Here is a 227,500-nt window from a genome sequence, read left to right as displayed (position 1 = left end):
ACCAATTCCACATGATCCCGTAAGTTGTCCAATACCAATAGCACCTACAGAATATACAGTTGATGATCAAGAAACGCAAGAAGAAAGTTCTCCTTCATCTTCCAGTAACGTATCCGACCCTGACTATCAAACCGTAGAAGGTATTCATTTAATGACCAATGATGATCTTTCTGACCTCGAACGGGACCTGGCCCTAACAAAAGATCAAGCTGAATTGCTCGGTTCATGCCTTAAGGAATTTAATTTGCTTGCACCGGGTACAACGACTTCACATTTTCGCCACAGACACAAGGAACTTGTGAAATTCTTTGCAACGAGTGACACTATTTGCTACTTGTTCGGACGTTAGGTCTCATGTCAAGCCTTGAGGTGGAACACAACATTGAAGAATGACGATTGTTCATCGACTTACCTAAAACAAGTTTGAAAGCAGGATTACTACACAATGGAGACAAATATGCATCAGTCCCTGTTGGATATTCTATCCACCTTAAAGAAACATATGAAACTATGTGGCTGCTTCTTGAAAAAATACGCTATCACAAGTATAAATGGTGTATCTGCGGTGATTTAAAAGTTATCACCATTCTCATGGGAAGGCAGACAGGGTACACCAAGTACTGCTGTTTTACCTGAAAGTGGGACAGTAGAGATAGAAAGCAACATTACATAAAAAAGAGTTGGCCAATTAGAAACATAATGCATACATACATACATATACCAAGACTTTTTCCCCCTTTCAAGGGAGGTAGCCAAAAAGGGAAAGGCATAAAAACACTCCCACCCATTTCATCCCTAAATACACTCCACACCCCTCCCACCCTCCCTCTCATCTGAGCACCTCCTGGATGACGGGTCATCCCTGTACCTTGCCCACCGCCCTGGGTCAGAAGCAGTGTCGCAAGACACAGCACATCCACAGCAAGGCCGCTTCATTTAATCGGCGACCCCCCCTCTCCGTCCCCCCTTGCATATAAGGAGAGGACGGGGAGAAATCCCTTCGGGCTGCGTCAAAATTTACTCACACATACTACCCCACCCCCCCGCCCATTCCTCCTCATGCAATCACAACATCATCCATATACAACCATTCTCCACTCACCTCTGTCTTCCGTCCTCTCCCTTCCTTCCTCAACAGACATTCCCCTCTTCCCCAAAGCCCCCTTCACCCCATCCATCCACCTCATCCTAGGACGTCCCCTCATGTTCACTCCCTCCACATCTGCCTTCCATACCTCTTTTACTAGTCTTTCTTCACTCATTCTTTCCATGTGTCCAAACCATCCTAATATTCTTTCATGAAAGAAACATAATGCAGTCAGGAACTAAAAATGTCCTTCGTGTGCCGTTGGTTGACCGTGATAAAGTTCTCATGCCACCGCTTCACATCAAGCTGGGGCTCATGAAGAATTTCATGAAGGCACTAAACAACGACTCACATGCTTTTCGTTACCTGTGCAACTAGTTTTCAGTTGAGCTATGCGAAAGTGAAAGGTGTGTTCATAGGTCCACAACTAAGGAAGGTAATTGCTGACGCACACTTCCAAGACTTACTGAATGATACTGAAAGAAATGCATGGGTGGCATTCAAATCAGTTGTAGCCACTTTCCTTGGCAATTATAAATCTGCTGACCACGTTAATGTTGTGAAGAACTGCATCAGTGCGCACAAACAGTTGGGTGTCAACATGTCCCTCAAAATTCATCTCCTTGACTCACATCTTGACTTCTTCCCTGAACACCTAGGTTCAGTCAGTGACGAACACGGTGAACGTTTTCACCAGGACATCTCGGTGATGGAGTCACGGTATCAAGGTCGATGAAGTGCAGCAATGTTGGCTGACTACTGCTGTACACTTCAGCGTGACATACCAAATGTTCAGCACAAACGCAAGTCTACGGCCAAGAAATGAAACCAAACACCTTAGAATGCTTAGATTAAGGAAGAAATTTCAATGTGTATGGATTTCATGTGTGTATTATATGTTGAACTAGATATTACTATATATTTGCCATGTACCTCAATTTCACTATTTTCTTAGCTAATGCCATGTTCATTATTACTCATGTAACAATAAATTGGTCAAATGTCACAACTTTGGGTTGTGACACACGGCCTACTATTTCTTCTCATTTTCTTACGTCTGCTCTCAAACCACAGTTACCAAATACTTTCGCTCAAGGGCCTTGCCGACGCAAGCTCCACAGTTTTTCGTCTCCTTCAGCCCTTTTCGACTATCAATTCCCTCTACTCCTTGGAATCACCGGAACTCTTAAGGCCTCTAGCAACTACTTCTTGATATTTTTCCTTCTCCTTATCCTCATTAACTATTGTGCCAATTTGGCAATCAATTACAGTGCCTTAACGAATTTGAGAGAGACTTCTAATTGCTCAGGAAAACCCTCCCCCCTCCCTTTAGTTCCAGGTGTCTACATATGCCTGCGAGCAAAAACACGAATGTTTAATATTAAGTGTGGGATTCCACAACCTCTCAAGTTTACTGTTCCTTCTTGCAGTTGTAAGTTGCTACTTTATGAATGGAATTAGTGTATTACATTCAAGAGTTACCGTTCGAATTAGTTCTAACGGTTTCACCCCCCCCCCTGCGCGCTTGCCATTTATTATTTAGGCTAGTTTTAATTAGACTAGTTAGGATCATATCTTCCACTCTCGTGAGTAGTGACTACCCTCAAGGAACAATTAGAACTGTTTCAACTTCCACATAAACATTGCACGTCGCCCCCTACGGAACTATTGAGTTGACATTGCGAAAAACGGTAACGGTGTATGCCATGCAGTATGGGAGGCAGTTGACCGGTCAGTGGTTGACCGGCAGTGCGGCTTGGGTTCACACAGAGTGAGGTGGGACACACGTGTCCTCGGAAGGTCCAAATGTGCATCATTCTCTCGTAGAGTGGTCACTGCGAATTCCACTCATTTAATACGAACTGTTTAATCACCGCCATTCATACACGGCTGATTAATTATAAGTGACTAGTGCCCTGAGAACTCGTGAATATCAGTGCCACGACATTCAGCGCCACCGTGACCAGGAACATGTCGGCGAAGAGTGTCGCCTTCAGTGATAGCCCAACCTAATCGTTCTGCCGTATCGCCACAAGAGGGTGCAGAAACGTCCCCTTTCGGGACATCCTGCCCGGAAAGGAACTGGCATAATTACGGAGAGACGCCTGCGCAACCGATCCTAACTCCCGCCGTGAAGTGCTACCTCACGAGGTCAGTCAGTTCCCGCCGAGCTCAACCACAAAGGCATCCGCACCCCAGACGCATCCTGCCGGAACGAGGGACCCGCGCCTATTGGAAGACATCCCCGCAAACAGCAGAAGACGCTAAGAGAAGTAAAGAAAATGTCGACCTAGTGGTAAAGTAGTAGTTAGATGTCATAGGCTTAGCGCAGGGGATTAGTTAGGATACATAAGTGAAATTAGGTTATCTGTTAAAATATCCTACTAAGTATTGGTGTATGGTTACTGTGTTTGATTGTAGAAATAATCTTAATAATTAAATTTCACAATAGGATGATCTGTTTGATTAGCCTAGGACGGTCTACTTAATGAGTTGTCCCACCCCCCTTTTGAGTTATATACACGCGCGCCGAGAAGAGAGTGCGCGTGGTCCCGGTCGGTGACTCAAATCTCCTGGACTTCGGCTTCCCACTGCGGCTATCCTTCCCCCTTCATCCCTCACTCAAGGTAGGTATTTCCCACGCCCCCACAACCACCACCTTCTCCTTCCACTGTCCAAGGATTTGTGACATCTAGTGAAATATAAATGGTTGAAGGCGTATACCAAATAAACGGTGGGTGACATAGACAAATGGTTTTCATATCCTGAATCAGCATGTTTCACTTGTCTTAGAACAAGTGTTGGATACCAAGATATCAGCAACTTTTTAAAATTTGCTTATCAGTGTATATATAATAGGTCAGTTATAATGAAATTATACCTTGCGTTAGATAACTCCATCTAGATGATACGATAACATTTTGGTGCCCATATTGTAAGACAGACATTGAAACTTTCGAGATAATGTAGAGATGACAAAATAACTCATTATATTTTCCTCAAGTTATGAGGAAATATTAGATAGGCTCAACATGACAAGACAAGCTGATTCGATTAGCTATTATAGCTCAGCCATTAATGTGGATGATAGAATATTTGTACTGTTTCATGTTGTAAACGATGACAGAGAAATAAACAATGTTTTTTTATTTGAATAAATATACTTTTAGGAGAAATTGGTAAAAATAAGTTTGAAAATACAAATGCAGATATTAAAGAGTAGGAGTCCCTATTAATGTGAATATGCCAGAAATATTTAACAACATGATGGAGAGGTACATAACAAACAAGGGATGATTATTTATTGCGACAAATAAATGGACCTCGAGGGTGAGCGGAGCTGACATGGATGCGTCAATAGCCGTTTTACATTCTCTTGTTTTCTTGTATTATCTTGTGTGTTAGATACGAAGTTATCTGATATTGATTAGATGCCATTGTAACTTGACATATTTTCTCGTTGACATTTACGTAGTACAGTAAGAGCCACAAGGCATGGGAATATACTCGATTCACTGATCATTTGACATAGAAATATCATAACCGATATAGCATCTAGTTACTACAGCCTAATTAGGTTTAAAAAAAAAAAAAAATCGGGTACCTATAATACCTTGTACATTTCCAAATTGTCGGCATACGAATAGAACATCAGTATAGACCAGTGGTTCTCAAACTGTGTTCCGCGGAACCCCAGAATTCTGTGAAAACCTTTCAAGGGTTCTGTGGAAAAAGAAAGAAAAGAAAAGAAAAGAAAAGAAAAGAAAAGAAAAGAAAAGAAAAGAAAAGAAAAGAAAAGAAAAGAAAAGAAAATATATATATAAATATATATACATATATATATATATATATATATATATATATATATATATAGATATATATATATATACATACATACATATTCATTTAAACAGAAATGAATAAAATGAAATCTGAAAGTGATGAAATACTCGTATTTTGCATTTGAGGAGAGGGGGGAGGGAGTGTACGCCTATATACTGTGTGTATAATGGTGACCGTTATTCTTAAATCTGTTTAAGTCTGTCATAATCTTTTTTCGTTGGGGGTTTCGCCGAGTACCGGCAAATGTGAAAGGGTTCCGTTAGATGGAAAAGTTTGAGAACCACTGATATAGACTATAGAGAGTGGAAGCAAGATGAAATTCAGAATGTAGACAGGCAGTTGGAGTTGCGATAAACCTATCCATAACTGAAAGAGTAAGTGACGTGATCTACAAAAATGAAAGAATAATAGGTGTATCATTAGATTTGGAACCGGAGGAGATCAACTTCATTATGGTAATATGCCCCAATAAGGAAGAAAAGGAAGGAGTTCTATACCGTGCTGCAGGAAACTTATGATAGAGTAAAATTAAGAAATAATGTCATCATTCTAGGAGACTGGAATTGGCACGTGGGAGTGGAAAGAGAAGGGATAGAAAGGGTGCTGAGCACGTTTAGCTGGAAACCAATGCAGAAGGGATGGGGATAATAGATTTCTGTGTAAGAAACATGTTATCGATTATAAACACTTTTTGCATGCATAGACTATGTCATAAATAGACATGGTATAGGTGGAATGAGACAGAGCAACAATACACAGACTTTTCAACGATTAACCTGTTTGTAACGATCAATAAGAATTTGTTAATTGATGTGAAAGCAGTACCATTGGTATCGTTAGACTCAGATCACAGAATGGTTTTTAGCTAAAATCAAGATTTAAAAAAAAGAAAAGAAAAAAAAAGAAAAAAAAAAAAAGAACGAAGATGAAAAGAGTGTCACAACTTTGGTGTTGTGACACACTGTCTAGTGTTTCCTATTTTCTTTCGTCTCTTTTTTCAGCCCCTTCAGCTATTTTCCTTCGCTCTATAGAAGCGCTGAAAGTCTTAAGGCCTCTAGTAACTACTTCTTGGTATTTTCCCTCACCCTTCTCCCCAGCAACTGTTCTGAGAGTTTAGCACTAATTGGTTACATTACCTTATGTCGCGTCTAAGTATCTTCTATTTACTCAGGAATCTTCCCGCCCCCCCTCCCTCGTCTTCCAAAATGTCTTTGTAGGTTCATGATCGAAGTCATCACAGGTGCTATGATGGTAAGTTTGAAATGTCACAACTTCTCAATTTTAACTAATTCACCACTTACATTTTTGTATCCTTGTACTTTGTGATTATGATTAGTACAATTTACCTATGTATTACCATTTTATTTTGTTTCTCATTTGTTTTGGTTGAAGGGTCCGCTGCGTGTCATACCCCCCCCCCCCACTTGTGCGCTTGCCACTTCTCGTCAAGGCTAATTTTAATTAGGCTATTTAGGATCATGTGTCCCTTTCTCGTAACTAGTGACCTCACAATAATATTAGAAATGCCTCAACTTCTGCCCAGACGTTGCGTCACATTCCTCTCGCAATTTAACGATTGGAAAAGTGCCCGCCGAAGAACAGCGTACTGTTCCTCATGCTTGGTGCCGCTAATATCACGCAGTAGGCAGTAGGCACGCGACACACTCCCATAAAACATGTCCTCTGCCATCACCAATCACGTTACAGTGACTCGTTTTTAGAATGTCCTGGAAACTTACAGAAACAAGAAAATGTGTTTCGTGATGTGCCCCGAAATCAGAATCTACAAGTACAGTCGGGGTGCATTGCCAACCCCACTCCAGTGATTCAATGTGTTGAACTTACGTGTTTAGGAAAACAGACTTCTAGAGAGTGTATGAAATACGAAAAGATTGACGAAATCGGGGAAATGAAATCCTTGGACTCGATTCCCCTCCCCCAAACGTGTTTGATGTTATCGACGGAGGACAGGTTGTTCCCGCCGCCCCTATGCGACGCATGGATCCACGAATATCGAGAGTATCCTGTTCAATTGATGGCATCCACTCATTTAAAGACATCACCAGTCAGTGCACTATTAAAGGAGAGGCCGGGGTAATCAGAGGTATTATCTTATTGTGTTAGTGTAGTGTATTCACATTAAAGAAATGTTTAGGTTAATGGCGATATGCGCCTTTTGTTTTTGTTTGTTAAATGTTGAATTCGCGCGCTTCCCAGAGCGCCATGATGTAAACAGTATGAAAATGTACACCGTGCCCAAATCACATGTTTCCATTCTACCTTTCCGTGTGACAATGAAGAGCAGGGAAACTGATTGACACATCAGGAAAAGCCAATACATAACAATGGCGACGAGGATCAAAGTGTTTTTTCTCGTGGTTTAGGCCGGAAAACTGATAAACGGTCAATATGCAGGAAAACTTTCTTCGCCTATGCGCGTCATAACGCCGGGGTAAGCTATGCTAGAGGTAACCACACAGAGTGTAGGTGCCTTTGCTTATATTGCTTCCTGTTACACAGCACCGGACATCACTTGTTTTCTCCTATATGAAAGGAGAAAGGGTTACAATTTCCTAAAGTGTCTGATAGTTTTCTAGCCACGAAGCTAGACCAGGGTGAAAGATGGCATCTTCAAACAAGATTGGGCCGTTTAACCCTGAAGAACTCCCTTTTGATGTCTACTTGGCTTTGTTTGAAGCCCATGTAGCCACACAGGATATAACTGATGCTGGCAAGAAGAAGAATCAGTTATCTGTGCCCATAGGCACCAAAATGTTTGGTATTTTAGCAAATTTGACGGCACCAGATATGCCAACTACAAAGACATATGATGAGCTGATAGAATTAATGAAAAACCATTTCATTACAAAGCCATCCTATCACCGAAGCTTGTGTTCGTTTCAACAACGGTGTAAAGTTGAAAAAGAATATGTGAAAGAGCTGTATGCAGACTTTAAGAGACTGGCAAAGGATTGCAACTTCGGCACCATGTTTGATGCTAGGCTGAGAGACCAATTGTTTATGGCAGTGGACCATGAACCCTATTTCATATATCTACTTGCCGACGACCTGAAACTAGAAGCATTAACATCTTCAACACTCCTAGAACGCATTCTGTTGCTTGAAAAAGCTCACATGGGGGAAGGAGAGACAGGTAATCCCAGTTCATCAGGTACAGTACAAAATGTGCATAGCAAGACTGTCAAAGTGTAAGCATTGTGGTTTCCTGCATCCAAGTTCTGCTTGTAGGTTTAAAGACTCGGAATGCCACTATTGTGGTCATCAGGGTCATTTAGAAAAAAATTGTAGATTTAAGCAAAAGGATGCATACAAGCAAAATAGGTCAAAGTTTTAAGAATAAAAACGTAAAATCAGTTTCTGAACAGGAACCAGTGCATGATGAACACCAGTGTATTGCTAATAATGTTGTTGATAAAAACATGTTGCTGAAAGTTTCCTGTAATTGTCTAAAATCTGTTAAACCAGAAATGTACAATTTTGTGTTAAATGATAAATCTATACCTTTCACTGATAGGTGAAAACATGTTGCTGAAAGTTTCTTGTAATTGTCTAAAATCTGTTAAACCAGAAATGTACAATTTCGTGTTAAATGATAAATCTATACTTTTCACTGATAGGTGAAAATTGGATAAAAGTACTAAATGTTAAAATGACTCTCCCGAAGAATTGACTGCTTATGGAGGTCATCAAATAAAGGTAAAAGGTCAAGTTGATCTTGTAGTAAGGTTTAATAACTATAGTACAAATCATATATTTTTTGTTACCGATTCATACTGTAATGATTTATGTGGAAGAGATTTAATGAACAAAGTAGGCATAAAGATCACTGGTTTAGGTGAAGCTTTGAAAGTGAACTTAGTAAATGACATGGATGTTTCTGATAATCCTAAACAACTTTTGGTTATAAAGTAAATGACAATTTACCTATTAAAGGAGTTGAAGCTAGAACACATGTGAAAAAAGATGCTACTCCTAAATTCATAAAAGCAAGGCTAGTGCCCTTAGCACACAAAGAGTTAGTTGATATTGCTATACAGGAGCTTGTAGAAAATAGTCATAGAACCCGTAGCTTATAGTGATTGGGCTTCACCCATTGTACCCGTCTTGAAAGATTCAGGAAAAATGAGAATTTGTGTTGATTTTAAGCATTTGAATGGTCAAATTAATATTGAGAAATACCCACTACCTAAGCTTGATGAAATGTTGGCTACAGTTGGAGATAATAAGGTGTTCTGTAAGCTTGACTTGTGTAATGCATATTTGCAAATGAAGGTTTCTGAAGGAGACCAGAAATACCTTGTTATCTCAACTGAAAAGGGATTGTTTAAATACAAAAGACTACCTTTTGGACTGGCATCAGCGCCGGGAATTTTTCAAAGGTACATATCACAGTTATTAAGTGATATTGATGGTTTAATTGTTTATTTAGATGACATCCTGATATGCGCCAAGTCGAGAGAAGACCAAAGTAAATAAGTTAAGCTTGTTTTGAATAAATTGGCTGAAGCCAATGTCAAGTTGAATCTGGAAAAATGCGAGTTTAATAAAACTGTCATTGATTTCCTTGGCTATGTAATTTCTGGAGAAGGCTTATCTCCATCACCAAATAAGGTTAAAGCTATTCGGGATGCTCCTGTACCAGAAAACTTGCATGGGCTACAGTCGTTTCTTGGATTAGTCACACACTATAGTAGATTTATCTCTAAGTTTTCTAAAATTTTGTCACCACTCTATGATTTAACAAAAAACAATGTCAAGTTTGTATGGTCAAACCAGTGCCAAGTAGCTTATGATGTCATTAAAGAAGCTTTATGTCAATCTAATGTTTTATCATGCTTTACTGGAAAGTCAAAATTGATTCTAGAATGTGATGCTTCTCCAGTAGGTGTAGGGTGTGTATTGATACAGGTTGAAAATAATGTTGAAAAACCTATTGCATTTGCTAGTAAAAAAAAAACTTACTTCTGCTGAGAAAAATTGCTCACAGACGGACCTGGAAGGGCTAGCATTAGTGTTTGGTGTCACAAAGTTTCAATACTATCAGGTAGGAATTTTGAGTTGAGAACGGATCATAAACCACTGCTTGGATTTGGAAAAAACAAAGCAATTCCAATAAATTCAAATGCAAGATTAATCAGGTGGTCTGTTCTGTTGTCACAATATATGTATGATCTTGTTCATAAAAGTGGTAAAACCAATGTGGTTGCTGATGCTTTGAGTAGGTTACCTATTGATGATTGTATCAATTCAGGTACACCACCAGAATATGTGAAACTTATAGAAAATTTCAATGCTTTTAAGTTTTCTTTTGAAGCTGTGCAGAAAATGACAAAAGCAGACCCTGTACTGAGTAAATTAATTTCTCAGGTAAAATTTGGATGGACTAACAACTCGGATGTTTGTAGAGAATATTCTCATGTTAAAAATGATTTATCAATTCTTAAGGGTGTTGTTCTATTTAAAAATAGAGTTATTGTTCCATCTGCCTTAAGAGCTAAAGTGTTAGAGCTACTGTATTCCAGTCATAATGGAATTGTGGTAATGAAAGCTGAAGCCAGAGAAAACATTTGGTGGCCCAGGCTTTCTGATGATATTGAAGGGCTTGCCAAGAGTTGTAATGAATGTAGTGTTAGAAATAATCAAGTTTCTTCTAGCAAATTGATGTGGAATTTTGTTAGTAAGCCTTGGTTACATTGATTATTGTGGACCAATAGAAAATAAGTATTTTTTTTTTATCTTATTCTAAGTTTATTGATGTTCAATATACTTCAAGCATGACAAGTGCTAATACTATGGAATTGTTAAGAAAAAGCTTTGCTAATTTTGGTATTCCTGATGTCATTGTTTCGGATAATGCTGCTTATTTTGTTTCTGCTGATATCAAAGAGTTTTATGAAAGGAATGGAATAAAACTGATCAATCCAGCTCCTTTTCACCCAGCATCTAATGGATTAGCGGAGAGATATGTTAAAAGTTTTAAACAGGGAATGCTAAAATATCACAGTGGATCAATTAACACAAGAGTTAGTAGGTTTCTGTACAACAATAGGAGAACCATTCATTCAGGTACAAAAGAAAGCCCTGCAGAAATGATGTTTCACAGAAAATTTAAATCTCCTCTGGACATATGTAAAACGACTAAAACAAAGGAGGAAGAGAATGTGCTAGTGAACAAGAAAAATGCTCGTGTAGAAAGCAGATTTGAAGTTGGACAAGCAGTTTTTGCAAAAAACTATTCTAGAGGTGAACCTTGGTTACCAGGCATTATTATTGAGGTTACAGGTGCCATAAATTATGTAGTAAAAGTGTTAACCGAAAGTGGAGATTTAATTTAGCGTAGACACTGTGATCAATTGAAAGTTAGGTATAATACTATTGAAAATCACCAGTTTCTGCATCTTCTCTGTTTAATTATCAAGTTGAAAATTCATTTACTAAACCAACTACTAGCAGTAATGTTGGAAACAAGGAAACTGTAAATGACTGTGTTAGCAGTGATACCATTTTGCAACCTGCAGGTGCCACTGAAGTACTTCCTAATCATAACATTGACAAATCTGTTAATGAACCTTATGTTCCTACTGAGCCTCTATTGGAAGGTCAAATAGGTAAGTGAAACCTAGTAAAAGGTTAGTAGAAACCATGTAACATTTTATTTTGTGTAAACCCATCAAAATTAAGAGGGGAGGAGTATGTAGTGTATTCACATTAAATAAATGTTTAGGTTAATGGCGATATGCGCCTGTTTGTTAAATGTTGAATTCGCGCGCTTCCTGGAGCGCCATAATATAAACACCGTGCCCAAATCACATGTAAACACCGTGCCCAAATCACATGTTTCCATTCTACCCTTCCGTGTGACAATGAAGAGCAGGGAAACCGATTGGCACATCAGGAAAATCCAATACATAACAGTTAGCTAGGTCTTAGAGCGCGCAGGGCTAGCCAGGTAGGAAGTCTCCAACGAAATACGTATGTTGTATCTTGCCCAGTTAGTTGATCAGTGAATTACTGTGAAATAATGTTCATGATACAAATATAAAACTTGAATATAAATTGCATGCCACTGATTGTGGATATCTTGAATCATAATAAAATCAGTGTAGTAAGTTCTGTTTAATTAGCCCTAGGACTGTGGTTTACATGAGTTTGCTCCCCTCCTTTGAGAAACATTGCTCAGGTCCTTCGAATTATACGCATGGCTTGAAGGGAACGTGCGTGGTCCCTGTCGGCGTCCCAAATTTCCTGGACTTTGGTTCCCAACTGCAGCTATCCCCCTTCACCAATTTCCCAGTGCATGAGAATTTTCATGCCCCTCAACCACCCCCTTATATTGCCGCACTACCGACGGAAGTTATCTCCCTCGTCCAGAACATTATCATTACACCACCGGAGGAACGCAAGTGTGATGTCATCAAGGCGGCCTTGAGGAACCACTTCGCAAGATCTGACGAGGAACTTTATAAGGAAACACAGCAAATCCAACTCGGAGATTCGGAGACGACAGGCCATCAGCGCTTTTCGGGAGAATGGCTACACTCAACGTTCGTACAAAGGTGCACCTTCCCAAAGAACTTCTTCGGTCAATACACCTCTCCAAAATCCCGGTTGACCTGCAGTTGAATCTGGACCCCCTAACTGCCGACAAGGACGACGCCTACTGCTCCACCGCCGACAGGGTGTACTAGCGTTATAGGTCTTTGCAAGCGTCGATAAACACAACACTTTCATAAAGGAGCAACACTGCAGTGAATAGCGTGTGCAGTAATATTACAAGTGCTAGTGATTGTGGACCTCCGATAAACACCATGCTCTTAGTAAAGAGCAACAGTACAGTGAACACCGTGTGCAGTGATATTACAGGTGCTAGTGATTACGGGCCTCACAGTTATCACCCCTCGACCAGTTTTCCCCTAGTCAATAGCGCAGTGATCAGGACCATTCATTCGTCAAACAGTGCCGAGAACAAAAGTGTGCAGCAGCTACGGGAGGAAATGACCGAAATAAGGAAATTGCCGAGTCAGTTAACTTACAAAAATCAAATGCCACAAAGCGTTGTGCCACCTACTGGTACCATGCCCGTTTTGGTGAGAAACCACTCAGATGTACCGAGACTTGCAGCTGGTCGGGAAAACGCCAGACACGGGGATCGGTAGGCACCACCACCCCCACCAACCATGCCTCCACCCTCCTCTCTGTGCGTGATGATCATTCTGGACTCTCCTTCCTGGTAGACACGGGCTCAGCCGTCAGCATCATGACTCCTGCAGCAGCCCCGAGACAAGGTAAAGGCCTTCCATCATACGATCTGCTCGCAGCCAACGGTACACCCATCGCCACATATGGCAGCCACTATGTTGTCCTGGATCTCCAGAATATCAAGTTCCCCTGGACCTTTGTTATTGCAGACATCCATCAAAACATCCTAGATTATGACCTACAGCATTACAAAATGTTAGTCAGCACCAGGGATAACTGTCTGTACCATGCAACAAGTCGGATACCAGAAACTTTCACCAACGACACTTCTTTCAGTGTCCTCCCTTTAGCCAGATGACGAATACACACACAAATCCTGCAACACTTCCCTCAGCTGACGTCTCCATACAAGGCCACCACTACCCGCCCCCACAACATAGTGCACCATATCCAAAAAACTGGGCCGCCGGTCTACAGTAAGCCTTGACGTCTTTCCCCAGAGAAGTTGGCAGCTGCCAAGCAAGAATTCCAAGAACTCCTCAACCAAGATATCATCTGCCCCTTTGAGAGTGATTGGGCGTCGCCACGCCATATGGTTCCTAAGATATATCCAACCGCCCAACCAATGGCGGGCCTGTGGTGATTATCGCCAGCTCAACCGCATCACCAAGGCTGACAGCTACCCTACTCCACATTCCCAAGACTTCCACTTTACTTTAATCTCCACGGGTAGCATGTGTTCTCTAAGATCGACCTCGTCAGGGCATTCCACCAGATTCCTGTAGCACCAGAGTGTGTTCAGAAAACAGCCATTATCACTCCCTTCGCCGTTTTTGAGTGGATAATTATGTCGTTTGGCCTCCGCAATGCCGCACAAACGTTCTAGCGGTTTATGGATCACGCCCTCAGAGACTTCAACTTCGTCACCGTCTACATCGATGTCATACAGGTGGCCTCTGATGATCACGACCAGCATTGCCACATATCTCCGCCTCCTCTACCGCCGACAGCAGGATTACGGCCTCAGCATGCACCCATCAAAGTGCCTTCTAGGAGTACCATCACTCGACTTCCTCGGACACCGTATATCAACAGAGGGTCTCTCTCCTCTTCTTTAAAAAGTGGACACCATTATCGACTTCCTGCACCCATCATCCTTAAAAATGCTGCGCCAATTCCTAGGGATCGTCAGTTATTACCACCGATTCATCCCCGATGCGGCCGCCAAAGTCGCACCTCTGAACAACTTCACCAAGAACCGTTCTAAATGGTCTGAATCAACCCAAGCATTTAGGCAGATTAAGGCTGAAATGGCAAACTTCACCCGTCTATCCTACCCGGTGGCTAATGCTCCTACCATCCTCAACACTGACGCCTCCACAACCATTGGCCCAGTACTCCAACAGAGGGTCAACGGACAGCTCCAGCCGATCGCATTTTACTCCAAACGGTTGGGCACTTCCCAAATGCACTACAGTGCCTTTGATAGAGAACTTTTTTCCATGGTTTCGGCCGCCAAACACTTCCTCTACCTTCTAAAAGGACGTTCATTCACCATCCTTACCGACCACAAGGCTCTCCCCAACGCACTGGACAGGGTATCTGACCACCACTAATCGAGAGTCGGCAGCTGTCATTCTTGTCCCAATTTGACACATTAAATACATCAAGGGAGAATATAACCATGTTGCTGATGCCTTGTCCAGGATTACCTGTAGTGTCATTCCTAAGCACCGACACATCGACTATGCACTCATCGCAGCCTCCCAGACTAACGACACAGAACTCCATCACCTCCGCCTGGATAACACATCCTCTCTGCAGCTCCCCAACACTCCCCCACCAGTGTGGTGTGACATCTCCAGAGGCAAACCCCGACCTTATTTCCACCTCCACTCCATCTTACAACACATTCCTGCCACTAGGCCACATAAAGCCAGCCCACTTCTTCATCCCACCACAATTGTTCCCCCAAGCCTCGAACACATTACCCTCCCCCCGGACTCGCTTTCGCCTTCACCTTTACTCCACTCACCTACCCGTCTATCTTCACAGCTCCATGCCCAGCCAGGACCCTCTCAAGACCACGACCACGCTTACAGCCGGCCGCTGCTTTCTTTTCCATCCAGCTTATATTCTCCAGAGATCTCGCTCGACGGAACAATCACCCGCTCCGGCCGTCTGGTCAGAAGGCCTACCCACTACTCCCACTCCACTCGTGCGACTCTTTACCCTTCGCGCTGCTCGCTTCTAAAGAGGGGGGGGGGGAGTGGTGCGGTGGCGTTGGCTCAACCACCGACGCCGGCCGCGCCTAAGACGTCTGCTTTCCTGGCCAACCCAACCCAGACTGATGATGTCACTAACGCAAGGCTCAGAGCTTGCTCACGCAGCCCTTCTGTGAGCCCGCCGCGGGGTTTGAAAGGACGGCCTCTTGCCAACCGAGTTCATAACAGCCTCACCAACTGTCGCATCAACAACTCACCTTCAGCTCCAAGACCTTCTCTCTCCTAGCATCGACAGAGGACTTTCAGATTCAAGCTCGCCAGATACATTATCCGGAGATTGAAATAAAGATTATTGTGTAGTCAGGAGTTTGATTTCTTCCTTGGTTGTCCATATCAGAACACTACAGCCTTACCTGGATCCCACACTTCTGCAGACAGGGAGCGGGAGCTAATGCTGTGTTGGGAAGGCTAAAGCGTCTTAAAACCGCAACACTGTCCACCAAACGTCGATTGTACCTAGCCTTAGTCAGACCGATTCTGTGCCAGTCCCCGGGATTGGGTCAGCTGACATGTCCCACTAATAACTACGACCATCAGAAGGTTCAGAATGCTGTAGTCACGTTCATCATGGGATCGCGATGGAACGACTTCAGAACCGCTGAGTCCCTACACCGAGATGCCACCATCTGTCCACTCAACCAACACTAACTTCACATGATTCACCTAGAAAGACTGCACGCTAAATACAAACACCTGATACGACACATCGCATCAAGACCACACCGTACAGACTATTTGTAATCTGCGCCTCTCCCTTGGCCGGTGTACACGAAAAATCGTGTATATCCGCGCATATTTACAACGTGTTCTTTTACCAGCTTTAGTCGTGACCAGACGTGTCGCGATGTGCTGGGTTCTAAGTACCACGGACATGAGTCCGTCTGTATCCAGTGGCAACCGTGAGGAAAGGTAGCAGATTCTCAGTAGACGTGCTATGGCTGGCGGGGTTCAGCCCTCGCTGGTATTACTTTTATTTGTTGTATACATGTTCATATGCATATTTAATATTCAATCTCAACCAATATATACTATTACCTGTTTTCTTGCCAGCAAAATGGCTCCATTACTTCAGGAAGTTTGTTTTGTCAGCTGGAACCAGGATATGTCTCACCCCTTATTCATCCAGTTGAATGTACATCTGCATGGAGGTAACAACCCTCTATGCGTAGCATACACACATAAACACATCACAAACAAAAACACGACTACACGCACATCTACGTAAGCTTTTTCTCCTATTGAAATTTAATTTCTTTCTCTCCTACTGCATCTTCTCATTTCAGTTAATCTACCACTAAGTGTCCAATTTTTGTCTGTCCCTACGATTAAGCCTCCAACTCCTTTTCTAATTTTGTTGGTTGAGGTTATTGTTGAATAAATATCTCATAAGCAACCTCACAGTTACAGATATTGATTTCAGTTTCCAAATCTAAGTCTCCTGCCCATCCCTCCTGAGCCACAACTTCACACAATAAATGTTCCCTAAGAATCATTCGGTGGCAATAACCCTCTTTCATACACAACTATCTTTTCATTTTCATACACACATCTTTTCCCCTCCTACAACTACCAATGCTGCATGAGTGGTCTTTCTTTTCTAGGTAGGCCATAGTCCAATATATACAAAGATGAGCAACAGCTGATTCAAGCCAACATATTCAGTTATTTGGGAGTTTTACTTGCACAGGATAATCACCAGGAGTAGAATCACGAAAATTATTCTAAGAAATAACATGTCAACATTTTGTATTCACTCTTAAAAGACAAGAATGTACCAATTAAGTGTAAAATGGTTATATACAGTACACTATCATAAGACCAGTAGTAATGTATGGTTCAAAGACATGGAACATGACAAAGAAAATAGAATCTAGGATAGGAGCCGTAGAAATGAAGGTATTGAGAATTATTATGGGAGTCATCGGAAGAGATAGGATCAGAAATGAGGGAATGAGCAAACATCTGGAAGTAGAACCAATTGTAGAAATCAAAGGAAAAATTCTTGAGATGGTATGGGTATGTAAAAAGAAATATATGGAGTGGAAACCAAGAGGAAAGAGGCCAGCAGGAAAATCTAGAAAGAGATGGTTAGATTGTGTAAAGATGAACTTAGAGAGATGAAATTCAACACTAAAAGAAATAAATCAAGAGATTATACAAAGATCGTGACAGCACTGGACTTCTACAGGCTTCACCAGCGCCAACAGTTGAGTTTGTTTCAGTTACAATATTTTTTAAATCTTCAAATATCAAATTATCTTTCCATCACAGAGCAAAGCTGCATGATGAACTAAGAGACTGTCGACCTATACAATGTTAAACATATTGTTGAAACGTTCTTAGACAAATCTAGATTTCTGTAAGCGAAGTCACATTCTAGTTATTCAAATGGAGGTAAGATGTGGGAGGAAAATAGTCCAGTGTGATAACCTCTTATGGAAAGACAGTTCTGATTGGAAACCACTGACAAATCTAAAATACCAAAGATTTCAACAGTTATTGGTTATTATATTGGTTCACTAATGGCAGGGAAACAAATTCAACATTCAAATGAAAGTATGTGATATCTTATCCAATTATTTTATTTCCGTGTTTGTGGATGAAAATCTTCAAAGCACATCTTTAGCTGAATGATATGAAACACTGGTCAGACTTTCTTCTGTAATTATGACCAAAGAAATATCAAAGCTCATAAAGAACCAGGGCCTGACATACAGTATGTATGCATGATCTGGCATCTCTTACACTGGTACCTTGGAATATATGAAATGTGCTGAGAAAGAGTTTAGTTGACAGGAAGCATTTGCTTGACAACAAACATGTGTTATGCTGTGGGTGATAAGTTTTCAATGATGTGGATAACGGTAGCTCAAGGCTTTTAACCTGCTGCTGACAAACAATATCCAAGCCACATGAAATAAATGATTGAATCATGATGGCGGTCTTTGAACTGTATTTGCTCTTTCAAAGCTGGACTCACTGGCAGATTTTTTTCCCCTGGTACTAATGAGAGTTGTCTTCAAAACATCCCAGAAAGACTTTGTAACGATGTACAGACCAACGTCTGACTTATGCTTAGCTTAAGACTGGATATAGTGATTCAGAGGTCAGAAGACCAGGCAGTGGCAAGATCAGTAGTAAGGGTTACACCTACATCTGTAGGGGGGTAGTTGTAGGCATATCTAGCCAATTACAACACACCATTGTAGAGGCTACTCTGGTTGATAAGCATATGATGCTGGTTAGTCTGAAGCACACCTTTCATTCCATAACTTTTAATGCAATATATGCTCCTACTGAGACATATAACCTTGAAGAGATGTTCTATGTCAACCTTGAATCTATACAGTAGACCAGTGCCTGCCATGAGACTTCACTGCGGTTACTGGCACAGACAGATCTAGCTTTGAAGTATATACTGCCTCCCGTGGTTCTGGAACAAGGAACATCAACAGTTCTCTCCTTTTAAATTTCACAAAGTCAAGAAGGATGAGGACTGGCGGTTCTTGGTTCCAGAAACCAGGGCCACACTGATGGATATGATATAGTAATAACAGAGGATTGGCCAAAAAGATTGACAGCATAATTGTTAGCACTCATTGGAAGATCCTACAGAACTGCAGGGTTTATTGAAGTGCTGAATTCCTTGGTGTTGGCTGTAGACTTTTGATTGCAACAGACTGTACATCAAATTCAAGAGAATCCCGAGATGTAACCCACCTGTATTTCATCTGCAAAAACTCAGGGATGATGTGTGTGCCCAGGAGTATGTGGTAGCAATCTCTAATAGGTTTGAAGTACTTGGCTCTCTTGAGGACCTTGACGAATTGTGGGAAACATTTAAACATGAAACCCTAAAAGCTGCTGAGGAGTGCGTTGGAGAGTGCCTAAGCTGCAGCATCGAGGACACTAGATTATAAAGTTAGGCTGTGCTGCCAGAATGGATGGGGACCTGGAGAGGCATGTCAGGGAAATCACTGAGGATGTCGAGGGCCAATTTAATCCAAATGACCTCAGGCTTCCTTACTGAACCCTGTAAAAACTCTGCTCCAAATCTGTGACCCAGAGGAACACAATCCAAACAACTGATGGTGAACTAGTGTTAGGTGTGGAGAGGTGTAGCCCCTTTGATGTGTACTTTGAGCAGTTGCTCATGGGTGACCAACCAAACAGACAGCTTCCCCTCGATGGTGTTCAGGTGGTGGTTCCTGATCCACTGATAGACGAATCTCTGCCATCCCTGACTGAGGTCAAAGAGGCTGTGAATTAAAGGGTGGAAAGGCAGCTAGCATCTGCAACATCAGTGCAGAGTTCCAGAAAGCTGAATGAGGCCATGATCCACGGGTTGCATGCAGAATTATCTGCTGTCTGTCAGCCTGGTACCATTCTCTCTGACTGGAAAAAGGGTATGATCATCTTTGTCTGGAATAGGAAAGGGGACTGGCAGGAATACAACATCTACCACTGGATTATACTGTTCAGTATCCCAGATAAGGCGTTTGCCCATCTATTGCTGACACGAGTTCACTTGCCAAACTACCCAACATATTCTAGTTTTCCAAATAGTTCAAGTTTGTATGGAGGGTGAACACATTGTAATGTCAGGGCATGTTGGTTGTTGACTGTACTGGAGAGGTTATCTGATGAGGTTGTTACTGAAATTGTGTATAAAATGGGGAGTTGTTCAAAAATTTTATGTTCTCTTTGATCTGCTGTATGTATGTTAAGCCAGATTGGATGATATGCATTCAGATCACCTGCCAGTATGCGGTTTATTATTGAATTGAATGGTTGAAGTTGTGGGATGAAACCTTGTGGGGTTGATGTGGGTGATGGTATATACATGTTTGAGTTAGTATTTACCTAGTTGTATTTTGTGGGAAGGGGAGCTACGCTCGTGGTGTCCCACCTTTGTATCTCGCAGTGTCTTGCTCTTAAATTCATGAATAGTTTTTGCGCACACTATTTCATTGTCCAGTTTGTTCTAAGTGTCTACCACTCTATACGGAAAACTGTTTTTTTTCAGACCTCTTCTGTAGCTATGTTTTTTTATTTTCTTTCCATGTCCTCTTGTGTTTCTCTTGTCCCAGTTTAACAAGTCCTCTCTATTGAGTATTTCTGTGCCTTTCATGATTCTGTAGATGGTCAGTAGATCACCTCTCTCTCTTCTTTGCTCCAGAGTCGGTAACTCCAGTTTAGCCAATCTCTCCTCATATGACAAGTTTGCAAGTGCAGGTGCCATTTTTGTTGCTGCTCTCTGGATTCTTTCTATTTTCTTTATATTCTTTTTGGTACTGGATGACCCCAATGTTGCTGCATATTCTAGTCTAGGCCTTATCAGTGTGACCAATATTTTTTTAATATAATTTCTTCGTCCAAATATGTAAATACCACTTTTATTGATCTTAGCAAGTTGTAGGATTCTCCAACAAGTTTGTTTATCTGTTTGTCATAGGACAAGTCGTTTGAGATAATTACACCCAAATATTTTTCGGATCTCTCCTTCTTTACCTCCTTGGTTCCAATTTTATATTGTCCAGATATTCTGTTTTTGCTTTTTCCAAACTACATTATGCTACACTTCTTAATATTGAAGTCCACTTCCCATTTCTGACTCCACTTCCATACCTTATTCAGGTCTTCCTGCAGTGATTCACAATCCTTTTCAGATTTTTACTTTCCTTAAAAGTTTGGTGTCTTCTGCAAAGAAGCTCATGTAACATTTCACATCATCATCCAGGTCATTCACATAAATAGCAATCATCATTGGAGCCAATACAGATCCTTGCAGTACTCCACTCATCACCTCTTTCCAATCTGAATATTTTTCTTTGAGTACTACTCTCATCTTTCTACCAATCAGGAAGTCCTCCATCCTATTCTTGATGATTTTCTCACAAATTTTGGCTGTAGTGCTTGTTAGTGAGACTGGCCTACAGTTAGTTGGTTCTTCCTTGTTTCCTCATCTATATATTGGTACAATGTTAGCATTTTTCCAGTCTTTTGGTATTTTTCCTTTTTTGAGTGAGCTATTTAGTGTAAGTGGTCTTCTTTATTTGTGTTTGGATTGTAATTGTTTCTGTGATGGTGCCTATGATTGTTTGTCTGGTATCTCTTGTTCTGTTGGGGAAGGGTATGCCGTTGTGTACTACAGTTACAAGTCCACTAGTGTCTTGTGTTGTCTTCCCTTATTGTTGTGTAATCTATGAATGACGGTATTGGTATTTCTGGTGTCAGTTTTGCTTCTTGTATTGTTCATGTAAGAAGTGGAGCAGTTATGTGTGTTTATTAGTGAGTCCATTTATGTTTATTTGTAGTGTGTGGCGTGTTCATGCAGTCTGTGGATGTAGATATTGTCATATGTTGGTAAAAGCTCCATCTATTTTTGTGTATTAGTGTTTGCATCTCAGTATGTTGTGCATTTTAGATGGAACAAATAGTGGCATGTGTTGTATTTGATTGATGTGTGTGCACAGTTAATTGGTTTAATGCATGTAGGGCAAGTGTAAGGGTCTGGGTTGGTTTCTACGAGATAGTTGGAAGTTGTGTACAAGTGTAGTGACTCTCTTGCCAAGTCTAGAGACCTGGTGCAGGCCCCTTGGGGCATCTTCCTCTCCTTGCTGTCTTGGTGAACAGTGCAATATTTTTTTAAGTTTACCATGGCTGCTCATGATAACAACAGCACCATCCATCCACCTTATTCTTGTCCTTCACCTAAAATTCACTACCTCAACCTCTGTCTTTCACATTTTGCAAGTATTTTTTTTCTTTTTTGCTGTCTCTATGAACATTGCAATTTCTTGTAAGTTTATCACTGTTACTCTTAACAACAACAGCCCCATCCATCCACCACATTCTTGGCCTCCCCCTAAAGTTCACTACATCAACCTCTGCAATTTTTTTTTTTTTATTCTTTCCACATACCCAATGATAAACAAGTAAATATTCTGACCATGGGAGCTATTCAATATTTAGAATTTTTGTAGCAAGATATGTAATAAGTTTTTGGCAAAAGGTAAGGACATCCTTTGGACTTTTATGGATTTTGGAGAAGGCTTATAACAAGGTTGACAGAAGGGCATTCTAGAATGTGTTGCAAATATATGTAACAGGAAAAAGGCTGTTGAGAATCAACATTTCTTTATAAGAATCATAGAGTTTGTGACAGGATATGGAATAGAATGAGTGGTTTGAGATGATGGTGAGGCTGTGCCAGGGTTGTGTAATGTCACCATAGCTGTTCAATATTTATATGGATGGGGTGGTATGGGAAGTAAATGCCAAGGTGATAGGCATGGTCTTGGAGATGGTATGGAGGGAAGCAGGACATGAGCCACTTGTTATTTGTGACTGACACTGTTAGTGGCTGGGTCAGAGGAGGGTCTGAGGCAGCTAAATGAAAAATTAGATAGGCTATGTGAGAAGAGAAAGCTGAACAGTAAACATGGGGAAAAGTAAAGTGGTGAGATGTTCATGGGAAGAGGGTAGCAGGGAATTGGAGGAAAGTCTTAAAGGAGAGAAGCTGAGTATCTAGGGTCACATGGAACAGGGAATGGAGGAGTGGAAGTAAATTACAGAGTAAGGGAAGCTTGTAAATCAATCTGTTGCCCCTGGTCTCTCTTGCAGAAGACTTGCAGCCTTCAGGCAGGTCCATGTATTATTCAGGGAAGATATATTTCTGTTTAGTGATTGTTAGCATGGGGCATTGGCATATGCATTTTTCTGTCCTCTGAGTGGTGGCTGCATCTGGGACAGTTCAAATCTGTGGCCAAATCTATTCTGTGTTGGTACTATTTCAATGCTCGATAGTGTCCCGAGAGCATCCATGATGGTGTGGTTCTTATTAGAGGTGGGATTTTCTGTGGGATAATAATGGAGTATTGAATTTGGTTTGTCTTAAAGGGCTTATTTAGTGATCTCAGTGTGAATGTGTTTTTGAATGGATATTTTGTGCGATATAGGTGGTAGGTTATAAGTATTTGAGCAGTATGCTGTAGATTTTTGTTGCATTCTTTTGGTGGTTCTTGGGAGATGTAGTGTGATGGGTGTGTGGTTGGGTTCTGGTGAAGAACTGTGTTCCTGTCAATTTCCTATGATTTTCTATAGGAAGGATTTTGTTTTCTGTAAGTTGGTGTCATATAGGGGTGGTCTTGAAGCATCCTGTTATTACATTACTTTGCACTACACTACTAGTGCACTACTTTGCAAAGTTGTGTTCATCTTGCTGACTGTTGGAAACCATGCTGTGGAGACAGTCAAGGGTGGCTCTTATGAATTTGTTGAAAATTATTATTTGTTTCTTTCAGTTGTCCAAAGTCAGTACTTGCACTGGATTTAAGTTTCTTTCTTGTTGATTTTTCCTGTGAAGTCCTTGATGTGGGGGCTGAAAGTCATATATCAAATGAGATCCTTAGAATTTTAAGGTTCTTTTCCAATTGAAGGATTTGGCAATTTAATTTTACTATAGGGTGGATTTTTGATTCACAGTTCTCTGGTATGAGCAATGTCATTAATAATTTCTGGGGTGAGGTTTTCATTCTGTTATTTCTGACCCATTGTTTTAGTATATTCAAATAGGCTTGGGTATTCTTTGCTGCTATTTTGAATTTATTGTGCTGGATAATTATTGTTAGGTCATCTGCATATGAGAGAACATTGGTGTTTAGTTCTGGTTCTAGAGTTGAAAGATCATGTAAACACCTTGGGGGAATAAAATGTGTCAGAAGTTGGTATCTAAGTAAGAACACAAAAAGAAGACTATATGAAGGGGTCACTGTACTAATGGCAGTGTACAGCACAGAAACTTGGAATCTATGGGAGGCAGAAAGCATTCTGTATTTACCTAGTTTTATTATATGGGAAGAGAGCTATGGTTGTAGTGACCTGTCTTTCTTTCAGCATCTAGTTTGTTCTTAAATTCTTGAATAGTTTTTGTACACACTGTTGCCTCATCCAATTTGTTCCACTCTGTTGGAAACTATTCTTTTTCAGATCTCTTCTATAACTATCCTTTTTGAGTTTCTTTTCATGTCCTGTTTTTGTTTTACCTCACTTTAATAAATCTTCTCTGTTGAGGACTTCCATAATTCTGTAAATGGCCAATAGATCTCCTCTTTCTCTTCTTTGTTCCAGGGTTGGTAGTTCCAGTTTGGACAATCTTTGTTCGTATGTCAATTTAGAGAGTGTTGGTGCCATCTTTGTCATTGCTCTTTGGATTCTTTCTAATTTCTTTATATTCTTTTTTGTACTGGGTGTTCATAGTGTCACAGCATACTCCAATCTTGGTCTTATCAGTGTGACTAATATTTTCTTTACCATTTCCTCATCCCAGTGGTCAAAGGCCACTTTCACTGATCTTAGTAAATTGAAGGTTCCTCCGACTATTTTGTTGATATGCTTGTCCAGTGACATGTCTTTGCTGATAATTACTCCTATGTCCCTTCCCGAGCTAACTTCTTTTTACTTCCTTTGTATCAATTTTATATTGCCCTGATATTCTATTTTTATTTTTTCCAAATGCCATTATACTTCCCACTTTTGACTCCATTCCCAGACTTTATCCAGGCCTCTCTATAGTGACTCACAGTCTTCCTCTGTACTTTTAGTAGTTTTAAATCATCTGCAAAGAAGTTCATATAACATTCCACAACTTCATCCATGTCATTTACATATATGGCAAACATTATTGGAGCCAATACAGAACCTTGTGGGCCTCCACTTATAATTTTGTCCCAGGTCGAGTTTTTGTCTCCAAGTACCACCCTAATTTTTTTTCTGTTCAAGAAATCTATCCATTTCAATAACTTTCCTTGTACACCACCTATTATTTAGGTTTTTCCTGGTAGCTTTTTGTGAGGTACTTTATCAAATGCATTTTGTAAATCTAGGAAAGCACTATCAGCCCATCCATCCCTTTCTTGCATTATTTCTATTAACCTTGAGTAAAAGCAAATCAAGTTAGTGGCACATGATCTTCCATGCCTAAAGCAAAATTGTTTTGGATTCAGTATATTATTTTCTTCCAGATGCTTAATCCATCTACTTTTGATAACTTTTTCACATATTTTTGCTATTGTGCTTGTAAAGGAGACCTGTCTATAGTTTGTTGGGTTTTCCTCCCCCCACCCTTTATATATTGGTACAATATTTGCTATTTTCCCAATATTGTGTACCTTTCCTTTGAGTGAGTAATCAATTATCTTAAAGATTTTATCCATTAGTTTAAGAGGTATGGTGGGGGTTACAAGGATGAACTGAATGAGAAATGAGGTGAGGAGAATGGGGGTGGAATGAGAGCTGACAGATGGGGTTGATGAAAGACTATTGGGATGGTTGGGTGTATGGAAAAAATGAGTGAAAACTTGCAAAAACTAAGGAAGGTAGAGGTGGATGAAATGAATTTGAGGGGAAGAACTTGAATGAAATGGATGTATGGGGTAAAGGGGATCTTGGATAAAAGGGGAATGTCAACTGTGCTGGACAAGGACAGGGCAAGTGATAGGAGCGAGTGGAGAGATTGTGAAAGAATGATAAACTGATGAGGGCTGAAAGAATTTCTTTTCTGCTCTCTAAGATTTTTAACTGGATGGGGGAGGAGGGTTGCCATAGGGGTAAACCAGTTTTTTGCTGTCAGGCCCTGCTGTAGAGGTACTGTGTCTTACTGCATTGCTTTTGATCTGATGATCTGAGCTGAGGATGGGGGACAGGGATGACCCTTTATCCACAAGGATATTCAATGAAAGGGATAACAAATTGGTGTTGGATGAGTGTGGGATGGGTGAAGGGTAGGTGTATGCCTTGCCTTGGCCACCCCCCTTATATAGGGAAATAGGCTTTTTGGTATATTTATGTACTAAAACTTGTTATACCAAAACCGTTTATTATGTAATTCCCATAAAAAAATTAATCAGGTAGCCATATGGAATTATGAAGTCATTGCCATTATCAAATACATAAAACTATTCTGTATTCTAAATCAAAAGAAACAAATTGTTTTTATTAACAAGGCATCAAGGTCTCAGTATGAGAAGTCCTTGGTAGTTCAAAATTAAATTGGCATTATGCAATAGTTTTCTGGAGCACTAATCCCACATGTTTATTTTGGGTCAAAAGGGAACTGCAAATATGGTTATTTTAAGAGGAACTGAGAGAAGTCAGAAACATTGGTAACCACTGTTTAATAGAAAATATAAAATGGATACCTTATACTACTGGAAGGTACAATATGATGCAGTTCTCGGCAACCACACAAAGACCAATTAAAGAAGCCTAGAAATTAGCAATTTCATACACTGATAGGAAAACATTCTTATACTGTGTAAATTACCTAACATGATGTTTCATTGTGCTACTCTACGATCAACGGTAACATCTCAATAGAATTTCAAAGTTTTTAATACTTACTATAAAAAATATAAAAATAAAATAAATAAAAAGAAATATATATATATAAAAAATCAAACAAAAACTATAATACTGTAACTTTAAAAACAAAATTGGAAAACATAATGGGAGAATAGAGAATGGGGTCTGACCATAGAAACATAGGAGATGGGGAGGGGGGAGAGGGGAGGGAGGGAGAGAGGAAGAGATTGACTGATTTACTGGCACTTCTTTCCTTGTGGACAACCTCATGCCTCCGTCGTAAATTACCTTATATATTTCACGTACTGTTCTAGTTAGCCGAGTGTTTAGTTTGGTTATATGCTCTGTTCTTTGTACGATGTGTGGAAATGACAGATGTATTGAGGTTTTTCACCCATGAGTCATTGTTTAGGCAAATCACAGAGCAGATAGTTATTGTGGAATTCAACATTCTTATAGTATGTGGGATTGTGAGAGAAGCTTTGCATTGTTAGGTGGGAGAGTTGTTCACTGTCATAAAACCATGGATGTTGTGGGGCTTGTTTTCAGATGGTTTGTCAAGTACTGTTCCCAGTAACTTTGCTGAATGAAGAACTGGTTAACAGTTTATTACTGGTATTGGAGTGGAGGCATCAAAAGGGGTGGATGCCACATTTCAAACTACCTTGTCAGCTTATTCATTGCCAGGAATACCAACATTAGATGGTACCCAGCAGCAGGATACATACTTGAAGCAAGTGAAGATTTAGATGAACCATGAGTGGATTTTGTAGACAAGTGGATGGAAATTGTTTGTAGGGCACTTTGTAAGTCTGATATATTTATATAGGATGTGGGAGGGGGGATGTAGATATTATGTAGAGTCATGAAGATGAAGAGTTCAGCAGTGAACACTGAAGTGATGGGGAGGATGGAGGGATACAAATCTTGTTTCAGTTGGGGACTGCTGCATAACCTACTTCATGGTTTGACTTGAAACCATTGCTATACATATGGACACCTGTTGAACAAGTAGATAGGTGGGAGAGAGATTCTTGTCAAATGACTTCAATTGGAGTTTTTTTGTGAAGGTAGCTAAGGTGAGGGAGGCATATCTGGAGGTACATGTGGAGCTCAGAGGGCAGTGTTGTGGAAAAAAACTTGTCAGCAATTTCAAGTGAACAGCAGGTCTACCATTCTTTCACCATATGGATATATATGAGTATTTGTCAAATTCTTTTTGGGTTGTAGAGGTTTAAATGGTGTGCTCTTCTGGCAGTAGTGTTATTTTAGTGATGTGGAGGTATGGTGGATGTTCAGTGGAGGGATATCCAGTTTCTGTGCAAAAGATTTATAATTATGAAATACACATGTGTTGAGGTGTATACTGAAGGATCTTATACATACTGGTATTTAAAGGTTTGTGGGTATAGCAGAGAAGTAAGTTTGACATCAATAGTCAAGTTTGCTCAGTGTGATGCTGTCCTCCAACTTGTGTGGGGCAGTAACTTTAGATCATAAGATTGGAGGATGAATGCTTTAGATGTTAAAGGTGGGTAGTCCAGGTGAGCATATTGTCAAGAATCAGGTTTATTCCACCAGAGGGTAATATTTCCTATTAGTATTGGAGTAGCTTTGCAGCACTGTCATCTATAGAAGTACATGGTTATTAATTTCGAAGAGGAGAAAGTGAATGTACAGTATGGTCTTCTGCCACTTGGGTTATAGGTTTTGGAGAAGGTAGTTGGTATTAGTAGGATTGGTTCTGACAAAGAACAGGACAAGTCACTCACATGAAGGCTGGCAATTATTGAGTTTCATGTCCCCTTGTTTTTCTTCTATCCCACTTTAATAAGTCTTCTCTGTCAAGGACTTCCATGATTCTGTAGATGGCCAATAGATCTCCTCTTTCTCTTCTTTGTTCCAGGGTTGGTAATTCCAGTTTAGACAATCTTTCCATGTATGTCAATTTTGAAAGTGTTGGGGCCACCTCTATCATTGCTCTTTGGATTCTTTCTATTTGCCTTACATTCTTTTTTTGTACTGGGTGTCCATAGTGTCTTGGTGTACTCCAATCTTTTTTTTTTTTTTTTTTTTTTTTAACACTACCTCATCCAAGTAATTAAAAGCCACCTTTATTGATCTTGGTAAATTGTAGATATCTCTATTTTGTTTATCTGGTTGTCTGGGGACATGTCTTTGATGATAATTACTCCTAGGTCCTTTCCAGAACCAACTTTCTTTACTGATATATATATGTATTTTTTTTTACCTTTTCCAAATTCCATTACACTACATTTCTTAATGTTGAAGTTCACTTCCCACATTTGAGTTAATTCCCAGAGCTTGTCTAGGTCTCTCTGTAGTGATTCAGTCTTTTTCTGTACTTACTTTCTCTAGTAGTTTTGTGTTGTCTGTAAAGAAGTTCATGTAACATACTACACCTTCATCCATGTCATTTACATACATAGCAAACATCAGAGCCAATACTGAACCCTGTGGGACTCCACTTATCATTTCTTCCCAAGTCGAGTTTTTATCTCTGAGTACCACTCTCATTTTTCTCCCATCAATTTCAATAATTTTCCATGTATACCTTCTGTTGTTTTGAGTTTTCTTAATAGTTTTTTGAGTGGTACTTTATCAAATGCCTTTTGCAAGTCCAGGAAACCACAGTCTGCCCACCCATCCCTTTCTTGCATTATATCTATTAACTTTGAATAGAAAGATCAAATTTGTGACACATGATCTTCCCTGTCTAAAAAAGAATTGTTTTGGATTTAGGATATTGTTCTCCTCCAGATGTTTAGTCCATCTACTTTTTATGACTTTTTCACAAATTTTAGCTATTGTACTTGTGAGACCGGTCTATAGTTTGTTGGGTCTTCCTTGTCTCCCCCTTTATATATTGGCATTTTTTCAGTCTTGCGGTACCTTTCTTTGAGTAATTTATCTTACATATTTTGTTTGTTAATTCATCTATACATTCTTTTATTATCCAGTTTGCAATTCTGTCTGGGCTGTGATTTTCTGACATCAAGGTTCATTATTTGTTCCTTATTTCTGTGTCACAATTATTTCTTTCATTGGGGGAATTTTTCTCCCCTTCCTTCATCCCAATTGTGTACCGTATATTTTCTTTTGTGAATACATATTTGAAATGTCTGTTCATAATTTCAGCTATTTCTATATCCTCTGTATATTCTATGTTCCTTTGATGTAGTTTTACTATTTCCTGTTTATTACTAAATTTCCTCCTTTCAGTATTTCATTTAATGTATGCCTTGTGTCTTCCAATATTTAGGAATGGTCACTCTCTTCCCAAGAATTTGTTTTCGGGGGCACATATATCACCAAAAATTTTCTACTTTTAATGTCACTATTTTCAACTTTTATCATAATGAATTCCATTATTATTTCCTGTGATCTTTGTCACATAGCCTTTCTTAGTCAAAATCATGACTTCATCCTGTTTTTCCTATTTTTTATCCAGTGATTATATGAACCTTGTCCAACACTATTTGGTGGTAGTATTTACCTAGTTGTATTATTGTGTGTGTGTATTTACCTAGTTGTATTTTACGGGAAGGGGAGCTATGCTCGTGGGGTCCCGTCTTCATATCTCATTTTATCTAAACTATTTTTAAATTCATGTATTGTTTGTGTGTGTGTGTGTGTGTGTGTGTGTATATATATATATATATATATATATATATATATATATGTACACAAACACTTCTGAGCAGTCAACACCTCTCAACTATAGCTCCGAAGGCTGCCGAATAATACGAAAATTCTCAAAAGTGCAAGGAAAACAAGAGGCCTGGTTTGTATTGAATGGGAGGGGGAGCACTTGTGGTTACCCAAAGTTATTTCTCTGCAGTGTTGAATTTCTGAGAGAAAATGCAAGAAAATAAAAATAATGATTTTCAGCTGAATGTTGACTCAAAAGCAGAGTCCTCTGGAGGCACTATATTGAAATTTAATGTAAACAGAGGCCTCAAGACACCAAGGATGTTTCAACTGTATATTAGACACTTTTTCTGGTTCTGGTAAATACAAAAGAAGAAATTTGAGTCAAATCTTAGACATGGAAAGGGAGATGAGTATTATTAGAAAATTGTGGGAGAACAAATTCATAGAACTAAGGAAAGAGATTGTGAATTTAATGAAAGGTCTTTTCGAAGCTAACAATGAGATATGCGGACTTGAAAAAAAATTCTGAACTAAATAATGAACTAAAGGGATTAAAAAAAGATCTAATGGGGATTAAATGTGAAAAGGAAAAGATGAAAATTAATTATACTAACAATAGTGAGGGAAAAAAAATAAAAAAAATAATAATAATAAATAAATTAGAAAAATATAGGCAATGTCTGAAATAGCTGAAGAAAACTTTGGTGGGGAAAATTTGCAAAATATTAAGAAAAGGAATGAAAACAGAAAAAATGAATGAATTGCTTTTAAAGAATGCAGGAAAGTGCAAAGGACATAATTATTCATGCAATCAAAGAAAAAGTAAATTGGGTCAGAGATACAGTGGATAGGAAAAAGTATATTGCAGTACATGGATTAAAGGAAAAACATGGTCTTGTGAGGTACATGAGAGAAAAAGCAGAAAAAGACATAGCAATAACAATTCTAAAAGAAATAAAAGATGGTGACCAGGAAGTAAAGATATAGAAGTGTAAAGAATGGGACAATATTCTAAAGAAATCGACCTCTAAAGATAAGACTAAGATCACAAATGGCAGTAGAAGACATATTGGCAAAAGCAAGCAAGTTAGCAAAGAGTGAACATTACACCACTATATGAATAAGGAAAAAACCCGAAGAGAATGGAGACCAAGAGCAAGGAGTTCTATTGGAAGGTCATAGATATGAGGCTGAGAAAATGGTACATCAAAGTATGCAAAACAAAAACAGAAAACAGGATGAAGGAAAAAAATGAAAAGAGGCCTATAATAATATAGATGGATTAATCTCTAGATTGAATGAACTAAATTATTACCTGTCAGATGAAAATCCAGACATATTGGGAATTGTGGAGACAAAATTAGGGGTCTACTACCACCTAATAGTGTTGGACACAGGTTATACAATTATTGGATTAAAAACAGAAATGAACAAGGTGGAGGAATCATGTTCTTGGCCAAGAAAAAATTAAATGTGATGAAGGTTACTAAGGGTAAAAACTGTGTGGAAATTATCATAATAAAAGTGGAAGACAGTGACATGAAAAGTAGGAAGTTTGTGATTTATGTGCACCTAAAAATGGGCTCTTGGAAAGAGGGCGAGCATTCAAAAATGTTATATGATACAAGGCATTCATTAAATGAGATACAGAAGGATGGAGGTAACCTGGTACTTATAGGGGATTTCAACTGTAATCTGTTGGGAGATGACAGTGAAATGCAGAGAGGATCTTATGGGGTGTATTACTTGACATGACCATAGAACATAAAATGACACAATGGGTAAATGAAAATCCCAGATACAGAAGTAATGAAGAACTGTTGAGACTGGATTTAATATTTATAAGAGAACCTGAAATTGTTGATAAAACTGAATATAAAACACCATTTGGAAAGTGACCACATACTAACAGAGGCTGAACTAAAGTAAAAAATATATATGGAGAGATATGAAAAACACAGAAACGGAAGATTGATGTACAACAAAACGGACTTTGGGAAACTTAAGAAATTCTTTCAAAATGCAAATTGGGAAAATTTCTACATTCAAGAGACAAAAGTGGAAGAGCAATGGACGATCTTGATGGAAATCTATGAAGTGAATAAATATGTACCAAGACAGAAACAAGAGGTGTACATTAAATGTTGGTTCAATACGAGATGCAGTGAGGCAAAAGATAGAAGAGATAAAGCTTGGAAAAGATGGAGAAAAGATAAAAAGCCTGGAAAACAGGAAATATATATCAACCATAGGAATGAATATGTAAAAGTGCAGAAAAAAAAAAGACATCATAGAAAAATGTAAAGATCAACCGAAACTATTCTATAGATATGTGAATGGTTAACTTAAAAATAAACAGGAAATGGTGAAACTACACCAAAGAAATACATAATACACAGAAGATATAGAAATGGCCTAAGTCAAGAACACTCACTCAAGTCTGTTTTCACTAGAGAAAAAGTACAGCATTGGGACAAAGGAAATGAAGTGCGATCTCCCCTCATGAGGAAAATAACAATGACACAAAAAGAAATAACGGATCAATTAATGAATCTTGATGTTAGGAAATTGCATGGCCCAGATGGAATTGCAAGTGGGATACTAAAAGAATGCAAAGAACTAATGGACAAAATATGCAACATAAGTTGCTCAAAGAAGGAAAAATACCAAAAGACTGGAAAAATGCCAACATTGTACCAATATATAAAGGAGGAAACAAAGAAGAACCAAATAATTACAAAGTGGTCACCCTTACAAGCACTGTAGCCAAAATTTGTGAAAAAATTATCAATAGATGGGTAAAACATATATACATACACATACCAAAGGCTTTTCCCCTCTTACAAGGGAGGTAGCCAAAAAGAAAAAGGCATAAAAACCATTCCATCCCTAATACACTCCACTCCTCCACCCTCCCTCTCATCTTGGTACCTCCTGGATGACGGGTCATCCCTGCATCTTGTCCACTGCCCTGGGTCCAGAGGCAGTGTCGCAAGACAGCACATCCACAGCAAGGCCACTTCATTAAATCGGCAACCCCCCTCTCCGTCCCCTCATGCAGAAAAGGAGAAGACAGGGAGAAATCCCTTCGGGCTGCGTCAAATTTTTCTCACACATACTACCTCACCCCCCCATCTCCCCACCCATTCCACCTCATGCATCACATCATCCATATACAACCATTCTCCATTCACCTGTCTTCTGTCCTCTCCCATCCTTCCTCAACAGACATTCCCCTCTTTCCCAAAGCCCCTTTCACCCCATCCATCCATCTCATCCTAGGTCGCTCCCTCATGTTCACTCCCTCCACATCTGCCTTCCACACCACTTTCACCAGTCTCTCCTCACTCACCCTTTCCATGCATCCAAACCATCCCAACACTCCTTCATCCATCCCATCTCCCAACTCCCCTTCCATCCCTGTTCTCCTCACCTCATTTCTCACTCCATCCATCCACCCCATCATACTTCTCAGACACCTCATCTCAAACACATTCAAACTCTTTCTCTCTTCTCTTATGTTCCATGTTTCTGCCCCATACAGTACTGCTGGCACAACCTCCTTCATACAGTCTCCTCTTAGCCTCCATTCCCAAATGTCTATTCCTCATTACACTTTTTAATCCACCAAAGCATTTACTCGCTTCTCTCAGTCTACATTCTACCTCCACCTCCATTCCACCCTTTCCTGCCACATTTGCACCCAAGTATCTAAAACTATCCACTTCCTTCAATCACTCTCCCTTAATGCTCACTTCCAGTCTGCTGCCACTTTCACCCCTTGTACATCTCATCACCTTACTTTTACCCACATTGATCTTCAACTTTCTTCTTTCATACACTCTCCCAAACTCTGTCACCATTCTCCTCAATCCCTCCTCTGATCCTGCTACAAGCGCAGTGTCATCTGCAAAACAACAGCTGGCTCACCTTCCACTTTTCTCCATTTTATTTAATCATCTCCGATCCCTGACCCACCACCCCATCCATGTATAAGTTGAACAGCCAGGGCGACATAACACATCCCTGACAAAGTCCCACCCTTATCTCAAACCACTCAATCTATTTCCAATCCCGACACATGCACTACTACCCTCGCGAAAACTCTTGACAGCTCCTAGAAGTTTTCCTCCTATCCCGTATATCTGCAAAACCTCCCACTGTGCCTTCCTGTCTAGCCTGTCATAAGCCTTTTCCAGATCCTTAAAAGCCCAAAAAACATCCTTACCTTTTCCTATAGCTTTCTCACATATCTGTCTTACCACAAAAATATGATCTACGCAACCTCTACCTGTCTTAAATCCACACTGTTCCTTGCCAATTACTCCCTCTGTTCCTCTCCTAATCCTCTTAATCAAGATCCTCCCATAAGCCTTCCCAACTATGCTTAACAAGCTAATCCCTCTGAAACTACTACACTCACCCTTGTCCCCTTTTCCCTTGTAAAGTGGAACTATACAGGCACTCCTCCAGTCCTCTACCCCCTCTCCATCAATCATTAAATAACCTCACCAGTCAGTCCACCATCACTGTACCTCCTTTTTTTTTTAAACATTCTGCATGGAATCCATCCATACCAGGTGCCTTACCTGCTCTCATCATCTTGAACTGCCTTCACTTCATCCTTCCCTATTTCTACTCCATTTTCCTCACTCATCACTGTCATTCTCTTAGCACTTCCAACTGCAACTATCTTTCCCTCCCCAACCTCCTTCACATTTAGCAGCTCCCTAAAATACTCTGCCCATCTTCCCCTTACTGCCTTCTCTTCCATTATCATCTCTCCATCTGCACCTTTTACCTTTTCTTCTCTACTTGATTCGCCTCCTCTTCCTCTCTTAATTTCTTTCCAAAACATTTTCATTACTTTAAAAATTTTCTGTCATACTCTTACCCCATTTCACATCTGCTCTCCTCTTTGCTTCCTTTACCTTGTGCTTTCTCTTCTTTTATTTGTACCTCTCATATGACTCCCTTGTCCTATTTTGTATCCAATCTGTGAAAGCTCGTTTCTTCTCTTCTACAACCTTGTTTCCTCATCCCACCATTCACTACCCTTCCTTCTATCTCCTCCCATCCTTCTTGTTCCACACACCATCTTTGCACACTTTGAGACTCCCTCCTTGAACCATCCCCATTCCTCCTCCACTCCCAGCTCTACTCTATCCTTCACTCCCTCCCACTCCTCTCTCAGCTTCTTCTTTACTCCTTCTCCTTTAGAGTTCACTCTAAGCACCTCCCTACCTTTTGTCCTTTTCCTCTTTCTCCATTTATCCTCCACTCTCAACTTACCTTCCACCAAAAAATCACCTGATATTCCCCCACTCTCTCCCCTTAGCACATGTACATCCTTAACTCTTCCTATTATACTCCTATCTACCATTAATGCTTTATCTACCATCCTTCCATCCACCACCCTCTCCCATGTGTACTTATGCTTGACTTTCTTCCTAAACACTGTATTTGCTATCATCAACTCTCTAGACACATCTCCACCATCAAATTTCCACTATGATTCTTTCTTGAAACTCCACTCCGTCAATTGATTCATTTCCTACCCTAGCATTAAGGTCTCACAATACTACTACATTGACGTTTATCCCTAATCCCTCTATGCACTCATTTAAATCTGTCCAAAAAGCCTCCCTTTCTTCTACACTCTTCTCACTACCAGTCCCATATGCACTTACAAAAACCCACATCTCCTTTCCCAGTTTCACCTTCATCCACATTATCCTTGAAGAAACCTCCTTCCACTCCATGTTTACCTATCTCTCCACTTACTAGTATAGCCACCCCTTCTCTCCCTCGCCCTCTCTTCACTCCTAAGAACATCCCAACTACACTCCCAAACTCACACTCGCCCTTCCCTCTCAACTTGGTTTCACTCAAATCCAACACATCCATCTTTCTTCTCACAAACATACCATATCTTCCCTTTAACTCTCATCTGTACCACATCCATGCACATTAAAAGACCCAAACCTTAGGGTGCTGGATGGAAACCTCCTAGACCCTTTTACGCCTTTACTTTTTTTCTAGCAATGTCCCCTGTGGGGCTACAGGAGAGGGATGCCTGGTTCCAATCCCCATCCCATTTTTCTCGCCTCTTACGATCCAAGTGGGAATACAATACTTGGGTAAAGCACCTAGAAGAAAACAATATAATAAACTCAACACAATTTGGATTCAGATAGGGAAGATCATGTACTACAAATTTAACCTGTTTCCACTCAAGACTAATCGATATAATACAAGAAAGGGATGGATGGGCTGATTGTGCTTTCCTAGACTTACAAAAAGCCTTCAACAAAGTACCAATAAGAAAATTATTACAAAAATTAAAAAACATAGGAGGGATACAAGGTAACTTACTAAATTGGATGGAGGATTTCCTGCTTGGTAGAAATATGAGAGTAGTGCTCAGAGAAAAGTGTTCAGGTTGGAAGGTGATTAAAGGAGTTCCATAGGGATCAGTATCGACTCCAATAATGTTTGTATTCATGTGAATGACATGGATGAAGATGTGGAATGTTACACGAGCTTCTTTGCAGATGATGCTAAATTGTTGAGGGAAGTGAAAAATGAAATGGATTGTGAATTACTACAGAGAGGCCCAAAGTTTGGAAATGGAGTCAGAAGTGGGAAGAAGACTTCAACATTAAGAAATGTAACATAATGGAATCTGGGGGGAAAGAGAGAGAGAGAGAGAGAAATAATAATAATCAGGACAATATACAATTAGAACAAAGGAAGTAAAGTAAGTGGGATCTGAAAAAGACCTGGAAGTAGTTATCTAAATTTATTTGTCCCCTGATAAACAAATAAACAAAATTGTTGGAGAATCCTACAACTTGCCAAGATCAATAAAAGTGGCTTTTACCTACTTGGATGAAGAAATGGTTGAAAAAATATTAGTCACACTAATAAGACCTAGACTGGAGTATGCTGTGACACTATGGTCACCCAATACCAAGAAGAATATAAAGAAAACTGAAAGAATCCAGAGAGCAACCATGAAAATGGCCCCAGCATTTGCAAACCTGTTAGACTGGCTAAATTCAAACTGGACAAAACAATAGTGTGTGCAAAAACCATACACGAATTAAAGAACAAACTAGACACTGCGACATACAATGGTGGGACACCACAAGCATGGGTCCCCTTCCTGTAAGATACAACTAGTAAGTACATACTGAAGGGAAGAAGCGTAAACAGCAGATTCAAAGTGGGAGGTTGAATCTGGCGTTTATGCTTCTCCCCTTCAACATGGATCTCAGACTCCAGATCTTCACTCATATTGAACACATACATACACACAACAAACATGTTGTTTGTTGGGAAATGCAGTGCGATGTGTCATTCATGTTTGTACTAGGATGCTCATACAGCAGTGAACACTCCAAACCCAGTTGCCATGAGAACTGAAAACTGGTTTGGGGAAGGTGATGATGGCATCTCTTGAGGTGATTGGGAGGGTACCTTCCATCCATATTCTTTTGAATAGGTGTAATGTAGAGGAAGTTGCAATTGGGTGTAGGTGTTGTGTCATATATTATCTGTACCTGGAGCAGTTGTCTTTAGTTAGAGGTATGGTTTTGTGAATGACCATTTGTAGTTTTAGAGATTGTAGTATAGTCTAGTGAAGCAGTGTTCTGTAATATGAATTTGGCTCAATGTTAAAGATAGTATACCAAGAGCTCACCCCTCCCTCAGGGAAGTAGCCATGTCAAAGTCCACTTGGGGGTGTGAGGAAATGGGATGACCAATGATTTGGGGATAGGGCTTTGGGAGATGGTTGTTGATATATAGGTAAGTCATGAATTTTGATATACTTGGGCCATAACTTATAAGCTCTTGCCATTTTTTTTTTAACAAGTATGAAATTCTTGAGGGTCAAGTGTTTTCAAAGTCAAAGGAAAGCCATCTTTTTTTTTGTTTTTTTTTTACCGGGCTGTGCCACAATTTGGAATCTACAAGGGGACTGTGTTGTCACACAGTGCTTGACATAGGATTGGTCCACCAGGATATGTTTTTTGTGAGGTAAGTCAGTGTTGTATCAATTGTTTATACTGCTATGGTTGTGTATGTTACTTTTTGAAATATTTTTGAGCTAGCTCAGGAAAGGGACCATCTATGCTGTGGTGGTTGTAAGAAAGGGGAAGTGGTCTCTGGTGTAGATATGGTACTACTGACCATTCATAATCAAGGATATCAGGTGTACACAGACATCAATGGATGCATAGGTCATTGTTTGGAGTTGAAATGCTGTAGGTTAGTTTAGGTTCTAGTGACAGGGAGTGGCCTTTTAAGAGGTTATCAGCTGACCTTGTGAGGTGGTCTCCCCCAAGGGGGATTAAAGTCCCCTTGTAGATATCTGGGGTGGGGGTTTTTGGATAAAGTTTGAGTGTTTTTCGAGTAATGTTTTCTGATGGGGATAAAGGACAGATGGTTATTGGACAATGTAGGAAAAAATTAACTGTAGTGACTTGGAAAGGCATAAAATGTGCAATTGGTAGTACAGATTCGCCTAGGCCAGTTGTCAGCAACCTGTATAGCTAGAAGAGCTTTCCCCCCCTCAAGTTTAATAAAAAAAAATTGTGCTGTCAGACAGAGCAAGATAGAAAAAGTTCCGATTAGGAAAGATGTTTCTACAAATAATAATTGAATGCTACAGATCTTTTTGAAGTTGAATATATATATATTTTACCTGGAATGTTTACAAATTTACAGTATATGATGTCTTCATTTTGATGGAATAATTATTTAGTAAAAAGCTTCTGGAGCCACACAAGTGACCCTAAAGAGCTGCATGCTGCCCCTATGCTCCAGGTTGTTGACCACTGGCTTAAGCAGACAAAAATTGCTGTGCTTCATTTGGCTTGCAGAGGGATTGGGGGATTTAGGTGTGTGGTATAGCTTCAGTTTAGGTGGCGTGCATATTCCTAGTTGTTTCTTCTAAACTGATGCAGTCAGGTTTGCACTGGTGGAGAAGGCTGCACAAGTTTTTCCCAATTTGGGACAAGTCCTTGGCAATTCCATTGAGAGTGCATTGTAATTTGGGCTAGTATAATATGGTCAAATTGGGTTATTAATCAGGGCTAGTGTAGGTTTTATTGGTTGCTGCAGTCTGGGGTTTGCTAATATAATGAACGTTATTTGGGAAAGGATTGGGGGTGGATGGAGAAGAGTCTGAACCTGACATATATTCATTCACTCCAACTGGGTATGGATGGGGTACTGGGAGGCCTAAAAGGCTTTTATAGGGTTTGATGATTTGTGTAGTTGGTATTGGGGTAGGATGGATTTCTGTTTATACCACCAGTAATGAGGCTACATGTGCTGTGATGGGTATTGTGGATGGGTGAGATTTACTTTGATTGCTTGGAGGGAGAATGGTTTGTTGGTGCTTTTGAAGTAGGAAAGTTTACTGGTGTGCAGCTGATGTATTCCATTACATCTATAGTTTCTCCTGGAGAGCTAGGTCTTTTTTGGGGTTGGAGTAGTTGAGGGGAAGGGGCGGATAGATTTTTGGGCGAGTGGATGTACAAGAGGTTCTTGTTCTTGACAAGGGGAGAGGGTGAATTTTGGTGTTCTAGTAGCACAGGTGAGAGGGGTGGAAGTTTGTGTAGGACTGCTGTGGTCATTATGGTTGAATTATTGTGAGGGTTCTGGTAGATTATGATACTTCCATGCATGACTACAAATCTGATCATCTTCAGGCTTCTCTGAACCTGATGCATTCCAAGTCTCTGAGACAGAGGGCCTCTTTTTCAAATTGATATACAGTGCAGTGTGATGATGACTCAGGATTATCTTCACTGGAGACTACATTTGACTGGGTTTGAGTATGGAGTACCATGTGCTGCAGCTGAACAATGTATGCATGCCTTCCAAACAGCAACATCGTTGTCTAGTGTATTAAATTCATTGGTAGTTGAGCCAGTGACTTGAGTAGGGACAGTAGCTCACTTTATATCTTAGGTAACCTATAAGCAAATTGAAAGTTGTGATTGACTGAAAGTCACAATTAGTGTTGTAGTATTGATCTTAGTACTGTTTTCTTCAACTGATAATCTTATTACTTGTAACTGTCTTGCTATCCTTTCCATAATTTTTGTGGTAGAATGTGGATGTGCATTGTTTGGATTGGGGTGTCTGCCAGAGTTGTTAAAGTTTTAACTGTCATAATGAGCTCTTGAATTCTACATTTGTCTTCAAAGTCATCAAATACTTCCATGGAGCCTTTGTTCCATATTCATTGTTAATAGATTTTAGCACCAGGAATCTTGGGAAGTTGAAGTCAGGGTTCACTTTCTCTCAGTATGGGTCAAGTTGGTGTTTGGCAGGGTTGGGTAGATTCAGGAATACATCAACTCTCAGTGTGATCAGGGTTGTTGTCACTGATTGTGGTGTTTGGGTCTCTTGGTAATGCTGATGGTGGCAATTATCACCCTTAATGGGGTGGGAGGGTAGTTGCCCTGGTGTTACCACTGTATATGGTTTTCAAGTTTGTGGGCCTCTTTGCCCTGTTCACTGGAAAGTGTTGTCAGGCAGGATGGCAACAGGAGAATCTTGGTTTGGAAAGCATGTTGCTCCCTCTCTGTTGTTTGGTTATTATTCTTGCCATGCCTAGGTGACCTTGCAGGGGGCAACTCCCCAGCCAGGTCACCCAGGCACCTTTTCCAGACCTTTCCTCAAGTGGAGTGAGCAAAGTAGCTCCTGAACAGGGGTGCTCAGTCATGTAGTCTGTTGCCAAGTTTCATTGTTCCCTAAACCCACCACAGGGTAACCACTGGGCTTACAATGCCTGTCATGCAGGCTGTGACTAAGGGCTTCCAGATACCACCTTCTGCCCTCACCATCACCAGAGGACTTTTGATAGTTTGTTGGAAGAAAAAGTTATCATTAGCAAGTGGGAGACAAGTTTCACAGTGACTAATTATAAAATCAGTCTCAGTCACTGCCTCATACGTGGCATCAATTTCTGTATGGGAGTCAACCCGGAGGTGTCAAAAGGTGGTGGTGGTGGTGGTGAGCCAGCAGTTGTTCTTTCTTGAACCTGCTTTCAAGTTTAACTTTGAGATCTTACATCTCTCTTCTTAGGAAGGAGTGGAGATGGAGAGGGCAACTTCAAAACAGAATTCGCAGCGGGAAGGAAAAACCTCACTCCCCACAGAGACAGATACAGAGCAAGAGGCAAAAAAGAAAAGAAAAAAGAAGAGAAAAGAAAAAAGAAAAGAATGGAAAAATATATATAACATAAATAAATAAAATCACACCATGGTACATATTCACGCAACTGTTTGAAAATTAGCTACATCAACATGTACAAGCAGTAACCATTTGTGCACTGCAACATGGTGTGCAATGAAAAATCAAGACAGAAAAAAAAAAAAAAATAAATAAAAAATAAATAAATAGATAAATAAAATAAATAGAATCAAATAGCTCTCAAATGATCCCTTCAGTGAGCTGGGGTAGAGAAGTGTCGAGTTAAGCAGAGGCACAGTGGAAAAAGCTTCAAATTTGATAAACACACAAAGACTGGACTCCATATGGAGCCTTCTTTAGGTTCTTGAAGAAGACTACAGTGGTGCTTCCATCTTTGTGCTCTTCAACATACTTTGGGACTTGTCCGCTGTGTCCAAACTTAATGATCCCTTTCAGTATTGCCAAAGTACTAAACTGGAAATATTCCAGCTGTGTTTCACTTTGGATATACACTTCACAATCCCCTTTAACAGAGATTTCTTTTTCTGTGATTTTGAAGACAACATACATTGAATCAAGGTTGGTCTTTCACTGAAAACAAAAGTCATTCCCATTACTAAGAAACAAAGCAATTCCAATGACCAAGTAACTAGAAGACACAAATCCTCACACTCCATCTCTAACTGTACTGAGAGCTCATATTGCTATACCCTACCCTTGTGCAACTCAAAGTAAGCCCCAAAATATACAAGGGATTGTATCATCCCATTCTTATTATGTACCTAAAGAATGGGCCTACTGCACACAAGGTTCAACAATTTGCCCTTAATGTACATAAAATTTACTTACTCTTCTTGATATACAAGTTTTCCAGTACCTGCTCCAGTTCAAATTTTCTTATTTTGCACACCCATAGAATATTCCAGCTTTAAGTCTCCAACATAAGGCTTCCTCCATCCTTACAATGCACAAAGAATTAGTAACCACGGCTTGAATGATCTTCCTGATCAAACAGGAGCTAAACTCTTGCACCCAGAAATACTATTCCCTGCCACAGACCATCATATGCAATCTTAGGGTGACTTGATACCTAACCCATATCTAGAAGCATCCCAATTTTCAATGCAAGCCCTTCAAGATGAGGTACCCTTCAATTGTATAATCCTCTTTAACTGTTTCATTTCATTATAATCATGGAAGGGGTCGGGTGAAACCTTGATTATTACAGTGGTTATATCTCACATTTCTATTTCTCATCCTGAAATGAGCCGGAAATGTAGACAACATTAACAATGTCCTGACCAACTGGATGGAAAAGTCAAACCTGCTTGCAGCTTTAATGACACAAACATCCTGAGTTGTTGCACCTCTTGTCAGCCTCAGACGACACAGCTTTGAGCATGGAGAGGCAGTCCTCAGTACCTTATGTCATTATAACTACTACTTTTGCAGGTGATACTTTCCAAGAATGTGGAGTTTCTAGCATGAGGAAACAGCACATAAAACAGAGGACAGACAGGTAGCTATTTTGCATGTAGTAGATCTGTTAATTGAGGTCTAGTAACATCTAACAAACAAAATTTTATACTACTAACAATGAAAGCTATTCATTCAACATTGCTATTTTCATGGGCTCTTAAAAATTTACACATTGTAAATTCCTGTCACAGACATCATTTGTAAAAGATATTAATACCGCCTTTGAATAAAAATGAAACAAATTAGGTGAAAAGAAGTGATTACCTCCTATTCATTGTCCCTTAAGGAAAATATATATATTTATGAGAAGTTTGAGGAATTTCACAGACACATACACAGTTTTTTTTGTGTGTAAATGTGTATTTACCTATTTGTATTTACAGCTCCAATCCCTGTATACTACAACTAGGTAAATAGTAGACAAACACAAACATAAACTTGAGGGAGGGAAGTAGAGAGAGTGGGGGAAAAGAAAGGAAATGTGTGTGTGTGTGTGTGCACATGTGTATGTGCATGCATCTGTTTGTGTACAGAGGCAGAGAGAGTAGGCACAATACAAGGATTAAAGGAATGGGGATGAAACAAACAGGAAAACATAATCGGGGAACTAAGACTTCCTGAGAAAGAGATAAAGGGAGTTTGAAAGGACCCTTCCTTATTGAGTATACAGCATAAGAATGAAAATGGGGTGAAAAGTGAAGATAAACTGGGGTAAGAGATGGATGGAAGAGCAAATTAAACTACCATAAAAAATGCATGAAGAAAAACGAGACAATGGGAGATAACTATATGAAACTCTGCACCTTAAGCTCTGTGTAGATTCTTGGCATCCTTTCTTTTCTTTTCTTCTTTCATACAAATTTTAATGGGAACAGGAATATAATCAATGAAGTAATACTTTAATTCAAGAAATTAAACTGACATAATGCAAACTCCATTTGGTCCTTTTATTTGTTGTAAGAAAATAAAAGCAAAATAAAGAATAAAAAACTTCTCTTTTTTTTATTAACTCTTGATAATAGCAAAACTTAATAACAACCACTAAATGATAGGGCTCAGCAAAACAAGCTTTTGAGTACTGTCCACTTTCACAATGCAGTACACATTTACATGTCTCTTCCATTCGCCTCTCATCTAAGCCAGGACTCGACTCCTTGAGGAACACCACACCAGTACAGGACCTTTCACAGTGGACAATAAAAAATGAAGAAAAAAGTCCCAACATTTCAAAGATAAAATTTATATTTGCATTGCAAGTGTATCAATCATCTTATATAGATGGAGCTAGTATTTCTTTATCCCTCCTTAATATAATAAAAGTGGCAAATGAAAGGAGAAATGTATAGATGGAAAGGAATAGTGAGTGAGTAATTGTTGATGGAGTGTGTAGAGATTTTTGGAACAAATCTGAAATACTTTAATTCCCTGCAAGTATGGACTTGGACATCTAGCCCATTTCTTAGATTGCAATTCAGTTCAAAAGAACTGGTACATCCTCTTATCATGTCAACAGCTTGACAAAAGAACTGAAATGAAGATTTAGAAATTCTTACCTATTTTTCCACGGCCTGCGTATTAATAACTACAGTTGAAAGGCATTAATGAGACTGCAAGCCAAGGCTTGAGTTCCCTTTGCGCCAACCCACATCACTGTCCCTCCCTTCCTCACAAGCTACATCAATGCATCAGTGATGTAATGCCCAATTCATTTTTGTACTTCAATATAATCTAAATAAGTCAACTTAATATACTAAGCAGCCTTCAAATAAATGATGGTCCAGAGGTTTCTCAGAATTAGAATAGATTGTTCCAGTACACCTAGTGCTCTCTATATTTTCTTCTAATTTCCTTTGTAATATACACTTTATCTTATTCTATGAAGACCTTTAGGGTTTTACTGTGCTTCATTCCTGGATAGCAGGCTTAACTTCCTTTCACAGTCAGTCCATTATGGCAGGTCCTGCCCAGCTTCCAGATGAGTAGTACGGAATAATAGAATCACAACACTGAGTTTTCATATGCACCAAAGAGCAGGCCTTTCAAGCAAATGTGGTCCTATGCCATAAATTGCTTGTCCTTGGGTCGCTCTACTCCACTTTGGTTCTCTTGCTGGTTGTGTCACATGTATTAAGCTTGTAAAGTTTGCTCGCTTTGCTCAGTATCTGCTTCTGGTCATGTTTTCAACGGGGCACTTTTGTTCTCTGCTTGGGCCTCCTCATACCGGTCTACCTTAATCCACATGGTACACATTGAACGGAAGAGCTGAAAGAAAATGGAAGTTGTTATCATGTGTTTTATACTTTCTTGAACCTGTACCATAAAGTCACAGATAGAACTTATGTTTCTAAGACCAAAAAACAATACCTTATAACGTGAAAACTTAAAGATTTATTTGGCCTACCCAGGATCCAATCTTCATTGTCACACATGCACTGAATCTTCCTTATACATCCATACCTGGTTTATATATATATCAGCAGTCCATCAGTTTTGATAATGACTATGGTGTGAGGGAGTTTATTTTATTTTCTTTTAACCCATGCACTGAATCTTCCTTACACATCTGTACTTGGTTTACTTTACAGTTAACCAATTAGGAGAGCTATTTTGGTACCTGTATTATTTGCTGATAACCCTGCACTTGTGGCAGGGTCAGAGGAGGGATCAAGGGAGTTAGTGACAGACTTTGGGAAGGTATGCAATAGGAGAAAGTTGAATGTATATGTGAGCAAAAATAAGGTGAGGAGATGTATAAGGGGAGAAGATGGCAGTGAGTTAGAAATAAGTCTAAAAGAAGAGAGGTTGGAGGTAGTGGATAGTTTTAAGTATTTGGGGTCACATGTTACAGGAAAGGGAGGAGTGGAGGTAAATTGTAGACCAAGAGAAGCAAGTATATGCCTTGGGGGATTAAAAAGTGTTATGAGAAATAGACATCTGGGAATGGATACAAAGAGGAATTGCATGAAGGGGTGTTTGTGTCAATGGCTTCATACAGGGTAGAGACTTGGAGTTTAAGAAAGGCAGAGATGAAATGTTTAAATGTGTTTGAGATGAGATTTCAGAGAAGCATGGTAGGGGTTACTAGATTGGACAAAATGAGAAATGAGGAGGAGTGGGAGTGGAAAAGGAGATGGCAGATAAGGCTGATGAAAGATTATTGAGTGAAGAGTGACTGTGTATAGATGATAATGTTATGCAGGGAAGGGAGGGAGGGATGGAGGATGGGGTAGGGGATGCTTACATGTGAATGATATTTTGAGGCATGAGGGGATGGAGTGGGGGTTTGCAGATTAAATGAAGTGGCCTTAATATGGATGTGCTGTGTCTTGCTAAATTGCTTCTGACACAGGGCAGTGGGTGGGATACAGGGATGACCCATCATCCACGAGGAGCTAAGATGGGCTGAGGGAAAGGGTGGTAGATGGGGGTAGGTACTTGTCTTTGACTTGGCTACCTCCCTTATAGGGGGGGAAAAAAGCTCTTGGTATACAGATAGGAGTTGCAAAATGTGAAGGAGGATAGAGAGGGAAAGGTAGTTGCAGTGGGAAGCACTAAGAAAATGACCATGATGAGTGAGGAAAATTGAGGAGAAATAAGGAAAGATAAAGTGAAGGCAGTTGTTAAGACGATGAGAGCAGGTTGGATGGATGTCATGAAGAATGTCTGAAAAAAGAAGGTACAGTGATGGTGGACATGGTGAGGTTATTTAATGTTTGTTTAAAAGAGGGTAGAGTGCTGGAGGACTGGAGGAGTGCCTCTATAATTCCACTTTACAAAGGAAAAGGGGACGAGTGTGAGTGTTGTAGTTTCAGAGCTTGTTAAGTGTAGTTGGGAAGGCTTATGGGAGGGTCTTGATTGAGAGGATTAGGAGAGGATGTGTGTGGGTTTAGGACAGGTAGATTGCACAGATCATATTTTTGTGGTAAGACATATGTGAGAAGCTTTAGGAAAAGATAAGGATGTTTTTTGGGTTTCTATGGATTTGGAAATGGCTTATGACAGGGTAGACAGGAAGGCACTGTGGGAGATTTTGCAGATATACGGGACAGGAGGAAAGCTTTTAAGAGCAGTCAAGAGTTTTTATGAGGGTAGTAGAGCTTGTGTTAGGATTAGAAATGGTGAGTAAGTGGTTTGAGGTAAAGGTGGGACTTAGTCTGGGATGAGTTATATTGCCTTGGCTGTTCAATTTATACATGGGTGGTGGGTCAGGGATTGGAGATGGTTAAAGAAAATGGAGAAAAGTGGGAAATAAGCCAGTTGTTGTTTGCTGACAATGCAGGATCTGAGGAGTGATTGAGGAAGTTGGTGACAGTTTGGGAAGGTGTGCAAAAGAAGGAAGTTGAAGATAAATGTAGGTAAAGTAAGGTGATCAGATGTACAAGGGGAGAAAGTGGCAGGAGATTGGAAGTGAGTATTAAGGGTGAGAGATTGGAGGAAGTGGATAGTTTTAGATACTTGGGTGTGAATGTGGCAGGAAAGGGAGTAGAGGTGGAGGTAGAAAGTAGATTTAGAGAAGCAAGTAAATGCCTTGGGGGATTAAAAAGTGTAATGAGAAATAGACATTTGGGAATGGATGCTAAGAGGAGGTTATATGAAGGAGTAATTGTGCCAACAGCACTGTATGGGGCAGAAACATGGAACATAAGAAAGGAATAGAGGAGTTTGAATGTGTTTGAGATGAGGTGCTTGAGAAGTATGATAGGGATTATGAGGGACAGTGTGAGAAATGAGGAGGTGAGGAGGAGAATGGGGTTGGAAAGGGAGTTGGGAGATAGGGTCGATGAAAGAGTATTGGGATGGTTTGGACAAATGGAAAGAATGAGTGAAGAAAGATTAGTAGAGGTGTGGAAGGCAGAGGTGGATGGAGTGAACATGAGGGGTCAACCTAGGATGAGAGGATGGTATAAAAGGGGCAATGAGAAAGAAAGAGGGGAATGTCTGTTGAAGAAGGACAGGAGAGGAAAGAAGATAGGGGTAAATGGAGAATGGCTGTGCATAGATGATGCTGTGATACATGAGGGGGTGTCGGTGGGGGGGGGGGGAGTATGTGTGAAAAATAGTGACACAGCCTGAAGGGATTTCTCCCTGTCTTCTCCCTTTCTGCATGAGGGAATGGAGGGGGTGAGGGTGGGTGGGGTGGGTGGAGTATGATTTAATGAAGCAGCCTTTCTGTGGATGTGCTGTTTTGTGAGACTGCTTCTGACCCAGGGCAGTGGGTGAGATACTGGGATCACCCATCATCTAGGAGGTGCCAAGATAAAAGGGAGGTAAGGGGGTGGATGGGAGTGAAGTATGTTGGAGATGGAATGGGTGGAGTGGTTTTTATGCCTTGTTTTTTTTTTGGCTACCTCTCTTGTAAGGGTGAAAAAGCCTTTGTATGTGCATGTATATAGATATAGAGAATAATTTATGAAACTGGTGACTGGATTGCTCTACAGGTGAAGAAGAGATCCTTTCTGAATGGAGCCAAGCAAATGCATTGAAATATTTCAAATGAAAGAAAAATCAATAGACCTACAGGATACAAATGCAAAAGTGAGTAACTGGCATGCTGATGAAGTGCCAGGCTGTTTTTGTTGTTGTTGTTTTAGAGTTATTCAATTAGGAAATATCTATTTTCTTTCTTACTCCCCCATCAATACAATCTCCCTCTCCAACTCATTTCCTTCCCACTCCATCCAGCCTGGCAACCACCACCACACACCCTCTGGCACACAATTCCCCCACCTTCTTCCCCTCCCATATTCCATGCTTCTGCCCCACACAGTGCTGCCAGCACAACCACTCCCTCACACAATCCCCCCCCCCACCATCCATTGCCAAATGTCTACCTCCCATTACACTTTCCAACCCCCCAAGGCATACCTGCCCCTCCCAATCTACATTTCACTTCCACTCCTCCCATTCCCACCACATTCACATCCAATTATCCACCTCCTCCAGTCCCTTTCCCCCAACAGTCGCTTGCAATTCAGTGACACATTCTCCCCTTGCACATCCCATCACCCCACCCCTACACACACTCATCCCCCCCTGCACATCCTCCCGAACTCTGTCACCAACCTCCCCAATCCCCCTTCCAATCCTGAATCAAGCGCAGCATCACCAGCAAACAACTGGCTCATCCCCCATCCCTCTCCACCCCCTTCAACTACCTACAATCCCAGCCCACCACCCCTATGCCCACCTCTTGCACCACCCCACCCATGCATAAACTGAACAGCCAAGGCAACACAACACATCCTTGGAGAAGTCCCACCTTTACCTCAAACCACTCACTCTCTCCACTTTCAATTCCAACACAGGCTCCACCACTATTGCAAAAACTCCTGACCACTACCAACAGCCCTCCTCCCATCCCACATATCTGCAACACCCCCCACAGTGCCCCCTCCTCCCTGTCCACCCTGTCACAAGCACCCTCCAAATCCACAAAGGCCCAAAAAACATCCCCATCCCCTCCTACACATACGCCCCACCACAAAAATCCAATCCACGCAACCCTCAAATGTCCCATACCAACACTGTTCCTCACCAACCAATCTCTCCACTCATCTCCCAATCCTCCCAAAAGGTCTCCAAACCATACTCAACAAATATGTAATAAAATAAATAAAATAATAATTAAAATATATTTGGATGATAAGTATTTTAGACAAATTATTTGGATGATGAAGAACATAAACACAGGGGAAGGCTCGGAACCCTAAACACTCTAACGTTTCGTTCGCGTAGAACTTCTTCAGAGAGTGTATGTAGAACTGCAATTGAAGTTTATGTACTAAATCTAATTATCTTTTCGGACACTTGGGAAAGGTCGTTTTTCTAGCGTGTTTTAGAATTAAAATACTAGTTTCTTTAGCTAAATTGATAAACCCTCCTCGATGATTTGATGAATTATTAGTAGAAATATATGCTGATTCAACAATTCTTCTAGTGAATTTATCAAAACCTTTATGTAGCACTTCAGCTTCTCTCCAGTTTGGTAAATGATCGAATTTTTCCGCATGAACTACTAAAGAATTAGATATCCTATGTGCTTTTATGTCGTTTTTATGTTCATAAATTCTTTTTTCTAATCCTCTTGACGATTCGCCAAAATAAGCCATTGAGCAACTATTGCACGGGATTTTGTATACGACGCTGTTTTCGGAATTGGTTCTCTTTTCAGAAGTCTTTATTAAATCACCTATCCTCTTGTTAGTTATTTTAGCTATGTTTATACCTGATTTTGTTAAATATTTGTCTATTATTGGTGACGTTTCTGAGCCAGGTACTGATATAAAATTTGTTATTTTTATCATTTCTCTCTTTCTTTCCGCGATTGTAAATATTTATTGCTTTTCTTTTTGTTCTTTTCAACATTCCCTCTGGATATCCAAGTTTGTCAAAGGTTTTCATAATGTAATCAAATTCGCCTTCTAGGTATTCATTACTACAGATTCGTAGTGCCCTGAGAAAAAATCCTATTACTATACCACTCTTTGTCCTATCATCATGTGCGGAGAAGTAATGTACTAAATCCTCTTTGTTTGTTTCCTTTCTGTATACTGAGAAAGTTACAGTTTTTCCCACTCGTCGTATTAACGTATCTAGGAAGGGCAATTGTCCGTTTTGTTCCTCTTCTACGGTGAACTGAATATCGCTGTTGACCGCATTAAGCATTCTCACTTTATTATTTACATTGGTGTTTTATATTTATATATGAATAAATAAACATAATAATCTTACTATTGCATTGAATTGGTTCAAATGGGAGATGAAGAAAAATAAATAAATAAAAATACATATACCACTCACTCTCACCATATCTAATTCTAACACAGGCTTGATTACTCTTGTAAAAACTCTTGACTGCTCTTAACAGCATTCCTCCAATCCCATATATCTGCTATAACCTCCCAGTGCCTTCCTGTCTATCCAATCATAAGCCTTTTCCAATGCCATAAAGGCCCCAAAAAAATCCTTACCTTTTCCTAAAGCTTTCTCATATATCTGTCTTACCACAAAAATCTGATCTATACAACCCCTACCTGTTCTAAACCCACATTGTCCCTTACCAATTACTCCCTCTGTTCCTCTCCTAATCCTCTCAATTAAAATCCACCCATAAGCCTTCCCAACTACACTCAACAAACTGATCCTTTTGAAACTACTACACTCACACTTGTCCACTTTCCCCTTTTCCTCCAGTCCTCCAGCACTCTACCCTCTTTAATACAAGCAAACCTCACCAGCCAGTCCACCATCACTCTACCTCCCTTTTTTAGACACTCTGCATGACACTCATCTAACCCAGGTACTTTACCTACTCTCATCATCTTAACTGCTTTCACTTCATCTTTTCTTATTTCTCCTCCACTTTCCTCATTCATCAGTAATTTTCTTAGTGCTTCCCACTGACTACCTTTCCCTTCCTATCCTTCTTCACATTTTACAATTCCCTAAAATACTAGGACTATCTTCCTCCTAATGCCGTCTCTTTCATTATCATCTCTCCATCTGCACCTTTTACCTTTTCTTCTCTACTTGATGTACCCCCCTTCCTCTCTTAATTTCCTTCCAAAACATCTTTATATTACTTTAAAAAATTGGTCAAACTTTTCCCCCATTTCACATCTGCTCTCATTTTTTGTCTCCTTATCTTATGCTTTACTTCTCTTTTCTTTGTACCCCTCATATAATTCTCTCATCCTATTTTATCAACATATACCACCTAAAATGTCCTACGATTCTCAGTCTACACGAGAAGATAAGGGAGGAGAGTGAAGAAACTGGGATTTCCTACACTGGAGGAGTGAAGAGAGGCAACATTTTATTTAAACTGTATATTTGTACAAGAAGAAAGATTGACAAGAGGTCATAAAAGAAAATGAAAAAGAAGAAATCATTATTATTCATAAAACCAGCTGTGATCTTAAATTTACTTGAAGCACAGTTGTACCAAGTTATTACAAAACCAAAAATAATTGTTGCCTACAATTTCAATTATTGGAAATCTGCAGCCCTATAGTAGCAATATATGATCTTCTGGCACTACCAAAGCTCTTTCTGGCTACTGCTGCATGTGGAGGAAGGATGAGGATGAGGATGAGGAGGAGAAGGAGGAAAAGAAGATGACTCTCCAACATGTCACACAAGACTCGCATGCCGATGCTCAATGCTGCTCTCACCAACAACCTATGCTGGAAAATACTTGACTTCAAACTTGCAATGGTTCTTCAGATGATCCTGAAAATTTCCATGGCATTTAAGTTATACACAAATATCAATACTTTTAATCTCACTATCTAGGATCCACAAACTTACCCCCGTTATCCAGTGGTCGTTTGCCAAGAGATCTCGAAGTATTGTTGTTGTATCTTTGGCAGGATGTGTGACCCGAATATTGGTGACAGTAGACTTGCACTGAGAATAATAATCATATTTTTGGTGGCACACTTTGCTGTACATTTGTGAAACCATTGAGCAGTGTTCACAGGTTTCAAAATTCTGAAAAATGATATTAAGGTAAAAATATACTGTGGTTATAACATATTTTACAACTTGTCAATATTCCTCATATGAAATAATGCCAGTCTTCTTCAAGAGAGCAGAGGCAACAAATCAATACTAATAATAATTTAAATTAAGTCAAACTGTATAGTTCCATCAACTTCCTCAACAGTATAAAGATTCTATTCTGACTAACACCAAATTCTTATTTTAAGAGGAACTTAATCCCTAATACCCACACTTCAATGTCCAGCAGTTCCTCTGAAAGTTCTAACATAAGATTAAGAATCAAAATACTTATGAAGTACGATTTTATAAAGAAGAAAATGGATTTGTCCCACAGACAAAAAAATAAGTGCAAAGGATTATCTAGGTTCAGGTTACCAGACAACTATACCAACCAAGAGAAAGTGGAAAATGGATGAAAGACCCACAATCTTCAATCAAGCCGCTGTACACTCCAGGATGCAAAGCAACACAAGAAACCCACCTCCACATGGTGCAGCCCTTAGAAGACAGAATCTGTCCTCCAGACTGGGCCAAGAAATGTACTCTATTCTCCATATGACTTCTTTCAAACTATCTTACCCTCTTTCTCTTCTTTTCTCCTTACTCTCTTTTCTTCATACAAGGAGGTCATTACCTGATGGTCTGTCCATCTACTCCTCCAGTCACAGACATAAAAACAAACCCAGGCCCATGACTAACATGTACAAAACCAATACTTTTCACACACATCTATCAGATGCAACATGTGTCACACTTGGTTCTACCTTATAAGCACTGATCTCTCAAACACAGACCAATGCACAAAGAACTGAAGCTGCAACCATCACAACACATACTCAAGAAGACATGCATACAACAAAAGGCCCTTTGCACCCTATAAGTGTGTGTGTGTGGGGGGGGGTGGAGCTGCCAAGGCATATACTCAACCTTTTGCCATCCAACACATGTTTGTGGTGGGGGGAAAGAAAACTGCCCCAAAGTCTTCCCACTTGAGTCGTATGAGGCAACAAAATCGGGAAGCGGATTAGGACTAGGCATCCTTCTCCCTGTAGTGGGGACATTCCTAAAAAAGGTAAAGGCATAACAGGGTCTAGAAGTTTTCCAACCAGTACCCTAAGGTTTGGGTCTTTTAATGTGTGTGGATGTGGTACATATGAGAGTAAATGGGAAGAGACAGGCAGTATGTTTGTGAGAAGATGGATGGATGCATTGGCATTGAGTGAAACTTAAGTTGAAAGGGAGGGGTGAGTGAGTTTGGGAGTGTAGTTGGGAGGTTCTCAGGAGTGAAGAGAGGACAAGGGAGAGAAGGGGTGGCTATACTAGTAAGTGGAGAGACAAATAAACATGTAGTGGAGTGGAAGGAGGTTTCTTCAAGGTTAATGTGGATGAAGGTGAAACTGGGAAGGGAGATGTGGGTTTTTGTAAGTGCATATGGGCCTGGTAGTTAGAAGAGTGTAGAGGAAAGAGAGTCTTTTCGTACGGATTTAAATGAGTGCATAGAGGTATTAGGGAGAAATGTCAATGTAGTGGTATTGGGATACCTTAATGCTAGGATAGGAAATGAACCAATAGATGGAGTGGTTTGGAAGTGTGGAGTTCCAGGAAAAAATCAGTGAGAGTTGATGGTGTTGTCTAGAAAGAAAGTTGATAATAGCAAATACAGTATTTAGGAAGAAAGTCAAGCAAAGTAGCATGGATGGAAGGGTGGTAGAAAGAGCATTAATGGACTATATAGTGGTAACCGGGAGTATAGCAGGAAGAGTTAAGGATGTATATGTTCTAAGGGGAGAGGGGGGGGGAATATCAGATCATTTTTTGGAAGACAAGTTGAGAGTGGAGGATAAGGACACAAGGTATGGAGGTGCTTAGAATGAACTATTTAAATGAGAAAATAAAATAGGAAAAATTGTACAAGAAGCTGAGAGAGGAGTGGGAGAAAGTGAAGGAGGAATGGGGGATGGTTCAAGGTGTGCAAAGATGGTGTGTGGAACAAGGAAGATGGGAGGAAATAGAAGGAAGGGTGGCGAGTAGTGGGATGAGGAACCAAAGAAGGTTGTAGAAAAGAAGCAAGCTTTCACACATTGGTTACAATATAGGACAAGGGAATCATATGAGAGGTACAAAGAAAAGAGAAGTAATGCAAAAGATACAGGGGGCAAAGAGGAGAGCAGATGTGAAATGGGCTAAGAGTATGACAGAAAATTTTGAAAGTAATAAAAATAATGTTTGGAAAGAAATTAAGAGAGGAAGAGGAGGTGAATCATGTAGAGAAGAAAAGATAAAAGGTGCAGATGGAGAGATGATAATGGAAGAGAAGGCAGTAAGAGGAAGATGGGCAGAGTATTTTAGGGAGGTAGTGGCTATCATGTTATTGTGGCAAAGTAGCATGTAGTTGATACATTAGGGTCTATATGGGGCACCCCTACAGGCCAGGGCTACACATCATTTTGTCTGTGATAGAGGACTCTGTTCACAGAGAAATGATGAAACTTTTATTATACTGTGACTGTCCCTCTGTTATGATCCCCCAACCCCTTGTTACTGTCCTGTACCATTTCTCTGAATATTCATTTTCTTTTTTCTCCTACCCTGTGGTGGGGGATAGAATGCTGCCACCAAGTATTCCCACTTGAATCGTAAGAGGCAACAAAAACAGGATAGGGATTAGGACTAGGCATCCTTCTCCCTGTAGCCTCACAGCATACATTCCTAAAAAAAGTAAAGGCATAAGAGGGTCTAGGAGTTTTCCAACCAGTACCCTAAGGTTTGGGTCTTTTAATGTGTGTGGATGTGGTACAAATGAGAGTAAAAGGGAAGAGATTGGCAGTATGTTTGTGAGAAGATGGATGGATGTGTTGGCTTTGAGTGAAACTAAGTTGAGAGGGAGGGGTGAGTGTGAGTTTGGGAGTGTAGTTGGGAGGTTCTCAGGAGTGAGGAGAGGACAAGGGAAAGAAGGGATGGCTATACTAGTAAGTGAAGAGATAGCTAAGCATGTAGTGGAGTGGAAGGAGGTTTCTTCAAGGTTAATGTGGATGAAGGTGAAACTGGAAGGGAGATGTGGGTTTTTGTAAGTGCATATGGGCCTGGTAGTGAGAAGAGTGTAGAAAAAAGGGAGGCTTTTTGGATAGATTTAAATGAGTGCATAGAGGGATTAGGGAGACTTTAATGCTAGGGTAGGAAATGAACCAATAAACAGAGTGGTTGGGAAATGTGGAGTTCCAGGAAAGAATCGTTGTGGAGAGTTGATGGTGGACATGTGTCTAGAGAGTTAATGATAGCACATACAGTGTTTAGAAAGTCAAGCATAAGTACACATGGGAGATGGTGGTGGATGGAAGGGTGGTAGATAGAGCATTAATGGACTATGTAGTGGTAGATGGGCGTATAATAGGATGAGTTATGGATATACATGTTCTAAGGGGAGAGAGTGAGGGAATGTCAGATCATTTTCTGGAAGGTAAGTTGAGAGTGGAAGATAGATGGAGAAAGAGGAAAAGGACAAAAGGTAGGGAGGTGCTTAGAGTGAATTGCTTAAATGAGAAAGAAAAGGAGGAGTACAAGAAGAAGCTGAGGAGTGGGAGGGAGTGAAGGATAGAGTAGAGCTAGGAGTAAGGAGGAATGGGGATGATTCAAGGAGGGAATCACATGGTGTGTAAAGATGGTGTGTGGAACAAGGAGGATGGGAGGAAATAGAAGGAGGGGTAGTGAGTGGTGGTGTGAGGAAGCGAAGAAGGTTGTAGAAGAGAAGAAGCAAGCTTTCACAGATTGGTTACAAAATAGGACGAAGGAATTGTATGAGAGGTACAAAGAAAAGAGAAGTAAAGCATAAGATAAAGGAGGTAAAGAGGATATCAGATGTGAAATGGGGTAGGAGTATGTCAGAAAATTTTGAAAGTAATAAAAGATGTTTTAGAAAGAAATTAAGAGTAGAAGAGGAGGTGAATCAAGTAGAGAAGAAAAGGTAAAAGGTGCAGATGGATATTTGATAATGGAAGAGAAGGCAGTAAGAGAAGATGGGCTGAGTATTTTAGGGAATTGCTAAATGTGAAGAAGGATAGGGAGGGAAAGGTAGTTGCAGTGGGAAGCACTAAGAAAATGACTGTGATGAGTGAGGAAAACAGACGAGAAATAAGGAAGGATGAAGTGAAGGCAGTTGTTAAGGTGATGAGAGCAAGTAAGGCACCTGGTCTGGATGGATGTCATGCAGAATGTCTGAAAAAAAGGAGGTACAGTGATAGTGGACTGGCTGGTGAGGTTATTTAATGTTTAAGAGAGGGTAGAGTGCCAGTGGACAGGAAGAGTGCCTATATTGTTCTACTTTACAAGGGAAAAGGGGACAAGTGTGAGTGTAGTAGTTTCAGAGGGATTAGTTTCTTAAGTGTAGTTGGGAAGGCTTATGGGAGGGTCTTGATTGAGAGGGTTAGGAGAGGAACAGTGTGGGTTTAGGACAGGTAGAGGTTGCATAGATCAGATTTTTGTGGTAAGACAGATACGTAAGAAAGCTATAGGAAAAGGTCAGGATGTATTGTGGGCTTTTATGGAATTGGAAAAGGCTTATAACAGGGTAGACAGGAAGGCAGTGTTGGAGGTACTTAAGATATATGGGATAGGAGGAAAGCTTTTAGGAGCTGTCAAGAGTTTTTACAAAAGTAGTAGGCCATGTGTCTGGATTAGAAATGGAGAGAGTGAGTGGTCTGAGGTAAAGGTGGGATTTCGTCAGGGATGTGTTATGTCACCCTGGCTGTTCAATTTATAGATGGATGGGGTGGTGTCAGAGGTAAATGCAAGGGTGATGGGTCAGGGATTGGAGATGGTTAAAGAAAATGGTGAAAAGTGGGAGATAAGTCAGCTGTTGTTTGCGGACGACACTGCGTTTGTAGCAGGATCAGAAGAGGTATTGAGGAAGTTAGTGACAGAGTTTCGGAAAGTGTGTGAAAAAAGGAAGTTGAAGATAAATGTGGGTAAAAGAAAGGTGATGAGATGTGCAAGGGGTGAAAGTGGCAGCAGACTGGAAGTGAGTATTAAGGGAGAGAGACTGGAGGAAGTGGATAGTTTTAGATACTTGGGTGAGAATGTGGCGGGAAAGGGAAGAGTGGAGGTGGAGGATGTAGATTGAGAGAAATGAGTAAATGCTGTGGGGGCTTAAAAAGTGTAATGAGAAATAGACATTTGGGAATGGATGCTAAGAGAAGATTATATGAAGTAATGGTTGTGCCGATAGCAGTGTATGGGGCAGAAACATAGAAGAGAGGAAGAGAAAAGCTGTATTTTGCAGGAGGAGAGCTATGCTCGTAGTGACCCACAGTTGTGTCTTTCCACATCCAGTTCTTTCTTAAAATCATTTATATTTTTAGCACTCACTGTTTCCTCTTTCAATTTGTGAGATGAGGTGCCTGAGATGTATGATAGAGGTTACTAGGCTAGACATGGAAGGAATGAGTGAAGAAAGACTAGTAAAAGAGGTGAGGGAGGCAGAGGTACAATGAGTGAACATGAGGGGTTGAACCTTGAATGAGATGGATGGATGGGGTAAAAGGGGCATTGGGAAAGAGGGGAATGTCTGTTGAGGAAGGGAGAGGACAGAAGATAGGAGTGAATGGAGAATGGTTGTGTATGGATGATGCTGTGATGCATGAGGTGGAGTGGGTGGGGGATGGGGGGTGGGTGGGGGCTGAGGGAGTATGTGTGAGAAATAAATTGACAGCCAAAAATGATTTCTCCCCATCTCCTTTTCTGCATGTAGGGACAGAGTGGGGGGGGGGGTGCACAGATTTAATGAAGCAGCCTTGCTGTGGATGTGCTGTGTCTTGTGACACTGCTTCTTACCCAGGGCAGTGGGCAAGATGCAGGGATGACCAGTCATCCAGGAGATGCCAAGATAAGAGGGAGGGAAGAGGGTGGATGGGAGTGGGGTATGTTGGGGATGGAATTGGTGGGAGTGGTTTTTATGCCTTTGAATTTGGCTACCTCCCTTATATGGGTGAGAAGCCTTTGGTATATGTACGTATTTACCTAGTTGTATTTTACAGGATGAAAGCTATGCTTGTAATGACCTGTTTTCAAATCTCTCCACATCCAGTTTATTCTTAAAATCTTGTATAGTTTTGGCACTCACTGTTTCTCCGTTTAGTTTGTTCCAGACATCAATCACTATGTGGGAAGCTATTCTTTTTCAAATATCTTCTGTAACTGTCCTTCTTTAGCTTCTTGTGTTCTCTTGTTTCTCTTCTATCCCATTTTAATAAGTCGTCTCTATCAAGAATTTCCATACCTTTCATAATTCTGTATATGGTCAACAAATCACCTTTCTCTTCTCTGAGAAAGAGGCGAGTTGTTTTATTTTATCTTAGTTCCTTCTGGGGGTAGGGTCATCCCAGTCCCATTCCTACTGCCTGGATTGGACTCAATGTAGCAAGAAACAGCACCTCCACAGCAGTTTGACTGGAAAAGTTGGTTTACACCACATCTTCATTATATGGTAATTCTCCCCCCTCAACCAATTTACAGAGCAGCCAAGATGAAATACCCCTACTATACTTCTTAAAACATCATCTCAATTACACTTCTGCTCTTCCTGTCTCCCTGGCACAGTAAATTCCTCCCTAACCTCCACATTCAACAAATTCCTGAATTATTCTAACCCTATTCCCCTTCAAGGGGAGGGAATGGGTGGGGGTGGTTTCTATGTTTTTTTCTTTTTGGCTATTCCCCGTGTAAGGGGGAAAAAAGCCTTTGGTATACATATGTATGTATGTACCCCTTCACTTCCATTAACAAACATCTGCAGGGGGGGGGGGGCACTTCTAAGCTACCAGAAGAGGCTGGATGACCGCACTGTGAACAGCTGCCAAGGATGTAACACTTCACCCCATACCATACAACACATAATGGAAGACTGCATTATACACAATCATGCACGCAAACAACACAACATACACTCTATAAAGGATTTGTGGGAAAACCCAGTTTCGGCTGTGGCATTCCTTGGGGAGACGGGACTGCTCAGACAGACAGTCTAGGGAACGACAACAACAACAGACATCTGCATCCTTTACCTTTTCCTTTCTACTTGACTCATTCCCCCCTCACTCTTTTCACATCTCTCCAAAACATCTTTTTATTCTTTTAAAAGTTCCATCAAACTCTGACTTAATCTTATATCTACTCTCCTTTTTGTCTCTTACCTAGCATTTTGCTTCTCCCTTCTTTCTGTACCTTTTGTATGCTTCCTTAGTTTGACTTTACAACCAATTCTCCTAGGCTCAATTCTCTTCCACCACTGCCTTCACTTTTTTCATCCTATTCACTACTCCTGTTCCCGCCTATCCTCCTCATCCCAGTATCATGAGCATTTTATAATTTCCTCCTTGAAACATACACATTATTCTTCTATTTGTTTCCCCCTTATCCCTTATCACCTCTCACACTTCTCTCAGCTTGTCCTTGTATTCTCTCTCTTTATCATTCTCATTTGTTTATTTCTAGACCTTTTCTACCCATCTCCTTTTTCCTTCTCTGCCACACTCTCTATTTCCTTTCTACTATACAATAATTAACCTGACAGTCCACTATCGTTTCTCCTGAAAACATCAATATCCAAACACTTGCTATCCTCCCTTTGGCTGCCAATACATAGTCCATCAATACCCTCTCATCCACCTTCCCCTTCACCACCCTTTCCTAAGTATATTTATGATCCTTCCTCCTTAAACACTGCTCACTATTACCAACATATTTTCTGGAAACATTTCTTACACTATATTTCTTACCTGACACCCTGAACCTCCCAAGTACACCATCTATTGTTATCTCCCAAAACATATTTCTACCAAAATTCTCTATACACTCATTTAAATATATTTAGTCTCCTTTATTTTTTTTCACTACAAGAATGGCATGCACTCACAAAAGCCAATACCTTCCATTCCAATTTCATTTTTGTCAATAATACCCTTGATGACACCTCATTCATTTTCCTATCTCATCAATTATCAGCAGGGCCACTCCCTCCATCACCAACTTATTACTCCTGGCACACTACTCAATACATTCCCAAACTCAAACTCACCCCTCCTTTTCAACTTAGTTTTACTCAATGTTACCATATCCATTATTCTTCTCACAAACATACAGCAAATTTCTTCCCATTCACTCCCATTTGTACCATATCTCTGAACATTTAATGACCCAATTACAAGAGTTCTGGTTGGAGTCCTTCCAGCCACTCTTAAACCTTGACTTTTTCTTGAAGGTGGAAAATACTTTGTAGACGATCCCTAGATCCATCCCAATCAGTCACCATTTACAACACAAATGAGAAATTAAGTGGCAAAATTCTTTTTACCAATCTTTTATAAACATGCATTGGTACATAGAATAACAAGAAGAAATTGTAGTCACTCAGTGAATTTCAAACCAGGTTTGATGAACAGGAGTAATGGGACACCATGCGTATAGATTTTATCCTGTACATAATAATTAGGTAAACACATATTAGGTACTATGGTATTAGCCAGAGTGAAATCTACTGTGTTATCAAACTGAAAATGTTAAGCTGTTCTTAAACAACCTTACATACCTTATTTTCGCTTTCTTCCGGTAGTGGTTCCCGTGACCGCAATGTCATGTGGTGATATGGTTGCCCATAAAACTGTGACAACTTGGTTGCCTTTTCTTCCTTACATGCTTGGCACATCTCAGAAGTGTTACTGATCATAACATTAACACACGGCCATGTGTCAAGAGAATGCTGATGCAAATAAACAAATAATAAATGATCTTTTGTGAAAAAATTAAGTAAAATAATCAGTTTTACAATTTAAAGCTGAAGATAAGAATACAATTTTGAAAAAGTTACAAACTTTGGTACTACTCAGTCAACATCTAATGTATCTGCTCAAAACTCAATTGTGACACCATTAGTAATGCCTGTCATTTGCTCCAGACCAATGGGATCTATTTCATGAGAGAGAGGGAGGGAAATGCCTAACACCTTCATCTCTCCGATTTTGCTGAAATTTGGTTTATAGGTAGTTTTAGGACTCTAAACACGTTTCTCAAAATTTATGGTCAATCTGAACAACAGTTCAGGAGATACGACTTCAGATATTTTTAGGTCATATGAGAGGTCACTAACATTTGGCAACCAATAACTAGGGTAATCAAAGTCACAGTTATATAAATGTATATATATCTAGAACCAGAAAAAGACAAGAAATCCAAATATCAGAGTTTAAGAACTCTAAGTTGAAAAATAAAAAATATCACTTTAGCAAAATCTTAGGTCAAGATTTGACCCCTAGGGTATCAAAATTGATTCTTTATTTTATGAGAAAAATGAAGGCATAAGTTTTGGCTATTAGAATCACATAAGTATAAAAAATATGTACAGTTGACATACAACACAAATACAAAGCTCACTTGTGTGTTAATTATATATATATATATATATATATATATATATATATATATATAAATCTAATAGCCAAAGCTTATGGCTTCATTTTTCTCATCTATAATTTTTTTTTTTTTTTTTTTTTTTTTTTATACCCCACTTGACAGACAATGTATAAATCTGGCGCTCACTTATGTGTTAATTACATGAAAAATACTATCGTAATTTTTTTTTTTTTTAACTGATTCTAACAGTTAATTTATTTTTGTTCAATTTTGATACCTCAGGGGTCAAATCTTGACCTAATTTTTTTGCTAAAGTGGGATTTTTACTTTTCAACCTAGTTCTAACATTTTGATATTTGGATTCCTTGTCCTTTCCTGATTCTAATATATATGCATTTATATAACTTTGACTTTCATCCCCATGGTTATTGGTCGCCAAATGTTAGTGACCTCTCATATGACCTCAAAATATCTGAAGTCATATCTTCTGAATGGTTGTTTGGATTGACCTTTAAATTTCAGAAAGGTGTTCAGGACCCTAAAATTACTTATAAACAAAATTTCTGCAAAATTGGAGATGATTTTTTTTTTCCCTCAGAGAATAAACCAAATTTCTGCAAAATCAGAAAGATGATTTTTTGTTTCTTATTTATCTCACAGAAAATGCCCCAGAGGGAGATGGGTGAGAAGGGAGAGAGGGGGAGGGAGGGAGAGTGAGAGTGAGGGGGAAAGAAAATGAGGGGGAGAGAGAGGTGAGAGGAGGGACAGAGAGGAGAGAGGGGGAGAGACAGGAGAGAAGGGGAGAAAGAGAATGGAGAGAGGGGGGAGAGAAAGGAGAGAGAGAAGAGATGGGGAAAAGAGGGAGAGAAATGAGAGGGGAAGAGAGAGGGGAAGAGAAAGTAGAAGAGGGGAGAGAGGAGAGGGGGAGAGAGAGGAGAGGGGAAGAAAGAGGAGTAGGAAGAGAGGAAAGGGAAAAGTGAGGGGGGAAGTGAGAAAGGGGAGGGAGAGGCAAGGGGGAGTGAGAGGAGAGGGGGCTTAGAGAGTAAGAGTAGAGGGAGTGAGAGAGAGAAAAAATAAAGGGGGTTGAGAGAAAGGGGAGGGAGAGGGAGGGAGAGAGAGAGAGTGGGAGGGGGAGAGAGAGAGGGGGAGGGGGAGAGAGAAGAGGGGGGAGAAGAGAGAGGGAGAGAGAGAAGAGAGAGGGAGAGAGAGAAGAGAGAGGGAGAGAGAGAAGAGAGAGGGAGAGAGAGAAGAGAGAGGGGGAGAGAGAAGAGAGAGGGGGAGAGAGAAGAGAGGGGAGAGAGAAGAGTGGGGAGAAAGAGGGAGAGGAAGGGAGAGAGACAGAAGGAAAGAGGTGAGAATGAGGAGAGGGGGTGAAAGAGAAGATAGGAAATAGGTATTGTGAGAAGAGATATAATGACTGAAAATGAACAATATTTTTGGCTGGAATGAAAATATATGGAAGACTCACTTGGAATTTTTCATCCCATTTCACTAGCTCTAGTAATTTCTTTTTTCTAACTTCTGTTAGGTCATCAATCACTTTGACCCGCTCCACGAAATAATCATCTGCAAAAGAGAAAATGCAAATGAGATACACACATTTTTTCTTTTTTTAATTAATCTGTTGTCCTTGTTATTCCTTGGCAGAGTTATGATGCCCTGGGAATTCAGCCAGAACTCCAGGTTCAGCAAACAATTCATTCGAGTTTTAGCTGACTGGCAACCCACAGTCTCATAGTGGCAGGCAACAGTCCTTGGACCCTCAGATAGATTTTTCTGACAACCTACCACATCCCACAACTTACTTTTTCTTTTTTATTGCTAATGATCTCCTCACAAATGTACACTTGTTTTGGTTTTCCCTTATTCTACAACCATACACACTGGATGGGTTTTGACAATGGGCAGCTTTGCTCCATCTTATAAGACCACCACACTGCAAGCATTAAACTTTGCCAAATGTCTACTTTTCACACTCTCTATCTCACACACACTGCCCAGACACCGAAGCGAAAGGAAGTGCTGCGTTGTGAGCGTGCCCATCTAGCGGTTTCGTCGCCAATAACGAAGGAAACCTGTTGTTATTGTGCGGGATGGATACGCTATACTACTCGTTGTGACCGGTAAAAGTTTTTCCCATTCCTGAATTGTTGTGCTGTGAATTCTTTGTTGCTGCAAACTATGTGCCATGCCTGATAACGGACGAACAAAAAGCCCATTGCGTCCAGGTTTGTCAGGAACTGCTTGATCGTTCAGAAGATGAAAACTTCTTGTCCAGGATCATAACAGGTGATGAATCGTGGGTTTATGGTTTTGACATTGAAACGAAGGTCCAATCGTCCAAGTGGATGAGTGAAACATCCCCCAGACCCAAAAAAGCTCGCCAAGTTTGATCCGAGGTCAAGGTGATGCTGAAAGTTTTCTTCAATACTTAGGGTGTTGTTCACCACAAGTACCTCCCTCAAGGCTCCACAGTGAACCTGACTTACTACAGTGAAGTTCTGAAACATCTGAGGGACGCCATCCATCGCAAAAGGCCAGAAATGTCAAGGAGTGGCGACTGGTTTTTCCATCATGACAACGTTCCAGCCCATTCAGCCCTCAGAACTCATGAGTTTTTGGCCAAACACTTGATCACTGTTCTTCCCCACCCCCCCTACTCACCTGACCTTGCTCCTTGTGATTTTTTCTTGTTCCCCAAACTCAAAAGACCCTTGAAAGGAAGAAGATTTGAGACGATTCCTGAGATTAAGGCAAATGCGACGAAGGAGCTGAAGGACATTACAAAAGAAGTGTACAAGGACTGTTTCAACAAGTGGAAACACCATTGGGATAAGTGCGTGCATTGGGAGGAGATTACTTTGAAGGGGATCCAGATTTGTAACTTCTAAATAAAATACATTTTGCTTTATGACGTCAGTCCGTGTATCTTTTGAACATACCTCGAAGAAATAATGACGAACCCTCAAGATTGGATTTGATATTCACATCAGAACTCGAAATTGTGGATAAAATCAAATACAAGACACCAACTGGAAAAAGTGATCACATACTACTAGAACTAGAATTAAATGAAGAAACAAATATAGAAATAAACGAAAAACACAGAAAAGGAAGACTAATGTATAGCAAAACAGATTTTGGTAAACTTAGAAAATTCTTTCAAGAAACAAATTGGGAAACTTTAATAATGAAGAAACAAAGGTGGAAGAGAAATGGACAATTTGGATGGAAATCTGTAATGAAGAAGTGGATAAGTATGTACCTAGACAAAAAAAGAAAAGGATATACAACCACTCCTCGTTTAACGACGACGATTGGGACCAGCGTCGCCGTCGTTAACCGAAAGTGTATACATATACGTACATGTACTGTATGTACAATGTCCAGCAATACATGTATCTTTATTTTCGTGTATTTTCCCTCTTTTATACAGTACATTAAAGCTTTATTTACTGTTTTGATAGTACAGAAAGCCCTCACATAACGCGGTGGTTAGGTTCCTGAAATTACCGTGTATGACCAAATCGCGTATGCTGACATTCCATATTAAATACTGGGGTATTTTTTTTAGTTTCGACCATGGGCGCAATATAGCAATAGAAAATTAATTACTAATTTTGTAAATTAAAATGTATCAACGTAATATGCAATTTTGTGGGCGGAAATGAAAAAAAAAAAAAATACCTTGCTACAAGCAAATATGCTTATAAACGAAGTCGGTAGCATAGGATCAGGGCGCCATCTTGTCGTCTGTCAATTGACGGCCTCGGTACTTCCGATAGTACCTCGCCAGGTACATTTTCTTGAAGGAATGTTATGGAGCAGAGATACATGCATTCCTTCAAGCTGCATAAACTTTGTATACCCCGCAAGCTGAGAGAGTGGTTGAAAAGCCCGCCAATGTCTCTCACGACAACGACAATGAGGATGAGCTGGATGACATTTAATTTGCAGGTAATGTTTTTTTAAACACAGGTTAGGTTAGTTTAGTTTAGGTTAGGTTAGACGAATTTATCATCCTTTCATTTCTTCGACGTCGGCATCTATCATAACAAACAAGGCGTACCATTCGTCCGACACGACTTTGTTACTTACGAAATCTGTTTTTGTTTTTTTTCCGCTCACAAAATTGCATATTACGTTGATACATTATAATTTACAAAATTAATAATTAATTTTCTATTGCTATATTGCGCCCATGGTTGAAACAAAAAATTTACCAATACCGGTATATACTGTACCCCAGGTAGTTTTTGCAGCTTGCAGGATGGTAATGTAGACCTAAGCTTCAGAACACTTTACCTCACAGCTAATATCCACCGTACAAATTCATTTATAACATCATGCAAATTTGCCTCACCCAACTTATCGTACACGACGTCGTAACTTCGGGAGATTTATGTTAAACGAATATTGGTCTGTCATAAAGCCCGTCGTTACTCCGCGTTGTCGTTAACCGAGTAGGTCGTTAAACGAGGAGTGGTTGTACATAAAATCCTGGTACAACAAAAAGTGCAGAGAGGTAGGTGACAAAAGAGATAAAGCCTGGAAAAGATGGAAAAAAGAAAAAAAAAAATCTGAGAAATGGAAAATACACAACAAACTAAGAAATATGTAAAAATACGTAGAGAAGAAAACAGACATTATGAAAAGGACATAATAGACAAATGTAAAGATCAGCCCAAATTATTTTATAGATATGTAAATGGCAAACTAACAAAATAAACAGGAAATAGTTAAATTATGTCAAGGTAACAGAGAATACACAGAAGATATAGAAATGGCAGATATTATGAACAAACATTTCAAATCTGTATTCACCAAAGAAAAAGAAAATCTATAAAACTGTGATCAAAGAAATGAAGTAAGATTTCTTCCCATGAAGGAATTAAGTATTACTCTGAATGAAATAAGGAATCAAATATTAGAGCTTGATGTTAACAAATCACATGGCCAGGATGGAGTTGCAAACTGGATACTAAAGGAATGTATTGACGAACTAACAGGAAAAATAAACAAAATAGTTGAATGCTCACTCAAAGAGGGAAAATTACCAGGAGACTGGAAAAATGCCAATATATAATGGAGGAAACAAGGAAGACCCAACAAATTATAGACCGGTGTCCCTAATGAGTACATACATACATATACCAAGGCTTTTTCCCCCTTACAAGGGAGGTAGCCAAAAAGGAAAAGGCATAAAATCGTTCCCACCCATTCCATCCCTGAATACACTCCACACCCCTCCACCCTTCCTCTTATCTTAGCACCTCCTGGATGACGGGTCATCCCTGCACCTTGTCCACTGCCCTGGGTCAGAAGCAGTGTTGCAAGACACATCACATCCACAGCAAGGGCGCTTCATTAAATTGGCGACCCCCTATGCATATATTCACATAAATATTTGTTCCTAAGTTTTTTATATGTTTGCCATTTGGATGTTCCCCCCCCCCATTTTTTCCAGGCCTTGTCTCTCTAGTCTCTAGCCTCACTACACCTTTTGTTGAACCAACACTTTATGTAAATCCCTTTTAGTTTCATTTTTGGTACATATTTGTTAATTCCTTCCTTGTACTTTTCTTTGGATATGTTCCATTTGTCTTCCATCTTTGTTTTCTCTTTAGAGAATTTATCCCAGTTTGTATTTTGGAATTTTTTTCTTAGTTTAACAAAATCAGTTTTGTTGTACATTATTCTTCCTTCTCTGTGTTTGTCATTCCTGTCTACATTGTTCTGTTCTTTTAATTCAAACTCTATTAGTATATGGTCACTCTTTCCAATTGGTATTTTATACTCCATTTTGTTCACAACATCCGGTTCATAAGTTAATATTAGTCTAGTTTCGACGGTTCCTCATTGTTTCTATATCTAGTATTTTCCTTAACCCATTGTGTTAGGGTGTATTTGATGGTCATATCCAGTAGAATATTGCTCCCAAGTTCATCTCCCCCTTTAACTATCATTTCTTCCCAGATTATGTCTTTTGCATTAAAATCGCCCAAGATTACTATGTTTCCACCCTCTCTTAGTAACTCGTTTAGCACAATTATTGTGCCTTTCAATAATTTGGAATGTTCGCTGTCCGACCACACGTGATTTTGATGGTACATACACTGCTACAAATTTTCTGCTTTTCATCTTTTTGTTAGCAATTTTGATCATAATTCTACATTGCCTTGGCCTTCAATAATCTTTGTCACATTTAGTCCCTTTTTGGCCAATATCATGACACCTCCCTGCTTTTCTGTTCTATTTTTCCCTCAGTGGTTGTATAGATCATGTCCCACTATGCTTGTTGATAGAGATCCTTTCAATTTTGTCTCTACTATTCCCATGATGTCAGGTTTTTGTTTCTAGATAGTCATTTAGTTCAGTGATTCCAGAGATCATGCCATAGATATTTGTGTATGCCAATTTTAGTTTCTTATTTTCTTTCTTTTTTGGTTTAAGTTTCCATTTTTTTTATCACCATTTTTTCAGTCAAGTCCAGCACTCTCCAAAAAAAACCTCGTTTTTTTCTGTCTCTGTTCTCTTCTCATTTCTATCATTGGCTTCAATTCTGAGAGCTTTGTCTTTCTCTTTTTCCTTATCACTCATTTCCTTTTGTATCCATATATGTTTGAATTTCTCACTGTTTGCCAGTTTAACTGCTTTCGATAATATTTAGGTTCTTAGTTTTATTTTCAGAGGTCTGTTTTTTTTTCTTTTGAATATTTGCCTATTCTATGGATTTAATTGATTTCTTTATCGAAATTTTGCCGTTCATTCCGTATTTTTTTCAGAATCTCCTTAGTTATTTCCTTCTCCTCCTTTTCTCTCTGGTATCTATACATATTGTGTTTTTCCTGGATACCATGGACCACAACGCACTTACCTTTGTCAACTGTATCTCTCACCCAATTTTCCTTTTCTTTACTTTCATAACTGTTTTTGTGTTTTCCTCCACCTACTTTTGTACTATTTCTCTAAAACATATGTTTTGATTTTCCTGTTCTTGTTTCCATTTTTTTTTTTTCAATGAGGTCTGTTTCTTTGATTGACTCTTCCACCTTTCCAGTCACTACTTGTAATTGGTCTTTGACCTCCTTTTTCAGTTCATCAGTGTGTGTGTGTGTGTGTGTGTGTGTGTGTGTGTGTGTGTGTGTGTGTGTGTGTGTGTGTGTGTGTGTATTTACCTTTACCTAGTTGTATTATACGGGAAGGGAGCTATGCTCGTGGTGACCCGTCTTTGTATCTCTCAGCATTAAGTTTTTTCTTAAAATCTTGAATAATGTTTGCACACACTGTTTCTTTGTGTGCAAGTGTGTGTGTGTGTTTGTGTCATTATGACATTTGGAAATAAACTCCCCTACTGGGATTCAAACCCTCGCCTGAACGTCTTATAAAAAGCAAGCCGCTTAGGCGAGGGTTCGAATCCCAGTAGAAGAGTTTATTTCCATATATATATATATAAATAATGTATGTATATATATTTTAAAACCAAATAAAATCCCTACATAACCAAGTACCCCAATGCCCGAGTAAAATATTCTAAAGACAGAAGAGACATAATACCCCAACCACATTCATATCAACATCTAGCACTACAATACCAATGCTACAAAGACCTACCAACAAACACCACACACTCCAGGTGCAGTCACTCAACAGATGACCAGGAACATGTCCCTCTTCAATACCCACATAATTTAGACAATGTTCTCTGAGTGATTCATGGGCTAACTTGGTGGCTGTAGCCAGATATTAACCCCTTCCATACGGTGCCGCACACGTAGGCGTCATGGACTTAGATCTCAGTGGCAGCAGCCAATGCCAGCCGTACGACGTGTCGTAATAATATTCGCATCATAAAATATAGTCACCGCTTATATCGATCGTTCTCTCTTCACCCGTGAATTTTGATAACCATAGAAAATGCGATTACAAAAGAATTAGAAAGAATGTCATTATGGAGGGGCGACTACAATAAATATAATCAAGACGCCGATATGGCAGCCTCGCGAATACACTCGCTCCCCATGACGCCTACTTGTGCGGCCCCGTATGGAAGGGGTTAAGGAGTTGCATGTCTCCTACATTACATAAATCAAAGATGTAGACTGACTGATGTTATCTTGAAAAACAATCCTGTGCAGTATGACAAAACTTACCATTTTCATCATATATCTCCACCAAGAAATTATTGTCAAGGGCTTGGGAAATAAGGGTTTGAAGATAAATTTCGAAGCTTGGCATCTGTGCCAAAAGCTCTTCAGGAATTCTGAAACAAGACAAAAGCAAAAAAAAATTAATTTCAATTGTGAATCGGAAAAAAAAAAAAAAAAATATATATATATATATATATATATATATAAATATATATATAGATATATATATCATCATCATTATCAGTAGGAGTAATACAAACCCAACCATTTCACTGGTCATACAACAGCATTAAAGCTAACACTACATCATCCTACAAAAAATAACAAATTAAGCTTGATTCAGGGAAGTAACCTTCCTCTGTCTGTCTGTCTGTCTCTCTCTCATGCTTCTCTGGTTGCAGCATCCACAAAATGAGACCTAGTGTTCTGTAATGACCTTTTGTGCTCAAAACGGCACTTGAGCATGGTACATTTAACCTAACCATTAATACAAGTACAGGTGTTTATCCTTGGAAATTTTTTTTACATCCTCCATCACCAATTAATTTACTGATACATCCTCCATCACCAATAAATTTACTGATACAGCGACAGAAACACACCTATGAATAAAACAAAGACAAAAGTGTGGGAGACAGAGTGGAGACGAGAGAGAGGAGATAGAGAGAGAAAGAGGAAGGGGAAGAGGAAGGGGATGAGGAAGAGAAAAGAGAGGGTAGAGAGAGGGGAGGGCGAGGAGATAGGGAGGGGGAGAAAGAGAGGGTGTGGGGGGAAGAGAGGAGGAGAGAGACCAAACACCAAATGCCTCCAGACATTAACCCCAAAAGAAAAATCCTTCCCATGAGAAACAAGAAACACACTTGCACAACATGTATGTCACCATCCAGCATTGAAATAGTACCAACAAAGAATAAGCCTGGCCACAGAAACAATCTGCCCCAGATGTATAATTACAGTTATTTTATCATAAGTAGGATGTTATTTTGCCCCCTTTTTGGGTTGTAGTGTTGTCTCCTGAAAAGGAGTGTCTTATAGTATAAGAGATGGTGGGTTGGGGTTGGAGTGGGGAGATTTTGTTGGCTGAGCTCTGATATTGTTTCTTTGGTAATGTTTACTGATAGGGGATAAGTGAAGGGCATATGGTTATTGACCAATGTAGGGAAATTTTGGCTGCAGTGACTTGGTGAGGAGTATGGAGTGATAGAGATGAGATACTTGGGCAGATGAAGACTGTGGTACCTCTTCATTTGGTCTGGGTAGGGGAAGGGGGCAGATAGGTATATGGTACAACATTTTAAGTAGGGAGATGTGTGTGTTCCTGGCTGTATTTCTAGTCAACAAATAAATTTAGGTTTATATTGCTGGAGAAACATATTTTCCCAGTTTGGGACGAGTCCTCATCTGTTCCACTGTATATTGGAGTTCATTATTGTTTTGTCTTGTGTGATGTGGTGGTTGTTTTGGTTGTGCTCCTTTGTAGACTGAAATTATCTATTTGTCGTAGCAAGTAGGAGTTTTTCAGTGTGCTTGGGTACTGTTTCTGAGAGATGGGGTCTTGGGTTAAGTAAGTTATAACTTTTAATATACTCATTCTTTTCAGTTACATCAGGTCCCCCACCTGATGTAACTGAAAAGAATGAGATTTCAGGGAGATTTTAGCTGGTACTTTAAATTTTGAGGCTGCATGGGCTTCTGTGGGTGTTGTGGATAGGGGATTTGTACTTAAGTTATTTGTAGGATGGATGCTTGCTGGCTGAGTGGGTTAGAGCATATCTACTTGCGGCAGAGATCAAGGTGACAGCAGTCTGAACCCTGCTGCCAGCAAATTGGACCAAGGACATGGATAGTTGAATTCCATGCTTCAAAGTCCTAAAGGGCACTGTCCTAATCTCCTGATAGGGGTAGTTTGCAATGTCAAGACAAATCATTTGGTTAGAATTTTTGGAGTTTACTAGTATAGTATGGTTGAAGTACCAATTACATCTTTTATAGTTTCTCCTGAAGAGTTTAATTTTTTCTTGGAGTGGAAGGGTTGTAGGTTTTGGGGTATATAAAGTTTGTAGTGGGCTGGAGTGAGTGGGAATTTGGTCAGGTTCTTGTACTCTTTCCTTGGGGTGGGTGTGGGGAGGTGATGAATGGGTTTGCGAGTGAGGGTTTTGGTGGACTGCAGGAGGCAGTGGGTTGTTTTTGAAGTTCTTGTACTTTACAGAGATTAAGAGTGAGGGGTTGTGTTGTGGGTTCTGTTGACACTGGTGAGGAGGTTCTTGTACCATATGGGTGGTCTCTCTTGGTGTGGCTGTTTGCTACCTGATGGACTGTAGTGCTTCCACAAAAGTGACTCCTGGTCTGATCATCCTGGGTTGTACTCATCTTACGATTTCTCTGAAACTAACGCATTTTGAGTCTCCACAACAGACTTCCTTTTCAAATTGGTATACTGCACAGTTTGAGGAAGCAGGATGATCTTGGTTGCATTTTACACATTTGTCTAGTTTTAAGCATGGGATACTATGTGGAGGGGATGAGAAATGTATACATAGAACATTTAAGCATAGACATTGGTGTCTAGCGAGTCCAGTGCTTGCAGCTGAAGCAGCTGCATGGGATAGTATTTTTCTGCTTCATATCTTAAGTAATCTACAGTCAGGTTGGTTGTAAGTTCAGGTTGATTGAATGTCAGTCTTGGAGTGTTATTCTTTATATTCTTTTTATAGTTTTCTGTATTTATAGTTTTATAGTTTATAGTTTTATAGTTTTTATAGTTTTATAGTTTTTATAGTTTTATAGTTTTCTCTGTAGAAGTTTATTACTTTTGTTTTACTATTTTTTCTTTATTTCTTTTGCGAGGTATTGTAGTGGTGGAATGTGCACTACTGCCACACTAATACTAAATGTTATATATTGTATCGATTGAATTGGGATGTCTGCCAAGTTTCTATTGTTAGGACCAATTAATCCATTGTTGCCTCAAGTTTCACTAGAGGAGAACTCGCAGCCCTACAATGGCTGGCAACAATCTTTCCAATCTCCAATGGATCTTTCTAGAAAGAAACTTTGGGCTGGTCCATGTTGTATCGGTGTGGGCCTGTTTCCATGTCACCTGCCAAAAGTTGCACAGACAGGAGAGCAGTTGCAGGTTGTCAGTTCTCCATGTGTGAAAAAGTGTCACAGGGCTAAAGTTGATAGAAAGAGATCTTGGGTTCAATCTGGAGACAAGTGTCAGGCCCTCAGAGCTGCAACTCTTGGTGGAAGTGTGGGGGTTGACAGGTTCTAAAAATGGGCAACATCTTGCATGCAGGACCACCACCACTTGCCCCCCACCACCATGTACCATGGCAGGAGAACATCTGGATGTTAGTTGGAAGAATGGAATTATTGTTTTTAGGAGAAGATTTTGACTGACTGGTTGTACTGTCTCATCCACTGTCTCACTCTCGCCATCGACTCTTGCAAGGGAGTCCACCCTGGGGCACCATGTGGAGGTGGCAAAGCAACAGTTGGTTTTCCTTGAGCCTGCACTCAAACCCTGCTTCAACCTCTTTCCTCTCTCTTCTTTGGCAAGACCTTGAAATAGGATTTACTGCAGGTCAGACTGCATGATAGCTCAGTAGATACCATGTTGAACTCATGAGCAGTGGTTGCGAGTTTGATTCCTAGAACCTGTTGCATGCTTCTTGCACTGGTTCCCAGCCCTGGCCAGCAGGGAGGTGACCTAAACATTGGTCTAAAAAAACAGCAGCTTAACCCACCTGGGGTTTCTCACTTCCCACTCTGTGGGAGTGGGTTGGTGAGTTTTGAGCAGGTTGGGCAAACCTCACCCTTAAGGGGTTTAAAATTTGGAAAGGAAGTTTGTCTATTATATGAAAATATGGCGAGTAGATTGGGGTACTTGTGTTGGTTCTTCTACATACATACATATACCAAAGGCTTTTTCCCCCTTACATGGGGGGGGGTAGCCAAAAAGAAAAAGGCATAGAAATCACTCCCACCCATTTCATTTCCCATAAATTCCACTCCCCTCCACCCTCCCTCCTATCTTGGCACTTCCTGGATGACGGGTCATCCCTGCATCCTGTCCACTGCCCTGGGTCAAAAGCAGTGTCGCAAGACACAGCACATCCACAGCAAGGCCGCTTCATAAATTTGGTGACACCCCCTCCCTGTCCCCTCATGCAGGAAAGGAGAGGATGGAGAGAAAATTTCTTTTAGGAGGAAGGAGAGAAAGGAGGAGGTAGTTCCAGTAGGATGAACTCCCTAAGTTCTGTTGTGTGGATCTGAGAATGAGACATGTTGAATGCTGGCAGTGGGGCATTCCCCACTTATTTCTTGCTGGAAATGCAGACATCACATGTCACCCAGCAAAAAGACACCAATCTGAAGTGGAAGGAAAATTGAACGAGCCACATATGGATTTCAATTTTCAAAGGGGGGGGTGGTAGGGACAGATGGTGGGAAAAACTTCTATGGTACTATGTGAATTATGATGGATAAAGAAGAGTTGAAAGTAAGGTGTGACAGTGCGAATAGCCAGGTCCAGCTGCTAAGGCGTAAGGTGGAATGTATTGTTTCTGTGAGATAAATATGCATAAACTACTTTTCAATCAGAGCAGAACCCATACATGTGGATGTGAATGGGAGCTGAATAGAGGATAAGTGTGAAACAGGCAGGCACAGATATCCATCAAAAACATGAAGGGGCGTGAAAAATTTGGGTGGTGTGGGAACTCCTGGTATCATTATTATTATAATAATAAACATATATATAATGGAGAGTTGATGGTGATGTGTCTTGAAAGAGTTGAAGATAGCAAATAGTGTTTAGGAAGAAAGTCAAGCATAAATACACATGGTAGAGGGTGGTGGATGGAAGGGTGGTAGAAAGAGCATTAATGAACTATATAGTGGTAAATAGGGGTATAGTAGGATGAGTTAAGGATGTACATGTTCTAAGGGGAGACAGTGGGGGAATATCAGATCATTTTTTGGTGGAAGGTAAGTTGAGAGTGGAGGACAGATGGAGAAAGAGGGAAAGGACAAAAGGTATGGAGGTGCTTAGAGTGAACTGCTTAAATGAGAAAGAAAAGGATGAGTACAAGAAGCACAGAGAGGAGTGAAGGAAGAATGTGGATGTTTCAAGGAGGGGAAGAAATAGAAGGAAGGGTAGTGAGTGGTGGGATGAGGAAGCAAAGAAGATTGTAGAAGAGAAGAAGCAAGCTTTCACAAATTGGTTACAAAATAGGACAGGGGAATCATACAAGAAGTAAAGAAAGAGAGCGAGAGGACAAGTAAAGTACAAGATAATGAAGGCAAAGTGGAGAGCAGATGTGAAATGGGGTAAGAGTATAAGAGTATGACAAAACTTTGAAAGTAATAAAAAGATGTTTTGGAAAGAAATTACGAGAGGAAGAGGAAGCAAATAAAGTAGAGAAGAAAAGGTAAAAGGTGCAGATGGAGAGATCAAAAAGGAAGAAAAGGCAGTAAGAGGAAGATGGGCAGAATATTTTAGGGAGTTGCTGAGTGTGAGGGAGAGGGAGGGACAGGTAGTTGCAGTGGGAATAGGAAGTGCTAAGAAAATGACTGTGATGAGTGAGGAAAATGGAGAAGTAAGGAAAGATGAAGTGAAAGCAGTTGTTAAGATGATAAGAGCAGGTAAGGTACCTAGGTTGGATGGATGTCATGCAAAGTGTCTATATATATATATATATTTTGCAGTAATTCACAAGGCACACGTGAAAATAATATGCAGAAAAAACCACTGGGAAATAAGAAGCTTAGTCCGAACGTTTTCGTCTATTTAAGACATTATCAAGGAATACACAGTTACAGAGACAAAGGTGGATATATATACATAAAGTAAAAGACAAGCTAGGAACATGGGAAGTACACACAAGATGCTTCACAATCAGGTAGAGCCGATGTTTACATATACGGACGTTTGGTCCATGACGTTACGTCACCCCCGCTTAGTAGCACTTGGAGAAGTTCTTACAATTTTATCAATTGTAAGAACGAGTAATCATCCTATTGACTGGGATAATTCGAATGTAATAATTTCTTGTAGATCCTTATTAGAAAGAAACATCATCGAATCCAGTCATATTAAACAAACCTTTGACCATAATATCAATTTAAGTTTAAGATTATTTAAACTTGATGATTTTGTTATTGATAAAATTGTAAGAACTTCTCCAAGTGCTACTAAGCGGGGGTGACGTAACGTCATGGACCAAACGTCCGTATATGTAAACATCGGCTCTACCTGATTGTGAAGCATCTTGTGTGTACTTCCCATGTTCCTAGCTTGTCTTTTACTTTATGTATATATATCCACCTTTGTCTCTGTAACTGTGTATTCCTTGATAATGTCTTAAATAGACGAAAACATTCGGACTAAGCTTCTTATTTCCCAGTGGTTTTTTCTGCATATATATATATATATATAATATATATATATATATATATATATATATATATATATATAATATATATATGTATATGTATATATATATATATATATATATATATATAAATATATATAAAAAGGAGGTACAGTATGGTGGACTGGCTGGTGAGGTTATTTAATGTTTGTTTAAGAGAGGGTAGAGTGCTGGAGGACTGGAGTGCCTGTATGGTTCCACTTAAAGCAAAAAGGGGACAGGTGTGAGTGTAGTAATTTCAGTGAGTTGGGAGACAGCGTTGATGAAAGAGTATTGGGATGGTTTGGACACATGAAAAGAACAAGTGAAGAAAAATTAGTAAAAGAGCTGTGGAAGGCAGAAGTGGAAGGAGTGAATATGAGGGGGTGACCTAGGATGAGAGGGATGGATGGGGTAAAATGGGCACTGGGAAAGAGGGGAATGTCTGTTGAGGAAGGACAGGAGAGGACAGAAGATTGGAGTGAATGGAGAATGGTTGTATATGGATGATGCTATGATGCATGAGGTGAAATGGGTGGGGAATGAGGGAATATGTGTGAGAAATAATTTCATCCAGCCTGAAGGGATTTCTCCCTGTCTTCTCCTTTTCTACATGTGGGGATGGAGAGGGGGGTTGCTGATTTGATGAGGTAGCCTTGCTGTGGATGTACTGTGTCTTGTGACACTGCTTCTGACCCAGGGCAGTGGGCGAGAAGCAGGGGTGATCCATCATCCAGGAGGTGTCAATATAAGAGGGAGGGAAGAGGGAGGGAAGAGGGAGGGAAGAGGGAGGGAAGAGGGAGGGAAGAGGGTGGAAAGGAGTGGAGTATGATAGGGATGGAATGGGTGGGAGTGGTTTTTATGTCTTTGTTTTTTTGGCTACCTCCCTTATAAGGGGGAAAAAAGCCTATGGTATATATATGTGTGTGTGTATATATATATATACACACACACATACATATACATACACACACAAACACAGATGAAAAGAGAAACTATACATACACCAAGGCTTTTTCCCCCTTACAAGGGAGGTAGCCAAAAAGAAAAAGGCATAAAATCATTCCCACCCATACCATCCCTAAATTCACTCCACTCCACCCTACCTCTTATCTTAGCACCTCCTGGATGACGGGTCATCCCTGCACCCTGTCCACTGCCCTGGGTCAGAGGCAGTGTCACAAGGCACAGCACATCCACAGCAAGACCGCTTCATTAAGTTGGCGACCCCCCTCTCTCCATCCCCCCATGCAGAAAATGAGAAGACAGGGAGAAATCCCTTCGGGCTGCGTCAAATTTTGCTCACACATACTACCTCACTCCCAATCCCCCCACCCATTCCACCTCAAGCATCACATCATCATCCATATACAACCATTCTCCATTCACCCCTGTCTTCTGTCCTCTCCTGTCCTTCCTCAACAGACATTCCCCTCTTCCCCAAAGCCCCCTTCACCCCATCCATCCATCTCATCCTAGGATGTCCCCTCATGTTCACTCCCTCCACATCTACCTTCCATACCTCTTTTACTATTCTTTCTTCATTCATTCTTTCCATGTGTCCAAACCATCCTAATACACTTTCATCAACCCTATATCCCAACTCCCTTTCCACCCCTGTTCTCCTCCTCACCTCCTCATTTCTCACTCTATCCAGCCTAGTAACCCCCATCATGCTTCTCAAGACACGTCATCTCAAACACATTCAAACTCCTCTCTTCCTTTCTTATGTTCCATGTTTCTGCCCCATACAGTGCTGTTGGCACAATCACTCCTTCATACAGTCTCCTCCTCTTAGCATCCATTCCCAAATGTCTATTCCTCATTACACTTTTAAATCCACCAAGGCATTTCCTCACTTCTCTCAATCTACATTCTACCTCTACTCCACATTTGCACCCAAGTATCTAAAACTATCAACTTCCTCTAGTCACTCTCCCTTAACCCCTTCAATACGGGCCACATCGCACGTCTGGCAGCATTAACTGCCAGACGTGCGATGTTGCATCATACTACTCGCATTATAAAAAAAAGTAATTGCTCTGTTACTCGTTCTCTTCACCCGTGAATTTTGATAACCTTAGAAAATATGATGAAGCCAGTTTACAGAGTATGGGGGTCACGCAGGTACGACTACAATAAATATAATCAAGATGCCGATGTCGGCATCCTCGCGTACCTACTTGCTCCTCATGACGCCTACGTAGGCGTCACCGTATGGAAGGGGTTAATGCTCACTTCCAGTCTGCTGCCACTTTCACTCCTTGTACATCTCATCACTTTACTTTTACCCACATATATCTTCAACTCTCTTCTTTCACACACTCTCCCAAACTCTATCACCAACTTCCTCAATCCCTCCTCTGATCTTGCCACAAGTGCAGTGTCATCCGCAAACAACAGCTGGCTCACCTCCCACTTTTCTCCATTTTCTTTAACCATCTCCAATCCCTGACCCACCACCCTTGCATTTACCTCTTGCACCACCCCATCCATGTATAAGTTGAACAGCCAGGGCGACATAACACATCCTTGACGAAGACCCACCTTTACCTCAAACCACTCACTCTCTTCATTTCTAATCCTGACACATGCTCTACTACTCTCGTAAAAATTCTTAACAGCTCCTAGAAGCTTTCCTCCTATCCTGTATATCTGCTAAACCTCCCACAGTGCCTTCCTGTCTTCTCTGTCATAAGCCTTTTCCAGATCCATACATACATACATACATATACCAAGGCTTTTTCCCCCTTCCAAGGGAGGTAGCCAAAAAGGGAAAGGCATAAAAACACTCCCACCCATTTCATCCCTAAATACACTCCACACCCCTCCCACCCTCCCTCTCATCTGAGCACCTCCTGGATGACGGGTCATCCCTACACCCTGCCCACCGCCCTGGGTCAGAAGCAGTGTCGCAAGACACAGTACATCCACAGCAAGGCCGCTTCATTTAATCGGCGACCCCCCCTCTCAGTCCCCCCTTGCATATAAGGAGAGGACGGGGAGAAATCCCTTCGGGCTGCGTCAAAATTTACTCACACATACTACCCCGCCCATTCCTCCTCATGCAATCACAACATCATCCATATACAACCATTCTCCACTCACCTCTGTCTTCCGTCCTCTCCCTTCCTTCCTCAACAGACATTCCCCTCTTCCCCAAAGGCCCCTTCACCCCATCCATCCACCTCATCCTAGGACGTCCCCTCATGTTCACTCCCTCCATATCTGCCTTCCATACCTCTTTTACTAGTCTTTCTTCACTCATTCTTTCCATGTGTCCAAACCATCCTAATATTCTTTCATCAACCCTATCTCCCAAATCCTTTTTCACCCCTGTTCTCCTCCTCACCTCCTCATTTCTCACTCTATCCAGCCTAGTAACCCCCACCATACTTCTCAGACACCTCATCTCAAACACATTCAAACTCCTTCTCTCTTCTTCTCTTATGTTCCACGTTTCTGCCCCATACAGTGCTGTTGGCACAATCACTCCTTCATACAGTCTCCTCTTCGCATCCATTCCCAAATGTCTATTCCTCATTACACTCTTTAATCCACCAAGGCATTTACTCGCTTCTCTCAATCTACATTCTACCTCCACCTTCACTCCACCTTTTCCTGCTACACTTGCACCCAAGTATCTAAAACTATCCACTTCCTCCAGTCGCTCTCCCTTAATGTTCACTTCCAGTCTACTGCCACTTTCACCCCTTGTACATCTCATCACCTTACTTTTACCCACATTTATCTTTAGCTTTCTTCTATCACATACTCTCCCAAACTCTGCCACCAGCTTCCTCAATCCCTCCTCTGACCCTGCCACAAGCGCAGTGTTGTCCGCAAACATCAGCTGGCTCACCTCCCACTTTTCTCCATTTTCTTTAACCATCTCCAATCCCTGACCCACTACCCTAGCATTCACCTCTCGCACCACCCCATCCATGTATAAGTTGAACAGCCAGGGCGACATAATGCATCCTTGACGAAGTCCCACCTTTACTTCAAACCACTCACTCTCTCCATTTCTAATCCTAACACAAGCTCTACTACTCTCATAAAAACTCTTGACAGCTCCCAAAAGCTTTCCTCCTATCCCATAAATCTGCATAACCTCCCACAGTGCCTTTCTGTCTACCCTATCATAAGCCTTTTCCAGATCCATAAAAGCCCAAAAAACATCCTTCCCCTTTCCTATAGCTTTCTCACATATCTGTCTTACCACAAAAATCTGATCTACACAACCTCTACTTGTCCTAAATCCACACTGTTCCTCACCAATTACTCCCTCTGTTCCTCTCCTAATCCTCTCAATCAAGATCCTCCCATAAGCCTTCCTAATTACACTTAACAAACTAATCCCTCTGAAACTACTACATTCACATTGTCCCCTTTTCCCTTGTAAAGTGGAACATTCTTCCTTATTTCTCCTCCACTATCCTCACTCATCACAGTCATTTTCTTAGCACTTCCAACTGCAACTATTTTTCCCTCCCTATCCTCCTTCACATTTAGCAACTCCCTAAAATATTCTGCCCATCTTCCCCTTACTGCCTTCCATTATCATCTCTCCATCTGCACCTTTTACCTTTTCTTCTCTACTTGATTCACCTCCTCTTCCTCTCTTAATTTTTTTCCAAAACATCTTTTAATTACTTTCAAAATTTTCTGTCATACCCTTACTCCATTTCACATCTGCTCTCCTCTTTGCCTCCTTTGCCTTGTGCTTTAATTCTCTTGTCTTTTCTTTGTATCTCTCAAATGATTCCCTCGTCCTATTTTGTAACCAATCTGTGAAAGCTCGTTTCTTCTCTTCTACAACCTTCCTTGTTTCCTCATCCCACCATTCACTACCCTTCCTTCTATTTCCTCCTGTCTTACCCTGTGGCGGGGGCAAAGAATACTGCCACCAAGTATTTCCACTTGGATCATAAGAGGCGAGAAAAAAGGGACGGCAATTGGGACCAGGCATCCTTCTCCCTGTAGCCCCACAGGGGACATTCCTAAAAAAAAAAATAAAGGCATAAGAGGGTCTAGGAGTTTTCCAACCAGCACCCTAAGGTTTGGGTCTTTTAACCACTTCACTTCGGACTTAAATCTCGCGGGCAGCAGCCAATGCCAGCCGTACGACATGTCGTAATAATACTCGCATCATAAAATATAGTCACCGCTTATATCGATCGTTCTCTCTTTCACCCGCGAATTTTGAAAACCACAGAGAATGGGATTCAGGGCACATTTGGAAGAATGTAAAAACACAGGGGCGACTACAATAAATATAATCAAGACGCCGATATGGCAGCGTCGCGAATCCACTTGCTCCTCATGACGCCTACGTGTGCGGCACCGTATGGAAGGGGTTAATGTGTGTGGATGTGGTACAGATGAGAGTAAAAGGGAAGAGATAGGTAGTATGTATGTGAGAAGAAAGATGGATGTGTTGACTTTGAGTGAAACTAAGTTGAGAGGGAAGGGCGAGTGTAAGTTTGGGAGTGTAATTGGGAGGTTATCAGGAGTGAAGAGAGGGCGTGGGAGAGAAGGGGTGGCTATATAAGTGAAGAGAGATTGATTTATGGAGTTTTTGGCTCGAAGGCCAAGCGCCGGAGCCGGTAGGCCATTCAGCGCAAGTGAAGAGAGAGGTAAACGTGTAGTGGAGTGGAAGGAGGTTTCCTCAAGGATAATATGGATGAAGGTGAAACTGGGAAAGGAGATGTGGGTTTTTGTAAGTGCATATAGGCCTGGTAGTGAGAAGACTAGAAGAAAGGGAGGCTTTTTGGGTAGATTTAAATGAGTGCATAGAGGGATTAGGGAGAAACGTCAATGTAGTAGTATTGGGAGACCTTAAAGCTAGGGTAGGAAATGAACCAATTGACGGAGTGGTTGGGAAATGTGGAGTTCCAGGAAAGAATCGTACTGGAGAGTTGATGGTGGAGATGTGTCTTGAAAGAGAGTTGATGATAGCAAATACAGTGTTTCGGAAGAAAGTCAAGCATAAGTACACATGGGAGAGGGTGGTGGATGGAAGGGTGGTAGATAGAGTGTTAGTGGACTATGTAGTGGTAGATAGGAGTATAATTGGAAGAGTTAAGGATGTACATGTACTAAGGGGTGAAAGTGGGGGGAATATCAGATCATTTTTTGGAAGGTAAGTTGAAAGTGGAGGATAGATGGAGAAAGAGGAAAAAGACAAAATGTATGGAGGTGCTTAGAGTGAACTCTTTAAATGAAAAGGAGTACAAGAAGCTGAGAGAGGAGTGGGAGGGAGTGAAGGATAGAGTAGAGCTAGGAGTGGAGGAGGAATGGGGATGGTTCAAGGAGGGAGTCACAAAGTGTGCAAAGAGAAACTATGGAGAAAAAAAAAAAAAAAAAAAAAAAAAAAAAAATAGAAAAATGCATGGAAGAACCCAAACTATTTTACAGGTATGTAAATGGCAAACTGAAGAACAAACAAGAATTAGAATAACGAATATACAGAAGAACTGGAAATGGCTGAGATCATGAACAACCATTTCAAGTCAGTATTCACAATAGAAAACTCACCTAACTTAGGAAATAGAGAGAGATATCCCCCTCAATGAAAGAAATAATCGTAATACAGGAAATCAGCGACCAAATTAAAACCCTTGATGTCAGAAAATCCCATGGTCCGGACGGAATTGCAAATTGGATACTGAAAGAATGCATGGAAGAATTAACAGACAAAATATACAATATAATTAAATTCTCACTTAGAGAAGGAAAAGTGCCACAGGACTGGAAAAAGGCACTGTACCAATTTATAAGGGAGGAAACAAAGAAGACCCATCAAATTACAGACCGGTCTCCCTAACAAGCACAGTAGCAAAAATTTGTGAGAAAATCATCAAAAATAGATGGGTTAAGCATTTGCAAGAGAAAAATATACTGAATCCAAATCAATTTGGATTCAGACAAGGAAGATCATGTACAACAAACTTGATCTGCTTCAACTCAAGATTAATAGACATAATACAAGAGAGAGATAGGTGGGCAGACTGTGTCTTTCTGGACCTACAAAAGGCATTTGATAAGGTACCACACAAAAAACTAATAAGGAAGATAGAGTCAATAGGTGGCATCAGAGGAAAATTATTGGAATGGATGAAAGACTTCCTGACTGGGAGGAAAATAAGAGTAGTAATTAGAGACAAATTCTCAAACTGGGAAGAAGTGATAAGTGGTGTCTTGCAGGGATCAGTACTGGCCCCGACCATGTTTGCCATATACATAAATGACATGGATAAAGGAGTAGAGTGTTACATGAATTTCTTTGCAGATGATGCAAAAATACTAAAGAAAGTAAAAATGGAGGAAGACTGCAACTCATTACAACAAGAATTACAAGATCTGGAAATGGACTCAAAAGTGGGAAGTAAAATTCAATATCAAGAAATGTAGTATAATGGAGTTTGGAAAAAGTAAAAACAGAATATCGAAAGATTACAAAATTGGTGAAGAGGTCAAAAAGTAAACTTGGAGAATGATCTTGGAGTGATAATCAGCAAGGACATGACACCAGATAAGCATATTAATAAAATAGTCGGAGAAACCTACAAATTATTGAGGTCAATAAAAGTGATATTTGCTGATTTGGATGAGGAAATGATAAAAAAAATTCTAACTACACTAATAAGACCAAAACTTGAGAATGCAGCAACACTATGGACACCCAGTACCAAAAAGAATATAAAGAAATTAGAAACAATACAAAGAGCAACAACAAAACTAGCACCTACTCTTTCCGAAATGACATATGAGCAATGACTGTCCAAATTAGAATTACCAACTCTGGAACAAAAAATGGAAAGAGGAGACTTACTATCTATAGAATAATGAAAAGAATGGAAATCTTAGATAAGAATGACTTATTGAAATGGGATACTGGAAAAATAAGAGGACACAAAAAGAAACTAAAAAGATAATTACAGAAAAGATCTAAAAACAAACAGCTTCCCACACAGAGTGATAGATACTTGGAACAAATTAGATAAAGGAACAATGTGTGCAAAATTCAAGATTTTAAGGGAAAAAAAAAAAAAAAAAAAAAAAAAAAAAACTTGTTGATGAGAGATACAAAGACGGGTCATCACAAGCATAGCTCCCTTCCCATATAATACAACTAGGTAAATACACACACACACATATAAATATATATATATATATATACATACATACACACACAAAGACTTGACACCGGATAAGCATATTAATAGAATAGTCGGAGAAACATACAATTTATTGAGGTTAATAAAAGTGGCATTTGCCTATTTGGACGAGGAAATGATAAGAAAAAAATTTAACTACACTAGTAAGACCAAAACTTGAGAATGTAGCAACACTATGGACACCCAGTACCAAAAAGAATATAAAAAAATTAGAAAGAATACAAAGAGCAACAACAAAACTGGCACCAACTCTTTCCAAATCGACATACAAAGACTGACCAAATTAGAATTACCAACTCTGGAACAAAGAAGGGAATGGAAATCTTAGATAAGAATGATTTATTGAAATGGGACAATGGAAAAACAAGAGTACATGAAAAGAAACAGCGAGTCCTCGTTATATGGGACATATGCGTTCCTGAAAACCTTACCGCAAATTGAAATTACTGTATACTGAACCCAAGTTTCGACTTATGGCAGACGTACCTTCTCTCTGCTCTTTCCTCTTCAAAATATCTAATTTTACCTCCAAAACACAAGCAGATACCAAATTTGTGAATTTTTCTTACCGTAAATAGAACTGAGGGTAGTAATTTCCAAATACCATAACTTTGAATTTACTGGATAAAGAATCACCGTATAAGGAGGACTCATCATCCCCCAGACATTCTGCATGACACCCATCTAACCCAGGTGCCTCACCTGCTCTCATCATCTCATCAACTGCATTCACTTCATCTTCCCTTATTTCTCCTCCATTTTCCTCACTCATCATGGTCATTTTCTTAGCATCTCCCAATGCAACTACCTTTCCCTCCCCATCCTCCTTCAGAGTTAGCAACTCTGTAAAATACTCTGCCCACTCTGTCCCCAATTCCTCCTCCACTCCTAGTTCTACTCTATCTTTCACTCCTTCCCACTCCTAAGCTTCTTGTACTCCTCCTTTTCTTTCTCATTTAAGCAGTTCACTTTAAGCACCTACCTTCTGTCCTTTTCCTATTCTTTCATCTATCTTCCACTCTCAATTTACCTACCACAAAAAATCAGATATTACCCCCCACTCTCTCCCCTAAGAACATGTACAGCCATAACTATTCCTACAATTTTCCTGGTTACCACTATATACGTCCATTAATGCTCTACCACCCTTCCATCCACCTCCCTCTCCCATGTGTACTTATGCTTGACTTTCTTACTAAGCACTGCATTTGCTATCATCCACTCTCTAGACACATCTTCATCATCAACTCTCCTTTATGATTTTTTCCTGGAACTCCATACTTACCAACCACTCCATCCATTGGTTCATTTCCTACCCTAACATTAACCCCTTCCATACGGTGCCGCACACGTAGGCGTCATGAGGAGCAAGTGGATTCGCGACGCTGCCATATCGGCGTCTTGATTATATTCATTGTAGTCGCCCCTGTGTTTTTACATTCTCCCAAATGCGCCCTGAATCCCATTCTCTGTGGTTTTCAAAATTCGCGGGTGAAAGAGAGAACGATCGATATAAGCGGTGACTATATTTTATGATGCGAATATTATTATGTTACGTCATACGGCTGGCATTGGCTGCTGCCCGCGAGATTTAAGTCCCGTACTGAAGTGGTTAAGGGTCTACCAATATCACTACAATGACATTTCTTCCTAATTTCTCTATGCATTTAAATATATTAAAAAAAAATCTCCCTTCTACATTCTTCTCACTACCATACTCATATGCACTTACAAAAACCCACATTTCCCTTTCCAGTTTCACCTTCATCTACATTAACCTTGAGGAAACCTCCTTATACTCCATATGTTTACTTATATCTTCACTCATTAGTACAGCTGCCCTTTCTCTCCCTCATCCTCTCTTCACTCCTCAGATCCTCCCAAACTCAAACTTGCTCCTCCCTTTCAACTTGGTTTCACTTAATGCCAACACATCCACCTTTCTCTTATCTGTACCACATTCATGCACATTAAAAGACCCAAACCTTAGGGTACTGGTTGGAAAACTCCCAGACCCTCTTATGCCTTTATTCTTTTTTTTTATTATTTATTTATTTATTTCTATTAGGTGGAATGGGCGGGGGGATGGGGAGTGAGGTAGTATGTGTGAGCAAAATTTGACGCAGCCCGAAGGAATTTCTCCCCGTCTTCTCCTTTTATGCATGGGGGGATGGAGAGGAAAAGGTGGAGTGAAGGTGGAGGTAGAATGTAGATTGAGAGAAGCGAGTAAATGCCTTGGTGGATTAAAGAGTGTAATGAGGAATAGACATTTGGGAATGGATGCTAAGAGGAGACTGTATGAAGGAGTGATTGTGCCAACAGCACTGTATGGAGCAGAAACATGGAACATGAGAGAGGAAGAGAGAAGGAGTTTGAATGTGTTTGAGATGAGGTGTCTGAGAAGTATGATGGGGGTTACTAGGCTGGATAGAGTGAGAAATGAGGTGAGGAGAACATACATACATACATATACCAAGGCTTTTTCCCCCTTCCAAGGGAGGTAGCCAAAAAGGGAAAGGCATAAAAACACTCCCACCCATTTCATCCCTAAATACACTCCACATCCCTCCCACCCTTCCTCTCATCTGAGCACCTCCTGGATGACGGGTCATCCCTGCACCCTGCCCACCGCCCTGGGTCAGAAGCAGTGTCGCAAGACACAGTACATCCACAGCAAGGAGGAGAACAGGGGTGGAAAAGGAGCTGGGAGATAGGGTTGATGAAAGAATATTAGGATGGTTTGGACACATGGAAAGAATGAGTGAAGAAAGACTAATAAAAGAGGTATGGAAGGCAGATGTGGAGGGAGTGAACATGAGGGGACGTCCTAGGATGAGGTGGATGGATGGGGTGAAAGGGGGTTTGGAGTAGAGGGGAATGTCTGTTGAGGAAGGACGGGAGAGGACAGAAGACAGGGGTGAATGGAGAATGGTTGTATATGGATGATGTTGTGATTGCATGAGGTGGAATGGGCGGGGGGATGGGGGTGAGGTAGTATGTGTGAGAAAAATTTGACGCAGTCCGAAGGGATTTCTCCCCGTCCTCTCCTTTTATGCAATGGGGGGATGGAGAGGGGGGGTCGCCGATTTAATGAAGTGGCCTTGCTGTGGATGTGCTGTGTCTTGCGACACTGCTTCTGACCCAGGGCAGTGGACAAGGTGCAGGGATGACCCGTCATCCAGGAGGTGCTCAGATAAGAGGGAGGGTGGAGGGGTGTGGAGTGTATTCAGGGATGGAATGGGTGGAAATGATTTTATGCCTTTCCCTTTTTGGCTACCTCCCTTGTAAGGGGTAAAAAGCCTTGGTATATGTATGGGACGGAGAGGGGGGGTTGCCGATTTAATGAAGTGGCCTTGCTGTGGGTGTGCTGTGTCTGGTGATACTGCTTCTGACCCAGGGCACTGGACAAGGTGCAGGGATGACCCATCATCCAGGAGGTGCTAAGATAAGAGGGAGGGTGGAGGGGTGTGGAGTGTATTCAGGGATGGAATGGGTGGGAATGATTTTATGCCTTTTCCTTTTTAGCTACCTCCCTTGTAAGGGGGAAAAAGCCTTGGTATATGTATGAATTATTATTATTATTTTTTTAAGGAAATCCCCTTTGGGGGCTACAGGGAGAAGGATGCTTAGTCCTATCCCCGTCCTGTTTTTGTCACCTTATACGACTCAAGTGGAAATACTTTGTGGCAATATTCTTTTCTCCCCACCATAGGGTTCAACAAAATGAGCAAAATAATATTCAGAAAAGTGGTACAGGACAGTATTAAGAGTGGGGGGGGACAGCATAACGGAGGGACAGTCACAGTATAATAAAGTATCATTTCTCTATGAGTAGAGATTTCCTCTACCACAGACAAAATGATGTGTGGCTCTGGTCCATAGCGGCACCCCATATAGACCCTAAAGTATAAGCTGTATACTACTTCGCTGTTTTTAACCCCACAATAACATGCAACCAATACCCACAGATGGGGTGGGCTAAAGTGTAATGAGAAATAAAGATAAAATAAGTAAAACATAGTAAGTATATAAACAAACAAAAATAAAATAGATAAATACTGGGATGGTCTGGGCATGGAAATAACGGAGGAAAGACTGGCACAAAGTGTACAAAGGGCAGAGGGGATTGAGTGAACATGGAGGATTAAGATTGGAATGGACGGGGTGAAAATGGCCAAAGGAGAGGGCAAGAGATTAGTGTGAGTGAAGAGTGGTTAAACTGATGTGGTACAAAGGGCTTTTTTCTTGTCTGCTCTGTAATTTCTCAAGATGGGGGAGATTCACTATGCAATGAAGCTGTGGAAGTAAACTAGCTTCAACTGTTGGGCTCCATTGTGAAGGTGCTGTGTCTTGCTGCATTGCTTCTGACCTAAGCAGTGGACTTGGGATAGGGATGACACTTTATCCACAAAGAGCTGTGTGGGTGTGGATTTTTGGCTGGTCCACTCCCCACATAAGGGGCAAGAACATTTTTAGTATATGTATGGCATACATATACCAAAGGCTTTTTCCCCCTACACAGGGAGTAGCCAAAAAGAAAAAGGCATAGAAACCACTCCCTCCCATTCCATTTCCTATATATTCCACTCCCCTCCACCCTCCCTCCCATCTTGGCACCTCCCGGATGACAGGTCATCCCTGCATCCTGTCCACTGCCCTGGGTCAGAAGCAGTGTTGCAAGACACAGCACATCCACAGTAAGACCTTTTCATAAATTCGGCGACCCCCCCTCTCCGTCCCCTCATGCAGAAAAGGAGAGGATGGGGAGAAATCCCTTTGGGCTGCGTCAAATTTTTCTCATACATACTTCCTCACCCCCCATCCCCCACCCACTCCCCCTCATGCATCACAGCATCATCTATACACAACCCCTCTCCATTCACCCCTATCTTCTGTCCTCTCCCATCCTTCCTCCACAGACATTCCTCTCCTTTGTAATGCCCCTTTCACCCCATCCATCCATCTCATCCTAGGACGCCCCCTCATATTCACTCCTTCCACCTCTGCCTTCCACACTTCTTTTACTAATCTTTCTTCATTCATTCTTTCCATGTGTCCAAACCATCCTAATACTCTTTCATCAATCCTATCTCCCAACTCCCTTTCCACCCCTGATCTCCTCACCTCCTCATTTCTCACTCTACCCAGCCTAGTAACCCCTATCATACTTCACAGACATCTCATCTCAAACACATTCAAACTCTTTCTGTCTTCCTTTCTCATGTTCCATGTTTCTGCCCCGTACAATGCTGTTGGCACAATCACTCCTTCATATAACCTACTCTTAGCATCCATTCCCAGATGTCTATTTTTCATTACACTTTTCAATCCACCAAGGCATTTGCTCACTTCTCTCAATCTACATTCTACCTCCACCCCCACTCCTCCCTTTCCTGCCACATTTGCACCCAAGTATCTAAAACTATCCACTTCCTTCAGTCTTTCACCCTTAACCTCTTCACTCCGGGCCAAAATCTTGTGGGCAGCATTATCTGCCAGACGTACGATGTGTCGTAATAATACTTGCATCATAAAATATAGTCACCGCTTATATTGATCATTCTCTCTTTCACCCATGAATTTTGATAACCACAGAAAATGTGATGAAGACAGTTTAGAGAGTATGTCATTATGTAGGGGCAACTACAATAAATATAATCAAGACGCCGATATGGCAGCCCCGCATATCCACTTGCTCCTCATGCCACCTACGTATGCGGCACCGTATAGAAGTGGTTAATGCTCACTTCCAGCCTGCTGTCACTCTCTCCCCTTGTACATCTCATTACCTTACATTTACCCACATTTATCTTCAGCTTCCTTCTTTCACACACCTTCTCAAACTCTGTCACTAACTTCCTCAATTCCTCCTCTGATCCTGCTACAAGTGCAGTGTCGTCAGCAAACAGCCGGCTCACCTCCCACTTTTCTCCATTTCCTTTAATCATCTCCAACCCCTGACCCACTACCCTTGCAACACCCCATCCATGTAAAGATTGAACAGCCAGGGCGACATAACACATCCCTGATGAAGTCCCACTTTTACCTCAAACCATTCACTCTCTCCATTTCTAATCCTAACACCAGCTCTCCTACTCTTGTAAAAACTCTTGACTGCTCTTAAGGGGGTACGCGACACCTGGAGGTCATTTTCTAAAATATTTAGAGTAAAGAGCTGAAACTTCTCAGGTAAATAGGTATCCATATTGCTTACATTTTAGGTGAAGCAGAATGATGTATGTACACATGTACATATGTACACATGTACACATGTACGTATACCAGTAGCGACATTTAAAAGTGCACAGCACCATAATACGTGGACCAATTTGTTTTATATTTTGGCTATGATTAGTCAGTAGGCACACCTAGGGCCGGTCATTGAGTAATTGAACAATTTCCTTTATACTTTTGCATACAGGCATTTCAATTTTAATGTCTGGCAAAAATCGTGAAAAATACAATTTTTTTGCTCGTTTCCATTATTACTCCGAACTCTTTCATCCTATTCAAAATATTCGAACGATTGGCCCTAGCAGTTACTAAAAGTAATATTCCCTGTAAGTTTCATTTAAATCTAATGTATATTAGATTTTTTATGATTAAAAAAAAGTAGAAAAATATCGAACGGAGATATGGCAACTTGAAATATGAATATATCTGTAACTTGCTTATAGTTTCACCAATTTGACTGATTTTTTCATGGCTTAATTCTTATTATATAATAAGTACAGTAAAAATTATCAACATATTTTAATTATAAGTACTTTAAATACTGAAAAACTAAAGTATAAGTATGTCACAGTAGTGACGACGCACAGACGACAACATCATATAATTTGCTTTTTTGCACCTTTGGCAGTTTCTTCATATGAAACCTCTCTGCTGGGGGTCTTCAGGGTATCTAAATCATTGGAAAGAGGTTTATTTTCCAGTAGTGGGCACCTTCTCTTTCCTCATCAGATTCCCCTCGCCAATCTATGTTGGTAGGGCACCCCCTCCAGCATCATATGATGTCCCTTCTTCTTTCTTCTTCCTGTATAGCCTTGATCTTTTTCCTCTTGCTTTCTTCTTTGGATTTAATCTTCCTCTTTGAATTGTTTAGTCTAATGTTGTCCTTTACCTCTGTCACCGTCACAGAGGTGCAGGTGAGGGCGGTGGTGGAGTGAGAGGACAGGAGATCTTTAGTCGTCTTTGACTGCTTGCCATCTTTAACTGCTGTTTTTTGTCATTGTGATGTTCTTTTGTTCTTTTTGCTACCCATGATGACTGTACTAAAGTAATAGATTGCAATGAGAGCTCATGAGACATGCGTACTTCCCTTTTCAGAGTTAGCCGGTAACTAACGCTTAGTTTCGCACAAAGTTGGCGAAATATTCTCCCTCCACCTTCCTCCCTTCCCCTCCACAATCGTATTGGCCGTTGATACACTGGGCGAGTGTAAATTCAATCAAATGTCAACGTTATTCGCTGCGCCTGAAGGTCCTAAGTGGCACGCCTCCTTCTAGTGTGGGTTGCGCCTTTAAATCTGTTCCTTTAATCCTCACACATGACCTTTAAATTGTGCGCGGCTGGAAAATTATTTGTTGGGATTTATTTCTAAGTGGTATACGAACATTTTGAACACAGTTTTGAAAAATGCCATATCTTGACCAAATTCACCCCCCCAGGTGTCGCGTACCCCCTTAACAGCTTTCCTCCTATCCCATATATCTGCAGTACCTCCTACAGTGCCTTCCTGTCTACTCTGTCATAAGCCTTTTCCAGATCCATAAAAGCCCAAAATACATCCTTACCTTTTCCTATAGCTTTCTCACATATCTGTCTTACCACAAAAATCTGATCTACACAACACCTACCTGTCCTAAAACCACACTGTTTCTCACCAATTACTCCCTCTGTTCCTTTCCTAATCCTCTCAATCAAGACCCTCCCATAAGCCTTCCCAACTACACTTAACAAGCTGATCCCTCTAAAACTACTACACTCACACTTGTCCCCCTTTCCCTTGTAAAGCAGGACTATACAGGCACTTCTCCAGTCATCCAGCAATCTACCCTCTCTTAAACAAACATTAAATAACCTCACCAGCCAGTCCACCATAACTGTACCTCCTTTCTTCAGACATTCAGCATGGCATCCATCCAACCCAGGTGCCTTACCTGCTCTCATCATCTTAATAGCTGCTTTCACTTCATCCTTCCCTATTTCTCCTCCATTTTCCTCACTCATCACTCATATTCTTAGCACTTCCCACTACAACTACCTTTCCCTCCCTATCCTCCTTCACATTTAGCAACTCCCTAAAACACTCTGCCCACCTTCCTCTCACTGCCTTCTCTTCCATTATTATTTCTCCATCTGCACCTTTTACCTTTCCTTCTCTACTTGATTTGCCTCCTCTTTCTTTTAATTTCCTTCCAAAACATCTTTTTATTGCTTTCAAAATTTTCTGTCATACTCTTACCCCATTTCACATCTGCTCTCCTCTTTGCTTCCTTTATCTTATGCTTAACTTCCCTACTCCTTACTTTGTACCTCTCATACGATTCCCTCGTCCTAATTTGCAGCCAATCTATGAATGCCTGCTTCTTCTCTTCTACACATTTCTTTGTATGGACTATTTGTAAATTGTGATAAGGGTTCTTCCTGCTTGTCAAATCCTACATCTGCTACTCATCTCAGAATGTTCAATTTATTATTTGCTTTTACAATGAAGCACTTGACAACTGCAGGACATGTATATCAAAACTGCGGCATATGATCTCTGGGTTTTTGTTTAGTGATAGAATTTGGTTATTTAATTTGATTGCTGACATTTTATATGCATGTCTGTCTGGAGTAAATAATAATGCTAATAGTTTGTGAGGTTAAGTTTCCATTCTGGTTTGATTGAGCCACAGTTCAAATTTATGTTTCTGGCAGCTGTTCTGTAGTTGCTGTGCTAGGGTATGATGGTTCAGTCATTCACAAAGGTCAGAACTTTGATACTGTACTCTGGATCTGGAGTAGGGAGGTTACTTATGAACAGGCTGAACAATGCTGACGATAGTTCCATGGGGCTCCCATTTTACAATCTTCTGGTCCTTAATAATCTATAATACTAAATCATTCTACACTCACAGCCAGTCTTCTTCTTCTTTTTTTTTTCTGGCCTAAATGTGTTTGACATGAAGTGCTAGAAATAGGATGAAGGTTACAAAGATGAAAAGTGAGAAATAAGGTGAGGCAAAGAGTAAAGGATAAAAAGAGCTAACAGATAGGGTTGCTCAAAACACTAGGATGATTTATGTATATGGAAGGAATGAGAGAAGACAAAGAGAAAGCTGGAAGATAGAAATAGATGGAGTGGGGGGAAAACTAAAATTAATGAATGGGTTTTTAGGTTTCTATGTGCAGTGTTCTACTGTTTTTATGCACCCTGTTATCATTCTCAATAGGAAGACAACACCCTAGTAGAGGGAATTGATTGGCTAATGGGAAATAATCATCTGTACTGGGGGTATTGACTGCATAGTAACATACTATATAATTTTCACTTTAGGGACTGTCTGGTGTACCCCTACTGATCAAAGCCACATATCATTCATTGTGTTTACGAGTTTAAATCTTAACTCATAAAGGAATTATGACACTTTTGTATGACTGTGGTCTCTCATTCATGCTGTTCCCTTGTACCCATCCTTTACCACTTCTACAACTCTACCTCTTCCTGATTCCCTTGTGGTAGAGGGAAAAGAATTCTGCCAGTTGAGACATTCTGACAGGTTGACGTAAGTGGAGTAGGAAACACAGGAGTCTTAGTCTGAGTTTATTCCTGACTAGTCAGGAATAAACTCAGACTAAGACTCCTGTGTTTCCTACTCCACTTACATCAATTCTGCCAGTGTTCTAAAGCATGTTGTAGAAGGCAACTAAATAGGATGAAGTAAAGGAACTAGGGATTTACCACTATTTTCCTCCTATGAAAGTCAAGGTGTACGAGGGTCTAGGAGGACCCAAACCAAAACCCTTGTAAATAGATCATTAAATGCAAGTGAATGTAGTAAAACTGTAGGAAGCTGGCAGACAAGGCTGATGAAAGATGATTGGCATTGCTTGAAATGAACGAGTGAAGAAAAATTAACAAAAAGCAGTGGTGGATGGAATGAACTGGAGTGGATGACTGAAGACGATAGATGGATGGGATAAAAAGGACTTTGAGCGAGAGGAAATTGTATGTTGAGCAGGGAATGAGTGAAAAGTAAAATGGTTGTGCATAGATGATATTTTGATGCAGCCTGAAGGGATTTCTTCCCATCATCTCTATTTTGTGTGTTAGGGAATGAGGGAAGGTTGTCATGCAAGTGAAGTAGTGGCCCTGCTGTGGATGTACTGTGTCTTGCTGCATTGCTTCTGACCAGGACAGTGGACAGGAGACAGGGATGACCCTTCATCCATGTGGAGCAAAGATGAGAGGGAAATGATGGGTGGTGGATAGGAGTAGGTACATGCCTTGAATGGCTACCTCCCTTACAATAGGAAAGAAGCCCTTTGTATACAGATAGATAGAATGTAGTATGGATGAGAATAATAAGGAAGCGATTGGTGTGAGGTCTGTGAGATGGATAAGTTAGTGTGGAATGAAACCAAGTTGAAAAGAATGGGTGTCAGGAAAGCATTGAGAAGTGAGCAAGGGAGGGAAGGAGTGGCACTGCTGATGACATTGGAACATGCATGGTGGAGTGGAGAGAAGTCTTTGGGGATACATACATATACCAAAGGATTTCCCCCCCTTACAAGGAAAGTTGCCAAAGTCAAAAAGCAAAAATCTACTCCCATCCATTACATCCCAACATACTCCACTCTCATTCACCACCCCTCCCTCTTTTCTTTGGGATACCAAGGGCAAAGGTGAGCCTGGGATCAGAGATGTGGGCTTCTGCGAGTGTGTATGATCATGGTAGTTTTTACTGTTATAAGATGAGACATTGCATGGAAGGTAGAGGAAAACTAAATATTAGTTAATCATTTGCCTTATTTCAGGTGCTTTTTTGGTCATGTCCCCTTTGGGGTTACGAGGAAAAGGATGCCTAGTCCTATCTCAGTCCCATTTTTGTTGCCTTTTACAACTCAAGTGGGAACACTTGCTGGCAGTATTCTTTTCCCCCATCATAGGGTTTGACAAAAAAAAAAAAAAAAAAAAAAATGAATATTCAGAGAAGTGGTACAGGATAGTAACAGCATAACAGGGAGGCAGTTGCAGTATAATAAAGTATCATTATTTCTCTATGAACAGGTATTTCCTTCACCACAGACAAATTGAGGTGTGGCTCTGGTCCATTGAGGCACCCCATATAGACCCTAAAGTATCAGCTGTATGCTACTGAGCAGCTTTCAACCCCACAATAACATGCAGCCAATACCCTAGATGGGCTGAATAGAGTGAGAAACAAGGAGATGAGGAGAACAGGGGTGGAAAGGGAGTTGGGTGATAGGGTTGATGAAAGAGTATTGGGATGGTTGGAACACATGGAAAGAATGAGTGAAGAAAGATTAGTTGAAAAAAAAAAAAGAAAAAAAAAAAAAAAAAGTGTGGAAGGCAGAGGTGGAAGGAGTGAACATGAGGGGGCGTCCTAGGACGAGATGGATGGAAGGGGTAAAAGGGGCACTGGGAAAGAGGGCAATGTCTGTTGAGGAGGGAAGGGAGAAGACAGAAGAAAGGTGTGAGTGGAGAATGGTTGTGTGTGGATGATACTGTGATGCATGAAAAGGAGTGGGTGGGGCATGGGGGAGTGAGGGAGTACGTGTAGAAACTAATTTGATGCAGCCTGAAGGGATTTCTCCCCGTCTTCATTTTTTGGGGGGGGGGGGACCACCAATTAAATGAAGTGGCCTTGCTGTGGATGTGCTGTGCCTTGTGACACTGCTTCTCAACCAGGGGAGTGGGCAAGATGCAGGGATGACCCGTCATCCAGGAGGAGCCAAGATAAGAGGGAGGGTGTGGAGTATGTGGGGATGGAATGGGTGGGAGTGGATTTTATGCCTTTGTTTTTTGGCTACCTCCCTTGTAAAGGGGAAGAAGCCTTTGGTATATGTATGTATATCAGGTGCTGTGTTGCAGCAAAGTTGCACATTTTGTCACTTTGAGGTAGTGGGCAGTGAGTGGTGGTCATACATGGCTGAATGATGGGGAATTTTTCTACTACTTTTTCACCCTTTGTTCCTCACCACTGCTACTTCAATCATCAACAATCTTTCTTTTTCATATGAATGTTTTACGTGTAAGTTACCTTACACCATGGGAAGTAGAGGGTTGTGGGTCACAAGGAGATGACTGACCTGTCTATTCCATGATGTCTGAGGAGAACAAAGGATGTTAGGGTGGGTAGGTGTACTGTGTGGAGTCGTTCACCCTGAGTTGACAAATTTCATTTTAAGAAATCTGGGAGTGGAATATAGACTGCTAAATTTAAGAAAAGCCTTCACATATTATGTATGCTGCAGTTACACGCTGCTTATCATATGATGTATGTTGCAGTTTACAGGTTAATGAGTTTAGGGAAGAATGTAAATGCAATGATGTTGGGGACTGAATGCTATAGTAGGAGATAAGCCAATAGATAGAGAAGTAGGGAGGTTCTGGGTATCAGTTATTAACAATTGTAGAGCGATTTTGAAGATATGTTAAGAAAGGAAGCTGATGACAGCAAACAGTATTTAAGAAGAGAGACAAGAATAAGTATATTTGGAAAAGGGTGGAGGAGAGGGCATAGGAGCAGAGGCAATCAAGGGTGGGATAAGATAATGAAGGCTGGCTGTGGAGGAAAAGAAGAAGTAAGCTTGTGAGGATTGGTTGTTAACCACTTCAGTACGGAACTTAAATCTCGCGGGCAGCAGCCAATGCCAGCCGTACGACGTGTCGTAATAATACTCGCATCATAAAATATAGTCACCGCTTATATCGATCGTTCTCTCTTTCACCCGCGAATTTTGAAAACCACAGAGAATGGGATTCAGGGCACATTTGAGAGAATGTAAAAACACAGGGGCGACTACAATAAATATAATCAAGACGCCGATATGGCAGCGTCGCGAATCCACTTGCTCCTCATGACGCCTACGTGTGCGGCACCGTATGGAAGGGGTTAAGTAGAGCTTGGCAAGTATAGGAATGGTGCATAAAGATGAGAGGAACAAAACATATGGTGACGGAGGCAAAAAAGAGAGCAGATATAAAATGGGTTAGGAGTTTGACAGAAAAAGTTGAGATGAATAAAAAGATGTTTTGAAGGAAAGTAAAAAAGTAGGGGTAGGTTGATTCTGGTAGCGGAAAGTATAAATGGTGCAGAAAGACAGATGTCAATGGAAGTAAAGGAGCTATGGGGAAGATGGGTAGAGTATTTCAGGAATTTGTTGAATGTGTACAAGTTAGGGATTGATTGTGGCAGTTGGAAGGTGCTAAGAAAATATCTGCAACATAAGAAAATTATAAGAATATAAGAAATGAGATGCAAAATGCATTGAAAGTAATGAAAGATGGTAAAGCACCAGGGTCTAACAGAGTGAGGAACTATTATAGTGGACAGGAAATGTGCTGGAAAATTGGAAGTGTACTTGTATAGTTCCACTTTTCAAAGAAAAAGGAGAAAAATATGAATGTAGTAGTTTAAGGGGCATTCAGCAAGAGGGGGATGTCTGTTGAGCAAGGAAGGGAGAAGGCAGGAGATGGGTGAGTGGAGAATGGCTGTGTGTGGATGATATTGTGATGCAAAAGGGATTTCTCCCAGTCTTCAATAATCCTGGATGAGGGGACGGGGGTTGCCGAATTAAGTCAAGCTGCCTTGCTGAGGATGTACTGTGTCTTGCTGCACTGCATCTGATCCAGAGCAGTGGGTGGGGTACAGGGACGACCCATCATTCACAAGGAGCTAAAGTGTGAGGGAGGAGAGGGTGGTGGACGAGAGTGGAATGGGCCTTTTGACTTGGCTACCTACCTTATAAGGGAGAAAAAGCCTTTGGTATGTATAGATATTTCTAGAGGCATCAGTCTGTTCAGTATAGTTAGAAAGTTATAAGGAAGGGTGTTCAATCAATCAATTATTACCTCAAGTTTCATAAGTGGAAACCCTGCAGCCCCATAGTTGCTGGCAATGGTCTTAGGAACCTTCCACAGGTCTGTGTTGTATCAGTGTTGGACCATTTCTTTATCACAGGCTCAAAATGGTACGGAGAGGAGAGCAGTTGCTTGTTGTCAGCTCTCCATGTGTGAAAAAGTGAAAAAAGTGAAAGAAATACAGCTGGAGTTAATAAAGACAGATCTTGAGTCTAGTCCAGGGACCAGGTGCCAACTCCTCAGGACTGCACCTCCTGATGGAGGTGAGGGGTTGATGTGTTTAGATAATGGGCAGCTTTCCTGTCTATCTTCAAGGACCACCACATGCAGGTAACCATAATTGGTCCCCTTGTCTGAAGTTTCTTCCCAGAGCAATCTGTGGGAGGGCCCAAGGACTGTTGCCAGTTGCTATGAGGCTATAGGTTTACCAATTAAAGAAACTTGAGGCAACAATTATTATTATTGTACGAGGATGACCAAGTGAAAGCATGCCATAAATCTTTGTGGGAGAAAAATACAGAAACACAAAAAGGAGATCCCTAGTTCCCTTACTCAGTCGTATCTTTTAGAACATTTAGGGGACAACAGAAGCAACACCTCATTTTCCACTAAGTCCACAAAGGCATGATGAAGAAAAAGGAGTTGTTCTTGGTATATTACAAGATTTAAGAAGAGCAGAAATGAGATAGTAAAATACTAAACAACTGTCATTACAAAACACTGAAAATATTTCTTCAATTATAAACTGGTGTATGTAACTTAACACTAATACCATACACTGTATGATTTTGTTTATGCAAATTTCTCTCCATTTCATTCAGTCTAAGGTCTAAGTCCAGCCTAAATGATGTCACAATAGATAACGCCTACAACTTACTTTGTTGATGAATAGAAGAATAGAAGTTTTTGTCATATATATAAACTAAATATAGTAGAGTGCAGTAGATTTACCTACAGGTTAAATCTAGAGGGAAAAGAGTGACTATTGATGTGACTGGTGCAGCAGCAGAGGGCAGACAAGTGTTGTAGTGTAAATAATCAAAAAGCTTACATGGTTCTTCTTAAGAACCTACTGACATGAGTGCTCTGTGCTCAATCCCACTACCAGTGAAAAGATCTTGAAACTAGTGAGTCTACATGAAGTCAGTATAATGCAAAGGAAACCATAATGAATAAAGAGAAACTAAAACCAAACAGGTAAAACAAAAACTTACTCAAAATCTTGATTTTTTTGCACAACCCATGGCCTGAAAGCAGGAAATCAGAGTCAACAAAAATAAAACATCCTTTTGAAGAAGACAAAAAAATAATAATAAAATAAATCAAATAAAATAAACATAAAAAAAAGAAAAAAAAAGAAAAAGAAAAATTAATCAATTTGGAAAATAATAATAATAATAATAAACCTAATGTATTAAATGGCAAAATATTTAGGCATGCTGAACCTATATGAATGTGAAATTACACATTCCAATGATTGTTTCATACTTAAAACAGAAAATAAACATTAACATCTGTATCTGACATATATTGACATGAGAGAAATAATTGTGACACAAAAAGAAATAATGAACATATCAGAAAATCACATGGCCCAGACGGAATTGCGAACTGGATACTAAAAGAATGTATAGATGAACTAAAGGACAAAATATGTAAGATAATAGATCACTGAAAGAAGGAAAGATACCAGAAGACTGGAAAAATGCCAATATATAATGGGGGAGACAAGGAAGACCCAACAAACTATAGATCTCCCTTACAAGTACAATATCTAAAATTTGTGAAAAGTCATCAAAAGTAGATGGACTAAACATCTGGAGAACAATATACTAAATCTGTGACAATTCGGTTTTAGACAGGTAAGTTCAGAGAAACCTACAATTTACTAAGATCAATAAAGGAGGCTTTTAATTACTTGGATGAGGTAATGGTAAAGAAAATACTAGTCACACTGATAAGACCAAGACTGGAGTCCACAGTGACACTATAGACACCCAGTACAAAAAAGAATACAAGGAAAATAAAAATAATCCAAACAGCAACAACAAAGATAGTCCCAACACTTTCAAAATTGACATATGAGCAAAGAAGAGAAAGAGGCGATTTATTGGCCATTTACAGAATCAGGAAAAAGGCATGGAAGTCCTTGACAGAGAAAACCTATTAATGTGGGATAGAAGACAAGGGGACATGAGAAGAAACTCCAAAAGGCCTTTTATAGAAGAGATCTGGAAGAGGAGGAGGAAGAGAGAGAGAAAAAAAAGGGGGGGGGGAGTGGATGTCTGGAACAAACTGGACAAGACAATAGTGTTTGCAAACACCATACAAGAATTAAAGAACAAATTAGATCTGAAATACAAAGATGGGTCACCATGGGCATAGCTCCTCTTCCCATATAATACAACTGGTAAATACACACCACTTAAAGTCTGTTTTCACTAGAGAAAAAGTACAGTATTGTGACAAAGGACTTGAAATATGATCAACCCCCCCATCAGGGAAATAACAATAACACACACACACAGGGTCACCATGGGCATAGCTCCTCTTCCCATATAATACAACTAGGTAAATACACACAACTTCAAGTCTGTTTTCACTAAAGAAAAAGTACAGTATTGTGACAAAGGAATTGAAATATGATCAATCCCCCCATCAGGGAAACAACAATAACACACACACACACACACAGGCAAAGTTGGTGGAAAAAAAAAAAAAAAAAAAAAAAAAAAAAAAAAAAAAACACGATGGAAATAAAAAACCAAATGAAAGACAAAGAAAACAAAAAATACTATTTAAAGAAATAGTCAAAGAAAAAAAAAAAAAAAAAAAAAAAAAAAAAAAATGTAATCTATGGTTATCAAAGAAAAACAAGATGTAATAAGGTTCCAAAGGGAAAAAGGGGAGAAGAATATAGTGACAGAAATACTAAAAGAAATACAGGAGGAGGGACAAGGACTCAAAATGGCAATAGAAGAGATCTATAGGATGGGCAAATATTCTGAAAAGAATAGACCTCTCAAAGTAAAACTTCATTCAGAGAATAGCAGAAGAAATATTAACAAACATAGGGAAACTAACAAAAAGTAAAAACTACAAAAACCTAGGGATAAAGAAGGATCTGAGTGATGAGAAAAAAAAAAAAATAAAAAAAAAAAATAAAAAATAGTGATGGACTTCAGACTGAGGAAATGGTGCATAAGGGAAAAGGAAATGCAGGAGAAAGAAGAAAAGGAAGAAAATGAAAAAAATGAAAGATAACATATACCAACATAGACGGATTGATATCAGGAATGGATGAATTGAATGACTATCTAGAACAAGAGAAACCAGATATAATGGGAATTGTGGAGACAAAATTCAAAGGATCATTACCACCAAATAGTACAGGCCAAGGATTATATAATTGTTGGTACAGAAACAGAAACAAAGCTGGGTGGAGGAGTGATGTTGCTAACCAAGAAAGGCCTAAATGTGACAAAAATCACAGAATGAGAGAACAATGTAGAGTTGATTATGATAAGAGTTGAGGATATAGAGATATGAAAAATAGAAAGTATGCAGTGATTTATGTCCCACCTGAAACTCACATATGGAATGAAAGTGAACACTCCAAAATGCTGTAAGACACAAGAAAAACACTAAATGAAATACTAACAAAAGAAGGAAATCTGGTAATTATGGGTGATCTTAACTCGAAAGAAAAATGCATGGGTCAAGGAAAACATCAGATATAGAAATAACAATGAACCATCAAGATTGTATTTGATATTCACATCAGAACCCAAAATTGTGGATAAAATCGTATACAAGACACCAACTGAAAATAGTGATCACATACTAATAGAACTAGAATTAATAACGAAGAAACAAAGGTGGAAGAGAAATGGACAGTTTGGAAGGAAATCTATAATGAAGTGGATAAGTATGTACCTAGACAAAAACAGGAAAGGATATATGTAAAATCTTGGTATAATAAAAAATGCAGTGAAGCAAAATACAGAAGAGATAAAGCCTGGAAAAGGTGGGGGGGAAAAAACAACTGAGAAATGGAAAATATACACCAAACTAAGAAATGAATATGTAAAAATATGTAGAGAAGAAAAGAGAAATTATTAAAAGGACATAATGGATAAATGTAAATATAAATGCAAATTATTCTATAGATATGTAAACAGTAAGCTAAAAGATACATGCATATACCAAGGCTTTTTCCCCCTTACAAGGGAGGTAGCCAAAAAGAAAAAGGCATAAAATCATTCCCACCCATTCCATCCCTAAATACACTCCACTCCCTTCCACCCTCCCTCTTATCTTAGCACCTCCCTGCACCCTGTCCACTGCCCTAGGTCAGAGGCAGTGTCACAAGGCACAGCACATCCACAGCAAGGCTACTTCATTAAATCAGTGACCACCCTCTCCGTCCCCCCATGCAGAAAAGATGGGGAGAAATCCCTTTGGGCTGCGTCAAATTTTGCTCACACATACTACCTCACCCCCCATCCCCCCACCCATTCCACATCATGCATCATCTATATACAACCATTCTCCATTCACCCGTCTTCTGTCCTCTCCCGTCCTTCCTCAACAGACATTCCCCTCTTCCCAAAAGGTCCCTTCACCCCATCCATCCATCTCATCCTAGGACGTCCCCTCATGTTCACTCCTTCCACATATGCTTTCCATACCTCTTTTAATAGTCTTTCTTCATTCATTCTTTCCATGTGTCCAAACCATCCTAATACTCTTTCATCAGCCCCATCTCCCAACTCCCTTTCCACCCCTGTTCTCCTCCTCACCTCCTCATTTCTCACTCTATCCAGCCTAGTAACCCCTATCATACTTCTCAGACACATCTCAAACACATTCAATCTCCTTCTCTCTTCTTCTCTTATGTTCCATGTTTCTGACCCATACAGTGCTGTTGGCACAATCACTCCTTCATATAGTCTCCTCTTAGCATCCATTCCCAAATGTCTATTCCTCATTACACTTTTTAATCCACCAAGGCATTTACTCACTTCTCTCAATCTACATTCTACCTCTACCTCCACTCCACCTTTTCCTGGCACATTTGCACCTAAGTATCTAAAACTATCCACTTTCTCTAGTTGCTCTCCCTTAATGCTCACTTCCAGTCTGATGCCACTTTCGCCTCTTGTACATCTCATCACCTTACTTTTACCCACAATTATCTTCAGCTTTCTTCTTTCACACACTCTCCCAAACACTGTCACCAACTTCTTCAATCCCTCCTCCGATTCTGCCACAAGCACAGTGTCGTCCACAAACAACAGCTGGCTCACCTCCCACTTTTCTCCATTTTCTTTAAACATCTCCAATCCCTGACCCACCACCCTTGCATTTACCTCTCACACCACCCCATCCATGTATAAGTTGAACAGCCAGGGAGACATAACGCATCCTTGACGAAGTCCCACCTTTACCTCGAACCACTCACTCTCTCCATTTCTAATCCTGACACATGCTCTACTACTCTCGTAAAAACTCTTGACAGCTCCTAGAAGCTTTCCTCCTATCCTATATATCCGCATAACCACAGCTAAAAAATAAACAGGAAATAAATTACGTCAAGGTAGCAGAGAATACACAGAAGATATAGACATACATATACCAAGGCTTTTTCCCCCTTACAAGGTAGGTAGCCAAAAAGAAGATATAGAAATGGCAGATATTAACAAACATTTCAAATCTGTATTCACCAAAGAAGAAAAAAACAAAAAAATCTACAAAACTGTGATCAAAGAATCGAAGTAAGATTTCCTCCATTGAGGAAATAAAATATTACTCTGAATGAAATATGGAATCAAATATTAAAGCTTGATGTTAACAAGTCACAGGGCCTGGATGGAGTTGCAAACTGGATACTGAAGGAATTTATAGATGAACTAACAGGAAAAACATACAAATTGAATGCTCATTCAAAGAGGAAAAACTACCAAAAGACTGGAAAAATGCAAATATATAGAGGGGGAAATTAGGAAGACCCGACAAATTATTGACCAATGTCCCTAATGAGTACAATACTTAAAATTTGTGAGAGAATCATCCAAGATAGATGGACAAAATATCTGAAGGAGAATAATATACTGAACCCGAGGCAATTTGGATTCAAAGAAGGAAGATCATGTACCACTAATTTAATTTGTTTCCATTCAAGATTGATAGATATATTGCAAGAAAGGGATGGCTGGCCAGACTGTGCCTTCCTGGACTTACAAAAGGCATTTGATAAGGTATCAGACACAAAATTACTATATAAACAGGAAACTATAGGAGGCATACATGGAAAACTATTGAATTGGATGGAGGGGTTCCTACATGGAAGAAAAATGAGAGTGGTGCTCAGAGACAAACATTCAAAATGGGAAGAAATGAGTAGTGGTGTCCCACAGGGGTCAGTACTAGCTCTGATAATGTTTGCTATATATGTAAATGACATGGATGAAGGCATTGAAAGTTACATAAACTGCTTTGCGGATGACGCAAAATTATTAAAGAGAATAAACCCCGAAATAGACTGCGAGTCATTGTAGAGTGATCTGAACAAAGTCTCATAGTGGAGAAAGAGATGGGAGGTAGAATTCAACATCAAGAAGTGCAGTATAATTGAATTTGGAAAAAGCAAGAAGAGAATATCAGGACAGTATAAAATTGAAGGAAAAGAAGTAAAGAAAGTAAATTCTGAAAGGGACCTAGGAGTAATCATCACCAAAGACATGTTGCCAGATAAACATATAAATAAAATAGTTCGAGAAACATACAGTTTATTGTGATCAATAAAGGTGGCCTTTAAATACCTGGATAAGGAAATGATCAAGAAAATATTACAAACAGTGATAAGGCCAAAACTGGAATATGCAGCGCTGATATGGTCACCCAGTACAAAAAAGAATACAAGAAAATAGAAAGAATGCAAAGAGCAACGACAAAAATGGCCCCAACACTTTCAAACCTGACATATGAACAAAGACTGGCCAAATAATTGTCAACCCGGAACAAAGAAGAGAACGAGGGGACCTACTAACCATCGACAGAATTATGAAAGGAAAAGAATGCCTTGATAGAGAGGAAAGAGGAAAAACAAGAGGACATGCAATGAAACTCAAAAAGGATAACTACAGAAGAGACCTGAAAAAGAACAGCTTCCCACACAGAGTGATAGATATATGGAACAAATTGGATGAAGAAGTAGTGTGTGCAAACACAATACAAGAATTTAAGAACAAATTTGATCTTGCGCGATACAAAAACGGGTCACCACAAGCATAGCTCCTCTTCCCTTGATAGAGAGGAAAGAGGAAAAACAAGAGGACATGCAATGAAACTCAAAAAGGATAACTACAGAAGAGACCTGAAAAAGAACAGCTTTCCACACAGTGATAGATATATGGAACAAATTGGATGAAGAAGTAGTGTGTGCAAACACAATACAAGAATTTAAGAACAAACTTGATCTTGCGCGATACAAAAACAGGTCACCACAAGCATAACTCCCCTTCCCGTATATTACAACTGAGTAAATACACACACACAAGGATGTCAAAAGAGTCAACTCAGAAAGGGACCTGGAAGTGATCATCTCAAGTGACTTGACACCCGATAAACAAGTCAATAAATTAGTTCGAGAGACTTTTAACTTATTACGATCAATGAAAGTGGCCTTCAACTACATGGATGAAGAAATGGTAATGAAAATAGTGGTTGCACTAATAATACCTAAACTAGAATATGCTGCAACACTATGGGCACCTAAAAAACAAAAATGGCACCTACACTATCAAAGTTGACTTACGAACAAAGATTGGATAAATTACATCTATCAACACTGGAACAATGAAGAGAAAGAGGTGATTTGTTGACCATTTACAGAATTATGAAAGGTATAGAAATTCTTGATAGAGACAACTTATTAAAATGGGACAGAAAAAAAAAAAGAGGACACAAAAAGAAGCTAAAGAAGGACAGTTACAGAAGAGATTTGAAAAAGAATAGCTTCCCACATCAAGTGATTGATGTCTGGAACAAACTAAACAGAGAAACATTGAGTGCCAAAATTATACAAGATTTTAAGAATAAACTGGATGCGGAGAGATACGAAAATGGGTCACTACGAACATAACTCTCGTCCCGTAAAATACTAGGTGAATATACACACTGTCTTTGTATCTTTATTATTTTTTTTTTCACGAACAATTACTAAAAAAAATGGAAGGAAAAAATGAAGATAAAAGGGACAAGGAACCAACAAAAAGATGCCTAGACGTAAGTAGAGTCGATTCACTGCTTAGGGTAATCGCGAAAAGGACGTGCCTGAACAAAACACTGAAAATGTACCAAAGGTTTGAAAGAAATGTATTTTCTGGATTTGATAGGGATAATACTATTATGTATAGAGGGACAGATATGGAAAGAGAACCCAGCTTTAAAAATATAATAAGAAATAGGGAAATCAATGAATTGTTAGACGAAATAATTGAACTCAAAAGTGAATGCAAAAGTATATACAAAGAAGTAGCCATATTAAGAAAGGCCAATGAAGAAAATAAGAGGGATATAGATGAGTTGAAAATGGAACTAAATGGGGTAAAGGGAGAAAATGAAAGACGGAAAAATGAGGATATGAATAGGAATGAGGCATCAAAGAAAGATGAAGGATCAAATACAGGCAGTGACCAAAAAAGTGGAAGAAAAGATCAAAGAAAATGACTTCCACGAAATAAAGAAACAGTGGAAGGTGGAACAGGAAAGTCAAAAATGATCTTTTAAACATATAGTGGAGCAGCAGGTCAAGTAGAATGCTAAGGAAACGGTAATCCAAGTGATTAAAGAGAAAGGTAATTTGGTCAGGGACACAGTGGACAAAAAAAAAAAAAGATGCATTGTAATCTATGGTATTAAAGAGAAGCATGATATTCCTTTTCCAAATCCATAAAGGCCCAAAAAACATCCTTACCTTTTCCTATAGCTTTCTCACATATCTGTCTTACCACAAAAATCTGATCTACACAACCCCTACCTGTCCTAAAATCACACTGTTCCTCACCAATTACTCCCTCAGTTCCTCTCCCAATCCTCTCAATCAAGATCCTCCCATAAGCCTTCCCAACTACACTCAACAAGCTGATCCCTCTGATACTACTACACTCACACCTATCTCCTCTTCCCTTGTAAAACGGAACTATACAGGCACTCCTCTAGCACTCTACTCTCTCTTGAACAAACATTAAATAACCTCAGCAGCCAGTCCACCATAACTGTGCCTCCTTTCTTCAGACATTCTGCACGCCATCTATCCAACCCAGGTGCCTTACCTGCTCTCGTCATCTTAACCCCTTCCATACGGTGCCGCACACGTAGGCGTCATGAGGAGCAAGTGGATTCGCGATGCTGCCATATTGGCGTCTTGATAATATTTATTGTAGTCGCCCCTGTGTTTTTACATTCTCCCTAATCTGCTCTTAATCCCATTCTCTGTGGTTTTCAAAATTCACGGGTGAAAGAGAGAACGATCGATATAAGCCGTGACTATATTTTATGATGCGAGTATTATTATGACACGCCGTACGGCTGGCATTGGCTGCTGCCCGCGAGATTTAAGTCCCGTAGTGAAGTGGTTAACAGCTGCTTTCACTTCATCTTTCCCTATTTCTCCTCCATTTTCCTCACTCATCACTCATTTTTCTACAGCTTCCCATTGCAACTACCTTTCCCTCCCTATCCTCCACATTTAGCAACTCCCTAAATTACTCTGCCCACCTTCCTCTCACTGCCTTCTCTTCCATTATCATCTCTCCATCTGGAAATGGCTTATGACAGGGTAGACAGGAAGGCACTGTGGGAGGTATTGCACATATATGGGATTGAAGGAAAGCTGTTAAGAGCAATCAAGAGTTTCTACGAGAGTAGTAGAGCTTGCGTTAGGATTAGAAATGGAGAGAGTAAATGGTTTGAGGTAAAGGTGGGACTTCGTCAGGGATGTGTTATGTCACCCTGGCTGTTCAATCGTATATATACATGGATAAGGTGGTGCAAGAGGTGAATGCAAGGCTAGTGGGTCAGGGGTTGGAGATGGTTAAAGAAAATGGAGAAAAGTGGGAAATAAGCTAATTGTTGTTTGCTGACGACACTGCGCTTGTACAGGATCAGACGAGGGATTGAGGAAGTTAGTGACAGAGTTTGAGAAGGTGTGTGAAAGAAGGAAGCTGAAGATAAATGTGGGTAAAAGTAAGGTGATGAGATGTACAAGGGGAGAGAAACTGGAGGAAGTGGATAGTTTTAGAGGTGAGCCAGCTGTTGTTTGCGGACGACACTGCGCTTGTGGCAGGGTCGGAGGAGGGATTGAGGAAGCTGGTGGCAGAGTTTGGGAGAGTATGTGATAGAAGAAAGCTAAAGATAAATGTGGGTAAAAGTAAGGTGATAAGATGTACAAGGGGTGAATGTGGCAGTAGACTGGAAGTGAACATTAAGGGAGAGCGACTGGAGGAAGTGGATAGTTTTAGATACTTGGGTGCAAGTGTAGCAGGAAAAGGTGGAGTGAAGGTGGAGGTGGAATGTAGATTGAGAGAAGCGAGTAAATGCCTTGGTGGATTGAAGAGTGTAATGAGGAATAGACATTTAGGAATGGATGCGAAGAGGAGACTGTATGAAGGAGTGATTGTGCCAACAGCACTGTATGGGGCAGAAACGTGGAACATAAGAGAAGAAGAGAGAAGGAGTTTGAATGTGTTTGAGATGAGGTGTCTGAGAAGTATGGTGGGGGTTACTAGGCTGGATAGAGTGAGAAATGAGGAGGTGAGGAGGAGAACAGGGGAGAAAAAGGAGCTGGGAGATAGGGTTGATGAAATAATATTAGGATGGTTTGGACACATGGAAAGAATGAGTGAAGAAAGACTAGTAAAAGAGGTATGGAAGGCAGATGTGGAGGGAGTGAACATGAGGGATGAGGTGGATGGATGGGGTGAAGGGGGCTTTGGGGAAGAGGGGAATGTCTGTTGAGGAAGGAAGGGAGAGGACGGAAGACAGAGGTGAGTGGAGAATGGTTGTATATGGATGATGATGTGATTGCATGAGGAGGAATGGGTGGGGGGGGGGGGTAGTATGTGTGAGTAAATTTTGACGCAGCCCGAAGGGATTTCTCCCCGTCCTCTCCTTATATGCAAGGGGGGACGGAGAGGGGGGGGTCGCCGATTAAATGAAGCGGCCTTGCTGTGGATGTGCTGTGTCTTGCGACACTGCTTCTGACCCAGGGCGGTGGGCAAGGTGCAGGGATGACCCGTCATCCAGGAGGTGCTCAGATGAGAGGGAGGGTGGGAGGGGTGTGGAGTGTATTTAGGGATGAAATGGGTGGGAGTGTTTTTATGCCTTTCCCTTTTTGGCTACCTCCCTTGAAAGGAGGAAAAAGCCTTGGTATATGTATTATGGAAAGAATGAGTGAAGAAAGACTAGTAAAAGAGGTATGGAAGGCAGATGTGGAGGGAGTGAACATGAGGGGACGTCCTAGGATGAGGTGGATGGATGGGGTGAAGGGGGCTTTGGGGAAGAGGGGAATGTCTGTTGAGGAAGGAAGGGAGAGGACGGAAGACAGAGGTGAGTGGAGAATGGTTGTATATGGATGATGTTGTGATTGCATGAGGAGGAATGGGCGGGGGTGGGGTGGGGTAGTATGTGTGAGTAAATTTTGACACAGCCCGAAGGGATTTCTCCCCGTCCTCTCATTATTTGCAAGGGGGGACGGAGAGGGGGGTCGCCGATTAAATGAAGCGGCCTTGCTGTGGATGTGCTGTGTCTTGCGACACTGCTTCTGACCCAGGGCGGTGGGCAGGGTGCAGGGATGACCCGTCATCCAGGAGGTGCTCAGATGAGAGGGAGGGTGGGAGGGGTGTGGAGTGTATTTAGGGATGAAATGGGTGGGAGTGTTTTTATGCCTTTCCCTTTTTGGCTACCTCCCTTGAAAGGAGGAAAAAGCCTTGGTATATGTATTATGGAAAGAATGAGTGAAGAAAGACTAGTAAAAGAGGTATGGAAGGCAGATGTGGAGGGAGTGAACATGAGGGGACGTCCTAGGATGAGGTGGATGGATGGGGTGAAGGGGGCTTTGGGGAAGAGGGGAATGTCTGTTGAGGAAGGAAGTGAGAGGACGGAAGACAGAGGTGAGTGGAGAACGGTTGTATATGGATGATGTTGTGATTGCATGAGGAGGAATGGGCAGGGGGTGGGGTAGTATGTGTGAGTAAATTTTGACGCAGCCCGAAGGGATTTCTCCCCGTCCTCTCCTTATATGCAAGGGGGGACGGAGAGGGGGGGTCGCCGATTAAATGAAGCGGCCTTGCTGTGGATGTGCTGTGTCTTGCGACACTGCTTCTGACCCAGGGCGGTGGGCAGGGTGCAGGGATGACCCGTCATCCAGGAGGTGCTCAGATGAAAGGGAGGGTGGGAGGGGTGTGGACTTGGTAGATTAAAAAGTGTAATGAGAAATAGACATCTGGGAACGGATGCCAAGAGGAAGTTATGTGAAGGAGTGATTGTGCCGACAGCACTGTACGGGGCAGAAACATGGAACTTAAGAGAGGAAGAAAGAAGGAGTTTGAATATGTTTGAGATGAAATGTCTGAGAAGTATGATAGGGGTTACTAGGGTGGATGGAGTGAGAAATGAGGTGAGGAGGAGAACAGGGGTGGAAAGGGAGTTGGGAGATAGGGTTGATGAAAGAGTATTAGGATGGTTTGGACACATGGAAAGAATGAGTGAAGAAAGATTAGTAAAAGAGGTGTGGAAGGCAGAGGTGGAAGGAGTGAATATGAGGGGGGCTGTCCTAGGATGAGATGGATGGATGGGGTAAAAGGGGTACTTGGAACAAGGAAATTTCTGTTGAGGAAGAACAGGAGAGGACAGAATATGGGAGTGAATGGAGAATGGTTGTGTATGGATGATGCTGTGATGCTTGAGGGGGAGTGGGTGGGGGATGGGGAGTGAGGAAGTATGTATGAGAAATAATTTGATGCAACCCGAAGGGATTTCTCCCCCATCTTCTCCTTTTCTGCATAAGAGGACAGAGGGTGGGGGTGGGGGGCTGCCAAATCAATGAAGCAGCCTTGCTGTGGATGTGCTGTGTCTTGCGACACTGCTTCTGACCCAGGGCAGTGGACAGGATGCAGGGATGATCAGTCATCCAGGAGCTGCCAAGATGAGAGGGAGGGTGGAGGGTGGAAGGGAGTGGAATATGTAGGGGATGGAATGGGTGGGAGTGGTTTCTTTGCCTTTTTCTTTTTGGCTACCCCCATGTGGGTGGAAAAAAGCCTTTGCTCTATGTATGTATGATGTTCCTACATATCAGAGAGAAAAAGAGGAAAAAGAGATCGCTAAAGAAATTCTGAAAGAGATTCAAGAGGAGGGACAAAGTATAAAGAAATTAAAGAGACATATAGAATAGGTAGATACTCAAAAGAAAAACAATATAGGCCACTAGAAGTAAAACTTAGGTCACAAATGATTGTAGATACTCAAAAGAAAAACAATATAGGCCACTAGAAGTAAAACTTAGGTCACAAATGATTGTAGATACTCAAAAGAAAAACAATATAGGCCACTAGAAGTAAAACTTAGGTCACAAATGATTGCAGGGAAAGTACCATCTAGAACAACAAAACTAGCAAACAGTGAACAACACAAAAATGTATGGATAAAAAAAGAACCGAGACATAAAAGAATGATTATTTTTTTGGAGAGCGGTGGACCCGAGGCTGAGAAAATGCTATATCAGGAAAAAATTAAAGTTAGCCTATACCAACATAGATGAATTGATTTCAGGACTGAATGAATTAAATGACTATCTAGCATAAGAAAAACCAGATATAATGGGAATAGATACTAAATTAAAAATTAATCTACCACGAAATACTATGGGACAAGGTTTATACTGTTGGATGAAGAATAGAAAGGAAAAAGAGGGTGGGGGAGTATTATTTTTGACTAGGAAAGACTGAAATGTGACAAAGATAACATACATACACATACCAAAGGCTTTTCACCCCTTACACGGGTGGTAGCCAAAAAGGAAAAGGAATAGAAATCACTTCCACCCATTTCATTTCCCATATATTCTGCTCCCCTCCACCCTCCCTCCTATCTTGACACCTCCTGGATGACGGGTCATCCCTGAATCCTGTCCACTGCCCTGGGTCAGAAGCAGTGTCGCAAGACACAGCACATCCACAGCAAGACCGCTTCATAAATTCGGTGAGCCCCCCTCTCCATCCCCTCATGCAGGAAAGGAGAAGATGGGAAGAAATCCCTTCGGGCTGCATCAAATTTTTTCTCATACATACTTCCTCACCCCCCATTCCCCACCCACTCCCCCTCATGCACCATAGGCTCATCTATACACAACTCTTCTCCATTCACCCCTATCTTCTGTCCTCTCCCGTCCTTCCTCTACAAAGATAACGGAAGGAAAAAACAATGTAGAATCAATAAAAGTTGAAAGCAATCACATGAAAAGTAGAAAAATTGTAATGTATGTGCCCCCCAAAACACAGTCCTGGACAGAAAGTGATCATTCCAAACTGTTGGAAGATACAAAGTATGAACTGACTGATATACTGAAGGAAAGAGGAAATGTAGTAATTATGGGTGATTTTAATTCAAAAGAAATATGTTGGGAAGAAATGACAGTAAAGGGTGGAGAAGACATTTGGGGCAACATATTATTATGACCACTGAATACACAATGACTCAGTGGATAAAGGAAAATACCAGACACAGAAACAATGAGGAACCATCGAGACTGGATTTAATACTTACGTCAGAGCCTGAAATTGCGGACAGAATAGATTACAAAACACCAATAGGAAAGTGACCATGTACTAATAGAATTCAAACTTAAAGAACAAATGTACCTAAGAAGATATGAGAAAGATAGAATAGGAAGACCAATGTATGACAAAACAAATTTTGAGAAACTTAAAAAATTCTTTTGTAACGCAAACTGGGAAAAATTCCTAAATGAAGAAACAAAGATGGAAGAGAAATGGAATATACAAATATGTACCACAACAAAACCAAGAAAGATTATACATAAAAAACTGGTACAACAAAAAATGTAGTGAAGCTAAAAGATAAGAGACAAAGCTTGGAAAATATGGAGAGAAAAAAAAAAAAAGAGCAAATGGCAAACATACATCAAACTAAGAAACGATTATGTAAAAATACGCAGAGATGAAAAGAGAAACTATGAAAAAGAAATAATAGGAAAATGCAAGGAACAACCTAAACTATTTTACAGGTATGTAAATGGTAAACTATGAAACAAAAAAGAAATGGAAAAGTTGCGCCAGGGAAATTATGAATATACAGAATAACAAGAAATGGCAGAATTTATGAGCAATCATTTCAAATCGGTATTCACAATTGAGGGTTGAGGGGATGGCGGTTCGAACACTGCTAACGGCGAAGTTGAACCAAGGCATGGTTCATCAAATTCCACACTACAAAGTCCTCTGTGTGGGGCACCATCATAGCCTCCCGATAGGAGGGAGTTTGTGATGTAAAACCATATAATCATCATCATTCACAATTGAGAACTCACCTACTGTCAGGGAATAGAGAGACAGAAATCCCCCCCAATGAAGGAAATAACTGTAACACAGAAGGAAATCAGCGACCAAATAAAAAACCTTGATGTGTGAAAATTGCATGGTCCGGATGGAATTGCAAACTGGATACTGAAGGAATGCATACAGGAGTTAACAGACAAAATATACAATATAATCAAGCACTCGCTCAAAGAAGGAAAGGTACCACAGGATTGGAAAAATGGAAATATTGTACCAATATATAAAGGAGGAAACAAGGAAAATCCAACCAAATACAGACCGGTCTCCCTAACAAACACAATAGCAAAAATGTGTGAAAAAGTTATCAAAAGTAGATGGGTTAAACCTCTGGAAGAAAAAGCTATACTGAATCCAAATCAATTTGGATTTAGACAAGAGAAGATCATGTACAACAAACCTGATCTGCTTCTATTCGAGACTATTAGTAATAATACAAGAAAGGGATGGATGGGCAGACTATGCCATTCTAGACCTACAAAAAGCCTTTGATACGGTACCACACAAGAAACTCATAAAAAAATAGATTCAATAGGTGGCATCAGAGGAAAATTATTGGAATGGATGGAAAACTTCCTAATAGGAAGAAAAATGAGGGTAGTAATTAGAGATAAATACTCGAAATGGGAGGAAATGTTAAGTGGTGTCCCACAAGTTTCGGTACTGGCTCCAATCACGTTTGCCATATATATAAACGACAAGGATGAAGGAGTAGTGTTATATGAATTTCTTCACAGATGCAAAAATACTAAAGAAAGTAAGAAGAGAGGAGGATTGCAAATCATTACAGTTAGACCTGGACAAAATCTGGAAATGGACTCAAAAGTGGGAAGTGAACTTCAATATCAAGAAATGTAGTATAATGGAGTTTGGAAAAAGTAAAAACAGAATATTAAAAAATTATAAAATTGGCGAAGAAGTAAAAAAGTGAACTCTGAAAAAGATCTTGGAGTAATAATCAGCAAAGACATGGCACTGGACAAACATATCAATAAAATAGTTGGAGAAACCTTCAATCTATTAAGGTCAATGAAAGTGGCATTTGACTACTTGGATGAGGAAATGATTTAAAAAATATTAGTTACATTAATAAGACCAAACCTGGAGTACACAGCAACACTATGGGCACCCAATTCTAAAAAGAATATAAAGAAATTAGAATACAAAGAGTCATGACAAAGTTAGCACCAGCTCTTTCCAAATTAACATACGAACAAAGATTATCCAAATTGGAATTACCAACACCGGAGCAAAGAAGAGAAAGAGGAGATCTACTGACTAATGAATCATGAAAGGAATGGAAATCCTTGATAGGAATGATTTACTAAAACGTGACAATGGAAAAACAAAAGGACACGAAAAGAAACTAAAAAATGATAACTATAGAAGAGATCTGAAAAAACTTCCCACACAGAGTACTGGATACCTGGAATAATTTAAATAAAGAAGCAATGTGTGCAAACTCTACTCAAGATTTTAAGAAAAAAACTTGATATTGAAAGATGCAAAGACAGGTCACCACGAGCATAGCTCCCTTCCCGTATAATACAACTAGGGAAACGCACACACACACAAACACATCAAACTTGAACCACTCACTCTCTCCATTTCTAATCCTGACACAAGCTCTACTACTCTCGTAAAAACTCTTGATAGCTTCTAAAACTTTCCTCCTATCCCAAACATCTGCAGTACCTGTTACCCTGTCATTTAAGCCTCTTCCAGATCCATAAAAGCCCAAAAAACATCCTTACCTTTTCCTATAGCTTTCTCACATATCTGTCTCACCACAAAAATCTGATCTATGCAACCTCTACCTGTCCTAAATCCACTGTTCCTCACCAATTACTCACTCTGTTCCTCTCCTAATCCTCTCAATCAAGATCCTCCCATAAGCCTTCCCAACTACACTTAACAAGCTAATCCCTCTGAAACTACTACACTCACATTTGTCCCCTTTTCCCTTGTAATGTGGAACTATACAGGCCCCCTCCAGTCCTCTGGCACTCTACCCTCTCTCAAACAAACATTAAATAATTTCACCAGCCACACCACCATCACTGTACCTCCTTTTTTCAGACACTCTGCACGGTATCCATCCAGACCAGGTGCCTTACCTGCTCTCATCATCTTAACAACTGCCTTCACTTCATCCTTCCTTATTTCTCCTCTATTTTCCTCACTCATCACTCTCATTTTATAAGCACTTCCCACTGCAACTACCTTTCCCTCCCTATCCTCCCTCACATTTAGCAACTCCCTAAAATACTCTGCCCATCTTCCTCTTACTGCCTTCTCTTTCATTATGATCTCTCCATCTGCACCTTTTACCTTTTCTTCTCTACTTGATTCACCTCCTCTTCCTCTCTTAATTTCTTTCCATAACATCTTTATATTACTTTCAAAATTTTGTCACTCTTACCCCATTTCATATCTGCTCTCCTCTATGCCTCCTTTATCTTGTGCTTTACTTCCCTTCTCTTTTCTTTGTACCTCTCATATGACTCCATTGTCCTATTTTGTAACCAATCTATGTACCTCTCATATGACTACATCGTCCTATTTTGTAACCGATCTGTGAAAGCTTGCTTCTTCTCTTCTACAACCTTCTTTGCTTCCTCATCCTACCACTCACTACCCTTCCCCATCTGAGGTATTGGCCCCGTCTGGAGTATTGGCTGCATGTTGTTGTGGCAAAGTAGCATGCAGTTGCAGTTGATACTTTAGGGTCTATATGGGGCACCCCTATGGACCAGTCATACATAATTTTGTCTGTTATAGAGGAGGACTTTGCTCACAATGAAATGATGACACTTTATTATACTGCTACTGTCCCTCCGTTATGCTGTCCCACAACCCCTTGTTGCTGTCCTGTACCATTTCTCTGAATATTCATTTCCTTGTTTCGCCTACCCTGTGGTGGGGAATAGAATGCTACCACCAAGTATTCCCACTTGGATTGTAAGAGGCAAGAAAAATAGGATGGGGACTGGGACTAGGCATCCTTCTCCCTGTAGCCCCACAGGGGACATTCCTAAAAATAGTAAAGAGTAATAGATACATGGAATAAATTGAAAGAGAATCACTTTCATGCTTATCGCCATTGTAACCATATGAGAAATTCACTAGTGAACAGCGACTTTAATCAGATAATTTTTAAGACTGTCACGCAGAGGATTCGAACCTATTGCTCTGATGCCAAGAGGCTCCATTGTCAGTTGCCTTAACCCGCCAAGCTACTCCTGGTCTAAAATTGTAAGAACTTGAAATGTTACTGGTTCCCGAGATTAGGAAAGGTCGCTAACTGACACCCAAATTTTCTTTTTCACCATACAGCTAACCACACTTGTAGCAGGGGGTATGGACCGGAATGAATCACTTTCACGCTTATCGTGTGACTGACAATGGAGCCTCTTGGCATCAGAGCAGTAGGTTTGAATCCTCTGCACGATGGTCATAAAAATTATATGATTGATGTCGCCGTTCACTAGCGACTTTCTCATATGTTACAATGGCGATAAGTGTGAAAGTGATTTGTTCCAGTCCTTACCCTCTGCTACGAGTGTGGTTAGCTGTATGGTGAAAAAGAAAATTTGGGTGGCACTTAGCGACCTTTCCTAATCTCGGGAACCAGTAGCGTTTCGAGTTCATACAATTTTAGACCATCAGTGGCTTAGTGGGTTAAAGCGACTGACAATGAAGCCTCTTGGCATCAGAGCAGTAGGTTCGAATCCTCTGCGCGATGGTCATAAAAATGTAATTTTCGCAGGAAAATTAATTTTTCCCTGATACAAACCTGAGGTACTCCTTACACTTAGGATACTCTCGCGTAGCGCGAATATTTCTACTGCGAAATTAAAATCCTCACTCTGTGGGTCTGGGCAACGCTTATCCTCAGTAAGGGGCCCCATTGGGGCAAGGGGGGGGGCCCTTGCCCTCCACCACAAGTCTCGCACACTATAACCATTCTCTGAGCCAGGTATGATTTAAGCACAAGGTTGTCAGGCAAGGAGAAGGAACTGTTTAGAGGGGTGGTTGAGGAGGGCCATTAACCCCTTCCATACGGTGCCGCACACGTAGGCGTCATGGACTTAGATCTCGGTGGCAGCAGCCAATGCCAGCCGTACGACGTGTCGTAATAATACTCGCATCATAAAATAGTCACCGCTTATATCGATCGTTCTCTATTCACCCGTGAATTTTGATAACCATAGAAAATGCGATTACAAAAGAATTAGAAAGAATGTCATTATGGAGGGGCGACTACAATAAATATAATCAAGACGCCGATATGGCAGCCTCGCGAATACACTCGCTCCCCATGACGCCTACGTGTGCGGCACCGTATGGAAGGGGTTAAAGGTAAGGAGTACCTCAGGTTTGTATCAGGGAAAAATTAATTTTCCAGCGAAAATTACATTTGTTCCAAAGAATACAAACTCTTCGGTACTCCTTACACTAGGAGACTCGGACTTAGGAGGGAAGGAAGTTGTTATCTAGCCTGGGAAACCGCTGTAAGGAAAATCTAGTGTGCTAAGACTATGTTGACCAGACCCCTATACATTCCTCTCACTTTGAAGTGCACCCCTTTCTGTTCCCTGGAGTGGAGACAGAAAGGTTATAATCACTTTTGAACCACTGAAGGGCTTGAATTGATTCCCTTGGAATGCTAGAGAGCCCGCGGGTGAGGTAAGGGAATGTAAGAGTATGAGAAGGACTTTAGAAAGTTATCCCTGCAGTTGCCGAGCCAGAACCTGGATGAGTTGTCAGGGTCGGCTGTGTGCTCTTGAGGAGGGGTTTATCATTTTCAGGACTTCTTGGGCGGCCACTATGGGGCCCAAAGATAAGTTCCCTAAAGATTCCCGCATAACTTCTTTGAGGTAAAAGGAAGTGAACGTATTCTGGCTTTTCCATATACCTGCTTGAAGAACCTGGTTGACTGACCGATTCTTTCTGATGACTAGGGAGGTCCCTACTGCCCTCAGGTCATGGGCAATCTGTGTGGTCCATGTCGCAGGCTCTGCGGATGACTTCCATTGTCCAGTAAGAAAAGGAATTCTTAGTGATGGGCTACCTTTAGTAGAGATGAACAACCACTTTAATTCTGGTCGAAGATGTTCGGTTCTCTTGAGGTAGGTCCGGATGGCTTGTACCGGGCATAGAACTGTTTCAGTCTATTCTCCCCCTGCAAATTCGTCTAAGGATGGAACACTAAAGGACCAGAATCTAGGGTCAGATTTGGCAGGATCTTTGTTTTGGCAATGAATTGAGGCATGAAAGTGAAGGAGACCTCTTTCCATCCTTTGGAATGGGCGACTCTATAAGAGATGGCATGTAACTCCCCTACTCTCTTGGAAGATGCCAGGGCTAGCAGAAAAAACTGTCCTCTAGGAGAGGTCCTTCAGATGTGCCTCTCGGAGAGGTTCGTAAGGGGGACCCCTCAGAGAGTTCAGGACTAATGCCACATCCCGCGGAGGAGAACTGATTTCCCTGGGGGGGGCATGATCTTTGAAGTGCCTGAAGAGCATGGAAATTTCCTGTGAAAGGGCTAGGACCATGCCCTTCAGAGAAAACACCTGATTTAGAGCTGCCCTATAGCTTTGTACTGCCGAGAGGGAGATCTTCCTGGACTTCCTGAGGACGTGGAAGGAGGCGATCTCAGGAATGGTGGCTCGAACTGGGACTAACTTCCTGGAGTGGCACCATTTTGCAGAGGCGCATTTCCCTTGATAAAGGTTAGCTGAGGAAGAGCAAATAGGAGCGGACATGTCCTCAACCACTTCTCTGGGGAAAACCCTTCTTTAGGAGGATCTGGACCATAGTCTGAACGCGTGAAGATTGAGTGCTGAAGGGTTCTTGTGCCAAGGCCCGTTGATGGGTGGATACAGAAGATCTGGTCTTCCCTGAAGGGCCAGAGGCTCTTCTACTGCTAGCTCGAGGGCGTCCGGAAACCATGGGGCTTCGGGCCACCAAGGAGCGATCAAAGTCATCCGAAGGTAGGATGCGTGTCTTGCTCTGAGGTACCTTCTGGAGCAAGGGAAATGGTGGGAAAGCGTAGGAGTCCAGGTTGTCCCAACTTTGCAGAAGAGCGTCTTCTCCTGCTGTCAGAGGATCCAGGAAAGGGCTGAAATATTGGGAGTTGGTGATTCCATCTCATTGCAAAAAGGTCCACTAGAGGGGAGCCCCATTTGCTGAGGATGAAGTTCGCTACCTCTCGATAGAGGGACCATTCTGTGTTGATTATCTGATTCTTCCAGCCGAGGTGGTCCGCCCAGACATTCCTCTCCATCATCAGAAGGCATAGTTCCTGGGAGACTGTGCCCCCCTTGCTCGTTCAGGTAGGCTACTACCGAGGAATTGTCCGACATTATGCCCACTACTTTCTCCGAGACTTGAGACTTGAAGTGACGGAGAGCCAGGAGTACTGCTTTCAACTCAAGCCAATTGATATGGGCTGTCCGCTCGACCGTGGACCAGGAACCGCTGATGTGATCGTCGTTGAGGTGGGCTCCCCAGCCCTCCTTGGAGGCATCGGAGAACAGGAGGACTTCGGGGGGAGATGGGCCGAGGGGCATCCCCATGAGAAGGTTGCATGGGCCTTCCACCAGAGAAGAGAATCCTTGACTTCTTCAGTGAGGGAGATGTGTTGTAGGGGTTCTCCCTCTTGCGGGGCCCACTGAGACTTGAGGAGCCACTGTAGCGGTCGCATTCTTTGTCTACTCCAGGGGATTAATTTCTCTATGGAGGCCATATGGCCCAGGAGGATTTGGCATTGTGTAGCCGTCAGGAACCTGGTCGATAGTGCCTGTGCAACTAGAGAAGCGAGATTCGGGATCCCCTTTCCTACTGGGAAGGATTCCATTAGGGAGGAGTCCAGGACCATACCCAGGTACGTGACTCTCTGTTCTGGTAAGAAATCTGACTTTTCCGGGTTGACTACTGTGCCCAATTTCAGGACAAAGGTTAGGACCATTCTCAGGTGTTCTGGCATAGCTGGGCGGAATGCATCTTGGAGGTCCAGCGACACCATGAAGTTCCCTTCCCTGATAGACGCCCTTACGGACTCTGGGGTGGCCATTCGGAACTTCGTCAGGGAAAAGGAATTTGTTGAGTGGAGACAAATAGATGACTGGTCTCCACACCCCTGTTGTCTTTTCTACTAGGAATAGCCGTGAGAAGAACCCTGGGTCCGGAGTCGAGACTTCCACTAAAGTTCCTGTCTGGAGCAGAATGGAGGATTCCTCCGCTAGGGCCCGCCCGCGAGCCGAGTCCGGGTGGAAGCTGCTGACTTGGATGGGATAGAGGGAGAGGTTTGGGACAGTGGAAAAGGGAAGACAATAGCCCGTCTTAATGACTTAGTAGGTCCAGTCTTCCGCCCCGGCCTCTTCCCATGCTCTCCAGTAGAGGGAGAGGCAACCCCCTATCTTGTGCGGAGGGGCTGGCGAATTCCTAGGAGTCCTGTGGGGGAGTCCGGAGCCTCTATAATGTTTGCGTCTAGGATCTTGGAGTCCACCATATCCGGGGGAATCAGCGTGTGGGTGAGCATAAATCTTCCTGAGGAGGGGGTCACTGGGGTCCCCGAGGATGGTGTCTCTCCTGCGGGACTCGAAGTTGGCCCAGGACGTTGAGAGACAGGAAACCTGATGCTTCAGGGCTCTGCTCGCGCTTGCCAAAAAGCCTGGAGGTCGCATTCTTCCTGGGGTTGTAGTGCGGGTAAGAACTCCCACGCCGAGGCAAGGAGGCGTTCTAGCCAGGAGTTCACCGCCAGGGACAGAGCCAGTGATTGAAGGTGGTCGCTGACTTCCCTGCCAGAGAGGAGGACGTTTCGTCTGCGCAGCGACTCGGCGTCCGCCTAACCAGCTCTGGTAACCTCGCCGGGATCGAGGCTGCTCCGAGGGTTGACCCCGATGGGGTGTAGAAGCGCTTCTGGTGTTCCAATGGGACCGGAAGCCAACGCGTCTTCTCGGTCGTCCTTGTTGCGAGAGCGTCGGAGGCCTGGGCCATGGCTCTCGCCGTCTGCGTACTCCATGGAAGGTGGAGGGGAGGAGGCTGGGCTTTCTGAGAGTTGGCCGTCATGAAGATGTCAGACTCGAATGTGGCTTCCTCTTCTTTCGGGTGGCCCAGTCGATTTGCCCTCCGAACCCTCGCGAGAACGTCCGAGAAGGAAGGTGGGACCACCATCGAGGATTCCGACTGGGAATCGGGAGGGGAAAGGGAGCGTGCCCCCCCCCCCTACGGAGCTGTGGACATCGTCGTCGGTGTAGGAGGGGTCGGCACGGGCAGAGAGGAACGGTCACTGATGGGTACAGAGGGGGGCCGAGCAAGTGGAAGATGGTCAAGGGGGGCCCTTGGGGGCGGTGACTCCTCACGAGCTTCCGTGCGGTGCACGAACCGCGGAAAAATTCCCGTTGGGCCTCCATCTGTTCCTTCAACGTAGTGACGAGTGAACAGAGAGTGGGGAGGAGGTCCGGGGAATGTCCGCTTGATGAGTCCCGCCTGGGTGCGGATGGTCCGGGAGACGCCAAGGGGAGACTGCCTCCTCTGGACGAAGCTGAGTCACCCACGACGAACGCGCGCGTGGGCACATCTCGGGCTTCCTGCCCACCGGGCATAGAAAGGGTTCCGGCGATGACCCGGCTTGTCTGACGACGGGTGGAAGGTGGATGTGGGGGCCACCCGAGGAGGAGAAGAGGCCGACGCGCTCCGAATCTCCGAACTCGGCTCCTTTGTCCGTGGGGGGGGCGGAGCCGCCGGCAGCGTCGCGGGGCCGGCGGACGCATCCGGGAAAAATCTCGTACCCGGGGGGGTTCGCGGGGGCCAGCGCGTGCCCGTCGGAGCTAACCACCCTGTGGGCAGGAACAGGAGACAAGTGGCCTGAGACTGACTCGGGGCGGCTATTGTACAACCTTTCCGTTTACTGCGCTTAGGAGGGGGGAGACAACTGCCCGCGTCCTCCGCCGACGTAGCATGCCTTCTCCTTGTGTCGGTGAGGGGGGAAGCCATCTAGAAACACCGCGTCTGCAACCTCGTCCCTGATCTCTGTCCCTGTGAGCAAAGGGCATGGAAAGGTCACCGTTGATCACCCGGCTCTTCCTACGGTGGGTGTTGTGCGTACTGCGGGATTCCTGAGTAGAAGAGACTAAGGGGCTCTTTGCCCCCCCCCCTTTGTCCGTGCCGGCGTCGAGTTTCGGGGGCAACCGCAAGCGACCACATCCGGGAAAAATGTCATACAGGAACGGTAGCTAGCGGTGGCTTGACGCGCATGTCCGTCTACGCTAACCGTCCTTGTTGAAGGAAGAGGACAACTTGGCCTGAGAATGACTCGAAGTGGCGTTGTACCACCTTCCTGGCGACTGTTGAGGTTCTGGGATGGGCGAGGGCAAGCCGCAAGCGACCTCATCCGGGAAAAGATCGTACAGGAACGGTAGCTAGAGGTGGCCTGAGGCGCATGTCCATCTACGCTAACCGTCCAGGTTTAAAGGAATAAAGGACAACTTGGCTTCCTGTCTACTACGCCGTGGAGGAGGGAGAGAATTGCTCGTCTCCTCCGAAGCCGTAGGCCGCCTTCCCTTGTTTTGGGGGGGGGGGGGTGAAGAGGGAAGCCATTTTCTATGCTTGCGCACCTTTCCCCTTATCTCCCTTCGGCGAAACCACAACAATACTGGAACCAGATTCCATACTTACAGTGAAGGGTAGGATACCCGGTGGCGGTTAAGGGAATAATACAGGGAATGGAGAAGCACTTAATAATTCCAGGACACAGGATGGCGTAGGGAAAACCCCGATGAAATTGAAGGACGACGAACTCCTTAGAGTGAGCTGGCGACAATCGAAGCGGATTGCTTGATTTTTGGCACCGACGTAAACATAGAACCGCTGAGTAAGTAACGGTTCGCTGCCGCGCTAATAATGGAGTTTGACTGAGAATCGGCCCATTAAGGGGGAAACCGATAAAAACTAAACATGTATAGTAGAGATGTTAACGCGGTCACTACTGCGAAGAGAATGGTTATAGTGTGCGAGACTTGTGGTGGAGGGCAAGGGCCCCCCCCTTGCCCCAATGGGGCCCCTTACTGAGGATAAGCGTTGCCCAGACCCACAGAGTGAGGATTTTAATTTCGCAGTAGAAATATTCGCGCTACGCGAGAGTATCCTAGTGTAAGGAGTACCGAAGAGTTTGTATTCTTCGGAACAAATTACCTGATTGATGTCGCTGTTCACTAGTGAATTTCTCATATGGTTACATATATATATATATATATATATATATATAAATGGGAAACATAGGAATACATGTTCTATTACTAAACTGGTTGGAGGATTTCTTGTATGGCTGAAAAATGAGAGAAGTGCTCAGAGAAAAGAATTCAGCTTTGGAGGAGGTGATTAGTGGAGTTCCACAGGGATCAGTACTGGAACTAATAATGTTTGCTATTCATGTGAATGACATGGATGAAGATGTGGATTGTTACATGATATTCTTTGCAGATTGCCAAGCAGACACTGGCTAAATTACCAATGAAAGCAAATGCTGAAACGAATTGTGAATCAGTACATTAGTACCTAAACAAGGTTTGGAAATGGAGCCAAATGTGGGAAAAGTAGACTTCAACATTAAGAAATGTAGCATTATGGAGTTTGGAGGAGAGGGAGAGAGAGGGGGAGAGAGAGGGGGAGAGAGAGAGAGAGAGAGAGAGAGAGAGAGAGAGAGAGAGAGAGAGAGAGAGAGAGAGAGAGAGAGAGAGAGAGAGAGAGGGAGGGAGAAAAAAAAAAAAAAAAAAAAAAAAATGACATATCCCTTAATAAACAGATAAACAAAACTGTTGGAGAATCTTATAACTTGATAAGATCAATGAAGGTGGTTGTTACCTATTTAGACAAAGAAAAGGTAAAAACACTAGTCACACTAATACGGCCTAGACTGTAGTATACTGCAACACTATGGTCACCCAGTACTAAAAAGAATATAAAGAAAACTGAATGAATCCAGAGAGCACCCTTGAAAATGGCCCCACCACTTTCAAACCTGTCATATGAGGAGACACAGGCTAAATTGAAATTACAGACTTTGGAACAAAGAAAAGGAGGTGACCTGTTGACCATTTACAGAATCATGAAAGGCACAGAAGTCCTTGATTGAAAGGACTTGCTAAATTGGGAAAAGAGACAAGGGGACATAAGAAACTCAAAAAGGATAGTTACAGAAGAGACCTGGAGAGCGAGACAGGAATAAAAAAAAGTTTTCCCACAAAGAGTGGTGGATATCTGGAACAAATTGGATAAAACAATAGTGTGTGCAAAAACTATATACAAATTTAAGAACAAAGTAGATACTGTGAGATATTAAGATGGGACACCACGAGCATAGGTCCCCTTCCTATAAGATACATACATACATACATATACCAAAGGATTTTCCCCCTTACAAGGGAGGTAGCTAAAAAGAAAAAGGCATAAAAACCATTCCCACTCATTTCATCCCTAATATACTCCATTCCTCTCCACCCTCCCTCTTATCTTGGCACCTCCTGGATGACGGGTCATCCCTGGATCTTGTCCACTGCCTTGGGTCAGAGGCAGTGTCGCAAGACACAACACATCCATAGCAAGGCTGCTTCATTAAATTGGCGACACCCCTCTCCGTCCCCTCATGCAGAAAAGGAGAAGACGGGGAGAAATCCCTTTGGACTGCGTCAATTTTTTTCTCACACATACTACCCCACCCCCCCATTCCACCTCATGCATCACAACATCATCCATATACAACCATTCTCCATTCACCCCTGTCTTCTGTCCTCTCCCATCCTTCCTCAACAGACATTCCCCTCTTCCCCAAAGCCCCTTTCACCCCATCCATCCATCTCATCCTAGGTCGCCCCCTCATGTTCACTCCCCCCACATCTGCTTTCCATACCTCTTTTACTAGTCTTTCTTCACTCATTCTTTCCATGTGTCCAAACCATCCCAATACTCTTTCACCCATCATATCTCCCAACTCCCTTACCACCCCTGTTCTCCTCACTTGCTCATTTCTCACTCTATCCAGCCTAGTAACCCCCATCATACTTCTCAGACACCTCATCTCAAACACATTCAAACTCCTTCTCTCTTCCTCTCTTATGTTCCATGTTTCTGACCCATACAGTGCTGTTGGCACAATCACTCCTTCATACAATCTCCTCTTAGCCTCCATTCCCAAATGTCTATTCCTCATTACACTTTTTAATCCACCAAGGCAATTACTCGCTTCTCTCAATCTACATTCTACCTCCACTCCACCCTTTCCTACCACATTCGCGCCCAATTTTTCTAAAAATATCCACTTCCTACACTCATTCTCCCTTAATGCTCACTTCCTGTCTACTGCCACTTTCACCCCTTGTACATCTCATCACTTTACTTTTACCCACATTTATCTTCAACTTTCTTCTTTCACACACTCTCCTAAACTCTGTCACCAACTTTCTCAATCCCTCCTCTGATCCTGCCACAAGCACAGTGTCGTCAGCAAACAACAGCTGGCTCACCTCTCACTTCTCTCTATTTTCTTTAAACATCTCCAACCCCTGACCCACCACCCTTGGATTTACCTCTCGCACCACCACATCCATGTATATGTTGAACAGCCAGGGCGACATAACACATCCCTGACAAAGTCCACCTTTACCTCGAACCACTCACTCTCTCCATTTCTAATCCTGACACATGCTCTACTACTCTCATAAAAACTCTTGACAGCTCCTAGAAGCTTTCCTCCTATCCCATATATCCGCAAAACCTCCCACAGTGCCTTCTTGTCTACTCTGTCATAAGCTTTTTCCAGGTCCATAAAAGCCCAAAAAACATTCTTACCTTTTCCTATAGCTTTCCATCATATGTCTTACACCAAAGATCTGATCTATGCAACCTCTACCTGTCCTAAATCCACACTGTTCCTCACCAATTACTCCCTCTGTTCTTCTCCTAATCCTCTCAATCAAGATCCTCTCATAAGCCTTCCCAACTGCACTTAAGCTAATCCCTCTGAAACTACTACACTCACACTTGTCCCCTTTTCCCAAGTAAAGTGGGACTATACAGGCACTCCTTCAGTCCTCCGGCACTCTACCCTCTCTCCAGCAAACATTAAATAACCACACCAGCCAGTCCACCATCACTGTACCTCCTCTTTTTTTTTTTAGACATTCTGCATGGCATCCATCCAGACCAGGTGCCTTACCTGTTCCCATAAGATACAACTAGGTAAATACACACACGTACACACACACACCAACATACACACAAAAGCTAAAGTACAATTAGGCAAAACTCACACTTCCTTCTTCTTTTCTTTTTCAATTTCTGTTGCATCTTTTTCTCCAACAAGTTCAACAATGGTGTCATAGCGAGACTGGAACACATAGTTGACTTTTACTGGAGTGTAGAGGGCCTTTGCCTGGGGTGTCCAGCCAGAGTACTGCAAAAACAAAGTTTAGCAATGAATCAATTATATCTAATACATAGCCTGGATTCTAACAGACAACCTATATCTTTTGGATATACAGCCAAAGCTAGTAGTTTGGTTACATATCACTCTGATAATTAAATCTGTATTGTTGTCTACAATGTGTGTGTTGGACAGTGGAATATGACTTGTTCCATGTCTTGATAACATACCAATGCCCTTTTTCCACTTACAACAGGGTAGTTTACTGAATACATGCCTTTGACATTTCACTGGGGGGAAAAATACAGATCATGGGATTCCCAATTCCTTCGCTCCAACCCCCCCCCCCCTTTTTTTTTTTTTTTTTGACAATTATAACATGAGAAAGTACATGGTGATAGCATTCTTGCTTATCACTTTTAATTTCTACTATTCCTCCTTTCTGTTGTTGTTGTTCACCTTAGTCTGTTTAGCCCAGCAGTCCTGTCTCCCTGAGCAACATCACAGTTGGGGTGAGGTTTTAAAACAAACCCCTTACAGAGTATTGTGTTTTTGTTGTGTATGACTGTATTCCCTGTGGTGGGGGAAAAGAATACTGCCACCATGTATTCCCACTTGGATCGTAAGAGGCAAGAAGAAAGGGATGGGGATTGGGACTAGCCATCCTTCTCCTTGTAGCCCCACAGGGGACATTCCTAAAAGAAAAAGTAAAGGCATAAGAGGGTCTGGGAGTTTTCTGACCAGCACCCTAAGGTTTGGGTTTTTTAACCTCTTCACTACAGGGCACATCGCACGTCTGGCAGCATTAGCTCTCCGACGTGCGATGTTGCGTCATAATAATCGCATTATAAAAAATAAAGTCAGTGCTCAATCGTTCGTTCTCTTTCACCCATGTATTTTGATAACCATAGAAAATTGATGAAGCCATTTTAGAAAGAATGGAAATTACGTAGGTACAACTACAATAAATATAATCAAGATGGCGACGTCGGCATCATCAAGTACCCACTTGCTCCTCATGCCGCCTAAGTAGGCGTCACCGTATGGAAGTGGTTAATGTGCGTGGATGTGGTACAGATGAGAGTAAAAGGGAAGAGATAGGTAGTATGTGAGAAGAAAGATGGATGTGTTGGCTTTGAGTGAAACTAAATTGAAAGGGAAGGGTGAGTGTAAGTTTGGGAGTGTAAGTGGGAGGTTATCAGGAGTGAAGAGAGGGCGAGGGAGGGAAGGGGTGGCTATTCTAGTAAGTGAAGAGATAGGTAAAAGTGTAGTGGAGTGGAAGGAGGTTTCCTCAAGGATAATGTGGATGAAGGTGAAACTGGGAAAGGAGATGTGGGTTTTTGTAAGTGCATATGGGCCTGGCAGTGAGAAGAGTGTAGAGGAAAGGGAGGCTTTTTGGATAGATTTAAATGAGTGCATAGAGGATTTAGGGAGAAATGTCAATGTAATAGTACTGGGAGACCTTAATGCTAGGGTAGGAAATGGTCCAATTGATGGAGTGGTTGGGAAATGCGGAGTTCCAGGAAAGAATCGTAGTGGAGAGTTGATGGTGGAAATGTGTCTAGAAAGAGTTGATGATAGCAAATACAGTGTTTCGGAAGAAAGTCAAGCATAAGTACACATGGGAGAGGGTGGTGGAGGGAAGGGTGGTAGATAGAGCATTAATGGATTATGTAGTGGTAAATAGGATTATGATAGGAAGAGTTAAGGATGTACATGTGCTAAGGGGAGAGGGTGGGGGAATATCAGATCATTTTTTGGTGGAAGGTAAGCTGAGAGTGGAGGATAGATGGAGAAAGAGGAAAGGGACAAAAGGTAGGGAGGTGCTTAGAGTGAACTCTTTAAATGAAAAGGAAATGGAGAAGGAGTACAAGAAGAGGCTGAAGGAGGAGTGGGAGGGAGTGAAGGATACAGTAGAGCTAGGTGTGGAGGAGGAATGGGGATGGTTCAAGGAGGGAGTCACAAAGTGTGCAAAGATGGTGTGTGGAACAAGAAGGATGTGAGGAAATAGAAGGAAGGGTAGTGAATGGTGGGATGAGGAAACAAAGAAGGTTGTAGAAGAGAAGAAGCGAGTTTTCACAGATTGGTTACAAAATAGGACGAGGGAGTCATATGAGAGGTACAAAGAAAAGAAAAGAGAAGTAAAGCAAAAGGTAAAGGAGGCAAAGAGGAGAGCAAATGTGAAGTGGGGTAAGAGTATGACAGAAAATTTTGAAATAAAAAAATGTTTTGGAAAGAAATTAAGAGAGGAAGAGGAGGCAAATCAAGTAGAGAAGAAAAGGTAAAAGGTGCAGATGGAGAGATGATAATGGAAGAGAAGGCAGTAAGGGGAAGATGGGCAGAATATTTTAGGGAGTTGCTAAATGTGAAGGAGGATAGGGAGGGAAAGATAGCTGCAGTGGGAAATGCGAAGAAAATGACCGTGATGAGTGAGGAAAATGGAGGAGAAATAAGGAAGGATGAAGTGAAGGCAGTTGTTAAGATGATGAAAGCAGGTAAGGCACCTGGTATGGATGGATGCCATGCAGAATGTCTAAAAAAAGGAGGTACAGTGATGGTGGACTGGCTGGTGAGGTTATTTAATGTTTGCTGGAGAGAGGGTAGAGTACCGGAGGACTGGAGGAGTGCCTGTATAGTTCCACTTTACAAGGGAAAGGAGGACAAGTGTGAATGTAGTAGTTTCAGAGGGATTAGCTTGTTAAGTGTAGTTGGGAAGGCTTATGGGAGGATCTTGATTGAGAGGATTAGGAGAGGAACAGAGGGAGTAATTGGTGAGGAACAGTGTGGTTTTAGGATGTGTAGAGGTTGTGTAGATCAGATCTTTGTGGTAAGACAGATATGTGAGAAAGCTATAGGAAAGGATAAGGATGTTTTTTGGGCTTTTATGGATCTGGAAAAGGCTTACGATAGGGTAGACAGAAAGGCACTGTGGGAGGTTATGCAGATATACGGGATAGGAGGAAAGCTTCTAGGAACTGTCGGGTTTTTATGAGAGTAGTAGAGCTTGTGTCAGGATTAGAAATGGAGAGTGAGTGGTTTGAGGTAAAGGTGGGACTTCGTCAAGGATGCGTTACGTCTCCCTGGCTGTTCAACTTATACATGGATGGGGTAGTGCGAGAGGTAAATGCAAGGGTAGTGGGTCAGGGATTGGAGATGGTTAAAGAAAATGGAGGAAAGTGGGAGGTGAGCCAGCTGATGTTTGCTGACGACACTGCGCTTGTGGCAGGATCGGAGGAGGGATTGAGGAAGTTGGCGACAGAGTTTGGGAGAGTATGTGATAGAAGAAAGCTAAAGATAAATGTGGGTAAAAGTAAGGTGATGAGATGTACAAGGGGTGAAAGTGGCAGTAGACTGGAAGTGAGCATTAAGGGCGAGCGACTGGAGGAAGTGGATAGTTTTAGATACTTGGGTGCAAATGTGGCAGGAAAAGGTGGAGTGAAGGTGGAGGTAGAATGTAGACTGAGAGAAGCGAGTAAATGCCTAGGTAGATTAAAGTGTAATGAGGAATAGACATTTGGGAATGGATGCTAGGAGGAGACTATATGAAGGAGTGATTGTGCCAACACTGTATGGGCAGAAACATGGAACATAAGAGAGGAAGAGAGAAGGAGTTTGAATGTGTTTGAGATGAGGTGTCTGAGAAGTATGATGGGGGTTACTAGGCTAGACAGAGTGAGAAATGAGGAGGTGAGGAGAACAGGGGTGGAAAGGGAGTTGGGAGATAGGGTTGATGAAAGAGTATTAGGATGGTTTGGACACATGGAAAGAATGAGTGAAGAAAGACTAGTAAAAGAGGTATGGAAGGCAGATGTGGAGGGAGTGAACATGAGGGGACGTCCTTGAATGAGGTGGATGGATGGATTGAAGGGGGCTTTTGGGAAGAGGGGAATGTCTGTTGAGGAAGGACGGGAGAGGACAGAAAACGGGTGAATGGAGAATGGTTGTATATGGATGATGTTGTGATGCATGAGGTGGAATGGGCGGGGGTGAGGTGGCATGTGTGAGCAGAATTTGACGCAGCCCAAAGGGATTTCTCCCCGTCTTCTCCTTTTATGCATGGGGGGACGGAGAGGGGGGGTCGCCGATTTAATGAAGCAGCCTTGCTGTGGATGTGCTGTGTCTTGCGACACTGCTTCTGACCCAGGGCAGTGGACAAGATGCAGGGATGACCCGTCATCCAGGAGGTGCTAAGATAAGAGGGAGGGTGGAGGGGTGTGGAGTGTATTCAGGGATGGAATGGGTGGGAAAGATTTTATGCCTTTTCCTTTTTGGCTACCTCCCTTGTAAGCGGGAAAAAGCCTTGGTATATGTATGTATGTATGACTGTGTACAATAGTCTTCCATAATTTGTAGTATAGTATGGGGAGAAGTGTTATACCCTTGACAGTTATCTGTGATGCTGTCATGGTGTGGTGGCAATGCCTACATTGTGGGACCACCTCCAAATCTCCAGATGGATGGAGTGGGGTCCAAATTACCACAAGAAACCTTTGCCACCCTTGCGGGTGGCACAGATCCCTGGGAGCAGATTCAATTACCTGGACAAGTACCTCTCCTTTCTTTTATCCCTCATCTCTCCTTTACCACCACTACAACTCCACTTTCTTAGCATAATAATGCACCTATGAATGGAAGTGCCTATTATCTCCATTGAAAGACTAATAATTTCTACTTTCTGTGTCTGTTTCAAGTGTTTGCTCTATACAAAGCTCTGGGTACAGTACAACATAAAATGTTTACATTAATTTCCAAACACCTATTTCTTATAGTACTTCATTCCATCCAGAAATCTACTTGCTTCTATAATTCACTTCTCATATACCCTTCCAACTGCTTCAGTCTTTCTTTAGAATCAGCCAAACATATTGTCTTCTGCAAACAACAATTGGCTCACCTCCTAACTCACCCATCAACTTTTAACATGTCTTGCACTTTTGCATTAACCCATACATATACCAAAGTATACAGCCTACACCCATCCACAATCCATTCACTGTCCTTCTCATATCAGTGCTTGTGAATGAAGGGTCACCTGTCCTCTGCCAGAATACTCAGGCTACAGGCAATACAGCAAGACATGACATTTCCATGTAAGGGTCCAACAAACGAAGCCAATTTACCCAATTGTGGGGAAGATGAGAAGAAAATCCCTCTGGATTGTGTCATTTCCTCATCAATTTCCACTCCACCAGCAATTTCTCAGCAACTAAAATAATAACAATAATACATACATACTACCAATGGCTATTTCCCTCTTAGAAGGGAGGTAGCCAAAAAAATAAAGGCATAAAATCTACTCCACCCATTCCATCCCCACATACTCCATTTCCATTCACCCCCCTCCCTCCCTCTTATTTTGGTTACTCCTGGATGACGGATCATTCCTGCATCTCGCCCACTACCCTGGATCAGAAACAATGCAGCAAGACGCAGCACATCCACAGCAAGGTTGCCTAATTTAATCAGCAACCCTCCCCATCTCCATCCCCTCAAGCAGAAAAACAGAAGATGGGAAGAAATTCCTTCTGGCTGCATCAAAATATTATTAACACATAACCACTCCCTAACCCCACCATCCCCCACCCACTCCCTTCTATGTATCACAGCATCATCCATACACAACCATTCTCCACTCACTCCTATCTTCTGTTTTATCCCTTCCTAAACTGACATTCCCCTCTTTCCCAATGCCCCTTTTACCCCCGTCTATCCATCTCATCCTTTGTTGCCCTCTCATGTTCACTCTATTCACCTCTACCTTTCACACTTCTTCTACTAATCTTTTTTCACTAATTCTTTACATGTGTCCAAACCATTCTAATACTCTTTCATCAACACGGTCTCCCAAATACTTTTCCAACACCGCTCTCCTCCTCACCTTATTTCTAATTTTATCCAGCCTAGTAACCCCTACCATACTTCTCAGGCAGTTCATCTCAAACACATTTAAACTCTTCCATTCTTATGTTCCATGTTTCTGCCCCATACAATGCTGTTAGCATAATCATCCATCAATTCATACAATCTCCTCTTAGCATCCATTCCAGAATGTCTATTTCTCATTATACTTTTTAATGGGGCACCACTATGGACCCAAGACACACATCATTTTGTCTGTGATAGAGGCAATCTTTAGTCATAGGGAAATGATGCCACTTCATTATACTGTGACTGTTGTCCCTCTGTTATGATGTTGCCCCACTCTTAATACTGTCCTGTACCACTTCTCTGAATGTTTATTTCCTTTATTTGCCAAACCCTGTGGTGAGGGAGAAGAATACTACCACAGACAAAATGATGTGTAGCTCTAGTCTGTAGGGGCACACCATATAGACCCTAAAGTATCAGCTGCATGCTACTGAGCAGCCTTTAACCCCACAATGACATGCAGCTAATAACCCAGATGGGGTAAAACAAAGCAAAACACTGTGAAACCTATGAACGGTATTACAAATTGTCATCCTACAGCATGAATATATTGTAAACTTTAAACTTACCGTTGAAATATTTCTGTAAAGCATTTTTCCATCTTTCTCAAAAGCTTGGTATTTCTGAAGCAACGATTTTCCGTCAATTCTCCAAATTGGGGGGTTATCCATAGTATCGACGTCCTTCTTCGCTACCACAAAATCACCACTCTGCTTGAATGACGAGATATTAACATACAAATAAAAAAGAAGTGTACCTTTGTGGAAAAAATCTGCTGCAAATAACCTATAAAATCTAAAAAATAAAACACTTTTAAAAGAAGAAAGAAGCCTCTTGATATATAGATAGAAATACTAGACACAGTACTAGTGAATATATGCAAGTAACCATCTCCCATTCCATAAAAACCTATGCTCATCATTCTTAACGTCTTCTATACAATGATCTATGTAGGTGTCATGTGGCATGAGTGGTATATGAGGATGGTGATGTTGGCATTCTGATTACACTTATTTTGTAGCTGTAGCTGAGTGACCCCTGAATTCTGTGAACCGCCGGCTTGATCACATTTTCTGTGTTTATTATTACTCAAGAGTGAAGGAATAAATCAGCAGTGACTTTATATCTTATGCAAATATTGTGATGCATCATCGTACATCAGGTATCCGATGTTGTGCGCCCAGAATTTGACTCGTATTGAAGAGGTTCAGACATTTACCAAAGGGATTTCCCTATACAAGGGGTGTGGCCAAGTCAAAGCACACACCCACTCTACAGCCATCAAAACCCATTCATTACTCCTCCCATCTTAGCACCTCCTGGTTGAAGGGTCATCTCAAACCCCTGACACACTGCTTAGTTCAAAGGTATACAGAGATGCAGCACTTCCACAGTAAGGTCCAACAGTTGTCTATCTATATGTCAAGGGCTTTTTCCCCTTACTAGGAAGGTAGCCAAAATCAAAAGGCATATACATATTCCATTCCACTTCCATCCACCACCCTTTCCTCCCTCTCATCTTAGATCCTCATGGATGATGGGTCATCCCTGTATCCTGCCCAATGCTCTGGGTTAGTAGCAATGCAGCATAACACAGCATGGCTGCTTCACTCAATTGGCAACCCCACTCTCCATCCTCTCATGCAGAAAAATAACAGAAGGCTGCATCAAAATATCATTCACATATAACCACTTCCTAACCACCCCATCCAGTGCCCACTACCTTCCTTGTATCACAGTATCATTTATATACAGCCTTTTCCCTTCCATCCTCAACAGACATTCCACTGTTGCTCAACGCACCTTTCACCCCATCCACTCATCCCATCCTCAGTCATCCCTTCATGTTCATCAACCCTATCTGCCATCTTCTTTTCTACCCCGACTCCTTCTCACTTCCTCATTTCTCACTCTATCCAAATTTCCACATACATATAACAAGGGACTTTCCCCCTTTACAAGGGAGGTAGCTGAAGTCAAAAGGCATAATTACACTCCACTTCCATTCACTTACCCTCCCTCTTTTCTTGGCTTCTCCTTGATGATGGGTCATCCCTGCATTTTGCCCATTGCCCTGGGTCAGAAGCAATGTAGCAAGACACAGCACATCCACAGCAAGGCCATTCATTTAATTGGCAACCCCTCCTCTCCATCCCCTCATGCAGAAACAAACAATCAAAAACACACACACACACTGTAAATTTAATATTTCTAAGATCAACAAATAACCAAATGGTTACAGGAAGTCGTCCTGATATATACCTTGAATTGAGACTCCACTACTTGTAGTTGTTCTGGGGTAAGTTGAGGACCTTCTGGCAAACGAACAGCTTGATTATACCGCGGACTTCTCATGGACATTTTGAAGGCTGAAGTCAAACGTGTAGACGATGGGATGATTTTTTCTGTGCCGTCAGGCTGCAAAAAAGGGAAGATATCAAATCATTCATCATTATTCAAAGGATATTCGTATATATATATATTTTTTCAAATTTCAATTTATTCCACCTATTTTTTTAGAACAATCATGAAAACGTCTACCTGATAAATCTAATTATTTTTTCCCTACGAATACTTTTTTTTTTTTTTATCAGGGCAAAACTGAAAAATCTGCCATCAGTATTAGTACCTACATCATTTCCTCAATCATTATATATACTGACCACTGATATTTGTGGGGGGTGGTAGGAAACACACAGTAATTTCCTAGCCCCACTAGACTCATGCCATATGCAAAGAAATATCCACCAGAGAGCATCTAAATAAATTTCAACACCTCTAAAGAGCCAAATAATACAAAATCCATATATATATATATATAAATATATATATATATAAGTTAATGTGGAATTAACTGATGTTGTGGGTCTGGTATAATCTGTCTCATTCAGACTGTTTAGTCAACATGTGTACACACAAACTCCACAACATTCAATCAATCAATCTGTTGCCCCAGGTCTCTCTGCAGGATACCCACAGCCCTCTGGCAACTGACCATTGTCATTGGAATAGTCATCACCCAAAATTGACATTTTGTCTTGTTTGTATAGAGTGAGTAGGGGAGTGCTGAATAAGGTGTTCTATGTGGGTCAGCTGGAGCATGTAGCAAGGCCAAATATGTGTTGGTAATAAACAGCAGTCCAAAATTCCTTCACAGAGAGATCTGTGGGGGGTTCCAAGAACCATTGCCAGCCACTTAGTAAAACTTGAGGCAACAATTGATTAATAGTTGGGAACATCTGGACCAATGACAGGTACCTGCATGTGCCTGAATGCAGTCAATGTGGTTCTCACTTCTCTTGGGTTGTCTGGGGATGATGCATCAAATTTGGAGGTGCTTATTTTGAAATCAATGTGTCTGTGTTTTTGAATGGACATGTGTACAGGGGACAAGTTATTGTAGATTCTTTAATACTATGTTGCTTGGTTATTTTTTGTGTTCAGTGAACTACACTTGTGTGTCGTGGAGTGAAAGTGGGAGGGTTCAAGGGGATGTGCATAGAACTGCACGCTTATCATTTTTTGTGATGCTCTATGAGAGGGATTTTGGTTTCTGAGAATAGCAGTTCTACTAGGGTTGTTTTCATTCAGCCAGTTATTATTCTAAGTTATACTTATGCTGTTTGTAAAATGTCTGTTTTCTTAATATTTTGGATGGACTAATGATGGGTACCTGCATGTGATGGTCTTGCAAGAGAGAGCGAAAGTGCCCATTTTCAATCCCCTAAGTAATATCAGGAAGTGCAGTCCCAAGGGACTGACATAGAAACAGTCTCGCACTAATAAAACACAAACAGCAGTCCAAAATTCCTTCACAGAGAGATCTGTGGGGGGTTCCAAGAACCATTACCAGCCACTTAGTAAAACTTGAGGCAACAATTGATTAATAGTTGGGGAACACCTGGACCAATGACAAGTACCTGCATGTGGTGGACCTGTGACATGGACAACTAAGCTGCTCATTTCCAAAACCCATTAACCCCCTCATGTCCATCAGGAGGTGCAGCCCTGAGGGGCCAACAGTCTCTGGACTGGGCCAAAGATCTCTCTATCAACTTCAACTATATTTATTACACCTCTTCAAACATGGAGAGCTAACAAGCAATGACTACTCTCCTCTTCCTATGACTTTGAGCCAGTGACAGAAACAGTATCATACTGATACAACACAGATAACATTCCAAAGTTTCTTCCCAGAGAAAGCTTCAGAGAACCAATGCCAGCTACTGTGGGGCTGCAAGTTTTCCATCTATTAAAATATGAGGCAACAAATGATTAATTGGGTACCACCTGTCAATACAAATTCAATGTGGCAGGCTTTCATACAGAACAGTAAACACTTGAGTTATGCTAGTTTTACTTTGGTGTTTTTAACTTGGACAACTAAAACTGAAGGATATTAATTTTGAAATACATAATTTTTAACTAAATATGGTTTGTGTCAGCAATGTGACTCATAGCAGATTTCAAAACTTGTGTCATGCAACAGTCTGTGCAATAACCATTCAGTGCAGTTTTTGATGGTTGCAAATGGTGACAGTTTTGGCTTGGTAAACATTATTTCAATATAAAACTTTCACTGAATGTACAATGTTTTGCTTGTTGGACCTTTCCTTAGTAGAGATGAAGAATAGAATCTCTAAGTATATTAAAGCCTCAATAGGGTTGGGGATGGGGTGGGTACAAAGCAGGGATTGACACAGAAGGAACAAGGAATGGATTGGGAAAAGAAGGGTGAAGTGACAGGGAAGGATTGGGATGGGATGAGGAAAGGGGCAGAAGGAAGGGGCAGGGACAGGTACAGGGAAGAAATGTGGAAGGTCACGTGACCTGCGCAAATAATAATGTCTTCCAAAACCTTTTTCATATATACATGCATATACCAAGGGCCTTTTCCCCCTCACTAGGAAGATGGCCAAATTCAAAAGGCATAATTCCACTCCCACCCATTTCAACTTTTCGCCATGGAAAATAAACAGGTTGCTGAGGGTGCAATGTTGAGCATTCCCCATTATATTCTATAGTATTGGACCCCTGAATTACTGCAGCTTCCAGGAACTTGCTCATCTTTTCCTTATTCAAGGCATATTCCAGTGTGTGACACGTATTAGTGGTGGTATTATTTCAAACATCATAACAATGTTCACAAATACTTGCTTTTAGAACACAGAATCTTGTAAACACCAGCCTTGATGTCCTTTTCATCCTTTTTCACTTTTCTTTACACACACAAACATACATGCGTACACATACAAATATATATACATGACAACACCCTGAAGGGATTTCTCTCCCTCTTCTTTTTCCACACAAAGGAACGGAGATGTGGGTTCACTGATTAAGTGAAGTGGCCTTGCTGTGGATGTACTACATGTTGCTGCATTACTTCTGACCCAGCGAGGTGGGCTGGATACAGGGATGACCTGTTACCCACAATGAGCTATAGAGGGAGGAAATGGTGGTGGATGAGAATGGAATGGGCAGGAGTGAAATGGGTGGGAGTGGGTACATGCCTTTTGACTAGGCTACCTCCCTTATACATACAATTAATCATTTTTATGTATGTATATATATACACACACACATATATATATATATATATATATCCAATCCAAGAATAAATGGGGAAAAATTTAGTAAAAGAAGTGTGGAAGGCAGAGGTGGATAGAATGAACATGAGGGGGCAACAAAGGATGAGATGGATGGATGGGGTAATAGAGGCGCTGGGAAAGAGGAGGATGTCTGTTGAGTAAGGAAGGGAGAAGACAGAAGATAGGGGTGAGTGGAGAATGGTTGTGTATGGATGATGCTGTGATGCATAGAAGGGAGTGGGTGGGGGATGGTGGGGTTAGGGAGTGGTTATGTGTTAATGATTAAATGAAGTGGCCTTGGTGTGGATGTGGATGTACAGAGGTTTCTATGTGACCATATGCTCCCTTTTTATGAAGTCCAGTTGCACATTTTGCATGCAGAATAGTTTCCATTGCCACACGCCCAAGAGTGTGAAAAACATCCTAAAAGATAGTGGAATCCAGGTCTTGAGAGTAGTAAGGAAAAGTACCTGATGGGAATCCAATAGAGAATTGGTCATAAATGAAAAGAAAGATTCAAAAGTGTGACTAGTTCCATATTTTGTTTTATCAATTCACTGATTGTGGCTACTAGATGTAGACAATAATTATTTCAAGGACTTTATTGTGTTGTGCAAGCACAGAATATGGGCAAGTCTGTCGAGTGGTAAAAAAGTATGTACACGAGTATAAGTGCTTATGCGAGAGCTTTGAGGTGGATGTTAGACTATACCATGTCACCATCGTCATTCAACATGTGCATGGCAGGGTAGTGATAAGGTAAACACAAGGATGCTTGGCAGGGATTTGGAGTTGGTGAGTGACCATGGAGGGAAGTAGGAGGTGAATCAGTTGTTGTTTCCTGATAACACTGTATTTGTGGTCAAGAGAAAAGACTGAAGCACTTGATGATAGTGTGGGAGAGGAGACAACTGAAAATAAACGTGTTGTTTATTAATTTTCAAATGTCACTGTTCATTGGAAGGAAGGAAGGAGTGAATTGAGGGGGCGCCCTAGGATGAGATGGATGGATGGGGTGAAAGGGGCATTACAAAAGAGAGGAATATCTGTGGAGGAAGGACAGGAGAGGACAGAAGATTGGGGTGAATGGAGAGGGGTTGTCTAAAGATGATGCTGTGATGCATGAGGGGGAGTGGGTGGGGGATGGGGAGTGAGGAAGTATGTATGAGAAAAAAAATTGACGCAGCCTGCAGGGATTTCTCCGTTCGAATCCTGCCACCAGCGAAGTTGAACCAAGGGCATGGTTCATTAAACTCCACGCTACAAAGCACTCTGTGAGGGGCACCGTCCTAGCCTCCTGATAGGGGGGAGTTTGTGACGTTAAACCATATCATCATCATCATTCTCCTTTTCTGCATGAGAGGATGGAGAGGGGGGGTCGCCGAATTTATGAAGCGGCCTTGCTGTGGATGTGCTGCGTCTTGCGACACTGCTTCTGACCTAGGGCGGTGGACAGGATACAGGGATGACCCGTCATCCAGGATATGCCAAGATAAGAGGGAGGGAGGAGGGGAGTGGAATATATAGGAAATGGAATGGGTGGGAGTGGTTTCTATGCATTTTTCTTTTTGGCTACCCCCCATGTATGGGGGAAATGCCTTTCATATATGTATGTACTGTTCATTGTTGTAGCAGTTCTTTTTCTTACACTGGATTTTGTTTGATTCTTTAATTCTCTCTCTCTTTTTTTTTTGTCTCCATTGCTGTCTTTGATATGTGGTATAAAGGTCATGTGTGTAAAGTGAAAACCATAATTATTGGGCCTATTTAATGAAGTGGCCTTGCTGTGGATGTGCTGTGTCTTGCAACACTGCTTCTGACCCTGGGCAGTGGACAAGATGCAGGTATGACCCATCATCACGGTGCCAAGATAAGAGGGAGGGAAGAGGACAGAGTGGAGTGGAGTGTGATAGGGAAGGAATGGTTTTTATGCCTTTGTTTTTTGGCTACCTCCCTTGTGAGGGGGAAAAGGACCTTTAGTATATGTATGTATTGGGCTTTTGTCTGGTACGAGATTTTGATCACTTAATTTGACACAAAGATACTTCTCTGATTCATGGTAGTCATAGGCGAGTAATGTCACTCAAGATGTTTGAGAGGAGGCATTCAATTTTGATTTATCCAGTGTATATGGAAAGAAATGATGAGAGATTAGCAAATAATGTGGAAAGCAGAGGTGGATGGAGTGAGTTTTAGGGGATATTCAAGAATAGGATGGATGGATGGGGTGAATGGGGCCCTGGGTACAAGGGGTAAACAGGGAAGGGAGAGGCGAGAGATAGATTTGCAGAGAGTGGTTGTGAATGGATGAGAAACTGATGCAGCCTGAAGGATTTTGTTTTATTTGTTCTATAAAATTTGGAGTGGATGAGGGGGGTGGATTGCCATGTAATGAACCAGTGGGAGTAAACCAGCTTTGGCTGCTGGGCCAGCTGTGGAGATGTTCCATCCTGCAGCAATACTTCTGCCCAAAGAAGTGGGTGGAGGACAGAGATAACACTTCATCCACAAGGGGCTGAATTAGAAGGCACAACAAACAAGTGCTGGATGGGTGAAGGGTGGGTGCAAGCTTTAATTAGGCCACTCCTCTTACAAAGGGAGATATGTCTTTTGGTGTGTACAAGTATCTATGTATGCATCTATTGTTGCCTAGATTTTCAAAGCTGAGAACCCACTGACCCACAGTGGCTGGCAGTGATCCTTGGGCACTCTTACAGATCTATCTAGGAAGAAACTTTGGCTGTCTGTGTAGTATTAGTGTGGAACGGTTTCTGTCACCAGCTGCAAATGGCAGGGGATGGGGAGCAGTCACTGATTAATTATCCACTCTCTGTATGTGAAAATGTGAATAGGACTACTCAGTTGTGTAGGTTGCTGCTGAACTGTGATACTCCTTAATCCTACTAGAAGGTGATTAATGGTCCTACACTGCCTACAATGTTATTGCAACTAATGGCTTTAAGAGATTATCATCTGCACAATTTCCTCTTTTCTTGGCTCCTGAATGATGTGTTATCCCTGCATCTCACCCACTGCCCTGGGTCAGAACTAATTCAACAAGACACAGCACATCCACACAAAAGCCACTTCATTTAATTGGCGACCCGCCCTCCCTGTCCCCTCATGCAAAAAAAGAAAAGATGGGGAGAAATCCCTTCAGGTTGTGTCAAAATATAATTTACACATACTCCCTCACCATCCCCCACCCACTCTTTTCCATGCATCATCCATACATAAGAATCTCAAGATAAAGGAGGCAAAAGGAGAGATGTAAAATAGTGGAACAGTATGACAACATTCTAAAAGTAATAAAAAGATTGAGGAGGGATTGAGCAGGAATTGAGGAAGTTAGTGAGAGTTTGGGAAGGTGCGCAAAAGAAATTGAAGATAAATGTAGGTAAAAGTAAAGTGATGAAATGTACAAGGGGAGAAAGTGGCAGCAGGCTGGAAGTGAGTATTACGGGAGAGAAACTGGAGGAAGTGGATAGTTTTAGATACTTGGGTGTGAATGTGGCAGGAAAGGGAGGAGTGGAGGAGGTTGAATGTAGTTTGAGAGAAGTAAGTAAATGCCTTGGAGGATTAAAAAGTGTAATGAGAAATAGACATTTGGGAATGGATGCTAAGAGGAGACTGTATGAAGAGAGAAGGAGTTTGAATATGTTTGAGATGAAGTGCCTGAGAAGTATGATAGGGGTTACTAAGGCTGGATAGTGAGAAATGAGAAGGTGAGAAGGAGAATGGGGGTGGAAAGGGAGTTGGGAGATTGGGTTGATGAAGGAGTACTGGGATGGTTTGGCCACATGGAAAGAATGAGTGAAGAAAGACTAGTAAAAGAGGTGTGGAAAGCAGAGGTGCAAAGAATGAATATGGGGGGGGGGGATCTAGGATGAGAGGGATGGATGTAAAAGGGGCACTGGGAAAGAGGGGAATGTCTGTTGAGGAAGGACAGGAGAGGACAGAAGATAGGGGTGAATGGAGAAGGATTGTGTATGGATGATGCTGTGATGAATGAGGGGGAGTGGGTGGGGGATTGGGGGTGAGGGAATGTGTGTGAGAAATAAATTAATGCAGCTTGAAGGGATTCCTCCCAGTCTTCTCCTTTTCTGCATGAGGGGACAAAGAGACAGGGTCGCCAATTTAATGAAGCAGCCTTGCTGTGGATGTGCTGTGTCTTGCGACACTGCTTCTGACCCAGGACAATGGGCAAGGTGCAGGGATGACCCATCATACAGGAGGTGCCAAGATAAGAGGGAGGGAAAAGGGTAAAGGGGAGTGGAGTATAATGGGTGGGAGTGGTTTTTATACATTTGTTTTTTGACTACCTCCCTTGTAAGGGGGAAAACGCCTTTGGTATGTGTATATATTTACCTAGTTGTATTTTACGGGATGGGAGCTATGCTCATTGTGACCCGTTTTTGTATCTCTCCACGTCCAGTTTATTCTTTAACTCATGTATAGTTCTGGCATTCACTGTTTAGTTTGTTCCAGACATCGATCACTCTGTGCGGGAAACTGTTCTTTTTCATGTCTCTTTTGTAACTGTCCTTCTTTAGCTTCTTATTGTGTCCTCTTGTTTCTCTCTAGTCCCATTTCAATAGGTCATCTCTATCAAGAACTTCCATCCCTTCCACAATTCTGAAGATGGTCAACAAGTCGCCTCTTTCCCTTCTCTGCTCCAATGTTGACAGCTGTAATTTCTCCAATCTCTGATCATGTCAAATTTGATAGTGTGGGTACCATCTTTGTCGCCGCTCTTTGGATTCTTTCTAATTTCGTGTGTTTTTCTTTGTGCTTAGTGCCCACATTGATATAGCATATTCTAGTTTTGGTCTTATCAATGTAATAATTAATTTCTTAATGATCTCTTCATCCATGTAGTCGAAGGCCACTTTCATTGATCTTAATAAGTTGTAAGTCTCTCCGAATAATTCACTTACATGTTTGTCAGGTGTCAAGTCACTTGAGATGATTACTCCTAGGTCCCTCTCTGAGTTTACTTTCTTTACTACTTTGCTTCCAATCGTATATTTTCCCAAAACTCTATTTTTGCCTCTTCCAAATTCCATTATGCTACATTTCTTGATGTTGAAGTTCATCTTGTATTTCTGGCTCCATTCCCATACTTTATCCAGGTCACCTTGTAGCGATCTGCAATATTCTTTAGTTTTCACTCTCGAGTAATTTGGCATTGTCGGCAAAAAATTCATGTAACAATTTACTCCTTTGTCCATATCATTTATGTATATGGCAAACATTAAAGAAGCCAAAATAGGGCCTTGTGGGACGCCACTTTTTACATCTTCCCATTTCGAACTTTTGTCTCTAAGTACCACTCATTTTTCTCCCCCTTAAGAAGCCCTTCACCCATTCCAACAGTTTACCTTGAATTCCTCCTATATTTTTACTTATTAATTTTTTGTGGTTCCTTGTCAAAAGTTTTCTGCAAATCCAGGAAGGTGCAGTCTGCCCATCCATCTCTTTCTTGTACTATCTCAATTAATAAAAAGATGTTTTGGAAGGAAATCAAGATAGGAAGGGGAGGTGAATAAAGTAAGAGAAGAAAAGGTAAAAGGTGCAGATTTAGACGATAATGGAAGAGGCTAAGATAAGAGGAAGTTGGGCAGAGTATGTTAGGGAGTTGTCAAATGTGATGGAGGATAGGGAGGGAAAGGTAAATGCAGTGGGAGGTGCTAAGAAAATGAGTGGTGAGCAAGGAAAATGAAGGAGATATAAGAAATGATGAAGTGAAAGCACACTCAACAGCATTACAACATCCAACAGTAACACAGCAAAAACCACAACAACAGTCAACTTATCCTCAAACAGACAAGCAAACTCGTAAATCATTTTGCACAGACAAGCCATTTCACCCCTCACACTGACAACTGATGCATTATTCAACGTAAGAAAGACTTCCCCACAGACCCAGAGTACACACCCTTCAAAGACAGCCAGACGAAGCATATAACCCATAGCCTCAAGTACTCATCTACCTGTGGCCCTGACAACAGAAGTAACACCCACCTAAAACACCTTGGACCACATGGCATACATGCACTCACCAACATTGCAAACCAAAGGAAATCCCACAACACTATACCCAACATCTGGAAGCATGGGAAAATCAACACAATCCCCAAACCCATCAGTTCCAGCATCACACCACCCAATCACATTTCTCTGCACCCCCTCTAAAATCACAGAATGCCTCATACAACTCATTACACCACATACCCCCTTTCCTGAATCACAACACAGTTTTAGACCACTGCAGTACACAAACAATTCTGATAAACCTCACATAAAGTTTTCAATGTCATCCATTCAGATAAGCCCCCACAAAGAACAATTCTCATAACACTAGACATTAGTAAAGCCTTTGATGCCATCCCCCATCACAATCTCAAGAACAAAATATACAACACAGACATGCACAATAACAACAAAAGATGGCTGAAGAAATGCCTATGTGCCATATAATGGCCAATCATCAAACACCAGAAACTTTAAGAATGGAGTACCACAGGGCTCAATTCTATCCCCTGCACTCTTTAATTTAAACATGCACAATGTATCCACACCAGAGACCTCACAAATACAAATATTATCTTGCACAGACATAACAATTACACAGAAATACTACAGCCTTACACTGACACACTCAACACCTGGTTCACTACAAAGAGGTTCAAAATGGCTCCAACCAAATCTACATACACACTTCTTACCAACTGGACAGAAGAACACAAACACTTACCATGCCTCTTCAACAACACTCATATAATATACACATACAACCAAGATTTTTGGTGCAACATACAATACATCCATGTCATTCAAACAACACATCACAAAGATTCAAAATGCACACCTAAACTTAATGCCCTAAATCCACTACAGGAAGAACATTTGGACCAAACAAAGAAACTATCACTACAATAACTAAATGTATAAGCTCAGTGATGAAATACGCGAGCACCACAAGGGCCTTTAATCTCACTAAAACACATTACAACATCCTACAGACCATTTACACCATGAAAAGAAGTCCTCAAAGACAAGGATCACCTTGAACTGAGAGGCAAACAAACACTTGCTACAACATCCACACACCAAACATACCCACTACACTACATTGCAGAACACCCACACATGCCAATAAACATCAAAACAACACTTAAATACCCATATCACACACAAATACTTCTCTTCTTCCACAACCACCAGCCTCCAGAAGCATATCCATTATCATGTCACTAACTGCTCCATCAACAGACTGAAATACAATACATACTGCATGCCAGACCCCCTCATATCCATCCCTCTGAATCCTCTCTCTCACAAAAGGACAGAGTCCACCTGGCCAGTCTGAGGTGTAGCCACCATCCAGCCCTTATAAGCTACCAGAAGAGGTGAGGCTGGATGACCAGACTATAGATAACTGCCCAGGATGTAGCATTTCACCCCCATAATACACAACACATTATGGATGTCTGCATTCTCAACAATAATGCACACCAACAAGAGATGAAGTGGAGGAATGGAGACTGAGGAGTAATTAAATGCCTTAGGGAATTAAAAAGTGAAATGAGAAACAGACATTTGGGAATGGATGCTAAGAAGAAATTGTATGAAGGGGTGATAGTGCTGACAGCACTGTATGGGACAGAAATGGGGAACATACGAGAGGAAGAATTCAATGTGTTCGAGTTGAAATGTCTGAGAAGTATGGTAGGGGTTAATAGGCTGGACAGAGTGAGAAACAAGGTGAGAAGGAGAGCAGGGGTGGAAAAGGAGTTGGGAGATAGGGTTGATGAAAGAGTATTGGGACAGTTTGGCCACATGGAAAGAATGATTGAACAAAGATTAGTAAAAATAGTGTGGAAGACAAAGGTGGAAGGAGTGAACATGTGGGGACGGCCGAGGATGTGATTGATGGACGAGGTTAATGGGGCATTGAGAAAGAGGGGAAGGTTTGTTGCAAAAGGATTGGAGAAGACAGAAGATAGGGGTGAGTGGAGAATGATTGTATATGGATGATGCTGTGATGCATGGAAGGGAGTGGGTATGTGTGAATGAGATTTTGATGCAGCCCAAAGGGACTTCTCCCCATCTTTTCTTTTTCTGCATGAGAGGAAGGAGAGGGGGAGGTCACCAATTAAATGAAGTGGCCTTGTTGTGGATGTGCTGTGTCTTGTTACACTGCTTGTGACTTAGGGCAATGGGCACAATGCAGGGATGACCCATTTATCCAGGAGGCACCAGGAAATATAGAGGGAGTGGTGGTGAATGGATGAGGAGGAAATGAGTGGGAGTGAAATTATGCCTTTTGATTTTGGAACCTACAATGTAAGAGGAAAAAGCCCTTGGTATATGTATGTATATGTATAAAGAATTTGTGAGAAAACCACATTCCAGCTGTGGCATTTCTCAAGGATGAGACTGCTTGGCCAGAAGTCTATGGAAAAACAATAACGAGACCAGACAAAACAAAGCACTAAAGACAATTACAGGCTGCACAGGAAATAGGGGTGAGTGGAGAATGGTATATGGATGATGCTGTGATCTATGGATTGGTGGGTGTGGGGGGATGGAGTAGGGAGTATGTATGAATGATATTTTGAAGCAGCCCAAAGGGAGTTCTTCGATATGCTGTGTCTTGCTACATTTCATCTGACCCAGGGCAGTGGGCAAGATGAAGAGATGACTCATCATCCAGGAGGAGCCAAGAAATGATGGATGGATGGATGGAGGGAGGGGTGGTGAATGGGTGTGGAGTATGTGGGGATGAAATGGGTGAGAGTGGATTTATGCCTTTGACTTTAGCTACCTCCCATGTAAGGGGGAAAAAACCCTTGGTATATGTACATATGTGCAAATACAACACCTAGACAATTTACACCATGAAATGAATGTCCTTAAAGCGAAGGATCACCTTGAACTGAGAGGCACACAAACACTTGCTGCAGCCTCCACAAACACAGCACACCCACTACACTACCTAGCAGAATACTCACACATGACAAGAAACACTAAAACAACACCCAAATACTCTCTTCTCTTCCTCTTCAATCACCAGACACCAGCCTCCAGAAGCATATCCATAATCTTATCACTCACTGCTCCACAAACAAACTGAAAGACAATTCATATCCATCCTTCTGAATCTTTTCTAGTCCACCTGGCCAGACTGCAGTGTGGCCACAATCTTGCCCTTGTAATCTACCAGAAGAGGCTGGATGACCTCATTGCAGACAACTGTCCAGGATACAACACTTAATCCCATACTATACAACACATTATGGAAGACTGCATTGTACACAATCACACATGCTAACAACACAATATACACTCTTAAAAGGGATTTGTGGGAAAACCCCATTCCAGCCATGGCGTTCCTTGAGGAGACAGGACTATTCAGCCTCAGTCTAGGGAAGGAGAACATACATACATATACCAAGGCTTTTTCCCCCTTACAAGGGAGGTAGCCAAAAAGGAAAAGGCATAAAATCATTCCCACCCATTCCATCCCTGAATACACTCCACACCCCTCCACCCTCCCTCTTATCTTAGCACCTCCTGGATGACGGGTCATCCCTGCACCCTGTCCACGGATCACAGACATTCTAATCTCACTCGTGAAACCGGTCAATAACCAAGCAAAAATTCTAATATATCATAACCTATAATCAATTGACAAACAAGTTGAATATGTATCTATGTACTAAGGGCCTCTTCCCACTTATAAGGGAGGTAGCCAGCCAAGTCATGCACCCACCCTCACCCTTCACTCATCTCTTTCCCTTTCTAAGCTTCTTGTGGATGAAGGGTCATCCCTGTCTCCTGTCCACTGCCCAGGTCAGAAGTAATGCAGCAAGACACAGTACATCCACAGCAGGGCCAGTTGTTGGAAATGTTGAAATACTACCCTACTTAAACAATCACTGTATATGTAAAGAATTTCACTACATATTTAAATTCAACTATATCTTACTCTTCCACACCACGTTGGTACCTCACACCTTTCCTTTGGTTTATGGTCACGCAACTTGACATTCACTTGATCACTTCACCACTCTTGAACAATATTTCCTGGGGCCCAACTTCATCATCACACATTTTCTATAAAGCAACTTTCATTTTCTCTTATCACAGACTGTTCAAATCCACATTCCTCATTCAACCTGAAGAAATGTGTGGAACACAATTCAACTAAGGACCAATTCAGATTTGCCCTGAGCCTTAGATGCACAATCAGTGGTTATATACTAACCCCAGCAACCAGTGTTCTTTCTTTTACTTCTGTGGCATTGGAGGAATTATTGGAAACAGTGTTGGCATACATAGGAGGTCGTCCCCTTCTGCGTGGCTGTGATCCTGTAGTTGTGATGACAGCTGTCGGAGTAGTTGAGGAGGAATTGCGGTTAGAAGTGTCTTTAGGACCTTTCTTACCGCCTACTTCCTCGGTGGTGGTGGTGGGTGTGGTGGTGATGGTCACAGTGGTACCCCTCCCACCAAAACTGCTTCCTTTAAGAATGGAGATACCTGGAAAATTAGCAATGTTCAAATAGACTGCACTACCCCTACGCATTCTGCCACACCCAAGGAGTTTGAGAAAATTCTCCAAAAATATTTTCATGAATAAATCATGAGCAATTAAATCAAGGTGTAACCATTTGTATGGAATCAAAATCAAATATTTATCAATAAAACAACTATATAATGAATTAACTAGAAGAAACACTTGGTTTTTAGATGACCAGTGTGGCTACAAGAGCTCCATTCTACTCAAAGTGAGGAAACCATGCATTCACCCCAACTTGATGACCATTACGTTCACCCATGAAACAGGCCATGCTGAAGACCTTCCCAATAGAAATAATTAATTAGACACAGGAGAAAAATATCACATGGGAACTTTCACGTTTATCAGAATAGTGTGGGTCAAACTACCTCTACCTCAATTTGGTCACAGGACAATAGCAAGATTCTTTTTACTACCACTGCAAGAATCAGGACCTTATATGACAAATACCTCATATAAAAGCTATTGTTATTAAAAAGAATCAAACAAGGAGTGTACTATCTAATGATATCAAAGATCTGGCATAAACTCACCTCGCCCAATTGTTGCCCTTCCTCTTCCTCTTCCCCGCGCACCAAATTTGTAAGGTTTGAAGTCTTCTTCATCACTACCAGTACCCGCCTTAAAAAAGGGGAGGGGGGAAAGAGCACAATTGCCACTCACTCATCTCAATCCTGAGTCACTTGTGTAATTATTGTATATCAAACAATCCCATACACTATCCCCATCATTGTTACATAAAATATGTGCAACCCTACCATAAAAATTTAAATATTATTCCTTTTATATTTTGAAAAATATCAGTACTATTCTAAAGAAAGATCAAGCTTATGTACAGGCACTACAAAAAAAATAATAATAATAAAATAAAATAAATAAATAAATAAATAAATAATAAATAAATCAAATAAATAAATACAAAATAAAATACACAACGACATAATAAAAATGAAGTGTATCTATTACTATGAAAGTAGTAACAATACTATTAAACAAGGAGAAACAGGTTCAATTGCCCAACCTTTTTCCCTGATGGGTCAAAGTCTGGATCGTCATCATGATCCGAGAGCTCAAAATCTGGATCATCGACGTCCTCTGAATCCAAGGCCTCTGGTTCCTCCTGCCCATACCGTCTGACACTTCTGGCGGCCCTTTTGGGAACCTCTCGCTGTGGTGCCGAGTCTGTTAGAGACAATACTTAGTTATGCTACAAGAACAAGTTATAGCTTACTACATGATATACTTACATAATTTGTAAAATCTAACCCAACATTCAGTCTGTAACAAATTTTGGTCTATGGCCTTAAAACAAAAATGTTAAGCAAACTAACTTAAAATAGATATATTAAGTAAAGAGTAAGTGAGAGTGAGAGATGAGAGAGAGCAGAGCAGAGAGAGGAGGAGAGAGAGGAAAGCAAAGAGAGAAGAGGAGAGGAGAGGAGAGAGAGATGAGGAGAGAGAGGAGAGAGAGGAGAGAGAAGAGAGAGGAAATGTGAGAGGAGAGGAGAGAGAAGAGTGAGGAGAGAAGAGAGGAGAGAAGAGAGGAGAGAAGTGAGAGAAGAGAGGAAAGAAGAGGAGAAAAAGAAGGGAGATAGAAAGGTAAATGGACAGAAATTTGTGTATTTACCTAGTGTGTGAGTGTGTGTGTGTGTGTGTGTGTGTGTATTTACCTAGTTGTATTTACCTAGAAGAGAGAAGAGAAGTGAGAGAAGAGAGAGGAAAGAAGAGGAGAAAAAGAAGAGAGATAGAAAGGTAAATGGACAGAAATTTGTGTATTTACCTTGTTGTATTTACCTAGTGTGTGTGTGTGTGTGTGTGTGTGTGTGTGTGTGTGTGTGTGTGTGTGTGTGTGTGCATGCACGCATGTGCACGTGTGTAAGAATCACCATGGTCTTGGATCACATGTTGGACTTTTGAATGACAGCTATTACCCTCTTAAATGTGAGCTCAGAGCTCATATATGGTCCAATCTATGGGTAATGCTATGACCTTACACAGCCCAATAGAGCAGAGTGCCAGTTTGCAGTGCTGTTACGTTTTTCAGTCCTAGGCAGGAACTGAGCTCAGACTGCTAAGTTAGCATGCTGTGTGTGTATGCGTGTTTTTTTATGGGACAAAATAGAAAATACAATGGAAATGGAACCCTACCAGATATTACTTCCGAGCTTCGTTTTTTCCCTCTTTTGGCCACATTCCTTCGATTGAGTGATGTGCCCTTCCCACCCTGTGAGCTTCCATCTGAACTGATGTTAAATTCATCCTGCTCTTTCTCTTCACTGTTGGTTTTCTCAACACCATTATCCTGATTTTCTGACTGGGTATTATCTTTGTTGTTGCTTGCCGACTTCATCTGGGTACCTTGAGTCATTTCTGCACTGGATGAGTCGTCTTCTTTATTGTCAGAGGCTGCGGTTGGCTCTAAACTTTCATTCCCATCCTCCTCTACAATGGAGAGAATAATAATTTAAATATATGTTTACATGCATATGTTATATATATATATATATATATATATATATATATACTGTATTTACCACCACATAAAATGCACAAACATATAAGATGCACCTATAATTTGGCTAGACACTTTCTTAAAAAAAATTAAAATCACCACACTTTCCATAAGCATCAATAGCCCTTTCCTCAGTAGTATTTTGGGTTTTGCAACATAATGTCTTATTTTAACATTACTTGGCATATTTTGAATCAATCTGACATTTGTAACAAATGCTTTGTTTCCATGTTTCTTTAAGTTTTAATACATCCATTCAGGAACCAACCTACCTGACCAAGGGGAATTCCTTAACTTGAGGTATTAGCTTTAAAATAACAGAAAAATAGTTCAAAACACAAAATATAGCACAAGCATTGGGTGTAAAAAATTATCAGCTGACCACAGCAGCTATTGCAAGAAGAAACTACTTGGCAACATGATGTATATTAGTCATAACACTAATATATCCGTTACCAGGTATTTACAAAAATTTCCAAGCCAGTCCTTTACAAAATTTATGCTTTCTCCTTGGCCCCTTTTTCACAGATTTCAGAGAGAGTTGGCATTCAGTCCTGCTGGAAAACCATGGCACCAAATGACCCAAAGACTCCTGAAAGTTGCCTTGAAGTTCAAAATAAATGTTTTGATCCACATTGACATTTATGGTAACACCAAAAGTAGTCCAGCCACTGCCCCAAAAAATGACCCGACACTGTTAAGGAATTTGGGAGTTTTATGATGCCACAGTTATTCTATGTCACATGGATCAGTACCCTGATGCTAAGTTCTTTCTCCCAGTTACATGCAATAGTAAATGTAACTTTGTCACTCCAAAGCATTTTTAGCCATTGGCCATGATTACACTGAAGGTACTTACTAGCAAAATCAATGTACCTTTGCTTTATTGTGCCAAAAAGAATAGTTTTTTCTACAGGCCCTTGAATTGTGTAACCTTAGTCATGAATGTTGTGGCAGCTGACCATTTGCACAAAGCTCTCCCCTAACATTCCAGAATTTTGTTCCTTCACCAAATGTGTTGTTAGAAGATTCTTCAGCACTTCAAAACACTTACTTCCACCTTGATTTATTTATTTTATTTATTTTTTGTTCACCATGATGCTTTTTGTGGAAAGGAGTGTCAACACAGCCACCCTCTCTAAAATGCTTCCACTATGTAAACATTTTCACAATTTCTGTGACAGTTATATTGGCTGCTTTAAGTCTAATTATCAGTGCAATGGGCTCTGAACTTAAATGATAATATGGGATGTGACAATGTAGGAATGCTAGGACAAGCGACCATCCCTCCTCACAGCTATGTGGGTACTGCCCTTATTATAATCAGTGTTGCCATATACTGGGTTGTTTTTGTGAAATGACAGTAGTGCCGACTTGTTTGATGAAAATTAAGGATAATTTCTTTTTAATTACAAACATGTGTACCCCATACATAGAGGTGTGCTCTAATTTACTGTGCATGCATGTGTGTGTATGTGTGTGTATTTACCTAGTTGTATCTTGCAGGAAGGGAAGCTATGCTCGTGGTGTCCCATCTCTGTATCTCAGTGTCTAAATTCCCCTTAAATTCATGCATGGTTTTTGCACACAATATTGTTTCATCTAGTTTGTTCCATACATCCACCACTCAGTGGGGAAAGCTGTACTTTTTCAGGTCTCTTCTATAACTGTCCTTTTAGAGCTTCTTTCTATGTCCCCTTATATTTCTCTTATCCTAATTTAGCAAGTCTTCTCTATCAAGGACTTCCATACCTCTCATGATTCTATAGTCAACAAGTCATCTCATTTCTCTTCTTTGTTCCAGAGTTGGTAATTCTAGTTTTGACAATCTCTCTTCATATGATAGTTTTGAAAGTGCTGGGGCCACCTTAATAATTGCTCTCTGGATTCTCTCAATTTTCCTTATATTCTTTTTGGTACTGGGTGATTATAGTGTCACTGCGTACTCCAATTTTGGTCTTATCAGTGTGACTTAATATTTTCTTTGCCACTTCTTTGTTCCTGGATTTAAGGGTATCGTGAAAGGGTAGAGCTGTTACTTTTACAGGGGAGGTAGGACAACTATTTAGTAAGAGATGGGCAAAAAAAGCATGATGGTATACAATATATCTTTTTCCTTTTTGCTGGTTCAACGCACGATGGCAGCGCCTACAGTGGATTTTGGTAAAATTGAAGCACGGGTGGTCATGAAGTTCCTCTTCTTACAAGGCAAAGGGGCGGTGGAAATCTATGGCAAGATGAAGGACATCTTGAAGGATGACTGCCCATCATACTCTACAGTGAAAATGTGGATGTCAAGGTTTCGGACTGGTCATTTCGAGGTCACACATGAACCCTGGTCAGGACGCCCAACTTCTGCAACCACAGAGGAGAAAGCCAACGCTGTGCAAGTCATGATTCTCGAGGACCGCTGGATTTCAGCTAAAGTCACAGCTGAGACTAGGGATTTCCCATGAAAGATTTGGCCACATCATCCACAACATTCTGGACATGAGAAAGCTTTCCACAAAATGTGTGCCAAAATGCCTGAACACAGATCAGAAGCGCATCAGAGTGACAACATCAAAGGCGATTTTGAACCAGTTTGCAGCGGGGATGGCCAATTTTATGGCCCATTTAGTCACCATGGATGAAACTTGACTTCACTATGATCCCCTGACCAAGCAGCAATCAATGGAGTGGCGACACAGCAGTTCACCGCGTCCCAAGAAGTTTCAGACTCAGAAGTCAGCTGGAAAGGTACTGGATTCAGTGTTCTGGGACAAAGATAGAGTACTCCTCATAAAATAGCCGCTAAAGGGTCGCACCATCAATGGAGAATGTCTATGTAGGACGAATTGTGTGAAGCTTTGAAGCAGAAATGTAGGACAATGCATCAGTGCACACAGCATATGAAACTCTATAGAAAATATGTGACTTTGGCTTCAAATTAGTAGACCACCCGCCTTACTCCCCAGACCTGGCCCCCTCCGACTAATACCTCTTTCCACAACTGAAGAAACATCTCAAGAAAACGAAATTTCACTACGATTCAGAAGCAATTGCTGCTACAGAGGCCTGGTTGGAGGCCCAACCTTCAAAGTTCTTTTTTCAGGGCTTAGAAAAATTGAAGGACCATTGTAATAAGCATGAGAATCTGAGAAGGGAATATGTTGAATAAAATCATAATTAACTGATCTTCCAGCATTTTCTTTTACCCAAAGCCAGGAACTTTTCAGCACCCCCTTGTATGTTATTTGGTTTATTATTTCTTTTCGTGTTACTATTATTTCTGGGGGGATGGGGGGGGGGGTGTCTCATTTCTCGACCTTCATCCCAATGCTGTAAATTTCCTCTAGTAAAAAATGACTAAGTGTTTGCTCATGACTTCACCCATTTCTGTATATTCCATATTCCCCTGGATTGTGTACTGTCAAAAAAATTTAACATCAAAATTTCAATGTATATGTACGATACAAAAAATAAAACTATGTACTGGTTAAGTGGGTAAACTGGAATCAAACTAATAGCTTCACATTTCGCCACAACACAAGAGCCAAACCCTCTTCTTAACCCATTACCTGGCAAGGACGAGTAAACTCGTCTTCACCCAATTTTTCTTTTTCGGTGCAACAAATAAACTCGTCCAAACATAATGTTTCAAAAACATGCACAGACGAGTACACTTGTTGGGTTAGGGCCCTTCTCAGCTGTCAATGAGTATCCTCAGTGAATTGTACATCAGGTAGCCATGTTTCTTACCCTTGAGATGCACTTGTTAGTGATCAAGTATCAGTCAAAGGAAGCAGACTCATCGCTTTCGAACACATACACTCACTCTTTTTTTTTTTTTTTTTAATAAATTATGCCCAGATGTCGAGCTCAGAAGATGAGAATGAATGTGAAGCTTCAATTAGAAGCTTGGATACATCTGATGAGTGTTGATTACTAACACAGGCTTGGGTCTAGACTTTAATCTAAACCATATGGAGACATAAATGCATGAGTGGTATATTGAAAGAAAATAAATTCACAGCCAACAAAGAACTGTAAGTCATGACAATTGCAGGATATTTCAGTCATACTGTGACTACTAACTCAACTGATAACACTATGCAACAGACCACTGTCATAAAAAAAAAATAAATCAATCAAATCAAATAAATGAAAAATATAATAAATAAATACTTCAGTGCAGTTCAACAATTCAAGAGTTTTTGCTTTTGTTGATACAAATTTCATAATAGACTTAATGCAGCTGCTATCATGATCTATTAACAAGACAGATGTAATACAAATGGCTGTTTCATCTGTAAAGATTTAACTTTTTCTAAAGAGATGGCACAAAAACATATTCTCTGGAATTTCTCTTAACATATAGAGTAACTTAGTTACCAGTTATCATACTAATAAGAGATATATTGGGCAGACTAGTTATAAATCACAGTGATACACTGATAAATATTAAGACATACTCAAACAGAACTCTTAAAATGTCTATCAGCTGTGTTAATACTCCACTCAATGCTGCTAGTAGAAATAACTTTTTAAAAATTAAGCCTAGTTCACATTTGATTGTTCCACTCGGACTTAGGGTGTTGTTACTTGAGGTGAGGGTTGAGGGGATGGTGGTTTGAGCCCTGCCAACGGCAAAGTTGATCCAAGGACACGGTTCATTAAATTCCCTACTAGAAAGTCCTCTGTGTGGGGCACAATCCTAGCCTTCCAATTGGGAGAGTTTGTGATGTTAAACCATATCATCATCACATTTGATTGTTCCACAAATACTGTTACTATGCCCAGCACATTTTGAAAATTGAAAAGAAAAATATTTGTTTATAGCTTTCATGGTAAGCTTATAGTCCTCATTTTTCATTTTTTTTTTCAATTATATTGTCATGATCATCATAATAATCACCATCATCATCAATTATCATTACATCATATGTACTGTGATAGGCTAGATCACAGACCCTTGGGGTCTAAATCAAATGTCTCGGACTTGTTTAAATTAGGTGTTTTGTTTACTTGTGAGCATGACCATAGAAATCAGTCACAATTGAGGAAATTCAAATTTACCTTTTTATTTTATTTTTATTTCCAAACAACCAATTCAGTACCCAAAAATACATGCCTGCACTCAGGGGATTAATTTTTTCTTTACAAACCTGTGGTCTGACCATTATCCCTGCTGCCGAACCAGGCATCTACCTAGTATCACAAAATTAGTTATCCTAATATTGTCGCCCGTTTTATTTATTTGCTCACCAAGCATGTATGTCTATTCACACTGTAATCATAATCATGTTGATTATGTTACATATATCACATAGTATCATAATAGACAAATGTAGGGAAGAACCCAACTATTTTACAAATATGTAAATGGAAAACTGAAAAACAAACAAGAAATAGAAAAACTGCGGCAAGATAAAAAGGAATATACAGAAGAACTGGAAATGGCTGAAATTATGAACAACCACTTCAGATCAGTATTCACAGTAGAAAACTCGCCTAACAGTGTAGATAGAGAGAATTATCCCCAGCAATGAAGAAATAAACGTGACACAAAAAGAAATCAGTGATCAAATTAAAACCCTTGATGTCAGAAAATCACATGGCCCAGACGGAATTGCAAACTGGATACTGAAGGAATGTATGGAAGAATTAACTGACAAAATATATAATATAATTAAATCCTCACTTAAAGAAGGAAAAGTACCATTGGACTGGAAGAAGGCAAACATTGTACCAATTTATAAGGGAGGTGATAAAGAAAATCCATCTAACTACAGACCGGTCTAACAAGTACAATAGCAAAAATTTGTGAAAGTTGTCAAAAATAGATGGGTGAAAAATCTATACATACAAACATACATATACCAAGGCTTTTTCCCCCTTCCAAGGGAGGTAGCCAAAAAGGGAAAGGCATAAAAACACTCCCACCCATTTCATCCCTAAATACACTCCACACCCCTCCCACCCTCCCTCTATACTGAACACAAATCAATTTGGATTCAGAAAAGGGAGATCATGTACAACAAATCTGATCTGCTTTTACTCAAGATTAGTAGACATAATACAAGAAAGAGATGGATGGGCGGACTGTGCTTTTCTGGACCTGCAAAAAGGCATTCGATAAGGTACCTCATAGGAAATTAATAAATAAGATAGAATCAAAGGGTGGCATCAGAGGAAAATTATTGGAATGGATGAAAGACTTCCTGATTGGGAGGAAAATGAGAGTTGTAATTAGAGAAAAATTCTCCAACTGGGAAGAAGTAAAAAGCGGTGTCCCGCAAGGATCGGTACTGGCCCCGATCATGTTCGCCATATACATTAATGACATGAATGAAGGCGTGGAGTGCTATATGAATTTTTTTGCAGATGATGCAAAATTACTTAAGAAGGTAAAAACGGAAGAGGACTGCAACTCATTGCAACAAGATCTGGACACGATATGGAATTGGACTCAAAAGTGGGAAGTGAAATTTAATATAAAGAAATGCAGTATAATGGAATTTGGAAAGAGTAAAAACAGAATATCAAAAGATTACAGAATTGGAGAAGAAAAATAAAAAAAGCAAACTCTGAAAAAGATCTTGGAGTGATGATTGGAAAGGACATGAAACCTGATAAGCATATAAAAAAAAATATTCGGAGAAACCTACAACTTATTGAGGTCAATCAAAGTGGCATTTACTTATATGGATGAAGAAATGATGAAGAAAATACTAACTACACTAATAAGACCAAAACTTGAGTATGCAGCATCACTTTGGACACCCAGTACCAAAAAGAATATTAAGGAACTAGAAAGATTACAAAGAGCAACAACCAAACTAGCACCGACTCTCACCGAACTAACATATGAGCAAAGACTATCCAAACTGAACCTACCAACTCTGGAACAAAGAAGAGAAAGAGGAGATTTGCTGACTATCTACAGAATAATGAAAGGAATGGAAGTTTTAGACAGGAATGACCTGTTAGTGTGGGACAACGGTAAAACATGGGACACGGAAAAAAAACTGAAAAAAAGATAGTTATAGAAAAAACTTGAAAAGGAACAGTTTCCCACACAGAGCGATTAATACATGGAACAAATTAGACAACAAAACAGTATGTGCAAACACTACACAAGATTTTAAGATAAAACTTGATGTGGAGAGATACAAAGACGGGTCACCACGAGCATAGCTCCCCTCCCGTATATTACAACTAGGTAAATACACAAAGTAGCTCGCACTCGCCTGCTGCATGCATGCATTAAAAAGTTACTAAGTAGCAAGATATTCAGCTGCTTGCTAGCTGCAATTAAACAGTGATCTGCTCTGGATCCCACCCCTGCAGCTGTGTCTGCTGCGTGCTCTGCTCAGTACCTGTTTGATAGAGGTGAAAGTCCAGCATAATTCACATTCAAATCAATTTCATCTGAGCATATATTTTAAGGCATAAACTTCATATTTTCACATTGGTAAAAAAAAAAAAAAAAAAAAAAAAAAAATCATAATGTTTTGTATGACACTAAAACAATATTTTGGCTAGCCACATGGACTAATAATTTTAGATTTTGTTCAATTTTGATTAGTCTGCTATGATTTTGGCTAGCCATTGGCTAGTAGGCTACTGTTAACCCCTTCAGTATGACTCAAATTCCCGGCGGCTGTCATACGTAATTTTCATCACACTACTCACATTATAAAATATAGTCACTGCCATATTACTTGTTCTCTTTTACTCTGAGTAATAATAAACACAGAAAATGTGATCAAACCATTTCACAGAATCCAGGGGCAACTCGTGAAAAAAAGGGTGTGTGTGTATATATATATATATATATATATATATATACAATCATACATAAGTGGTTAATTTTTAACCCTGCAACAATAAGGAACCCTGCGGAATTCTAATGGCAACACCCCCGTTTGGATTTTACACTGTTAATGGTGACCAACTGTTTTCTGTCACTGATCCATGGTCTAATTCATTCAAACACTTTTCCTCCTATGCCATGGGCTTTGACTAGTTCATTCAAAAATAAATACAGGACTCAAAATACAGCATATGCACTCCACCAACATTCCAAATATCAAACTCCCATAATTATAATTTTCCTGCTACCAAACAAATACGTACTAAAAACCAAATTATCTGCAAAAGGTAAAACCTACAAGCAATACAAGAAGGGCATATCACAACCAAACATGTTACTAAATAAAATCTAATCTTTTTAAGTTAATTACACAGGTGTTAGATATGCCATCCACACTATGCATTCATATCTCACAGGAGAGTAACCATACTGATGACCCCACTTCTGCATGCATGTTTTCAGGATAATTGAATTTGCTTCACTAAACTAAAAGATCTAACAAGGCCACTACACCATATAATCCTTTGTTACCCCATCATTACCTTCCAACAACAGATGAGGCCATGATACACAACAACAGGACTCCCATACTTACTATCCAAATACCTAAGATTGTTTGTTTGGATGAACAAGTATCTAACTGTGAAAAATCCAGTGCCATTAGAATCAAAACACATCAGACTATAAAAGCAGTAAGGAATGACACTTGTACTAACCTTAATAACTAGTTGAAAACAGGTCCATCAGCACTTACAAAAGGTCGCCATATCAAGCCTCAACTGTATGTCAGAGCAAAAGTTGCACACAGAATCATATGTAAAACAAAAAAATTGTACACAAGCATTTAAAGAAACTAAACAGAGCAATACGAACTTAATGTATTTCTATTCCACAAAAAACAAAATATTCAGTTTATTCTGCCATCCTATACTGGGAATTTCCTGATGCTAATGAATTAAGATAAAACAGAACACAGCTATATTCATGACATTAATCTGTTAACTGCAGTATGCCTCAATAAGGAAAATAATCTTCTTTAAACAATATCTACTTTAACCTGTCAAGTGCCAATGACAAACACATACAGCCTACTTTCCATCTTCCAATCTACAAGAAGTGGAACATCAGCAAAGACAAGGAGAGTGACCTTGGTGTTATTAATTGATGCTCTGAAATGGCACTGATCAACAACTCTAATACTCAGTCCATGTAGGTGTTGAAAATATTTGGGTGAGAAGCACCCTTGTCTCGCTCCTGAATTAACTGGAAAGAAAGTAGACATGCATCCTCCATATATTACAGCTCTTTCTGTTCCAAAGTATAAGCCCGGCATCAAATCAATAATCTTCACAGGAATCTTACAGATCTGCAGAGGATCCCTAAGTGCCCCATGTGTGCAGAATCACATGCCTTGAAATCAACATAGGGTGCAAGAAACTGTTGAAACTTATATTGGAACTCCACAAGAACATGAAGCACTTGGATAGGATTAGTTGTTGACTTAAGGATGCCAGTCCAATTCACTTTTTTTTTTAACTGAGCTAGGATTTTTTTTAACTGAACATCATACTTCTCATTGTAGTCATTCTCACCATATTTCAATGAAGTTTGTCCATGGATACTGTACTTCCACAATAAAAACTTTATTTTATTGTGCAACAATAATCAATATTCAAACCACTACTAGTCCCCAACTATTTAGACTTATGCTTTGGCATTTTTTCTTAAGGCAGCACTGAGTATGGTTGCAATTATCAACATACTAAACATGTGTAGATTCAGTGGTTATTTTTTGTTCTACTGATATATTTACCCCCAAAGAATATTTTTTTTATGTTTATAATGTAAATCCTAGAAATTCCAATACAGTGAGTCCTCTTTATATGGTAATTCTTTATCCGGTAAATTCACAGTTACGGTATTTGTTAATCACTACCCTCGATTCTATTAATGGTAAGAAAAATTCACAGATATGGTATCTGCTCGTGTTTTGAAAAGGAAAGAGCAGGGAGAAGGTACGTCTGCCATATCCTATTATTACATGTTATAATGGGTTCAGTATATGGTAATTTCAATTTGCGGTAAGGTTTTCAGGAATGTATATGTACCGTATAATGAGGATTTGCTGTATTCAACACATGATAAACTATGTTCAGAATGTAGAACAGTGTCAACTTTCAAATAAAAAAGAATCATGCAAATAGACCAAAAACTATCAGAGTAGTTGTACTTTCAATGACATTATTCGAGACAGATATATATATATATATATATATATATATATATATATATAGAGAGAGAGGGGTGAGAGAGGAGAGGGGATATATATACTAGCCAAATTACCCGCACATTGTTGCGAGTTCGTAAATAATCCCTAACATAACCATACCACACCTAACTTTAACCCTTAACCCTAACCAAAATAATATTTTTTAAATTAAATATAGCTTTAAACACTCCCCCTCCCAGGTGTACGCCTCCCTACCCGAAGGTTGGGAAACCATAGCTTGAAAATACATGCATACACAAACACAATTATTATGTACACATTCTTTTGTTTGTGTGTGTGAATTGACAATAAATATCTACAGCTATAAGGTGAAGAAATTTATCTCATTAATTTATCTTCAGAATATATATGGTTATAGGGGTTTATTTGCAAAAACCTAGGAGTTCGTGAATAATCAATTTCTGCCTGCACTAAAATTAAATGAAAATAACCAATATTTCAACATTTGGTAAAATTATATAATCATTTTACATTTCCATGATTTTTTCTTACAAAAGATATCATGGTTTGTGGCAACATTAATTTCACAAATATAATATTTATGAACACATACAATGGTTTGTTTAATCATATTAATTCTTATGTTACAAAAATAATACGCGACTTAAGGGGGGACTACAGTAGTGGCGTGTTCCCTCACCATAAACCACCTAACTTTAACCCTTGACCCTAGCCAAAATAATTAATTAAATATAGCTTTAAACACTACCCCTCCCAGATGTGTGCCCCCCCTCCTGAAAGTTGGGATACCCTAGTTTGAAAAATACATTCATACAAACACAAATATCATATATACACATTCTTTTGCATGCATGTGTATGTGCATATGTGTGTGTGGATTGACAATAAATGTCTACAGCTAAAAGGTGGAGAAATGTATTTAGTTTATCTTCAGAATATATATAGTTATAGGGGTTTATCTGCAAAAATGTAGGAGTTTGTGAATAATCTATTTCTGCCTGCACTAATATTATATGAAAATAACCAATATTTCAACATTTGGTAAAATTATATAATCATTTTACATTTCCATGATTTTTTCTTACAAAAGATATCATGGTTTGTGGCAACATTAATTTCACAAATATAATATTTATGAACACATACAATGGTTTGTTTAATCATATTAATTCTTATGTTACAAAAATAATACGCGACTTAAGGGGGGACTACAGTAGTGGCGTGTTCCCTCACCATAAACCACCTAACTTTAACCCTAACCAAAATAATCTTTAATTAAATATAGCTTTAAACACTCCCCCTCCCAGGTGTGTGCCCCCCCTCCTGAAAGTTGGGATACCCTAGTTTGAAAAATACATTCATACAAACACAAATATCATATGTACACATTCTTTTGCATGCATGTGTATGTGCATGTGTGTGTGTGGATTGACAATAAATGTCTACAGCTAAAAGGTGGAGAAATGTATTTAGTTTATCTTCAGAATATATATAGTTATAGGGGTTTATCTGCAAAAATGTAGGAGTTTGTGAATAATCTATTTCTGCCCACACTAAAATTAAATGAAAATAACCAATATTTCAACATTTGGTAAAATTATACAATCATTTTACATCAACATGCTTTCTTCTTACAAAAGCTATCATGGTTTGTGGTAACATTAATTTCACAAATATAATATTTATGGTTTGTTTAATCATATTAATTCTTAAGTCACAAAAAATACTACGCGACTGATGGGGATACTACAGTAGTAGCATGTTCCCACACCATAAACCCCCTAACTTTAACCCTTAACCCTAACCAAAATATATTCTTTTTTGGAAATGAAATATTGATCCAAGTACCTGGAGTGATAGGGTATCAGAATATATATGGTTATGGGGGTCTATCTCTAAAACCCTAGGAGGAGTTTGTGTACAAACAGACAGAGGCTATTACTTTATCATAATATATATATATATATATATATATATATATATAGAGAGAGAGAGAGAGAGAGAGAGAGAGAGAGAGAGGGAGTGTGTGTGTATGTCAAGTGCAACACTTGAGCAATACACAGTGAATTGTCACTTCATATTTCTTGCCTTCACATCTCCCTATCAGTTTATAATGGTAAACATACATTATACCCTTCTCAAACTTTAAATAGGAAAACATCAAATGTAAATGTCAAATAGGATGACAGTCTTATGCCACATCCCTTAAATTAGGGACATTGCCTGCTTAAGATACTTAAAAAAGTAAATGAAGATGTGCAACACTCTTACTTCATCAGTATGTTGTGCATACTTCAAATTATTTTTGCCAAAATGTTTTGCAAAATTATGAAAAATATATATATATATATATATATCAATTTTTAGCATGCAGACATCTTTCAGAATAAAAATTAACTTCAAAGCCTGAATATGCAAAATACTGGAAATGGGCAATACCACAACAAGACCATCACTATTATTCCTTGGGAAACAAATTCACTACAAAGGCAATGGGGAGAAAAATCTTGGAATGTTGATTAAATAACCTGTCCCTTAAAAGACAACAGGATTTGTGGGAGAGACATGTTGGTTTTTCACCAGATGGATGGATGAGTTGTCCAAGACTGGAATATATAGTCACACAGTATCTACACAGTAAAATATATAAGATGAAGAGAATAGGGAGCAACAACAAAACAGACTTCCAACCTCACTGATAAACCATATGAAGGATGATTAAAAGTATCAAATCTCCCAACACTGAAGGATCAATGAGAAAAGGATGGATTGATTAGTGTTCATATCACTTAAGAAGCTCAACTACACTGACAGAAAAGATCTCTTGATTAGGAAAGTAAGGAATATTTTGTCATGTTTAGCACATTAGGTTAAAATGGCTACAGCTTTTAGGTCCACAATTTTCTTGTCAGCCCCCCTATCCTTGGCTGTAATCATTATCATTATTACAATTTTTATCATTATTTTCATGAGAAGTATCATAAATAGATATCTGACTCTGAACATATTGAGGGTAAAAAGGATAGACAAACTGAGAAGCAAGGTGAGGCAGATAGCAGGGGTGAAAAGAGAGATGGTATATTGGGTGGATCAAAGAATGCTGTGATGGTTTGGGCATGTGGAAAAAATATACATCTATATAAGATTCTTTCTCTTTAGGAGGTAGGGAGGTGGCCAGCCAAGGGTAACTCCCACCCCAACCCATTCCATCTGTTACCCTTTTGTTTCGCTTTCATATTTCCAAACTTCATTTAGAATAAAAAATAAGTGAAGGCCAGCAATATGTGAAAACCAGAAGTAGACAGAAGAAACTTGAGGGGAGGGGAGATGAAAAAATAAATAATCAAATAAATAAAAAATAAGTCAGGATACAAGTCTGTCAAACAAGGAAGGAAAAGGACAAAACATGTATGTGAACTGAGTGGTTGAAAATGGAGGAAATCATGTGGCCTAATGAGATTTCTAGTCTGTTCTGTACATTTCTCAAGTGAATAGTGTGTGGGGGGGTGCTGTTTGTCATGTAATAAAGCTGCAGGGGGTAAACCAGCTTTGTATGTTGGGTCCTGCTGTTGATGTGCTGTGTCTTGCAGCATTGCCTCTGACCCAAGCAACATGATAAGGGACTTCATTCACAAAGAACCAAGATTGTAGGAGGGAATGAATGGGTTTTTTGGATAAGTGTGGAACGAATGTAAGGTGGATGTTTGCTTTGACTCTGCCACTTCCCTTATATGGGGGAGAGGGCCTTTTGATATATATAATCATTACTACTGTTATCACAATCACAAATTATAATATAAATGTACCATACTTTGTGTGGTTGATTATTAACATGTTTGCTATGATGATATACTAGTTAACAAGCCTTAGGTCTTCCATACCCTTTCTCTGCGCCTATGAAGGGGTGGGAAAACCAAACTTGGTTCCAAGCTAGATCACTCAGGATTGCACTCATGCATGCTCTCAGCTGACTTAAATGTCAAAAAATGAACAATTCATAAATACTAATAATACTATTGGTAAGAAATTGACCTTTACACATGCAGGCATGTATGCAGGTTGTTTGTGTGTTATTTTTTTTTTCAACATGGGGGTTAGGGGGGGTGCCACAGGAGGGGAAAGCTAAGTAACTTATGAATGAATTACCCATGCAACTTTCACAGATACAATAACTAGCAGCACTGACTGTGGCTACAAAAGGAAAACAAATTTGAAGTGTGATTCCAAGGTCCAGGTCAGTCCAATAGCCACTAACCTGTTTAACACCCAAAAAAAGGGTGCCAGTGTGGTTAAGTCATAACCCCCTCCCCCCACACTCCCAACAAGTAAACAGTTATGGACAACTGAGGCCCCACTAAATCTCCCAAGCCGCCTCCTCCTACTTCCTATTCTTTCCTCCACCTAATCCTTCCCTCATCCAAGCCTCCTCCTCCTCCCCACCTACTCAGTCCTCCTCCTCCTTATTACTTTTCCTGATTATAATCTCCCTGATGCCATTGCCCATTGTGAGAGAATATGTTTGGGTGAGCCTCATCCATATGAGAGTACAAAAGTGACAAGTATTGACAAAGAACAGGAGCTGTTGTCATGAAATAAAGGACAGTGAGGTGTTTGTTGTGACTAGATACACTTTTAGATTATTTATAAGACCTTAATTAGCAAGTTATACAAATGGCAGATACTAAAGTACAAAGGTATCAAATGTTACAGATATGGTGAGGGCAGTGAAATATGGTACACAATACAGTGTGATGCTTGCAAGCACTGGATACATGTGCAGTGCCCTGCCTTTTTATCAAATATTATGTCTTGCCAAAACAGAGCACAAATACACATGCAAAACCTGTTGTCTCAACATCCATGCTGGCCTTGATTGGTCAACAGAAGCCAGGGAGGCCACGAAATGCTAAAGCTCACCGAGGCAACTACAACCAGTTGCAAACATAGCAGACCACATTGCATACCATCATGAGACAGAAGCTACTCCTCCACAACCTCCAGAGGAAGAAGTGGAGACTTCTCAAAGTACATAGTATACATGTTGCAACACTGATAGCAACACAGCACAACCTCCAGGGAAGAAAGCAGATGCATCCCAAAACATACACAGCACAATGACGAACAATGGTGGCAAATTGTGGAGCAGACACATAGATAGGACATTACCAAGATCCTGCTCTAGAAGCTACAAAGGCAGCAAACAACAGAAAAGGACCATATATCATTACTACAAGAAGGGGAGACGTCAACATGTGACTGCTGGTAAGGACTGTAGGTTCAAACACCTAAAACCCTGCCAAAATCTCCAAGCTCATGGGCCCTGGAGAGCAAAAGGATGCAACTCGGCAAAAAGTACACCTGTGCTGTTACTTTGTTGGACACCACAAGTGTCTGATAGAAGCCTGCAGTTTCTTGCACATCTGGAGCATGAAGAGAATTAGAAAGATACCTACCCCAACCCCACCACAAATTTTTCCTGTCACAAATATGGACACTGATGTGAAACACCTGTCCACCTGCACACTACCTGTGACCAAGGTGTATTCTCAGTCCAGAAATGCCCAAAACCCAAATGTGATGATGACGATGATGAAAAAAATAATAACAATTAAAAAAATAAAAATAAAATAAATAAAAATAAATAAATAATTAAATTAATAAATAAAAAATAAAATAAATAAATTAGGAGAGATGTCTGTCATCAAGCTAGGAACAGCAAACCTATTTCAAACAATAGTACCACAAACTTAATAACCAGCTTAATGAGGAACATTTAGCAACTCCTTAAAATACTCTGCCCATCTTCCTCTTAATGCCTTCTCTTCCATTATCATCTCTCCATCTGCACTTTTTACCTTTTCTTCTCTACTTGATTCGCCTCCTCTTCCTCTCTTAATTTCTTTCCAAAATATTTTTCTTATTTCTTTCAAAAAATTCTGTCATACTCTTAGCCCCACTTCACATCTGCTCCTCTTTGCCTCCTTTATCTTATGCTTTACTTCTTTTTTTCTTTGTACCTCTCATATGATTCCCTTGTCCTATTTAGTAACCAATCTGTGAATCTTTAATTCTTCTCTTCTACAACATTCTTTACTTTCTCATCCCACCACTCACTACCCTTCCTTCTATTTCCTCCAATCCTCCTTGTTCCACTCACCATCTTTGCACACCTTGTGATTTTCTTCTTGAACTATCCCCATTCCTAGTTCTACTCTATCCTTCACTCCCTCCCACTCTTCTCGCAGCTTCTTGTACTACTCTTTTTCTTTCTCGTTTAAGCAGTTCACTCTAATCACATCCCTACCTATTGTCCTTTTCCTCTTTCTCCATCCATCCTCTACTCTCAATTTACCTTCCACCAAAAAATGATCTGATATTCCCCTTAGAACATGTACATCCTTAACTCTTCCTACTATACTCCTGGTTACAGCTATATATTCCATTAATGCCCTATCTACTACCCTTCCAACCACCACCCTCTACCATGTGTACTTATGCTTGATTTTCTTACTAAACACTGTATTTGCTATCATCAACTCTAGACAAATCCCATCAACTCTCCACTACAATTATTTCCTAGAACCCTACAATTCCCAACCACTCTATTGGTTCATTTCCTACTCTAGCATTAAGGTCTTCCAATACCACTACATTGGCATTTCTCCCTAATCCCTACATGCACTCAATTAAATCCATCCAAAATGCCTCCCTTTCCTTCACACTCTTCTCACTACTAGGCCCATATGTGCTTACAAAAACCTGCATCTCCCTTCCCAGTTTCACCTTCATCCACATTAACCACTTCCATATGGTGACGCCTACATAGGTGGCATGAGGAGCAAGTGGGTACTCGATGATGCCGACGTCGGCATTTTGATTATATTTATTGTACTCGTACCTACGTAATTTCCATTCTCTCTAAACTGGCTTCATCAATTTTCTATGGTTATCAAAATACACGGGTGAAAGAGAACGAACAATTGAGCACTGACTTTATTTTTTATAATGCGATTATTATGACGCAACATCACACGTCGGTCAGCTAATGCTGCCAGACGTGCGATGTGCCCAGGAGTGAAGAGGTTAACCTTGAAGAAACCTCTTTCCACTCCACTACACACTTACCTATCTCTTCACTTACTAGTATAGCCACCCCTTCTCTCCCTCATCCTCTCTTCACTCCTGAAAACCTCCCAACAACACTCCCAAACTCACATTTGCCCCTCCTTCTCAACTTAAGTTTCACTCAATGCCAACACATCAATCTTTCTTCTCACATACTGCCTATATCTTCCTTTTTACTCTCATCTGTACCACATTCATGCACATTAAAAGACCCTAAACCTTAGGGTTGGAAAACTCCTAGACCCTCTCATGCCTTTACTTTTTTTTTTTTTTTTTTTTTTTTAAGGAATGTCCCCTTTGGGGCTACAGGGAGAAGGATGCCTAGTCCTATTTTTTGTCGCCTTGTACAACTGAAGGAAGACTTGGTAGCGGTATTATCCTTCCCCACCACAGGGCTAGGGAGAAGAAGAATAAATAAATAAATAAATAAATAAATAAAAAAAGTAGAATATATATATATATATAATAATAAATAAATAAAGCATATTCAGAGAAATGGTACAGGACAGTAACAAGGGGTGGGGGGCAGCACGCTACTAAACCATAATATGCAGCCAATACCCCAAATGGGATGCACTTAATGCACTGTCCAATAATATGAAGAACATCACTGGCTGCCCAGTGGACAAGTTCAGAACTAGGCTAGACAAATTTCTAAAATCCATGCCAGATGAGACCCCATTAACAGACATAGGATCTCTAATACCATACCATATGATATCAAGTAGTCATTCTGCAAGTGGACACTAGATCTGACAGCATCACTGGACCACCACAACTGAGAGGAGGGACCTCAAAACTCTAACAAGTAAACAAATAAATGCTGAATATTACAATAAATACAAATGGTGAAATAAGTCAACATGGTTAAAACCTTCCAACACACCTAAGATGAATACCTATATCCTAGAATATGGGTCTTTCCCACCTCCTAAACTACCATGACAACATTAGACAATGAGAGCAGCACAAGAAATATTGATGTGGTCTACCTAGACTTTGATAAAGCTTTTGATATGGTAAACCACGGGGTACTGCTACACAATGTGAAAAATGGGACTATGGCTCCATGAATTCCTAAGTGATAGAAAACAGATAGTAAAAGTGGATGGAGATAGTTTAAAAAGCTCAATGGCAATTAGCAAAGTACCACAGGGCTTGGTGCTTGGGTCACGGCTCTTCCAGGTCATAAGTGACACAGACCAAAGAGTTAGAACATCTAAAGTGCCCTCATTCATAGATGATGCCATGATCTCTTGAGAAATTACAACCAGAGAAGTTTCTGAAAGATTACAAAAAGATCTGGAGGTAGTATACAAATGAACAAGTGAAAATTTGGTGTTCAACAAGAAATTTGAACTAATAAGATATGGGCCAAATGAAAATCTAAGAGCACCAATACACAGTGGGTGCAGAGAAAATAAAAACAAAAGAAACATTGCAAGGCCTGGGGTGTGTGGATGAGTGATGACTGTGGCTTCAAAGCACACACAACCCACACCACTAGTGCTGCTCATAAAATGAGAGGGTGCACCCTCCAAACCTTCAAGACCATGAAGACCAAACACTTGCAACCTCTGTGGAAGACTCTGGTAGTATCAAAGCTGGAGTATGTATGCCAGCTATGGTCTTCACACAAAGTCAAGGAGATACAAGAGCTAGGACAGGTCTTAAGGGAATTCATGAGGAGCTTACTTGAGGATCCCATGAATTATTGGGAAAGTCTGAAAAACCTCAAGCTCTACTCACTGCAGATGCAGAGCATGCTATATAGTGATTTATGCCTGGAAAGCCCTGGAGAGCAAAGCAAAAATGAAGGTGGTATCAAAGTGAAACAACACCCCAGGTTTGGTAGGACCTGCAAAGGAAGGTCCATAAGCAGCTGCTCCCAGCAAATGAAGACAATCCAGGCAGAAAGCTTCACTTGTGCTGGACCCAGACTCTTCAACTGTCTCCCACACAAGATAAGGGACCTAATGAGAGTCAGCACAGAGGCTTTCAAGGAGGTTAGACAAATTACTGGACATCCTAGATGAGTCACCAATCCCGCATAGCCCAACCTCACAAGGAGTGGCAATGAACTCGATCACAGATCAGTTCCAATACGTGAGGCTCAAGCAGAAATATGGAAGCAGCATGTCCTGAAACTGGCCATGGTATTAACACTAAAAACCCACCTACAAGGTCTACAAAGGTGGCAAAAGAACTCCAAGAAATGAAAATGAAGATAATTGGAAATAAAGAGAGAAAAAGATACTAGGAGAAATATTAGGTGAACAAATAAAAATAAAATATAATAATGATGAGTATAATAACAAATATAATAAATAATAAATGAATAAATAAAATACAATGATGATAATAATAAATATAACAAATATGAAGCAAAGTAAAATAAAAGAAGAAAAATAAATAAATAAAAAATGATTGCAACTATTTTCATATGTACGGGACTGGCACATCAGCGAAGTGTGGCTTCCTTGCTTTGCACATATACTTGATGCATGGGCAGGAAGCCCATTTGGTAAGAGACTTATACAGAGTTGGAAGGGCCAACACATGGAATGGGCTCCCAATTACAACATTGAATCAAATTTGTTTTTATTGTTTTTTCTCTTTTCTCTTTTTTTTTTTCAAACAAGTTTTCATTCACCCCTCCCCCTCTTCTGAGGGGGAGGGGTGAAAATAAAATTTAGTAGCATTTTATCATTACAAAGAGTTACATCAATATATCTACCAGGCTTTATTTATTGAAATCAAAGATAATCCATTGTGTTTTGCTCAGTGTTTAGTATGACAAACATGAGGTGGCAGCAGTGTCTTTTCACAAGACCGTTCACTCACCAGATGTCTTTTATTTAAGTTAGCTTATTGCTAAAGTGAAGGAAATGAACACTTCTTATTGCTCATCAAGTTTAGAATCCCTTGGAAATGCAAAACATAATCCCAGCCAGTAAACGGACATAATTTGAAAAATTTAATATTTCTAACACAAAATAAATTGAAATGGACACATTTTGAAACCTGACCTAAAACATACATAATACTCAAATGGCATTTTCTTGGGGTTTTGGGTGCTTCAACTGACCAACTGACCTGATTATTTTATCTAATGGAACATCTTTCAAAAGGAAATCAATGCAAATCAATACAATGTTGACAAAACACAAATCATTTGATATGGAGAACAGAATAGAGGACCTCAATAGGTGCCACAGTACAGAGGCAGGGGACAAGTGGTCGCACTTGCCTAGAATATAGTCGGCTTAGGGATGCAGTGCATCCTAACCACAGATAGTAGTTGGACTCCTTGCATTATGGGAAAGTAAAGTAAATAAACAAAAGAAAGAAAAACAAGTCCTTTACACATGCTGAACCCAGTCGTTCCCCCAATTATAAAATATCCAAAACACATCTTCTCACTATAAAACATCAGGCTTCTTGAACTTTTACTTTCAATATGTTTCAAAAATCCATATCATCCCAAGTATATTCAATCTATGCTAATTCACAAAACTAACTTCTAAAAACACATTAAATCTATAGCTTAAAGAAAATCAATATCTTGTGAAGTGTTTTAATCTACTCGCAGAAAATATAAATTCTACCCAAAAAATTATGTTCTCTCCACATAAACAACAGCCAAGCACCTGCTGTTGTTGCTACTCATAACCTTGCACCTGCTAATGATTCACTGACTTCTTTCTTATTTCCATAACATACCTCAAATTTGCGTACACTGTCAACTTTAAATAATACTTACCTTTGTGTCTGTGCATAAATCATATGGGAGGCCAGATTTCCGCTGAACAAAAACATTTGGGTAGGAGCATGCATTCCAGTTCTCAGGAAACATACATTACCTTCCGGCCATTGTCAATGTGTCAGACGGGAATTATATGTTTCGACCTGCTGCCTTACAATATGGTAAATCACTATACGTGCAGTATCAATGTCTAGGAGATGCGCTTTGTGCCAAGGACGCAAGCAACCTTCTACTTAACGAACTCGCAATGTGAACTGACGAGGGGATGGGCCTCTTACATTCTCCTACTTACTTGCTTTGTCGTTGTCTTCCAGCTACTAGCAGCCAGTAATACGAGAGCATACTACACCATACTTACACAGTAAAATGTAAAATGCAAACATAAAGACTACAGCAGAGAAAGGTACGTAAATAAAAACAAGCACAGAATAGCGCCAAACCCAAACACTGTCCTTATCCCAAGAAACTCTTGCCTTTTGTAGATTAAAAAACGCGAATATCTGAACAAGCCATAGAGAGCAAGTGGGTGTAAATCAAATGCTATATACAGGTGACTAGAAGCTCATCTTAAGCTATTTCCTCTTAAAACACGGACAAAACAAAATACTTCAGCTAACCACTGTCGTGCGACGCCATCTTCGCCTTAGTTTAAAATCCGTACTGCCATCTAGCGCGGGGATATGGAAACCCTGTGAGAGCGCCCTATTCAAATATCAATTTACAGAAACAAAAAATAAGATTGCACACAAAAAAGGCACATGTTTCTACTTATTCAAATTCACAAATACGATATATCTGATTCATAGTAAAGTTCCTATGTCCAGATTGCTATTCACTTATTGCATTATCATGAACAACCAAAATTATTCAATCAACACTCGAAAATCGAAATATTGTGGTATGATGGCGTAATAAGAACTGTTCTTAAAAAGAATGCTACATGTGAACCACTAAATGAACGTAAGAAATAATTTTAGGTATTGACTGTGTCCTGGTCTTATGTAACTTCAACCTGTTTATCGTCAGCTTTAAACTTTCTGTACGTTTTACGATTTTAGTGACCTTACAACTGCCTTGCTGTGGATGTACTGTGTTTTGTTACATTGCATCTGACCCATGATAGTGGGCAGAGATGACCTGTTATTTATCCATGAGGAGGTAAGATGAGAATGAGAAAAGGGTGGTGGATGGGAGGTACGCGCCTTTGACTTGGTTACCTTCCTAATAGGAGGAGGTAAAGCTTTTGGTATATATATTTCAATTACAATTACTAGATGATTATATATATATATATATATATATATATATATATATATATATATATATATATATATATATACACACACACACACACACACACACACAGCTATAGAAGAGATTTGAAAAAGAACAGCTTTCCTCACAGAGTAATAGACAGTTGGAACAAGTTAGATGAGAAAGTGGTGTGTGCAAAAACAATACATGAATTTAAAAACAGTTTAGATAAAATGAGATATGAAGACGGGACCCCACGAGCATAGCTCCCCTTCCCGTAAAATACAACTAGGTAAATACACACACACACACACACACACACACACCTACCTTGGTCTTTGGATCACGTGTTGGACTCGTGATCGACAGCTATTTCCCTCCCGGAAGAGAGCTCAGAGCTCGTATGACCTATCTATGGGTAATACAGCACATACACACACACACAACTCCCCGCCCTCGAGAGCTGGAGTAACGACTTGAAGCGCAGCGATACTGAAATTATTTCACCCCTGGGCAGGATTCGAACCCGGACCGCCGTAGTGACGGTCCGGGTGTGTGTGTATTTACCTAGTTGTATTTTACGGGAAGGGGACCTTTTGTGTGTGTGTGTGTGTGTGTCATATATATATATATATATATATATACATATATATATATATATGTATATATATACATATATATATATATATGTATATACTATATATATATATATATACATATATATGTATACTGTATATATATATGTGTATATATATATATATATATATACATATATATGTATACTGTATATATATATGTGTATATATATATATATATATATATATATATATATATGTGTGTGTGTGTGTGTGTGTGTGTGTGTGTGTGTGTGTGTGTGTGTGTGTGTGTGTGTGTGTGTGTGTGTGTGTGTGTGTGTGTGTGTTTACCTAGTTGTATTTTACGGGAAAGGGAGCTATGCTCGTGATGTCCCGTCTTCATATCTCGTTTTATCTAGACTGTTTTTAAATTCGTGTATTGTTTTTGCACACACCACTTTCTTATCTAACTTGTTCCAAACATGTATTACCCTGTGGGGAAATCTGTTCTTTTTTAGGTCTCTTCTATAACTTTCTTGATTTTCTTTCTATGTCCTCTTGTATCTCTACTATCCCATTTCATTAGATCCTCTCTATCAATAGTTTCTATGCCTTTCATGATTCTAATGTCTGTAGCTCAAGTTTTGCTAGTCTCTCTTCATATGATAGTTCTGAGAGTGTTGCTGCTAATTTCGTAATTGCTCTTTGTATTCTTTCAAGTTTTATTATACATTTTTTGTACTTGGTGACCACGTCGTCGCTGCATACTCCAATCTTGGTTTTATCAAAGTGACTAGTATTTTCTTCACCATTTCTTTGTCCAGGTATGTAAATGCCACTTTGATTGTTCTTATTAAATTATAAGTTTCTCAATTTTTTTTTATATGTTTCGCAGGGGACATATTCATAATAATGACTCCCAGGTCCTTCTCATTTTCTACTTTTTTTTTCTTCTTCTCCCAATTTATATGACCTCACTATTCTTTTTTTGCTTTTTCCAAATTCCATTATACTACACTTCTTGGTATTGAATTCCATCTCCCACTTCCTACTCCATTCCCATACTTTATTGAGATCACTCTGTAGCGACTCACTCTCTTCTACAGTGTTCACTTTTTTTTCAACAATTTTGCATCGTCTGCAAAGAAACTCATACAATTTTCAATTCCTTCATCCATATCATTAATATATATAGCAAACATTATTGGGGCCAGAACTATTCCTTGTGGAACTCCACTAATCACTTCATCCCAATTAGAGTGTTTGTCCCTTATTACCACTCTCATTTTTCTTTCACGCAAGAAGTCTTCCATCCACTTCAGCAGTTTATCCTGTATTGCTCCCGCAGTTTCTAATTTCTTTAGCAATTTTCTGTGTGACACCTTATCAAAAGCTTTTTTCAGGTCTAGAAATGCACAATCAGCCTATCCATCTCTTTCTTGTAGGACATCTATTAGCGATGAATAGAAACACATTAAGTTTGTGACGCATGATCGTCCTTGTCTAAATCCAAATTGCATTGGATTTAGTACGTTTTTTCAGATGCCTTACCCATCTAGTTTTGATCATTCTTTCACAGATTTTAGCTATCGTACTTGTAAGAGAGACCGGTCTATAGTTAGTGGGGTCTTCCTTGTTTCCCCCTTTACATATTGGTACTACATTTGCTCTTTTCCAATATTCTGGAATTTTTCCTTCTTTCAATGAACTGCTTATTAGACTATGTATTTTGTCTGTTAGTTCATTCCTGCATTCTCTCAAAATCCAGTTTGCAATTTCACCTGGTCCATGCAATTTTCTGACATCGAGATTACTCACGTGATTCATTATTTCATTCCTTGTCACTTCTATCTCTTTCATAGGGGGGACTTTCTCCTCCCACTCGATATCTCTAGGTTGTATGTTCTCCCTCGTAAACACCGATTCAAAATGCTTGTTCATAATTTCTGTCATTTCTATTTCCTCTGTGTATTCGACTTCTCCTTGCCGTAGTTTCTCTAATTCTTGTTTGTTTTTCAGTTTGTTGTTTACAAATCTGTAAAATAATCTTGGTTGATCTTTACATTTTTCTATGACATCTTTTTCATACTTTCTCTTTTCTGCTCTGCACACTTGTATATATTGATTTCTATAACCAGTATATATTTTCTATTTTTCAGGTTTTTTGTCTTTTTTCCATATTATCTAAGCTTTATCCCTTTTGTCTTTTGACTCTGTACATCTTTTGTTGTACCAGCACTTTACATATACTTTTTCTTGTTTTTGTCTTGGAACATACTTCACTCCTTTTTTATACATTTTTGTCAAAATATTACATTTCTCTTCTACTGCTGTTTCCTCCTTGTGTATTCTTTTCCAGTCTGCTTTTTGAAAGAATTCTCTTATTTTATCAAAATTTGTTTTCCATACATCCATCTTTTCTTTCTATATTGTTCATATTTTCAATGTGTTTTTCCTCGTTTAGTTCCAGTTCAACCAATATGAGGTCACTTTTACTTATTGGCGTCTTATATTCAATCTTCTCCACTATTTTGGGTTCTGAAGTGATTATTAGGTCCAGTCTCGATGGTTCTTCCTCATTTCTATACCTAGTATTCTCTTGTATCCACTGCGTCATTGTATGTTCTATAATCATATCGAGTAGTACATTTCCCCATGAGTCGTCTCCACCCTTCACTGCCATCTCTTCCCAGCAGATTTCTTTACAATTAAAGTCACCCATTATAATTATTACTCCTCCATCTTCCATTATCTTATTTAGTGTTATACTTGTGTCTTCTAACATACTTTTGTGTTCTCTCTCTTCCCACGAAGTCATTTTAGGAGGCACATAATTTACTACGAACTTCCTGCTCTTCCCATCCTTGTCCTCTACTTCCATCATAATCATCTCTACTCTATTCTTTCCATATGTGACATTACTAACATTTATATCCTTCTTAGTCAGGAACATAACTACACCCCCTTGTTTTACTTCTCTGTTTCTAATCCAATAATTATAGGACAACTGCCCCCGGGACAATTGCCCCCGGGACAATTGCCCCCGTAGGACAACTGCCCCCTTAGGACAACTGCCCCCGACAACTACCCCCTGGACATTTGCCCCGACAACTACCCCGACATTTGTCCTGGAATTTATTGCCAATTACGTAATTACTTTCTAGTAATTTCCTGAGTAACTATTTATAAAAAAAAATCTTCATAGAGAAATGGTAGTAAATAAGAACTATTAAAACCAATGTTTTATCATTGTTAATAAAAATACATGATTTTAAAAAGATAACATTATATACTCAAATTTGTTGCTATTTACGTAATTACTTTCTAGTAATTTCCTGAGTAACTATTTATAAAAAAAAAATCTTCATAGAGAAATGGTAGTAAAAAAGAACTATTAAAACCAATGTTTTATTATTGTTAATAAAAATACATGATTTTAAAAAGATAACATTATATACTCAAATTCTTACATATATAAGTTGCAAAAATATTGAAAAAGGATTTAACTACTAAAATCTTAAATTGTGGGCTATGTATCTCAAAAATTCCAATACATCGCGGTTCTGAAAGTCTTGCACAATGTTTGCTATTCTTATGCTAGAATCCTGATAGCGTTTCCGCTTAGGAGGTACTGACTGCCCAGCAAGTATTTGATTGATTATGACGCTGGATAGTGCCTGTTCTCTCTTCAACACCCCCAGAAATTTCCATATATTTGGATGAAATGACGTAACGCTTGCTTGCATATGGTTATGCCATCCTTCTAACGCGTTGTTTGTTCGAGGTAAAGCTTCAACAACACAAGTATACATACTCCACATGCTTACAGGGAAACGTGGCTGTCTCCTTGTATGTCGACGTCTTCTGCCGATGTATGTATCTTCAAAATAATCTATTATAACATCAGCCTCAGGTGGTAACATCTCTTGCAGTTTCTCAAATGCTTCAATAACTTTTTCTGGGGGAACAAACGCCAAAGCAGGAATCATACGGATTTGTAGGGAAAAATCGGCGTCAGTTTGGTATTTAGTTAGGAGATCTTCATTTTGCACCTTACGGTATATGCTTTGAGATAAGTGGTAAAAACATCCTTTAACGGTTACGTTGGGGAAGATCTCTTCAATAGCACTCCTAGCAGCTTGTTCAAAGTCTATTAGGAAGGTCTTTGGATTAAGTCTAGGGTTTATAGTGAGGAGTTGTTGGAGGATATCTTCATATGTTGCTTGTTGTTTATTTGGTAACACAGCATACACACACGGAATAACTCTTTCAGAAGTGAAACAATGAATAGTGTACAATTGGTAAAATAACTCGGGTACAATCTTATAAGTACCGTCTCCAAACCAATTATCTGATTTCTTCAGTAGGCTAATATTTGTTGATGTTGAAAATAAAAGGAGACGCTGCCCAACATTTGTTTGACTAGACAGTAATTATGCAATTGGCGATAACTTTCGGAAATCAACTATAACTTGTACGACCGATTACCTAAATGACCGATTATGTAATCGTTACTTAATTAGGCAATTACTAAAAAGTAATTACGTAAATGGCAATGAATTCCAGGGCAATTATCCAGGGGGCAGTTGTCCGGGGGGTAGTTGTCCTACGGGGGCAATTGTCCCGGGGGCAGTTGTCGGGGGGCAATTGTCCCAGGGGCAATTGTCCCGGGGGCAGTTGTCCTAGAACCGCACCATGTCCTACACTCTTGGGTGGTAATGGACCTTTCAATTTTGTCTCTACAATTCCCATTATGTCCGGTTCTTTTGCCTTCAGGTAATCATTCAGTTCGTTCAAGGCTGTTATTAATCCATCTATATTTGTGTAAGACTACTCTCCAATAGAATTTCTTTTGTTTTCTGACTGTTCTTTTCTCGTTTTTTTCCCTTAGTTTTTATTTTTTGTTTTCTCATCCTCTCTTTCCTCTTTATTCATTTCTCTTTTTACCCATACCTGTATAAATTGCTCACTGTCTGCTAGTTTCCCCTGTTTTTGCTAAGATATTCTCTGCTGTCGTTTGTGACCTGAATTTGATCTTAATTGGTCTGGTCTTATCTGTATTGTATTTCCCTATTCTATATATGTCTTCATTTTCTTTCCCTGTTTCTTGTCCATCTTCTTGAACTACTTCTAATATCTTGTTTACCTTTTCCTTCTCCTCTCTTACTCTTGTAGTCCTATCTAAATTATGCTTCTCTTCTATCCCTAATATAATTATAAAAAAAAAAAAAAAAATGTTCGCTAAGTCTCTTACTATATTCTCCTTCTCTCTCATCAGTTTAATAACTGTGTCCTTAGTTTGTTCTTTCATCAGTTGTGTCACTATATCTCTAAATGCAATTTTGTTGTTCTCTTGGACTTTTCTCTAACCTTGTGCTTCTTTTGCTATAGACTCTTTATTCTCTTTATTATTATTATTTAATTCCTCATTCTCATCTTTTACTTCTTTTGACTGTCTTTTTGATGCTTCTGTTTCTGTAGTTAGGTTTTGATTCTCCTTCTTTAGTTCTTCTAGTTTATCAAATCTTTGGGTAACTAGTGTTAATGGGTTAAACCTGACCTCCCAAGCTTCGTTCATTTTTTTTTCTCCTCTAGATTTACTAGTCGGGGGAGGTTGTCACCTCCTCCCTCATTAAATCCATAAAAGCAGTTATCTTCTCTTTCCATTGAGCTGCTATTATCTATATTTCTGCTTTTGACACCTCTGCTTCCTTGTTCTCCCTCGTCTGTGTGTTCTGCACTCCTTTTGTTTACACCCCTTCTAACATCCGGGGCCCGTTCGTCCCCTTCCTCATTTCCTTCCATTTTCCTCAGTAATCCCTCTCTTTCTCCTTTTTCTTCACCTTCCCACTACACCACGAGCTTTCCCCTTCCCTACTAATACAACAAAGGTACTCCCTCGTTGTTGAGATCGATGAAACTTGAATTTTTCCTGGAGTTCCAAACTTCGCTGTCACTTCGACCGACGTGTGTGTGTGTGTGTGTGTGTGTGTGTGTGTGTGTGTGTGTGTGTGTGTGTTTGTTTGTGAGTGTGTGTGTGTGTGTGTGTGTGTGTGTGTGTGTGTGTGTGTGTGTGTGTGTGTGTGTGTGTGTGTGTGTGTGTGTGTGTGTGTGTGTGTGTTTTACGGGAAGAGAGCCATGCTCGTAGTAAGCCGCTTTTGGATCTTTCAACATCCAGTTTGATCTTAAATTCTTGTATAGTTTTTGCACTCACTTTTTCCTCATTCAGTTTGTTCCAGATATTTATCACTCTGTGTGGGAGACTATTCTTTTGCAGATCTCTTCTGTAACTATCCTTTTTATGTTTCTTTTCGTGTCCTCTTGTTTTTCTCCTATCTCACTTTAGTAAGTCTCTATCAAGGACTTCCATCCCTTTCATAATTCTGTAGATGGTTAGCAGGTTTCCTCTTTCTCTTCTTTGTTCCAGGGTTGGTAGTTCGAGTTTATCCAATCTTTGTCCGTATGCCAACTTAGAGTGTTGGTGCCATCTTTGTCGTTGCTCTTTGAATTCTTTCTAATTTCTTTATGTTCTTTTTAGTACTGGGTGTCCATAGTGTCGCAGCGTACTCCAATTTTGGTCTTATTAATGTAACTAATATTTTCTTTATAATTTCTTCATCCATGTAATCAAAGGAAACTTTCACTGATCTTAATAAATTGAAAGTTTCTCCGACTAATTTGTTGATATGTTTGTCTTGTGTCTTTGGTGATAGTTACTCCTAGGTCCCTTTCCGAGTTGACTTTTTCAACTTCCTTTGTACCAATTTTGTATTGTCCGGATATTCTGTTTTTGCTTTTCCAAATGACATTATAATTCATTTCTTGATGTTGAAATTCACTTCACACTTCTGGCGCCATTTCCAAATTTTGTCCAGGTCTTTTTGTAGTGATTTGCAATCTTCCTCTGTATTTACTCTCTTTGATAGTTTCGCATCATCTGCAAAGAAGTTTATATAACATTCCACACCTTCATCCATATCATTTATATATATGGCAAACATCATCGGAGGCAATACAGAGTCTTGTACTTGTAAGGGAGACCGGTCTATTTCTTCCTAATTTGAGTTCTTGTCTCTGAGTACCACCCTCATTTTTCTCCCGTTCAATAAATCTTTCATCCATTCCAATAATTTTCCTTGTATTCCACCTATTTTTTCAATTCTTCTTAGTAGCTTTTTGTGTGGTACTTTATCAATTGCTTTTTGTAAATCTAAGAAGGCACAATCTGCCCATCCGTCGCTTTCTTGAATTATTTCTATTAGCCTCGAGTAAAAGCATATCAAGTTTGTGGCACATGATTATCCACGTCTAAATCCAAATTGTTTTGGATTTAGTATTTTGTTCTATTCCAAATGTTTAATCAATTTACTTTTGAAAACTTTTTCGCATATTTTTGCTGTTGTACTTGTAAAGGAGACCGGTCTATAGTTGGTTGGATTTTCTCTGTCCCCTCCTTTGTATATTGGTGTGTGTGTATTTACCTAGTTGTATTTTACGGGAAGGGGAGCTATGCTCGTGGGGTCCCGTCTTCATATCTCATTTTATCTAAACTATTTTTAAATTCATGTATTGTTTTTGCACACCACTTTCTCATCTAACTTGTTCCAAATGTCTATTACTCTGTGAGGAAAGCTGTTCTTTTTCATATCTCTTCTATAGCTGTCTTTCTTTTGTGTGTGTGTGTGTGTGTGTGTGTGTGTGTGTGTGTGTGTGTGTGTGTGTGTGTGTGTGTGTGTGTGTGTGTGTGTGTGTGTGTGTGTGTGTGTGCAGGAATCTCACTTTACCGTGTGGAAAAATACAAGAACCACTGAAGAAAATTAAACAGTAGACAGTAAGATCTTTCGTGTATCACATTTTCGGACGAAGTACAGAAAATAGAATATATATATATATATATATATATATATATATATATATATATATATATATATATATATATATATATATACATATACATATATATATGTATATATATATATATATATATATATATATATTCTTTTTACAAAAAAAAAAAAAAATCAACATAAGAACAAGGAACGTGGAAAGTTGTAACCAAGAAGGTCGACGGCCTCCACCTCTCCCCGTGCCCCGTTTCCTCGGATGATCAATCTGAGGGGAATTGTCTCATGACTAATTCTGTGATTAATTTCTCACATTTAAAATGACCATAATTTAAAAATCATATTTTGCCATATGTACCAGAAATAAAACACGATTTGATTACACTTTCTAAGATTTTGTTTTTTGCTAAAATCTTGAAACCCTCCCAATCAATGTGATAGTGGTAAATGGCTTTGTGTTGAAATAGACCATGCTTGACTGCAATCTTAACACCGTATTTGTGTTGAGAGATCCTAGTCAGTCAGGGAAAGAAATTAAAACTGGGGTATACATGCACACATACAGTACATACATACATACATACATACATACCCCGTCTGGGGAATTGGCTGCAATTTATTGTGGGGTTAAAGACTGTTAAATAGCAAGCAGCTGATACTTTAGGGTATATATGGGGCACCCCTACAGACCAGAGCCACACATAATTTTGTCTGTGGTAGAGGAAATCTCTATTCATAGAGAAATGATGATACTTTATTATACTGCGACTGTCCCACTGTTATGCTGCTCCCCTCACCCTTGTTACTGTCCTGTACCACTTCTCTGAATATTATTTTTCTTATTTCGCCGAACCCTGTGGTGGGGAAAAGAATACTGTCACCAAGTATTCCCACTTGAGTTGTAAAAGGTGAAAAAAAAACGGGGCGGGGATAGGACTACTAGACATCTTTCTCCCTGTAGCCCCAAAGGGGTCATAAAAAAAAAAAAAAAAAAAAAAAAAAAATAAGAGGGTATGGGAGGAGATTTCCAACCAGAATCATAAGGTTTGGGTCTTTTAATGTACATGAATGTGCTACAGATGAGAGCAAAGGGGAAAAGCTAGGCAGTATGTTTGTGAGAAGAAGGATGGATGTGTTGGGATTGAGTGAAAAGGGAGGGGCGAGTTTGAGTTTGAGAGTGTAGATGGGAGGTTCTCAGGAGTGAAGAGAGGACGAGGGAAAGAAGGGGTGGCTACACAAAGGATTACAAAGGCAAAGCATGCCGACAGGAGACCTTTTGATCCATATCTAGGTCGGATGAAAAAAAAAAAAAAAAAAAATCATATTAATAATAAATTAAAAATATAACAATGTAAATAACAATTAAAATACATAAATAAATGCATTGGTATAGTTGCATAACAAACAAACAGGTGAATAGTAATTGATAATAAATTGACATATAACTAATAATAAATGAAAATCAGACAGACAAATTATAACAAAACAAAAACAAATAATATAACATCAATTATAATAATTACAGCATCTTACTTAGGTATTTATCTAAATGATTCTTAAAGCTTCGAACTGAACTACATTGCACTACCTGTGCAGGAAGTTTATTCCATTCATTAACTACACGGTTGGCAAAGTTGTTTCTACCTACTTCCAAATTGAATCTATTTCCGGACAGTTTGAGACCATTGTTTCTTGTCTGATTCTCATTCAATGTGAAAATTTTGTCACTTTTGATGTTGTCAATTCCCTTTAAAATCTTAAAGACCTGTATCAAGTCACCTCTGAGTCTACGCTTTTTTAGGGAAAAACAGATTCATGTGCTTAAGTCGATTTTCGTATGATTTATTTTTGATATTTGGAATCAGTTTTTGTGGCTCGCCCGTTGTACTTTTTCCAGTCTGTGTCAATGTCTTTAATGAAGATTCGGTGACCCATACGGAAACAGCATATTCCAAATGTGGACGAACTAACGATTTATATAGCTTGTTAATGAGTGATTGGACTTTTGAAATCAAAAGATCGCGCAATCAATCCCAGAATCTTATTTGCTTTCTCAGAGGCTGAAATACACTGCTTGGATGATTTGAGGTCGTTACTGATAATTACGCCGAGATCTTTTTCACTATCCACTTTTGTTAACGAATTTCCAAATAACTTGTAATCGTACTTGCTGGTTATTTTTACCTATGTGCATTACCTTGCATTTACTTGTGTTAAATTTCATTAGCCACTTATTCAGACCATTGCTGTAATTGATCTAAATCTTCTTGAATATCTAATTGGTTTGAGTGATCATTTGCCACTCCCGCACAGTTTTGTTTCATCAGCAAATTTGGAAACAGTAGATTTTAGTCCATGGTCTATATCATTTATATATACTATGAATAGAAGTGGCCCAAGAACGGAACCCTGAGGAACTCCACTTGCAAAACTTTTCCATCCAGAAGTTTTTCCATTTAAAACAACTCTCTGTTTTCGACCTTTCAACCAATTACTAGTCCAACCTAATAGGCTACCACTTATTCCATGCAAAGCTAATTTAGTAAGTAGTCTTTCGTGTGGGACGGTATCAAAAGCTTTTGCAAAGTCTAGATATATTAAATCTATATTGTTTCTTTTGTCATAATTCGAGACAACTGTGTTGTAGAATTCGAGTAAAGTTAGTCACGCAAGAACGTTTCCGTCTGAAACCATGTTGGCTATCATTTATATCAAAACGGTTACTTTCTAAATGATATTCGATAGCATCTCTGATGATAGTTTCCAATTATTTTTCCTACGATCGAAGTCAAACTAATAGGCCTATAGTTATTTTGGTTTCTTTTTGTCACCTTTTTTGAATATGGGAGTAACGTTAGCTAGCTTCCATTCTCTTGGGACATCTCCGGATATGATGGATTTCTTGAAAATAATTTCTAATGGAACAACAATCTCATTTTTCATTTCCTTTAAGATTCTTGGATGCCAACCGTCAGGCCCCTGGTGTTTTATTAACTTTGAGTTTATCTATACACCATTTAATTTTTTCTTTTGTTATATTTACCGGAGTGAGTAAGTTTACCCCAGACTTTTCACAGGTTTCAGTTTGGAATTCACTTTGAGGTGTTTCGTTTACGAATACCGAGCTAAAATAATTGTTTAAGAGATTACACATTCCTTCATTTGAATATTCAAGTTGACCGTCAGCAGATAATAGTGGACCAATGTGATTCCTAACAACCTTTTTATCTCTAGGAAGTGAAGAGATGGGTAAGCGTGTGGTGGAGTGGAAGGAGTTTTTTTTAAGGTTAATGCGGATAAAGGTGAAACGGGGAAGGGAGATGTGGGTTTTTGTAAGTACATATGGGTCTGGTAGTGAGAAGAGTGTAAAGGAAAGGGAGCCTTTTAGGATGGATTTAAATGAGTGCATAGAGGGATTAGGGAGAAATGTCAATGTAGTAGTGTTCGGAGATTTTAATGCTAGGGTAGGAAATGAACTAATAAATGGAGTGATTGGGAAGTGTGGAGTTCCAGGAAAAAATCGTAGTGGAGAGTTGATGGGATTTGTCTAGAGAGTTGATGATAGTAAATACAGTGTTTAGGAAGAAAGTCAAGCATAAGTACACACGGGAGAGGGTGGTGGATGGAAGGGTAGTAGATAGGGCGTTAATGGACTATATAGTGGTAACCAGGAGTATAGTATGAAGAGCTAAGGATGCACATGTTCTAAGGAGAGAGAATGGGGAATATCAGATTTTTTTTTTTTTTTTTTGTGGAAGGTAAATTGAGAGTGGAGGATGGAGAAAGAGGAAAAAGACAGAAGGTAGGGAAATGCTTAAATTGAATTGCTTAAATAGGAAAGAAAAAGAGGAGTACAAGAAGAAGCTGAGAGAGGAGTGGGAGGGAGTGAAGGTAGAGTAGAACTAGGAGTGGAAGAGGATTAGGGATGGTTCAAGGAGAAAGTCACAAGGTGTGCAAAGATGGTGTGTGGAACAAGGAGGATGGAAGGAAATAGAAGGAAGGGTAGTGAGTGGTGGGATGAGGAAACAAAGAAGGTTGTGAAAGAGAAGTAAAAATTCACAGACTGGTTACAAAATATGACGAGGGAATCATATGAGAGATACAAAGAAAAGAAAAGAGAAGTAAAATATAAGATAAAGGAGGTAAAAAGAAGAGCAGATGTGAAATGGGGTAAGTGTATGGCAGAAATTTTTGAAAGTAATAAAAATGTTCTGGAAAGAAATTAAGAGAGGAAGAAGAGGTGAATCAAGTAGAGAAGAAAAGGTAAAAGGTGCAGATGGAGAGATCATAATGAAAGAAACGGCAGTAAGAGGAAGATGGGCAGTGTTTTAGGGAGTTGCTAAATGTGAAGGAGGATAGGGAGGGAAAGGTAGTTGCAGTGGGAAGCACTAAGAAATGGCCGTGATGAGTGAGGAAAAAGGAGGAGAAATAAGGAAAGATGAAGTGAAGGCAGTTGTAAAGATGATGACAGCTGGATAAAGCACCTGGGTTGGAATGGTGTTATGCAGAATGTCTGAAAAAGGGAGGTACAGTGATGGTGGACTGGTTGGTGAGGTTATCAATGTTTGTTTAAGAGAGGGTAGAGTGCCGGAGGACTGGAGGAGTGCCTGCATAGTTCTACTTTACAAGGGAAAGGGAGACAAGTGTGAGTGTAGTAGTTTCAGAGGGATCAGCTTGTTAAGTGTAATTGGGGAGCTTATGGGAGGGTTTTGATTGAGACGATTAGGAGAGGAACAGAGGGAATAATTGGTGAGGAACAGTGTGGGTTTATTACAGGGAGGGGTTGCGTGGATCTGATTTTTGTGGTAAGACAGATATGTGAGAAAGCTTAAGGTGAAGGTAAGGATGTAATGATATGATACCATTGTGTACATGTTCTGATTACGTGCAGCATTGTACAAGTATTGTGTATTGTACATTGTTGTTATTGTATATATCATTTGTATTTTGTAAATATGTATATAAATGGGAACCATGTATTGTGCTCGATCATTCGAGATTTCCCGCCTGGCTTAGCGTGTCCAAGCTAAGCTTGCCTTTCCCCAAGCAGGCAGTCTTGGTTCTGCCTCCAAACTGGCCACACGCTTGGCTTTGTAGTGCTGTAAATTTACTAATTTATTTACCCCTATGACATAAAATTGTGACAGCTCGGTAAAAACATTTGATTTTGTGTAAAGTGATAGGCCTATGTACTTTATGTCTAATTTGAACATTCAAAAGTACTCCCAACGTAACTGTAAACTTTGTAGCCGGCCGGCATATTGCACTTGTATTTGTGCTCTTTGTTTTCTTTTTCTTTCTCCCTTTCTAGTTTCTAGGATTACAGGATTTAGTAACTTATAAGAAGTGATGGTGGTCAGGAACAGTGTATTGGCAAGGTCCGCCACGTGATTATATTGAGACGAATGCCTTGTGGTTCTTTGTGTTCTGGCTTCGTTTGAACTTTTGTTTATCGTCAGCGTCTTCAGCATGGTGGAACGCTTGTCTATGGTTGCTGTGCTTATGACGATTAACTTGGAGACTGAATGAGGACGGATTACTGTTCATGCCTAGAATGAATGAAGAATTGGCCTGCGTGATTGCCGGTTTCGATACGTCGCCTTCGACTGGTTGTTTTGAATTGTTTAACAATATTGTGTATTGTGTATTTCCATTTATTTTCTTGCCGCAAGCATTCCTGTAATCTCCTTTTGAGATTTTGTGATAATTTTTTTTTGTATAAATTCCATATACTCATAGCCAGGCTTGTTGTCTTGGGGGCCATGTTTGTTTCTTTCGTGACATCATTTCTTGACGGTCACGTTTCCTTTGGTTGTTTGTAAGAAAATTGGTGTTATTGTTTACTCTTTTTTTATTTATTTATTCTTTTTAAGGTATTTTCTGTATATTGGATATTATTTTACGACCGTCAGCCTAGATAGATTCATCTTTCCTGTAAAGGGGCATGTGTTTTTCTCGTTAATGTTGTTACGCAGTGGTACCGAAAATCCAAGATCTTGTTTAACGATGTCTACTAAACATAAGCTGCCCTCCTTTATCAATACCCAAACATCACCTCAGACAAAGGCTCATACTTTCACACTGTTACATCAGGATCCTTCTGTTATTAAATTTTCTGGGCTAGTGATGCTCCACATTAGCCATTGATTTTCTTCGCCAGTCCGAAGATTGCATTATCAATACTAATGCTTCTACGGGGTCGGAGAAAAATTCTTTTGCAAGGTCACAGCTTGTGCCTAATTTTTTTGGGTTCTGAGATGTTATCTGTTTTATGTCTCGACCCCAAGTCTCTAGGGTATAATAACGACCTCTTTCAGTCTAATTTCCTTAATCTTTTCTGATACCCCTGTAGGCAATTCTTTTCGATGGTGTTTTAATCTGGCTGATGATCTTACATCCAAATTGGGCACTCTTGATTATCGGGGTGCTCAGGCCCAGGTCAGCAAAATTGTGGTTGAACCCATTCAGAGTGGGTTGATCATAGCACTATCTCTTTGGATAGGTTCCGCCTTATTTTGGAGTTTCTTTTATGCATCATTCTCTTAGCGCCTTTTGAGAGGAGAGCTACCTCTTCTCTCAGCTATAAAACAGATGAAACCCTACTGTCTTTTGCAACAAAGCTTTCGTGTAAATTCAGGGAAGTGGCTTCTGGTTCCTTGTGTATTAGCAGTACTGAGCAACAAGCCAATGTTCCTAGTTCTCCACCCCAACAGTCTTCAGTGCTTACTCACAGCTCCCCTTACTCTACATTTACCCCTCCTGTACTCCTATGTACCTATTGTAACAAGTCAGGTCATTCGAGGGATTTTTGTTTTCGTCGTGTCATTCCGTAGGAATGTATCGGACGTTTCTTCTGATAGGACGTATGATCTCTCTAGAGTAGAGCCGCAGTATAAGCTTAGCTACTGTCATATCCATGGTCATTGTAAATACTCGACCGATCAGTGTTTCAAGATTTTGCAGCTTAGAGCTGAGACATCTTCTCAGTCTAGACAATCTCCGTCCCATTTTCAGAAGCGCTCGTTTCACAACCCAAAGGTTTGACCGGTAATGTTAGGTCATAGATCATCACCTTAGTGGCTGCTGAGTCTTCTCAGTTACTCATCCTCCAGTTTCTTACAGATAATACACCTCTTTCAGTCACTGTAGATACTGGAGCAGAATGTAGTCTCATAAGTAGAAAAGCTTATTATGCTCTCCGGTATTTGTACAGTCTCCCTTTATCCCCTTTTTGGATTCTGCATAAGATGCCCCCTTGCCTATTCTTGGGTCTGTTCGCATTCCTTTAAAGTTTTCCTCACATGCTACATTTTTCCATGTCACTTTTGTTGTTGTCTCTGGTCTTGCCTTTATGTGTGATTGCCTCTTAGGCATTGATGCTCTTACAGCACATGGCATTGATATGTCTCCTAGTCGCCGTGTAGTGACTTTCTGTAATTTGGTTATTCCTGCAACAGATAGGTCAGTTTCCATTTGTGACTCCCCTCCTGTGCATGACCAGGTTGTTCAGTTACCTTCGAAGGGACCTCCTTGCTTTACATCTTCTATTCATTCTTGTGCTGCTGTTGTTGTAGGAGAGCATTGTATTGGACCTTCAAGTGCAATTTGAGTTTCGGTGCACATTTCAGGAGCTCCAATTCGGCCTGATGTTTTATCTCAGCCTGACTCTGTTCGTGTTCGTCGCCTTGCTTTGGAAGGGAATCTCTCCACTATTCGAAAGGATTATGTTACCACAGCTATGGTAACCAACGTCACGGGTGCTCCTATCACTCTCTCCTGGCAGTCACTTAGGCTCCTTTGGAAAAGTTGACGTTGATGTTTTCCAGGATTCACCTATCATTGCAGCTTCTGTGCTACAGTCTCCACAAGTGAGTGACACGGCTCACTTGGCCTCCAAATTTGCAACGTTTGTAGGTGAGATTGATTTTCTTAATGAGACGCCTCGTCTCATTGAACTGTTAGTGACTCACCGTCAGGCTTTGGCTTTGCCAGGTGATCCATCAGGACTTATAGATCGTGTGATTCATAGAATTGCTCTTCAACCAGGTGCTCGTCCTGTTTACGTTCCCTCTTATAGGTTGCCTCACTCTCGTCAGCTTGTTGCACAGTCCTTGGTTGATGACATGTTACCTGAAGGCATTGTACAAGAGTCTCACCCGGAGTGGAACTCACCACTCCTCCTAGTGCCTAAGAAGGATGGATCTTTTCGTCCTGTTATTGAATATATGCGAGTTAACGAGGTCACTATTCCTGACCATTACTCTTTGCCTGTATTAAGTGACCTTCTTCAGTCCATTGGCACAAGTAATACTGTATTCACCACCTTAGACTTGAAAGCAGGTTTTTAGCAGATACCTCTGGAAGAGAAGTCTTGTAAGGTCACGGCCTTCTCTACTCTCAATGAACATTATGAATGGCTTCGTTGCCCCATAGGGTTGCAGAATGCTCCCTTGACTTCCCAGCGCTTGATTAACTCCATTTTTCATGGTCTAATAGGCAACGGACTTTTTGTTTACCTGGATGATTTAATTTTAGTTTCCAAATGATGTGGAGAGCCACTTCACTAAGTTGTCCATGGACTTGCAACGGTTTGCTGATGCTGGATTGAAACTCAGTTTGCCCAAGTGTTCTTTTCTTAAGTCTAGCATACAATTCATAGGTTATGTTATTGACAAACATTGTATTCACACTACTGATGATAAGGTCAAAGCAGTTAGGGACTTCCCTACACTTAAATCAGTTGAGCATGTACATTCCTTCCTTGGTCTGGCAGGGTACTATCCTGCATTTATTAGGGATTTTGCTTCAATTGCTTTCCTACTAACACATCTCAAGAAGAATAATTCCTTCCAATGTCGTGATGTTTATCAGGAAAGTTTTGATTCCTTGAAACTTGCACTTACTGAAGCCCCTGTGTTGGCATTCCCAGACTATAGCCTTCCCTTTACTATTTGTACGGATGCTTCTGGTACAGGTATTGGAGCTGTACTTATGCAGCAAGTAGACGGATGTAGACCCCATGTTCTTGCATATGCTAGTCGCGTTCTTAACAAGTCTAAGTTTCGTTACTCTGTTACTCATTTGGAGGCTTTGGCAGTGGTGTGGGCTTTAAAGCATTTTCGTGATATTTTTGGATATCCTATTACAGTGCACACGGACCACACTGCTGTCACTCAGCTTTTCCAAGGCAAGAACCTTTCAGGTCGCCTAGCCAGATGGTTTCTAACGATTGAGGGATTTAACCTAACCCTTAAGCATATTCCAGGGCGTGCAAACAATGTTGCTGATGCATTTTCACGCAATATCCCTGTTGCTGATGTTGCAGTAATTGACAACTTCTCTCTGAATGATCTAGCCATAGCTCAGCGCGAGGACCCTGTTTGGTCTACTGTTATTTATGCTTTGGAGTCTGGTGATGATACCACTTTACCAGATTTACCTGTTCCCCTGTCCCAATTTTGTTTGTAGGACAAGGTTCTCATTCGTAATGTGGAAATGTTTGATCAGGATGTGGCACAGCTAGTGATTCCTGACTGCCTAGTTCCTGTTGCTCTGTCCTTTGCTCATAATGCTCCTCAGGCCGGTCACCCAGGTCGTAACAAAACTCTGGCTATGGCACGTAAGAAGTATTATTGGCCAAAAATGCGACTAGACATTACCTCATGTAGCCCAGTGTAACTCTTGTGCCCAGAACAAATGTTCTACGCACACTACTCCCATATTAGGGTACCCTGCTCCTCGCCCTTTTCAGACTATGGTTATAGACCTTATAATGCCTCGTAGTACTCAAGGTTCTGTGTATGTCCTCATGTGTGTAGACCACATTAGTCGTTTTGTTATATTGGCTCCCTTACGTAGTAAGTCTGCTCCAGTTGTAGCCCATGCTTTAGTTTCTCATGTTTCTTGTCCATACGCTACTCCTTCAGTGCTCCTTAGTGACAATGGGTTGGAATTTAGGAATGAGGTTTTAGCAAGCATTTGTGAGCGTTACGGCATAACGCAAACATTCGTGACTGCTTACCATCCTGCATCCAATGGTCATGTGGAGAGGACGAATAGAAAGATTTTAGATGTACTCAGGCACATTGCTAGTAGCCTTCATGAATCTTGGGAGGATTGGCTTCCCCATGTCAGTGTTTGTATTAACAGCACCATTAATGTCTCTACGGGCAAGACGCCTCATTATATTATCTATGGAATGGAAAAAAACGACTCCCTTATGATGTGCTTGATAGTCTTACTCGTCCCCTCTAGAAAATTGAGGACTATAGCCAACTCCAATATCACCGTTTGCATTCTATTTATATTTCTGTAAGAGATCAACTTGATGTCTCCAAAGCCAAGATGTTGAAAAACCAGCATCTGTGGGTTAAGCCTGTTAACATCATCATTGGTGATCATGTATATAAAAGCATGCCTGACCGCCAATCTAAGCTCAACTGTAGATTTGCAGGTCCCTTTTTGGTAACTGAACAGTTACATCCTAATAAGTTCAGGCTCTTTGATCCTTCATCGGGACTGAGCGGAGTGTTACACGTGGATAGCCTTAAGGTTACAAGAGTGCCTATCCCTGCATTTACCCAGCCTCCACCAAGGTTCCCTGTACAAACTATGCCTTGTGTATCTAACCCTCATAATTATAATCTCCGGTCAAGGGGTCCTTTGTCTTCTTAAAAGGTATTTGTGTATTGGTTATGATGTATCCATGGTGTCTTGTATTGTATTCTTTGTGATGTTTACCATTTTTGTGTCCATTTCTTAGGTATAATGTGTAACTATTGTTTAGCTATTAAGTATCATGTCCCGGACGTCCAGCAATTGCTGTCTTTTTCTCTTGTTTAACTGGCGCCAGTTCTTATATTTCTTTATATGTTTTATGTAGTTTGTATGTATCTTTATATATTGTATTATTTTATGTATGTTCATGTAAATTCTTTCTCCACATTTTTGTATGCTTACTATACAATGTGGTATGTGTGGAGTATATTATCTAGTATGTTATATTATTTTTATGTATAGGGTGTGCTGAAGTACAATTTTTTCCACACTTTTGTCATTACACTGTAGTGTGTGTGGAGTCTGTTATATATATTGTGAATTATGTCTTTCCTCGGTCATTAACTTTTCTTCTTGTTTGCTCGGTGCGGTTACCGAGTGGTGGTGGCCGAGCATTGTAATGGTATGATACCATTGTGTACATGTGATTACGTGCAGCATTGTACAATTATTGTGTATTGTACATTATTGTTATTGTATATATTATTTGTATTTTATAAATATGCATATAAATAGGAAGCACGTATTGTGCTCGATCATTCGAGATTTTTCGCCTGGCTTAGCGTGCCCAAGCTAAGCTTGCCGTTCCCCAGGCTGGCAGTCTTGGTTCTGTCTTCAAACTGGCCGCATGTATGTCTTCGTAGTGCTGTAAAATTACTAATTCATTTACTCAAGTGTTTTATTGGCCACCCCTATAACAAGGATGTTTTTTGGGCTTTTATGGATTTGGAAAAGGCTTATGACAGGGTAGACAGGAAGGCACTGTGGGAGATATTGCAGATATATGGGATAGGAAGAAAGCTGTTAAGAGCAGTCAAGAATTTTGAAGAGAGAAATTGAGAGTGAGTGGTTTGAGGTAAAGGTAGGATTTCGTCAGGGATGTGTTGTGTCACTTCGGCTGTTCAATTATACGTGGATGGGGTGGTGCGAGAGGTAAATGCAAGGTTAATGGGTCGGCGATTGGAGATGGTTTAAGAAAATGGAGAAAAGTGGGAGATAAGCCAGTTGCTTGCTGACGACACTGCACTTGTGGCAGGATCAGAGGAGAGATTAAGGAGGAAGTTAATGATAGAGTTTGGGAAGGTGTGCGAAAGAAGGAAGTTGAAGATAAATGTGGGTAAAATTGAGGTGATGAGGTGTACAAGGGGAGAAAGTGGCAGCAGACTGGAAGCGAGTATTAAGGGAGAGACTGGAGGAAGTGGATATTTTTAGATACTTGGGAGCGAATGTGGCGGGGAAGGGAGGAGTGTAGGTAGAATGTAGATTGAGAGAAGCAAGGGTAGTTTAAATATTTAGCTTCTTGTATATGATGATTTCCATGTATATACTAGCGAGCCCTAGTAACAATAATTGGTCGGGACGACCAAGGGTAGCTGCCAAGCCCTGTAAGAGGCTGGTAGATTAAGGTAGACAAGTAGGTAGATAGAGGGGTAGATGGCGAGAAATTCATTTTACGACTTAGGTGTTTTGAAAACAATGGCCGCTAAGGAGTTGCATATTCTCGCTCACCGTCCAATGTTTGTAAACACAAGCTAGGGTATCGATAGAGGTGCTGATGTTGCGAATTGTTAACGCTAAGCCACTTCGCTTCGTAACAAGATTGCTTGCGTAAGTAGTATTGCATGAGACAGTATAACTGCTTTTCTGATTGGAGAAAAGGGTGGAGGAGAAATTATTGGTGCACGGAGGTAAAGTCACGCCCTTAAAAGGTGGCACTTATTTGTAACGTTCAAAGTTATTGGATGAATTAAATAGTGACGTCGAAGCAGACTTGGCTTGGTGGGTGTGCAAGGATCCCAGGGGGAATTCCTCTGCTGTAATTAATACAAATAAGTTGTAGAAGTGTAATATTACTCGGAAGAAAAGAAAAAGAAAATTACGTTTAATTCACCTTATACTGACACTAAATACTTGACTAAGTAGGACGAAAGAGGCATGGGGACTACAGATGAGTGACTTACAGTGCTACAATGATGAAAAGAAAGTGAAGAAAGTTGAAAGTGAGTGAAAAACTATAATGTCATAGAAGAAAGTTAACAGAATAAAACCAGTCATTAAGGAGACAAGGGAACTGAAAGTGATGGTAGCAACAGAGCTAACAGTGGGGGCGCGAGGAACGAACCTCCTCCGAAGTGATTAGACAAGACTGAGGTAAAAGTGAACGGGTACACCAATCGACTTTAAAAACAGTGCACGCACCACAACCACGCAGTGCACAACTACAACCAAGCGTATGTTAAATTCAAGGACGAGGAGACTTGTGGGATTAAAAAGTTTAATGAGAAATAGACATTTGGGAATGGATGTTAAGAGGACATTGTAAGAAGGAGTGATCGTGTCAATAGCACTGTATAGGGCACAAAACATGGAACATAAGAGAGGAGCTTGAATGTGTTTGAGATGAAATGCCTGAGAAGTATGATAGGGGTTACAAGGCTGGATAGAGTGAAAAACGAGGAGATGAAGAGGAGTACGGGGTAGAAAGGGAGTTGGGAGATAGGGTTGATGAAAAAGTACTGGGATAGTTTGGACACACGGAAAGGATGAATGAAGAAAGATTAATAAAAGAGGTGTGGAAGGCAGAAGTGGAAGGAGTTAATATGAGGGGGTGACCAAGACGAGATGGATGGATGGGGTAAAAGGGGCATTGGGAAAGAAGGGAATGTCTGTTGAGGAAGGACGGGAGAGGGCAGAAGATAGGGGTGAATGCAGAATGGTTGTGCATAGACGTTGCTGTGATGCATGGAAGTTCATGGGAGTGAGGGAGTATGTGCGAAAAATAAATTTACGGAGACCAAGGGGATTTCTCCCCGTCTTCTCTTTTTCTGCATGAGGGGGGGCAGAGAGGGGGGGGGTTCGCTGATTAAATGAAGCTGCCTTGCTGTGGTTGTGCTGTGTCTTGCGACACTGCTTCTGACCCAGGGCAGTGGACAAGATGCAGAGATGACCCATCACCCAGGAGGAGCTAAGATAGGAGGGAGGGAGTAGGGTGAATGGGAGTGGAGTCTGTAGGGATGGAATGGGTGGAAGTGAATTTTATGCCTTGTTTTTTTTTGCTACCTCCCTTGTAAGGGGGAAAAACCTTTAGTATATGTATCTATGTATGTTTTCATATATATATATATATATATATAATATTATATATATATATATGTGTGTGTGTGTGTGAGAGAGAGAGAGAGAGATTTGCTAGTGAACAGCGACATCAATCAGATAATTCTTATGGCCGTCGCGCATAGGACTCGAACCTACCGCTCTGACACCAAGAGGCTTCTGAGGCAGTGCCTTAAGCCACTCAGCCACTGATGGTTAAAACTCTCTGAACTCGGAACGCTACTGGTTCCCGAGATTAGGAAAGATGCGACGCGTATTTCCCTTTTCACCAGAGAGCCAACCACACTCGTAGCAGGAGGGTAAGGACCGGAACGAATAACTTTCACGCTTTCGCCATTGTAATGTAACCATATGAGAAATTTGCTAGTGAACAGCGATATCAGATAATTTTTATGGCCATCGCGCATAGGACTCGAACCTACCCCTCTGACGCCATGAACATCAATAATGGGTGGTGTGCATTGAAGTTCCCTCCTATGACAAGGAGCCTGTCCACAGCAAGAGCACACATTTCTCCAAGGTCCAGCACCGCACTATGGCCCCTGTATATGTTGTAGATGGTGTACGTTTCGTGGGTCCGATGGAGTCGAACCGCAAGAACTTCTACACCATCCCCACAGAATACAGGGTCAATGATTTCGCTACAGGGGATGGATGATTTGACGAGGATCATGCAACCCTAGTAGTGGGTATGCGAGGGAGGGAGAAGACGCGATATCCCAGAAATCGCACCTCATCCCTCACCAATGTCTCTTGGAGAAGTATGATTTCATAATCATACTCTTGCGCAAGCGCAAGGAGATACGAGCTTTTACTGCGGAACCTGTTTATGTTCCACTGTAGCAACCTTAACTGACTATTGAACAGGGCGACTGTCTTCCCTATCGAGTTCCATTACATCTTCGTCTAGTCCTCCCCGGTCGGAAGACAAGATGGGTTGCGACCTTTGAACAGTGGAGACATTTTCCTCCTCATTAGAAGAGGAGTCCTAAGCCGAAGGGCACAGTGACGGTGTTGGGGCTTGGCAGAAGGCACTTTCCTTGTCTTCGATGATGTGGGTGTCATTTTGCCAATGGTGAAAGTGGGTGTGGTGTGCTTGGAGGAAGTGGAAGGGGAGGGAGAGGAAACAGAGGCGTGAGAGGAGGCAGGGGAGGAGGAAGAGGAGGAAGAGGAGGTGGGAGAGGAGGAGGGAGAGGGGGAGGGAGTCCTCTTCTTTCGCCTGGGTTTCTTGGTAGTGTTTCTCTTTGCTTTCAAGAGGTTGAGCACATTCGTGACAGCCTTATTCACCATGTCTAATGTCTTCTCTGAATAATTTTCCCCTAGAGTACTGGTAATTCCAGCGACGACACCAGACACAATTAGTTTGATGTCATCTTCCCGCAGGGTGATGACATCAGACGGATATTGAGGGGGAGGGAGCTGCCGTTCCTGTGCTCGTAGGGTTGGTGCTGGGGGCGCGGGCGTGGGCTTGGGCGTGGGCTTGGGGGTGGGCGTAGGATTGTTTTTTTTTGGGGGGGGGAGCTGGCTGTTTAGGAGTTGGGGTTTGCTTAGGAGCTGTGTTCTGAAATGCGGAGAAGTGCTCCTTATTGTTCAAATCAGGAGCCCTAGGTGCAGGTGACTGTGTTACAGTAGGAGAGTGCTTCCTGCTGCCCCATACATATGTACCTGGGGTGGGGGGGGCTAGGTATGAAGTCCTGTTGCTTCTCTGTCCTCTCCCGATAGACAATGGACACTCTCATACACTGAATTACCCTCCAAACAGGCTCACCATAAAAGCCCGTGGGAATCATATTCCCAAATTACCAAGTCAAAGTTGTGTGACGGCCAGTCTTCGTCGCGATCTCGGAGTGTCAACATCTCCAGCGGAGTGCATTCCGCTCTGCTGGCTGCGGGAATTTTGACTGCGCTGTCCTGGGCTTAGTCCGAGAATCAGAGGCGCGTGGTGGCAAAATCGGAGACATTATTTTTACTTATGTGAAGCGTGTGATATTGCGGGATGCTTGATAGTGAACGAAGTGATTGTTAACAAAAGATAATATAGCGAGCGCTATGTCCGTAGTTAGTGATTGCGATACAACGGAGTAGTAATCCAGAGATAGTCCTGTGTTGTGATTACGCGTGTGTTTATACCCACGGTGCTGTGGTGTTTTCCTTTTCGCAGTGCCGAATAAGTGCAGTGTCAAAATACAACTGTAGTTATTATACTTCCGAATAAGTGCAGTGCAAGTCATATCAGTGCGATGTCCATTGTGTAGCTAGCATAATTTGCAATAGTGCGGGAGGAATCGTAGTGCAGTGATATTTAAGTGCAGTGCAAGCGACATTAAGTGCAGTATTAAACTACAAGTGTAGTTATTATACTTCCCAATAAGTGCAGTGCAAGCGATAGTAAGTGCAGTGTTAAAATACAAGTGTAGTTATTATACTTCCGAATAAGTGCAGTGCAAGTGATATCAGTGCGGTGACCTTTGTGTAGCTAGATAAGAGTGGTAGCATAAAGTGCGGTGATTATTATAGTTACACTACAAGTATAATTATTATAATTCGGAATAAGTGCAGTGCAAGCGATATTAGTGCGGTGACCATGGTGTAGCTAGATAAGAGTGGTAGCATAAGTACGGTGGCGTAGTGTAGTGTTTTTCCGTCTCTCATTCCTCCTCATCCTTCTACTTCCATTCCGACTCCCCTTCGTCCTCCTCCTCCATTCTCCCTCTCAGTCCACCTCCTCACTCTACTCTTCTCCCTCCTCCGCCTACCCCAGCTCCGCCCTTTTTACCTCATCTTACTTCTCCAGCTCGCAAACCCTCCTCCTCCTCCTCCCTATCCCCTCCGTCTCACCTCCTTCTAACTCCTCCTGCTCACACCCTTTCTCCTCCTACTTCCTCTCCATCTCCCCCTCCTTATCCTACCTCCCCCGTCGTTCCCTTTCTCCGTTCCCCCTCCTAACCCTCCCCCTCCGTATCTCCCTCCTCCTCCACCCATCCCCTCTCCGACTCTTGCACCTCATCCTACTACTCCCGCTTACCTCCTCCCTCCTCCTCCTTCCTAACCCCATTCACATCCACCCTAGCCACTCTTCCTCCTCCTTAACCCCACTCCTCCTGCTCAACTCCACTCACTCCTTGTTCTTCCCGTCCTCTTCCCATTACCATTACATCTTTTACTCCTCTTCCGCTCCCACCTCCTCCTCCTCTCTCTACTTCCTGTCCGTCTCCTCCTCTATCTCGCCTAACCTTCCTCACTCTCCCCCTCCTCCCCCACCTAAACCTCATCACTCTCCTTCTCCTCCCCCTCCTCTTTCTCACCCTAAATCCTCCCCCTCACCTCTTCCTCCTCCAATTCTTCTTTGTTTCCCCCTTTTATATATTGGTACTATATTTGCTCTTTTCCAATCTTTTGGAACTTTCCTTCATTCAAGGAACTGTTTATTAGGCTATGTATTTTGTCTGTTAGTTCATTCCTGCATTCTCTCAAAATTCAGTTTGCTATTTCATCTGGTCCATGCGATTTTCTGACATCGACATTACACAAGTGTTTCATTATTTCATTCCTTGATACTTCTATCTCTTTCTCCTCCCATTCTATATCTCTAGGTAGCATGTTCTCCCTTGTAAACACTGATTTAAAATGCTCGTTTATAATTTCTATTTCTTCTGTGTATTCGACTCCTTGCCGTAGTTTCTCTAATTCTTATTTGTTTTTCAGTTTGTTGTTTACATATCTGTAAAATAGTTTGGTTGATCTTTACATTTTTGTATGACATCTTTTTCATATTTTCTCTTTTCTTCTCTGTACACTTCTATATATTCATTTCTATAACTAGTATATATTTTGCATTTTCAGGTCTTTTATATTTTTCCATTTTATCCAAGCTTTATCTCTTTTGTCTTTTAACTCCCTACATCTTTTGTTGTACTAGCACAATACATATTCTTTTCTTGCTTTTGCCTTGGGACATACTTTTCCACTCCTTCTTTATTAATTTTTGTAAAAATATTCCATTTCTCTTCTACTGTTGTTTCATCCTTGTGTATTCTTTTCCAGTCTGCTTTTTGAAAGAATTCTCTTAATTTATATAAAAAAAAAAAAATAATAATAATAATACATCAATCTTCCCTTCCTATATTGTTCATTTTTTCATGTATTTTTCCTCAGTTCCAGTTCAACCATGTGATCACTTTTACTTACTGGTGTCTTATATTCAATCTTGTCCATTATTTCAGGTTCTGGTGTGATTATTAGGTCCAGTCTCGATGATTCTTCCTCATTTCTATACCTAGTGTTCTCTTGAATCTATTGCGTCATTGTATGTTCTATAATCATATCAAGTAGTACATTTCCCCATAGGTCGTCTCCACCCTTTACTGCCATCTCTTCCCAGCAGATTTCTTTACAATTAAAGTCACCTATTATAACTATTCTTCCTCCATCTTCCATTATCTTATTTAGTGTTATCCTTGTGTCTTTTAACATACTTTTGTGTTCTCTCTCTTCCCACGAGGCCGTTTTAGGAGGCACATAATTTACTACAAACTTCCTGCTCTTCCCATCCCTGTTCTCCACTTCCATCATAATCATCTCTACTCTATTCTTTCCATATGTGACATTCCTCACATTTATATTCCTCTTAGGCAGGAGCATAATTCCACCCCCTTGTTTGACCTCTCTGTTTCTAATCCAATAATTATATGCAACATGTTCTACACTGTTGGGTGGTAATGGACCTTTCAATTTTGTCTCTACAATTCCCATTATGTCCGGTTCTTTTTTCTTCAGATAATCATTCAGTTGGTTCAAACCTGTTATTAATCCATCTATATTTGTGTAAGATACTTTAAATTTTCTGTTACTTCCATTGTGCTTTCCGTTTCCCCTCTGTTTTCCTCTGATATGAACCATTTCTTCACTTTATATTCACTACTCTCCAATAGAATTTATCTTTTTCTGTCTCTGTTCTTTTCTCATTTTTTTCTTTAGCTTCTAGTCTTTTTGTCTTCTCATCCTCTTTTTCCTCTTTATTCATTTCTCTTTTTATCCATATCTTTTTATATTGCTCACTGTCTGCTAGTTTCCCTGTTTTTGCTAAGATATTCTCTGCTGTCGTTTGTGACCTGAATTTAACCTTAATTGGTCTGGTCTTATCTGTATTGTATTTCCCAAGCCTATACATTTTTTCTATTTGTTTCCCTATTTCTGGTTCATCTTCTTGAACTACTTCTAATATATTATTTCCTTTTTCCTTTCCTTCCTTTATTCTTGTAGTCCTATTTAGATTATACTTCATTTCCATCCCTAATACAAGTACACATTTCTTTTTATCTGCTAAGTCTCTTACTATATTCTCCTTCTCCCTCATCACTTTAATAACTGTGTTTTCAGTTTGTTCCTTCATTTGCTGTTTCATTATACCTCTAAGTTCAATTTTATTGTTCTCTTGTACTTTCTTCCAACTACTTACCTCTTTTGCTATAGACTCTTTATTGTCTTTATTACTCCTCTTTAATTCCTCATTCTCTTCCTTTACTTCTCTTAACTATCTTTTTAATTCTACTATTTCTTTAGTTAGGTTTTGATACTCCTTCTTTAATTCTTCCAGCTTATCAACTCTTTGAGTAATTAACTTTATTTGGTTAAACTTAGCTTCCCAATTTTCATTAATTTCTTTTAGTTTCTCCTCTAAATTTACTAGTTGGGGAGGTTGTCATTTCCTCCCTCATTAAATCCATGGAAATAGTTATCTTCACCTTCCACTGCACTGCTCTTATCTATATTTCTAATCTTTACATTTTTGTTAATCCCTTTGTCTTCATTATCATCCAGTCTCCGTTCGTTGACGTGGCGTCTGCCTTCCTGGACCCAGTCTTCCCCTTCCTCATTTCCTTCCATTTTCCTCAGTAATCCCTCCCCTTCTCCTTTTTCATCACCTTCCCATTACACCACAAGCTTTCCCCTTCCCTATAAATACAACACAGGTACTTCCTTGTCGTTGTGATCTTCGAAATTCTTGGATAACTCCGGAGTCCGAACTTCGCTGCCACTTTGACCGACGTGTGTGTGTGTATGTTATATGGCATATGCAGGATCAAATAGGGAAATCATATGAGTCAATATTTTATAGTACAGATTATGCTCTCTGGTTATACATCAAACTTAAGAAGTCTTCGACACTGAATGCAATACTTACATGCAGATGAGGAACTTCTCAAAAGAAACATCACATGGTGATAACAGTGTCCCGAATTTCACCAATTACAATACCTACATCCTTCTCAGACTAATTTGGCGGAGATTGGACCAATCATAATATGAAGACTATGGGGACTGGTGAGAGCCAGAACAGAAGCTCTCTCACTTGATCAAATTCACCTAGTGGCAACCAGAATGAAACACAAATCGTAATCATGTAACATGGAAGTTTTATTTCCAGTGAGGAAGCAACGTTCCTCTGTTACGGAAATCGGAGAGGATCTCCTCCCTCCATCATTTGGTTCCAAATCCCATCAACACCCCCCTGCCCAAAAGGTGCAGCCCCAATGGGATGGCATTCAGTCTCTGGGCTGAGCCCAAGAGTTCTTTTGACTAATTTCAACTACTATCCACCACTTTTTCATATAAAGAGAGCCGCCAACTGACGACTGCTCTTCTCTTCCACTGAATCAGCCATCCGCTGCACAAGAGTGACATTAGTCCAACGCTTCTTGTACTAGAGATCTACTGGAAGGACCACTGCTGGTTGCTCTTGGGTGCAGGTTTTTGGCCAGGGAATCTCAGGACAACAATTAGAATATCAATTTTCCATTGGTTTTACAGGACATTTCAGGAGTGTAGGCATTATTGCACTGGGCTATTTTTCCTCCAACTGTTGGAGCAGATTTGCAGCCCACAGCTTTCGGGAAGGAATCAAATGTGCTGGTAAAAAAAAAAAAAAAAAAAAAAAAAAAAAAAAAAAAAAAAAAAAAAAAAAAAAAAAAAAAAAAAAAAAAAAAAAAAAAAAAAAAAAAAAAAAAAATCCTGCAGCATATTATCAAATGACATTTTATGTTAACTGTTGAGAAAACAAAATAATTTACCAGAGGTGGGCGTTCCGAACAAATGTTCGCGAACCTTTATCCGCGGATTTGTTCGGACCGGCAAAATCCCGCATTTGGGTTCGGAGGTTCGGATTCGGACCGACGTCAAAAAGATTCGGACTTCCGGGTTCGGAACGTCTTTTTTTTTTCTCGCGAATCCGAACCTCCGTATCCCGGGAAAAATTCGAAAAAACGAAGACGAACAAACATTGGTTTTCAACTTTTCCGCGGCATACAGATGTGGTGACGCCTATGTTTCTGTAACAACTAGAGACGCCTTTGACCATTAGCATTGTGTTTTACTTTATCGCTTCTCTCTACTTCGATTTCAGTATGGGTGTGTAAGTGTGTGTCTGTGTCTCAAATGACCACTGCTCGAAATGTGCTCGATATGCAAGCCTGTGTGACTGTGTGTAGTAATGCGAAACAAAGACTAGTAGTACTGCCTGGACTGCACTTCTTTGAACTTGGAAATATACTCGTGGTGTTTAACTCGTTACTTTATCTGTACCACACAGACTCGTCATGTTGTGACCGCAGCTGGCTGCCAGCCAATCAGAACGCTTGTTAGTGACGCGCAGCCACCGCGCATGCACCGGTGACTGCAGCAGCCAATCAGAGCGCTTGTTTAGTGTTTACAAATCTGCACAGTCTGGAGACTTTCTTGTCACCGCATCCCGTAAGTTACGATTTAGTTAAATAGTGCTACAATAGTCAGACATTCTTCAACCGTTGCAATGACAACACTCTGGAGAGGACACCCAAGGAGGCTACACTACTCTACTCACATCACACTCACCGCTGACAATGGATAAGTACGTGACATCCACACCGAGGTCGAGAAATCCAATTACTCAGTCTGACACACCAAGGTCCACGAACCCAAGCGGCCTCGCTGAGAGTGAATCTGACGCCAGCGATATCCAACTGCCAGAGTTTTCGAGTCCGGAGCTGATGCCTGGCACAAGTCGAGCCGAGGACATGGACATTGCCGACACCGAGGCCGAGCAAGCCGAGGGAGGTCACGGTTCCAGGAGGGAAATGGACCTCTACAGAGACTGGGACATTCTCAAGCCCTTCTTCAAGTGTGTTGTCGGCAGGGACGCCGGGTTTGCCCTCTGCGCCAAGAAAAATTGCACTGCGAGGCTGAAGCTTCAGAATGACACCAACAGCAACTTAAAGAAGCATTATGCCACCAAGCACCCTTTAGATAGTCTTGCTTCTGGTGGTGGTCGGGATGCCAAAAGCCTCAGGCAGGCCTGTATTGAGGAGGCTATGGCTGAGAGGTTTGAACAGCAGAAGGCCCTTGACCTGTTTTATGAGGTAAGTTTTACTTTTAAAAGTTCTACTGTTTTAGTATGAAAATAATTTAATAAATAAAAATAATTTATAACAAAAATTTAACTTCAAATACTCACACATCTTTTTTGTTTCAGTGGATTATCCGCGACATGCTGCCCACCATAACAACAGAGTCAGAGGCGCTCAGGGCCTTCCTCAACTACCTGAATCCTCAGTTCAAGCTGCCGTCCAGGAAAAAGCTTGGCGACATCAAGATATGAGCGCCAGGGCCAAAAATGAGCTCACCCAGATCATGTCCAAGCAGGACTACCTGGCCACCACTGCCGACAGCTGGTCGAGCCACAACCGGGCCTTCATAGGCTCCACAGTCTCGTGGTTGGACAAGGCCACCCTGGAGAGGACGACTGCAGTCTTGGGCATGAAGGAGGTGAAGGAGAGCCAGACAGCCGAGTACTTGGCGAGGTCCTTGAGCAAGCTGCATGAGGACTTCAGCATCAGCAGCAAGATTCTCTGCACGACCACAGACAATGGCACAAACTATGTAAGTGCATTTGTCAACTTTGCACAAGAGGACGTTGTCATACAACCTGGCGAGGACAAGCCTGACGAAGAGCTGGCTGACGAGCCTCGGGTCATATCTATGAAGGAGGCCCTGGACCAGGCTGACGAAGCCGAGGTTAGCCTGCCTAAACACCAGAGGTGTGGTGCACACACTCTGAACCTCCTGGCGTCTGAGGATGTTTCCAAAGTGAGTATAATAATCTTATTTTTTTTTAATTTAATAAATTAATAATTTATAAATATCAAATAATTTATTGTTCTTTTGGTAAAAACTAAAATGATGTAAATTATTATTTATTATTTTTTAATTTGTGAATTGTAATAAAATATTAAATAATAAATATTCTTTTTTCAGGTCCCACAATGGAACCATGGTGGCGGGAATATCTTCAGAAGGTCGGCTGCCAAGGCACAGTCTTTGTGGAATGCCCAGGGCCACCGAACTGTCGCAGCCAACGAGATAAAGGATGCTATCGGCAAAAAACTTAAAAGTCCCTGGCGTGACGAGGTGGAACTCCAGCTATGACAGCTATAAGATGGTTTCTGGCCTGCTACAGGACCTGGACACCCGTAAAAAGATCAATGATCTCTGTACCAGCATGCGCCTCAACCCGATCCCCGCCTTTGTTGACGAGGACAACGAGGTCATCGCCGAGTATGTCAAAGTTATGGCCCCAGTTACCAATGCTTTGGACAAAATGCAGTCAGACCAGCATGCCTACATGGGGAACTTCCTTCCCAACTTGATGGTGCTCCAGAGGGACTTGAACCTACTTAGGGACGACAACAGCATCAAGCATGCCAAGCCCCTCGTCACCTACCTCCTGGGGACACAGGAGCACCATGGCAGAGACAAAAAGGGCTTCACTGAAAGGTAGATATTTCTAATATTTTAATATATAATAATAATAATATAATATAATTATATAAATAACAAAATAATATAATATCTTGTAGTAATTGAAATTAATTTTTTTTAATAATCATTAATCAATAATTAAATTAACTCATATCTTAATCTTCTCAGGTTTCAACACATGTTTGAGGACCAGGAGAAGCTCCTTGCGACTGGATTCCACCTCAGGTTCCGTCTAAAGATGGTCAAGTACATATGCAGGACAAATCCTGACTTGTACAACCTGGTGAGGGACAAGATGGTGTCGGACCTTGTGGCCCAAATCAGGTCCAAGGAGGGGGATGTGGCCTCCGCCTCCAGCCAGCCCACCTCCAGGCCACAGTCTGTGGCCAGCCACACCAGCGAGCACGACGAGTTTGCCTTCCTTCTTGAGGACGAGGAGGAGCCTGTGGTGGTGGCCAACCTGGAGGAGGAGGTCGGCAAGGAAGTAGACACTTGGGGCGCCATTCTCGGCAGAAACATCATGAAGATCTCCCCGGCAAACTTCCCCAAGGAGCACAGGCAGCACTGGGTGAACTGTTTCATCAAGTATAACACTCCCCTGCCCTCGTCTGCCTCAGCTGAACGACTCTTCAGCTTCGGCTCGGACATTTTGAGGCCAAAGCGAGCCTCTCTGACCAATCTGAACTTTGAGGACCTGACCTTCATGAAGGGAAACTTGAAGTTGGTTAAGAGGGAGAGAGAGAGGGCCGACAAGTTAGAGTGAATCTGTGAAGAGTGAAGACTGAAGTATTGTGAATTTTTGTTTTAAATGTTTTTACAGTTTTGTTTTGTGAACTTTTGTTTTTACTTTTTACTGTCTTGTATTAATAATTTGTTTTTCTAGTAATAATTTGTTTAATAAATAATGTAGATATCTTAAAAAAAACAACAACTTTTTTTAATCGGAAAGCTTTAAATTTAGATTCGGAGATTCGGAATGAGTAAAATTTAGGTTTGGAAATGTTCGGAAGGTATCAGAATTAAGGTTCGCTTTGCTATTTTTTAAAGATTCGGAGGTTCGCGGACAAATGTTCGGAATAAATGTTCGCACCGAAATTTTGAAAATCGGGTTCGCTATTCGGAGGTTCGGAACCCAAAACCAGCGAAGATTCGGGTTCGGATTCGGAACCCAAAAAAAAGGTTCGCGCGCCCACCTCTGTAATTTACCATAATGATTTTATGGCAGAAAGAGTTCTAGGGTTGGAGGTACTGCCGATGAATCGAAGGTTGGAGGAAAATGGCTCAGTGTGATTATGTTTTTAAGCTGAAGACCTTGCCCCAGAGAACACTTTCCTCTGGCCAGAGTCACCATTACCTTTGACCTAAGTGCTTGGAATGACACCAACATCCGTTGGACTCCAACTCTGGACCACGAGGTTGGAACACACAATAGCGACATATTGTCTTAAAAAGTCAAAGAAGTTATGAATAACTTAATGAAAGAGAAAGAGACTATTTTGTCTAAGAGAATGCCAAGAAAAGAAAGTTTATCTTTCTTCTGTATGGATGCTTGCTGGCCAAGCGGGTTAGAGCGTTGCTGCTTGCGACAGAGGTCGAGGTGACGGCCGAACCCTGCCGCCAACGAGTGGGATCAAGGCCATGGTTCATTCAATTCCACGCTGCAAAGTCTTGTGTAAGGGGTACTGTCCTAGCCTCCTGACATGGAGAGTTTGTAACATTATATATATATTTTTTAATGATGACCACTAAGCTACGGAATGGTCTCTTTACTGTCTTCCTCAAGGAGGTCATGCTTTTGGTCATGTTTGCATTTGTTAGAAAAAAAAGTGGATCATGACTCAATTAGATTTCCACGATGATCCAGATAGAAGTACTGGCGATGGGTTCTAGACCCTTTCCAGGGGACATCGGCCAATGTTGATCAATGTCTCATGCAGCCATGTGATGTCATGGATGTTACATCTGATACAAATGTGATGTCATGGATATTAGATGTGACTCAAGTATGATGTCATGTATCATTGTGGATGAAGGGCCATCCCTGTTCCCAGCTCATTGGCTGGGTCATAAGCAATGCAGCAAGACACAGCACCTCTTTAGCAGGGCCCAACAGCTGAGACTGGTTTACTTCCACTACTTCATTACATGGTGACCCTCTCTCCTCACCCACTCAAGAAAATACAGAACTGGTACCCTCTCCCCCTTGTATATCTCCTCACTTTGCTTTTGACCACATTTGCTTTCATATTTCTCCTCTCATATACTCTCCTACTTTCTGCCACTGGCCGCCTCTGCCCCTCCTCTGATAAAGCCACAAATGCAATGCCAACCATAAACAACAACTAGCTCAGCTCCTACTTCTTTCCACTCTGACTTACTAGCTCCAAATCCCCTCTCATTACCCTTACATTTATTTCCCTATCCATGTACATGTTGAACAACCATAGTAACATAACATAATCCTGGCACAGCCCCTTCACCTCAAACCATTCACTATTTCCATTTCCTCCCTAACATAAGCTCTACTACTCGTGTAAAAACTTTTGACTGCCCTAATCAACCTTCCATCGGTTCCATGCATCTGTAACACATCCCACAATACCTTCCTTTCAACCTTGTCACACACATTCTCCACATCAAAAGAAGTTCAAATAACATATCTGCTTTACTATGATCTTTGTCCACACATCCTCTTTCTTCCTTAATCCACACTGTTCCTCAGTTACTCCCTCTATTTTCATCCTAATCCTCCCAATTAACATTCTTTCATATATATTCCCAACTATATTTAACAGACTGATCCTTGTACAGCTACTACATTTATATTTGTTCACCTTTCATTAGTTTAGTGTAACTATTCATGCACTGCTCAAGCATATTAGCTCATTCCTCTCCTTTAGGTATACATTAAACAACCTTACTGGCCACATCACTGTAACTATTCCTATATTTATAATACAATCCATGTGATACCCATTTAACTCAAATACCTTACTAGCTTTGACAATTTTTAATTTTTTGTACTTTGTCTTTTCCCATAACCCTATATTTTTTTCTCAAATCTTGTTAATTTTCCTGTAATCTCCTACTGCCACTGTCAAACCCTCCTAACCTCCTCCACATTCATCAATTCCCTGTAATACTCCACCCATCTTCCCCTGACCACCCTCACTTCAATTAACATTTATCAATCTGCATTTTTTACTTTTTCCTTTCTACCTGACTCACCCTTCACTCTTCTCTCCCCTCTTCATTTTTTTTTCAAGTTTCTCTGAAACACTAACCCCCAATTTACATATTTCTTCATTCTCCTTCCCTTTGTCTTATGCTTCTCTTCATTCTATAACCTCTCATATGTTTTACTAATTCTATTTTGCAGCCAATCCTCATAAACTTGCTTCTTTTCTTTCATCACACCACCTTTACATCATCATTCCCCTATTTGCTGCCTTTCCTTCTTCTCCTGTGTACAATCTTTGCACACTTAATCACTTTCTCCTTGAAACATACTTGATTTTCCTCTACATTCATTTCTCTTTTACCCATCACTGCCTCTCATACTTTTCTTAGTATCTCTCTCTTCATCCTCAGCACTTCTTTGACTCCCTCCCTATTCCTCCCCCTCTACTGTACCTCCACTTTTAATTTCCCTTCTATCAAATAATGATGTGTCCAACATTTTTTGACCTCTTTTTGGATGTCAGTACATAGTCCATTAATATCCTCTTGACCAACTTCCCATGCACTACCCTTTCCCATGGTATTTATGTTTGTCTCTCTTCTTAAAAACAGTGTTTGCTATCATTATCTCTTTCTCTAAATACATCTCTAACATATTTCTACTATAGTTCTTACCTGATACCTCTCTACTACTCCATCTCCTAATTTAGCATTGAGATTCCCCAACACCACAACATATACATTACTCCCAAAATTCCCCTTTCTCTTCACTTTCTTTATTACCAGGACCATGTGCACTCACAAAAATTCATGTCTCCCATTCTAGTTTTATCGTCACCCTCATTATTCTCAATGACACATCCCTCCACCCCACCACTCACTTTCTTATCTCATCACTTACCAGCAGTCCCACTCCTTCCTTCCCTCACCCCCATGACACTCCTGACACTACCCACCATACTCTCAAACCTGTACTCACCCATCCTTTTTACCAGTTTCACTCAACGCTAACACATCTGTCTTCCTTCTCATAAACAAATCATCAATCTCTTTCCTTTTACTCATATCTGTATCACATCCATGCACATTTAACAACCCAAAGACTAGGGTTCTGGCTGGAGTCTTCCCTCTGCAGAGTGGATGATCCCTGGTCCCCTCGCTCTGTCCCACTTATTTAAATTTTATGACATGCATGAGAACATGGTGGTACAATTGCCAACCCCCAACCCCCCCAAGGCAAAGAGGTGGTCATGTAAAGGACAAGTTAAAAGGAACAGTATAATGGAGGGACTGAAGTAGTACATAAATATCATTATTCTTTTATGAGTATATTTACATTTATGTTCATTTACTTGCTCATTTACCATTTGAGATGGAGAGACCAGAATAAATTGTACTTGATCACAGATTATAAACATGAAAATAAGCTGTAGATAAGGAAATGGCAGCTTGCTGCAGTTGCCAACTTGCCAGTTTTAGTCTAAAATAATTAATGTTTAAATAGACTTAAGTATATATATCACAGTCCAGTCATTGACAACTATACTGTGCTCACTTGGTGGTGCACTATACATTGACTGAGGGTTGACTGTGGTGGTAGTTTGGTCAGGCCAAATTTAAATTGAATGTTATTCCAGTGTTTATCTAGACAGTTTTTGAAGTAATTTAACAATACAGCTTCAGCAACCACCAAGGGGAGACTATTTCACATTGATACCATCCAATAGTAGAAGCTATTTCACTGTGCTTTATACACACTGTCAACAGGACAATGTTGGTACAGTTCCCTACTGTGCTGATGACTGGGCCTGTACAGGGGCCTGAAGGATTCTGGAAGCATCTCCTCATTATATTGATTGAAATGCTCCTTAGTCTTGATCATGTCCCTCCTGCAGCATCTGAATTTCAGCATTGGCAGGTTTAGAGATCTAAGTTGGTTCATATAGTCAAGATCCTGGAGTCCATCCACCTGTTTAGTTGCTAATACTTGAACATGCTCAATCTTTCTAAACAGAAATGTAGTAGCACATTTGTAAATGACACACAGGAACCCACAGTCGGAGAAAATAAACTTCAAATAAAGAACAATCCTATATTTTGGCTACAGTTGATAGCTGAAATATAGGATTCTTCTTTATTCGAAGTCTATTTTCTCTGACTGTGGGTTCCTGTGTGTCATGCTCAATCTTGTTTGCCAAACTTATATGTCTTGGCAAACAGGCAGCTTGTACATATTCCAGGTGGCTTTGGACAAAGGCTGGCTAGAAGAGCTTGAACAAATCAAGATTCAGGTATGGGAAGACATGTTAGATAAGACCCATCATGGAGTTGACTTCTTTATTTTGCTGAAAATATGTTGTTCAAACTTTAAATTTGAGTCCACAATTACACCAAGATCCTTCTCCTCATCTACATGCTCGAGTTCTCTGTAAAGAAGCCTCGACCACATGTCTTTGAACTGACTCTCCCATCGGCATGGGATCCTTGCAACAATGACGACCTACCCTTCTGTCTTTAAATCCTTCACTACAAAGGATTCCAAGGGGATAAATGAAGAATAAAAGGAAAAACTGATGGGAGAAAATTATACATGTGATCCTTTATAAGGAAAACTTATAGAATATTATAGCTGTTAATAGTGATAAATAAAAAAAGGACACAACAAATAAAAGGTAAAACTGATGGGAGGAAATTATACTTGCTATCCTCTATAATGAAAATTTAAAGAACATTGCAGTTGTTAATAATGATCAATTAAGAAAAAAAAAAAAGGGTGGGTGGGAGGGGGATGCAATAATATAAACAAAATTGCTATTTTTTGAAGGAGAAAAATGGGCCAAAATATGTAAGGACTATCGACATTTTCTTAAAACATCTTCAGAGTTGACTTGATGCCACATATCCCTCAGAATTTTGTGGCATCATTCACAAGCATCCCTTCCATCTCCTTGTATGTGCACATATTTATATACAGTTTGGCTTCTTGGGTATTAACAGGAGAGATTTACTGCTACAAACATGCAGTTACTGGAATAACAGAATGACGACACTGGCCTTGAGTTTCATAACCAATCTTCAAGACCTCCAATAGACCTTTGGGAAGAAATGCTGGGTTTTGTCAGTGTTGTTCTGGTGTAGGCCTGTTTCTATGTCATCAGCTAATTTGAAAGAGGAGGAAGGGAAGACTCATCAATTGCCAGCTCTCCTTACATAAAAGAATCGGGAAAAGATGGTGGAAATTGCAAGAGCAATATCTTGGGCCTGATCCAGAGACAGAGTGGCACTTGCACAAGTGGATATCTAATGCTGGTTACTCAGAAAATATATTTCTAATTGATGTCTGTGTTGTTTTATTATTGATCAACTGTCATCATCTGTTATACCATGGAACCATAAATGAGAAAGCAACTGTAAAAACATATTAAGGACAAAGTAAATTTAGATAGGAAGAAATAATTTGAAGAGAAGTCAAACTAACTGAAACTGGATGCAACAATGGGGTAAGAGGCCTAAAATAATACAAGTGTACAGAGGTAAGGACATAAGAAACTGCAAGTACCGGAAAACATTAAATCAAAGGCATGTTGTTGTACATACAGTACTTTTATGCCTAGAAATGATTAAATGCTTCCAATAGATGGCAGACGAGAGAAAAAAAAACACAACATGAGGAATATAGATGAGGAAAAGAATCACAAAAATGAGGAAGGTCTATGACACATCCACCCTCGCTAGGATTTTATTTATTCATTTATTTATCTTTATTATTACTATTTTTTTTTTATACAAAGATGGTGATGGTGATGATGGTGGTGATGATGGTGATACTAATGACAATGGCCGAATCACCTCCCTCAAATGTGCCTCCATATTTTGCATAATTAGGAGTTGCTAGTCTTTATTATTATAGAATGAAAAAGAATATCAATACCTCAATTTACCAGCAGGTCCATCTGAACCTCCAATTGACAAAGAAAAAATAAAAACAACAATTTCCAAATAACTCAGTAGCTGTGACACAAATAAAGCTTAAAGTTGGGAAACATACAAATAAAGCATACTGGAATTTATGTGTTAACTTATTGAGACTTAATGATAGAAAAGAAAAGAAACTACATACAAATTCAAATATGTTCAACACCCATAGATATAATAATTGTATTGGAAATTCCAATACACTCCATTTATGCAAAGTAGACTAAGCTTTTCTTCACTAATGAGCAAATTTTGGATTATGATTATCTGATTTTATGGCATTGCAAGTTTTATGAAGAAAAAGACAGAAGACGATAAAAAGCTCTAATTGTATTATTTGGATTGCAATCCAAACTATAACTTAACAATTTCATTTAGTGTGATAAGAGTGACTGAGGGAGAGAAGCAGGATGGATGGAAGAATGGATGGTGGTTTGTGCCTTGCAAGGGATCCAAAGCATAATGACAATATGGTCTTAAATCCCTGAGTAGCTACAACTAAAGGCATTCACTCTTACCCATCTCTCAGAGCAGGTAATGTTTGAAAAGTTGAGGAAAAACTGGATATAAGCAATGATGCAAGGGCTTAGAATTTTGTCATACAAAGACAGACTTAGACACCTTAACTTTCATTTTTTGGAATGACAAAGAGTGCAGGGTGTTGCAGGAAGTCATAATTCTAAGACAGTAGGGCAGGACTTATACCAAAGGATTTAAATTGGACAAATTTAGGTTTAAAAAGGAAATAACCAAGAACTGGTTTAATAACAGTGTTTACCGAATAATATAGATTTAGTAGCAATGTAGTGAACACTGAAATAATTGGTTGTTTTAAGATTAGAAGATTTGATAACTTTATGGATAGGGATGAAAGGTGGTAATGGAGATGGAACTACCTGGTGTATCCCTTATGGTCTCTTGCAGTCTCCTCCTTTCTTATATACTTATGAAATCAGACTATCTGGACAATAAAGAGGAATGGCAGATTGAAGGTTACATGAGGAAGCATGGCAGAAGAGACACTTAGATGTAATAACACAAGAAAATAAAACAAGTTAGGTAATAATGACATAGGAGACCTTCACAACACCAGTGACATGGCAAAAGACCAGTCAAAGTATACAATAAAATATGGGACTAAGCAGATGCAGGAAATAAAAAACAAGCAAAGTTTATGAATCTGCAGGGATAGAAGAGAAAAATATATTTCTTATGGCAATAAACAGACATCTACAATTTGTTTTAAGGCGGGGGGATGGGGAACAAAATGTTGATTAATGAGAAAAAATACAGAAGCAGTTCCTCCTGTTGGGAGGAATAAGAGGATCTCTTCAATTCTTATGGTGGTGCCCATAGCAAAGCATATAAAATCATCCAAATCAAAGACAATGGAACTGGTGACATTTCATCTTTGATTAAAAAAAAAAAAAAAAAAAGTATGGGAGTGATTGAAATTTTATGTTCTGGGGGCTCCACTGAAAATACTAAACCTCCGACGTGACGTAGCATAATTATTATCTGATCTGTGAGGGTGCTGCCAACTGTGGGACAAAAAATCTGAACATATTGGTAGTTTGGCTATAATTTTCATACTCCTTATTTCAAACAGCATAAAAAATTATCCCCGCCAAGTTAGTCTAAACAAGGTATAATTACAAATATGGTACGTTATTCGCTGAATGTAAATAATATCTTTGGTTGCAGATTAGGGCGCAGTAGTCTGGATGCCATGGAAACATCTTTTATATTAGGGTGACGGCACACTAGGCTAACAAGCTACTTGCTTGTGCTACCTCGTTTCAGTAGAAACGACTTCGGTTACAATATTCTAGAATTCCGTAGGAACATCTCAACAATGTGTCTAACATTCATATAGGTTACTTCTTAGTTTGTCATTCAGCTTCTCATTGTATGACGCACGAGTAATTTGACATTTGGAAATTTTAAAAACAAAAGGTCGTAACTGAAGTCGTTTCTGCCTAAATGATGTATAAAAAGCAAGTAGCATGCTAGCAAGAAATGCCTAGTGTGCCGCCACCTTTACAAAATCCAAAGACTGCCTTGGTGACTGTCCAAGAGGGTGGAGGTTGACCTTCGGCAGCAAACAAGCGGTGTCCTACTGCTTTACTTCCGACGGGAGCTTGGACCATGTTTCGTGGGAAAAACACCTGATGACACCAGGTCGCTGCCAACTGGTTGGAGAACAACAATGACGGCCAGGACTTCCCAACTACTGTTATAACTATATATCTTACTTTCTGCTAATGCAAAACAGGAAAGCAAAAACTTATCATCGATGAAACTTGGTTCCCATGGCATATACAGTTTATCAGTGATCTACAGAAAAAATCCTTAAAAAAGACTATTTTATAAATTCGTATTTCTTAGACTTATAAAGGTTCTGTCCAGCTGAATATGTAAATGCAGTTTCCCTACCAAAGCAAACTGGCTTGATGGCTGATTTGCACGTCTAACACTAAAAATCGTCAAAACTGAGAGTAGTGGACAGGGATAGGATAGTCCCAACAGAGACATGGAAGATCGTGTAAATCACTGATAATATAAAAACAAATTATGCGTAAACGTCTACATTCGTCTTTTTGTAATGATGTCTTGTAGTCTTGCCAAGAAAGCCAAAAAACTATAACCAGATTGCGTAAATGCATTTAGCCAAGGATACTCTAATGTATAAGAACGGTTAACGTTGTCTTTGTTTCGTATTCTCCCGCGCCTCGAGGCTGACAGGAGAATGACACATATTTGCTAGCCTTCTAAAAATAATATATATATATATATATATATATATATATATATATATATTATATATATATATATATATATATATATATATATATATATATATATATATATATATATATATATATATATATATGTATATATATATATATATATATATATATATATATGCTGGTGTTTAGTTTTCCAGTAATAATAATATATATATATATATATATATATATATATATATATATATATATATATATATATATATATGCTGGTGTTTAGTTTTCCAGTAACTTATATGAGTCTTATACACTCTTGTCGACTGAGTTCTAGAAGTAAATCGCGGGTTATGTGAAAAAGATCCAAAATCAGACCGAGAAGGCAGCTATGGATACCTGTCAACAGTGCCACTCGGCTCGCAGCCGAGATCTGTGATGCCGAGGATGCCCATAGGTATGAACTCATCTCAAACAGTAAAGTATCCTTGATTCAGCTGACTTGTGACCTCGGACAGCAACCCAGCATAACAAATAACTATTTACAATGCCCTAGCTATGTACAATTGCTTTGTGTTTGGGTATGACTCGACTAAGGTTCACCACCCTAAGGAGGAGGTGGCCCAGGTCCCTCGATGACAGGTGGAGAGGAGGGCGGCGCCCAGGCAGCACACCAGGAGGACGACGGGTGACGCCATCGTGCGGCGTAACGCCCTCCCCGACGTCGACGATGGTGGTGACGACGATGACGGCGACGATGACGGTTCCTCTTCCTCCGGAGTAGTGGGAGGGTAGTCGAGGAATAGCGGCAGGAACTTCTGCCAGAAGAAGACCCTGCAAGGATGGCAGAGAACTTTGGTTGAGGAGTGCGAGGGAGAGTCGCAACATGCACGTATGGCCAAAACAATTGTCAGCAATATAGGTTATCCTGTGAACACCTTATTTCTAAACCCTTTAACATAACGCTTTTCAAGTTCTGGATAACGAGAGACGACTTTAGTTATCTAAAGGGGCGTCACCACAGCAAATAGATTGGAATTATTTTTATTAACCTCTGAAATGATGGTCTACCTGAATGATTTTGTTTCAGCGAAAACAAGATTATTCTATTCATCTAAGGGCCGTCACCATAGCGATGGAGATAAAGGGGAGAAGGTTAAAAAAAGTGAGGAAAGACGACTTAGTGACTTACCCGTAATGGCGTGATATTGTACAGATTCCAACCTCACCTTACTGTACGCCACATGGACGGCGCAACCTAACCTCATTATCACCCGCATCCTCTTTTAGGGGTCGCCGCTGTCTGACCTGACCTAACCCAATAAACTTGTTCATCACGGGTGGCTCACCTGCCTATGGTATAAATATAGGCCTCGGACCGCAGGTTAGGTTGTTCTAATTCATTCAATAAAGGACTCACTAGTCTCTTGTCTCCGTAGCCTAAACCCAGTACACACGTGACGACCCGGAGCGACAAAATTGACTCATCTCCCGTTGCTGCTGCTGCCCTCACCACCGCTGCTACCTCCGACGCCTCGGTGCTGCCTGCTGCTAACGCCGTCTCCCTGAAGCTGCCATCCTTCCTCACGGTCGACGTGTGGTGAACAGAGTCCCCCACAAGAACATATTGAGGCATAGGTGTATAGTCGCAGGATGTGGGTGAGCAGCCTCTTGGGAGAAAGTGTAAGGACAACTAGCCTTATGCGTCAGAGCATGTATGTTTGGGCTACGGCCATAATACTCTTGTGAGAAACATATTTGTGGGCTACCAAAAGCACAATTCCGGGCTACAACCGGCAACCCTATCCCAGCCAGAGGGACGCTACTTTTCGGTACGCCCAGAGGCTACTTAAAGGCGTGTGAGGTCAGGTCAGTATCCTTTCAGACTCGGGACTGCCAACATGCGTCTATGTGTGTATACCAGTGTCATTCCAATAAAGTGCTTAGCCTAAACCGACTGTCAATCTCTCCCTGTGTCACTAGCTCAGTAACAGCTCACTAGTTACAGACACACCCTCCTGGTTTTGCCGGCCAGAGATCCAGTTCCGCTTTCGGAAAATCGGTGCGCCCTGAACTAAGGCGGACTACGTTCTCGATGTGATCCCTGAAGACGAGTTCCAGCATATCTCTCCATGGCTCGACATCCAATATGATGCCTGAAACAGTACCTACTTTAGGAGTTCGCACTGTCGGCACCATCCAGAACAGAAAAAAAAAAAATCCTTCAACTCTCCCGACAGCCACTGGGGGACATTAAACCAAACACAGCATACCGGGAGATGCTGTCCAAAGCCCGCCTCCAACCCGAAGCCAACGGAGCCACCAGGAGTGATATGCTCCGGCAGATGAGACTCCTGCGCCTCCCAGCGCCCGTCCGATCCGTCCTTGGCAACGCCGAGGACATGACCATCGAGGAGGTTTCACGGAAGGCAGAAGACCTCGCCGACGCTCACATCGCCGGAGTGAGAAACCAGGGCGTATGCGCTGCTGACGAAGTCCTCAACAAGGACGAGATCTCCAACGCATCAGCGGTTCCAGTCAGCAGACGCCAACAGCAAAGGCGTCAGATCACCGCACCTCCACACAACCTGAGTTGCTACCACAGGGGATTCGGCGTCTGCGCCAGGAACTACCGACCAGGATGCACCTGGACAAAAAACGCCTAAGAGGGCCTCCGTCCACCACGGTGGCTTCTACAAGTACAACGGGCCTCTACATAATCGACAAGACCTCCAAACGTTGTTTTCTTGTCGAAACTGACAACTGAAGATCCATATTTCCTGCATCTGTAGCAGAACGCCGGTCCCTGAGGATATCAGCGTGAGGCTCGCCATCGCCAATAGCACCGCCATCGCCAACAGCACCACCATCGCCACGTACGTACAATTGCAAAAGCCTGCACCTCACCTTCAGAAGGTTTTCTCGCCTTCTAAAGATTAATGGTCGACGTCGTCAACAGCCGCTTGGTGTGCTCAGTAACATCTACCTCAACATCCTTGACCCTACACTGGTCCCAAACTCGTCCTCGAACGGAAAGACACGACTTTCCGCATCTCATCTCCGGCAAGGCAGATTGGATCCCCATCGACCGCCTGAAACCGGGCTACGTAGACGGCAACGACACTTCGTCCATCCAATTCTCGTGAGCGGGACTCCCTCTGAATCTAAGGCAACTTTAAGGGGGAGCGGGTATTGTACAGATTCCAACCTCACCTCACTGCTTGCCACATGGACGGCGTGACCTAAGCTCATCAGCGTCCTCATTCTCCCTTGGGGATTGTCGCTGTCTGGCCTGCCCGAACACAATACATTTGTTCACTGGGGGTGGCTCACCTACCTGCGGTACAAATACAGCCACGGGCCGCATGTAAACCAGTTCTAGTTCCCCCAATAAAGGACTTGCTAGTCCCTCTTGTCTCCGAAGCTTAAACCAGCTACAATATTAATTAATGACTATCTGTTTTTCTGCGCAAAGTAGTTCTCTTGTGAGAACAACTATTTTCTCTAAACAAAATTGTATTATTGTAACAAGAACGACAATGTGTATGTTGAGGGCAGAGGTTGAAAACTGGCATAACCTACTTCTTTATCTATATTCTTGTGTATGATTTCCCGATGATCTTCTTGGAGTTTCGAAACGTCGCTACATATGAAGTACTATTGAAGAAACTACTGGTTCCACCTTCAAAGCTACTGTGTCGAGGAGATACCGACTCTTATATATTTGATGTCTACACAATGGAAGAGGTCCCTTGTTGCCAGGCTGAGCTCGACGAAATCAAGTAAAACTACCTAGTTGTTGCAGCTGCTGATGTCACTGAAGGGGGTATTTGGAAATCTATTTGTGTTTTCAAAAATTTTGTCAATATGTATATGGCTTCTAAAAATGTAGCTAGCATGGTCCAATCAGATGAGGCGCATCTACATGTATCATTTTCATGCTATCACACACAAGGTCTCTTGCAGTCACCTTCACTCACTCTCTCTCACACACACATACTTATACTTACACAATTACCTTGTTCAACGGGGGGCAGTAACAGCTTATATCAGTGAAAGCATTACAGGCCATGAGCGTCGATAGAACACAGGATCTTACGTGCAAGAGGTCGCGACATCGTTCACAACACCAGTGAGCCGTGAGTGTGTGTGTGTGAGCGATGTCTGCTGGGTTTCAAACTCTCACGACCTATATAGGATCACTCACCTCTCCTGCAGAAGGTCGTGTCGAAGTGCGAGGGTATGGCCGAACTCGAGGTGGACGTTGTGGCTCTTATTGTACGTGGGCCAGTCGATGCCCTCGGGCTGCGGCCTTCTGTCAACCAAGCAACAGCTTAGCAGCACTCACAAACTTAATGTGTGGTATGATTTTGACACAGATTGTGGTGATAATGGTAACAATAATAATAAGAACAATGATACATATACCAAGGGCTTTTTCCCTCTTATAAGGGAGGTAGCCAAAGTCAAAGGCATAAATCCATTCTCACCCATTTCATCTTCACATACCCCATTCCCATTCACCACCCCTCCCTCCCTCTTTTCTTGCTTCCTCCTGGATGATGGGTCATTCCTGAATCTCGCCCTGGGTCAAAAGCAATGTAACAAGACACAGCACATCCATAGCAAGGCCGCTTAATTTAATCGGCGACCCCTTTTCTCCATCCCCTCATCCAGAAAAAGAAAAGATGGGGAGAAATACCTTCGGACTGCATGAAAATATCATTCACACATACTTCCTCACCCCCCCTTTCATATCACTCCCTTCCATGCATCACAGGATCATTCATATACAACCATTCTCCATTCACACCTATCTTGTCTTCTTCCTTCCTTCCTCAACAGACATTCCCCTCTTTCTCAATGCCCCTTTTACCCCATCCATCCATCTCATCCTTGGTCGCCCCCTCAAGCTCATTCCCCCCACCTCTGCCTTCCACACCTTTTTTACTAATCTTTCTTCACTCATTCTTTCCATGTGTCCAAACCATCCCAATACTCTTTCATCAATCCTATCTCCCAACTTCCTTTCCACCCCAGCTCTCTTCCTCACCTCCTCACTCTACCCAGTCTAGTAACCCCTACCATGCTTCTCGGGCAATTCCTTTCAAACACATTTAAACTCTTCCTCTCTTATGTTCCATGTTTCTGCCCCATACAGTGCTGTCGGCACAACCACTCCTTCATACAATCTGCTCTTAGTATCCAATCCCAAATGTCTATTTCTCATTACACTTTTTAATCCTCCAAGGCATTTACTTGCTTCTCTTAATCTACATTCTACCTCCACCTCCACTTCTTCCTTTCCCGCCACAATCGCACCCAAATATCTAAAGCTACTCATATACTCCAGTCTCTCTCCCTTAATACTCACTTCCAATTTGCTGTCATCCTCTCCCCCGAACAATCATAACAGAATAATAATAATAATAATAATAATAATAATAATAATACATACATATACCAAAGGCTTTTTCCCCCTACATGGGGGGTAGCCACAAAGAAGAAGGCATAGAAACCACTTCCACCCGTTCCATTTCCTATATATTCCACTCCCCTCCATCCTCCTCCCTCCCTCTTATCTTGGTACCTCCTGGATGACGGGTCATTCCTGCATCCTGTCCACTGTCAGAAGCAGTGTCGCAAGACACAGCGCATCCATAGCAAGGCCGCTTCATAAATTCGGCGACCCCCCCTCTCCGACCCCTCATGCAGAAAAGGAGAAGACGGGGAGAAATCCCTTCGGGCTGCGTCAATTTTCTTCTCACACATGCCTCCCCACCCCCCAACCCCCACCCACTCCCCTTCATGCATCATAGCATCATCTATACACAACCCCTCTTCATTCACCCCTATCTTCTGTCCTCTCCCATCCTTCCTCCATAGACATTCCTCTCTTTTGTAATGCCCCTTTCACCCCATCCATCCCTCTCATCCTAGGACGCCCCCTCATATTCACTACTTCCACCTCTGCCTTCCATACTTCTTTTACTAATCTTTCTTCACTCATTCTTTTCATGTGTCCAAACCATCCTAATACCCTTTCATCAACCCTATCTCCCAGTTCCCTTTCCACCCCTGTTCTCCTCCTCACCTCATTTCTTACTCAATCTAGCCTAGTAACCCCTATCATACTTCTCAGACATTTCATCTCAAACACATTCAAACTCCTTCTCTTTTCCTTTCTCATGTTCCATGTTTCTGCCCCGTACAATGCTGTTGGTACAATCACTCCTTCATATAACCTCCTCTTAGCATCCATTCCCAGATGTCTATTTCTCATTACACTTTTCAATCCACCAAGGCATTTACTCGCTTCTCTCAATCTACATTCTACCTCCACCCCCACTCCTCCCTTTCCTGCCACATTCGCACCCAAATATCTAAAACTATCCACTTCCTCCAGTCTTTCACCCTTAATGCTCACCTCCAGCCTGCTGTCACTCTCTCCCCTTGTACATCTCATCACCTTACTTTTACCCACATTTATCTTCAGCTTCCTTCTTTCACACACCTTCTCAAACTGTCACTAACTTCCTCAATCCCTCCTCTGATCCTGCAACAAGTGCAGTGTCGTCAGCAAACAACAACTGGCTCACCTTCCACTTTTCTCCATTTTCTTTAATCATCTCCAGCCCCTGACCCACTACCCTTGCATTCACCTCTCGCACCACCCCATCCATGTAAAGATTGAACAGCCAGGGTGACATAACACATCCCTGACGAAGTCCCACCTTTACCTCAAACCACTCACTCTCTCCATTTCTAATCCTAAGACAAGCTCTACTACTCTCGTAAAAACTCTTGACAGCTCCTAGAAGCTTTCCTCCTATCCCATATATCTGCAGTACCTCCCACAGTGCCTTCCTATCTACCCTGTCATAAGCCTTTTCCAGATCCATAAAAGCCCAAAAGACATCCTTACCTTTTCCTATAGCTTTCTCACATATCTGTCTTACCACAAAAATCTGATCTACACAGCCCTTACCTGTCCTAAACCCGCACTGTTCCTCACCAATTACTCCCTCTGTTCCTCTCCTAATCCTCTCAATCAAGACTCTCCATATGCCTTCCCAACTACACACAAGCTCATAATTAATAATAATAATAATGATAATAATAATAATGATAATAACAATAATAATAATAATAACAATAATAACAACAACAACAACAACAATAATAATAATAAATAATAATAATAATTATAATAATAATAAAAGTAATAATAATAATAATAATGATGACAGTAATGATGACAGTAATGATGACAGTAATGATGACAATAATTATAACAATAATGATAACATAATAATAATAATAGTAACTAATAACAATAATGACAATGATAGCAATAGTTATAACAAAATCATAACAATAATAATAGCAATAATAACAATAATGATAACAATAACAATAACAATAATAACAGCAATAATCATAACAATGATAATAATAGTAATATAACAATAACAATAACAATAATAATGAAAATAATAACAACAATGATAATAATAACAATAACACCAATTATAATAATACATACATACATATACCAAGGCTTTTTCCCCCTTTCAAGGGAGGTAGCCAAAAAGGGAAAGGCATAAAAACACTCCCACCCATTTCATCCCTAAATACACTCCACACCCCTCCCACCCTCCCTCTCATCTGAGCACCTCCTGGATGACGGGTCATCCCTGCACCTTGCCCACCGCCCTGGGTCAGAAGCAGTGTCGCAAGACACAGCACATCCGCAGCAAGGCCGCTTAATTTAATCGGGAACCCCCCCCCCCCTCTCTGTCTCCCCTTGCATATAAGGAGAGGACGGGGAGAAATCCCTTCGGGCTGCGTCAAAATTTACTCACACATACTACCCCACCCCCCACCCCCCCGCCCATTCCTCCTCATGCAATCACAACATCATCCATATACAACCATCCATATACAATATACATATACATATACATATACAATATACATCCATATACAATATAATAATAATAATAATAATAATAATAATAATAATATTAATAACAATAATAACAATAATAATAATCATACGTATACCAAGGCTTTTTCCTCCTTACAAGGGAGGTAGCCAAAAAAGGAAAAGGCACAAAATCATTAACACCCATTCCATCCCTGAATACACTCCACACCCCTCCACCCTCCCTCTTATCTTAGCACTTCCTGGATGACGGGTCATCCCTGCACCTTGTCCACTGCCCTGGGTCAGAAGCAGTGTCGCAAGACACAGCACATCCACAGCAAGGCCGCTTCATTAAATCGGCGACCCCACCTCTCCGTCCCCCTATGCATAAAGGAGAAGACGGGGAGAAATTCCTTCGGGCTGCGTCAAATTTTGCTCACACATACTACCTCACCCCCCGTCCCCCCGCCCATTCCACCTCATGCATCACAAAATCATCCAAATACAACCATTCTCCACCCCTGTCTTCTGTCCTCTCCCGTCCTTCCTCAACAGACATTCCTCTCTTCCCCAAAGCCCCCTTCACCCCATCCATCTACCTCATCCTAGGACGTCCCCTCATGTTCATTCCCTCCACATCTGCCTTCCATGCCTCTTTTACTAGTCTTTCTTCACTCATTCTTTCCATGTGTCCAAACCATCCTAATACTCTTTCATCAACCCTATCTCCCAGCTCCCTTTCCATCCCTGTTCTCCTCCTCACCTCCTCATTTCTCACTCTATCTAGCTTAGTAACCCCCATCATACTTCTCAGACACCTCATCTCAAACACATTCAAACTCCTTCTCTCTTCCTCTCTTATATTCCATGTTTCTGCCCCATACAGTGCTGTTGGCACAATCACTCCTTTATACAGTCTCCTCTTAACATCCATTCCCAAATGTCTATTCCTCATTACACTCTTTAATCCACCAAGGCATTTACTCGCTTCTCTCAATCTACATTCTACCTCCACCTTCACTCCACCTTTTCCTGCCACATTTGCACCCAAGTATCTAAAACTATCCACTTCCTCCAGTCGCTCTCCCTTAATGCTTACTTCCAGTCTACTGCCACTTTCACCCCTTGTACATCTCATCACCTTACTTTTACCCACATTTATCTTCAACTTTCTTCTATCACATACTCTCCCAAACTCTGTCACCAACTTCCTCAGTCCCTCCTCCGATCCTGCCACAAGTGCAGTGTCGTCAGCAAACAACAGCTGGCTCACCTCCCACTTTTCTCCATTTTCTTTAACCATCTCCAATCCCTGACCCACTACCCTTGCATTTACCTCTCGCACCACTCCATCCATGTATAAGTTGAACAGCCAGGGAGACATAACACATCCCTGACGAAGTCACACCTTTACCTCGAACCACTCACTCTCTCCATTTCTAATCCTGACACAAGCTCTACTACTCTCATAAAAACTCTTGACAGCTCCTAGAAGCTTTCCTCCTATCCCGTATATCTGCATAACCTCCCACAGTGCCTTTCTGTCTACCCTATCGTAAGCCTTTTCCAGATCCATAAAAGCCCAAAAAACATCCTTACCCTTTCCTATAGTTTTCTCACATATCTGTCTTACCACAAAGATCTGATCTACACAACCTCTACTCGTCCTAAATCCACACTGTTCCTCACCAATTACTTCCTCTGTTTCTCTCCTAATCCTCTCGATCAAGATCCTCCCATAAGCCTTCCCAACTACACTTAACAAGCTAATCCCTCTGAAACTACTACATTCACACTTGTCCCCTTTTCCCTTGTAAAGTGGAACTATACAGGCACTCCTCCAGTCCTCCGGCACTCTACCCTCTCTCCAGCAAACATTAAATAACCTCACCAGCCAGTCCACCATCACTGTACCTCCTATTTTTAGACATTCTGCATGGCATCCATCCAGACCAGGTGCCTTACCTGCTTTCATCATCTTAACTGCTGCCTTCACTTCATCCTTCCTTATTTCTCCTCCATTTTCCTCACTCATCACTCTCATTTTCTTAGCATTTCCCACTGCAGCTATCTTTCCCTCCCTATCCTCCTTCACATTTAGCAACTCCCTAAAATATTCTGCCCATCTTCCCCTTGCTGCCTTCTCTTCAATTATCATCTCTCCATCTGCACCTTTTACCTTTTCTTTTCTACTTGAATCTCCTCCTCTTCCTCTCTTAATTTCTTTCCAAAACAACAACAACAACAACAATAATAATAATAATAATAATAATAATAATAATAATAAAATAATAATAATAATAATAATATTGATAATAATAATAACAAGAATAGTAGCACAACCATGATCTGAATTCACTGATTTCATATCCAGTTGGTCATGTGACTGATGCACGATAACTAACAGGTTTGTTTTTTGACACGTGGAAATGTGGAATTCTATGAGTTTTTGACCTCTGGTTTGATTGTGCTTGATCTTTTTTATGATTTTATGGAAACCCAATAAGAACAAAATGGTGTCTGAATATTGTAGTCACATGTCCAGCTGTTTACTATTTCTGTATTATGTTTTTACCTTCCTAAGGAACAAAAAGAATGGGGAATTATCACTTTCATGTATATAATACAAATTAATTTACATTGGAAATTATTGTTATCAAATATAATCTAGTTATCTTTTTTATGATCCCAAATTATTGTCACTAATCATATGTAAAGGTAAAATCAT

General features: G+C 40.7%; 2 protein-coding genes across 11 annotated transcripts in view; both read right to left on the bottom strand.

The window, feature by feature from the left end:
- Positions 1 to 44,145: 44,145 nt before the first annotated feature.
- Positions 44,146 to 174,269, bottom strand: LOC143026594 (uncharacterized). Of its 8 annotated transcripts, none has more exons than XM_076187251.1 (15): positions 174,209 to 174,269; positions 161,166 to 161,228; positions 152,228 to 152,521; positions 151,101 to 151,261; positions 150,613 to 150,700; positions 149,768 to 150,039; positions 136,166 to 136,321; positions 134,473 to 134,616; positions 127,863 to 128,005; positions 100,129 to 100,161; positions 70,224 to 70,333; positions 63,539 to 63,636; positions 61,250 to 61,420; positions 52,477 to 52,659; positions 44,146 to 45,429 (listed from the first exon to the last, which is right to left on the bottom strand). In XM_076187251.1, the coding sequence occupies exons 3-15, from the start codon at positions 152,445 to 152,447 to the stop codon at positions 45,340 to 45,342; spliced, it is 1,869 nt and encodes a 622-aa protein (XP_076043366.1). In that variant the 5' UTR covers positions 152,448 to 152,521; positions 161,166 to 161,228; positions 174,209 to 174,269; the 3' UTR covers positions 44,146 to 45,339. The 8 variants fall into 8 exon arrangements, with proteins under 8 accessions (XP_076043366.1, XP_076043363.1, XP_076043360.1 ...); XM_076187248.1 differs by lacking the exon at positions 174,209 to 174,269 and adding an exon at positions 159,824 to 159,952; XM_076187245.1 differs by lacking the exon at positions 161,166 to 161,228 and having other exon boundaries at positions 174,209 to 174,248.
- A 42,853-nt stretch (positions 174,270 to 217,122) lies between these two features.
- LOC143026589 (cocaine esterase-like) overlaps positions 217,123 to 227,500 on the bottom strand; it is a 271,858-nt gene continuing 261,480 nt past the window's right edge. For all 3 annotated transcript variants that reach the window (XM_076187231.1, XM_076187232.1, XM_076187233.1), the window contains 2 exons: positions 221,050 to 221,157; positions 217,123 to 217,676 (listed from right to left, as the gene is read on the bottom strand). In XM_076187231.1, the coding sequence (XP_076043346.1) occupies positions 217,442 to 217,676; positions 221,050 to 221,157 (343 nt within the window). In that variant the 3' untranslated portion in view covers positions 217,123 to 217,441. The remainder of the gene's footprint in view (positions 217,677 to 221,049; positions 221,158 to 227,500) is intronic.

This window comes from Oratosquilla oratoria, chromosome 6, assembly GCF_046742065.1.
Source record: "Oratosquilla oratoria isolate Oo_2021 chromosome 6, ASM4674206v1, whole genome shotgun sequence".
Classification (NCBI taxonomy): domain Eukaryota; kingdom Metazoa; phylum Arthropoda; class Malacostraca; order Stomatopoda; family Squillidae; genus Oratosquilla; species Oratosquilla oratoria.
This window is presented reverse-complemented; position numbering and strand designations above follow the sequence as displayed.

Coding starts and splice junctions, on each gene's coding strand:
- LOC143026594 (XM_076187245.1), bottom strand. Junction 128,006..134,472: donor TTTACAGAAATATTTCAACG/GTAAGTTTAAAG, acceptor TTGTTTTTGCAG/TACTCTGGCTGGACACCCCA. Junction 100,162..127,862: donor AAAGAAAAGAAGAAGGAAGT/GTGAGTTTTGCC, acceptor TCCTGCTTTCAG/GCCATGGGTTGTGCAAAAAA.